Raw genomic sequence first — 220,322 nt, forward strand, 5'->3', positions numbered from 1 at the left:
TAACATTTTATAACTTCCTACTTTGGAAAACTTTAGAACCAGTCTGACTTAAAATTGGGATACAGACAGACTCTAACTTCATACCTTTAAAACATTGTCCGAGCCGAGATGTTACCTTTTTTTTTATAAAACCTTCAGTTATCTCGAGAATGTGACTTGAAAGAAGTTCTAGGGTTTACATATTTATGAACGGAAACTTGCAGCCCATTCTAAAAGATGAAAGACTTAACAGTAATCAGGTTTGTTCAAGATATCATTTTAATTGCATATGTTATGGACCAGGCCCAACCCCTCAAAGCATTTTTAAGTAGGAAGCCCAGACCGTATCTTTGCTATTTGTTTTTGATAACTGTATAGTGAATATTCCCGGTGTGAATGAGCTGGTCAGACTGCCAAGTTTTCAACAAGCAGAATTTATTTACAAAATTACGGAATAAAACACAAAGAACAGAAAATAGAATACCGGATAACCTGACAGACTATCCAACTTAATGATGCTGTTCCAAAGATACTTGCAACAATCCCCTTAAAGAGACCCCTTAGCACAAAGATTAAAAATGACACAAAAGGTTACAGGTTCAAATCAGAGGAGAGAGTTCAACAGCCTTTTTCACACATCTCCTGCTGCAACTAACTCTAATCAAAACAAAGGCTGGCGACACAGCTTACTGGCCACTCCCCTCAGATTAGACAATTTTTTAAGAGATGAAAGGCTTAGGCCAGAAACATTATCTGTTTGGGGTAAACGAAAACGGTCCCAATAAATCTTTCAAACCCAGGCTTGTTGGAGCCTTGGGTCATTTCAAACCTCTCTGAAAAAAACCAAGGACAATCTGACCCTGTCAAAAGAATAGGTTCACCACACATGACACTGTGATCTTTTACCATCAATTCTAAGTCTTATGATCCTGCCCCACTAGTTACCTGATGAAACCTCTGCAATCTAATACTTCCAAATTAACCTGTTGGATTATAACCTGGTGTTGTGTTATTTTTAACTAAAATAAAAGGGAAGGCAAATGGTGAGACTGACATAAACAGTCCACAGAGAGATATGGATAGGTTAAGTGAATGGGCAAAAACGTAGCAGGTGGAATATAATATGGGAAAAATGTGAGGTTATACATGCTGGCAGGAAGAATAGAGGCACTGATTATTGTTTAAATGGGGAAAGGCTACAGAAATCTGCAACACAGAGAGATTTGGGCACCATTGTCCGTGAATCACAGAAATACAGTGTCCAATTTCAGGGAAGGCAAATGGACTGTTGGCCTTAATTTCAAAAGCAGTGGAGTATAAATACAGGGAAGTTTTGCTAAAACTATATAAGGCACTAAACAGACAACAACTGGAATACTGTAAACAGTTTTGGTTCCTTTATCTAGGGAAGGATATACTGTCATTGGACATAATTCAGAGAAGGTTCAGCAGGTTGTTTCAGAGTATAGAGGAATTTTCTTACCAGGAGACATTGAATATTTTGGGCTTACTCATTGGAATTTAGGAGAATGAGAGATGACCCTATTAAAACATATAAGATTCTCAGGGGGCATGACTGAGTTGCTGCTAAAGTTACTTCCCTTTTGGGATACCTGAGGACCAGCAAGCCTAACCTCAGAGTACAAACTCAGTTATTTAAGACAGAAATGAGGAGGATTATTTTTCAGGCAGAAAATAGTGAATCTGTGGAATTTGTTACCATGGAGGGTTGTATAGGTTGGGTCATTGGGTATATTCAAAGCTGAGACAGATTTCTAATTGGTAAGGGAATGAAGGTATCAGGCAGGGAAGTGGAGTTTAGGATTATCAGATTAGCCATGATCTCATTGAATGGTACAGCAGACTTCATTGGCTGATTGGCCTTCTTCTGCTCCTCCATTTTATGGTCTTATGGACAACTTCCTTCTTCAAAATAGTGCCATTGGATCTTTTATATCAATCTGAAAAAGCTCACTGAGCCTCTAAGTTGAAAACCTGAAAATTTAAAAAATCTTTGTGTCTTCCCTATTTCCCATTTCCACTTGGAGTCTGCTCCTACTCGAAGTACTGTACACCATCCCATTGGTATTGTTTATTCCTGCCCTAGTGCTGCTGCTGATGTTCCATGAAAAAGAACATGCCTTTCCCATACCAGCCCTTTAGGCGTCTGTTATCTTATCATCTGTCTGTATACCAATTCATACCTGCTTTGGGCAATAACTCAGTGATTATTAAACTTGAGACCCCGCTTTTAAATTTAGTTCATAGCAAATGATACTCCCTCAGCAGGATCATCTCCATGTAGATGGCATATGTTTGGTCAATATAGACTAGAACAACCAGATTTTCCTCCTCCACATCCAAACCTACTTTAAGATGTCCTTGGTCCTGGCTCTAAGTGGAAAAGAGCTTTCATTAGTGGCTGCACAAGGAGCTATCTATCTGCCCAACTATATAGTGCCCCATCACTATCCCATTACTATACTAGTCCTCCATCGACTTGGACAGCCTTTATCAGAGGCAATCCAGTCATTATACCTGTTGGATGGAATAAATCATTGCTGAGCCTTCTTCTCTGCCTCCCTTATGTCCCTACAACCATGTGCCCAACATTCACACCCCTCGCGAGGCTTATGCTTTCCTCTGGATGTGTGGTTGATAAAATAATCTAGAAATTCCTCCCCTCCCTTTTGTTTTGGAATGTCTCTAATGAACTCCACAGTTCAATAACCAGCAGCCAGAATGACTCAGGGCTGAGACATTTCCTGCAGATGTGGGAACCTGGGAGAGTCTTGCAGTCAACAATTTCCCAAATACCACAATCCTGACACATAGCCTGTCCTGTCATCTCACGCCTTTTTGAAAAAGTTATTTGTTTATTGATGACCTGAATGAAATTAGGCAGACAGCTTTTGTTAAAAGAGCAAATCATTTACTGCTTACTCCCAGCAATTTATCCAGTCTCCGGTGTCACTCTCTATGTGCACACCATGATGCTACGTTTTCAGATTTTCTTTTGCATCAATCTCTGTGCTAGTTTCATTGTCACTTTGACATCATTTTCTCTTTTCTGGCTTTTATACAGCTCCGTTCACTTCATATTATCCCGAATCCATGCTTGCCCAGTCTCTGACAAATAGAGGTGGACATTTGCACTAACATGATCAGAATATTTTTAAAAATCACACAACACCAGGTTATAGTCTAACAGGTTTATTTGGTAGTACAGGCTTTCAGAGCGCTGCTCCTTCATCAGGTAACTAGTAGGGCAGGATCATAGGACATAGAATTTATAGTAAAAGATCAAAATGTCATACAACTGATGTGATGTATTGAACAAACCTTTAATACATTGTCTGAGCCAAGTTGTCACTTTTTTTTAAAACCTTAAATTATCTCAGGAATGTGACTTGAAAGAAGTTTTGGGATTTATATATTAATGAATTGAAATTTGTATCTCCATTCTAAGGATTAAACAGCAATCTAGGTTTGTTCAATACATCGCATCAGTTGTATGACATTTTGATCTTTTACTATAAATTCTGTGTCGTATCATCCTGCCCCACTACCTATCTGACAAAGGAACAGCATTCCAAAAGCTTATACTTCCAAATAGACCTGTTGGACTATAACCTGGTGCCATGTGATTTCTAACTTTGTCCACCCCAGTCCAACACCAGCACCTCCACATCATGGTTAGAATGAACATTAATGCAAAATGTTGGATTAGGAACTTGAGGAACCCCACTTTCTCATCCCATGCAGTTTATGTCACCTTTGTGAGATTTGTAGGGTGCCTAGATTTTGGGCCCAGGTTCCATCACAAGGGAACAATTCTGTGAGAGGTGGTCAGCCAGTGAAGGGTTAAGTATGTTTTCACTTTAGGTGATCAAGGATCACAGCCTTGGAGAACATTGGGCCAAAGGAGATCAGAGAATTAGGGCCAAAAAACCTCGCAGAGTGGGAGTATTGGAAAGAGGAAGGTGAGTGATTTGTTTTGCCACAATCCTTGCAGTTCAATGTTCTCTTGTACACATGGTAGACATGGCTACCCTTGTTACTGCTGGTGGTTCATGCCCTGCACTGGCTTTCCCTCACCTATGAGTGACTGCTGTCTGATTCTAGTATGCTTTGTCACATCTTTTATTGACATTATTGTACATAAAGCTGCTGTTAATGGGTACATCTCTCTTTAGTATAGACTATTCCAGCCTTTGTTAAGGACTGCTAATATCACTATTACAGCATGATATTTATCACCATCTCATTATGCTATCCATTCTCAACACATTTACTCTGGTCAGTGATGGAAGTGGGAGGTCAGGGGTTGGATCCAGGGACCAGCTGAAGGTGAAGGGAATCTTGCAGCTGAGAGTGGTGGCAATTAGGAGAGGAATTTAACATGCTGTTAGGTTGAGATCTAACCTTAATCTATCCTTAACTGGGAGGCAACTATTAGTTCAGTTGGCTCTGGCTGGTTTACTAATGTAGAATGGAGCTAACAGTTTGGATTCAACTCACACACTGACTAAGGTTACTATGTAGGATTCCCCTTCTCAACCTGTACCCCTCTCCTGAGGCAAGATGACCCTCAGGTTAAATCACCTCTAGTCACCTCTCTCTAATGAGACAGCAGTCCCATGGTCCAGTCGGACTATGACGACTTGCTTTTATATTGTTTGTTCCTGACATCAGCAGAATTGGTTCCCAGAGTGAAGCCAGCAATGAATCTTGCTGCCTTAGAGAAATTAACTTTGTAGTGGAGACCTTCACCGGGCAGCTGGATCCCTCACTCGAATATGACAATTACATTTGCTCCAGTCATGGGTAAAACATATCATGTCTATCTTTACTTAATACAGAGGGAGGTAAATGATGGCGGCCTCCCTTATCTCATCATTTGGAGACATGACAGTCAATTTTCACACAGCAAGCTCCTACAAGCAACATGATCATGACCAGATTACTTGTTAAATGAGGGGTAAATGTTAGCCAAGACAGTGGAGATAATTCCCCAGTTCTTCTTTGAAGCCATGTCATGGAATCTTATGTATTCCATTGTGAAGGCAGATTAATGTCTCTTTGAAAGATATCTAAAAGGACAGCCCTCCCTTAATACTGCACTGGAGAGTTTTTATTGGGCTCAAGTCTCTTTTTGACTCAGGTTTGAGAACATACATAGCGAGTGAAAGTTGACACTCCCTCAGTAGCAGACAAATGTGTCAGCATGTGCTGTAATCCTGTACTGGGATATAAAGTCATAAACCTCTGGATTAGAATCTGAGAAGCCAGTGAGCAGGCCAAGCTGACACCCAATCCCAGGCCCAGAAGCTTCTCAGTATATATTTCAGAAAATGAGTTATGCCCTGAAGTGATTTCAAGTCTGTAACCTCATAGTTTATGACATTATCTGAGCTTTTAAATGAAAAACTGCTGTGTAATCAGTCATTGCCTGCATCCAACCTTCTATATAAAGCCTAATCACTCTGAGGAAATCAAGGAGATTTTAAACTAGAACAGATTTTGATGTATAGTTTCATTTATTATGTGCTTAAATAGCACAGTGTTGGAAAAAGCTGACTCTCTGCTTAAATACGTGTGGAGGACACAGTGCTGAAACCTTAATCCCACAGTGGCTAATTCTACATTGATGAACAGTCAAGAAACATAATGGGTTGGATCCCATGGTGGCACTAGAGATTCCACTGCCGAATCAGAAAGGAGAGAATGAATCATCTTCAGTGCTCAGCAGGACCCAGGGAAGTATGGTGACAGTTTCTGTCCCCAGGGGCAGTAGCAAACTGTTCAGAAGGCTAGCAGTCTCAGTGACACCTCCAGAAATATGAGCCAACACTGTAGCCTGCCCCAGGAGGAGGAGGAGGAGGCTACATGGATGGTCCTTACAACCAGGTCAGTGAGACCGGAGGGCACCGTGACCAGTGAAGTAGCCCCTAGGAGGTGGGTGTGGCTGGTGAGTGAGCTATTGTCACGGGAATGGCCATTGTCAGTTGAACCTCCTTCTTTAAACCAAAGAGTGCCCAAAAGGAGTCTTTCCCTCCCCTTCTTGCAGAATCTGCTGGGAGGCTGCCTACCCAATTCAGAAGATGTCTTATTCCCTCACCCCTACTCACCCCACTGCACACCCTCGCTGCTGGTTAAATGCCACTGAAGGTGGTAAGAGGCCCTTAGTTAGCTATTTATCCATAAGAGATTCAGAATGGTGTAAGTTCACAATCATACTTTCATTGTTCCATTTAATAATTTCCAAATAATCAGAATGAAGCCAAAAATATTGGACTTGTCAGGCCACGATTCATTTCATGTACTGTTAAACATGCAATCTGTCAGCTATCCATTCAGTAACTCAGCAATGCAACCAGAAATATTAACAGCACAATCAACTGTTTCATGCGAAAGATTGACTAAGTTCATTCAGTGTGTACGTATTTGTAAACACATCCCTACATGCCCTTGCCCTACCATCCGTAACTTCTTCCAACCCTACCTACCTTTGACAACTCCTCCAACTCTGGCCTTTATCACACACCCCTCTCCTGCTTTCATCCCCCTTTTTTGTCAGCAGTGCCTCTACCACACATGCTTAAAAATGGAAAAGTTGTTTTGCCTCTACACCTCTTGCACCTTCTTTAACACGTATTGAAATCTACCTCTTGGTCACTTGTCTTAATATCTCCTTCTTCAGCATTAACTTGTCTGATTGTGATGTTTATATAGCACCTTTAATGTTGATAAACTTAAAGTTTTGCTGTTTCACAGTTGAGTCTGCTTCAGAAATGTAAAGTGCATTCTGTAAGACCATATAATGTGATTAGGGCCTTATATATAGCCAGCATGGATAATCATAAGGCCTTCACCGAAACATTGATTCTCCTGCTCTTTGGATGCTGTCTGACTGGCTGTGCTTTTCCAGCACCACACTCTTCAACTCTGTTCTCCAGCATCTGCAGTCCACACTTTCTCCTAATGGATAATCACTGACCTGTGTCTTATCCACTGAAACCCAGTCTGTCAACAATCAAAATATCAAAAATATGCACCACATGTGTGCAAAACATTGCTGGTGACATACTATCTTACAAAGCCTTCCAAAAACAAGGAGCAAACAAAGATACCTGCATCGATATAAAGCTTTTCGTCACCACTGGACATCTCTAGTAAATGAAACTCTGTTAAAGAGTAGTCACTGTTGTCATCTTGAACAGATGGAAGCTAAATTATCCACAAACAGACTTCCAAAAGAGTAATGTGATAATGATCAGATATTGTAATGTTCTCCTTCTTTTTCTTCAAAATAGTGCCATGGGATCATCAACTGGAGAAAGTAGATGGCACTTGGTTTACCATCTCACCAAATGGACAACGCCGCCAATAGTGCAGCACTCCCTTAGCCTTGGTTTTCAGACCGAATTCCTGGAGTGGGACCTGAAACCAGAATCCAGGCATTTTGAAGTGAGAGCGCTACCAACTGGGCTGTAGATGACACGTAACCAAACAGGTGTGTAATTTTAACCTCGGCCCCATCGTATAATGACTTTGAAAGGGTTAATGATGGGAGAGAGCATTAAGCACCGCCCGTTCCAATGACATTTTATGAACTTGGGCAAGGGAACAGTCCTGGGTCTCGAAGGAGATGAATGTAACATCAATATCTCCCTCATAGGATGGAATCTGAGTGAGGGGGACTGTGTTGGGATTTGTGACAGAATCTCATGAGATGTAAAGTGAGGCCGATCTCAATGCTGGGAATGTCTTGCTGCAACATTTATGCTGCTCGCAAGCTGTTCATGAGGCAGCAGGGACTTGCCAGTTCAGGAGGATTATTGTTTGTTAATCATCTTGTTGATTTTCCAATGCACCTCATCAATATTCAGTTTTCTATCTCAGCAAACTTGCAAGCAAGATAAATGTCCGGAGAATTTGAAATGGAGATCAGGTCGGGTGGTGAATTCAGCTCATTGCTGACTCCGAGCAACCTCCATGTTGGACACAGGTCACACTCCATGGGCACAGGCCACATCTACCCCACCCCACCTCCACAGACATTGGCATCTGACAGCATCGGCAAAGCTTCATGTCACATCGCCAATGTTTTCTGTGCTTCAGTATTGGTAGGTCTCATTGTTATGATGCGGCAAGAACACTGTACTCAGGCACAAGCAGCCAGCTCATGGACTGGACCAGGCTGCATCTCTACTCACTGTCACAGCACACACTCACTCTGAGCCTACTTGGATACTCACAGCCCCCCCTGCCTTGCCTTGCCTTAGTTATGCTTTGCCCCTTCAGCCAGATACAGAAGGCTTATATTACTTCATGCATGCAGGCCCCAGTCAAGTCAAGGGGGACAACCTTTAGTCAGAGGATTCCAGGAAAGTAAGTCAAGAGGATGCTCCAATAACAGTCCAGAGGCTTGTAAGTGGTCAGCCAGCTGCTCCAGGCAGTCAGGTTCAAGATGCTCTGAACCAAAGAGTTGAGGAGTTGAAAGTCGGGCTGCCTGTCTCGAGTCTCACTGCCACATTGTGGGCTGTTTTTGAAAAGCGGTTATAAGGGGGTAACAGCTGTTCCTTTCAGTAGAGGTGGGAAGATGTCCTGAGTGAGTCCAGAGGGTGTGGTGTCAGGTGATAGATGAGAGTGAGAGGGGAAGTTGCTATGGAAAATAGTCAGAGTGGTAGAGCATATCCTTTGGTGGGAGGTGGGTAGAGTAGTGGAGATACAGTGAGGTATTGGAGAAAAGATGATGGCACTCTCCTGGCAGCATGGTGAAGGTCATTGACCTTCCTTTTGACTGCTGTGTATTCATCCAGATGGCTGAAAATGGAGTAAATCAATTGACAAACTTGGACCAAGCTGGCATGGTCTGGCATCCCAAAAGGAAAACCAGTAAAGCATGTAAATGCAACATACTGATCCAACTTGTCTTGAATCCTTAAGATCAGTGCTCCAGTACATCCAGTGTATTCCTTTCCAAGTATTACAGTTTTTGTTAACTGATTTATCTCTCTGGGTTCTAGTCCTTGGGCAAGAGGAAGTCCTGTCTCAGCACCAACCAGTCCAGTAGGGCATCCAGTTCACTGGCCACCACAGTGGGCCACCAATGCCGCCCCCCCCCCCCCCATTTGCCATGTCCAGTGCAAATATCAGAAACCATGCAACTTGGACTGAGGAGCTTTTCCAGTGCACAATGGGCCCTCAAAGATGGCGTGGGCATAAGGAATACCAGTGAATTCTGGGATATCCATCTATTGGTGAGATGTTCTGGGAATGTTGCAAGATCCAACAAGGCCGGAATCAGAGGTAGTTAGTTAATGAAGACAGGTTGGAAAGATACAGTGAGAACAGCCATTAGGCTTCACAACAGCAATGCTACCAAAAATATTGATGCGAGTCAGATTTGGCCAAAATAAATGTAAGATTCAGCCTGTAATATTTGCAGCAATGTTTATCACAGGCAAGTAACTGGTCATGCAATAAACTACATCCTGTTTCAGACAAGTGACTTTGCTCATTAAATATCCAAGTGATTTATCTCTAATATTTCAGACAAAGTGGGCCCTGTAAAAGGAGGATGGCCAAAATAAACCAGGTTAACAATAGTTCAGATACCTCCTGTAACAGGATGGACAGTGGTGAGAATTTATCATGCTACAAGCCCTGAGTGTTTTCTTGTCAGCTGGCTACAAGCTTGATACCAGTGGATAAGAATTCTGTAGATGAAAGCGATGTACTGAATGGTACTGTTGTATATCTAATTGGACATCATTAACTTTAAATTTCTACGACAGGGAAAGGAAAAAAAGGGCCCCAAATAAATGTCACCATGTGTTGCCAATCTTTCTCAAAAAAAGATTAATGCAGCTAATAAGAAGTAAAATTGCTCTAAAAATGTAAACCTTGACTCCTAGAAAACCACTGATTAAAGTCGTAATGTTTTATGCAAATAATCAGTGTGCCTGTGTGGTGCTTTACTCATAACTGTTGTCCTAAATAAGATACAGATTTACCTTTTTAATGTAATACTTTCATTAATTCATTGTGCAATATGAACCCAAAGTCTAGAGACTTGCTGTTGAGTTTACAGGGCCAAAGTTTTCAATATATTACAGTACTGCCTATCATTTTGCATCAAAAAGATTTGTGGCATTCTTATTGTGTATTATATTGGCAATTGCTAAAAGTGTGTTTTGCATTAGGAAATTCTGGACTTCAAAGGAAATCTGCCAATGAAATCAAGCATAGTTGTAACGCTATGTATTGCTACCAGATAAGAAGCTGCTTCTGAGGGAGTAGCCAGATATTAATAACATGGTTTAATAAAGTTGTGTCTTACAGCCAGCACTAATGTGTCTCAAGGGAACCTGACAAATGGCATTAAAAATGCTTGACATTGGTCTAATAATTTTCTGCACACAGTTTCCAATAATATGTTCAGGTACAACAGAAACATTGGTCTTTTTTACCAAAGTATTGCTGCAAAGACATCAAAAGAACTGAACAGCATGTTCAAAAGAAAACCATCAGGGTAACGGTTACAGGGTTAATTGGAACTTGTCTTCCTGAAGAACCATGTGTATAAAAAGCATCCATTCATCATTATTGAGTAGGGATGCAGGTGGCATTGACCACCTATTACAATTACAATTATCACCTCGAGCGTTTGTCTCTGATTTTTACTTGAATCACAGTGAAGATTAGAAAGTTCAGAGCAATGGTGAGCCAAACACTTCTTGTCATTATCTCGAGAGGGAATGTTTTGGCACAGGTTGATGTCGCTTCAAGCATGAAACACACTAATTGATAGCTCCTCACACCATGCCAATAAGGCCAGGTGGCAAATAAAGACCAAGAAATCAAGGAGGGGTCACATTTACGTAGCTGCAGTCAGCAGCGAGTGAGCAGATCCTTGCTGCCTCAGGTCATGCAAATCTAGCGAGACCCCAAAATACAATCAGAGTCAGACAGCAGGGAAACAGACCCTTCAGTCCAACCAGTCCATGCTGACCATAATCCCAAACTAAACTAGCCCCACCTGTCTGTGCTTGGCCCATATCCCTCCAAATATTTCTTATTCATGTACTTATCAAATGTCTCTTAAACATTGTTAACAATTGTAACTGTACTCACATCCACCACTTCCTCTGGAAGTCCATTCACACATGAACCACTTTCTGTGTAAAAATTGCCCCTCATGTCTTTTAAAATCTTTCTCCACTCACCTTTAAAATATGTCCCCTAGTCTTGACATCTCCCACCCTAAGGGAAAGACACCTCTCATTCACCTTATCTGTACCCCTCATGATTAGATTCCCTACAGTATGGAAACAGGCCCTTCAGCCCAACGAGTCCATACCAACCCTCCAAAGAGTAGCCCACCCAGACCAATTCCCCATATTCACCCCGACTATGGGCAATTCACCTAACCTGCACATCTTTGTGGGAGGAAACCGGAGCACCCAGAGGAAACCCACGCAGACACGGGGAGAATGTGCAAACTCCACACAGTCAGTTACCCAAGGCTGGGATTGAACCTGGGTCCCGGGAGCTGTGAGGCAGCAGTGCTAACCACTGAGTCACCATGCTGCTCCAATGATTTACCTCTGTAAGGTCACCTCTCAATTGCCTATGCTTCGGCGAAAAAGGTCCCAGTCTATTAGAACTCTATAACTCAAACCCTCTTCTCCTGGCAATATCCAGTTAAATCTCTTCTGAAAAGAAAGAATCAACGTTCAGTTGACTTGCCATGACTTTTAAAGTTATTTCTCTCTCTTACCTAACTCTTGTCCTCAAATTGCTTTTTCTATCTCTGCACTGATATTTTTCTTCTACTTCTGTGTCTGTCCTTCTCCTCAATGTTTCTTTCTCTAAATCCACTTGCTTTATTCTCTGTCCACATCTGCTTCTATTGTACCTTAACCCTTCTTGGTTGCAGATGGGAGTGGAATATTAGAATTGTTCTCTCATTCCCAATGACTTTAGATTCCCTACAGTGTGGAAACAGGCCCTTCAGCCCTACAAATTCACACCGATCCTCCAAAGAGTAACCCACCCAGACCCATTCCCTCTGACTAATGCACCTAACACTATGGGCAATTTAGCATGGACAATTCACCTGACTCCACACAGACAGTCACCCAAGGCTGGAATCGAACCTGGGTCCCTGATGCTGTGAGGCAGCAGTGCCAACCACGAAGCCACTGTGCGCTGACTTGTGCAGCTCTCCAACCCTCATCAGCCCAATTAACACACAGCAATTGAAAAAGCTACCTTTTCTGTCAAGAAAACGCATGGGAGATATTTCATTGCTTTAAAAGTCAACAATTTATTTTAAAAATTATATTAAAATTGACATGAAGAAAGATGCTATTTACCATTTCTGTCTCTCCTCTAACATTCTCTCCAATCCACAGTTTTTGTCATTCTGGTCTCTGACCTCAACTTCTTTGGCTAATGGACGTTCTGAAATGTATAGAACACAAAATAAGCACATACAACAGAGGTTTTGTTTAAATGTCTCATTTTCACATACAAATGGAAACGTTAGGATTAAGAATTAGACCTTATTCAGTTTTATTGGTGCAAAGCAGGCACAATGAAGGCAGCCATCAATTAAATGGGTCCCAAATCCGTTGAAAATTGTAATGAGAGGTCGAATACCTCTTTTGCGAACCTTTTGCAGAATTGTGTTGCTCTGAATGGAGCGCTTTAATTATTCAGACTGAAGTTAGCAGGCAGCACCCAACATCAAACAAAAATGTGGAAATCAGAGCAATTACATCAATCTCTGTGAAGCTCTGCAGGTCCTTCTCAGCTTCTCTCTCTTGTTCTCCTTCCGCACTTTATTCATGCCTCACCCAACCCTACATTTACTCCAGGAACATTGCCCGAGACAGATGACCAGGTGCAGGATTGCTCTGTACATGCTGTCTGCCTTATGGGGTGCAATTTCCACCCAGAATTTAAAAATGAGGCCACCTGCAGGGCCTATTTTTGGATGATTCTTTGCCAACCTCTTGCACGACATGACGTAGATCCATTTGTTCCTATCAAATATACTTAAAATAAGTTAATATTACCTTTTTTTTAAAACTTAAACCTATGACATTTATCCTTGTGTTTCTTCAAAGCTATTTGCAGTAAAGCAACTGAACAGAAACAGGAGGAAGAAAAGTCACTGACCTCATGGTTCTGGCACAGTTGAGGAAACTTGAATCATTATACAAGCCGAGAGTACACAAAGCAAATTCAGCTGACAGTGGCAGGCAACCATATCATGTTCAGGCCTAACCTTGTGAGAAAAGCAAAGGCCTTCCAGTAAACATGTCAATGCAGGCATTAAAACAGATTAAAGGGCATTCAGTGGAAAAATTGCTAAAAATATTGAAAAATTGAAAAAAGGAATAAAATCAAAAAATTGAAAATGGAAATAAAAACAGGAACATAAATAATGGAAAGCTGGTTTGGCTTAAGTTATATTACTGTTCAAAATCAAAGTTACCTTCACCACCTTCCCCATCCCCATTTCTTGTTTGTTATAAACTGAGAGTACAGTGGATCATAACCTTATATTTCTTACAGATGGACCAAAATTTAATTATAATAGGTGCTCCCTACAAGAGGATATACCTGCAAAAGATAATGCACAATGTTTTGCATTCAGTAGCTAATAAGCTCAATTTTTCTTTAACTCAAAAAGACTGTCAATTAGATTAGTTTTAAACAATTCTTTTTCTGGAACTACTACTAGACACCTTACTCAAAAATAGATTTTTTTTTAAACTATGTTCCCTCTTTCTCAGGAGTACTGTTTTCTGCATTCATCTTTATCCAAAGACCTCTGCTGAACTGCCTCAGACCAAACTAGAAAATAAAAATTCAAGTAATGGATACTTCCCCTAAGCTTAAAGAAAAGTCCAGAATTTTTTTTAACAGAAGCCCTGATGTAAAAAATTTTATCTTGCGCAGTTGTGAATTCCCCTAAAGTAAACAAAAGGCCCATTAATTCTAAAAGCTACCTCACTATCAAGTTAGTTTAAAATATATCAGCATGGCTATAGGAAGACTTACAAATTAATCTTTAAACCTTTCCAACACAGAAAACCCCTCATTCAAAATTCAAACCTCCAAACTTAAAAAGAAATAACATTAAAATATATAACACACACACACACACACACACACATACACACACACACACAGTATTTCATCTGGAATTGTAACAGATTTGGGACACTTGCCCAGGGACTAGTCATATCAGAACCGTAGAAGCCAAACAGAAGCTGAGGACTTTTGGGAGGAAGTTAGTTTGTTAAAACCTCGCATAATCTTCAAGGTAAAAGACAAATGAGCAATTTGGAGGTTAAATCTGACTTGTACAAAAGAAAGCAGGTTGTTGAGAAAAGTGGATATAATTGATGCTGGATAAATTGCTGAAGGCAATGAACTAATAAAAGCAGACACACAGCTTGTCTTTACTGTACTAACAGTGAACTGTTGGGAAATGACTTAAGGATAAAATGGAGCAAACTTGAAGAAACATTGACATTGTGAATTTGCAAGGAGTCATTTATTCCCTAACCTTGATTATGAGCTTGAATGGAAATTTCAACATTCCGGGAATGTTGCAAAATGATCTGCTGACAGTCCGAGTAAGTAAGTAATGGAGGCACTTTTGAAAATCATTCCTAAAATGGTCAAGTGATCATCAGTTCACGGGTATGTGTCACTAGGAAGCATGTTTGCTAACATGAATAAAGCAACATTGAACACTTCTGGATGATTGGTGACCATATTGTGGAACACCTCCATTCAGTTCGCAACCACTACTCTGGCTATTTGGTTGTCTGTCATTTTAATTGTCTACCTTGTTCCCATGTTCACCTTTCTGTCTATGGCCTGTGGCAGTGTTACAGTGAAGCTCAACATAAATACAAGAAGCAGCATGTTCTCTTTTAACTCAGCACTCGACAGCCTTTGAGACGCAACAATGTATTCAAAAGCTTTAGGTCATAACCTGTGCCTTTACCTTATTACATATGTTCTTGGTGTCCTCCCCTTTTTTACATTGAAACATTCATATGAAGATGCATGAAATAAGAGCAGAAGTAGTTTATTACACCCTCTTCCGTCATTTAATTAAACTATAGCTGGTCAGATTGGACTTAAATTACACATTCCCATCTATCTACAGCAACATTTCTCCCCCTTGCTTACCAAGGATCTACTCAGAGTCGTAGAGATGTACAGCATGGAAACAGACCCTTCAGTCCAACCCGTCCATGCTGATCAGATATCCCAACCCAATCTAGTACCACCTGCCAGACCTGGCACATATCCGTCCAAACCCTTCCTATTCTTATACCCATCCAAATGCCTCTTAAATGTTGCAATTGTACCAGCCTCCACTACTTCCTCTGGCAGCTCATTCCATACCCGTACCACCCTCTGTGTGAAAAAGGTCTCTTTTATATCTTTCCCCTCTTACCCTAAACCTATGACCCCTAGTTCTAGACTCCCTGACCCCAGGGAAAAGACTTTGTCTATTTATCCTATCCATGTCCCTCATAATTTTGTAAACCTCTATAAGGTCACCCCTCAGCCTTCGACCCTCCAGGGAAAACAGCCCCAGTCTGTTCAGCCTCTCCCTGTAGCTCAGATCCTCCAACCCTGGCAACATCCTTGTAAATCTTTTCTGAACCCTTTCAAGTTTCACAACATCTTTCCAATAGGAAGGAGACCAGAATTCCATGCAATATTCCAACAGTGGCCTAACCAATGTCTTGTACAGCCGCAACATGACTTCCCAACTCCTGTACTCAATTGTCTGACGAATAAGGCAAAGTATGCCAAACGCCTTCTTCACAATCCAATCTACCTGCAACTCCACTTTCAAGGAGCTATGAACCTGCACTCCAAGGTCTATTTGTTCAGCAACACTCCCTAGGACCTTACCATTAAGTGTATAAGTCCTGCTAAGATTTGCTTTTCCCAAAATGCAGCACCTCGCATTTATCTGAATTATACTCCATCTGCCACTTCTCAGCCCATTGGCCCATCCGGTCAAGATCCTGTTGTAATCTAAGGTAACTCTCTTCGCTGTCCACTACACCTCCAATTTTGGTGTCATCTGCAAACTTACTAACTGTACCTGTTATGCTCGCATCCAACTCATTTATGTAAATGACAAAAAGTAGTGGACCCAGCACTGATCCTTGTGGCACTCCACTGGTCACAGGCCTCCAATCTGAAAAACAACCCTCCACCACCACCTTCTGTCTTCTACCCTTGAGCCAGTTCTGTATCCAAATGGCTCGTTCTCCCTTTTTTCCATGGGATCTAACCTTGCTAATCAGTCACTCATGGGGAACCTTGTCGAATGCTTTACTGAAGTCCATATAGATCACATCTACTGCTCTGCCCTCATCAATCCTCTTTGTTACTTCCTCGAAAAACTCAATCAAGTTTATGAGACATGATTGCCCATGCACAAAGCCATGATGACTATCCCTAATCAGTCCTTGTCTTTCCAAATACATGTACATCCTGTCCCTCAGGATTCCCTCCAACAACTTGCCCACCACGACCATCAGGCTCACTGGTCTATAGTTCCCTGGCTTGTCTTTACCACCCTTCTTAAATATTGGCACCACATTAGCCAACCTTCAGTCTTCCAGCACCTCACCTGTGACTAGCAATGATACAAATATCTCAGCAAGATGCCCAGCAATCACTTCTCTAGCTTCCCACAGAGCTCTCAGATACACCTGATCAGGTCCTGGGGAGTTATCCACCTTTACCCATTTCAAGACATCCAGCACTTCCTCCTCTGTAATTTGGACATTTTGCAAGGTGTTACCATCTATTTCCCAACAGTCTATATTTTCCATATCCTTTTCCACGGTAAATACTTATACGAAATACTCATTTAGTATCTCCTCCATTTTCTGCGGCTCCTTACAAAGGCTGCCTTGCTGACCACCTCAGCCTTAAAAATAATTAAATATTGCTTCTACTACATTTTGAGAAATATATTTCCAAAGACTCCTGATGCTCTGTGGGGAAAAAACTTCTCGTCTGCCTTAAATGGGTGAAATGTTATCTTTAAATGATGATTGCTCTTTCAAAATTCACATTGCTGTTGATGTTGAATCACACATAGGCCAGATGAGGTAAGGATTGTGAATTTCTTTTCCATATGCACCCTGTAAAGACTTCTCAAGATCTTGTATGTTTCAAAACAAGTTGCCCCTTACTTTTCTAAATTCCAATGGATACAAGTTTAACCTGTCCAACCTTTTCTCATAAAGCAATCCATCCTTTAGAGGTATTCGTTCTCCAAACTGCTTGAAATACATTTACATCCTCTAAAATAAGGAGACAAATCCTATAAACAGTCCTCCAGACGTGGTCTCATCAGTGCCTTGTATAACTGAAGCATAACTTCTCTGCCTTTGTATTCAATTCTCCTCATATTAAACCATAACATTCTGTTAGCTTTTCTAATTAGTTGCTACACTTGCATGCTCACATTAAGCAATTCATGTACTAGGATGCCAAAATCCCTCTGCACCTTAGAGCTCTGCAATCTCTCACTACTTGAAAATATCATTTTCTTTTTTTCCTGAAAACAATAGGCATTTTCATTTTCCCTCATTATACTCAGTTTGCCAGATCCTTGTCCACTCACTTACCCTTTGTATGGTCCTCATAGTCTCTTCATAACTTACCTTTCTATCTATTTTGTATCATCAACAAATTTAGCAATTTGGTCCCTTCATCCAAATAAATCATATAAATTGTAAAGGTTGAGGCTGCAGCCCTTCCCCCTGTGGTACACCACATATTCCATCTTGCCACAGAACTATGGAAAGGCTGTAGCACAGGAAGAGACCATGTTGCTCATCATGTCTGTGCAGGCTGAGAAAGAAAAGAATACTAGCCATTCAATCCAATCCCACCTTCCAGCACTTGGTGCAAAGTCTTGCATGTTGCAATTTCACAAGGTGCAGATCGAGGCATCTTATAAATAAATTGAGGGGTTTTATCTCCACATCTGGCAGTGAATTCTAAACATTCGCTACCTGCTGGTTCAAAAGAATTCTTGTTGTGGCCTCTCTAAACCTTCTAATATTCAACTTCAGTCTGTGCATGGGTTTTTGACCTCTCTTTTTTTATTTTATTCATTCACTGGATAAGGGTGTCATTGGCTTGGCCAACATTTATTGTTCATCCCTAATTGCCCAGAGGGCAGTTCAGAGTCAACCACATTACTGTGGGTCTTAGTCACATGTAGGCCAGATCTGGTAAAGATTGCAGTTTCCTTCCCTCAAGGACATTGGTGAACCAGATGGGTTTTTCTGGCAATCAACAATAAATTCATGGTCATAATTAGAATCTTAATTCTGGATTTTTAATTAAATCTAAACTCCACATCTGCCATGGAAGGATTCAAACCAAGGTCCTCAAATCATTACTGGGTTCTCTGGATTAATAATCTAATGATAATACATCTAGGCCATTGCTTCCACCTTTGCCATGAGAAATATGATTTTCATGTCCACTCTATCTCGGTTTCTCACCATTTTGCACACCTCAGTTTGGTTGTCTCTAGGCCTCCTATTTTCTAACAGCCCTAGCCTTGCCACAGTTCACTCAAATCTGCAATTTTCAAGTCTTGGCAACATTTTTGCCCATCTCTTCAATACTTGCTCCAGAGCAAATACAACCTTCCTCTAAAACAGCAGCTAGGACTATACAGTACATTAAATTCTAGCTGTGGTCTAACCATTCCATATGCTTAATTTGCCACTTTATCCATATGTCCTGCCACTTTCAGGGACCTGTGGACGTGAATTCCAAGGTGTCACTTCCTCTACCCCTCTCAATGTCTTTCCATTTATTGTGTATTCTCTAGCTCTGTTTGCTATCCTCAAACGCAAAACCTCATACATCTCCAGATTGAATCGCATTTGTCACTTTGCTTATGAAGGGTGTTTGCCCAAAATGTCGATTTTTCTTGTTCCTAGGATGCTTCCTGACCTGCTGTGGTTTTCCAGCACCACTCTAATCTCCAGCATCTGCAGTACCCATTTCCGCCTTTGACTCTTTGCTGCCCATTTGACAAAAATATTAATCTTATTCTGGAGTTGACAGCTATCCTCTTCATTATTAATATATTGTTGCGTCATCTTTAAAATTTCCCAATCATGCCTCACACATCTAAGTCCAAATTGTCGATATATACAACAATCTGGAGGCCTGTGGAATGCCTCTGGAGACCTCTTTTCATTCACAAAACCATTCATCAATCATTACTCTTTGTTTCCAATCACAGCGGCAATTTTATACCCAATTGACCATATGTTGGAATGTCCCATGGACTTTTACCCTTCTGACCATGCTTCTATGTGCAACTTTGTCAAATGTCTTCCTAAAATTCATGTGGACAATATCCACTGCACCAACATCATCAATCCTCCTTGTTATTTCCTCAAAAGATTCAATTTAATTAACCTGACATGATCAACTCTTAATGAAAGCATGTTGCCTGGAAGAATATTAGAGTGGAGGGTGCCTTGGGTGCTGGACTCTAGAGAGCAGAGAATTGTCGGTATCATCCCTTTCCTTCGTGAAGACAGAGACAAATGCTAATTATGTGTCCTGCTCATATTTTCCATATCCACGCTTAAGTTAGCTTGGGCATCTCAAATGAGCCCAACCCTTTCCTTTGTTGTCCACTTGATCTTGATATACTGGTAAAACAAATTTGAGTTTCCTGTATTTTATTCGACAATATTTCCTCAAATCCTCTCTTTGCTTTCCTATTTTTATTTATTACTTCACGAAACTTTCTAAAGAATAATGCTCTTTGTGACTATCATAAGCTTTCTTCTTCTGACTTGGCTTACCTATGTATTTCTGGACATTAGATTTGGCAGTACCACCCTTTTTCTTTGTGGAACATGTCTACACAAGACCCATGCTTTTGAATGCCTCCCACTGATTTTCATTGCAAGTACTTGCTTTCTGTTTATGTTCACTAGATGATCTCTCAGCTGCATAATTTTTTTTTCTTACCTGCTATTTTAGAATTTTTACTTCTGTTCTATCTCTGTGCTTTTCCATAATAATGCTCAGTATCTCCAAAATGGCCACCACTGCTTCTTCATCCCTTACCCAAATTCATTTCCAAAGACTAAATCTAGAATTGCTCTAGTGCTTATTTGGCTTGTTATGTGCTGGTTACAAAAAAAAAGAGCCTTCTTGAGTTGCATTCAAGAATTTTGACATCTCTGTGCCTTTCATACTGTTTGTATTCAAGATGATTTGAGATTAGTTGAAGTGTCCAACTACTATTGCCCTATTCCTTTCTTCCTCAGAACTTGCTGTCATATTGGCTGTTCTATCTCCCTCAGACTAGCTTGGAGTCTACAGCACACTCTCAGCAGCATGGCTGCTCCTTTTGTTTTATTTCTAATTTAATCCTTAAGGCCTCTTTTGATAATTTGTTTAGTATGTTATCCCCCTATAAAGCTGTAAGTGATTCCTTAACCAATTATGCTAAACCTCTCTAATCTACATGAAAACTCTATATCCAGGGAAGCTGAGCTCCCTTTTTAACCCTCTTTAAGTCAAGTTTACATTATAGCAATTATATCATGCTGCCATGTGTCTAACTGTGCCCTCAGTCCTTCAGTTTTATTTGTTATATCTTTTAAATTTATACATGCATATCTCTAAAACCACCAGTTTCTATATCTCATTCCCTGGTCTGAATGTGTCTTATTTGAATCTACCCTATTTGAATCAGGTTCCCATCCTCCTGCAAGTTAGTTTAAACCCTCCTCGACATCACAAGCAAATCGGTCTGATCAGGATATTCATCCTGACTCGGTCGAAACGTCGTCTGTCCAACTTGTACAAGTCAGAACTTCCACAGAGCTCATCCCAATGCCTCAGAAAACTGACACCAGTTTTCCAGCTACATTGTCAATCAATCAGTCCTCCTATTTCTGTATGTTGTATTATTGCAAAGGTTCCAAACCAGTCATGCATAATATCTTTAAGGCAGTTAGATACCATCACAATATGTGTTGTTCCAATATAAAGAATCTCACCTCACCTTCACTATCACTGCAGTGTGCAGTCAGTCTTGTCTAACGTTACAATCATATAACGTAGCCATAGCAGCAGTGAGTATAGAACTTAGATGATGTGTAAGTCTGAGATCAGATGACAGGATAAATAATTAGAGTTTTAATAAACATCAAAATATCCATCTCAACAGGAATCCACTTTTTGTGATTTATGTCTCAAGGACTAACAGTCCAGCAAGCCCATAGGCAATGTCATGCTGACAGTGGTATGTAACTCAAGAAACCACATCATAGAGGTAGAGGTTGGCAGCAAATGGATATTAAAGCAGGTGGCAGCAACTAGCGGCAGCTCGTAGTAACTAGATGATAAATAAAAGATGCTAAAAACTGGAGCGGTTTTGAACACTTTGCCCAGTGAGCTTTCCTACCGTTCTCTTGTGGCAGCAATCCCAAACTTCAGCACAAGGTTCTGGACCTTGGACTGTGCCAGTCTGCAGTTGCACTTAAAGAGCAGTAAGTTTCAGATGGATCAAAGAGCGTCTTTCACTGAGTTCATGGTCCACAGCTCATTCCTGATCTTCTTTTCAATGTTCATTCAACAAAGAAATGGCATGCACCTAAGGGAAGGGTGGCGGGGGGGAGGGGGGAGTTCAAAGGAGATGTAAGGGGCGAGTTTTTTTTAGACAGAGAGTGGCAGGAGTCTGGAATGCACTGCTGGGATGGTGATGGTGGCAGACACATTAGGGGCATTTAAGAGACTATTAAATAAGGACATGAATACACAAGGAAAGGAAGGATAAGGACAATGGGCAGGCAGAAGGGATGAGTTTAGTTTAGTGTCATATTCAGCACAACATTATGGGCTGAAGGGTCCATTCCTGTGCTATACTGCTCAATGTTCTACCCTGTCACAGCCACCTCAGGTACACAGTGCTCAAAGGATTCGACTCGGTCAAAAATGCCCATCTTCGGGTCTTTTGCTCATCTGCACCTCTAGGTTCTGCTGGCTGCCTTTCATCACACCTCCTTTCTTCTGCTCCTTTAGGTGTTACTGTCTACATATTTCAGGATGTTCGTTGAGGTCCTGCCAACTGCCTTTCCCAGGGTCAATCTCTTTCCTGCTCCTCAATTTGCAGCTTACTTCCTGTGTCAGCCTCTTCCTCTTCCTGCAGACTAACTGCCAATCCCACCGAGTACAAAAAGAGCTATTTATTCCTATACAAGTTTTGTTTTTTTCTTGGGTTGATCTGCACTGATTTCTTCCTTTATCCCTTCAAGTTGCATTCATTTTTTTTTATGTAGTCATCACACTGTATTTGGAAACCACCTATATTTCTTCACCATGTCCATTGCCACTCTTTTTAACTGCTATATCATGGGATCTTGAAATGTAATTTCTCTTGCCCTTCACCATATCCCAGACATTCCATTATGATCTTCCTTCCTCTTCCCCACTTCCACTGACTTAGGAATTCTTACATTTTTATCTCTTTATGATTCTCTTAAAACTTCATCAACCTGAAACATTAATTCAGTTTCTCTGCACAAATACTGTCTGACCTGCTGAGTTTTTCCAACATTTTATGTTCATATCTCAGGGCATTCCTTGTACCTGTTGGATAAAGGGCATTATTTTTTTTCACAGGCAAAACTGCTTAAGGTACAAAAGAATTATTAAATGATCAATATCACAATGTCAAACAGCTTCATCAAGTAATCAAATGAAGGAAGTGACAATAAAAAAGATTAAATCACATAATTAATATACATTGAATAAAACTAATGCATAATACAGTAGAAAAATATGGGGTGACATTAACCATGAGGAAGAGAGAAAAATACTTGAATCAAAGCAGGGCTTGAAGTGGCTCTGGAACAACAATGTCCAAGTCCTCACTGATCTTGACTGACATTGTTGTTGACATTGTGGAGCTGCCAATTCCTTTACACGATAGATTAAAATTGCACAGAGAGGAGTTTTAGGCAAACATTTAGGATCTACCATCCTGAAAAATAGTTTCAAGGCCACAGGAAAAAGAAATGGATATTTGGGACAGTCTGCAAAGATCATAGAATCCCTACAGTGTGGGAAAAGGCCCTTCAGCCCAACAATTCCACACCAACCTCCAAGGAGTACCCCACCTAAACCCATTTCCCTACCCTATTACTCAACTTTTACCCTTGACTAATCCACCACACTTACATATCCCTGAAGAACATAGAACATAGAACATAGAAGAATACAGCGCAGTACAGGCCCTTCAGCCCTCGATGTTGCGCCGATCAAAGCCCACCTATATACCTATCCTCCATATACCTATCCAATGCCCGCTTAAATACCCATAAAGAGGGAGAGTCCACTACTGCTACTGGCAGGGCATTCCATGAACTTACGACTCGCTGAGTGAAGAACCTACCCCTAACATCAGTCCTATATCTACCCCCCCCTTAATTTAAAGCTATGCCCCCTTGTAATAGCTGACTCCATACGTGGAAAAAGGTTCTCACTGTCAACCCTATCTAACCCCCTAATCATCTTGTACACCTCTATCAAATCACCCCTAAACCTTCTTTTCTCCAATGAAAACAACCCCAAGTGCCTCAGCCTTTCCTCATAGGATTTTCCTACCATACCAGGCAACATCCTGGTAAACTTCCTCTGCACCCGTTCCAGTGCCTCCACATCCTTCCTATAGTATGGTGACCAAAACTGCACACAATATTCCAGATGCGGCCGCACCAGAGTCTTATACAACTGCAGCATGACCTCAGGACTCCGGAACTCAATTCCTCTACCAATAAAAGCCAGTACGCCATATGCCTTCTTCACTGCACTATTTACCTGGGTGGCAACTTTCAGAGATCTGTGTACATGGACACCAAGATCCCTCTGCTCTTCCACACTACCAAGTAGTCTACCATTAGCCCAGTAATCCATCTTTTTATTACTCTTACCAAAGTGAATCACTTCACACTTAGCTACATTGAACTCCATTTGCCACCTTTCTGCCCAGCTCTGCAGCTTCTCTATATCCCGCTGTAACCTGCCATATCCTTCCTCACTGTCTACAACTCCTCCGACTTTCGTATCATCCGCAAACTTGCTCACCCAACCTTCTAACCCTTCCTCCAGGTCATTTATAAAAATGACAAACAGCAATGGTCCCAAAACAGATCCTTGCGGAACACCGCTAGTGACGGCACTCCAAGATGAACCTTTGCCATCAACTACTACCCTCTGTCTTCTTCCAGAGAGCCAATTCCTAATCCAAACCTCCAACTCACCCTCAATGCCATATCTCTGTATTTTCTGCAGTAGCCTACCATGGGGGACCTTATCAAATGCCTTACTAAAATCCATATATACCACATCTACTGCTTTCCCCTCATCTACCTCCTTAGTCACCTTCTCAAAGAATTCAATAAGGTTTGTGAGGCACGACCTGCCCTTCACAAAACCATGCTGACTATCCTTGATCACATCATTCTTATCCAGATGTGCATAAATCCTATCCCTTACAATTCTCTCTAAGACTTTGCCCACAACAGAAGTGAGACTCACTGGCCTATAGTTACTAGGATTATCCCTACTCCCCTTCTTGAACAAGGGAACCACGTTTGCTAGCCTCCAGTCCTCTGGCACTACTCCTGTCGACAAAGAGGACACAAAAATCAAGGCCAATGGCTCTGCAATCTCCTCCCTTGCTTCCCAGAGAATCCTAGGATAAATGCCATCAGGCCCAGGGGACTTATCTATTTTCACCCTTGCCAGAATTTCCAACACCTCTTCTCTACATATCTCAAAGCCATCCATTCTACTTATTCGTGCCTCAGTATTCATATCGACAACAATGTCCTGTTCCTGAGTGAATACTGACGAAAAGTATTCATTCAGCGCCTCCCCAATCTCTTCAGCCTGCACACGCAACTTCCCATTACTATCCTTGATTGGACCTATTCCTTCCCTAGTCATTCTTTTATTCCTAACATACCTATAGAAAGCCTTAGGGTTTTCCCTAATCCTACCAACTAAGGACTTTTCATGTCCCCTCCTTGCTGCTCTTAGCTCTCTCTTCAGGTCCTTCCGGGCTACCTTATAACTCTCAATTGCCCCTATTGAACCTTCACGCCTCATCTTTACAAAGGCCGCCCTCTTCCATTTAACAAGGGATTCCAACTCCTTATTAAACCACGGCTCCCTCACACGAGCCCTTTCCTCCCTGCCTGATAGGTACGTACTTATCAAGGACACTCAATAGTTGCTCCTTGAACAAGTTCCACATATCAATTACGCTCTTGCCTTGGAATCTACTTTTCCAATCCACACATCCTAAGTCATGCCTCAACGCATCATAATTTCCCTGCCCCCAGCTATAACTCTTGCCCTGTAGTACACACTTACCCCTCTCCATCACTAGAGTAAAAATCACCGAATTGTGGTCACTGTCCCCAAAGTGCTCACCTACCTCTAGTTCTAATACCTGGCCTGGTTCGTTACCCAGAACCAAATCCAGTATGGCCTCACCTCTTGTTGGCTTATCTACATATTGTGTCAGGAAACTCTCCTGCACACATTGCACAAACACTGACCCATCTAACGAACTTGAGCTATAGCTTTCCCAATCAATATCAGGAAAGTTAAAGTCTCCCATAACAATCACCCTATTACTGTCACTCTTCTCCTGAATCATCTTCGCAATCCTTTCTTCAACGATTCTAGGACTATTAGGAGGCCTGTAAAAGACTCCTAACAGGGTGACCTCACCTCTCCTATTCCTAACCTCAACCCAAACTACCTCAGATGGCAAATCTTCGTCCATCTTCCTTTCCATCGCTGTAATACTATCTTTGACAAGCAAAGCCACACCCCCCCCTCTTTTGCCCCCACCTCTGACCCTACTAAAACATTTAAACCCTGGAACCTGCAACAGCCAATCCTGTCCCTGATCTAGCCATGTCTCCGTAATAGCCACAACATCGAAGTCCCAGGTACCAACCCACGCTGCGAGTTCACCTACCTTATTTCGTATACTTCTGGCATTAAAGTATACACACTTCAAGCCACTCTTCTGTTTACAGGCACCCTCCTTTAAGATTGATGCCATATTCCTAACCTCCCTACACTCCAGGTCCTGCACCCTAAAGCTACAGTCTGGGTTCCCATGCAATTCACCTAACCTGCACATCTTTGGATTGAGAGAGGAAACCAGAGCACCTGGAGGAAACCCGTGCAGACAGGGAGAGAATGTGCAAACTCCACACAGACAGTTGCCCAAATGGCTAGTTGTCCCTCTATTCCATGAGATCTAACTTTGCTAATCAGTCACTCATGGGGAACCTTGTCGAACGCCTTACTGAAGTCCATATAGATCACATCTACTGTTCTGCCCTCATCAATCTTCTTTGTTACTTCTTCAAAAAACTCAATCAAGTTTGTGAGACATGATTTCCCACACACAAAGCCATGTTGACTATCCCTAATCAGTCCTTGCCTTTCCAAATACATGTACATCCTGTCCCTCAGGATTCCCTCCAACAACTTGCCCACCACCAAGGTCAGGCTCACCGGTCTATAGTTCCCTGGTTTGTCTTTACCACCTTTCTTAAACAGTGGCACCACGTTTGCCAACCTCCAGTCTTCTGGCACCTCACCTGTGACTATCAATGATACAAATATCTCAGCAAGAGGCCCAGTAATCACTTCCCTAGCTTCCCACAGAGTTCTCAGGTACACCTGATCAGGTCCTGGGGATTTATCCACCTTTACCCATTTCAAGACATCCAGCACTTCCCCCTCTGTAATCTGGACATTTTGCAAGATGTCACCATTTATTTCCCTACAGTCTTTTCCACAGTAAATACTGATGCAAAATATTCATTTAGTATCTCCCCCATTTTCTATGGCTCCACACAAAGGCTCCCTTGCTGATCTTTGAGGAGTCCTATTCTCTCCCTAGTTACCCTTTTGTCCTTAATATATTTGTAAATACCCTTTGGATTCTCCTTAATTCTATTTGTCAAAGCTATCTCTTGTCCCTGTTTTGCCCTCCTGATTTCCCTCTTAAGTATACTCCTACTTCCTTTATACTCTTCTAAGGATTCACTCGATCTATCCTGTTTATACCTGACATATGCTTCTTTTTTTTTCTTAACCAACCCCTCAATTTCTTTAGTCATCCAGCATTCCTTATACCTACCAGCCTTCCCTTTCACCTTGACAGGAATATACTTTCTCTGGATTCTTGTTATCTCATTTCTGAAGGCTTCCCATTTTCCTGCCGTCCCTTTACCTGTGAACATCTGCCTCCAATCAGCTTTCAAAAGTTCTTGCCTAATACTGTCAAAATTGGCCTTTCTCCAATTTAGAACTTCAACTTTTAGATCTGGTCTATCCTTTTCCATCACTATTTTAAAATGAATAGAATTATGGTCATTGGCCCCAAAGTGCTCCCCCACTGACACCTCAGTCACCTGCCCTGCCTTATTTCCCAAGAGTAGGTCAAGTTTTGCACCTTCTCTAGTAGGTACATCCACATACTGAATCAGAAAATTGTCTTGCACAAACTTAAGAAATTCCTCTCCATCTAAACCTTTAACACTATGGCAGTCCCAGTCTATGTTTGGAACGTTAAAATCCCCTACCATAACTACCCTATTATTCTTACAGATAGCTGAGATCTCCTTACAAGTTTGTTTCTCAATTTCCCTCTGACTTTTAGGGGGTCTATAATACAATCCCAATAAGGTGATCATCCCTTTCTTATTTCTCAGTTCCACGCAAATAACTTCCCTGGATGTATTTCCAGGAATATCCTCCCTCAGCACAGCTGTAATACTATCCCTTATCAAAAATGCCACTCCCCCTCCTCTCTTGCCTCCCTTTCTATCCTTCCTGTTGCATTTGCATCCTGGAACATTAAGCTGCCAGTCCTGCACATCCCTGAGCCATGTTTCTGTAATTACTATGATATCCCAGTCACATGTTGTTAACCATGCCCTGAGTTCATCTGCCTTCCCTGTTTGGCCCCTTGCATTGAAATAAATTCAGTTTAATTTATTAGTCCTACCTTGTCCCTGCCTGCCCTGACTATTTGACTCGCTTCTGTTCTCAGCTGTACCCATCTCAGATCGATCTCTTTCCTCACTATCTCCCTGGGTCCCACCCCCACCCCCCCCAACCTTACTAGTTTAAATCCTCCAAAGCAGTTCTAGCAAATCTCCCTGCCAGTATATTAGTCCCCTTCCAATTTAGGTGCAATCCGTCCTTCTTGTACAGGTCACTTCTACCCCAAAAAAGATTCCAATGATCCAAAAATGTGAATCCTTCTCCCATACACCAGCTCCTCAGCCATGCATTCATCTGCTCTATCCTCCTATTCCTGCCCTCACTAGCTCTTAGCATTGGGAGTAATCCAGATATTACTACCCTTGAGGACCTCCTTTTTAAATTTCTGCCTAACTCTCTGTAATCTCCCTTCAGAATCTCAATCTTTTCCCTTCCAATGTCATTGGTTCCAATGTGGACAATGACCTCCTGCTGGCCCCTCTCCCCCGTGAGAACATTCTGCACCCTCTCGGAGACATTCTTGATCCTGGCACCAGGGAAACAACACACCATTCTGCTTTTACTCTGCTGGCCACAGAAACATCTGTCTGTACCTCTGACTACAGAATCCCCTAATACAATTGATCTCTTGGAAGCCGACGTACCCCTCATTGTATTTGAGTCAGTCTCAATACCAGAAACCAGGCTGTTCGTGATACGTTCCCCTGAGAATCCATCACCCCCTACATTTTCCAAAACAGCATACCTGTTTGAAATGGGTATATCCACAAAAGACTCCTGCATCAGCTGCCTACCTCTCTTAATCTTCCTGAAGTTAACTCATCTATATGACTGTATCGGAGACTTCCCCCTTTCCTATAACTGTCACCCATCATATACTGTTGCTGTTGCAAATTCCTGATCGCTTCTATCTGTCTCTTCAACCGATCGATTCGATCTGATAAGATTCGCATCCAACAGCATTTATGGCAGATATAATCCACAGTAACCCTTAAACTCTCTTTAAACTCCCACATCCACTACATATCACTGCAAAGGCCATTTTTGCTCCTTCACAATCTACAGACCCAGAAAATAACACCGTCTTATTCCTCTACAAACACTGCCCCAGGTTAAATTAATAGCTATGGCTTATATTTTAAGTTTAATCAAGAGACTTATCTCCAGAAACATATAATCAAGAAAAAATCCACTATACTCATTACTGCAGCCTTTCTCTTGGACAGACTTAAAACAACAATTAACTTCTGTGCTGTGAACTTCGCCCAACAGTTCCTCCAAGATTAGTTGTGAATTACACTGTTTGATAATTTTCCCAGATGCACTCCGATGTAGGTTCTCTCTCTCTCACTGTTGTTTTGACTTTTTTTTCCAAAGTTCCAAAACACTGCAACAGCATATAAATAGTAATTGCTGCTCCTGGAATTTGAGGAATCACCTTCAACACCTAAAATACCTCAAAAAAAGGAGCAGCTCTTACAGCCAGAATGTTTTCCTGTCCTCCATCTTGGATTACCCAGAATCCAATGAGGAACTTACTCTCCTCCACTTTCCATGCGTTATTTTAATGGACATAAAACCCAAATTTTTGACGTGCACTTCATATCAATAAAGGCTTCAAGGCAAGAGTTTGAGTTTACAAATCACTTAAAGTGAAACTGCATATGCATTTGAAAGTGGATAATAGAAAAAAGCAAGACAATAAGATTAGAGTGGAAAGCATTACTTAATGATTTAGCTTAAGCATTGTTACTGAGGGGTGAATGAATTCTTTCTTTCTATATTTTAACTTGTCTAATTCTGTAATGTTTGTCAGCAATCCAGATGCAGATTTCTATCAATGTGCAGAAGACCTTACTTATGTGTAACCGTGTCCAGGCAGAATGACTGGAAACTACATAACAACTATTAGAACCTTAATCTTATAATAATGTACCATTTGGAAATAATGGACTGAAAATGCTGCCCTGTGCCTGGGTGCTATCATCATTTAGTACCACGAACAGACACTGTGATGTGGTTTCTGATGAAACAGCACTATTACTATGACATGGTCCAAGTATTACCTATAAGTATCCCTTCTGAAATATGCCACAAAGACTGAGTTCTTGTTGAGACAAATGTAGTTACATTCAGGGTAGGTAATGGCTTTGAGGTATTATCACTAGCCTATTCATCCAGAAACCCAGCTAATGTTCTAGGGACCTGGTTTCAAATCCTGCCATGGCAGATGGTGACATTTGAATTTAATAATAATCTAGAAATAAGAGTTTAACCATGACCATTAAACCGTTGCTGATTGTTGGAAAAAACCCATCTGGCTCATTAAAGTCCTTTAGGGAAGGAAATCTGCCATCCTTACTTGATTTGGCCCAAGTATGACTCCAAACTGTCAGCAATGGGCTTAACTCTTAACTGCCCTCTGGTCTGCAATTCAGGAATGGCAATGAATGCTGGGCCAGTCAGTGATGCCCACATCCCATGAATGATTTCTTTAAAATTGGAGACGATGGCCTAGTGGTATTATCACTAGCCTCTTAGTTAGGAGCCCCAGGCCATAGTCTTGGCACCCATGTTCAAATCACCCATAGCAGGTTGTTGGAACCTGAATTCAATTTTTAAAATTCTGGAATTAATAGTCCAACAATGCCATTGCTGATTGTCAGTGAAACCCACCTGGTTGACTAATGTCCTTGAGAGAAGGTAATTCCCATCCTTACCTGGTCTGCCTTGTAGAGACCTACAGCAATGCAATTGATTCTTATGGAATTAGGGATGGGTAATAAGTACTGACCTAGCTAGCAACGTTCAAATCACATGAATGAATAAAATAAAATGTTATATTATACAGCCTGTGTTCTGTGTTTACTGCAGTCACTGCAACTACATTAACAACTGAATGTGAGGCAAGTTCCTTTATACTGAAACATCACATGTCATGATGTTATTTAACTATCTTAGTGATAAAGTGTCTATCCAGTGTGGATTCAACTCAATAACACAACAACCCATTCAATTTAGTAATATTCTTATAATCATCCTTCCCTAAAACCATTGAGTTACAATTTTTTTGTTGAGATATGGGAATGATCCAAATACACAAAATACATCGGGAAAAACATTTTTTCCAGCAACTTTTGTTTCCAGTTTTAAAGTACAGAATTAGTTTAAAGTTTAGAACGAAATGTGATGGTACTAGCCATGACATTATGTTAAAATTATACTGTGCCAGTTACAAGGCCCAACTTAAATGCAATACATTCTCTTCATGCCCAAATTTAAGGAGAATCTTTGTTGTGTTGGCAAGACCATGGAGTATAATGTCAGGTGTAACACTCAATGATGTTATGTTTATTGGCTTTCTAGAATTTCCTGAGACTAACTCGAACTACTTACTCATGGAAATTTTCAAGTTTAAAATTGGTCTGGTTTTACTTAACAGTAAGAGAAAAACCAAAGGCAAATCCTGCCTTTCTGACGTTTGCAAGTATTAGCAATGTAGTTTTCAGCTCTGTCAATGATGAGATGTGGTAAACTTAATGGCAGGCAAATGTCTGGAAATAAGGCAATTTGAATGTGGATGTGAAATACAGCACCTGAACCCTTATTTAATTACCATTATTGGAGAATGGTGTTTTTTGAAAGGTAAAGTTTCCTAGTATTTACTGTGAAGTGTGAGATTTCATTCAACCGCTTATACAGTAGTAGTTAATTTTCCAAAATTCTAGCATATGACAACCAAGGAGAGAATTTTAAAAACCACAGGGACTAGCAATAAAACAATTTTATTATTGTTTTCGAAAATAAGCTTAGAAAGAATAATAAACACACCTTCAGAGAGAGGTGGATCAGGGGACAACAATCATCTGACATCAAGAGTGGCTGACACATGGACATTGATCAAAAAAGTTCGGATAATTGATTGACACGGAGAAAGTTACCTGCTCCTAGAAATATAATATAACTATATATACCAGGCTCAGGGAGAGGAGTATTCAGGGCAGGAGGCACTGGGGAAAGCACACAGAGGCAAGACCATTTCTGCACTGGAATAACCGCACTGGAGCCATGGAAATTAGAGAAGCCATGTTGCATGGGTTGAGGAGAATTAAGGAGCCATGTTCTGCGCTGGAATAACCCCACTGGGGCTCGGTCAAGTCCTTGCTGGAGGGTCCACACAGGTACCCAGAATAGAGTTGACTCTCAGGACAGAGGGGAGTTTCTCCCAGAGAGCAGTTTACATCAAGCAGACCTGGTAGACAGCAATCTTCATTGAGCAGTCCTCAGAACACAAGTGGATGATGAACCAGAAGAAGAGGAGGAAGACTAAGGGAAGAGTTCCCGAACACCTCAGAACAGGATGCTATCCCCACAAATTTAATTAAACCAAACTATTCCACTTCACGAGCCTGTTTGTCCTCTGTTAGCAGTGAACCATCCACAGTTGTCAAGGTTGTATATTTTCTTTGTCTAATAAACATATGCCATACCTAAGGAACTGCTTCTTAACAAATTCAGTAAACTATCTGCAAATTGCAATAAATTATCAAATGCCCATATTAAGTAACTGCAATCACAAACCCCCCCCAAATAAAATGATGCCAAGGATTGGATCACAGGAGTCAGGGTTGAATTGGCTTTAAGTCTGAGAAGCTGTGTGAAGCAGCAGTCTTTTGGTTGAAATTACCACATCACTGCAATATTCTAAAATGCGACTGATAAATGGTTTCATTGAAAAGTTAGGATCGTCAGTAACGGGAGCTGTACTAGAAATTGTAGAAATATGCGATGGTAAATAAGTGTGTCCTTGATAGACTTCCTAAAATGATTATAAAAGGAACAACTGAGCTGGAACCATGATGTGGAGGTGCTGGTGTTGGATTGGGGTGGACAAAGTCAGATATCACACCACACCAGGTTATAATCCAACAGGTTTATTTGATATCACAAGCTTTCAGAACACTGCTCCTTCGTCAGGTGAAGTGACTTCACCTGATGAAGGGGCAATGTTCCACGAGCTTGTGATAGCAAATAACCTGGTGTTATGTGACTTCTAAGTGAGAAACAGTTCAGAACAAGTTAGCCTATGGTGCCCATTGTGTGCTTGACAGTTGGGTAGGGAAAATAAAAAGCTGTGGGAATTGGTAAAAGAGCTGCACGTTAAAAATGATCACCAACAGGAAACCATCATACCTATTATGTGCAATTCATGGAAAAGGCTGCAGGAAGACCCAGCATGGTGACTAGACAAACTGGATATTGATGTTAAAATTGACGATTAAATGGACTTCCCCATTGATATAGCAAAAATCAAAGACACTAGACAGCAATCTGTGAATAGACAGCATCTGGGACTGTTATCTTGCAAGATAAGGCAGGTAACTTTGACATTGTAGTTGACTGTGTTTCTCTCACTGTTCCATCCCTATGTTACAAGGAAAAGCTGCTTTGTAATGTCACCCAGGAGCCAGGAGGGGTGGACAGAGGGGTTGGACATTTGGGCACAGTTAGGGAAGTCCCTTTGCCCCAGTGAAGTTAAAGAAGTCTCTGTGAGAACCGGATAATATCCCCCTGACAGTTACAATGATAGTATCCCTTACATTCATCAGAAATCAGTCCTTAAACAGGGAGTAGACTCAAAGCATCATAGATTCCTGACGAAGGGCTTTTTCCCGAAACATCGATTTTCCTGCTCCTCGGATGCTGCCTGACCTGCTGAGCTTTTCCAGCACCACTCTAATCTAGACATCATAGATTCAAGACTGTCCAATTTTATTTCCTCAAACAGTTTTAAAAGTGACTTTTTAAAAAATGCTGTAGAAAGGACAATCGCACTTATTTACCATCGCATATTTCTACAATTTCTAGTACAGCTCCCATTACTGATGAGAGAAAATGATTGCACCTGTTCTCAAAAAAGAGCTAACTTTTTTGAAATACTGTATATCCAACTTGAACTCAGAAATTGGAATAAAAATTATTGAAGTTTGTCTCACAAAAAAATCACAAAGATTGTTTTTTAAGACAATATAAATTTTAAAAATCTGTTTGAAATTATCAGAAGATTTCATCTGTTTTCTTAAACTGTGTATTAGAGCATATATGGGTGGCATGGTGGCACAGAGGTTAGCACTGCTGCTTCACAGTGCCAGAGACCTGGGTTCAATTCCCACCTCAGGCAACTGTCTGTGTGGTGTTTGCATATTCTCCCCGTGTCTGTGTAGGTTTCCTCCCCCAGTCCAAAAATGTGCAGGTTATGTGAATTGGCTATGCTAAGTTGCCCACAGTGTTAGCTGTAGGGGAATGGGCCTGGGTTGCTCTTCAGAGGGTCAGTTGGGATGAAGGGCCTGTTTCCACACTTGTAAGTAATCTAAACATGATGCCACCTGGTGACTTGGACCTTGCCCCTACTCAGACTAGTTAACTTATTCTGTTGACAGACTTTTAAATCTTACCACACTCCTTCTGTGGGCTGAGATGTCAAGATTTTGGATAGGACTAAATTCTGGATTTCCAACCTTAAAGATTTGGACATCATTTACTCACTGGGCTTCTTCCAGAACCCCAGCGGAATTTGTTTGGTTTGTTTTTGAGCAGGTTTTAAAAGGGAGGTGGAAATTTTGCAGGCAAACACTGAACTGCCTCTGATCAGTTGAATTCTCAATATAAAAGCACTGTTTATAACCATCAAGGCTGGACATAAATGTTTCAGTAATTGACATTGATAAAATTACTTGATACAAGTTGCTAGTTCAAGCAAGCAATAGAAAATTCAATTGAAGTTTAACGGGCAAATAATTTTTTATCGTTAAATTTTAACTTAAAAGAAGAGCTAATGGAAATAGCCGAGGTGGTTTGACTTTTATGTCAAATAAAATGGGGTAGATTGTTGAGAAAAAATTAATTGACTACTGAAGAAACTTGAGTCAAGATTAGAGTGGTGCTGGAAAAGCACAGCAGGTCAGGCAGCATCTGAGGAGCAGGAAAATCGATGTTTCGGGCAAAAGCCCTCTTTGCTGATGAAGGGCTTTTGCCCGAAACATCGATTTTCCTGCTCCTTGGATGCTGCCTGACCTGCTGTGCTTTTCCAGCATCACTCTAATCTTGACTCAGATCTCCAGCATCTGCAGTCCTCACTTTCACCTGCTGAAGAAACTTGTCAGCCATACAATACTATTGAGGCTATGAACAAAAGAATTGTTATCAAATATGAATTTGAGAATTTTAAAGAAAAAAGGAATTGAGTATAATTTAGCAAGTTACTTTTGAAAAAATTGCGTGTACATTTTTTGTAAGAAAGAACAAACAAGCCAAATTTGGGAATGATTTAATCCACACAATCATATTTGATTTCTCTTTTAAAGATATTATGAAAAACATGCTTCTTTTAAAACAAAACTGGACAGTAAATGGGCTGCTTGATGGCACAATAACTAGCACTGCTGCTTTACAGTGTCAGGGAATCAGGTTCGATTCCAGCCTCAGCAACTGTCTGTGTGGAGTTTGCACATTCTCCCCATGTCCACAGGGGTTTCCACCAGGTGCTGTGGTCTCCTCCGACAGTCCAAAGATGCGCAGGTTAGGTGGATTGGCTGTGCTAAATTCCAGGAATGTTCAGGCTGGATGGATTAGCCATGGGAAATGCAGGGTTTGGGGATGGGTGGGTGGGATTCTCTTTGGACGGTCACTCTAAGGACTCACTTGGCCAAGTGGCCCTCTTCCACAGTGTAGGGATGTCATGATTCCAAGGTTTCTCCAGAGCTCCTGAATCCGATAGAATAGTAATTAATGGGCTACAACTTAGAATAAAAGAAGTTACAGGGGAAAAAGTAGCACGACATCAAATGGCAGTTGCTCATTTAGATGTAGTTAAATGGAATATAGCAAGTACAATTAAAGTGAAGATGAATTTAAATAAATAACAGTTTTGGACATATGTGTGCCCTTGTCTATGAGCATTTTGTAAAAGAACTGAGTTTTGAATATTATCTTTCAGAAAGATCATCAGAAAGTCAAGAATTGTAGAATGATTGTTACATCAGAAGCAACAAATGTGAGGGAATGCTTTGTGGTAACGCATTGAAGAACAAGTCTTAGACATGTAAATCTACTTGACAGAAAGGTTAGAGTGGTCTAAAAGAGCACTAAAACATAGTAACCGTGCCAGGGCTAGGTCAGATCCAGACTGGAGGATCCGCACAGGGACCAAGAATAGAGTCATAGGGTCATAGAGATGTACAGCATGGAAACAGAACCTTCGGTCCAACTGGTCCATGCCGACCAGATATCCCAACCCAATCTAGTCTCACCTGCCAGCACCTGGCCCATATCCCTCCAAACCCTTCCTATTCATATACCCATCCAAATGCCTCTTAAATGTTGCAACTGTACCAGCCTCCACCACTTCCTCTGGCAGCTCATTCCATACATGTACCACTCTCTGCGTGAGAAAGTTGCCCCTTAGGTCTCTTTTTTATCTTTCCCCTCTCATCCTAAACCTATGCCCTCTAGTTCTGGACTCCCCAACCCCAGGGAAAAGACTTTGCCTATTTACCCTATTCATGCCCCTCATAATTTTGTAAACCTCTATAAGGTCACCCCTCAACCTCCAACGCTCCAGGGTAAACAGCCCCAGCCTGTTCAGCCTCTCCCTGTAGTCCAAATACTCCAACCCTGACAACATCCTTGCAAATCTTTTTCTGAACCCTTTCAAGTTTTACATCTTTCTGATAGGAAGGAGATCAGAATTGCATGCAATATTCCAACAGTTGCCTAACCAATGTCCTGTACAGCCGCAACATGACCTCTCAATAGAGTAGACTCAGGCTGAGAGGGGTTTTTCCCAGAGAGCAGTTATCGAGTATTCCTTACCTGGCAGATGCAAGATGGACCAGACCGAGAGGATGTAGACTGGGGGACGTGTTCCCTAACAGCACTTCTAGACAGCAAGATACTACACCATCACTTTAATAAGTGACAGCCTGTTTGTCTTCTGGTATTCATGAACTATCCCCAGTTGACACTATTTTAATCCAGTGTACCATTTCTGAATTTCTGCTTCTTAACAAACTCAATAAACTATCAGAAATTTACAATAAATCATTGACTGCACAAACCCCTAAAAACAAGAATTAATCAGTCATGCACCCTTCATCATTAGAAATGGTACGTGGTTAAAAAATGGATAATCTCAACATTCTACAGCTAGCCGACATGAAAATAAATCCATTAGAAAGCAATTTAACTCTATAGCAAATGATTACAGTCTGGTGCATTGATTTGGCAATTAAACTACCCAATAATACATTGGTATCATTTTGGCTCACGACAGACCCGAAATGTGGCCTGGAGTGGCATTGAACATCTGTGTTCATTAAGATGCTGTTTGTTGTGGTCTTGGTTTGTTATGAGGGATTGGGACTTTCCAGGTCCCCATATGGATCAACTCTCTTATATATTTGAACGTGTTTTTGTTTTACATACATGTTTTGCATTTAATTTCTACATTATGCTTCTCGGGGCATAATCTTCAGCTGTGTTGATGGTGTTACAGCTTTAAGAGGTATATTTTGTCCTGGTTTTCTTTAATAAGGAAGATTGAGATCAAAGGTGCCAATCAGTATGCTTCAAAGCCCATCATATAATCAGCTTATGGGGCCTTGGGTACTTTTTCCTCTAAGATTAGAATAATAGAATCAGCCTGAATGGGTGGGGTCAGGCTCGCACACAGCCTGGATTTTTAGATTTAGTTTCTCAGTAGCAGTTGTTGCTGGAGCCTTGAAACTGGATGTGAACGCTGCAGTACATCCCTCCCTGCTACTTTCTATCTCAGACATCTCCATGAGAACCCTCCTTTACTGGGGTTCTCTTCCTGCTGTTAGAATTGCATGTGAGATAATCTATTTTACAGAGTTATACCTGTTGCCAAGGGTGTGTTTATGAGATGTTACCATATATAGGAATAGTTAATTGATAGTAGTTAATATATCTATTATTTTATTAAGCATTTCAATGAGCTCTGTCTATAAGGATGCAAAGGATTGTTCCTGGGAGGAGCTAATCAATCTTCAATGGGTGTTGCAGTACCAGAACTGTAGCTGTTTAGTTCTCTGTAGATTGTGTACCAGAATGTTTCAGCATCAACAATACTTACTCTGAAGTTGAGCCCAATGTCTCACAAGCCAATTCTATTCTTTCATTTTTATTTTGCCTGCATTTTAATAGTTGTGTAAAAATAAAGTGTGTTTTACTTAACATCAAGTTAAGTTTGACCAATTGAATTGTATTTGGAATGCAACACCTTAAACTTACCTTTAAAATAAGAAAACGCTAGGGTCTAGACTATTCTGAATATAGCTTGAGGGGGTTTGGTCTAGTTCATAACAGTTGACAATAAAAAACTTATCAATTTTCTGATAATTTGGCATATTTTAGTCATATATTGCTCCACACAGACTGTACATAGCCTTCAGAATAACCCAACTTTAAATTCACTCGGAATGTGTCCCAACTGGTGATATCCATTCTCTGATCGTTTCAGACCATTAACCAAAATGCTTGGTAAGGATACATACTTATAAAGTAAGTGAAAACACAACTTCTGATAATAAATAAATAAAAGAACTGCCAGTACTGTGGTAAATCTAGATTGGGCCACAAATACACATGGGTTTGATTTTTATCCATGTTATTGGTCAATCAGTGGTACGTTCACATTCCTTTTAAGAAAATCACCATTCCTATGATCAACGGTAACAGAATCAACAGAAATTGCTTCTTTGCCTTATTAGTGTCATCCTGGTTCATTATAACAGTCTTTCTTTCAGACCATAATGCTGATGTTTAAACCCCACTCCTGCTGAGCACAAAATCTGGCTCAGGTACTGAGGAGAGTTGCACTGTCAGAAATATTGAGTGGAAATTTATATGGTGGAGACAGAAGGAGGATGAATGGAATTCATCAAGGCCAGTCCAGGGCCGTGGTTGACTGCAGGAAGCCTTGAAAAAGTGAGGGTCAGATTTTCACACATCAATAAGAGGAAGCCCTGAGATTCAGCAACTCTAGCAGTCCTAGCAGCACCAGATCTGAATAGTGGGTACTGCTGGTGTTGTATCAGGCAACTAATACCAGAAAGGATTAAGTGATATCTTGAGATGAGGTCTGCCTATAAAGATGCAAAGGATTGTTCCTGGGAGGAGCTAATCAATCTTCAATGGATTGAAGAGCTGTAGCTAGTTAGTTCTCTCTAGATTGTGTACCAGAATGTTTCAGTAACAGTAATACTTACTCTGAAATTGAGCTAAATGTCTCACACGAGAAAGGAAATCATGTGTGAGATATAATGTAATTAGTTACTATGTACTTCTGCACTACATAATTAATCTTTACTGTTTTGAGCTCTAACTTTGCCAAAGACTTTCTATGCATCCTTCCCCATATGGTATCAGTACCTAAGACTAATACCACCAAGGACTGATGACAATAAATCTACTCAAAGTTGCTCAGTCACACCATTATAATCTGCTGGGCACCTGTCATTATAGGAAATAGAACTGCAAGTAGGTCCTAGGATGAAAACAGCCATGGTGTTTGGACATGGGTAAGTCTAGAGTTTTGGGCAGGAGGGCTCATGAGTCTAAAGAAGGGCAAGAGGGTAGGGAGTGAGGTTTGGAGGCCAGGTGAGGCCAAAGAATCAATGGAGTAACATCTTGGGTTGGGAGTCATTATTGTAAATAGAACACCCCTCCAAATAATGAGCATATCTTCCTCCATATACATTCAGCAAACTGAAAACTGATCTTCTGACTTCACCAATTATATTACAATGTAGGCAGAAAAATATTCAGATCTATTAGTTTGTTCATTAACTCAATTGCCCGTCAATGATTTTCTTTAAGAATAGCTAGTGCTACCAGTTTCAGAGACCGCAAGCCAACTGTTCATAGGGAATGCTTCATGAATGAGGGAAAACCATCAGTCATATCAAGATGCCTCATTCAGCTAAAACACACTTGGCAGGGTTTGTGATATCTAGCCCATTGTCTTTCAAATGAAATATTAAATGAAGACCTGTTCAGGTGCATGTAAAACATCAAATGGAATTTTTATTGAGGAGAGGCAGAGCCTGAGAAGCTTACATCACCAGTAATTTCCATCATCTTTAGACTTGGCACTTCAGCCTCCATGTGTATGCTACTCAACATTAAAAAGTTTGCCTTGTCTCAGAACTACCCATCAAAAGTGATTGGACACAATCATTCTGATAACCTATTGTGTATGCTCGAAATGTTTGGATTTCCACCAAGCTCAGAGCTCGGAAAATAAGTTAGGTGTCATGTTAATCTCACTCCTTTCTCATTACAGTCCAGTTTGCATGATTTCGCCACCTCTCAGATAAGCACATTCCACCCCCTTCCCTTCCAGAAAACCACAAAGGAAAGAGAGAACATGTTCAATAGGTCTCCAGCTCCTTTCCCAGTTTTCTTTTGCCCAGAAAACAAAACTATTCAAGGCTTAAAAGGACAGGAGAATCAGAATGACACTTGTGTTCACCTCTTGTCTGATTGAGACTCAGGCTACAATATGGGCTTTCTTATCTGTTTGCTTGTGTTCAGATATATTATTGTTAAAATCTTAAAGTTAGAACTGGAGGAACTGAACAAACTAGAAAGAGAAATCCCATGACCACAATTTGACTTAAATTCATTGTTACGTTTAACCAGTATCCTGAAAAATAAAGGCTAATTTTTTTCTTTTTTTCTTTTTTCTTATTTTTTTGTTACATTTCTTTTCTTACCCCCACAGTACTGCCTAACTGCTGTCGTGCTTATATTTTCCCCAGCACCCAGCTGGTGTGTGCACAAATAAAGGCTATATTTTGTCTGAAATCAATTAATGGTTAATATAATTTTGGATGTTATTCTGTAGATCAACACTTGGCATTTTTTCCACTTCAATATTGAGCTCTATTTTATGTCCACCAACAGCCTTTTAACAGCTCAAGTGTTTTACAATCAACCCACATGCCCAATTCTGCCAGATCTTGAAATAGGACCTGATAATTATTCTGTGGATGCATTTTGTTAATTGAAGCCCCTGATGTGTCCAAGAACTTGATTACTTAATCCAAAAGGAAATATGATATCTTCCTTACGCATTATCCCTCAGCAATATATTACAGAGATACAAGCAGATAAAATGTTCACTGGAGGCGACGTCATGAATTGAATGCCTATTATTCTACCCAATTATACCATACCATGTTGCCTGGATATTGCAATATATGTAGGGACACCTATCACAAAACTCAGAGTTACCTAACATTTCCCATGGTCAGACACAGAGTCTGATTATGATTGACAAAATGGGTAAGAGGGGATCTGAGCATGGACCTCCAGTGATGTCAACAAACTACCCAAACAACCAATCACAATAAAGAATTCTTACAGACAACAAAGCAAAAAATGAAAAGCACCAATAGTAAAAACATGTTAAAACATCATACAAAGAGCAAAATAAAGATATGCATACATACTTGGGATGAAGGTAGCAACAGAAATAAACTGTAAAATCTTGACAGATATTTTTTCTAAAATAAACTGGCTTTTTAAAAACATCTAGCAATTAATCAGTGTAGTGATTATAATAAGATCAGCCAGATGGACCTTATAGAATATGAGTTCCCTGATTGGGGCTATTAATCTGGTTCAGTCAGAGAGCTCTGGCTGACAGATTAAAAAGGGGAATGTCAGAAATACTGACACTTTGAGAACTGACTCTGAAGAGGTAGTACTGAAGTCAAGAGCTGTTTATGTGTAAATAAAGGGTGACTTGGTAACAGGATACTGGCCTCTGTGGAGTTATTTCAGTGGTGACAAGAGTAAAAAACAATCCTAAAGATTGGGGAGCCAGAGTAATTGCCCCGCGCAAAGATCGCCACCAGATACTAGCTGAATTCTACCAGACACTTCCAAAACAAGAAGTTTTGTCTGGAGGCCAGGATTGGATGCAGACATTGCGGCATTGGTGTGGAAGTGCCCAGAGTGCCAACAAGGTTGAAAATCACCACTGGCAGCTCCCCACATCTATGGGAATGGCTGGGTAAACCCTGGATTCAGTTGAATGTCAACAATGCAAATCCTTTCATGGGTTCAATGTTCTTAGTCATTGTAGATGTCCACTCAAATTTGTCAAACATGGGGATGGTGAGAGCAAAACTGTAAGCATCTTTTTAATATACAAACTGCTGGAAGTGTTGGTTACAGATAATGGGCCATCATTTACTAGCAGGGAATTTGGGTATTTCCTCAAGTCAAATGGGATTAAACATATAAGGACAGCTCCATACCATCCATCATCCAATGAGGAAACAGCCTATAGCCGCACTAGATACCAAACTATCACAGTTCTTTTTTGATTATAGGACCACCCCATATGCAACTACAGGGATAGCACCAGCAGAGTAGAAGACTCCGCACCAGGAAAGGGGTAGGGGTGTCTGCAGCATCAGGAACACCAATGCCAGACATAAGACTCCATCAAGCAAGAAAGACAGATTGATATAGGGTATAAGGTTTGGTGTAAAAATAATGGGAATGACCCTGGGTGGGTAAGAGGCATGAACTGCTGTGCTCTTCCAGCACCACTAATCCAGTCAATGCAATGTCAGGACCAGTGAGATATAAAGTTCAGATAAATGCAATGGTCTTGAACAAGCATGTGAACCACATGAAAGCCACAAATTCACAAACAGTGTGGAAGCAAAACATGCTCTGCTCCTTGGAACAGTTGAAAGGGTCACCAGAACGCATGGAACCAAAGTATTGATGAGTCCTCAGAGTCAGATTTAGACAAGACAGACGCAGCCATCTTGAGGTGCTTGCCACTGAAACAAGAGAATAAAATTCTACTGAGGTGTTTTGGGACAAGAGGCGAGCTCCCGTGCGTTACACACCAGCCGGATTGGATGCTGAGTCAGAGGAACTTGAGGCCCAGGAGGCTCTCCAAGAAAAAGAAACAGCTTATGTCCTCAGACTCACACGGGGAGGGATTTAACGATTGTAACAATGTCAGCTGGCTGGACTTCATAGAATATTGGTTCCCTAATTGGGGCTGTTAATCGGGTCCAATCAGGGAGCCCTGGTTGACAGATATAAAGGGGAGTGTCAGAGATACTGCCACCCTAACAGCTGAATATGATGTGGCAGTGCTAAAGTCAAGGATGAGTAAATAAAGGGCAACATGGCAAAGGGATACTGGCCTCTGTAGAGTTACTTTAGTCAGAATGAAGATATTTAACAATAAAGCACATCCTTTCCCCCAAAGGTCAGATTGGTTCGTTTAGTGGTATTTATTACTTGGGTCAATGTTAAGAACCACACTAGAGATATGAGAGAGGGAAATTATCATTCAGATCAACTGAATTTGCTGATTATTACTGTACAGCAGTGGTGTATGGGCAATGGGGGTCCCTCTCAGGTGCAGCTGAGAATGACAGACTTCAACTAATGGGAACTTTCACAAACTCCTCAATGTACAATCAGCAGCAAAGGAATAAAGACAGCAAATGGTGATGGTTCACCATCAAAAATCCTGCAAATTCCACTCAATACATATTTACATTGACAGTTTTTCTTTTTCTGTTGTATAGAAATATTTAATATTATTCCAGCGTAGACCAAATGGCCTCTTTCTATGACTGAATTGATTCAATGACTGTTCCTGTCTGGGTTCTAGATGACCAGTAAGAAGCTACATTTATAATGTCTCTATTCTTAGAAGTACCAAAGTAGCCAAGTCAAATTGATTAACATAGGTCTGTCATTTTTCGTGTCGTGCAACTACAGAAACTTTAATAAAATGGTCTGATCCCTGAGGTGAAGTCAGACTTATGAAAACCAGCTGTCTCCATGCATTTCTATATCATCTTAACTTGCACAGAAGTGGAGGCTCCCTCTCTCTGGCCAAATCCGCACATGCTTTCCAAACAACCATCTGTTTGATGTAAGTCTATCGCTTTCTTCACAATCAGAAATGTTACTGAGTATAGAAGGACACTTGTGGGCCAAACCACAAGATAAGATGTTCAGAAACATCTAATAATCACTAGTCAACAAGAGAAAGTGACACTTTTTAGAATGGTACAAAGTTCTTTTTGGGCTTCAAAACATTGACAGCATGTGATTTTTTTTGCTGTTATTTGTAACTTTGATCCCTCTGAATAACAAATAGTGAAGGAAGTAAATGGTATATTAATCTTTATTGCTAGGAGGCTGGAGTTTAAGAAGTCTTGTAACAGGGCAATTGTGTGGATGCAACTGGAGTACAGTGTATAATTTTAGTCCTTGTATTTAAAAAGGATATACTGGCATTTGAGGTTGTTGAAAAGACACTCACTAGGCTCATTCCTGGGATGAAGGGATTGACTTATCGAGAATGCATGAATAGGTTGGACCTTTATTCGTTACAGTTTAGAATTATTGGGAGTGATCTCATTACAACATATTAGATTTTGAAGGGGATTCGCAGATATGGTGAAGATGGTTCCATTGAAATCTGTGGGGGAGTCAGCAACTTGGGGACACTGTTACAAAATAAGAGAGCATTGACTTCAAGCTAAAATGTGAAAGAATTTATTCTAAGAGGTTAATGAATGTCTTTAATTCTTTTCATTTCTCGACAATTTTCTGTCTATGTATTTAAAGAAGAGGTAGATAATGTTTTGAAATATCAAGGAGTTAAGAGCTATGAAGAGCTGATTGGAAAGTGGAGATGTGGCTTGTGGAAGTTCAACGATGTTCTTATAGAATGGGGAGGCTTGAGGGGATGATTGGTCTACTCCTGGTCCCTTGTTAAAAGTTCTTAATATTCCCATGCATACTTCAAAGCAAAGCAAAAAAAAAACCCTTACTCAAGTTAATTTCCAAGGATTGAATCTAATGTGTGTGGAAGAATTGAATATTGTGTGTTCAATCTTTGTCATGTATTGAAAGTGATGTATTTATCATCAGATATAAATTTATTGATTTAAATGCATCAATAAATCTAAGAACAAAGTGTTATAATAGAGTTTCTCGCAATCAACATGTGTCCTAAGGCAAGTGGCAGTCAATAATAGATGTTGAAAATGTAGTTGCTGTTGTAAGGATCTCAGCCACAGTCCCAAGATTTCTGATGAAGGGTTTTTGTCCGAAATGTTGATTTTCCTGCTCCTCGGATGCTGCCTGACCGGCTGTGTTTTGTCAGCACCACTCTATTCCTGACAGTTGCAAGAGTCTAGAGGGGAGCTCATAGTGTTGGCACTGCTAATGTAAAAGATTGGTTTTCAACCTGTCCTATAAATTAATTAAACTTTGGACTCATGGCTTCAAAATTAAGTAATTTTTTAAGGCAAAAGATTGTAATCCATGAAAAACAAAGGTGCCTTTAGAACAGTGCTACAAAGACAGATCAATCGACATTTTAAATTTGTAATTCCAAAAAGGGTGGAAACAGCCGAAAATATATTAAGTGACTGTCATGAGAGAGACAGAGAAAGATTTCACGTAACACTTGAAGTGTCAGGGATTTCATCTCCACTGCAATGAAGAAGTGGGAGTGAACATTATCCTGAGTGACAGCCTGTGTTTCGGAGTTAAGTGCTGTGAAGTTTACAGTCAAAGAACTATCCTTTAGTTACACTGTATTACAGGTAATAGGAGACCCTGTCTCTCTTTAGTGCTGAAAACCAGTATGAAAACCAAATCAAGGCAAAAGAACTTGCATCAACCTACAAAAGTGAGAATCGTGCATATTGTCTGTTCAATTGCCAACATCTACACTAACAAAGTAACATAATAAGGGCTGCAATGTCTCTTACCTGCTCCTCATGAGTAATTCAAACACTGATCCATATAGCCTTTATTAAATAAAAAATGTTTTTGACTTTTTTGACTCATATTTCATTACTAATTACTCCCATGTTTAGTAATTAATAAATTCATTCTTTTTGTTAATTCAGGAAAACCATAATTGGCTTATTTTAATGCACAACTTAACTTAGATCTGGGAGAAAGAGTTTCCCAAGGGTTAGTTTCATTGCAACTAACCAAAGGGGTATATAATCAAAGAGGAGCCTGCTTTTGGCTCACCTCAGTTTGAGGTCTCCTGTTCGGAGCTGTAAGGAATTAGGAATCCTCACTTACTGGTTGTAACATTGGTTATTCTTGGAAGAAGCGAATATTGTCTGCTGTCAGCACAGTTCTGTAAATCCCAGACTGTATACCAGGGATTTCCCAGCATGCAAAGCCAGCGAATAATAGTCCTTATCACCAGCTTTTAAATCAGTGAGCAAAAGCTGTGAGTAAATGCAAGTGAAATATTTAATGCAACAACTGCTTGAGAAGTATGTACCTTTAGGATTCCATCTCTGCTGACACAAACCCCCCCAAAAATAGCTACATTCAGCATAAACAGAATAGGCTTAGTCAATAAGCTTATTGAGATGCTGAACAAATAATCTGGAATGCTGGAGCTGGCTACTCAGTCATCTGTCTGAACCAGACTGTAAGTGGCAATATTGCATACAGCTTTCACCTTCTACAGTACAGATCACAAAATCAATTCATGTTCTTGGTTATAGAGTCATAGAGCATGGAAACAGATCCTTCAGTCCAACTGGTCCATGCCCATCATGTTCCCAAACTAAACTAGTCCCATTAGCCTGCATTTGATCCATATCCCTTCAAACCTTTCCTATTCATGTTCTTATCTAAATGCATAGAATCCCTGTAATGTGGAAACAGGCCATTCGGCACAACAAGTTGACACCAACCCTCCGAAGAGTAACCCACCCAGACACATTTGCCTTATCTATGCCCCTCATGATTTTACAAACCTTTATACTCATCAACCTCTCAGATTGTGCATTGAACTCAACAATTACCTCAGTACCCATCATACCAGAATACAAGAAAGTTATCCTTCTTCCCAATGGGCTGTCTAATAGCAACTGATTATATTAATGCTTCAGATAAGAATGGTGACTGATGATATCTTTGGTCTAAACAATGAGTCTGGTTCTGTGTATTAAATGAAATGTAAAATGTTAATGTTGACTACATGGAGTCAGCGCAGGAAGGAATGACAAGCTGCAGATTTAGATATTTTAGTACATTACACCTGGTAAAAACAATGACTGCAGATGCTGGAAAACAGATTCGAGAAGCAGGAAAATTGACGTTTTGGGCAAAGGCCCTTCATCAGGAATTCCTGATGAAGGGCTTTTGCCTGAAACATCGATTTTCCTGCTCCTCGGATGCTGCCTGAACTGCTGTGCTTTTCCAGCACCACTAATCAAATACATTATACCTGCACAATCATTGTAAACCTAGTTATTTTTGTTTATGCTTTCAGTGCTTCTAATTCTGATCTTATAAATATTTTCAAGTGAGTTCATTTCAATGACAGATTGCACCTAGTATACTGGCAGAGAAATTTGCTACAACTGTGTGGGACGATTTAAACTAGTAAGGTGGGGGGATGGGACCCAGGGAGATAGTGGGGGAAGAGATCGATCTGGGACTGGTACAGTTGAGAACAGAAGTAAGTCAAACAGTCAGGGCAGGCAGGCACCAGGTAGGACGAATAAATTAAATTGTATTTATTTCAATGCAAGGGGCCTAACAGGGAAGGCAGATGAACTCAGGGCACGGTTAACAACATGTGACTGGGTTATCATAGCAATTACAGAAACATGGCTCAGGGATGGACAGGCCTGGCAGCTTAATGTTCCAGGATACAAATACTATAGGAAGGATAGAAGGGGAGGCAAGAGAAGAGGGGGAGTGTCATTTTTGATAAGGGATAACATTACAGCTGGGCTGAGGGAGGATATTCCCGGAAATGCATCCAAGGAAGTTATTTGGGTGGAGCTGAGAAATAAGAAAGGGATGATCACTTTATTGGGATTGTATTATAGACCCCCAATAGTCAGAGGGAAATTGAGAAACAAACTTGTAAGGAGATCTCAGCTATCCGTAAGAATAATAGGGTAGTTATGGTAGGGGATTTTAACGTTCCAAACATAGTCTGGGACTGCCATAGTGTTAAAGGTTTAGATGGAGAGGAATTTCTTAAGATCATACAAGACAATTTTCTGATTCAGGATGTGGATGTACCTACTCGAGAAGGTGCAAAACTTGAACTCCACTTGGGAAATAAGGCAGGGTAGGTGACTGAGGTGTCAGTGAGGGAGCACTGTGGGGCCAGTGACCATAATTCTATTAATTGTAAAATAGTGATGGAAAAGGATAGACCAGATCTAAAAGTTGAAGTTCTAAATTGGAGAAAGGCCATTTTTGACATTACCAGGCAAGAACTTTCGAAAGCTGATTGGAGGCAGATATTTGCAGGTCAAGGGACGGCTGGAAAATGGGAAGCCTTCAGAAATGAGACAACAAGAATCCAGAGAAAGTATATTCCTATCAGGGTGAAAGGGAAGGCTGGTAGGTATAGGGAATGCTGGATGACTAAAGAAATTGAGGGTTTGGTTAAGAAAAAAAAGGACACATATGTCAGGTATAGACAGGATAGATCGAGTGAATCCTTAGAAGAGTATAAAAGCAGTAGGAGTATACTTAAGAGGGAAATCAGGAGGGCAAAACAGGGACATGAGATAGCTTTGGCAAATAGAATTAAGGAGAATCCAAAGGGTTTTTACAAATATATTAAGGATGAAAGGGTAACTAGGGAGAGAATAGGGCCCCGTCAAAGATCAGCAAGGTGACCTTTGTGTAGAGCCGCAGAAAATGGGGGAGATACTAAATGAGTATTTTGCATCAGTATTTACTGTGGAAAAGGATGTGGAAGATATAGACTGTAAGGAAATAGATGGTGACATCTTGCAAAATGTCCAGATTACAGAGGAGGAAGTGCTGGATGTCTTGAAATGGGTAAAGGAGGATAAATCCCCAGGACCTGATCAGGTGTACCCGAGAACTCTGTGTGAAGCTAGAGAAGTGATTGCTGGGCCTCTTGCTGAGATATTTGTATCATCAATAGTCACAGGTGAGGTGCCAGAAGACTGAAGGTTGGCAAATGTGGTGCCACTGCTTAAGAAGGGCAGTAAAGACAAGCCAGGAAACTATAGACCGGTGAGCCTGACCTAACTGGTGGGCAAATTGTTGGAGGGAATCCTGAGGGACAGGATGTACATGTATTTGGAAAGGCAAGGACTGATTCGGGATAGTCAACATGGCTTTGTGCGTGGGAAATCATGTCTCACAAACTTGGTTGAGTTTTTTGAAGAAGTAACAAAGAGGATTGATGAGGGCAGAGCAGTAGATGTGATCTATATGGACTTCAGTAAGGCGTTCAACAAGGTTCCCCATGGGAGACTGATTAGCAAGGTTAGATCTCATGGAATACAGGGAGAACTAGCCATTTAGATACAGAACTGGCTCAAACGTAGAAGACAGAGGGGGCTGGTGGAGGAATGTTTTTCAGACTGGAGGCCTGTGGCCAGTGGAGTGCCACAAGGATCAGTGCTGGGACCTCTACTTTTTGTCATTTACATAAATGATTTGGATGTGAGCATAAGAGGTACAGTTAGTAAGTTTGCAGATGACACCAAAATTGGAGGTGTAGTGGACAGCGAAGAGGGTTACCTCAGATTACAACAGGATCTTGACCAGATGGGCCAATGGGCTGAGAAGTGGCAGATGGAGTTTAATTCAGATAAATGTGAGGTGCTGCATTTTGGGAAAGCAAATCTTAGCAGGACTTATACACTTAATGGTAAGGTCCTAGGGAGTGTTGCTGAACAAAGAGACCTTGGAGTACAGGTTCATAGCTCCTTGAAAGTGGAGTTGCAGATAAATAGGTTAGTGAAGAAGGCATTTGGTATGCTTTCCCTTATTGGTCAGAGTATTGAGTACAGGAGTTGGGAGGTCATGTTGCGGCTGTACAAGACATTGGTTAGGCCACTGTTGGAATATTGCATGCAATTCTGGTCTCCTTCCTATCTGAAAGATGTTGTGAAACTTGAAAGGGTTCAGGTGTTACCAGGGTTGGAGGATTTGAGCTATAGGGAGAGGCTGAACGGGCTGGGGCTGTTTTCCCTGATGCGTCGGAGGCTGAGGGGTGACCTTACTGAGGTCTATAAAATCATGAGGGGCATGGATAGGATAAATAGACAAAGGTTTTTCCCTGGGGTCAGGGAGTCCAGAACTAGAGGGCATAGATTTAGGGTGAGAGGGGAAAGATATAAAAGGGACCTATGGGGCAACATTTTCACGCAGAGGGTAATATGTGTATGGAATAAGCTGCCAGAGGAAGTGATGGAGGCTGGTACAATTGCAACATTTAAGAGGCATTTGGATGGGTATATGAATAGGAAGAGTATGGAGGGCTATGGGCTGGGTGCTGGCAGGTGGGACTAGATTGGGTTTGGATATCTGGTCGGCATGGACGGGTTGGACCGAAGAGTCTGTTTCTATGCTGTACATGTCTATGACTCTATGACTCTAAAGGTAAAATAAAGGATAGGCTTTATTAACAAAATATTCAAATCAAGACAAATTGCTTTTCTACTCTATCCACACATATTACCATCAGGAAATTAAGGAAGTCAGGATACAAGATAGCTTAAAAATTTTATGTTCGGTAAATCCAGAGATATCAAATAAATCTGTTCAATTAGTTACAACTTCCTACGGGTCTAATAACCCTTTCTTCCTAGAGTTTGGCTCAGTAGTCTTTTTCATTCTTGCTGGTGAAGTATACGCTTCTTTCTGACCAGCAATTTGGAGACAGAGATGAAGGGACTGAGAAAGGTTGTAACTTGGTCTGGAGTCCATCCAAACCTCTGGAGAAGAAACAGCAATTGACCTAGAATCCCAGACTTGCATATTTACGCCATTCGACAAGCTCAGGTTTCTTTGATGTGACAAAGACAGATATTTCAGGAACTCAAATACTACGGGTCCATGTTGCTGAGCTAATTGGAAAATTAACCTTATTGTATAACATTACCTCCCTTATAGTTTACGTTGTGAGGAAGTAAAATGGTTTGGAATGATCGGAGATTGGGACTCAGAAGAAACAAATGAGCACGTTATTGAATCTTGTGGGTTGGTGTTGTTCGAGACGACTCAATTCTCTTGTTTAAAAGAGAGCATTGAATCCAATGTTTCCTAATGGGATCTTATGAAGTGTGAGTTTGTAAGGGGGAAGTACCCATTTACAAGCTTTACCCTGTCCTTTCAGGATTTTATTGACACAAGTAAGTGAAATAGTAAGTTTAACTGGAGGCTTCACAGGGTCAGATGTGCTTTTTATAGGCACAGGAGAGCACTATTTTGCTCAGATCCAAACCTTAAACGTATGTGGGTGAAATAAGGTGCCAAACATTTTTCCTGCAAACTTTATCTGATCCCACTCAGGAGGAAACTGTATGTTGTCAGTTTAAACTAATCCTCCAGCTACAGGCAATGACACTCAATTTTCTTTTCCCTTTTATCTTGCCGGTAGATCTGTAAATCCATAACCAGTGATCACCTATTTGAAGTAGCTTTCAAAGCACTGGAGCAATCAATCAACATGCCACTTCAGTTTCCTGGATGACCTATTATTAATCCTCAGTTATTATATTGCAATATAATTAATCTCTTCCAAGGAGATATGGTCTTGGAAATGCTTCCTTTGCCTGTGAAATAATGAACCAGTTTAACTGGTAATCTGTCACAGGCTCCTGTTTAAATTTAAGTGATCCTATCTTTCCATCTTACCCTCCAGATTCAGCTTGAGTTTCAAAGAGAAAGGTCATAAAATGCATTTGATGATTCTCTAATTGTTTACAGGGAATGCAAAGCATCTTAAGTAAATTGCGCTGGACCACACGATTGCATTAGTTGAAGGTTACTAGATGTTTTTTTTCTTCTTGTAGCACAGCAAAGACCTTGCACAACTCTTTTCTAGTTTAAGAAAAGAGAGGATAGTCTAAAGAAAGGCAATACCCATGTCCAAATACTGTTTGGAATTGAATATCAGAGCAACGTGTAGTGATTGGAATGAAGTCAGCCCGGTGGATCTCATAGAATGTGTTCCCTGATTGAGGCTGTTAATCTGGTCCCATCAGGGACCCCGGTCTCACAGATATAAACAGGAGTGCCAAGGGTTCCATTCACTCTAAGAGCTGGCTGAGAGCTAACTGAGTCAATGTCATGTACTGTGCACGTGTAAATATACACAAGCTCTTTCTTGTATGCACACACACACCCTGCACTCATACCCGTACACACACCCTCTCACAGACATACTTAACCAAGCTTACACACACACTCTATCACGTGCACTCACACCACAGGCACAGACTCACATGCACACTCACTCTGTCACTCCTATAGACACACACATATAAGCTTATGTGATGAACTTGTTTTTGCAGAATTACATTCTATTTTGCTGAAAAACTGCATGAATCCATGTAAAACTCTGTAAAACTATGGAGAGGGCTTGCCAGTCTGACACAGCATTGGGACAGACAGACTTCACACCCATTGTTAGAAAAGCCAAGCTATCTTCAGAATGTTAGTTAAAAGAAGTTCTGGGATTTACATGCAAAGAGCAGAAAAAAGCATGTCTCATTCTAAAAGATGAAAGATTTAATCTAAAATTGTTTACTGTATTTTATCTCAATGACACTGGACTCCTTTGGCTAGAAATTCTGTGATCATGATTTTATTCTCCCCAACCACTGAATGAAGGGGCAGCACTCCGAAAGCTAGTGGTTCCAAATAAACCTATTGGACTATAACATGGTGTTGTGTGATTATTTTAACCGTGTAAATAAAGGGTAACTTGATGATGGGATACTGGCCTTTGTGGAGTTAAATCAGAATTGGATAACCAGTGCCCTCTCCAGCATTTATTCCACACACGTACAGTCAGCTTTTCTGTAAACAAAATGATTTGTGGTGGTTCATTTCTCAGAGTAAACAGTGCAGACTTTGCCTACTGCATGAGGCAGGAAGTGATAACAAGAACTTTGCTTTAGTTTTTCCTGGTGACAGTCATTTACTGGCAGATGGGATTTTGGTCTATCTCCAGAAGGAAGTCTCACCTTAGAACTACCAGCTCATATGAGGCCAGAGCTCTGAACCACATCAGGATTAATGGTCAATCCTGGTATTGAAGAAGGCGCAGGACAAGGAGGACAACCCAAAACAGTGGTCAGTTTGGGATCTCACTGGGGTCAGATTGGCAGACACCGAGGAGGACATGAAGGACAGGGATGAAGGCAAGGGTAGATGCAGGAACCTTGAAAAAATGCACCTCTGCTTATCAGTATTTACAATGGAAAATGATATGGAAGATATAGACTGTCGGGAAATAGATGGCGGCACCTTGCAAAATGTCCATATTACAGGGGAGGAAGTGCTGGATGTTTTGAAATGCATAAAGATGGATAAATCCCCAGGACCTGGTCAGGTGTACCAGAGCACTCTGTGGGAAGCTGGAGAAGTGATTGCTGGGCCTCTTGCTGAGATATTTGTATCATCGATAGTTGCAGGTGAGGTGCCGGAAGACTGGAGGTTGGCAAACGTGGTGCCACTGTTAAAGAAGGGCGGTAAGGACAAGCCAGGGAACTATAGACCAGTGAGCCTGACCTCGGTGGTGGGCAAGTTGTTGGAGGGAATCCTAAGGGATGGTTTGTACATGCATTTGGAAGGGCAAGGACTGATTAGGGATAGTCAACATGGCTTTGTGTGTGGGAAATCATGTCTCACAAATTTGGTTGAGTTTTTTGAGGAAGTAATAAAGAAGATTGATGAGGGCAGAGCAGTAGATGTGATCTATATGGACTTCAGTAAGGCATTCGACAAGGTTCCCCATGGAAGACTGGTTAGCAAGGTTAGATCTCATGGAATACAGGGAGAACTAGCCATTTGGATACAGAACTGGCTCAAATGTAGAAGACAGAGGATAGTGGTGGAGGGTTGTTTTTCAGACTGGAGGCCTGTGACCAGTGGAGTGCCACAAGGATCGGTGCTGGGTCCTCTACTTTTTGTCATTTACATAAATGATTTGGATGCGAGCATAAGAGGTACAGTTAGTAAGTTTGCAGATGACACCAAAATTGGAGGTATAGTGAACAGTGAAGAGGGTTACCTCAGATTACAACAGGATCTAGACCAGATGGGCCAATGGGCAGATGGAGTTTAATTCAGATAAATGCGAGGTGCTGCATTTTGGGAAAGCAAATCTTAGCAGGACTTATACACTAAATGGTAAGGTCCTAGGATGTGTTGCTGAACAAAGAGACCTTGGAGTGCAGGTCCATAGCTCCTTGAAAGTGGAGTCGCAGGTAGATAGGATAGTGAAGAAGGCGTTTGGTATGCTTTCTTTTTTGGTCAGAGTACTGAGTACAGGAGTTGGGAGGTCATGTTGTGGCTGTGTACAGGACATTGGTTAGGCCACTGTTGGAATATTGCATGCAATTCTGGTTTCCTTCCTATCGGAAAGATGTTGTGAAACTTGAAAGGGTTCAGAAAAGATTTACAAGGATGTCGCCAGGGTTGGAGGATTTGAGCTATAGGGAGAGGCTAAACAGGCTGGGGCTGTTTTCCCTGGAGCGTCGGATGTTGTGGGGTGACCTTATAGATGTTCACAAAATTATGAGGGGCACGGATCGGTAAATAGGCAAAGTCTTTTCCCTGGGGTGGGGGAGTCCAGAACTAAGGGACATAGGTTTAGTGTGAGAGGGGAAAGATATCAAAGACACATAAGGGGCAACTTTTTCACACAGAGGGTGGTATGTGTATGGAATGAGCTGCCAGAGGAAGTGGTGGACGCTAGTACAATTGCAACATCTGGATGAGTATCTGAATAGGAAGGGTTTGGAGGGATATGGGCTGGGTGTTGGCAGGTGGGACCAGATTGGGTTGGGATATCTGGTCAGCATGGATGTGCTGGACTGAAGGGTCTGTTTCCATGCTGTACATCTCTATGACTCTATGATTCTATACTTCACTTATTCAACATTGCTGAGATCCTATTCTGCGTTCAGGAAATTCCAGCATCGATCTTTCCAACTGCTTCTTCATTGGCTATCCCAGCTGCACCTTCACACAAACTCCTCCTCAACAACAACTCCATTGCCTGGATCTTATCCTGCTGAGTAATCAACTATCCCCGACAAGGTTCTTCATCTCTCAATGCACTGATGCCAAACTCCTCTTCCTTGTATTCACAATTTCTGCACAGCATTTCACCACCTGTGTAAATCGTTCTTCAAATTCCTCGATAAGTCTCTACTCAGACTGCACTTGCAAGCATTTTCAATTTTGTTTCGAGCCTTGCATCAACCTGAGTCCACAATTGTTTCCAGTTCCATTTTATAATTCAAAGTTAAAAATCACAAAACACCAGGTTATAGTCCAACAGGTTTATTTGGAAGCACTAGCTTTCAAATAAACCTGACATCAGGTTGTCACCATCCGATGAAGGAGCAGTGCTCTGAAAGCTAGTGCTTCCAAATAAACCTGTTGGACTATGACCTGGTGTTGCGTGATTTTTAACTTTGTACACCCAGTCCAACACCAGTGTCTCCAAATTATGATTATAATTCACAATCTGTGCTCTGTTAAATAATTGGGTTGAATTGTATCAGTCTCTACCATGCCCCATCTAGAATAACATCCTGAAATAAAAAGAACTGCAGATGCTGGAAATAGGAACAGAAATTGCTGTCAGGCAGCATCTGTGGAGAGAAATCAGAATTAACTTTTTGAGACCAGTAACCTTTCTCCAGAACTAAACTCTGGGTTTGAAGTGTCAGCTCTGCTTTCTCTCCACAGATGCTGCCACAACTGCTGGAAAACTTTCTGTTTCTCTTGTGGGAGAAAATCCTGGTCCCTTCTAACAGTGTCAGAACTGATAATGAAGCAAAGCACAAAATGCAAGCACTGAAATTCAGTAGACATTAGCTGAAGGCCAAATATTCAAACATGTTTAGGGCTGTTGGGTTCAATGTGTTAGTTCAAAAACATTCTCAGGAGGCACATAAATAATGTGTAACAACTTAAATCAGTGTTTGAATGATAATGGAAACCTACAAAAAAACAAAGAAGGAAACAGTCAATCACTGACCTGCTTGGTCACATTAGGAACATGAAAATGTGTTGCTGGAAAAGCGCAGCAGGTCAGGCAGCATCCAAGGAGCAGGAGAATCGACGTTTCGGGCATGAGCCCTTCTTCAGGAATGAGGAAAGTGTGCCAAGCAGGCTAAGATAAAAGGTAGGGAGGAGGGACTTGGGGGAGGGGCGTTGGGAACGCGAGATTTCTAACATCGCATTTCCAACGCCCCTCCCGCAAGTCCCTCCTCCCTACCTTTTATCTTAGCCCACTTGGCACACTTTCCTCATTCCTGAAGAAGGGCTCATGCCCGAAACGTCGATTCTCCTGCTCCTTTGATGCTGCCTGACCTGCTGCGCTTTTCCAGCAACACATTTTCAGCTCTGATCTCCAGCATCTGCAGTCCTCACTTTCTCCCACATTAGGAACATACCATCTCTGGTCAGGAACATACCATCTCTGGTCAGGAGCATACCATCTCTGGTTAGGAACATACCATCTCTGGTTAGCAACATACCATCTCTGGCCATCAGGACTCAGAGCAACAATGGACCATAACTCTGTGTCACGTACAGATATAATGAACAATCACAGCATTGTTTTGAAAAAGGGCACACATTCTCAGTCATTTGTTGGCTGTAAATTGTGAACCAGGTAATTCAGTGACTGTCTGAAAGTCCTGTGTGGACAGATACACAATCAAACTGCATCTACAGAAGAGGCACGGTTCTTAGATAACGTAGGTAGCAAAAAGTACAACTTCATTTAGTCTGGGATAACTACTAGGATCTTGGAAAACGGATGCAGTTAAATTTGCTCCCTCTAAAAGTTAGAGTAGCAGTCCACATTTCCACCCACAGACCATGAAAATAGTGAATTAGAATCCCTATACTGTTCAACCCAACAAGTCCACACTGACCCTCCAAAGAGTAACCCACCCCACTACCCTTTATTTATCCCTTTCTAATAACCTACAGTCTGGGTAATTTAGCATGACCAATTCACCTAACATGCACACTTTTAGATTGTGGGAGGAAACCCCCACAGACACAGGGAGAATGTGCAAACTCCACACAGACAGTCCCCAGAGACTAGAATTGAACCCAAGCCCTTGGTGCTGTGAGGCAGCAGTGCTAACCACTGAGCCACCATACTGCACTTAAGTGACTGGAGCCATTGTAACCCCTCCTGAACCATTATCATACATAACCTCTGTACAACTTTGAGCACCATTAGCCTTGAAGTCTTTGGGTTCAAATCCTGCCAGGACAGATAGTGGAATTTGAATTTGGTACATTAGGCAGGGGTAAATATGGGGGGTATGGGTCTGGAGGGTTGGTGTAGACTTGTTGGGCTGAAAGGCCTGTTTCCACAGTGTAGGGATTCTCGATCCTTCAAAGTCTCAGCGATCCCCTGTGCACAGAGTCATTGAATAGAAGCCATTTTAAAAAGTCAAAAATTGTACAAAAGGACCATTTTCTGCATATTGCCCTGCTATCATTTTCTGATGCTTTCTGACAGCTCAACCACCAGATGTCTATGTTCAGAAATGGCATTTTCAAATAACTTAAAGAAAAATATACTCTTTATAATTTTGATCCTGCAAAATTATTTTCCTTTGACAATATGGTGTTAATGTTGATGAGAGACATACCAATCATTGAAAAAGGATCAAGGAAATAAAATTTCTCAACAAGGCTGCGAAGGATGAGCTGGAAGAGGATGATAATGCATTTCTGAAGATATTGGATGAAAAGAGGCTTTAGTTAAAATCAGATGCTCAGCAAACAAGACAATTGGATAGTCAACATAATCATCCCAAAAGGGTACCCAGTATCTTTCTAAGCAGATGCTTGTAAAGACTCATCTGAACTGTTTCACATTAAATTAGATCAATATTTTCTTTTGTTTAGATGAAACAGAGGCAACAATGAGAACAAATGGAAAGACAGAAACAAAAGGAACTTCAGGAACTGCAAATGGTACTGAATTACATTTGGAGTCATTTCTAATCGTTTAATGTGCTGGTGTAGCAATGGCTTTTCACACTATCAATGTACTAACTCTATCCTGAGTTTTTTACAAAGGTTTATGAGTACACAGAAACCCTAGAGGAAGAACAATCAAGAGTTTCTGCCTTGGATACAGTTAATGAATAAATTATTCTCAAAATCACTGGTTTTTGCAAAGAGAATAATTTGTTCAAATTTCTGCTCAAACCAATTTACCCAAGAATGAAAATAAAATAAAAATCCTTGGAGACTGTAAAATCTACCTATCCCATACTGAAACAAATTCAATGATGGAGCATCCAAAATGGTGTGTTGTTGAGTATTCCAAACATGCATATGCTTTTTAAAGCTTGTCACTTTGAAAAATGACATGGCAAATCATTTTGCAGTTTTCTGACTCTTACCAATCTCGCTGTGATTGAGTGCTCCATCTTTAAAGGCTCAACTTATTCCATAAGTGTACATTTGAAATAAATACTGCCACTCTCAATGATGTAAAAAGAAGAAGCTTGTTAACCTGTCACACTCCACCTGTAGGTCAAGTGGACAACAACCTGATTGTTAAAAGCGCAGGTTATTCCAAACTTGAATTAAAAAGCTGAAAGACATTAATCTTACCTACTTCAAGAATTTTTTACACAAAATATACCCGGGGACCAATAGCAGGCTAAAAGTCAGCTAGTGGGTTTTAAAATGTCCAACTAGGAGTGTAGAACCTTGAATACACACTGCCATTCACTAAAATGTAATGTTTCTGTGATCCCAATGGCTCGCTTTCAAGTGTATTAAAATAAAATGATTGAAGTGCCACATAAATGCCACTGCATCCAACTTCATCCACACAATCAGAGGTGCTGAAATATTAAATATTATATTTGACACTGATGAGATACCTTCAAATGCAAACCACACTGGCTGACGGGTTGGACCAAAGGGTCTGTTTCCATGCTGTACATCTCTGTGACTCTATGACTCAGGGGGAAGAACAGGACGCTCAAGGAAAATATAGAACTGTGTGATAGTTGCAGGGGGAGTGGAACATGACTGGAAATTAAATGACAAAAGAGGTGATGTGGCAGGAGTTAAATCATAGATTCCCTACACTGTGGAAATAGGTTCTTTGGCCCAACAAGTCCACACACCAAAGAGTAACCCGTTCAGACCCATTTCCCTGGCTAAACCTACACATCCCTGATCACTATGGACAATTTAGCACTACCAATTCACCAAACCTGCACATCTTTGGATTGTGAGAAGAAACCCACGCAGACATGAAGAGAATGCACAAACTCCACACAGGCAGTCACCCAAGGCAGGAATTGAACCCAGGTCCCTGGTGCTGTGAGAGAGCATTACTAGCCACTGAGCCACCATGTCACCCCACAGGGTTATAGAGATGGAGGGGTGGGAAAGAGTTAGGTTGGGAGAGGGGGCGGGTGATTGAGGGTGAATGAATCAAACGAAAAAATCTTTTCACCATTCTTTCCTTCAGTCGGGTTGATAAGAATCCCTCACTGAGAAAGCAAAATTGAAATAGGAACGTAGGAATTAGGAGCGGTGTAGGCAATCAGCCCTTCGAGTCCACTCTATCATTTAACATGATAATGGCTGATTTTAACTTTCCTGCCCACTCACGGTACCCTATATTCCATTATTCATCATCAATTTCCTTCTTGAATTTGTTGTTATGGGTCTGCCCCCAGTAAAGTCTGGGGCAATGATTTCCATAGATTCTCAAGCCTCTGAGGGATAGGATAGACCTGAGGTGTTCATGCACAAGTCCCTGTGCAGTTCAAATGCTCAAATGTGTATGCAGTAAACCAAAAACAACAGGCTGTCCAAGTGATCAATAAGTAAAAGGTTGTATGTTGCTGCATGCATGCTCAGCAACACTGGCAGCAATGAGGGTTTGGTCACTGAGAGGCCATGCAGGAGCCTTCACGTCTCCTGGTATCAGAGTCAGAATGACATGGGGTAAGGAGTTTTTGAAACCATTATCTATGCTGCTGATTCAACATTGCAGGTCTGTGTAACAGAATAACCAAAGCCAGAATATGGCTGTGAGCCTATTGTAGATGGATTCCCTTGGAATTGATCAATTCTGTTTAGTCTGAAATATCCCTGTAAATATCTGTCACTGCATCGTGAATGACTTACCCTTTACTCTAATTTACTAATTCATCTTCAGCCATCTCTGCTTTAATGCCTTGGACAAACTACTGTCTCCCTCAAGGTCCAAGATAAAATTCAACCATATTTTGATTGCTGCTATGTAGGGGCACCTACCCTTCCAGTGTCATTAAGTTAAGCCGATTTGATTGCACAATTCCTTTGGTCAGCTCCAGATCATGCTTTTTGAAGAAGCTGTCTAAAACGTTCTATAAATGTTTGCCCATTTGGTTTTTCCAGTTGATATGTAGAAAAGGTGCAATAAGTGTAAAACTGCGAATAATGCACACTGATCTGATTTGTTTGGTATACTTCATAATGGAGATCCAGTATGTTCACTTCCAACTATGATTTTATAAAATTAAGTTGGCTTCTTCTTATCAAACAGATCATGAAGGATAGTTTAGCTGTTTTCATTGTGCCTAAATCACCACCACTGTTTATTTTGCAGTTTTATTTAAGTGTTGCTTCTTATTATAAATTATTATTGATTCCTGATCCTGGTATTCATCAAAATCTTTTCTCTGCTGGGTTGATTTACCAGATGAATACTTACTTCAGGTTGGAGATGAATAGAATCAAAATGAAAAGATCAGTCTGCAGTTCTTGCAATAACAATCAGAAATTATTGGATAACGTAAACCATATTTTTCCAAAGTTACCGAAAATTAGCAAATAATGCACTCAATCCCGATAAGCCTGCTGCAAGTTTGAAGGACATATTTCACCACCTAGCTTAATATCTGACATGAAAATAATGACTAAAGATCTGATTGTCCAAAAGGTCCCAATTTTTAACAGATCCACTGAAAAACACAGTGGCTCAGTGGTTAGCACTGCTGTCTCACAGTGCCAGGGACTCAGCTTCGATTCCAACTGCCTGTGTGGAGTATATATGTTCTCCCTGTGTCTGCGTGGGTTTGCTCCGATTTCCTCCCACATTTCCTCCAAAGATGTGCAGTTTAGGTGAATTGGCCAAGCTAAATTGCCCATAGTGTTCGGGGATGTGGAGGTTACGAGGATGAGTCAGGGGTAAATGTAGAGCAATAGGAGAGGGGAATGGGTCATGGGTGGGTTACTCTTCAGAGGTTCGGTGTGGACTTGTTGGGCCAAATGGCCTGCTTCCACACTGTAGGGATTCTAAAAAAAAACAGGCTGCTTTCTTTTGGACTGTTGTGCATTCAATTCAAACCACTGATAAATTTCTAGTTTGCCAGTAGTCAAAGACGCTAAAGCTAGGCAGTAGCAGCTTTCCAGATGACATACATGAATAGACCTAACTTTTCCCTAAACGTTTTGAGTACATAATTATGCACATTTTAACTGTAAAATAAGAAAACTGGTTAAAGATAATGATAAAGTCCACTTCTTTTGCAGATCATATTTGCATATGATTGTTGTAAATCAAGCACAGTACTTTAAAATGAAAGAAAAATTTTACATTGTGTCACAAGTTCATTACTGTGGGGTTCAAGTGGGTAAATATCTGAAATTCTTTGGCATTTATTATGATAGTGAAAACCATTCTCAGTGGCTTCACTACTGTCAACTCCTGCATATAGAATCCCAAGATTTAGCATCTGATTCGAATAATGTTTCACATAATCCAGAAGAAACAGGAACAATGGAGAAGTGAAAGAGCAAAGAAGATAGCAATGCAAGAACAAGCTCTGCGGGAGAGAGCAGAAAGACTGAAACAATTTCATGTAAGTATCTTTGAAATCGTCCAACTTCAAAAAGAAATATAACTTTACTGATAACAGAAACAAATAGCTGCAAGTAAGGATCCATTGTACTGCACCCTAAATAGAGTTCACATTTACAGACTCCATGTGCTGTGTATACAATGTTGTCAGTTCATATGCTTTAGATTTACAAGTTGTACAGAGTTGGCTCTGCTGTAATATCTGCATCATAAATTGTAATAGTCCTCTTAATTAATCTGGTCAGACATACTACGACATACCTCTGGGGTAGGTGGGAGTTGAACCTGGCCTGCTGGCTTAGAGGTAGGGACACTACAACTACATCACAAAAACCCTTGCAAATATTCTTTTTAAATCAACCTGTTCAATGATGTTACATCTATGGATTAAGTAGGACTCAAACCCAGGCCTCCTGGCTCAGACGTAGAGACCTTTGTGTCACGCGAGATCTTAACAAAAGCCCTCGCATTGTGTTTTGCTCTTAAATAAACTAACCCATGGAGTTAATCATTCCCTGCTGAGTAACTGGTTTATTTCTTAAGCTGTTATTTTTGTCATGACAGGTGGATGACTTGAAGCTGTGGAGGGGCAAGTTCAGCGCTATAACCCATCAGGTTTTAATTTCTATTTGAAAATAAGTCATATATCTGGCAGTGTGCACTGTGGACTGATAGCATCTGTCTTATACTTGATTAAAAGGTCATAATACTCAGATCGCAGAAACAGAACAATAATTTAACGCAGAGAAGGAAACTGTAGATGTTGTAACTACTGCATGTGTTAAATGAAAGTTCTTCAGCTGGTGAAAATATACAAATATTTGTGCAGTGAGAGTGCACAGGATAGAGCCATTGTAGAAAGTGTCTAAGCAAATGGGTCTACATTTCTTTAGGATTGTGTAACAAAAATCACCTCAACTTTAAGCAAGCTTGAGTTAGTGCAAATTCAAACATAGAATAAATGTAAGGGAAACAGCAAATTCTAATATCAAATAACCAACAGATTTCGTTGTTTGTGACACTAATTGTTAATTAGTAGACTCCATGTAAACTTAAACATGGGAACTGACTAGAGTGTTATAAATTCCAATGTTCAAAATGATCATGCAGAATTATAGAAATAATGTCACAGAACGAGATTACTTAGTTTATTATACCAGTGACAGCTCTTCAACAAAATTGCCTTTCTCTAACCCCATTTCTCTTCTTATTCACCATTAAAGCTTCTATTTGCGCTTTCCAAAATATGTATCCAGTTTCTTTTTTTAATAATTTTCCATTTCTGTCTCCATTGGCACATGTGTAAAACATTCCACGTTCTAATTAAAATCTGTGTGTAAAAGATTTCTAATTCTGTCCTGCTTTCTCTGAAGATCATCCTGGGGCTATCCATAGTTATTGATTTCCTTCAACTCTGCACTCCCTTAAAATATTGAAACCTCAAGGACATTCCCTATTGAGAATGACAAGGAAATAATTTTCCATTGTAAGGTCCAACCTTTTAAGTTTTAGTTATGTATCAACATTATCATGACCACTGCAGGTATGAGTATTTCAAAAGGACTTATGTTAGAAGATTTGTGTGTACAATCACACTGGCCACTGCAAGAGATGGAAAATTATGAAAGTATGTACTAGATGGCCCACTTAAACATATAGAGACATCAATGATTTTTTTTTAAAGTCATGCTTAATCTGCATCCAGCATTCATTGGCCATTCTGCTTTGATCTGAATGAGAAAAAGGTTTTGGTGATCAGTTATTATAACTCCTAATATTTCTTGAAATTATCATTAATCCCAACAAGTTTATGCCTCCTTACTGACATTCACACCTGAACGAGGCCATTCATTTTATGAATTCAGGGTGAGAAATGAATGGGAGCAAGTCCCCTGCAAAAGCTCTTGCAGTCACTTCTGCAACACCACTCGCGTGGACTTCAACTTTAACTACCTCCTCGAAATTCCAACATTTCCGCCACCATAAACAGAGAAAGTGTGGAGTAAGTGACCTACAAGTTGTTGTTAATCCCTTTAGTGACACTAGTGGGCAGTTCTTCATGCTGCTGAACATGTGCGTGACTATGACTGTTCAGAGAAAATGTCAACTGGAGAGGGCAGGCCTGACTGGGGCAGCACAGCATCAACTCAACATTGCATGGTGACTGATGTCATGGGTGAAATTCTCCCACAGTTAATTAAGGTTTTCCGTCAAGTGAGATTCATGGTGCCTAGTCTGTCATGGCACTGAGTTACTTTTCTCATGCAATCTTCTGCTCTTCACCTCATTAACTATACAACTGGGCTCTCAGGCGTGATTTTGGGGAAATGTGCAGTGAGCGAGGTGAAAGTGTTCAACACTCCTGGGAAATTCTGATATTCACATGGCTGGTGCTATATTTAATGGCCAACTGCACACCAGTTCAGAGGCTCTGAGTCAGGAAATGCTCCTTACTCCATACTGTATGAACATTATTATTGATGAACAAAAATAGAAGTTGTTGAAGAAGCTCAGCAGGTCTGGCAGCTTCTGTGAAAAGAAACCAGAGTTAACATTTTTGATCTGGTGACACCTCCTTGGAACTGATGGTAGCCAGGAAAATATTGGTTTATATGTGGTAGATAGGTTGGGAAATGGGGGTAAATGATAGGTTGGGATAGAGCGCCATGAGATAGAATAGTTGGACAGACGAAGGAGTGGATAACTATCTAGCTGGCAGGGTGAGTAGCTGTTAACAGTGACTGCTCGTGGCTAACAATACGTAGTGTGTAATGGCAGACCAAGTGATAACAAGGTGTGGTGGGTGGGGTTGTAGGCTACAGCATGGGAAAGTTCAGGCTCTAAAATTATTGAACTTGATATTGAGCCCAGAGGGTTACAGGGACCCCAAGTGGAAAATGAGTGTTATCTTTAACACTGCAGCCTCCCTGAGACAGAGATGTTGGCCAGGAAACAGGGTGGTGTATTGATGTGGCAGGCAACTGGAAGCTCAGGGTCTTTTTTGCAGGCAGAACATAGATGTTCTGTGAAGCCGTCACCCATTCTACACTTTGTCCCCCCAATATAGAGGAGATTTGTTTTCACATAGTCTGCCATTCCACACTACCTATTGTTAACCACTAATAGTCTCCATTAACAACTATTCACTCTCCCAGCCAGATTATTCTTTTGTCTGTCCAACAACCCCCTCCACCCTCCCCTCTGCTACCACCATACCTTCTGCATATAAACCAACATTTTCCCAGCAACCATCAGTTCTGAGAAAGGACCTGAAACCTTTCTCTTCACAGATGCTGCCAGATCAGTTGAGTTTTTCCAGAAACTTCCGTTTTTGTTTTTGATTTACAACATTTGCAATTCTTTTGTTTTTATTACTGAGGATATGGCCCAGAGACAAGGAAAAATTAATTCCCGCTTTGCAGGGAAGGACTGAGCAGTGCTGATGGATCAGGCCATGGAAAGGAGAGCAATCCTTTTCCTAAGGACTGCCATAGGAGGGTCATCCCACTCGACCAAGTTAGTGGGAATCTAAACTGCGGCCCAGGTCATTTCTGCAGGACACCCACCGGTGCATGAAGAAGGTCATGGACCTTCTCTGCTCCTCAAGTGTGAGTGTCACTATCTTTTCCCTGCCACTTCACACCCACAGCATTACTAATCATTCGAACTGCACATTAACACGCATCAAAGCTCATGACTCCAACTCTTACAATTGCATACATCAGGTCCACTCAATACACTCACACACCTCATCCTCCCAAGCTGCTCAGCCATCCTGCCAATTCAGCTTCCTACTCACTCAGTGGGGACATAGCAGTATCTCTACTACCACAGGATGTTCTTGCAACTTAGTGATCTATTAGCCTCTGAACCATTAAAGGGTTACCAATGACGGAAAGTGAAGAGTAGATCTGTCAGGATTCTTTTCAACCTGCTGGCTGTCATGTGAAACTTCACTGCACATCACTTGGATGTGATATCCTGACAGAAGTCTTAAGAATGACTTGATCCTAGCGTTAGGCAATGTTAGTGCCTCATTGCTTTTCCCCCTAATAATCAATACGAAATGTGTAGATATTTGAAAGGTGGATCATTCAAAGACATCAAACACACACAATCAGATGGGTAATGAGACAATTATCTAACAACAGAAAATGTTAAGGCATGCAAAACTAATAAGATCAACATGTCCTTTGTACGAACCAGGGTCTGCTGGCCAGACCACCTACAGAAACATAAACAATTAAATAAAACCGAGCTCATTAATTTTGGTGGTGGGCTTAAATGAGGTAATCTCTGGTCAATATTATACTCAATATTTTATTGCAATATCATGGCTGTCCTTCCATCTCAAAGTTTGGATCCTCCTCCTTATCTTCATCTTCAGAAGATTATTGTGGTGCTGGAAATGCAGAGCCAGTCAGGCAGCATCCGAGGAACAAGAGAATTGTCAGCTCTTCAATCTTTCAGAAGATTGTTGTCAGTTATTACCCTGAGCCCCCACCTTCTCCAATTCCCTCTATATTCTGGACAGATCTTTTCTGTCAGCTTCAGTTATAAAGGGTACACCGAGCCACAATGATATGGGATACACATTTGTAGACTACACTAAGAATCTGTTATGATGTATGAAAAACTTACCTTAAGGAGGTTTATGGTCTGTTCCAGTATGACTCCAATGCAGCATCAAAATATCCTTATTGTGTGTCATTTTGAGGATTCTTTAAGACAGTTTTTATATTGGAATAAAAGCCTAAACCCTGTTTCTATCACCACTGACACTACCAATGTAATTGTCAAGCCTTGATAAGGCATTAGTTCTGAGGTCTATCAATTTATCCAAATGTATGTCACACAGCCAGAGTTTTCATGCTATATTGGAAGTGGAGAATTTTAGCCACCACGATTGCTCACATGTGCACAAACAGAAATACGGAGCCCTCTTCCATATCACAGCCTGCGTATTCTTACAGTTCAGAGTGCAAATGCAGCAACTATGTGGAGTTGTCTGTGAGGTATGTTTGCAAATAGAAAGCTCTGGTGTCACTTTAAGTCCCTTTGTCCGAGTACATTTGCTTAGATGACATTGACAAGGAGGCAATTAGTGCACACTGTGTAATGATCATGATTACTTGAGGTCATCCTTAGACAATGTCTCATCTGCTGATGGAAGTGCAAATTGAAGTCAAATATGTGGAATTGCGAACTCAGTGCAGTGATGATTACTGCAATTGCCCATGACAGAGCCTCAAATTCCAAAAGTTTTAATCTGCACACATGGAAACAAAAGCAATAAATTACTCCACCCAATATGTACATGCTGTCAGCCATTTCTTATGCAGCTGTTGTGCAGTTTACTTTCAATCCAATATGGCAAGGCTCCAACTTACTTTCAGTGTGAGCAACTGATAGGCATTGCCTGGGATGTATTCATTTCCCCTCATCCTGCATGCCCTGCTTTATGTTGCAATCACTGTGGCTCCAATGATCTTTCAGCCTCCCCCCACCATTTCCATTGAGCCCCTTTCTATTGATCCAACAGAGCTCATAACTTTGGAAATTCCCATGATCTTGTCAGTCCATACGTAGAAGCCAGAGTTATTATGACGTGTATGAACCACCCATTTCCAGAGCTCCTAGCCCCCTCCCATTCACAAGATCCCAACTCACTTTTTCCAATTACCCTCTATCACTGTTCCCATTCCCTCAGTAAGCTGCAGGCTCATTGGGTTGGAGATGAGTTTGGGCTAGTGCACAGGGGCAGCACAGTGGCTCAGAGGTTAGCACTGCAGCCTCACAGCACCGGGATCCAGGTTCGATTCCAGCCTCGGGCAACTGTCTGTGTGGAGTTTGATGTTCTCCCCGTGTGTGCATGGGTTTTCTCTGGGTGGTCTGGTTTCCTCCCACAAACCAAAGATGTGCAGGTTAGGTGGATTAGCCATGATAAATTACCTGTAATGTTAGATGCATTAGTCATGGGAAACGTGGAGAAATAAGACAGTGGGTCTGGGTGGGTTATTCTTCAGAGGGTCGGTGTGGACTTGCTGGGCCAAAGGGCCTGTTTCCACACTGTAGGGATTCTAAGTGGTGTGAGACCTGACAACATTGCTGGCGGCTGCATTGGAGAGGTCCAGCAAGGACCCATAGTATCAATGGAGGCCGGAGAGTGGGGATTCGTGTTCCAGCAGCACAACGAGGGGACCCGGGCTGGTCGCTCCAGGCTCATGGCTGAGCACTTAACAAGAAGGATCGTGAAGTTGAACTTTATTTCTTTATTTTTCTGCCCTTATATTTCATGTTTAGGTTAATTTTCTGTGTTTTAAGATCGTGCTGGAGAGTGGCAACACTATCCAACACTTCTCACTGTTACTTGTAACAACTGTATGTGACAATAAATAAGTCAAATGAAATCAATGAAGCTCACTTTCCCACTACTGCATGGACTGCAGCCTCCAACCCCAACAATCTCCTTGGCTGTTAATTAGCAAACACTCAAGATTGACTGTGACCACCAACCACACCCCCACCCCCCACCTCAAAAGATTGACTTGTCAGGACAGTGCCAACTGACCATAACCCATTGCTTGGACTGATGTCTCCACAGCACCCTAAGTGTAATCCCCAGACTGGTTGCACTTGATCTGTAGGACTGACTGTAGCCTAACCCCTGGACTGAGGGGTCAGAGATTCCCAGACTCTGTGAGGACAAATTGTCTGACCGACCATGGCCAACTGCCTTGAGAGGAATTTGGATGTGTTCCTTGACTGACTGTGCTAGACCCCTGACTGACCATAATCTCCCTTCATTCCATTAAGAACTGCTCCTCTTTGACTTCCACCTATAGCTACTTGCTTGAAGAACATGCAGTCCTTCAACATCCTGCTTTGCACATATTGTTGCTCTAACACTAACATATTCTAATGCTAAACAGCAATATACCGTTTGACTGGCACAATCTCTCCACTGTGACACAGTGCCCGCCTCTCCCTCTACACTAAAAAGCAACACTTGAAACCATGGAATCTGGCAGCCTATAACTGAGGGCTGAAGACCCTGTGCACCAAAAAGTAATGTGAGCTGCACTGAGGCTGGAAGCCCAGCAATCAGTACTGAACTCATTGAGAGCGTCTTAAAAGAAGCAATGTGAAGGAGGCCTCCAAGGATCTGCAAAATGAGTGAGCTCTCAGAAAGGATATCGTTTACCTATACATGATATGTGTGTATCCCATGGCAGAATCATGAAGCTCCCTAAACTCCAAAGCAGGATGTTGAAGGACTGAAGTGGTGTTGGAGTTGAACTGGACAGGGTGAGCATTTGGCAAGTAAGACCATAATGTTCCAAAACATCTCAAAATATTCAGTTACTCCTGATCACTGCATTGACAGAAAAGTTTCTTCTTGCAGGTATCTTTTGTCGTCACCTTTCTGAAACATAAGCATCTAGCTATGTTTTTTCTGTAGATTCACAATGCCAGGAAATGACAGGGAACAAGAGTTAATGGTTCAATGTCCAGGCTTGTCAATGGAAAGTTCAGTTCATGAGAATTCAGTGTTGGATTGATTGAATACTGCATTGCCAATGTGCTCCTTTTTCGAATGAAATCAAGGAATTGTTTGCTGTTTTTGTTAAAGATCGCACACAACAATTTGAATAAGAGCAGATGGCATATTTTACTGACTGTATTTATCCTCAATAACCTAACCCTAATACCACAAACACGTATTGCTCTTTGTGAGGTCTTATCCCAAAATTAGATTGCCAATGAAGACATGTCATAGGTAACTAATTGGCTGTGAGCCACATTTGGATGTCCCGAAGCCATTGTATCAAGACAGTTTCTTTCTGCAGTACTGTTACCACGCTGCCAAAAGCTGCCACATCTCTAATTTTGCACAAACTGGCCTGACTCAGGTTTGTAACCACAGGAGAGTTAGGTTTCAGTTAAGTTGTGATTTAACCTGGAATGTGATCACAGCCAAGTTTCCAGGAGATATGAACAAGTATTGGGTTGCAGAATCACAGGGTGCTAACTTTTCCCCTTTTTCACTCCTGGTAATTCCTGTCAACGCAATTTGTGAAACTGTACACCCACAGTCTATGATTTGCTCTGAGAAAATAAACCTGAATACAGAGGAACCTCGATTATCCAAAGGACATAGGCAGGGAGTATCTTGTTCGGTTAATCAAATTCCAGATAATCGAATGCTGAATAACATGGTTAGCCAAGCATTGGGACCTTGCAATCTTGTTCAGATAATCTGAAATTCAGCTAATCGAATGCTGGATAATCGAGGTTCCTCTGTAGATCCTAAAATATACAATAAAACTCACTCTTGGATCCACTGAAAAGTGAATTGGTGAACCCAATGACTGACAAATAATGTCAGAGCTTCTAGTGATGCAATATCATAATCCAATCCCTTTAGTTGATAGGCAAACGTTTTGAAAAACACTGATAGAACTACAGATGCTGGAAATCAGAAATTACTGGAAAATCTCAGCAGGTCTGGCTGCATCTGTAGACAGAGATCAGAATTAACATCTGGGGTCCGGTGACCCTTCCTCAGAACCGTCAAACTGCTTCATTGAAATCAAAGCTCACATGCAAAATCATAATCGCTCACCACGTCAGGGAAGTACATTTTGCAACAAAAAGCTTGAGCAAGGTTTAAAATGTGCTTAAAAACCAAAAGAATCAAGGATACAGTAACTGAGAATCAAAAACAGAAATTGCTGAAAAAGCTCAGCGGGTCTGGCAGCATCTGTGCAGAGAAATCAGAGTTAATGTTTCGGGTCCAATGACCCTTCTCCAGTTCTGAGGAAAGGTCACCAGACCTGAAACGTTAAATCTGATTTCTCTTCACAGATGCTGCCAGACCTGCTGAGCTTTTCCAGCAACTTCAGTTTTTGTTTAAAATGTTCTTGTTCGAAGATGTTAACCAACCCATTGAATGCCAAATGTTATAGTTTTTAACAAGCCTGGGGAAGGCACTGAATAAACTACAGCAACTGGAGTAGAGCTTTTTGAAGGGAAGTGCTCATTTTACTGAGAGCTTTTGTACAGTCATTATCAGGTAACAGGAAATGAAAGTGAAGTCATAATATTCAGCAAAGATGATACACTTGACAAAACTAGCTGTGTCTGCAGTCAAGAGTCAAAGCTTTCATTGGAAAAAACTGCTGTTGTCAGCCTTCTCATCTAACATCCAATACCGGAGAAAAACATTTCCTCCCATGAGGTATTGAGGAGGGTGAAGCTTCTATCTCCATTCTGTGTTCTGAATGCTATCCTTCTCCCTGACAACTGCCTCAGACTAAGTCAGGTTCAGTTACCTCTAGACCTGATTATTTCAATACATTCCTGGCTTGTCTCCTACACTCTACTCTCTGTGTAACTGAGATCACCCAAAACTCTGCTATCCATGCCCTAGCTTGCACAGGCCCTGTACAACCCTGTGCTTGTTGCATACATTAACTCCCAGTGAATCATGTCTTAATTTTAAAATTCCCATAATTTTACACAAAATGCCCTTTGGCTTAACATCTTTCCAGTTCCAGAGCCCTCCAAGGTATTATTGCCCATTGAATTCCAGCCTTTAAACATCCCCAAATTTGCTGTAGCTTTGATGTCTGTGACTTCGCTTCCCTTTATCCTAATTCTACAATTCTTTCCCTAAAGTTTTCTGCCTTTTTATCTTGCTTTCTTTTCGCAAGACACTCCTTAAAACTCACCTCTTTGACCAAGCATTTGCTCACTTGTTCGAATGCCTATGTGAAACCAAAACAGAAGATGCTGGAGAAACTCAACATGCCTGGCAGCATCTGTGGAGAGAAAGTTAGCATTTCGAGTTCAGTGATTTTTTTCGAATATTTTAAATTCCCTTCATGCAGCATTTCTTGCAAATTGTCCTTATGAACTGAAGGGTAAAAAAGCTTTGATAAAGTGTCTCCTTTCAAAGCAATGCCCAAGAAAGAAAGATTCTTCTACCTGGCCATCCTTGTTTTGCTTAGTTGTACTTACAGATAGATTTACTATTTCATTATGTTCTTCTCTAGAGGGTTTCTAGGTTAAATAATTTAAATGAAACATCTAATTGTATTATACAGCTGTTACTAATTTGGCAGTTGTCTTCTGTTACACTAATTTGCTTCATAGCTTTAAACATAAAGCAGGATCTGAAAATTTGTTTCTGGGTTCATTCACCTAAATTGAAAGAGATTCTAAGAAGCAATTTGGAAAATGCAGGAGACATTTACTAAGAGGGTTTTGGGTTTTCTGGTGCTGGGTGTGAGAATGAAAGCGAGTCTGCACTCATTCACAAGAGAGATCTCAGCTGCAAGAGCTGTAGTTATCTAGATTTAAAAGGTGGCAAAGACTTGAAAATGCATTAATGATAAACAGCTGACTATCATACAGCTAGAACAGCTGCAGATATATTGGGACGACTACTTTATTAAAGATCAAAGAAATAGTTATTCCAACATCTTTGTTTAAAGTTCTTCATTCTTTGTGAGTGAATCTTGTTTCGTGAACTTTCCCTAATTAATCAGAGGAAATGAATCGCAATGCACCTTTGACATGAATAAAGAAGTGTTCCAAATCATTTTCACCTCCACGAAATTAAAGTGATTTTCCTCAGGCTGATGTGCAAATTGTATCTTCCAATTTTGTCTGAGCAGCAGATGTTTAATTTTTGCATTTCTCTGAGAATCAAAAAGGTCTGAATTCTGAATTCATTTTGTGAATTCAGATTGAAGCTCACAAATTACAAGCCTGCTGGACAAGCTACTTTCCTGCTTCTGATTTCCCAATGTGGGGCAGGGGTCGGTGGGGGGGAGGGGGGGGGAGGGGGGGGGGGGGAGGGCGGGAGGGTGGGAGGCGCCAATGGCTAAATCTCCCTGCCTGTGACATCCAGTCGTAAACCCATTCTGTAACGGAAGACATTTCAAAATTGCTACGAAAGTTTTAATTTCTTTGAATGCCGCTACAAGTACATATTAATACCAATAATTAGGGCCAAGTTCATATATGTAGACTCACTGATGGTAAAACAAATGCACCTTCAATAATGACAAATCAGACAGTTGCTTTCTAGTTGTTGCTGTACTCTCATCTAACTGATGATTTGGAGATGCCGGTGTTGGACTGGGGTGGACAAAGTTAAAAATCACACAACACCAGGTTAGAGTCCAACAGGTTTATTTGGAAACACTAGCTTTTGGAGCACTGCTCCTTCATCAGATGGCTAGTGGGGCAGCAGTATCATACAACTGATGTGATGCATTGAACAAGCCTAGATTGCTGTTAAGTCTTTAATCACTTAGAATGGGTTGCAGGTTTTAATTCATTAATATGTAAGTTCCAGAATTTCTTTCAAGTCTTATTCCTGAATTAACTTAAGGTTTTATAAAAAAAAAGGTGACATCTTAGCCCAGACAATCCGTTAAAGATGTGAGGTTGGAGTCTGTCCGTATCCCAACTTTGAGTCAGACTGGTTCTATTTCCAAAGTAGGAATTTATAAAATGTCACATGGATTGACAGCCTACAGATTGTCTGCTTTTTGAACAAAATAGAATGAATCTGCAAGTACAAACCTGCAAATGCAAATTCAATATATGTGTGTATGTGTGTGAGGGAGAGAGAGAGTGAGTGTGTGTGTCTGTGTGTCTGTGTGTGTGTGTGTGTGAGAGACGGAGTATATACCTGTGAGAGGGTGTGCGTGTGAGTGTGAATGTGGGTGTGGGTGTGTGCCTTAGAAAGTGTATGTGTATGAGAGAGAGTCTGCATGAGTGTGTGAGTGTGAGTTGAAAAATGTGGTGCTAGAAAAACACAGCAGGCCAGGCAGCATCCGAGGAGCAGGAGAATCGACGTTTCGGGCATAAGACCTTCTTCAGGAATGAGGGGTTGATTGAATGTGTGAGTGCGATTCTGTGTAAGAGTGTGTGTGTATGTGTGTATAGTGTACTGGGGTCACCTGTAATGTGACATGAACCCAAAATTCCATTTGATGCCATCCTCATGGGTACTGAACTTGACTAGGCAAAAGTGAGGACTGCAGATGCTGGAGATCAGAGTCTAGGTTAGAGTGGTGCTGGAAAAGCACAGCAGGTCAGGCAGCATCTGAGGGGCAGGAAAATTGACGTTTCAGGCAAAAGTCTTTCATTAGGATTTCCTGATGAAGGGCTTACGCCCAAAATGTCGATTTTCTTGCTCATTGGATGCTACCTGACCTGCTGTACTTTTCCAGCACCACTCTATATTGAACTTGGCTATCAACCTCTGCTCGGCAACTCTACATTGTTGCAAATCCCAAAGTCTGCCTTGGAGGACAGTCACCAGAAGATCTGAGGCCGACTGTGTTCTCCAATTGGGAGGGGTCATTCCCACCTGGCGATTGTTGCACGGTGTCCATTCATCCGTTGTAGTAGTGTCTGCTGCATCTCGTTAATGTACCATGCCTCGGGGCATCCTTGCCTGCAGCATATGAGGTTGGTTGAGTCATGTGACTACCTGCCATGCACATTGTGGGTGGTGTCCCCACGTGTAATGGTGATATCCATGTCGACCCTTTGACACGTCTTGCAGTGGTTGCCATGAGAGGGTTGTATGATGTTATGGTCGATGTTGTCCTGAAGATTGGCCCGTTTGCTGCAAACAATGGTATGTTTAAGACTTGGTGGTTGTTTAAAGGCAAGAAGTGGATGCATAGGGACAGTTTTGGTGAGGTGCTCATCCTCGATAATGTGTTGCAGGCTGCAAAGAACATGGCATAGTTTCTCCGCTCCTTGGAAGTACTGCACAACAGATTGGTTTTCAGGATACGCAACAATGCAGAGTCGCAGAGCAGACGCTGATAGCCAAGTTCAATACCCATGGGGATGGCCTCAACTGGGATCTTGGGCTCCTGTCACACTACAGGTGACCCCACTACATACACACAAACACACACACTCTTACACAGGATCACACTCACCTACTGAAGCAGACCCTGTCTCATACACACACTCTCCCTCAGACAAACAGACACACACACACACATGCACACCCTCTCACAGGCATATACTCAGTCACACTCATGCACACACATACTCACACAATCTCTCCCACTCTCCCACACACATACATACACGTACGCACACTCACACACACTCTCTCTCTCCCTCACATGCACACACACATAAATGAACGGGTAAAAATGCATTTGCAAATTTGTATTTGCAGATTCATTTTATTTTGGTCAAAAAGTGCACAATTGGTAGGCAGTCAGTCCATGTCACATTTTATAAGTTCCTGCTTTGGAAATAGAGCCGGTCTATCCGGGATGCAGAAAAACTATATCCTCTCATCTTTAATACATTGGCTGAGCTGAGATGTCACCTTTTCTTATAAATCCTTAAGTTATTTTGGGAATGTGACTTAAAAGAAGTTCTATGATTTACATATTAATGAACGAAACCTACATCTCCATTCTAAGTGATTAAAAACGTAATATCAATCTAGGTTTGTTCAATACACCACTTCAGTTGTATGACACTTTGATCTTTTACTATACATTCTGTGTCTTATGATCCTGCCCCATTAGCTACCCGACAAAGGGGCAGTGCTCCAAAAGCTTGTACTTCTAAATAAATCGGTTGGACCATAACCTGGTGTTGCGTGATTTTTAACTTTGCTGATAATTTTTGAGGTAATTTTCAGCAGGGGACATATTGACAAGATAGGTTGGAAGTTTGGGCACGTCTCCGCCACACATGGCTTTGCAACCATGACATTAATGTGCAATACACATTCTCAAACACTGTTGGCAGAGGATGTTTCCTGATGGATAAATTCTTTTTAATGTTCCTTTGACTCTGACAGGAAAGTTTTTTTTCAAGGAGAGGTCATGTGCACAGCAAAGGCCAACAAAGACAAATTTGTATGTTTGCTTTTTTTTACTGCTGACATTCATCCTACTAGGAGGTGAAGTGTTTGTCTGGGTTAGGTGCAGTATATCATCAACCTCATTCCCCTGAAGCCAACTGAAACCTCTGATCAGGTTGCTTCCACGGCTGAGTCATTAGCATCTGTCTCTAGTAGTTAAACCTCAGCTGACTCTGCATAAAATTATATCCATGTCAATAGAAACCCTGTGAGGTTTACACACAGTGGCCAGGTGTTACTTCCTTTGTTTCACCGTATTGTGTGTAATCATTGAGGGATACAGACTATCTAATTAAATCTTCAGTTTACGCATAATTGGTAAATGCAATCAGCAAACTCCCGTGGGAATCAGTCTTTAATAAGGCATTTGTAACAATTTGCTGCATGAACTTCAAGTGCAACTTGGGAACGTTAAGTGGAAATCTGAGAGATGACATTGACCATAAGATCTAGGAGCAGAAATTACACCCTTCAGCCCATCAAATCTGCTCCGCCATTCAATCATGGCTGATAACTTTCTCAACCGTATTCTCCTGGTTTCTCCCCGTAACCCTTGAGCCCCTTCCATTTCTCTAATAGATCACCCCCAGTTCTCACTGTGAGGTTGTGGCAATTTTCAAGCCATAGATGGATCACAGGAGGAAAATGGTTGGGAAGCACTGAGGTTGAAGAAGAAGGGTGCACTACCAAGATAGTGGGAACTCTCTGTTGTATGACATAGATCCCAGACCAAACAAGCACTGTACCTTTAAAGACTGCGGCATGACATCATGATAATAACATTCCTACATGAAGATACCCATCTCAACTTGGTCATTTGCTCTGTGTAATGGAGTGAATATGTACAGTCAATGAGCTATGTGTGTGGAGTGTACTAACATTAGACTATGTAAGTTTGCGACATTGTAACCATGTAATTAGTTAATAACTTTAATAAACTTTAAGAACTTCATCTCAATAAGAACCCAGCTCTCTGTGGCATATGGTATGTACTAACATATGGAACATGACAAAGGGCAACACTCTTATCTTGCACAAGACTCAAGTACCTCACCAATTCTCCACAGCTTTTCTCACTAAGAAGGAGTGAAACTTTTTTAGGTTTAACTATTTCTCTGGAGGGTACCCATTGATCTTTAAAGTTTAGACTGAGCCCAATTAAAATCAGCACTGACCCAGAATTTCCTGCGACCAGCATCATTGCGAGGGAGGCATTTATACTGCACTGCCTTGTTTTATAATATTGATTTTACTTAAAACTGGGGCATAATATAAACAAAGGGATGCCACTTAAGATTGAGGTGAGGAGAAATTTCTTTACTCAGAGGCTGGTAAATCTTTGGCAATCTCTTCCCAGATAGTTGTGGAAGCTCAGTCTTCAGTATATTCACAATAGAGACTGATAAACTTTTGATTATCAATAGTACAAAAGATTATGAGAACATAAGGCTATATAGTGTTCGATCAACCATGATTGTATGAAATGACGGAGCAAAATTGATGGATTGAATGGCCCACTCCTGTCCCTATGATCTTATGTTCCTAACAAGTCTCTTCAGCTGCTGATATATCCCATTATCTACATGCTAGATGCACTGCTCAGGCGAACATGTATACTTTGGTTAATCTAAACAAACACATCTTGGGAAAAAGTCAGGGAAAATTCCTATAATAATAAACCTTCAATTTTGCAGTACTGACACTATTTCAACTTTTACAAGTTCATTTTTATTCATTATAAACCGTAAGAATACATTTTTATAATACCCAGTGAATATTTGTTTTCTGAGAATTAGCAGTTAACAGAGTCAGATGTCTTATTCTTATATATTCTGTTTTAGTGCACAAGATGTATTTATATCATGAGGATTCCTGATTTCCTCATAACTGATGTCCCATGTATTAATGTTTCAGCTTTATTACACTGAAATTAGAGGTCATTCATGTGATTTACTATATTTGTTCATTAATATGTGAAGGAATTACAAATTCTTCACAGGTTCACATAAAATATAGGGCACACAAACAGGCCATTCAGCCCAACCAGTCCTTTCCCCCATTTGTCAATAGATGTGAGGCTGGAAAAGCACTGTAGGTCAGACAGCATCCGAGCAGCAGGAAAACCAATGTCCTAGTGAAGGGTTTCAGCCCGAAACACTGACTTCCCTGCAGCTCGGAGGCTGTCTGACCTGAGGTGCTTTTCCAGCCTTACATCTATTGACTCTGGCTTCTAGCAACTGCAGTCCTTACTGTTTAGCTTCCCCATACATGCACTTATACTAAACAAAAAGAAAGTGAACTGTGGATGCTGGGAATCTGAAACAAAAACAGAAGTTGCAGGTCCAGCAGCATCAATGGACAGAAAGCAAAATCATCATTTCGGGACCAGTGACCCTTCTGAAATGCAGACTGTTTTCTCTCCTAAGATGCTGCCAGAACTGTTAGGTTCTCCAGCATCTTATGTTTCTGTATGCATCTATAATATTTGCTTCAGCCACTTCCGGTGGTAGCATTATTTTCACTACTGTTTGTGTAACAATGTTTCTTTTAAATTCCCAAATGGATTTCTTGGTGAGAGCACTATATCAATTGCCTCTAATTATGTGCTTCTCTATAAGAAGAAAGATTACAGTGCATTCTGTTTTAAATCGACAGTTGCATTCCTCTACAAATTCATGCGATAGAAAATTGTGCTGTGAAACTCCTCTGTAGAAAATCGTGCTATAGACCACCACGCGATGAAATTCCTCTATAAAAAAATCGCACTATAAAACTCCTCTGTAGAAAATTGCACTACAAAACACCTCTACAGAAAATCGTGCTATAGAAAATTGTCTTTTGAAGCTCCTCTGTAGAAAACCATGCTATGAAACCCCTATATAGAAAATCGCACTGTCGAAGATTGCTATAGAAAATTGTTATACCCGTTCAGTAGAATGTTTGCATAATCCAAACAGCGTCCACAATTTGTCAATCATGTTATAGCCAATTTGCATTGACGAAACATGTGATATGCCAAAACAACCTGAATTTCCATAATCACTTTACCAAAACACTTTGTAACTTTAAAGATCATTATTAGGCCACTCTTCAACCTTGTTCTCTCAAGAAAAAAGAGAAAGATTGTCAATCTCTGCCTGATATGAAAACCCATTCAGATTTGGTAACAATCTTCCTGGTCTATATTGACCAGGCAACAAGCCAAAGTTCAGTTGAGGAATTTATAGCCTGTTCTGTGATATTCTTTTCCATTGCTTTGATAACCCGTGACATGTCTTTTAATAATTTTATGTTTATTTTTCTTCTGAAGAATTTAGTTTATTGTAAGTCCGTCATCAATTTGATCTAAAGAATCTGTAACTAGGCACTTTTGTACTTAAGATGACTCCATAATGGAGCAACTGTAAAACTTTTATAGTACTCATTTGAGTATATGTGACAATAAAACTAGCTCAATTCAATTCAATTCAATTCAACATCAAGCAGTAAATAGAAGGCAAGTTGTTTGCATTGAACTGTTATGTGCTTCATACTGGTGCTACCACTGATGCTACCGGTACGGATCTAAAGGACTCCTCACATGGTCCTATTTAAATATTTAAAATGTGGGCGGCACGGTGGCACAGTGGTTAGCACTGCTGCCTCACAGCACCTGAGACCCGCGTTTATTTCCTGCCTCAGGCGACTGACTGTGTGGAGTTTGCACGTTCTCCCAGTGTCTGTGTGGGTTTCCTTCGGGTGCTCCAGTTTCCTCCCACAATCCAAAAATGTGCAGGTTAGGTGAATTGGTCATGCTAAATTGCCCATAGTGTTAGGTAAGGGGTATGGGTGGGTTGCGCTTAGGTGGGTCGCTGTGGACTTGTTGGGCTGAAGGGCCTGTTTCCACACTGTATTGTAATCTAAAAAAAATGGCAGACAAGTAACGATCTATTTCTACATCCAGTCTGTTTCATACTTTTGTGAAACCTTAAGTGCCATAAAATAGACACTCAATATTCCACCAAAAAAAAATCTCCTAAAAGAGGTAAAAATCCAAATAAAAAGGAAAAAGTCAATTGGGTAAGTATCACTGAATCCCTAAGGTGTGGAAACAGGCCCTTCAGCCCAACAAGTCCACACTGATCCTCCAAAGAGTAACCACCCAGACTCATTCCCCTACTATATTAGCCTATATATACCCCGACTAATACACCTAACCTACACATCCCTGAACATAATGGGAAATTTAGCATCGCCAATTCACCTAAGCTGAATCACCTGGAGGAAACCCACACAGGCACAGGAAGAACGTGCAAACTCCACATAGACAGTCACCCAAGGATGGAATTGAACCCAGGCCCCTGCCACTGTGAGGCAGCAGTACTAACCACTACCATACCAGGCAAATGGTTCTGGAAAGTTTTCTCTCTGCCTCTTTAGGTGATCCAGACTAGTCCAGGAGATTGCTCCCATGCTGTTTATTGTTATATGGTATCTATTCTATTTTCCAAAAGATACTGTTCTCAATCCCAGTGAGAAACGCATCCCAATCTTGCTTGAATGAATTCATCCTAACATCGAGAGTGCAATGTCCTCTGTGGAAAAGTCAGGCTATTTCCTTGGCCATCTGAGGCAGGAACCCTATAGAGGAATTTGACTTTATGTTTATGATAATGACTAGCTGAGGATATTTATAGGAAATTGAAAAAAATTGCTCCTCATGTTCTTGAGATGTGCTTTAATCAATACCTAATGCTGAACTGATAAGTAGACATCTTTTTTAAGTTGCTGGACTATAATTGAGAATGACCATATTTGAGGAACTCCTGCCAACAGTTTAATTGGCCAACATCAGACATGACTGAATATGGTAGAATGACAGAACTCTGATCAGGTCCATTGTTCTGAGATCACTTGACTCTGTAACTGCTGAGTTGCAGCTTCATTGGATTGACACTGTTATATTATTAGGTATACCCAGTGCTACTTGTAGCATGTGTTACTCATTGAATCAGGGTGGATGGATTATAAAGTAAAGATATTACTGGGCCATGAGTGGTAGGGAAATGCTTTTCAATTGCTCCTGAAGAACCACAGAGTTTCATGCATTGCCCAAATTTCTCTGAAAGTGGAGTCACAGATCGACAGGGCAGTGAAGAAGGCTTTTGGGAAGTTAGGTTGAAGTTATACAGGACATTGGTGAGGCCACACTTGGAGTATTGCATTCAGTTTTAGTTACCTTGTTATAGCGAGGACGTTATTAAACTGGAAAAAGTAAGAAGAAATTTACAAGGATGTTTCCAGGACTCAATGGTCGTAGTTATAGGGAGAGGTTGGATAAGCTAGGAATTTTATCTTTAGAGCACAGAAGACTGAGGGGGGACCTTATGGAGATGTATAAGATCATGAAAGGCATGGATAGGGTGAATACACTCAGTCTTTTTCCCAGGGTTGGGGAATCAAGGAAGAGACGGCATCAGTTGAAGGTTAGGGGGAAAGAATAAAAGGGAACCTGAGGGCAACATTTTTATACAGAGGGTGGTACACATATGGAATGAGCTGCCTGAAGACTTGGTTGAGGCAGGTAGATTAACAATATTTAAAAGGCATTTGGACAAATACATGGATAGAAAAGGTTTAGAAGGGTATGGGGTTGGCGTGGATGGACATTTTAGTTGGCATGGACCAGTTGTGGCAAAGGGCCTGTCTCCATGCTGTAGGACTCTATGACTCTAAGTTAGTTTGTACAGCAAAATCTGGTCTGCATCTGTCCTATTCAGCAAAGTGGTGGTGCCACATTGATGGAGACAAGACTATATTTCCACAAGATCTGTTTTATGAACATTCCTATCAATACAGTCATGGACAAGTATATTTGTGAAAAGTAGACTAACAAGAGGAGTTCAAATAGGTTTTTTGACCCTCACATAGGTTTGCTCATCAACCTGCCAATATTCAATTCATGAGCTATTGTCCTTCAGGCTTTGTTGAAATCAGTCAGTAATGGCCCTAACAAGACCTCTTGCTGCCAAATATTGAAGACCCCTCAATATATCTTAGTGCTCAAAAAGAAAGAGAGCTGATTCATCACCTGAGGCTGGCAGGTGATTAACTGGAGGTTTGGCCTGATATCTGAAGTATGAAAAGAATGTAGAGGACTACCAGGGCGATTACTTTATAACAGTGCCACCACCTTTGGTTGGTCTGTCCCTGCCAGTGAGACAAGGTATACCTAGTCATTGAGGATGAGGAGTCTAGAACTTGGACTACTGGTATGGCTTGGTGAGCAGCAGCTGCTTAACTAGCTATGTGACCACTCTCCCAATTTTAGATCAATTTCCCAAAAAGTATAGTTATGACAACGTCATTCACCTGGATGGTATAGGTTAAAGAGGTTACTTGAACTGTGGTTATCTTCCATCCCAGAAAAGCTGTTCCTTTTACAATCTGTTTTTTTTTTAAAATAAAAATGAAAAATTGTGAACAAATTGTATGGTAGTAACTTTAATATAATGCCACCAGCAATGCTTAATATCAGTGGATGAAGAACATGACACATAAATAATATGCCGTTAAAGTTGTTGTTTCTAATGATTTGTCTCCTCAATATCCTTTGAAGATTAGTATTGGTAATCAGCTGAGTGGTTTCCTCCGATAATGCAGTGTCTTTATCCTGAGATACTTCAGTTTAACTGTGTAATCTTTCCCATTTTACTTTGTAGGAATTTCAGAAGAAAGTACTCAAAGAAGAATCAATGGCCCCTGTGACTGGCAAAAAGTCTTGAAACTAATGTTTTAAAAGAAATCTTAATAACATTACATTAATAAATGGCTCATTATTCACATATGTAAATTTTTATTGGTGTATTTTGATTTAATCTTTAAATATGCAAGGGGCCTAACAGGGAAGGCAGCTAAACTCAGGGCATGGTTAGGAACATGGGACTGAAATGTCATAGCAATTACAGAAACATGGCTCAGGGATGGGCAAGACTGGCAGCTTAATGTTCCAGGATACAAATGCGACAGGAAGGATAGAAAGGGAGGCAAGAGAGGAGGGGGAGTGGCATTTTTGATAAGGGATAGCATTTTAGCTGTGCTGAGGGAGAATATTCCCGGAAATACATCCAGGGAAGTTATTTGGGTGGAACTGAGAAATAAGAAAGGGATGATCACCTTATTGGGATTGTATTATAGACCCCCTAACAGTCAGAGAGAAATTGAAAAACACACTTGTAAGGAGATCTCAGCTATCAGTAAGAATAATAGGGTGGTTATTGTAGGGGATTTTAACTTTCCAAACATAGACTGGGACTGCCATAGTGTTAAGGGATTAGATGGAGAGGAATTTATTAAGTGTGTACAAGACAAGTTTCTGATGCAGTATGTGGATGTACCTACTAGAGAAGGTGCAAAACTTGACCTACTCTTTGGAAATAAGGCAGGGCAGGTGACTGAGGTGTCAGTGGGGGAGCATTTTGGGGCCAGCTACCATTATTCTATTAATTTTAAATAATGATGGAAAAGGATAGACCAGATCTAAAAATTGAAGTTCTAAATTGGAGAGAGGCCAATTTTGACGGTATTAGGCAAGAACTTTCAAAAGCTGATTGGGGGCAGATGTTCGCAGGTAAAGGGACGGCTGGAAAATGGGAAGCCTTCAGAAATGAGATAACGAGAATCCAGAGAAAGTATATTCCTGTCAGGGTGAAAGGAAAGGCTGGTAGGTATAGGGAATGCTGGATGACTAAAGAAATTGAGGGTGTGGTTAAGAAAAAGAAGGAAGCACATGTAAGGTATAGAGCAGATAGATCGAGTGAATCCTTAGAAGAATATAAAGGAAGCAGAGGTAAATCAGAAGGGCAAAAAAGGGGACATGAGATAGCTTTGGCAAATAGAATTAAGGAGAATCCAAAGAGTTTTCACAAATACATTAAAGACAAAAGGATAACTAGGGAGAAAATAGGGCACCTCAAAGATCAGCAAGGCGGCCTTTGTGTGGAGCCACAGAAAATGGGGGAGATACTAAATAAGTAGTTTGTATCAGTATTTACTGTGGAAAAAAGATATAGAAGATATAGACTGTAGGGAAATAGATGATGACATCTTGCAAAATGTCCATATTACAGAGGAGGTAGTGCTGGATGTCTTGAAATGCATAAAGGTGGATAAATCCCCTGGACCTGATCAGGTGTACCCGCGAGCTCTGTGGGAAGCTAGAGAAGTGATTACTGGGCTTCTTGCTGAGATATTTGTATCATCGATAGTTGCAGGTGAGGTGCCGGAAGACTGGAGGCTGGCTAACGTGGTGTCACTGTTTAAGAAGGGTGGTAAGGACAAGCCAGGGAACTATAGACCAGTGAGCCTGACGTTGGTGGTGGGCAAGTTGTTGGAGGGAATCCTGAGGGACTGGATGTACATGTATTTGGAAAGGCAAGGACTGATTCGGGATAGTCAACATGGCTTTGTGCGTGGGAAATCATATCTCACAAACTTGATTGAATTTTTTGAGGAAGTAACAAAAGGATTGATGAGGGCAGAGTGGTAGATGTGATCTATATGGACTTCAGTAAGGCGTTCGACAAGGTTCCCCATGGGAGACTGATTAGCAAGGTTAGGTCTCACGGAATACAGGGAGAACTAGCCATTTGGATACAGAACTGGTTCAAAGGTAGAAGACAGAGGGTGGTGGTGGAGGGTTGTTTTTCAGATTAGAGGCCTGTGACCAGTGGAGTGCCACAAGGATCGGTGCTGGGTCCTCTACTTTTTGTCATTTACATAAATGATTTGGATGCGAGCATAAGAGGTACAGTTAGTAGATGACACCAAAATTGGAGGTGTAGTGGACAGTGAAGAGGGTTACCTCAGATTACAACAGGATCTTGATCAGATGGGCCAGTTGGCTGAGAAGTGGCAGATGGAGTTTAATTCAGATAAATACAAGTGCTGCATTTTGGAAAAATAAATCTTAGCAGGACTTATACATTTAATGATAAGGTCCTCGGGAGTGTTACTGAACAAAGAGACCTTGGAGTGCAGGTTCATCGCTCCTTGAAAGTGGAGTCGCAGGTAGATAGGATAGTGAAGAAGACATTTGGTATGCTTTCTTTATTGGTCAGAGTATTGAGTACAGGAGTTGGGAGATCATGTTGCGGCTCTGCAGGACATTGGACAGGCCACTGTTGGAATATTGCGTGCAGTTCTGGTCTCCTTCCTATCAGAATGATGTTGTGAAACTTGAAAGGGTTCAGAAAAGATTTACAAGGATATTGCCAGGTTTGGAGGATTTGAGCTATAGGGAGAGACTTAAGAGGGTGGGGCTGTTTTCACTGGAGCGTCGGAGGCTGAGGGGTGACCTTATAGAGGTTTTCAAAATTATGAGGGGCATGGATAGGATAAATAGACAAAGTCTTTTCCCTGGGGTCGGGGAGTTCAGAACTAGAGGGCATAGGTTTAGGGTGAGAGGGGAAAGATATAAAAGAGACCTAATGGCAACGTTTTCACATAGCGGAAGGTACGTATATGGAATGAGCTGTCAGAGGAAGTGGTGAAGGCTGGGTACAATTATAACATTTAAGAGGCATTTGGATGGGTATATGAATAGGAAGGGTTTGGAGGGAAACGGGCTGGGTGCTGGCAGGTGAGACTAAATGGATTGGGATATCTGGTCGGTATGGACGGGTTGGACCAAAGGGTCTGTTTCCATGCTGTACATCTCTATGACTCTATGTTTACTATAAAAACTGAACCATTCACTCAACTCAAAGATTAATCTGGAACTGAACTGAATGCTTTAGCATCTTCATTTCTTAGTTTGTAATTGTTTCCTGACTGATGTCTTGTACATTCACATTTCAAACAACAAAGATGGATTTTGTTTATGTTTTGTCCTAGTGTAATGTTTTGTATTGGTTTGTTGTACTAATTGAACGAACAATTTACATTTAACTGTTGATGTGAAAGTTTGGTTCAAGATAACGCAACTTAGGTTTAGGCTTCAAGCCATTACCAGAAATCTTTTGCCAAACATAACATGGGTGATTAAAACAACCAGAACCATGTAGTGCCTTTAATGGTGTAAAATGAACCAAGGCACTTCATAAGAGCATTGTTAAACAAAAATATGACACTGATCCATAGGAGGAAATATGTCAAATGCTTAAAAACATATTCAGAGAGTGGACTTTCAAGTGAGGTCTTAAAGGAAGAAAGTGAGGAAGAGAGGTAGGGAAGGACATCAAAGAATTTGGAGCTTATTCTATTTGGAGGCATGGCCACCAAAGCTAAGCCATTAAAATTGGAAATACATAATAGGCCTGAAATAACAGATGTCACAGAGAGATACAAGGCCATGGAAATCACAGAGATAGGGAGGAGCAAGGCCATGATGAGGTTTGAAAATTAAGATGGAAATTTATTATTCAAAATGTTGCTTGACCAGGAGCCAGTACTTGTCAACAAGTACAATGGTGAAGGGGGGACCTGGACCTGCTGCAAGTCATGTCATGGGCAGCACAATTTTGGATGGCCTCAAGTTTGCAGCAGATAGAATGTGGAAGACTAACCAGGAATGCACTGAAGTAGTCAAGTATTAAAATAATAAAGGCACAAATTGAATGTGAAAAGCAGGACAAATCCAGAATGGTCAATTACCACCTTATCGATCCATTTCCAATCATCAGCAAAGTGATAGAAGGGTCATTGACTGTGTTACCAAGCAGCAGTGGCTCACCATCAACCTGTTCACTGATGTTCAGTTTAGGTTCTGCCAGGGACAATGAGTTCCTGACATCATTGTGGTAAAAATATGGACAAAAAAAGAGCTGAATTCCAGGGATGAGGTCAGAGTGATGACCCTTGATAACATGACAGCATTTGAACAAGTATTAAATTAACAAGCCTGAGCAACACTGATGTCAATAGCAAAGCTGTTTGCTGAAGTCATAATTAGCTCAAGGACGATGGTAGTTGGAGAGCAATTTTCTGGCTGGTCAGCATCTAATGCCCTTTCTTAATTGGCCAGTTGAGAATCAGTCAATCACATTGTTGTTAGTCTGGACTCACTTGTAGACCGACCGGCAGATATACTTTCCCAAAGAACAGTACTGAACCAGATGGGTTTTTACAACAAAAAAAGTAGTTATATGGTCATCATTAGACTCCCTTTCTAAACAATTGCAAGTTTGTCACAGTGGGATTCAGATCCTTTCCCTTGAAGAGTAGCCTGGATAACTAGCCCAATGGCAATCTCATTACCTCCCTGATTTCAGTCCTGGGACATTAATGGAAGAGTTCTTCAGCTGATCCATCAATGAACTTACCTCAATCGTAAGGTCAGAAGCAGGCATGATTGATAATCATTGCACTATATCAACAACATCTGACTCCTCAGATACTGAATCTATCCACTTCCATATACAGTAACATGCAGATAACAACCAGTGTCTAATAAGTGGCAGGTAACATTTGTGCTACACAACTGAGTATTTCCAGCCAAAGAGAATTAAACCATTTCCCCTTGACATTCATTGGTATTACCACCACTCAATCCACTATTATCAATATCCAGGGGGGAAATAACTCTTCTCAGGCCTGTATCTCACCACCAATCATCTCTTCATTTTAAAAAGGCATAGTCTTTGACTAAAGCACTGAGTCAGGTACTAAACTGTCAGTATAACTGACATTCAACCTTACATGGAGAAAGTGAGGACTGCAGATGCTGGAGATCAGAGCTTAAAAATTTGTTGCTGGAAAAGCGCAACAGGTCAGGCAACATCAAAGGAGCAGGAGAATTGACATTTCGGGCATAAGCCCTTTGAAGGCTATGATACTATACCATGACTTACCATTGACAGATTAGGAACTAACTCACCCATATAAATACTGTGGCTCCAAGAGCATTTCAGGCCCTAGAAATTCTGAAGTGAGAACTCATCTCCTAACTACCTAAAACCTGACTACCATTCACAAGACACATGTCAGTAGCATGACAGAATACTCTCTAATTTCTTAATGAGTGCAGCTCCAACAACACACAAGATGCTTCAAGACAAAGCAGCCCACTTGTTTGGAATCCCATCCATCAACTTGAAGATTCACCCCTTCTACATTAACACACAGTGGCAGCAGTGTGTACCATATACAAGATGTACTTCAGAAAATCACCAAAGCTCCTTTTAAGAGAATCATCAAAACCCATGACCTCTACCATCAGGAAGGTCAAGAACAGCAAATGCACGGGAGCACCAGCAACTGCAAGTTCCCCTTCAACCAATAGCATTCTGACTTGGAACTGTATCACTGTTCCTTTACTTTCCTTGTTGTTGTGAGATGAGTGTTCTGAAACTCCCTTCCTGATAGGACTGAAGATGTATCCATATCACATAAAATGCAGTGATACAAGAAATCAGCTCACCATCACTTTCTCAAGTGCAATTAAAGTTATGCAATAAATGGTGGTGCAGCCAATGACAGAACACATGAGAAAAGGCATGCCTGATCTTTCAATGAAAAATTGTGGGTGGCACGGTGGCTCAGTGGTTAGTATTGCTGCCTCATAGCACCAGGGACTTGGGTTTGATTCCAGCCCAGGGCAACAATCTGTGTGGAGTTTGCACATTCTCCCCGTGTCTGACTGAGATCCCCCCCCCCCCTACACCCACGATCCAAACTTGCACAGGTTAGACGTTTGGCTCTGCTAAATTGCCCATAATGTCCAGTGTTGTGCAGACTAGGTGGATTAGCCAGGGGAAATGCAAGGTACAGGAATAGGGTAGTAGGATGGGTCTGGGTGGGATGTCCTTCAGAGGATCAGTACGGATTCGATGGGCCAATGGCCTACTTCCACATGGTAGGAATTCTGTGTGCTTTCTTCATTTCAGTGTTCAGAGATTGCAGGAAACAATCTCTGCTGGTACTGATGTTACAGACACTTTGATTGCATGGGCTGTGACCCCTGCAGTTATGGTGGCAGCAAATGCAGGCTTTTTAATCAGATGTTTCTAGGTATCTTGCATTTAAACTCAATTTTTACTGTATGTGAATGATGAAATCAGATTTTTGCAATAGGTGCTGAATAAAATATGTTTAGGAATAGATTTTATGCAAAACAATACATAGCCATTTTACCACAGATTTTGGACTTCACATTCTGAAAGCCGACCGTTTGATGAAAGTGATGTGCATCCATGAAATGACTAGTTCCTTTGGAAAAAATTCCTTTGTTGTCTGGGGTGTAAAGAGCACAGTGAGCTTCCCTGGAAACAGATGTTAACTCTGCTGCAAAATAAAAAGACCCAGTGACTATTTAGTTTGTGAGAATTAGATGAAAGCTGAAGGGTTTATGCACAAAGCCACAGATTGACTTCATTTCAAAGATTCAATCAAGCTTTTTATGTTTCTTTTAGGAAGTATTCTCTGATCATATTCCAGGAGGTCATGATCAGAGTTTGCTTTTGTTAAAATTTGCCTCAGAAAATGCCTTACCAGGTAGTGCGGCCCTAAACCGAACCTTAACGTTAGGAGTGTGTCTACAACACGGAAATGTCTATATTGATTCACACTAAAATGGAAGTGCCAACTTATACTTCAACATAGCTTTTAACCATAAACTTGAGAGCATCAAGGCACGCACAAGTATTCCTTTCTGTATCATTTATTTTGCATTTTATGAATGTACAAAATATGTATAGATATACATACATTCAATCACTCAAACACACACAGTATAAAATAGCTTCAACATTCCTGCAACTTGTGAAGTCAAGATTAGTTTCATTTGTTTTTGTCTATTAAATCTCTGTAATATTTTTAATTCACTGAAATTTGTGAGCTTAGTTGGAATCATCAACATTTGTGCGGTGAATAAATGGAATTCAGTGAACGCTGTGGGTCAACTCCATTCAGGTGCTGGAATACAATGGTTTTGGAGGATTTAGTAAGGAGATCTTTCCCATTCAGTGAAATACCAAAATTCCTTGTCAACTTTTCAAGGAAGAACAGAGGACACTTTTAGTATATTTGGCAACATCTGTCTTCAAACAAAATCACAAAAGTATCAAACTGATTATTTTTCTCCTTACTGATTATAAAACCTGCTCACTCTCTGGCAGAATTATCATCAAATAAGACTGACAATATCTGAAAAGTAATTCATCAATTGTTGAACTTGATGATTTTGGTATTATGTTGTAAATGCTCTTCCATCTCCCTAATTCTTTTGCAGTTTTCAGATGTCTCAGTATGAAGCAAAAATGTTGGTTTTACTGCTGTCTAGACATTCTTACCTGTATTAACATTCAAAGTGCTCAACAAAATGACAGTGACTGTGTATTGGTTTCAAACTATATACCTGAACGAGACTGATACAGGTCAGTGTCTCAGCTGTGGGCGGTGTAAGGTCAAATCTAAGGTCAGACCACAGTTAAAGCAGAGGTGAAATTTCCCCAAAGAAACATAATTTGGCCCTATCTGGTATATAACATCTAAGTCTAAAAGAGTGGGGTTTTTTTGTCTATTCAGTATTGTTCCTTGAAAGGTTTTTGGCAAAGTTACTCCCTGATGTCAGAGCTCTGGATTTTGTGTTTTTAATTCTCAAGAAAAAAACCTTTGGCGATATTACAGCATTAATCTTTGCCCAAAAGTTACTCATCCATGAATAATAGCTGTCAGGCTTTGCAGTGGTTCTATGCAAACCAATCTCTGTCACACATTTACCTCCTGTGAGCCAAGACAGAGCTCGTACTGTTAGCAAGTTTGTTCCTCCATTTACTGTTTTTCAGTCAACTACATCGCATATGTATGTTGGTTCTGTATTTGCATGAAGTTTTAATAACATTATTTGTTTTAAAGTTTTGAGAATCATAATGAAATTATGAATAAAGTGGAAGCCTATTAAGCTCAAAAGCGGAAAGATATCAGTACAACAAGGCAGAGCGGTTCAAAACTAAGTGTTTGCAAGGTGGTATGTATGAAGTTGAAACCCACAATCCTACACATGAGCCTACATGTCAAGTTGTCGATGTAAGTCGATTTAGGATACATTTGCCAGTGAGCTATGCTAATTTTGCAAATGCTGAGTTAATTCAGTGTGGATATGAACCTGTTTTATGAATGATCAAGCATAGATAATATTAATTGAGACACATACTTAAGAACCAGCTTCCAAGCTTTTCCAACGTCACCTTGATGCATTTGGAGAGAGATGGACACTGTGGGAGCTGGAATGCATTAGTGCCCCCTTAAAAACCATTTTGATGCATTCCCTCCCTCTTTCCATGTACTTCCTTCACTTTTATTATTGTTGCACTAAAGATGAATATTTAGCTCAAATGGTTACAGTGTGGCACTAATAATGCCAAAGTATTGGGCTTGTTTCTTCCACTGGACAACATCCTACCTTCGGGCACTTGTGGCAGAGTAGTAGTGTCCATGCCTCTGGGCCAGAAGATCCAGGATTAAATCTCATGCGTTATAACATATGGAACAGATTGATTTAAGATTTTAAAAACTGGTTTCCATGTGGGAAGGGATGTGATTTGCAGAAGAGAACAGTGGTCTGTTTTTACGTGACTGACGAGTGTGGATGAGGCCTTTTTTTTAACTGGCGTACTGGCTCATGCTTCTTTCTTTAACACTACATGTGATAACAGAGAGGGCTCTTCAAACCTCCAATCCCACAAACCTCACAGAGACAAAATCAGGAAATAGAAAGTAACTGTAAATTGAAATTTATTCTGAGTGCCCCTTTAGCAGAGTATAGTTTTAAATCCGAGATCGATATATTTTTGTTCAAAGGTATCAAGGGATATGGGCCAAAGGCAGGCCTACAGGGTTAGGTCACAGGTCAGCCATGATCTCATTGAATGGTGGAACAGGCCCGAGGGGCTAAATGGCATCCTCCTGTTCCTATGCCCCGCTGACAGTGGAACATGTGTGAATAATAGAGGGGCGGTACATCCTGGACAAACAGGTATTAGATTAAGGTTTTCTGTTGAGTAAGCAACGAAGCTAATGACTGGGAACTCTTGCTGTGGCTGAAAATTCAGACAGACACATTTTGTCCAGCTCTTTACATTGGGTACTCATTTTGTGCTTGTGAATAGAGTTGCTTTATTGGAAATGCTAATATGGAGAACATTATATATCAATTTTACTGCTAAATTACAAGAAATAAATTACAAATGGGAACAACAGGATCCAAATATAATGTTTATCACAATGCTCTATTCCAGGGAGATGGATTTTTTTTAAAGCCATCCCTTGTTAGATTTTGGGAGATGTGATCACTGTAAATAAAATAGGCAGTCAACCATTTGTAGGCAATTTTTAGACAGTTTATGGGGTTGGTACTAAGCAGCAGTTTGAATATGATGCATTTATGTAATTAGACAAAGAAAGAAAATACATGTCCTGAGACAGGTGAGAATGCTTTAACGATCTCAAAGCTTTTGCATTTACTGAAGAGCAGAGGTGGCAGATCCCAGTAGTTTTGAACTGATGGAGTATTTATCCCTGATACTTCTTTGGTGATTAGTCTCTTTGTTCTTCCCTTGGCGTTATGGGTAAATCCTGGTCTTCACAGAAGGTATTATCACCTTCTTTTCGATCCTCCATTTCTCCTGACTCTGCACTCACTTCCCATCTACTCCTGTTGATATAGATATTTGCTATCAACCTGTCTAGAGATGGCATTACAGACCTGTACCAGGTGGAACTTAAACTTGGTGAAAAGACAGGCACTATACCATTACACCACAAAAGCCATTTTTCCCCATTCATCTTTCTTATTTTGTTGGCTGGCCGTGTCAAACAGCTATTTGCACACTTTTGGCAAATTACCACAGCAAATTATTACTCATGACGTTGCTTTAATAGTGTCCACTTGCCCACCTTCATCTTACTCTTTGTAAGAGTAAAAACTTATTTCCATACACAATCCACTGATAGAACCCACATAAAGCACCAGACAAACCACTGACACTGGTTCAATAAGATATCATGACCTCAGTGATTCTTGTGACCTTTCCCTTTGTTTTCAGATGCTGGAGATTTGGGAAGCTAGTTATTGCTGTAACAGCATTTCAAGGAAATATCTTGCTACGCAATAAATCTTGGAAATGAAGTCCAATTTCCAACATTGAGATCTATCATTAAGACTCATTCATAAAAGCAAAAATGTGGAGTCCCTGTGTATCAGCCTCTGTTGAATCATTCATCAGACATAACATATATTGGAACACGATTAAATCAACTCGCCAGAAGGCTCTCTGAGGGAGAGTACACATATGGACAGTTCATATGTCCATCTGAAATAGCAGAGAAGAGAGTTTCGGATGAGTATTTAAAGCAGTTATACCGGAGCCATTCCTGTGGCGTTCTTTAAGTGGTAAGTACATGAAGCTGCACTGCTCCATGGAGGTGCACCTACATTTCAGAAACCTGGACAAATGCTGCTCACAATTCCAAGGAGAAAGTGAGGACTGCAGATGCTGGAGATCAGAGCTGAGAGTGTGGTGCTGGAAAAGGAAGGGCTTATGCCCGAAATGTCGATTCTATTGCTCCTTGGATGCAGCCTGACCTGCTGTGCTCACAATTCCGACCTGTGTTGGGGAATTTGGAGGCTAGCCATTCCCTACTGTGATCCAGGTGGAGGAGGCTTCAAATTGGAAACACGATTTTCACCTTCCAATATTGATATTTTTTAAAAATTGAGTTCCAAAACAAAAGTTGAAATAAAATTTATTTTTTCCAATATCAAATAGCTCTAGCAGGTATATCTCACAACATCCCTTCTAACAATTACAGTGACGGTATCTAAACGTGAAATACATAATAAACTGCACATTCAATATTAAAATCTTCTCTTTAAAAACATAAACAGCTATTTTTTATCCCCCCCTTAGTTTAACAAAGCACAGTATTTTACAGATGCAGCAAACTTTCACATACATCGTATGGCTGAGTTCAATTGAACCTAATCATTCTGATCACATCAAGCTTCCATTAGGTTCTTTCTAATGTCTCAGTCACATTCAGTAGACAACCCCTGGCCCACATTGTGACCTTCACCTCACTTTTCAGGTGAATTTTAACCCAGAAAATTACCCATGTCAATCTGCAGTTGCGTTTCACTGCAATTTTCTTTCATTCTGTGGTTTTGAAATTCTGCTCATGCTCGGCCGAGCTGATATTTCCTTTGCTTTTGGGTAAGAACATTATTAATTGCAGCTTACTGCAAGCAGTGAGTCTTGGTTTTGTTCCAGCTAGTATCAAGGGCACATGTGGTTAGTCTTCTGATGCTTCCGAAGCTCAGACATCTGTGTGCTGTGAGCTAAATGAAGTGAAGCTACTTCGCTGACTTCTGGCTCTTTGAGTGAAGTTGGATGCTCGGCTTTTCTGAACTTCATTCTTCAGCCTTTGCTTCTGCCTGTCCTGCACTGGAAAGCTCTCAATCAGATTAACCTTCTCCTGCTCTTCCTTCAGGAACACATCTACAAACAGAGTTTTCTCCTTTTTCATTCGCATGCTGATGTCCTTGGGAACTTCCGAAATCAGCCAAACCAGCACCTCACTTAAGACCATCACCAGATTCTGAAATTCAATGAATGGAACACAAAATGATGACAAGATTCATTTGTGATACTTACACAGTCCCTGAATTATAGGGAGAGGCTGGAACTGTTCTCACTGCAACGTAGGAGGTTGAGGAATGACTTTATGGGAGCTATAGATACGATGAATAGTAGGTGTCTTTTCCCTAGGGTGGGGAATTTCAAGACTAGGGGGCATGTTTTGAAGGTGAGAGGAGAAAGATTTAAAAAGGATAAGGGGCAACTTTTTTTTACACACTGAGTGGTGGAATGTGTGTGGAATGAACTTCTAGAGGAAGTGGTGAATGCTTTAAAGATGTTTGGATAAGTGCATGAATAAGAAATGTTTGGAGGGATATGGGCCAAGGTGGGATTAGATAAGTTTGAGGTAATGGTTGGCATGGACTGGTTGGACCAAAAGGTCTGTTTCCTTGCTGTGTGACTCTGAGTTGACTGTAGAAGGCTTCATACAGAGAGAGGAGGGAGGGAAAAGTTTTCACTTGCTCAATGCTATAAATTACTAGAGGCAGAATATAAAGCAATGAGATACTAGAGAAAGGAATTATGCTGTACTCCATCCAACCCTGTCCATTTTCTGTGTCAAGATATGAAAGGAGTCACTTAATGTTCAATAAGTTTCAGTTTGGTTTTCTTTCCCCCGACAGTCAGATTACACAGGACTGTTTCCAGGCAGAGGTTTAGTTTGACCTCCATTCCCTCTATCCAGAACAGCTGGCATACATTACCATTAAAGGAGAGATTTCATAACACACCCATGTTGTAATGACCCATGTTCGTAACAACTTCCGTTTGTTTGTGGTAGCACTTTTCACCAAGACATCTTTGAACCTGACCAGATAGCTCATAACTTTGATTTTGCAGGATTAATAAGTATTGCATAACTAGGACCACACCTACAGCTGATAGGATAAGCTCATCCTTTCATTTTTTTTATTCCTTTCTTTCCTCTAAATCTACCTCAAAGGTATTCAGAAAGATCACACATCCTTGCTTCTTAGCACTTGAATGTTGTCTTACCTTCTACAGCACCTCTACCTGCTGTGCTCATACTTTCACTGTCAGTCTATCTCCTTTTGTTTACTGAACACATCTAAAAGGACTGCTCTTAAGACTTCTTGTTTATTGCCGAATTTAACTACTGGTCACAAATAAGGGTCAGGGTGAGATTGAACCAAGGAGAATAAAAATACAAAAATTGAATGGACGATAGCTCACTTCTTAATTTCCAACATCTAGAAGTTGTTAGTTGGTCAGATATCAACATCAATGTTACCTGCCCAGGATTTATCCAACAGCATATAACAAACAGGCAATTATGGTCAACATGGTGGCTCAGTGGTTAGCACTGCTGCCTCACAGTGCCAGGGACCCAGGTTTGATTCCACCCTTGAGTAACTGCCTGTGACGTGTTTGCACATTCTCCCCATATCTGCAAGGGTTTCCACCGAGTGATCCAATTTCCTCTCACAATCCAAAGGTAGGAAGGTTAGGTGGATTGGCCATGCTAAATTACCCATGGTGTTCAGGGGTGTGCAGGCTATGCAGATTAGTGATGGGAAATGCAGGGATACAGGAATAGGATGGGCGGGGGCGGGGGGGAGTGGGTCTTCAGAGGGGTGATGTGGACTCGTTGGACCAAATGGCCTGCTTCCGCACTGTAGGGATTTTATTTTTTTTTTAAAACCCACATTTTTATTTCCAGTCTCCTGACTTCTTATTTCATTTGTGGACAGTCTTTGTTGCACATATTTGATTGCTTCACTTGTTTATTCCTTTGGTGCTCAATTCATAGTCCTTATTGTACACCATCCAGCAGCATGCATCAAATGTTAAGAAAGGACAGATTAGTAACAGTGGGCCTGTTCAGACTCCCCTCTCATTCACAAATCTGTCCAAGGAAGCATAACGAAATGTTGCATTCACACAAAAAGGCAACTGCTATTTGAAAATTAGAAGCTTTTCATGAAATTTTTTAAAAAATTAAGGAACAGAATTCTGAATGAACTCCAGGTGTTGGTATAAAGATTGTCAGCCTGAGCAGTTTTGCCAAAGCATCTGATATCTCCTACCTTGTGAAATAGACAATAGTCCTTTTTAGATAGAAAACAGATGCTGCCAGACCTGCTGAAAAAGCTCAGCAGGTCTGGCAGCATCAGTAAAGGGAAATCAGAGTTAATGTTTTGGGTCTGATGACCCTTCCTCAGTTTTTTAATGTTGTAGCTCTTGGTGCCTGGGAAGGTGATGGTGAGGACAAAAGAGTATATGAGCAGACTAGGTTAGAATTAGAATTCCTATAGTGTGGAAACAAGCCCTTCAGCCCAGCAAGTCCACACCAAGCCTCTGAAGAGTAACCCACCCAGACCCGTTTCCTTATTACTCTACATTTCACCCTGACTAATGTACCTAACCTACACATTCCTGAACACTATGGGCAATTTATCATGGCCAATTCACCTTACCTACACATCTTTGGACTGTGGGAGGAAACCAAAACACTCAGGGAAACCCACGCAGACATGGGGAAAATGTGCAAACTCCAAACAGACAGATGCCTGAGGCTGGAATTGAAGCTGGGTCCCTGGTACAATGAGGTAACACTGCTAACCACTGAGCCACCTTGCTGCCCCAAAACTGTATGAGAGTATGTAGGAAAATGCAAATTTTAGTGTTTACTTTGGAGGAACAACAAAGAGGCAAATTCTCCCACTTTGTACATCGAGCCAAAGTGCTATTATTATTCATTGAATAATATTGCTTTACAGCCAACCAACTAACATTTATCTTGCTTTGCATTCCGTTATGACAGAATTTTTTTGACTATCCCGAACTGACTTTGAATTGAATAATTTACTGTGTCATTTCACAGGGCAGTTAAGAATATATTATTGTGAACCCGAAGCCATAAGTTTGTCAGACCAAGTCAGAAGTAACACGACATCAGGTTATGGTTCAACAGTTTTATTTGAAATCGGAAACTTTTGGAGCACTGCCTCTTTGTCAGGTGAAGTGTTCATCTGATGAAGGAGCAGTTCTCCGAATGCTTGCGATTTCAAATAAATCTGTTGGACTTATAACCTGGTGTCATGTGACTTCTGACCTTGTCCACCGCAATCCAACATAGGCACCTCCATATCTTGTCACATGCTCACCATTACTGATTTTAGCTTTTAATTCTGAAATTATTCTTCAAACTTCAAATTCCAACAGGCACCATTGTGGGGTTTGAACCTGTGCATATTGTTCTGGACTTTTAGTCCAGTGACAATAAAAGTCCAGGACTGCCACCCCACTGTAATTATCTGACTTCTGACCCATCATGAGAAAAGATGTCAGAGTTAACATTCCTCAGAACCCGGACCCGAAACGTTAAATCTGATTTCTCTCCACAGATGTTGCCAGACCTGCTGAGCTTTACCAGCAACTTCTATTTTTGTTTCTGATTTACAGCATCCTCAGTTCTTTTGTTTTTTTATTTAGGAGAGAAGATATGTTGTGTTATATGTTTCACATTTATTTTTCTAGGAATGAATAGACTCTGTTTACAAGTAACTTTTCAACCTTCAGAAGGCATCAGATGGTTACCCACAATTTTTATAAAATGAACTGTAGCCTGCAATACCCATCCAAAATAATCAGCAATAATGGAAAATGATAATTATATGAAATTGAGGACAGGCAAGCTGACTAAAGGTTGAGACTGCAGGTTTGTTTCATCAGTCAAGTTGTTTGTTCTTAGTTCTGTTGTCATTGAACCATCATTACTTCCATAAAATCACAAAAAGACAGAACTGCTAGCTCAGAAAGGAGCTACTCATTCATTATATCTATGCTATTGTGACATCAACTTTGAAATGCTATCCTCTCATCTAACACCCTGTTCTTTCCCACACTTTTTCCTATTTTACTTCTTCACATCCCTAAGCACTACTTCCAGTCTGGAACTTGTACTGAAAAGGTGCACATGAAGAAAGTATGATCAAGAAACCAAAGGTTACAAACTTCCCACTCTATCTGTGACCTGTGCTCCTTCAAAGCCAATCTCTTTACTTGAAGATAGTTTGCAGCTTACTGATTGATTAATAGATACTTGTAGCAATAATAGTAAGTGTTTTTCAGTCTTAGAATCCATCTCCCTCTGTATGCTTTTTGTACTGATTCTCAGTCTCTGTCTCCTGCAAAGTGACTCACAAACCAGTGAAAATAATCTTTTGTAATTTGATCTTTTTGAATACCTTACATATATTGTAATACCTCTTTTAGATGCCAGTTTAACATTCTTTGATCCAGTGAACGTAGCCATGGGGGCAACTTTAATCTTTGCAGCTTGGATGGAAAATTATTGGTGTAGACCAAGTGTGTTCTGTAACAGGTGGACACTCTTTGAGGACAGCCTAGTGTCCAGTTTTCTCACTCTGGTATTGAAATTGTCTCATCTCTGGCTCCTGTTCTCAGCTTGCTAACTCTAAATGTCTTTGCTATTGTTTCATTAGCACTGTGCAGAATGAGATGATTCTACCTTTAGAAAAAGTAAATATTTTATAAGGCATTTGAAAGCAACAAAGTGTAGGCATCAATGAACTCTAGTGTTTTTTGAGCTAGAAGGTGAGAGAGAGAAACCAGGGAATTATGGAGCAGTTAGCGTAATATCTGTTGTTAGGAATTTACTTACGTTTATAATTCAGCATGAGTTTGCTATGCACCTTGAAATTTTTCAGCAGATCAGTGACAGCAAGCATTGATTTACAAAGGCAAGAGATGACTAAAGGAATGGACATGTTAAGCAAAGGTATTAAAGGATATGGGTCAAAAGCCAGTATATGATGTTAAGTCACATATCAGCCATGTTTTCATTAAATGGTGGAAAAAGCTCAAGGGACTGAATGATCTATTCCTATTCCTATGCTCCTCAGAGTTAAACAAAAATAAAACACAGATATTAAGGGTGACTCGACTGAAGTCTTCCAGATATTGAAGGGAATTGATAGTTTCTCTCCATTGACCCTAATTCTGCAAGTTAGGGAATCTAGAACTTGGATGCAAAGGCTTAAATTAAAGACAGCCCATTTAGGAGTAAAACTATGATAGGAAACAGGGAGAAAGTGAGGACTGCAGATGCTGGAGTACCAGAGTTGAAAAATGTGGTGCTGGAAAAACACAGCAGGCCAGGCAGCATCCGAGGAGCAGGAGAATCGACGTTTCGGGCATAAGCCCTTCTTCAGGAATCTTCAGATTCGTGAAGAAGGGCTTGTGCCCAAAATGTCGATTCTCCTGCTCCTCGGATGCTGCCTGGCCTGCTGTGTTTTTCCAGCACCACATTTTTCAACTATGATAGGAAACACCTCTACATGCAAGGTCTGGTAGAACTTTGTAACTCTCTTCAACAAAAAGAAAAATATGTGAGGTCAGTTGTGAAATGGAGACACATATAACAAAGGTACATGTGAAATTAGATCAATAGGTCAGCCATTACCTAATTGAATGGGCATCTCTTTTACTACGTTTGAAGGAAGAAGGATATGCAATTATTGCACCTGCCACAATACAATTAAGTATTTAAAATGTAGGGGTAGCCTTTTGATTAATGTGTCCTTTAAGCAATTGCCTACAATATTCTCCTGAGAAGACAGCCTCTAGGATGTGAAATGTCCTCTGTTGAAAACTGAACATGACTAAATGACCAACAGGATAAGGAAAATCACTGAATCACCAATAAATCAAGCCAAATGGAGAAAGCTCATGAGCTGTCAATTATTATAACTAACAGCTAACCACAATTAGCTGATATGGAGAAACATTTCTGAAAACTTAGTAAATGGATAGCAAATTGAAATGGTCAAGCTTCTTTCCCCCCTATCATGTCAATTCACAAACAGATTTCAATTACTGCTCTTTCTCATCTGACTGCTGTTAATTGTGGAGACAGCTTGTGGAGTATCTTGGAATAGCCTGCTAGCCAAATGGCCACTTTCTATTCCTAAGTATTTCAATATTTGTTTACAAAAACCTTGAGGAGCTGCATATTATAGGCTGGTTAAAATAATACTCAGGGTAGGCCAACATTTCACCAGAAAGAGATGCTGAGGCAATCCAGCTCTACTGTGCTATTTTCAACATTGCTTTAGTCACTCAAACCAGCTTTTCTTAGACATTGCAACATCATTCATCTTCTGTGCTAGCTATAGCTCAGTTGGTCGAACTCTCACCTCAGAGCCAGAAGGTTTTAGTCCCATTCTAGGACTTGAGCACAACAATTAAATGTGATGTTCCAGTGCAGTACTGAGGGTACATGGCACTTCTAGAATGCAGTGTAACCTGAAGTTCCCTTGGCTGTCCTGAACATATTGAAGAGGGGATTTTGGGGGAGAAGTAGGGAGTTTTCTTCAGTGTCTTGTCTAATATTTATCCATCAATCAAAACCATAAAACATATCACCTGGTCCTTATCATAATGCTGTCTGTGGGAGCTTGCCATGAACAAATGTATTTCAGTGAGCTGAATGACATGCCGCTGGATAAATGGTTACCCTTTAATTGTGATCTTCTACATTATAAACAGAGTGGTCTGCTCAAAACCTCTCTTGTATATGCTGAGAGGTGAAAACCATCACGCTTCTGGATTGTAATAGTCAGCACAAAGATACGATGACACAAAATGTTGCTAATTGTCAGTGAAATAATGCTTGACGTGCACAATACATTGTTTTGAAGACAATAAAAGCTGAGAATCCTATTTGAAAACATTAAAACTCAATCTTTGATGAATATAAAATGGCTGTTTTTGTTTTATGGAAGCAAAAGGCTAATCCTCCTAGGATACAATTTGGCGCCTTTTCAATCAAAAGCGGGTTCCTTTGATAAGTGCCAAAGGTCAAGACAGTGCTTAGCCACTAGGCATGCAACCATGTTATTAATCAATTGTATTGTTTGGATAGATAGACTGAACAGCAGTTCCGTAGTTGTCTGGTGAGTCATATACTTGGTGAAGGGTGGAAGCGAAAGCTGTCAGAATTGCAACTGTCCTAATATCTCTTTAATTATGTCAGGAATCTCTGATAACAATTTCTGTTATCTCCCAGATTTGTAAACAATGTCAGCACAGTATTTGTTGGTGCGAGAGATCTAGCTGTGAGTGACATGCACAAGGAACCTTTTCTCCCATTTCAGATCAAAAAATGTTGCAAGTCTATAATGACATGGTGAGGTGAAGGGATATTAATTTACAACATTACCTGCAATTTACTTACTTGAGGGTTGGAAAAAAATTAACAGAATAACTTAATTGCAAATGATGTGAAATAGAATCAAATAGGTACAAGATAAATAGAGATACAGAGGAAAAGATTATATTAAGATAAAGAAAATAAATGGAAAGAAAAATTAAGAAATAATTAGTTTTTAAAAATATGATTTTTAGAATCTCTAAGGATTGTTTATTATCTACAAGACTAAGAGACCACTGATTCAAATGTTCCATTCTGAGCTGGAGAGATTAAGTATCTTCGTAGAGACAGAAGTCTCCTCACTAAATGGGTCCTTACAGCTAAAATTCAACAACTCATTCTCATTAAAAGGAATAATAAGGGTGAACTCAGATTTTCATTCATTGAGTGTTAGAATGATGCAAATCAGCCAGCAATTTGTAACATGTTCCCCTTGCTCCTCATACATCACGTACATAGTTATACTCCAACAATGGTGTGTGCTGTTATAATTCTTATACACTCTCGGGTGATCCCATTTCAAGATCTTAGAATACTAACCAAACAAACTAGATCAATTTAGTTCACTGACCTCACAAATGACAGGCCAATTGTATAGAACCAATGGCTGTGCTAGACAAACCATTGTAGGTGACACCCATACAGTCCCCATATAAAGGGGCCTTTTAAGGATATTTGGATTGTGAAAAGATGTAATATTGAAATTTATAGTTTGTTACAAGACTGTGTTCTATTTGTTTTGTATACGGTGTAGACCATTTAGGACAGAGATGAGGAGAAATTTCTTCACACAGAGAGTGGTGGCTGTGTGGAATGCTCTGCCCCAGAGGGCAGTGGAGGCCCAGTCTCTGGATTCATTTAAGAAAGAGTTGGATAGAGCTCTCAAGGATAGTGGAATCAAGGGTTATGGAGATAAGGCAGGAACAGGATACTGATTAACGATGATCAGACATGATCATATTGAATGGTGGTGCAGGCTCAAAGGGCAGAATGGCCTACTCCTGCACCTATTGTCTATTGTCTATTATATTTCCTCTCTGTGGTCCCACACATACCTCTTTACTGACACATTTAATCTCTATGTTGTATACTCTATTTCAAGTCAAGAAGTAGGTTTCCACATATACCATTTGGTTGGGTATCAAGATCAAGAAAAGGCCACCTGAATCAGCTGTGGAGAGATGGTCCAGAAGATATCTAGAAATCAACATCATTTTGGTGGTCAGGCCAAGAGTTGACTCAGTAACTTCAGACAACGTGAATGGTCAGAAACAGAGCAAATGCACTCAGGCCTGATATACATTCACCATAGCAGGGAATAGGGACCACAGGGATTCGAGAAGAGGTCAAAGCTAAAGCAATGGTGCTTCAATAATATATTGGATAGACAGCTGCTGAAGACTGCTTCTAGCAGCCTGCAAAATTGTGATTCAAGTCCACAGATCAAAAGACTGTAACTGAGAACTTGAGAAAGAAGCAGGCGTTTATACGAGTGGTTATTTCATGCATTTGAAGATCGGCAAGGTAGATTTGTGCTGAAGTATTGTGCCTTTTATCCCGGAAATAATTGATGATTTTCATACGCTCATTATACTCTAAATTAAACTTTTATATGTGCATATTCAGGGTCATGAGAACCAACATGGCCACTGAAAGAAGTGTGAAAACATTTGTTTGGGACATAATTGCCTTTTTGCTTAAATGAGAATTTTTTGAGAGATAATAAAACATTTCTTCTCCATTGATTGCATTATAATGGATAAGAAATTTGCTGTTATGCATCTACCTACTTCCCAGAAAAGCCAAGAATGACTTGGTGCTGAAATCATGGCCTTGAAAGCCACAAAGCCCATGGATTTCCCCGGTTCAATTCCTACACTGTCCTGTTTTTCTCTCACTCCACTGTACTTTCTATGAGGGAAATGAACGAGAGTTGATGACTCTAGTTAAGAGATTTTTTACCTCAGCATCTGCCATCCAGCAACAGGTCAAAGCGGCAGTTGCTGCATCACCATCACCCTTAACATTTTCATCACTAACAAACTGTCGCAGATTATGGACCACTTATGTAATAGGGTACATTGAGAAAGGTGGAGAAAATAAATAAGGTCTGAAATGATGCATTATTTCTTTTTCTCAGATAAGGTAATGCTGTAATACAGTGGATAAAGACCTGATAGTATGCAAAGAAGGACAAATGAGATTCACGTAAATGATGATGATGTAACTGATGACATAACTGACATCAAATCAGTGAGAAGACACCAGTTTAGAATGTACTTGTGAAGAGAGGAGTCTTAGACACTGCACTAGAGAGCTGTATTTGAGAACCTATGATGATGTATCGATGTGAATGAAGGAGTGTTACAGTATGCAAGAAGTTGAAAGGCCTTACTTAGCAATAAGGAGAAAGCAGCCTCAAGGGCAATGTATGTGCAGACACCAACAGTTGGAGGTATTCCAATTTCTCAATGTGCTGCTATCGGTATTGCTTCAAAGCACAAGATAAAACACTTTTTTTAAAGTTAGTAGTGTTTATTTTAGAGAATATTAAAAAACATATCAAAGTGGTTCATTAGAAGACTACATTATTGAAGCTGTGTGGAGTGAGTGTATGATCATATAGCAGTGCCAGTCCACACTAGGTGAAAGCATTGAGCTAGTCTCAGAAAAGGTGTCATGAAACTTCATTGATTGTTGTAAAAGCCAACACAGTCACTAATGTCCTTTAGGAAGGAAATCTGCTGTCCTTGCCTGGCCTTCATGTAACTCTAGATCTATAGTGATTAGATTGACTCTGACCCTTAATTGCCCTCTGGCTATAGCTTAGTAAGCCACTCAGCTCTACCAAATTACTACAAAAAATCAATAAAGGAATAAAACCTTGCACCGGTTTAGGTATTATAGCATGCACAGCCTGGTCAAATAATAGCCCTATACAGTTGTACTCAGAGTCATACCTTAACGTCAATGTCCTAGTCACTGTTATTATCACTGGGTTCTGTCCCATTGGCAGATCAGACCCAGCAAAGGCACAATGGTTTACCATCAGGAGGGCATTATCCTGGGGGCACCTCAATGTTGATTGGACCCATGACAGCTGACGTAAAGTCAAAAATGGGCAAAGGAAAATGTTTCACTGATTACCAAACACTCCACCCATGCCTGATGAATGAGTACTGCTCCATACTAAACACCACTGGGAGAAATCTCTGAAGGGTGGCAAGTGGACAGAATATGTTCTGGGTAGGGTCACTTCTATGTCAATGACCAATAGTAGCTCAGTCATAAGTATATGGAATGAGTTGGCTGATACAAAAGGAAATAGGCACTAGACTGGGGTTGTACTAGGTGATGATGGACTGAACTAAAAGGAAAACCTGTTTGATCATATCCTGGCCAATCTGTTTATTGCAGATACACCTGACTGTGACAGTGAGGTAGGAATGACCACAGCAGAGTCATTATGAAGTCAAAATCCTATCTTCACTTAGGGCATAGCCCTTATTGTATTGTGTGGTATTGCCACTGCATTAAATGGATGGTTTCAGGACAGGTCTAGCAACTCAAAATTCATGAGGTGTTGTGGACCAGCTACCTGCAGCAGCAGAATTGTATTCAGCCACAATCTGTAACCTGATGGTCAGCAATCCTTCCCTCTACTGTTAAAATTAAGTCACAGGATCAATCTTGGTTTAGTGAAGACTGCAGCAGTGCATGCCAGGAGCAGCATGGGCATTCCTAGAGTGAGACTTGGTGAAGGTAAAACACAGAAATCTCTAGTGTGCCAAAACAGTGGAAGCATCGTGCATAAATCAAGATTCAACAATCCCACAACCAATGGAGCAGATGAAATCTCTACTGTCACACAACAATCTGTTGTGAATGGTAGTTATCAATTAAACAACCAACAGGAGGAGGTGGAGGTTCCATAAGTAACATGTGATCAGCAATGAGCTGCTCGTTGACCTTCATTGTGGGTTCCATTGGGGTCACACAAATCCTGACATCATTATAGACCTGGTCCAAACATTGACAAGAAGAGATGAAATCAGAAGGTTAGAGTGCCTACCCTTGACATTAAGGCAGTGTTTGACAGAGTGTGCCAAAAAGGAACCCTGGCAAAATTGAAGTAGATGGGAATCTGTTGTGGGGAGGGGTGCCACTTGTTGCAGTAATATCTGGCAGAAAGGAAGATAGTTGTTTTTTTTGAAGCCTCACGTTGATCTTACGACATCATTGTACAGGTTCCTCAGGGGAGAGTCCTAGAACCACCATCTTCAGCTGCTTCATTAATGACCTTTTGTCCATCATCAGGTTAGAAAAGGGTATATTCAGCACAATGTTCAGCACTATTCCCTCATCAGATACCGAAACAATTTGTGCGAATTTGCAGAAAGATTGAACTAGATTCGGCTCCATCTGCTAAGTGGCAAGGAGCACATGTGCCTCACAAGTGCCAGGCAATGACCATCTCTGAGAAAAGAGAGAATTCAACTATTGTCCCTTGACATTCAATGGTAATATCATTACTGGAACCTCATTATTAACATCCTAAAGGTTAGTGCAGTTGCAACCAGTGCAGTTGCAAGAACAATCCGAAGTTAGAAATTCTGTGTTTTGCAACTCACTTCATGACTCCCAAAGTGCCATCTGCAAAGCTCAAATCATGAATGTGATGGAATACTTTCCACTTGACTGGATGATTGCAGTTCCAACAACACATAAGACATTGACACCATTCAGTAAAAAACAGCCAGCCTGTTTGACAAGTCATCCAACAAATTAAATATTCCTTCCTTTCCTGCCAGGGCACAGTGTGCACCATCTACAAGTTGATTGGTGCAAACTTACCAAAGTTCTTTCGATAGCATCTCCCAAATCTAGAACTTTCACCACCTGGAGGGTAAAGGGCAGCAGATCGATGTCAGCACCACCACTCGCAAGCTTCCTCTCCAAGCCACATATCACCCTGACTTGTATCACTTTTCCTTCACTATCATTGGATGAAAATCCTGGAACTTCTCTGTGGGAGTCCCAAAACCAGCTGAACTGCACCAGTTTCACAAAACAATTCACCACCATCTTCTCAAGGGCAATTCGAGATGGGCTATAAATGCTAGCCTTGTCAGTGATGTCCACTTCTTTTGAAAGAATTTTAAAAATTAACACTGATGCTCAGGTTATATATTTGGGAAGGAAGGTAAACGTGCCGATACACAGCAAAGCTTAATACTTGGACAATGCTGAAATATGGCATAGGGCTCTGACACATTCAAATCATCTCATCCAATATTGCTTCAGACCTTTGATTTTTGCTTCATTCATATCAGTTTGGCTAAAACCAGTCTGAATATTTCAGGACTAGGCCCTTTCTAAGGTCAAATGTTGACAGCATATTACAGCTGGGGCAGAGAAGTAGCCCCTGAACAGCATTGGTGCTTAAAGATCTCATTATTCTGTAATTAATTTACAGAGGTTTTAAATTTGTAATTGCTGGACCCCTTTATATTGAAGCTCAGTCTCCACAGGAGACCCAAGGATTGCTTGACTGTCCAGCTCCCAGAGAGAATTAAAAAAAAACAGTTGCACCTCCATTATCTGCTCTGAAAACACTGAATCTTGGTGGCAATAGAAAAATGTCGAGTTTGTCTCCTTAATACTGTCGAATACAGAATGCTGCCAGCATTGAAATAATGTACTTTTCTTACAATTACACAAAATTGATGAAACATTGATTGATATTACATTAATCCATTCCATCCCTCTTTCAGTTTTTGACAATGATCAGCTGTTTTACTGCACAACTGCAAAGCTACAATTTCCTAACCTTGTCACTTAAACACCAATTAAGCAGCATTTGTGATGTACAATCCAATTTATCCAAAGACAAATTTTGTTGAAAATTAATTTGAGTTTCAATTCCATTTAATAAAATACAGATGTTGCTCTGCTTACCATTTTGTGCCATGAATTCCCACTGCCCTTCACTTACTTGGAAGATTATAACAAATGTTAAGCGTGCAGCCAGAATAGCCCAATATTGCTTGGAGTAATCATAGGCATGATCAGACCATGGTGGCTCCCTGTAATCCTTGTATCTGTGGTAATGTGTCAGAATGGAGTGTGGGGTTGGTTGGGTAGGGGTTTGGGGGTGGGATCATAGGAAGTAAAGATAAGGCTAATTAGTTCTGCTGAGTTGCAATAATATGTAAAAACTTCCCCAGATCATGAAGGCTCAAGAAAAACTTTTGAAAATAAGACCAATCATGTGGTTATGTAACTGAAAGAGACTCTATCGTGAACAATTGAGTCACAGAAGGAACCACAATAAGATCACGTATAGTACCAGATGCAGTCTTATTTAAAACTGTGCAAGCTTGAGTTTCTCTGAGTCAAGCTTGGTTTAAGTCACGTTATGTTTTATTAAGACAGACAACTTGGATTTTAAATTGCCTCCACATCATTTGGTCAAAGGAACATATCTATAAACTAGTTGCATGTAAAATGCTGCACAGAAGCATTTTTCCTGCCAAATGAAGATCCTATTTTTCTGCTTCAATAAAGAAAAACAGGGACTTAATTACAAGAAATCTGCCAGCTAAACAGCCTCTATTACAAATAAACGACAGTAATCAAGTGGCAGCAATAGCTGAACATAAAATTACAATAGCTGAACATATAATCAGAGTCAAATAGTGTGGCGCTGGAAAAGCAAAGCCTGATGCACATTCCTGATGAAGAGCTTATGCTGAAATCGTTGACTCTCCTGCTCCTCCGATGCTGCCTGACCGGCTGTGCTTTTGCAGCACCACACGTTTTGACTCTGATCTCCAGCATCTGCAGTCCTCACTTTCTCCTATATTATTACCTGCAGACTTTAATATTGTTGAAATGGGATGATTGTGGATGTGTACCCTGTAGAAATTCACTGACATTGAAGTACGATAAGGTATGATTCATAAACCCATGCATACTTCCATCATCACTATACATGTACTGGTAAACAAGGCGTGGGATGAAGTCAGACGTAATGGCGATTACAAATGCCTGGATAACACACAAAGAAGATGGATTAACACTGGTAATTAAGGGTCCTGAAGAAAATTAAACTGTTAATATACATTGGGACAATGTGTCTGCTAAACGGTGAACAGAGGTTGGCAAACAAACATATGAAACATATGTCACAGATTGTACAAATCACCAACAGCATTAGATGCTCAACTATTTAAGTTATTCATAATAAGATAAAGTGAGAAGTCACATGACACCAGGTTATACTCCAACAGGTTTATTTGAAATCACAAGCTTTCAGAGTGACAGGCAGTGCTCAGAAAGCTTGTGATTTCAAATAAACCTGTTGGAGTATAACCTGGTGTCATGTGACTTCTGACATTTCCACCCCAGTCCAACACTGGCACCTCCACTTCATCATAAGACATCTACGGAATGGAAAAATCATTTTCAATTGAATCGTGCACTGCAGACACAGATCTTTTAGTCACAGAGCATTAATTTCAACAATACATATATGATATGTAACAATTTCTGAAAATTTGTTCCTGTGAAGTACAAACTCTTCCTTTCATTGTTAACAGGGTTTCCTGCAAAACTTGCACAATGGTTCAGGCTGATGAGAGGTGAATGTTATGGACCTTGAAAAGTCTGGTGCAGAGCCGGGTTGTCTGAACAACTTGGGATTCATGCCATCCTTCTGCTTCAAACAGACCTCTTCTCCTGTGTTAAAACATCTAATGGGAAAAGGTGCTTCCTACTAACTGACTCCTGTGCTTGACCTCACATTGAAAGAAAAGATCTTCCAAATCAGAAGATGCCTCAGGATATCTCAACCATTTGCAAAATGGACCAAACGTACTTCTCAATAAGTACATTTCCAATGAGGTCTGCCAAATTGCTGATGCTGCATCCTCAAGGGAACAACTCCTTGCAGCATAACTTAAATCAACAGAACACAGAATTATCTCAACACTTTGGAGATGGTTATTCATGATTAGTAAAGCCCGCTTTCCTCTCCTCCAGAATATATTTTTGGGGCTCGGTAACTTCATTTAAAAAACACACTGAGCTAATGAACTCTACGCAGGTTAAAACTTTATTAAATTTACTAGTTCTGAAGTTGAAAGAATATTGTTGTAATTGTGCATATTATTATTTATTGCTGAAATGCAAAGCTGAAATTCCTAAACTTATAAACTAAAATCTGTTGTATAAGTGGTTTTTAGAAGTAAAAATGAAATCATTTTCCAGTCGCATTGTAGAAAAAGTCAGCAATCAATCAAATTTATTTTTTCCCAAATTCTCAAAATGTAAGTGCATCTTTGGGATGAATATAATTTAGCCTATCATAGAGGATACTATGACTGTGGAGTGTGGAGTGCACAGAAGGGTGAAGGAGAATTCATTGCAGGTGACAGGAAGGTTCTGACATAGGAACCAATGCCACTGGTGAGCTTATCAATTAGCGTCATCAATTAATCACTGAAACTAATTATCCCTGAACTCACCAGGGTTTAATGGTGGTGCAGGAAACACAAGCCTCACACCTGTCTGCCATATCTCCTTACGGTCATATGGTAAATTCTCTTGGTTATGGCTAAACCCTGTTGGGTTTGTTTCAAACCCTGGTGGGGATGCTCTCTCATTGACAAATGTGGCATAAGGGTGTAATTTATACATACACTTTAACGTTATTTATTTTAGAAGTTGGAGTTTGAACTAGTGGCATATGGTTTGTGTGTATGAAGGGATTTAATGATTAATTTGTCAGTATTTCTGAAGCCATGTTTCATTTAAAACCAGTATGTGGAAGAGAGATAGAAAGTCACTAGATTGATAATGGGAATTTAGAGTCAAAGATTTATATAGTTGTGCACATGCAAACAGATCCTTCAGTCCAACTTATCCATGCTGATCAGATATCCAAACCTAATCATGTCCCATTTACCAGCACTTGGCCCATACACCTCTAAAACCTTCCTGTTCATAAATTCATCCAGATGCCTTTTAAATGTTGCTATTGTACCAGCCTCCATCACTTCCTCTGGCAGTTCATTCCATACACCCTCTGCATGAAAAAGTTGCTCCTTTGGCCCCTCTTATATCTTTCCCCTCTCACCCTAAACCTATGCCCTCTAGTTCTGGACTCTCCCACCCCAGGGAAAAGACTTTGTCTATTTATTCTATTCCATGCCCCTCATAATTTTGTAAACCTCTATAAGGTCACCCCTCAGCCTCCGATGGTCCAGGGAAAACAGCCCCAGCCAATTCAACCTCTCCCTATAGTTCAGATACTCCAACCTTGGCAACATCCTTGTAAATCTTTTCTGAACCATTTCAAGTTTCAAAACATTCTTCCAATAGGAAGGAGACCAAAATTGCATGCAATATTCCAAAAGTGGCCTAACCAATGTCCTGTACAGCCACAACATGATCTCCCAACTCCTGTACTCACTGCTCTGACCAATAAACAAAAGCATACAAAATGCTTTCTTCACTATTCTATCTACTTGCAACTACTTTCAAAAAACTAAGAACCTGAAATCCAAGGTCTCTTTGTTTAGCAACACTCCCCAAGGCCTTACCATTAAGTATATATGTCTTGCTCTGATTTCCTTTTCCAAAACGCAGTACCTCACATTTATCTAAATTAAACTCCATCTGTCACTCCTCAGCCCATTGGCCCATCTGATCGAGAGCTCATTGTATTCTGAGGTAAGCTTCTTCGCTGTCCACTACACGTCCAATTTTGGTATCATCTTCAAACTTATTAACTATACCTCCTATGTTCTCATTCAAATCATTTATATAAATGACAAAAAGTAATGGACCCAGCACCGACCCTTGTGGCACACCACTGAGAGTGTTTGAGAAAATCATTGGAAGAATATAAAGGCAGTAGCAGTATATTTAAAAGGGAAATCAGGAGAACAAAAAGGGGACATGAGATAGCTTTGGCAAATAGGGTTAAGGAGAATCCAAAGGACAAAAGGGTAACTCGGGAGAGAAGAGGGCCCCTCAAAGATCAGCAAGGTAGCCTATGTGTGGAGTCGCAGTGGATGGGCGAGGTACTAAATGAGTATTTTGCATCAGAGAAGGAGGTGTAGTGAATCTATGTGTCTTTAAATGCATAAAAGTGGATAAATCCCCAGGACCTGATTAGGTGTAATCTAGATCTCTGTGGGAAGCTAGGGAAGTGATTGCTGGACCTTTTGCTGAGATATTCGTATCATTGATAGTCACAGGTGAGGTGCCGGAAGACTAGAGATTGACTAATGTGGTACTAATATTTTAAAAAGATGGTAAGAAAAAGCCAGAAACCAGGGAGTCTGACATCAGTGGTGGGCCAGTTGTTGGAAGGAATCCTGAGGGACAGGATGTACATGCATTTGGAAAAACAAGGATTGATTAAGGACAGTCAACATGGCTTTGTGTGTGGGAAATCATGTTCCACAGACTTGATTGAGTATTTTGAAGTAACCAAGAGGATTGATGAGAGCAGAGCAGTGGATATGATCTATATGGACCTTAATAAGGTGTTCAACAATGTTTCCCATAGGAGACTCATTAGCAAGGTTAGATCTCATGGAATACAGGGAGAACGGTGACGCAGTGGTTAGCACTTCTGCCTCACAGCGCCAGAGACCTGGGTTCAATTCCCGCCTCAGGCGACTGACTGTGTGGAGTTTGCACATTCTCCCCGTGTCTGCGTGGGTTTCCTCCGGGTGCTCCGGTTTCCTCCCACAGTCCAAAGATGTGCAGGTCAGGTGAATTGGCCATGCTAAATTGCCCATAGTGTTAGGTAAGGGGTAGATGTAGATGTAGGGGTATGGGTGGGTTGCGCTTCGGCGGGGCGGTGTGGACTTGTTGGGCCGAAGGGCCTGTTTCCACACTGTAAGTAATCTAATCTAAAAACTAGCCATTTGGATACAGAACTGGCTCAAAGATAGAAGACAGAGGGTGTTGGTGGAGGGTTACTTTGATTGCATTTGAGCTTTTTATGATCAGATAGAATAAACATGAGAAATCATTAGCTCATGTTTGAGTTAGAAGAATCAGATATTGATTTTTTTTATTTTGCTTAGGAGAAGGACCTGTTGATTAAAAAGCTTTTGGCTTCTATTCGAAGAAATCCTGGTTGAAATTCAATGTAAAAGAGTATCCCCTGGAAAAAAAAGAGACAGATCAGAGCAATTAGGATAGAGACTATCTCAATGTAAAAGTTTTAATTTAAAAATTCAGACCAGAAGTGTTGCTCGGAACCATGAAGTGGTTCTTCAAAGCTGAACGAGTCTAAGCTTAATTTGGTGAATAATCTCAGGTACGGGGATTGGAAGAAACAGTTAGGTTAAACTTATAGATCTAATTGAGAAGATAACTTTTCCTGGTCTGTAAGGAGACTGTATTAGGATAGAAGATGTTGCATTTTGTCTTACGGTTTGATTTATTTCAAATAGTATCCTATAAAAATAGTTTGATTCATTCAGTTTTATTTTCCTTTCTTTTGCACAAGAAACTTCTATTTTATTATTAAAATCCATAGCATTTGGGTTTGCATTTCTGTAACAGACCACCTCATTAAATACAAACCAAGCAGAATATGATCTATCAAGCAAGATTTCAGTCTCAGACCTGAGTTGTCTGGTAATGACATCAGTTAGGATCATAACCCAAGCGCTCAATGGATCTAGAGTTAGACAGCAGGCACTGCTAAAAACCATGCCCCTGTTCTTGCATCTGAATCCATTCTCCCTCTCCTTGTTAGAAATCCTTGTCCATACTCACATACCTCGAAGTTTCTAGTAATGATCCCTGGTGAAGGCCTTGATTATTAGTATCTTGCACCACTCCCAGTTGCATTGCTAGCAATAGAGAATTGCCACCTCTGAGTGGCCAAAGGCTCCCAGAGTTCGATTTCCATTCTAGTGGTACATTCATCCTATGGCAGGCCAGTTCTGATTTATTAAATGCATAAGGGCTCCCAGCTCAAAGTGACACCGGGTGATGGGGTATATCCCACTTATACAAAGTAAATTTTGCCTTTTGTGTTACTTTAGCTATGGCTAAACCCTTTACTTAATAAAGATTCTGTGCATTAGAGAAGAGGTAAGAAAGCTGGTTGACTTACGTTGATGATCACAGAAAATTTTCCCATCCCACTGAGAATGTTATACCAAATTCCTAATGGACAAAGAAGACACAGATCAATGAAGTTACAAGACACTTAATGCAAATCAACTTCTTGTGGGTCAGTCTGACTGAAATACTGATGTATATTTTGAGGTGGCTGACATACCTATGTCTTTTGCCCGAACTGCATCTGGTCTTCTGAGTTCAGCGACAAATTTTTTTGCATCCAGCCTTATCTCAATGATGTTGTTCAGAAGAGCAAACAAGGGAGCCAAGGGAAAGGATGCGACAAACAGTGTCACAAAGCCAAACTGCACAACTGGGGAAAGCAGCATTCATTAAAACATGCCGACAAGAACACAGTCACTTTTCTCTATGTAATCCAGCATCTGCAAGTGACTGTACTAAAAGTCATAACTAAATAATGATGAATACAACAGTTTCATAAAAGGCACTGGACCACATTACAAACCACAAAACCAATCTTAAATGTTTTGCTCCTGCCATCAGATTCTGTGATGGAATCTGAAGAGCTGCCTCTACAATTCTACTCTCCCAACAGGAAGCCACACTTGGAAGAATTCCAAGTCAGCGAATTGTACAGTACTTTAAGCCTATCTCCAGCCACATTCCCTTCAAAGGGAGCTTTTCTTCTAGGAGTACAGGATGGGAACATCTGGAAAAGGTTGGTCAGAAAAATAGCCCGTTTATCAAATTTCCTTATCAGTCACGATGCCAAAAGCACCAGGTTTAGACACTTCTTACTTTCAGCCCAGCAGCCCAGTACAATTCATGAGGGATTCAAAAAGCAAGAAAAACAAACTGATTTAATGAAACTTTCAAAAACTTCTGAAAATCTCTCCCCACCACCCTTAGGTGATTAGCCCCAGCCCAAGTCTCATATTGATCAATGCAGTATTAACACTTAAAAGTTCTAAATATATTGCTGTTGATCATTCAGGAATATACATTAGTTTTCGTGATGTGAAACTGCTGGAATGGTTTTGATCAGTATCTGATTCAATTGCTTTTATTATTAGCTACAACTTTTAATGCAGACACTGGCTACACTGAGTCATTTACATAAATAGATAATTGGTTATGATATGATTGTTCCACCCTGCCAGATACAGAATTACAGAAATAAACCTCTATCATGTAAATACTGGTATGTAGCAATATTTCTACAGACTTAAAGTGAATATACACTGAAAGATATACCCCTGCCAGCTGCTACAAAGAATTAATAATGGACCCCAAAGGCTATTGTTTGTTGCTCAAAATGAAGGCAGACACCGTAAACTTAAATTTCCTCACGATTTCTCACCAGTCACCATTTGACCACAGTGGGAAATATGGACTCAATGTGACGTGCACTCAAAGTGATGCTGGGTTCAACCTTTTAAGTGGCTGCTTTGAAGTTCCTTGAGTTTCTGCAAAATGGGCGAGTTGCTGAAATCTGTATTAAACACTTCACGTCGACTAGTTTGTAAAGCTTGAGAGAACCCTGTTGCAGCAGTTTTACAGGTCTTGCCAACTTTAAATGTCTTATTTAGATGGGTGTAATAAGTTAAGTATGATGTAGTTACTGATTGATTGTAGACCTCTGTGTTTAGAAGATAAGTGACCAGTAAATTGATCATCATTGTGTAAGTGTACAAATGAATTAGAATTATTTGTCACGCACATAAAGTATTATGCTGAATTCAACAGTATTTAGAATCAAATAATAATGTGTCATCGTGATCACATATTTTCATTTTTAAATTGATTTAAAGAGCAGAATTTTATTTATGGCATTTGAAAAAAGGCCTTTTTTAGAAAGGTGCCTGACTTCTTGGCTTGCAAGTCCATCTCTTGAAACCTTCAAGTATCTGAAGGTTTGGCTAGCCATATGTTATATCAACTTTAAAGGTACAATTGTACTGAACTGTGAAGGGTTTCCTTGTACTGGTGTGCAGTGAAATCTGATTATAAATGTTTGACTGAGTTCCAAATCCCACTAATACACTTGAGCTCAGTATGGATTCTTTATACAGCTGTGAGGTAAACCTCAAGCTCTGTTTGGTTGTTGCTGTATGCACATTTAATGAGATTAAACTGTTTTGAATTTCAATTTGCTCATTTTGATAGATTTATGACTATTTTTGAAAAAAAAGCATGTTCTTTTTTGAGTTTGAATGTCTATATGCTTCATTAGCAATTTTCTGAACACTTGAGAAGCAATATTTTTCAAGTCAGACTTGAATTGATGAGTGTTTATTTCTCTCAGAAGCATATCAAAGACTATTCAGGTTATGCTAGGATTCATGGGTGTGATCATTGGGACTGATTACACATGATGCGTAGTGGTGATGGAGAGGGAATGGGAAACATAAGTATGGAGGGGGTCATGGATGCATGGGATGTAGAGAAAGGGAGTAGGTCTGGACAGTGTGTATGAAGAGTAGGAAGTGAGGGCTAGGGGTTTGCAGGACTGGAGTTGCAGTAAATAGAATTAGGCCTTCTAACCTGCCAGTCTCTGTTCCTATGTCAGAGTTGCATCAGTGGACAATTATTGCGACCATAATCAACCTATCAACACCCTAGGGGGAAATAATGTGTATTCATGCCTATGTGCACGTACATGTGCGTGCATATGTATGCATGTGTGCATGTATGTATGTATGTGTGTCCATGTATGTATTATGTGTATTTGTGTATATGTATATTTGTGTGTGTTTGTGGGTGTGTGTATGGGTGCATATGTTATGTGTACATATATTTGTGTGTGTGTGTGCATGCGCATGTACATGATGCTTGTATATGTGTGTTCATTCAGAGTCCAGGGATGCAATGGTGTGAAATGGCTTGACTTGTGACTCCTAAGTCTGTCATTAGAATTTGGCCCTAAATTCACAGCTTGCCTTGAAATAATGTGCAGGCAGATAAATTGGAAAACAAATAATTTCCTTATCATTTTAACCCTTTGTTATGGTGATGTTCAAGAAAATGAAACATGATCTATTTGCTATCCCAATGTAATTGTTTTTCAAGTTTACTAATTTATGTCCTGTGGTTTCATTGGCAGTATTTTTGATATTCTGTGTTAGTTCATAATAAATGACATTGAGTCAGCAGTCTATTTTACACTTCCTACAATTTTTATTTCCATTCAAGACAATCAAAATTAAAGTGGGGAGGAACATAAATCTGTCTATCTATTTGCTATGATCATTTTATATTCCTGCAAAGTCAAAATGACTATTTTGTGCCTTAAAAAAGCCTTTCGAAAAGCTGTGTTTTTTTCCCCTTAAATTTATTTAAATGGTTTTGGCCCCTTTTCTTTATCACAAGTCTCGATCTTTTTGTAAGAACATCAAGACAGTTAATACTTGAAATACTCAATTCCTCCAATACCAGTGCCAGGTCACAGCAGTCTATATTATCCACATGATGCACTGTGGCATTCTCACCAACATTTCTTCAATAGCATCTTCGAAGTTGGCATTTCTACCACATAAACAAAACACTACAGATGCTGGAAATCAGAAACAGAAATTTCTGGAAAAATCCAGCAGGTCTGGCAGCATCTGTGGTGAGAAATCAGAGTCACAGGACCTGAAATGTTAACTCTGATTTCTCGCCACAGATGCGGTCAGACCTGCTGAGTTTTTCCAGAAATTTCTCTTTCTCCTTCTAACAGCTAGTTGGGCTAGGGCAGCAGATGCGTGCAGACACTACAAATTCCTTTTCAAGTGACCCAATATTTTGACTTAGAACTACATTACTATTCAACCAACTCAACCACCCCGTGGCTCAACACTTCAACTCCTCCTCCCACCCCACCAAGGACATGCAGGTCCTTGGACTCCTCCATTGCCAGACCATAACAACACGATGGCTGGAGAAAGAGCACCTCATCTTCCGCCTAGGAACCCTTCAACCACAAGGGATGAACTCAGATTTCTCCAGTTTCCTCATTTCCCCTCCCCCCACCTTGTCTCAGTCCCAACCCCCGAACTCAGCACCACCTTCCTAACCTGCAATCTTCTTCCTGACCTCTTCACCCCCACCCTCACTCCGGCCTATCACCCCCCACCTTAACCTCCTTCCACCTATCACATTTCCAACACCCCTCCCCCAAGTTCCTCCTCCCTACCTTTTATCTTAGCCTGCTTGGCACACTTTCCTCATTCCTGAAGAAGGGCTCATGTCTGAAACATCGATTCTCCTGCTCCTTGGATGCTGCCTGACCTGCTGCGCTTTTCCAGCAACACATTTTCAGCTCTGATCTCCAGCATCTGCAGTCCTCACTTTCTCCTATTCCTTCCTTGTCTTTGGATTCAATTGCTGGAACTCTCTGCCAAACATTATGAGTGCCCAGCCCTACACCACACGGTCTGCAGCAGTAGTCACCACCACCTTCTCATGGGAATTCAGAATAGGCAATAATTATTGCCCTTTCCAGTGGCATTTGTATCCCAAGGACAATTTGTTTCAACATGCTACTCTTCTTATAGGATAAGCATTCTTATCACTTCTTAACAGACTTAATAGATCTTATTCAAAGCTATCTATGAAAAATTAAACAAGCAGATGTTTGTATCAACTTACTCATTTCCATGTATTCAGGAGTCAGGCCAGTAAAAGGTTCCAAATTATAGTCTAAATCCCACTGTTGTGGATGTCGAGTAGAACCAGAATTATTTGATTCTTTGGGATCAGCCCTTTCATCCTTCAATTTCCTGAACAATTTTTTCATTCTCCTGTAAAGTTAGCCCAATTTAATAATATCATAAAGAGGACATGATCTAGGAACCTGCTGATTAACAAGGTCATGTTCAAAATAAACAACACCTGACATGCCAGAAGGGTCACCTTAAGGAAGCAGAGACTTTCTTTCGATGAGCAAAATAGTTTTGAATGTAAACGGAGTGGGGGACACTCCATAATGAGAATCTTTTTCAGTTTGTAGTGTAGACCATTACAGAACAAAACAAACAACATCTGCAAATTTCATTTCTGAGGATTGCTGTAATTATGCAAACTATTCCTCATTTGTTAAGGTTAGGTGGTTGCAAAAGTTCTTTAATCTTCTTGTCAACCCTCATTAAATGGCTTCTTATTACAGGGCTGGAATTTGCCCTCAGTGGCAAGGAATGGCATTTGTCATTCACGTTGTGTCCAGAGTTTTTGCAACAGAGATTTCCACTTACCCAGAGTGTCAGTCCGGTACCCTCTACAGGGCAACCTCGATTATCCGAACAACACAGGAGGGAAGTATTTTGTTCAGATAATGGAATGTTCGGATAACTGATCTGATGGCTATGGGGAGAGGGTGTGAGACCAGGTTGCAGTTCCCTAGGTGGACGGTGGTGTCATGCATTCCCCTTGCTACAGGAGCACTGTGGATCTGGCTTCTCTCACTCGGTGAGTTCTCTGATTTAAGCTTCTGTTTAATATGTAGCTATTATGTTACAACAGAGGATGTTGTTTCAAACAGAGTATCATACTTCAAGTGATACAAGATGGAACAGGAGATTTTTACACCCTCAGATCCCAGGCTTTGTCACTGTCACAATTGACCCAAGCATCAGGACCTTAAGATCTTGTTCGGATAATCCAAAGTTCTAATAAGAGTTTCGGATAACCGAGGTTGCTTTGTACATAGGTTCTGTGGGATATGTGAATAAGGCAAGCAACGGCAAGCCTTTTCAACCAATAAGGTTGTGGCTGATTGTCAAGAAAGCCCATCTGGTTGACTAATGCCCTTGAGAGCAGGAAATTGCCATCCTTACCTGGTCTGGCTAAAGGTGACTCCAAGTCTACAGCAATGTGCTTAACTTTTAACTGCCCTCTGGGTACTTAGGGATGGGCAATAAATGTTGGCCTAGCCATAATCCCATGAATGAATGAAAAAATGTTACCTCATGCAGAAGGTACTAAAGATAAAGGAAAGCACTACTCAATTCAATTGGTCACTAGATACTCTCACAAAGATGAATCCTAAACTGCTTTAAGATGCTTGGTTTCTGAATGATGAATGAAGATACTTTCATGGTGCAGTGGTAATATCCTTACTTCTGGGCCAGGAGTTCTAGTCCCACCTGCTCCAGATGTGTGTCCTAACATATCTGAACAGGTTGATTCAAAACATCTGGAAGATGCGTGAGGTAGTGTCTCATTACAGGATGTCAGCGAAACACATTCTGGCAGATTTCTTTAGTTGGAGAGTTATGAACCTGTCACAGAACTTACGGAATTCCAATTTCAAAGAGGTTGTTTTGGATGAGCTGTTTTCCGAGCATGATAATACTCAACTGGATGCAGAGCTCCATCAGGCAACCTCCAGGGGCACACTGGTTGGAAACGAAGAGGAAGTGAAAATTACCTTACAGCTCACAATATTTAAATCATTAAACATGAAAAGCGTTAAGGAGAACAAAATTCCTCTCGACTGTATTAACCTCATGCATTTAATCGTGATTGCTCTCCCTACCTCCTCCATCCGATAGTCATGAAAGATGTAAACGTATCTTCCAGGTCGGCCAACAAACCTGCCAAGAAAATGGGCCATGAATGATAAGATGCAACATAACTCTGGACCTGGTCAATTATTTATTTACTTCAAGATAACATACAAGGTTAGAATGGTAATTGCATTGAGCTCATCAATTGGAGCATGGGCAGATGCAAACATACTCCTCCTTGGTCTATTGATATGTTTCCACTTTGAAATCAGGCCAACTGTGACAATTCGATAACTCAAGTATTCCAAGGATCAACAACAACTTCAGATTGCCACTCCAAGCTTTCTTTAGTTCTGTTAGTACTGAGCACCATATTTCTCGCCAAGAGTTCAAATCCTGGCTCCTTCTGAAATGCCGAGCATAGCTGAAATCAACACAGCTCCCCCATAGTACAGGAAGTCCATTCAGTCTCCCTGCTGTCGCAATCAGTATGCTGTGTTCTGAGATTTAAAGATACTTTAACAGTTTTCCATTCTTGTGACATACTATATCACTAATTATCTGGATTAGTTAGGACTTCATTGAGTCATAGAGATGTATAGCACAGAAACAGACCCTTCCATCCAACCCATCCATACCAACCAGATATCCTAACCTAATCTAGTTCCACTTGCCAGCACTTCGCCCATATCCTTCTAAACCCTTCCTATTCATATATCCATCCAGATGCCTCTTAAATGTTGTAATTGTATTAGTCTCTACCATTTCCTCTGGTAGTGCTTTCCATACCCATACCATCCTCTGTGTGAAAAAGTTGCCTCTTAGGTCTCTTTTAAATTTTTCCCCTCGCATCCTAAACTTATGCCCTCTAGTTCTAAACTTCCCCACCCAGGGAAAAGACCTTGTCTATTTATCCTATCCATGCCCTTCATGATTTTCTAAACCTCTATAAGGTCACCCCTCAGCCTCCTACGCTCCAGGGAAAACAGTATACTTGAGAATTGATGCAAATCTTGGAAACACACTATAGCTGGGGCTTTCATTGAATCCCCACAAAGATTTTTCTGACTGATGAGGAAGCTACAGAATATGGTAATGGTCCTGAAAGTGTTAACGTCAAAACTCCATTAAGTCCCACCCAATGAGATGATGTTACAGTGTTAGGGTGGAGCTACATCAGTCTAAGATGAGGTCCTCATAAATAGAGCCACCTCAGCTCTTGCTTTCGATAGTTGTTGTCATTATGGCTAATTAGCCAATATAACTCGGATTGACTGCAGTCATGCAACAAACTAGGTTTTGCATTTTCAGATAGGTGTCCCGTCTCATTCAGACTCAATAACAGATCATCCTATGCTATTGCTAATGAGAAAGGCCCTTGGACTCAGTTTAGAAAGGAAAATTTGTGGTAGTACTCCCCCTAAAAATAACCCAGCAGCGGTAGATTCCATAACATAGAATATGGTGACAGCATTTATGTATTGTAAAATAATTAAAACTTTGAACATTGCTCAAAGGGGAGGAAAGGAATAAAAGCTCGTTTGATCCAGGAGAAAAATGCTTCAGAAGGAAAAGGTTTTTACCAATGTAAGGTCATTGCCATTTTAAGGAGAAAGTGAGGACTGCAGATGCTGGAGATCAGAGCTGAAAATGTGTTGCTGGAAAAGCGCAGCAGGTCAGGCAGCATCCAACGAGCAGGAGAATCGACGTTTCGGGCATGAGCCTTCCTGAAGAAGGGCTCATGCCCGAAACGTCGATTCTCCTGCTCCTTGGATGCTGCCTGACCTGCTGCGCTTTTCCAGCAACACATTTTCAGCATTGCCATTTTAAGAAGACTCAGTCCGTCAGCATCTAAAATCACATAAACAGACAAGCAATCAACAGCGCTTCTGAAAGCAGCAGCAGGACAAAAACGGTATTACGGCAGAAAATCTTCACCTCAGAGTTGCTAAGAGATACAGGAAAATCAATGTGAGATAGGAGGAGAGTAAAAACTTGGTAAACTCTTCGAGAAGAAAGATCTGTGGGAGCAGTTCAGAGAACCATGACTAAAGTTATAAATATGTTTACTTAAGGTAAAAATAAAATATTATGCAAAGGACCAGGCTGGGAATGATAGGAGGGGAAAAAGGAACACTTATCCTTCAAAATGTGTGTCACTGCCGATGTGAGCAAGTTTCATGAGACATGGCTACAGCAAAGGCCAGAACATTCATTTAAATTGAGGCTGCAGTAATGGAAAGATCACCGAGTACATTCAAGGTGATTAAAGGACTAAAGGATTCCTAAAACATAATCTCATTGAAGAAGATAGATGGAAGAATTTAAAGATCATGATAGTATTGGAACATTCATTACTTAAACAATTATTCTGGCGGGAAGATTTATTTAGACTATCACCATGGAAATCCATTAAAAATCTTTCCTAGGGAACATGCATTGTGTATTAGGCCATGAAAGGCAAGGAAGTGTCTATTTTGTCTGCAAAGCAGTGGGAAAACCTTCAACAGAAGATGGAAGAAAACTAAAAAATCTGAGAAATCAACTTTTGGATTGGGAAAGGGTGGAATCATTTCAGTAAATATTGCAGCAATGCACTAGTGCTATTAAAAAGATGTTGCAGATGTTGAAGTAAGGTAACAAAGTATTATCAAAATACAGAATTGAAGCTTGAGTGAAAGAATTGCTATAATTCAGAGCCTAAAATCTTAGAAAGAGAATAGCGCATAATTGCTATAACAGGATTTTAAAATCTGAAGAGAATTAAAGACTAGAAAATTATAGCATTTCTTTAATCTAAGGTTGGAAGCTTTGAAGTTTGCAGCATTTATATATTGCAAAATAATTAAAACTTTGAAGTAAATAACACAGAATAGTATTGTGCTACTACAAATTTTAACCAGCTTTAAAGGAATAAGCATAAATATTTCAAAATTTAAAAATGGCAAGAAAAATAATAGTGCCATCAAGATTTATTCTCATAGACAGAACAAATAGAATAGAGAATTTGACATCCTGCATCAAAATAAAATTGAACTGTAGAATTGCTTCAAAAATAAATACTAAATCTCAAACTGAGAAGTGAATACTGTATTGTATTCAACAGCTACTAAAGGAAATGACATGATAAATTGCCAAAGAGAGCACAGATACCTTTGGAGAAATTCTAACTGTCGATACTTATTTCAAACTTACAGCAAATAAAATTCTTGAATGACTGAAAACAAAAAATGATGAAGATTACAGTGGGTCAGGCAGCATCCATGAAGAAAAAGCATACTAACATTTCAAGTCTAGATGACTTAAGATTTATCAGAGTTAGCATCCTGTGGAGTTGGTAATACTTTCACTGATAATCTGTACATAAAATGTGATTAAGGAAAAATGTGATTAAGGATCTTTGAAATCAGATTCCATAAGAGACAGATTGTCATTGAAATAATTGATGAATCTGAGTCACATTGTCAGAATTTGTTACATTCCAAAGAAGATTTGACTTTAGAAAAAAAACTACTCAAAATATTCTGCCAGTAGAAATCAAGAAGAGTTGGAAAAACTCTTAAGGAGAAATACGAGCTTACTAAACTTTAGAAACAGAACCTATACACATTCTCAGGTATATAACTCTACAAACATGACAGACCCATATGATAAGCCAGCACAAAGAGCAGTGCACATGCAAAGTGTCAGTGTAATGGAACAGGAAGTCTCACAGACACACGCTGGAATGCTATATCTATAAAATTATAGATCACATACAGAAAATGTGCACACATAGGGCACAGTGTCACAGCAATAAAACCTAAATGTGTACTCTTAGAGAGAAGTTAATATCGTAGAACTGTATCCTTAACAAAGGATATCTGCATTAGACCATATACCTCCAATAGAAAAGATACTTAAGGCACTCCAATGCAAAATTGGTAATCCAACTGATTCACATTTTACAAAACTTTTGAATGTTAAAGATTACCCTGCTCAATTAAAGTTCAACACAGGTGCAAATGTAATGATCTATCAGATTAAATACCATGGCTTAAGAAACAAAAGTTGTGGCCTACAGTGATGCAACTAAATAGTACAGGTGGAATATCTCTTAAGAGTAAAGATATACCAGAAGAAACTTTGGAAAACAAAGAGCATAAGGGAATTGAAAATATTTATGTAATTCACGATCAGCACTTTTTACTTTTGAGTCTACATATATGATTTCAACATGCTTGTGGTGGCTGAAACATTCAACTATTCCAAGAAACAAAATGGTTCAGAAACAAATTGTTGTTGAATAATTGGATAAGGTGCAACTGGTTGATTGAGCTTCCTACACTCAGGGAGAAACTAAACATTATGAAAGAATCTAAAGAGAATACCCGGATATGCAAAGAAAATTGCTTCATATTGTTAGCAGATAAAAGCTGCACACTCTACAGGAGTTGAGGAAATGTTTATGATTTTTGTCATTAATGAAGAATCTTCAGATGTCAGAAATGAGCAATGTTTGCTTAAAAGAACAAATAATGAGAATAAGAATGAACTGTACAACCCACCTGAGCTAAATTCTGAATCATAAATGGAAGTTGTTCAGACTTCAATGGAAGATGATAGGCTGGCACAAATTCAAGAGCAACATTTTAACCCATTGTCATTCAAATAAGAATAATTATCAGTGACAAAAATGTAGTTCTAATAAGCAGCAGACCTCCACTAATACTGCTGAGGATATGAAGATGTTTAGCTCACAAGTAAAATAATCATGGAGGGCAAATGAAGATGTCCAACCGAATCAACAAATTAAAGTCATAGTTCAACACTAATATATCAGTAGATTGAGTGAAGGTTTGCTTGCACAAAATGGAGAGGATCTCTACAACTTGAGGAGAGCTAGATCAATGACCAGAGAATCAGGACACCGTCAAAATGATGATATTGCCTGATCTAAAAACCCAAGGTACTGCAGAAAAGTGATGGCCTGATCTGAAAGACCAGTATTTTGTGAGGATGAAATGTCTCCATGATGTATATTCAGGAGATTAGAGGATCCCAGATGAGATTATGGGGCAATTGCCTCATTTTAAGTTGGATGAGTTCCTCTGCAAGTAAACTTGGGTGATTGAGAATAGTCCAGAAAAGGAACATAGAACATAGAACATAGGAAAATACAGCGCAGTACAGGCCCTCGATGTTGCGCCGACCGAAACCTACCTAACCTACACTAGCCCAATAACCTCTATATACTTATCCAATGCCCGCTTGAATGACCATAAAGAGGGAGAGTCCACCACTGATACAGTGCAGTGGAAGCCGGGACGCTAAATGTCTTCAAGGCCGAGATTGATAGGTTCTTGTTGTCTAGAGGAATTAAGGGCTACGGGGAGAACGCTGGCAAGTGGAGCTGAAATGCGCATCAGCCATGATTGAATGGCGGAGTGGACTCGATGGGCCGAATGGCCTTACTTCCACTCCTATGTCTTATGGTCTTATGGTCTTATGGCATTCCATGAACTCACAACCCGCTGAGTAAAGAATCTACCCCTAACATCTGTCCTATACCAACCTCCCCTTAATTTAAAGCTGTGTCCCCTAGAAACAGCTGACTCCATTCAAGGAAAAAGGTTCTCACTGTCAACCCTATCTAAACCCCTAATCATCTTGTACACCTCTATCAAATCTCCCCTAAACCTTCTTTTCTCCAAAGAGACCAGCCCCAAGTGCCTCAGCCTTTCCTCATACGATCTTCCTACCATGCCAGGCAACATCCTGGTAAACCTCCTCTGCACTCGTTCCAATGCCTCCACATCCTTCCTATAATATGGCGACCAAAACTGTACACAATACTCCAGATAAGGCCGCACCAGAGTCTTATACAACTGCAACATGACCTCAGGACTCCGGAACTCAATTCCTCTACCAATAAAGCCCAGTACGCCATATGCCTTCTTCACAGCACTATTTACCTGGGTGGCAACTTTCAGAGATCTGTGTACATGGACACCAAGATTTCTCTGCTCATCCACACTACCAAGTAGCCTACCATTAGCCCAGTAATCCATCTTCTTGTTACTCCTACCAAAGTGAATGACTTCACACTTAGCTACATTGAACTCCATTTGCCACCTTTCTGCCCAGCTCTGCAACTTATCTATATCCCGCTGTAACCTGCCACATCCTTCTTTGCTGTCCACCACTCCACCGACTTTCGTATCATCCGCAAACTTGCTTACCCAGCCTTCAAGCCCCTCCTCCAGGTCATTTATAAAAATGACAAACAGCAACGGTCCCAAAACAGATCCTTGTGGAACACCACTAGTAACTGCACTCCAAGATGAACCTTTACCATCAACTGCTACCCTCTGTCTCCTTCCAGCCAGCCAATTCCTAATCCAAACCTCTAATGCACCCTCAATGCCATACCTCCGTAATTTTTGCAGAAGCCTACCATGGGGTACCTTATCGAACACCTTGCTAAAATCCATATAGACCACATCTACTCCTTTACCCTCATCCACTTCCTTGGTCACCTTCTCAAAGAACTCAATAAGGTTTGTGAGGCACGACCTGCCTTTCACAAAACCATGCTGACTATCCTTGATCACATTATTCCTATCCAGATGTTCATAAATCCTATCCCTTACAATTCTCTCTAAGACTTTGCCCACAACAGAAGTGAGACTCACTGGCCTATAGTTACTAGGGCTGTCCCTACTCCCCTTCTTGAACAAGGGGACCACATTCGCTATCCTCCAGTCTTCTGGCACTATTCCTGTAGACAACGATGACATAAAAATCAAGGCCAATAGCTCCGCTATCTCCTCCCTAGCTTTCCAGAGGATCCTAGGAAAAATGCCATCAGGCCCAGGGGACTTATCTATTTTCACCCTTTCCAGTATTCCCCGGACCTCTTCCCTACATACCTCAAAGCCATCCATTCTAATCACTTGTGACTCAATATTCACATCAGCAACAATGTCCTGTTCCTGAGTGAATACTGACGAAAAGTATTGATTTAGTGTCTCTCCAATCTCCTCTGCCTCCATGCACAACTTCCCACTACTATCCTTGACTGGACTGATACCTACCCTAGTCATCCTTTTATTCCTGACATACCTATAGAAAGCCTTAAGGTTTTCCCTAATCCTACCAACCAAGGACTTTTCATGTCCCCTTCTCGCTGCTCTTAGCTCTCTCTTTAGATCCTTCCTGGCTACCTTATAACTCTCAATCGTCCCAACTGAACCTTCACGCCTCATCTTTACATAAGCCGCCCTCTTCCCTTTTACAAGGGATTCCAATTCCTTATTAAACCACGGCTCCCTCACAAGACTCTTTCCTCCCTGCCTGACTGGTACATACTTATCAAGGACACCCAATAGCTGCTCCTTGAACAAGCTCCACATATCATTTGTGTCCTTCCCTTGAAGCCTATTTTTCCAATCCACACATCCTAAGTCATGCCTCACCGTATCATAATTTCCCTGCCCCCAGCTATAACTCCTGCCCTGCAGTGCACACTTATCCCTCTCCATCACTAGAGTAAAAGTCACCGAGTTGTGGTCACTGTCCCCGAAGTGCTCACCTAAATAGACTAACTACTGGGTCGAGGAGGAATCCACAGTGAGAAGCACTGCAAGAAAAAGATCCACTACAAGAAAAAGAGAACTGATTTACAAATGATCAGAAACTACACACCTTATGCCAAAGACCTACCAATCTTCCTAATCTGAAGATAGCATTTTCTGGAAAAATTGTGAAACTCTAGACTGCTTTAATTTATGAGATCAGAGATTTAGGGGAATATAGGGTAAGTAGTTATGTACTAGCACTCCACAGTACTTCCGCAATGTGGTAGGAAAAGAATGTTGAAAAGACTAAGATGGGGAGGAGTAAACTGTCACTCAAGTCCCACTTTTCTGTGGAAATGTAAAATGAAAATTTCACACCCAAATGGCTAATTGTATGCTCGTTTTGTGTTAGACTTAGAATGAAATGATCCATAAACCTTTATTTAATACAAAAATATCAACTTATTATCAAACAAATGCCATTTAATATGCAGTTTGGTAAATTCATATTTTGTAATATGAAATGAAGAAGTGCTTAACTATCGAAATAACCAACACAATCGTACTTAAAGTCAGGAGGCTGGTATTGATTTATCTCTGTAAAGATCCACTTTTAAAAAAACCTTTTGGCCAATGGCAGCTATTCTTAAAGGGCAAAAAAAAGAATCTGTACAGCATTCTGGAATCTGCCAATCTGGTATTCTTGCAAAGGTAGTCAAGATACTAGTCATGCATGGTTGTTCTGGGGTTTTGGCAGACGCAGTTGGCTCAGGCGATATGATATTGAAAAGTTATTTCAGTTATCCTTCTAGAGAAACAATCAAAGATCACCCTGATCTCACAGCCAAAGTTTTAGGAACAGGCAATAAGTGCCAAGCAGTTTGTTCTTAAGCAGGCCTCCTCAACCAAAACAGCCACACACAAACTCGAAGCCAGCAAATGGAAACTGCTCAAATATAACAGAAATAGACTCTGTCAGATATTTTCCTTGAAGTGAGTAACAAAGACCAGCAATTATATAGAATCATGCATTTCAAATAAAATGCAGTGTTTAAAGAAAACTTCCAATGTCTTTTCATTGACCATTTTCAGAATAAAACAATCTACGCATCTTTATAATACCTCAAACTCAATTCAGAAACCTTATGAGTTGTGATGGATCTCCATAATAATTGAGGAATATTAACTAGAGGGGAGAAAACTCTTGGGTAGACGTTGTATCAGGTAATGGTTCCAAAACAGTTAATCAAACCAGTCTGATGACTTCATACAGTCTTTGCACAGAGAATTCCTGAAGAAGGGCTCATGCCTGAAACGTCGATTCTCCTGCTCCTTGGATGCTGCGCTTTTCCAGCAACACATTTTCAGCTCTGGTCTCCAGCATCTGCAGTCCTCACTTTCTCCTTTGCACGGAGAAGACTGTATCACATGGTCCAGGTGGAAATGAGCATGTCATCACTGGCTCTGGGAAGTCTTTGAAATTATATCTAACTAGTCAAGTAACTTATGAATATTGCTACCATGGAATGAACCACATCTTGTATAAAACAAGTTAGTTTTCTTGATAAAGCTCAATACTAGACCATCCTCTACCATTTCTATTTAGCCAGGACCTTGAACACAATACAGAAAGGAGGCTTCTTGTGGGAAAGTGGTAGTTTCCTTATCTTTGGGCCAGAAGCTCCAGACTTTAAGGCAAACTTGCCCACAGCTGTGTCATAACTTGCCCAAACCGTGTGACTAAAAATAACACGAGAGGATTGGTAGAAGCACTTTACCACAATCATAAGCTACTAGTAGTTAGTATCACAACAGTATAGAAACTATTCATTCCATTTAGCATCTGGAATAAGCTTTGTTTCAAAGTATTTTCTGGAGTATTGTAACTTGCTCAAACTTACCGTCCTTTAAAAAAGGCCACATAGAAAATAGGGGCATAAGAGTTGACAAATTTTAATAGGAATGCTTTCAGAATTAATCTCTCCTCAAAGATTTTTTCTGTTTTAGGAACTTCTGCAAAAGAAACACAAAAAGAACAATTTAAATATATTTACCAAACAAACCAAAACCATTAATACAAAGAGCAATATTTGCAAAAAGATTCAAATGTTTCTTTTATTAGATTGTCAAGTTTCATGGTATTCCTGTGTTTAAATGAAAGTTGGGTAATAAGCAACACACATTGCTTCTTGGAAATTCTAGGTGATCTGAGCAAATGATCTTATTATTCTATATTGCTAATCAGTGATAATCACTATCCCCCACTTATTCTGCTTTTGTAGCAAAGAAATAATGTAGCAATTTTTGTCACCTTGCTCACAGAAGTACATCGCATTCTTTTTTCACTGTAGCTTACAACATAAACCACACTCCATAAACACACACAAAAAGGGTGAGTTTGCATTTATACAGTATCTCATTAAATCCTCAGGACATCAAACAAAAGGCATTACCTCCAATGCTAAACTGTTTGAACAAATATAAAGGAACACTTTCTGTGTAACTTGTGTTAAGTGGTCATGTTCTTTTTATAAATAAATCTGAAATTGAGCAAAGATTGACTTCTGGTCTCTTGCTTCACCAACTTCCAAGAAAAATGTAATGATGAGACTGTCACTAGATTCAATATCTCACCAGGAAACTATATGCTATTAACATAACATTGGTTCTTTAGCTCTCTGTTGTAAAGTTTCCATTTGTTTCATGTAGTGCATTAAATGACTGCTCAAACTAAACTGAATGCAAATTATAGCAGAAGTCACATAATTGTGGTATGCCACGACTATACCGTGTTCATACAAACACATTCCAATTTGCATTCAAAAACACAAAATAAATTGCATTCCCAATCATTTGAAATTACAAGTTACTCAAAGTTTAAAACAAACATGAACAAAACTGTGGGTTAATCTAGTCAGTCTGATATTTGTCAGTCTTGGCACACGCATTTCATATGAAATATTTAAATTGTGCAGGTCTTCGAATGGTACTGTGTCCATTAGTGCCAGGGAATGCTGTTCCCATACTGTTTGTTGTTGCCATGCTAAATTGCTGTTGCTTATCCGTTCCTGTTGTTGGGGGATGGTGCATTCATGGACAATCTGCACACTATGCAGGTGATGACCACACACCCTCCTCACGAGCTGTCTGCAATGAACGAGCAGTTGTATGCATATATCCACAGTGGTGATAGCTGCTCATTCATGTTCACCACAGAAGAGGAGGCGATAACTGCTCTACACATGTCCCAAGTTGCCAGATGGGCTGACACATGTTGTGAGTGTTTAATGCTTGCACTGCGATTAGTTTCTGGATTAGTGGTGCTGGAAGAGCACAGCAGTTCAGGCAGCATCCAAATAGCTTCGAAATCGACGTTTTGGGCAAAAGCCCTTCATCAGGAATAAATTGCCAATCCTCAGCTTTGACAATGAGTTGGTAGCTTTAACAATGGTGTGGCGACATTATGGTTTTAAGAAGTATATCTTGTCCTGGTGTTTTTTATGAGGAAAGTTTGAGAAAGAGATGCTAAGCAGACTATTCCAAATCAATAAAGTAAACAGCTTGTGATGCCTTGGGGCTTCCTTAAAAAAAAGTTGGAACAATAAAAGCAGCATGAACGAGTAGAGTCAGCCTCCCATAGAACCAAGGTTTTAGTTTAGCCTTCAGCAGTTGTTGGGGTTTTCAAGATGGCCATGGAAGCTGTCTCTCTGTCTCTGTTACAGCTAAAAGTTGGAGTCTCCCTCTTGGTAGATGTATCAAAGTGACATTTTTTTGTCATTTTACTTTGACTAAGTCACTCATTCTATTACTACTACTGGCTGCAGACATTCCTTAATATTTTGGAAGAGTAGCAAAAGTGTTGTGTGACATTGGACTGAACTACACTCCATGCCCTCAGCAGATGTAGTTCTCTGTTCAAGGATTACCTCACATACATCCGTGCTAGATTTGCTTGATTTTTTTATGATTCTTTTGACAGTTTTACTGATACTATAGTCTTTCCATTTGACTGGGAACAGTGTAAACGGATTTATGATGTATAATTTCTCAATCCTTTCCGAAGTCGCTGAATTCACTCCTTGTGAGCTGTCTCTCATTGTTGCTCAAGACAACGTCTCAAATGCTGTAACAACTAAAGTGTGCTTTCAGTAATTCCATTATGACACTAATGGTCACTGATGTGAGCTGGTCTAAGTCCCAGCAGTATTTATACAGTAATAAAAAATGACAGTTGATGCTTCACATTCACTTGATAAGCCCCTTCAACATATTCCAACAGTCTCAAACTATTTATTCCGAACTGATTCTGTGAACCTTTTGGATTGTGTAGTGATTTATCAAAATCATCATTTGAAATCTCTCCAGTAGCCATCTTTAGAGTTGCATTTCTTCAATCTAGCTAAGCAAATGCAAACAAAGTGACTATCACAATTGCAGCACTGCCTTCTCATGGTGAACATGCTTTCTTTTCACTTGTCCATTGTCCTCTACAATACTTACATCTTGTATTCTTGCTTTGATCTCTTCGACTTTCTGCAGATAATTCTTTCTATTGCACCATTAATTTGTTCTTGTAAAGCTTAAACTGTCTCTCAGTCTACAGCAAAACTTCATTGTTCCTGCCGTCGTACTCTCGGGCTAATGATTAACAACTTTAGAGCTTTCTCTTTTGACAATTTCCTGAAGAAAACTTTTCTGCTCTCAAAGCAGACATGCTCTCATAGCAGGAGCTCTTATTCCTGATTTTAAATGGAATAAATTTTATGTTGTTCAAACTCTCAGAATTTATCTAGACATGCAATGCTATCACATACTGATCAAAAGTCTCCCTATCCCAGCAAGCTATGATGTTGAACATGTAGTCTTCATAAGTAACATTATTAGAGGATTCAAAATGTTTCTTTAAGGTCTGCGAAATGTCGCTAGTCTGGCTTTTTCTGCTCTTAAATGAGGTCTAGCTGTAGTTTACCTCATCAAAGAATCCCTATAGTGTGGAAACAGGCCATTGGGCCTAAAAAGTCCACACTGACCCACTGAAGAGTAGCCCACCCAAACCCATTCACCAACCCCAATTACTTTACATTTCCCTGACTAATGTACCCAACCTGTACATCCCTGAACACTATGGGTAATTTAGCATGGACAATCCACCTCACATGCATGTCTTTGGACTGTGAGAGGAAACCGGAGCTACTGGAGGAAACCCCAAGCAGACACATGGAGAATGTACAAACTCCACACAGACAGTCACCTGAGGCTGGAATCAAACCTGGATTCCTGGTACTGTGAGGCAGCAGTGCTAACCACTGAGCAACTCTCCCTTGTGGCACGGTTTCCCCAGCATTGATATCACAGTTGCTACTCTCATTTATTCAGAGTTGGTGCTTAATTCTGTAACTGCTTCAACATTTAGCTATTGAGTCTGGAAGAAATTCAATGCAATGATATATAGCCTTTCATTTCCATCGCAACAGAGACTCAAAACTCACAGCCATTCTGACTCACCCAAGGTATTAAAGTTACACACTGCTGTTTTTCCTTGCTATTTCTTCCAGCAGCTTGCTTTCCTACAGATTTCAAAATTCACACCATGTCAGCTGCAGGCACTTCTGACACAGTATTTCCTGTTGTCTTTTCAATGGCTACTCAAGCTAAGGTGAAAACAACTGACAGTAAAGGTCACAAAGCAGTGGAAAGTGTGATGATATTATGACTTTAAGAGGTATATTTTGTCCTAGTGTTTTTTATGAGGAAAGTTTGAGAAAGAGATGCTAAGCAGACTATTCCAAATCAATAAAGTAAACAGCTTGTGATGCCTTAGGGCTTTCTTTAAGAAAAGTTGGAACAATAAAAGCAGCATGAACGAGTAGAGTCAGCCTCCCATAGAACCTAGGTTTTAGTTTAGCCTTCAGCAGTTATTGGGGTTTTCAAGTTGGCCATGGAAGCTGTCTCTCTCTGTCTTTGTTACAGCTAAAAACTGGAGTTTCTCTCCCAGCCAGAATTTTCTCTTGATACTCTATCCTCTGGGATTGGAGAAACATTGCATGTGAGACAATCTATTTTATGGACTTTGCCTTTGACAAGGGTGTGTTAGTGAGATGTTACATCTTGGAACAGTTGCTGTTTAGTAGCTAGATAATCTATTATTCTGTTAAGCTTTAGAATAGAATTAAAGTTAGACCAATTCCTCTTTCTTTTCTTCATAAGAATAAAGCGGGTTTTGCTTAAAGTAAAGTAGTGTGAGCAATCGAATTACATCTAGAACACATCACCTTACACTTGCCTTTAAATGAGAAAAAGTTAGGAGCTAGTCTATCTCCTTGATATACTTGAAGGGAGTTTGGTCTGGTCCATAACAAGAGCCATAAAAGGACAATGTCCTCGCAAATGCTTTTCTCCAAACGCTACTATCTTATAACACAAGCTTACCCATTTTGGTCAGCCACTCGGCCACAGCACCATAGATCTCATCCAGGATGATGATCACCAGAAGGTTAATGATGACAGCTGTTGCAGTTACTGTGACCCGAATGTTTGACTTTGTGCTCTCATTTGTACTCATCGCCATGGCCGCTGCTATGGAGATTCGATATATGATCACTCCAAAGACGGCAGAAAATGTTAGGCCAATCTGCAGTGAAGGAACCACTTTTGAATTAGCTGCATTCACAAATCTCTATTTGATAATGACTCTTAATAACATGACCTTTTGTGAACCTTTGACGTCTTTTGCTTTTTGAGAATAGAAAAATTCAGTTTATTTGCAAATAATAGCTTCTGAGCACATAACTGACATTGCAAAGAAAATATCATGTGTCAATCTTCTTCTGCAAAACTGATAAGCTTGTGAGAATCATGAAACATTTCAATATTTTGCAAAAACTTGTGCTCAACTGCCATTGTCTGTTTTGAATTTTATGCTTGTCTGGGTACACTTCTGTTCCATTTCTATATTGTGGGGGTCTATTTAACAGAAACAGATGTAGATTTTACCAGTGGTCTTGAGATAAATAGCCCCAGTGCGTACCATCTCCAGATCACTGATCCACAATCAGGTGTATCATTGAAAACTTGGACAGTACTGAAAGTAAGGTTGCCCTCAAACACAATGGTTCCTTAAACCTCAACTGGAATGAGCAAACTTACCATGAACAGTATTGACACGAAGTTCCCCAGGTAGCCAGGAACCCGATCCCTCCAGGTCAGCTTTTCATTTTCTCCCTGCATGGTATGAGGAAAGGGAAGAAATAGAGAAAGTATTTAGCATGGAATGATATACAGGGCAGACTATGAAAGGCTATGCTGCTGGCTCTAGGGCATGTTAGAGGTGATTATAGACACCATGCTGGGGTTACAGTGGAATAACTCCACCTCCCACTCACAATTGGGATAGCCCCCACACTGCCAATACTGCTTCATAATCTCTGCCCTTGAATCAATTAGGAAACCTTAAAACAGTTATGTTTTAAAATAAAATCTGAAGTCACTGTGTGTTTAAAATTACTTGTCAGTCTACAGCTCTGGACCTTTGTGAGTTATAATTGTCTGTAGTTCTACTATTGTCTATTTATCACTAACCATTTGTATATTGGGTAAATGACCCCAGAGAGGAGCTGTACAGCTACCTCAGCCCAGAGAGGGTCCAGCAGTTCGTGCTCACCATGGGGATGTAGACAGCTACCCCAGAGACAGGACAGTCAAATGGACAAGAGTAACCCCATAAACTGGGGGTTAAAGAAGGTTCCTTTGCTATCGTATAACAGGGGGCCCACTCAGTAGTTGGGTTCCGCTGAAGCCTCAGCTAAATACTAAGAGACTGGATGGTTAATAAACAGAACTGTAAATACGATAACTGTAAATTCGATTAACTCAATCTGTTCTCTGTAATGTTAAGACATGCAATGTATATATATGAATGCATGACCAATTGTACACGTACCAAAGATTTATTTCTATGAATAAAGTATATTTTGAAATTTAAAAAATTGTGTATCTATTGCTGTTTTATCACAAACAAGCTTATTAATTAATTATAGTAAAACCATGCTGACAACACAAAACTGGGTAAAGATTACAATCTACAATCACAAGGGTAGCACAATATTAAACATAGTATTGTAACAGTTATTATTTTATTATAAAGAAGATTTTTCCAAAACTAAAGTTTTATTTGTTTTTTCATAGTCTACTTTTTCAATCTCGAATTTGGCTACCTCTCCTAATCTCATGTCACAGCGCACTCATTACTACTTCATCTGTATTTTTATTTGCTCTGTAAAGCACTGGGATATTTTGAAGCACTAAGAGATGCAAAATCAATGAAAGCTGTTGTTGTGGTGACAGCAGAGATAAAGTTCTTTACTGTAATTAGGAGGTTAGAATTGAAGAAGAGGACCACAGACCCAGAGAAGCAATTGAAATGTGATAGAAAATCACATTTTAAATTAAGAAGCTCACTTAAGAGATATGAACAGGGACAAAGTCGAGTGTCAAGCAGAATGAGATGAGAAAGGGACAGATAACAATTGACACTGCAGATATTGGACAATGGGGAAAGTTTTTACCATGATAATGAGACCAACATACAACTTGAAATTAGATGATGGAATTTTTATTTCACAGGAAGTGGATACACTAAGTGCAAATGCCTTCTGAAATTTCAGAAACCCTTAGCAGCCAAATCCCATTGATGTTTAACTTTGATCTCAGAGCCTCATAGTCCAAGGGTTTTCCTGACTGCCTCTTTCCTTTTCAGGGAAGACTATAAGAATTACAGGATACACATGAAGGAAAATATCTGTTTTATTTTCCCAGGCATTGCACAATAATAAAACAAAAACCTTGATTATGCATATAATCACCCAACAGAATTCTGCAATAAGCTGGTACTTAGCTGATTTAATACAATCTACTCAGTGGAAAATCATATATTTGTACAGCTAGAACAAAACTCCATTTTACTTGATATTAGCGAAAAGGTTTTGATTGTCGTTTTGTTTATCTTATTTTAGAGTCACTTGCTTAAAAGAAAGCTGCAAAGTGAGACAAAATTAAAAACCAAATCAACCCAAATAATTTCCTTCAGTTAAATAAATAGCATGAACCACTTTGCCTGTACTTCACTTTCAAGTGCAGCTGTTCCCACATATAACCACAAGCAACGTTTGTCTTGGTATCTCAACCCATTAAAACATTCAGTCGCAGCCACTGTCATCAAGTTAATTGCACTGAGTAAAGTACACGGTCTCAACAGCAAGACAATCCTTTGATTAACCATTATAATGCTGCTGGTGCCTTTAATCAATCAAATGGTTTCCAGTAAAAGGGGAATTAATGTTCAGCTAATTTTGCAGAATCTCACAGAGCAGAGAGAGTGAGATAATTCAGCTCATCATTGCTGTGTTAGCTCTTTGAAAGGGCTCTCTAAATTATCCCCATTGCCCTGTATTTTCCCCATATTCTAACATTTCTTTCCTTTTAAATGGATGTTTCTAACTTTGATGCATAATTGAAGAAGAGAAAAAGTAGGGGTGAATGCCCACTTCTGTGACTGGGGGGAGCATGTGCAGTGGGATACCTTTCAGTAATATAAGAGTTAATTGCACCTTAACTCTGAGAATAGCCTCTGAGCATGTGCATGATGATCTATGTTTAAAAATCACACAACACCAGTTTGCAGTTCAACAGGTTTATTTGAAAGTTCCAGCTTGCACTTTCAAATTTGGACTGTAATCTGTCTTTGATTCTTAACTTTGTCCACCCCAGTCCAACACTGGCCCCTTGACATCATGATGATCTATGACATGGTGACAGCAGATCATATAGAACTGCTGCCTGAGTGTGTAAGGCTGTAATGGCACCTCTGCTCATCCCATCCCTTGTCCATTAGTAAAGACTATTAATGCTCACTGAAGTGTCACTAAACTACTGGTATTGGGACAATTACTGTTCTTCTCACACTGCAAGTAAATGATCTGGAGTTGGCTGTAGCACAATTTTAACATTTATGTATAACGTAAAACATGGCAACATTATACGTATTGGGTAGAACATTTGCACCATTTAAGAGGATGCTAACAGATTGTTGAAATGGGCAGACACATGGCATGTGCATTTAATGCGGAAAAGTAAGTGATGATGCATTTGAGGGGAAACAAGGAGATGGTCTAATCCTATGGTAATATTTTGAGGGGGCAGCGTGGATGGTTAGAAGATTGGGGTAGGGTGCAAACATAGAGCAACCTGGAAATGCATATTCACACAACCTTGATGGTGGCAGGTTAAATTCCTAAGAAAATATATTGGCTTTGTAAATAGGGACTCTGATTCCAAAAGCAAGGAAGTCATGCTAAACCTTCACAAATCCCTGGTTAGACTACAGCTGTATTGTGCACAAGTCTGGCACCACACTTCATGAAGGACATCAAGCGCTTGGAGAAGGTGTACAGTAGGGTTATCAGAATAATTTCAGGGATGAGGAGTTTTAATTATGTGAAGTAACTGGAGAAGCTTACTGCTGAACATCAGTCTGAAAGGGTTAAGCACCACCCATTATGGCATCACGTGAACATGACAACAGAGATGCTTAGGGTCCTGAACGAGTAAGACTGAACATCTAGTCTTCTTCAAGGTCTCCAACATTATCTGTCATGACCAATGTAGCAAGTAACTGGTTGCTAACACGTATTAAACTATATATTGTTAATTACACTTATCTTTTTAGTTGAATCAGAAAGTGGTTTTCCTCTACCAGAGAAGGCCAATTGGATTCTGTAATTCCCTACACTTATAAGAGGTAGGTGGCATACAGCATGGAGAGCTGGCAAGCGGATACAATAGCTGGAATTTCTCTCCTTTAAGCAGGCAAGTTTAAGGACAGGTATTACTGAGGAATGTGAAATCCATGAGGGCTTTTGATAGAGCAAATAAGGAGAACTGGTTTCCCTTCACATGTAGGTCAATAAATAGATTTCAAATTCAGCTCTGCGTTGTATGTACATGTCCTATAGTGGAGTACATACCCATGACTGGAAGATGCTTCAATGCATTTCACACCACATGAATTACCTCAGAGGTGCTTGAAAGGGTAGAGAAAAGATTTACAAACATGTTGCCAGGGCTGGAAGGTTTGTGCTATAGGGAGAGGCTGAATAGGCTGGGGCTGTTTTCCCTGGAGTGTGGAGGCTGAGGGGTGACCTTAAAGAGATTTATAAAACCATGAGGGGCACAGATAGGGTAAATAGACAAGGTATTTTCCCTGGGCTGGGGGAGTCCAGAACTAGAGGGCATAGGTTTAAGGAGAGGGGGAAAGATTTAAAAGGGACCTAACAGACATCTTTTTCATGCGAAGTACAGTGCTTGTATGGAATGAGCTGTCAGAGAAAGTGGTGCAGGCTGGTACAATTACAACATTTCAAAGGTATCTGGATGGGTACATGAATAGAAAGAGTTTCGAGGGGTATGGGCCAAGTGCTGTCAAATGGGATTAAATTAATTTCGGATATCTGGTCAGCATGGATGAATTGAACCAAAGGGTCTGTTTCAGTGCTGTACATCTTTATGACTCTATGACTCTAGTTCTGTTTCCTTGGGAAAACATGACTGTTGACTTGTGCCCAGCACAATGCCATAGAAGAGCAAGCATTTTGCTAGCATTGATGTTTGAGGGAGTGAGTGGCAAAATAGATGTGTGGACCATTGCTCTTCCTTCTTCATGGTGCCATACAGCTGAGTCTTATTTTTTTTGATTTTTAAAAAGGGTGAGTCATATTGAGTTTGTTGGAAGGATTCTCACCAGGAGACCAAGAAAGTTTTCTCATCGTATTTTATGAAACTCACCAAATTAATTCTTGCTCCCGCCCCTATGGCATCTATGATGTCTGATTTCTGCCCCATCTTGCCATGCACCTATCCCAGAAAAGCTTGCTGCTCAGCAAGTATATGCCCAAAGACCAGCATCCCTTGCGTCTGTGCCATCTTTGAAAGCTCGCCATGAACTGGGAGGAGCAATGGCATTTGGAAGCTATTCAGACTCAGTTTTGAAGTCTGTTTCGAGAGTCGGCTGAGAAGGCGAAGTTGTTTGGAGGAACATGGAGCTCAATCCACCAGGTAAGCAATCTAGGTTCCATGTTAGGTTCCATGACAGTTCGTTTGTTTGGCCAATTTAGCAAGTTCAGAACTGGAATACTCATGAGCCAAATTGACTTAACAAACATTTTCACCATCAATTAGCAACTCACTCCTGCCGAGGGAGAATCCAACTGGGCCACCTCAAAGATGAATTTGACATTCAAATGAGCCTCACTCAACTTCATCCAATTCTGCCACACAACATGCCACACCTTACATTGCTCAGAATCATAAGATTCTGTCCAATGGCTTGTTTACATCTCTCTGGTCAAGCAAAAGGCTTAGCTACTCATCCAAAAGGTGGAGCCATTTACAGTGGATTGCCCTGTGAGTAGCTGTGTAAAATCAGGTCAAAACGTTAAGTTGCTAGACCAACAGGAAGATTTCCTGACACACACACACCTCCTACTGGTGGGATCTACATAAAAGAACACTCTCCACCAGCAGAAAGTAGCCAAAAGACTAATTGAGATGTACCATGTGGGAAACCCAAGTCAGCTTGAGCTGTGAAGTCATTAGCTACTGCATTAATACTTCATGAATATCAGCGAGTTGGGTAACATCTTAAACTAGTCAGTATATTCTGATTTGTCAAGTATTACCGAGAAGTATAATGGTGGAATATACAAACTACAAAGCTATGAGGACAGGTCTCACATTACTCAATTCTCAACATCACTCATTTTATGTATATGCAACTGTCTATGTGGCTGTAAACCCATTATTAAGGCTCATTTTGATCTAAGGAGTAAACAGAGTTAGAATCCGAGGGAACCTCACACTGTGGTTTGCTTTAAGTCCTGCACTGACTGCAGATTCAGGCCTGAAGTGAAGAGATCTCCACAGCCAAAGTTGTGTTATTAGGCTTAAGCCTAATTCCTCCTTGTCAGATTATTCATTGGGTCTTCCAACCAATGGGCAAGGGTTGAGGGCGTGATGCAGGGATGGATGTTGTGGGGATCAGGGACAATGAATAGGTGTAACAGAAACCATTTAAACAGAACTGGGTTTTTTTTTGAGAAGAAATATTAAAATGCCATCTAGATATCTTTAGTGATGGAGTAGTTAGCAATGCAGTTGCTTTATTAGGCACTAAGCATAGCTATCCTGTACAGTAACTTCTCTGCAGGAGGAAGTAGCACAAAGGGTTAACATCAGCTCAAAATGTTGACAGGATTTGGGAATAGATGTGAAGGAAATGCTCCCGTGAAGAAATCTGATGAGGCAAAAGCTTCCCAGCACTGCACCAAATCAATTTGAGAGGCTCAATGTGCCCATCACAAAATGTTCACTTCAAACTACTGCACCAGTAGTAGCTTGTGAGACAGAGATACAGCCTTGCTGCTCTTTTCAAGCAACACAGTAATGGCCCAGATTGTAATATCTGATGTTTATCAATAACAACTGCAAAGTAGGATTTTTGTCACCTATGCATTGTAAAATTATATCCACTTCCATGTAGGAACAGTTCCAACAAAACCTTGTTCAATGATACATGCCCAATATTCTCACTCATACGTTGGGATGACTTCTGAACATATTATTCCTTCAAATTTAAGTTTCACAAAATATTGCTCCCCTGTCAGACAACCTGGGATGTAAGCTTGCCCAGGAAGTGAGCTTCCCATCTCCAGTGCCTCCATAGATGGCTTTTACAAGTTTTAGGAATTGACAATACAGATGTATTGCAGGTGGTCTCCCCGGGCTCTGTACTATTAATATCTTCCGTCCTGTCTTATTTCTATCCTACATACTCAATTATAACACCAAGTACATTGCCATGCAAGCCTTCTGCGAAGTGTGTTGCTTGAGATTAACATCATGCTGAATGTTTCTCTTGAATAGGAATAGAGTGGACCATTCAATCCCATTATCTTGTCCTACAATTGCATGAGTTATAATTTCAGTGAGATAGAGTCATAGAGATGTACAGCATGGAAACAGACCCTTCGGTCCAACCAATCCATGCCGACCAGGTATCCCAACCCAATCTAGTCCCACCTGCCAGCACCCGGCCCATATCCTTCCAAACCCTTCCTATTCATCTACCCATCCAAATGCCTCTTAAATGTTACACCACTTCCTCTGGCAGCTCATTCCATACACGTACCACTCTCTGCATGAAAAGGTTGCCCCTTATGTCTGTTTTATATCTTTCCCCTCTCACTCTAAACCTATGCCCTCTAGTTCTGAAATCCCCCACCCCAGGGAAAAGACTTTGCCTATTTATCCTATCCATGCACCTCATAATGTTGTAAGCCTCTATAAGGTCACCCCTCAGCCTCTGATGCTCCGGGAAAACAGCCCCAGCCTGTTCAGCCTCTCCCTGTAGCTCAAATCCTCCAACCCTGGCAACATCCTTGTAAATCTTTTCTAAACCCTTTCAAGTTTCACAACATCTTTCTGATAGGAAGGAGACCAGAATTGCACGCAATATTCCAACAGTGGCCTAACCGATGTCCTGCACAGCCGCAACATGACCTCCCGACTCCTGTACTCAATACTCTGACCAATAAAGGAGAGCATACCAAACGCCTTCTTCACTATCCTATCTACCTGTGACTCCACTTTCAAGAAGCAATGAACCTGCCAAGGTCTCTTTGCTCAGAAACATTCCCCTGGACCTTACCATTCAGTGTATAATCTTTATCTTCATTACTGTAAAGTTGGTATGAGAATATTGCAACAATCATTTTCCACCATAAAACACCTCAATGTACTAAAGGAAAGGGAGACTAAAATTGTATCTCCTTGGTTCTATTAGTTCTCGCACTGTTCTGACAGGGCCATTTGCGATGTAGCCCTCATATGACTCACCCAACTCAAGACACTAACATTCAAGCCACCGACTCATGCCAGAAGACTGAGAAGGAGCCTTACATGATACAACTGTTTGATACAATGTCAGCATATCCAATCTGAACCAAACAGTCCCAGGCAAAAGAAAATGACTTTTCACACAACAAGCACCAAGATAGGTATTGAACCTTGCAGTTCAGGGCCAGTTACCCAAATTTCAGGTAAAATAACTTTTATGTATGACTGCTGTTGCAAACATCTGGAAGGCTTGTTGCAGGTGTTGCGATGAATCGCTGGAGAGCATTGCCACATCTTCGTTGGGTGGGCAGAGCATCAGGTGACCTGTTCAAACAAAGAATTCAGCTCTAGACTGTCTCAGCTCTGCAGGATGACAGAGAAATAGAGATCAGGCTGCGGGGAGGACAAACTCTATGCATGTCCTCTGCCAAATTCAGGCTGGACTCTTCCAAACTACTGAACGATGACAGGAGAAGCTATCTGGCAGGTCATCAGTGTTCATATCCATCTGCACTCACCGTGTGCTGCCATATTGTGATCCTAAGCTAAGTCCTCTCCAGTACAAATTGTCTGATGCTTCACTCTCATGAAGCGTTGGAAAACAAACTATCATTTCACCCTCCCCCTGCTAAAGGCTACTCTTTCATTAATGACTCACTACATGGTGATCCCAACTCCCAGTTATTCTTGAAGGTTTATGCAGCACCAGTCTCTAATCTGGTAGCTCTCTTGCATTATGGTTGGGCAGCTGGCAGTTCATAGATGGTTGCAAGCAGGAAAACGGAAAGGGTTTGTGGATGTGAGAGAAAGAGGTCAGAGTAGGAAACTCATCCCGCCATCTGCCAGGTAGCAGGATGAGGGAGAGCAGACAGTTAAGAAGGGACATAAGGCAGGAATATATTGTCACGTTTTCAGTGATGCTAGATGCTATGGACCCCTATGGCAGCTGAGGCCATGTTGCTGATAACTATCTCACCCCCAGGCTCAGGAGATGCACATGTTCTTATCCTTTTCCAGTTCTGCTACCTGCTCTTCCACTGTGTGCCACCTGTTCCTGCAAGGAAGATGCCATAGTGACTGATCACATAGCAGTTGTGTATTGCTGCATTTGGATGATGCACATGTCACAGCTAAATAGCTAGAGGTTAGTGCAGACAGGGAAGAGAGGAATGACAGGCTGGCATCATTACTGCATTTATGAGCTATTCTTTAATTCATATGGCTGGAGAAGTGTCATATTTTGATGTCAATCGTTGAGGTAGATGCCAGGATGAAAGGCCTGACTCCCCTGAGTGGTAGAGGCTGATAATGGATAAGTGATGGGGCTATGAATCAATTAAATATGTGAGAAGTTGCCGGAGCAGGGGATAGGTGATTTCATAAGAAGGTACATTCCCTGATGTTGACATTCCTTGCTTGAGGCCATTAAATTTCTTGCAGTCCTGCAGCCAGCCCTTGCATCCAAATGTTTGAAGTTGACCTTCCTGATGACCTGTTCCCACTCCCTTCTTTGGCTGGCTCTTTGGGGCCTTCTGGTATCTTTCTTGCTGTCCACCTCTAACATTAATGTTACATCCATCACCCTGTCTTTGTGCTGGTGTTCAATTTATCATCTTTTGAATTCCAGAACAAAAATGCTGACTGCAGCTTCCCTTTAAGAGGGACGGAGTGTGTTTTTTTTTTGGAATAGAGTGCTGACTGATTGGGTAATTTCATTATAATTTTGATCACTGGTAAACATAGGGGAAGAAGGAAATAAAGAAAGATTGCCTCTTCTTACAGTCGGTGATGATGAGATGGGAGCACCAAGACTTTGTGCTACTACTTGTAACTTGTAACAGAACCAATGTGAAAGGGCAAAAACTAGGCCGGATGAATTTTCAGTTCCAGGTGTATGATGCTGATGATGCCTTTATTGGTGGAATGGCAGGGGTAGGGGAAGTGAAAAGCAGCACAATTTTTTTTTAAAACAATTACTTCTCATTTTCTTTCCATTATAAACAGTGATCAAAGTGTCTTGCTATCCTCCTCATGTCTCTCATAATGAATTCATCCTTGGTTGATCCAGCATCTGTAAGGGATCTTCAACTCTTTAGCAGAAAAATACACACAAAGAATGGGTTTTAAATAAAAGCCATTAATGATTACATTGAGTTCAAAGCTGTCAACAGTGTAGAAATATGAGGACAGAGACCTGTAATTAGAAAGAGTCACAACAGTTCAGATTCATTCAAGGGCCTGGAGTTGTGTCTATTAGCACACATGCATCAAAATAATGTTAAGATGTATGTTCATAAATCAGAAGAAAAACAGTATTTGTCTCAAAGATTGAATGACAATCATTTGGATTGTATTAATATTTGCCAAGGCCAATTCAAAAGGCATTTGTAAGGTACTTTTCTCATCAAAATCCATAATGTGAACTTTTCAGAATGAAAGTGGAAGTTTAATAAGAATTGATTGTGCCTCTTGCATGGAAGGTGAATTTGACAGGGGATAAGGGAAAGCTGAAAGGGGCTACAAAGGATCAGGTACAGCAGGACTGCAGCCATTGTACTGGATTGGAGATGGAGGGATAAATATGTGAAGGTTAATGAAAGCTGTTAAGTTGGTTTATATTTAAGCTTCTTAAGTGCTCACTAAGGCAGAACGTAACTCACCTCAGGACTGGCTGGGAATGGAATTCCCCAGTTCTGGCTCTACCCTCATTTATTTTTCCAAATGAAAAGTATTTTCTTCGTATATCCTATCTGCATTTAAACAAGGATTGTCTTTCACAACCTCACAGTTCAAAGTGCTTTGCAGTCAATTTTAAATTATTTTGAAGTGTTACTACACGGCAGCCTAAATTCACACAGCAAAATCCCACAGACAGCAATAACATAATAACATAAACATATTATCTGCTCTGTGATGTTGATTGAGGGATAAACGTAATTCAGAACATTCAGAATTCAGAAAACTCAAATCACAAACAGAAAAGTCTGGAGAGACACAACAGGTCTAACAGCAACTGTGAAGGGAGAAACAGAATTCACTTTCAAGTCCCCTTGGAACTGAAGAGGAATGGAAACATACTCCCAGTGAAACCACTGTCTCATTGGTTACGATGATACCCCCTGCCTCAAGGATTCTCAACCATGTCTGACCCCCATATCCAACACGTCTGCCCTCAACTCTACCCTCCTTCGAAAATACTGATATAGTTCCCCTTATCCTCACTTTCTGCCTCATTAGCCTTCACCTTCCAAGGATTATCCTCCATGGTTTGCATCACATGTAGCAGGATTCCATATCAAACATATCGTCCCGTCCCCATTAGCATTCTGTAGGGACTGTCTGTGCCAACCTAGCCTACTCCTCCATCACTCATTGCAATTTCTAATAAACCTATTACACCTTCTCTTGTACTCATACAAGCATTACACTTGCCCCTTGCCTGCTCCCTCCTCACTGTCCAAAGCCCCAAATATACACTTACAGGTGGAGCAGTAATCTACTTCCACCTCTTTCAATCTTGTTTACTGTGGTCAGTTCTTGTAAAGTAGTCTCCTCTATATTGGCAATACCAAATGTAGACTAGTTGATTACTTCGCGGACCACCTCTCACCTTTCTGAAAGAAAGTCCACAACCTCCTGGTCACTTGAAGTCACTTTGAAGTCACTTGGTGTGCGGGGTGCTCGAGCTAGGTGGATAAAGAACTGCTTAACCACAGGAGACAGAGAGTAGTAGTTGAAGGGAGTTTCTCAAAATGGAGAAAGGTGACCAGTGGTGTTCCACAGGGATCAGTGCTGGGGCCACTGTTGTTTGTAACAAACATAAATGATCTGGAAGAGGGCACTGTTGGTATGGTCAGCAAGTTTGCAGGTGACACGAAGATTGGTGGAGTAGCAAAAAGCATAGGGAACTGTCAAAGAATACAGGAGAATATAGATAGACTGGAGATTTGGGCAGAGAAGTGGCAGATGAAGTTCAATCCAGGCAAATGTGAGATGATGCATTTTGGCAAGTCTAATTCCAGAGCGAATTATACAATAAACAGAAGAGCCTTGGCAAAAGTTGATGAGCAGAGAGATCTGGGAGTTCAGGTCCATTGTACCCTGAAGGTTGCTGCACAGGTGGATAACATGGTCAAGAAGGCATATGGTATGCTTGCCTTCATTGGATGGGGTATTGAGTGTAAGAGCTGGCAGGTCATGTTAAAATTGTACAAGACATTAATTCAGCAGCTTTTAGAATACTGTGTGCAGTTTTGGTTGCCACATTCCCAAAAGGATGTGGATGCTTTGGAGAGGGTGCAGAGAAGGTTAACGAGGATGTTGCCTGGTATGGAAGGTGCTAGCTATGAAGAGAGTTTGAATAGGTTAGGTTTGTTTTCATTAGAAAAATGGGGGTTGAGGGGGGACCTGATTGAGGTCTACAAAATCATGAAAGGTATAGACAGGGTAAGCTTTTCCCCAGAATGAAGGATTCAAAAACGAGAGGTCACGCTTTCAAGGTGAGAGGTGAAAAGTTTAAGGGGGATACACGCGGCAAGTACTATGCACACAGGGTGGTAGGTGCCTGGAACACGTTGCCAGGCATAGGTAGTAGAGGCATCTTCATGAGTAGGTGGGAAGCAGAGGTATACAGATGCTTAGGAATTGGGCTGCAGGTTTAGACAGTGGTTTTGGATTAGCTCAGGCTTGGAGAGGCGAAGGGCCTGTTCCTGGGCTGTAAATTTCCTTTGTTCTACTTGTCACACAATACACTATCTTGCTGTCATGTTATCATTTCCATCCTAGGCCTGCTGCAATATTCCAGATGTGAGCTGGAAGAATACCACCTCATTTTCTACTTAGGCATCTTTCAGCCTTCAGAGCTCAACAATGAGTTCAACAACTTCAGAACATGAACAACAATCTCCATTTTTATTAACCCCTTGCCCATTGTTCTGCACCACCACTTTGTTTGCTATCAGCACAACTGTTCTACTTTCTGCTATTACCACATACTATGAACACCTCTTAACCCACATCGCTTCTCTGCTATCATAAACAGTTTCTTCGCCTTTTGCTCTTGGGTACAATTCCCAGGAGTTCTACTTGCTCCTCTTCACTTCTTCATGGTATAAAACCAAGCACTTTTCCAGCCCACTGTAAATACAAAGAGGAGTCATATTTAATTGGAAAGATTAACTTTTGTATTTCTGTCCATGGCTGCTGCCAAACCTGTTGAAACTTTCCAACACTTCAGATCTCAGCATCCACTCTACTTTGCGTGTCGCATATTGGGGAGACCACAAGACCATAAGACGTAGGAGGAGGCCTGTCAGCTCGCCAAGCCTGCTCCATCATTCAATCAGATCACAGCTGATCTGATGATCCTCAACTTCACTCACCCGCCTTATTCCTAAAACCCTTGATTAGATTAGATTACTTACAGTGTGGAAACAGGCCCTTCAGCCCAACAAGTCCACACCGCCCCGCCGAAGCGCAACCCACCCATACCCCTACATTTACCCCTTACCTAACACTACGGGCAATTTAGCATGGCCAATTCACCTGACCTGCACATCTTTGGACTGTGGGAGGAAACCGGAGCACCCGGAGGAAACCCACGCAGACACGGGGAGAACATGCAAACTCCACACAGTCAGTCGCCTGAGGCGGGAATTGAACCCAGGTCTCTGGCGCTGTGAGGCAGCAGTGCTAACCACTGCTTGATTCCTACACAGATTAAAAATCTGTCATACTCAACTTAGAATATACTTCATGATCCAACATTTATACCCCTCTGTCATAAAGAATTCAGTTCTTCTATGCTTTCTGACAAAACCTAATTTTTTCACAGTATATTCTAATTGTCAAGTTCTTGCCAATTCATTAATCTGAGTATAATGTATCTGTAGACTGTGTCACCCTCACTACCTGCCTTCCACCTGCCAACTTGGCTACACACATCCACTTCCATCATCCTAGTTGTTAATATATGTTATAGATAATTGTGGTAATAGCACTGATCTCCATGGCATTCCACTAGTTACAGGTCGCCATCCTGAAAATGCTCATCTTATCCCAACCCTGTCTTTATAGCTAGCCATTCCTCTATCGATGCTATTATACTATCTTCAATACTATGGCCAGTATCTTACTGCACACCTTTTTGAAACCCAAATATAATACATCTACTCATACCCCTTTAGCCATTCTGCTTGTTACCTCCTCAATAATGTAATAAATTTGTCAGGCATGATTTGTCCTTCATGAAGCCATGCTGATTCTATTTGATTTTTCTTTACTATATTTCTAAGTGCTCTGATCTTGCACTCTTTATAATAGATTCTAACATTTTCCCAATGACAGATGTTAAGATACCTGTTAACTGTTTGCTGTATCCCACTCTGGTTTTAAATAAATGTGTTACACGGGCATCTTTCCCTTGGTTCATTTTCTGAATCATCTCTGTAGATGGTCTCTTTAAGATTCTAAGATGCAACACACCAGGTCGAGGGGATTCATTCGCTGTTAGCCCCATTACTTTCCCAAGTAGTAATATTTTTTCCACTACCAATGTTTTCTCCACCATTAGTTATTTTTATTATTTAGTATTTATTGCTGTTCATGTCCTCTATCATGAAGAATGATACAAAGTGTATTTTCAATTCCGCTGCCGGTTCTTGGTTTCATGTCACACTGCAGTAAGCCCTCACATTCTGAAGAGCCTAGGCAGGTTACTCTCCAATTTCACCAAAGTACATTCTATACTACACACAAGAAAATCAACTTGTTTGCAGAAAAACAGTTGCATTCTGATTCTTGGTACTCAAAAGCAAGGTTCACAGTTAACTTGACAGCTTTTTCATAACTGAATGGTGTTTGATTTAACTACAAATTTTGCAAATTATCCAAAAGGAAATAAATAAAAGCATGAAAGTTATGCTCACCCAACAGTGCTTTTGTAATTTTAATTCTGCCATTTTTTAAGTAATGTCTGTCACTTTTCACATTGCATTTGTTAATTGCAGAAATCAGCAGTGTTTACACTTCAGGATATAGATCAAAGCCAAAATATGTTATCAACAGACTAATGCCATTAGAGAGCCTTTATGCAGGTTCATTGTCTGCGAACAATTTAAACAGGTGGCTTTAAGATTTGCCCTGAATATATATCTGGAGCAACTTCATAAAAGTGTGAATTTCTATTTAATTTAATCAAAAAGGAATACTTTGCTCCCTCGAGAAATGATTATCTGCAACTCAATTGGCAATGAAAATGGAGCGTGGTGGAATCTCGGAGGGTGAATTACCTAAATGATTGTGCAGCTCCAAGAATGATATGCTCAGATTCTTAGTTGTTAGAGATCTCTGCTGGCACTTATGTGGCACAAATTCTTTATGTCTCTTTTCAACCCAAACTTGTATGCCCTGCTGCCTATGGGCATGCTTCAGCATGAGGACTCACTAAACATTGTGGAAACATCCGCAAATTTCCCTAGTTCATAGATTATGACAGAGACAGGTCATTAATGAAGCAGAGAAAGATTATTGGACCCAGGGCCTGAGGAAATCCCACAGGGACTGCTATGATTGACCTGTGACAATCACGACTAGCAACCTAGCTCGCCATTTGCCAGCATTTGGCCCATATCTCTCTAAATCCTTCCTTTTCGTATACCCATCCAGACACCTTTTAAATGTTGTAATTGTACCAGCCCCCACCACTGCCTCTGGCAGCTCATTCCATACACGGACTACCCTCTGCATGAAAAGTTTGCTGCTTAGATTTCTCTTAAATCTTTCCCCTTTCACCTTAAACCTATGCCCTTGGTTTAGGTTTTGCCCTTGCGTAAAGACTCTGTCTATTTATCCTAACCATGCCCCTCATGATTTTATAAACCTGTATAAGGTTATCCCTCAGACTCTGATGCTCCAGGGAAAATAGCCCCAGTCTATTCAGCCTCTCCCTATAGCTCAAACCTTCCAATTCCGGCAACATCCTTGTAGATCTTTTCTGAACCCTTTCAGGTTTCAGAACATCCTTCCTGAAGCAGGTTGACCAGAATTGTGCACAGTATTCCAAAAGTAGCCTAACCAATGTCCTATACAGCTCCAACATGACTGCCCACCTCCTCTATTCAATAAAGGCAAACATACAAAATACCTTCTTCAGTATCCTATCTACCTGCGACTCCACTTTCAAGGAACTATGAGGCTGCACTCCAAGGTCTCTTTTGTTCAGCAACATTCTCCAGGACCCTACCATTAAGTGTACAAATCCGGCCCTGGTTTGCCTTTCCAAATGCAGCACCTCACATTTATCTATATTAAACTCCATCTGCCACTCCTCGGCCCTTTGTAATCTGAGGTAATACTTTTCACTGTCCACTAAACCTCCAATTTTGGTGTCTTCTGCAAATTTACTCACAATGTTCCCATCCAAATCATTTATATAAATGATGAAAAGCAGTGGACCCAGCACTAATCCTTGTGGCACACTGCTGGTCAGAGGCCTCCAGCCTGAAAAGCAACCTCCCACCATTCCCCTCTGTCTTCCACCTTCGAGGCATTTTGGTATTCCAATAGCTCATTCTCCCTCTATTCTGTGTGATCTAACCTTGCTAACCAGTTTACTATGAGGAGCCTTGTTGAATGCCTTACTGAAATCCATACAGATCATGTCCACCACTCTGCCCTCATCAATCCTCTTCACTACTTCTTCAAAAAACTCAATCATGTTAGTAAGACACAGTTTCCTACGCACAAAGCTATGTTGACTATCCCAGTTGTGTGGAGAAAGTGAGGACTGCAGATGCTGGAGATCAGAGCTGAAAATGTGTTGCTGGAAAAGCGCAGCAGGTCAAGCAGCATCCAAGGAGCAGGAGAATCGACATTTCGGGCATGAGCCCTTCTTCCTGAAGAAGGGCTTATGCCCGAAATGTCGATTCTCCTGTTCCTATCCCAGTTGTGTGGCACTATCACTCCACTAAGTGGGACAGACTTTGAACAGATTTAGCAATAAAGACTAGGCCTATCTATGAGGCACTGTGGACCATGGACAGTAGCAAAATTGTAGTCTGACATACCTTGCATCCTCAACCTCATGGTCTGGCATTCCCATACTCAACCATTGCCACTAAGCCAGGGGATCAACCCTGGTTCAGTGGAGAATGCAGCCCCAGGCATACCTGAAAATGATATGTCACCCTGGTGAAACGTCCATACAAAACCAGTTGTGTACCAAACAAAATAAGCAGCAAGTAAAAGGCAGAGCAAAGTGATCTCACTACGAACAAATCATATCTAATCTCTGCAGTCCTGGGAATGGTGATGGCAATTTAAAAACTCACTGGGATATTTGTGGAGGTTGCCCAAAGATCCTATTCTCAATGATGGAAGAGCCCAACATATCAGTGCAAAGGATAAGGCTGAGGCACTTGCAGCAAACTTCATCCAGAAATATTGAGTAAGTGAATGATCCACTTTGGCCTCCTCTGAGCATCACAGATACCAGTTTTCAGCCAGTTAGATTCACTGCAAATGATATCAAGAAACAGTTGGAGGAATTGGATGCAGGAAAGGCTATGGGCCCTGACAACATTCTGACAGTGGTACTAAAGACTTGAGTTCCAGAATTGCTGCTCCTCTAGCCAAGCTTTCCAATACAGCCTCAACAATTGGCATCCACCTGATAGTGTGGAAAATTGCCCAAGTATGTCCTGTACACAAAAAAAGCAGGACAAATCCAACCCAGCCAATTACCACCCCATCAGTCTACTCTCGATTATCACTAAAGTATGGAAGGTGTCATTAACAGTGCTACCAAGCAACAACCTGCGCAGCGATGTCCAGTTTGGGTTCCACCAGGGCCACATAGCTCCTGATCTCATTACAACCTTGGTTCAAATATGGACAACAGAGCTGAATTCCAGAGGTGAGGGGCAAGTGACTCCCCTTGATGTCAAGGCTGCATTTAACTGGATGTGGCAGCAAGGAGCCCTAGCAACATGGGAATCAATGGGTATCAGGGGGCAAACAGTCCAGTCGATGGATTCATACCTGACACATAGGAAGATGGTCGTGGTTGTTGAAGGTCAGTCATCTCAGCTCGACGACATCTCTGCAGGAGTTCCTCAGGGTAGTGTCCTAGGCCCAACCATCTTCAGCTGCTTCATCAATGACCTTCCGTTCATGATAAGGTCAGAAATAGGGATGTTCACCAATGATTGCACAATGCTCTGTACCATTCGCAACTCCTCCAATACTTAAGCAGTCCATATTCAAATACAATCAGATCTGGACAATATCCAGGCTTGGACTGACAAGTGGCAAGTAACATTCGCACCACACAAATGTCAGGCAATGACTATCTCTAATATGAGACAATATAACCACTGCCCTTTGATGTTCAACGCTGTTACCATCACTAAACTCCCACTATGAACATCCTGATGGTTACCATCGACCAGAAACTCACTGGGCTCGCCACATAAACACAGTGGCTAGGGAGCAAGTCAGAGGCCAGGAATACTAGCCTCTGACAGGAAAGAGTAATCACATCCTATCTGCCCAAAGCCTGTCCATCATCTACAAGGCAGAAGTCAGGAGTGTGATGGAATATTTCCCACTTGTCTGGATGGCTGCAGCTCCAATACCACTCAAGGTGTTTGACTCCATCCAGGCCAAAGCAGCCCAGTGGATTGGTACCACATCCGCAAGCATCCACTTCATCCAACATGGATGCTCAGTAGCAGCAGTGTGTACTATCTACAAGATGCACAGCAGAAATTCACCAAATATTCTCAGACAGCACCTTCCTAACCCACAACCACCTCCATCTAGAAGGACAAGGGCAGAAGACAGATAGAAATGCAGGACCTGCAAGTTCCCCTCCAAGCTACGCACCATCCTGACTTGTAAATATATTGCTGTTCCTTCACCATTGATGGGTCAACATACTGGAATTCCCTCACACAGGGCATTATGAGTCTACCCATATCACATGGACTGCAGTGATTCAAGAATGCATCTCACCACCACGTCCTCAATGGCAACTACAACTGGGCAATAAATGCTTCTAGATAGAGATACCTATGACCCACAAGAGCGTTTAAAAAAATACTTTCATGGAAATCTATGAGATCTGTCTATGATAGGTAGGTTGGTAAGCATGAGGTCAACACCACCCATGATAGACCCAGTTTAGTAGTTATGTCCTTTAGGACTTGGCTAGCCTAGTCTGTCATGGTGAAACTGCCATTTTAGGTGATGAACGCTGAGCTCCCCCACCCACAACACACCCTGTGGTGATGCCACCTTCATACCTCTTCCAGCAGGTATTCAACATGGAAGAGTGATTCTACATTAATTCATCAACTAAGGGACGGGGAGAAGGCACTGGTAGGGTCAGTGCAGTCAGGGTAGTAAGTATATGATGTTATGAATGTGAATATGCCTAGCTGCAGCTTGACACATCTGTGGAATCAATCTCCCAATTTTGGCAAAAGCATCCCCCACCTCCAAACGTTAATAAGGAGGTGATTTGAGGTTATCAGACCTGGGAATGCCCATGTCTTTCTTTAGTGCCTAGATCATTGCTAAGTGATATTTCCAGTTTAAATTACTTGCTTAGACTGTAGCAGATTTATATATCTGAATGGCAATTCAGAGAGCATGGAAGAGCCAACCACATTCCTTCGAGGCTGGAGTTATATCTAGGCCGGATATGCCATAAAAAGGACATTAGTGAATCGGATTGCCTTTTGTGACAATTGCTTCATGGTTCTCAAATACGATATCAGGTTAAATGAATTGAATTTAAATTATGCCAGCCACCATAGTGGGATTTAAACACATGGCCAGAGAATTAGCCAAAGCTTCTGATTACTAGCTGAGTGACATTCTCATAGGTCACTACCTACCTATGGTTTTTTTTAGTAAACATAAACAAATGCACTAATTTCAGTACTTTAAACCCCAAGAGATAAAATTTCCAATTATAACTCAGTACATTTTGAAGTAAATTGAGTTTTGATTAGAAATTCATGGTTTAATCGGTGTATAATCATTATGAAGAGGTATACTAACCAGACTTATCCCACCCATGGCTGACAAGACCTTGTCTTTCCATTTGCTTTTGCCTAGTGAATGGCCTTCCTGTTCCTTCTTTTGTTGCTACAAAACAATATTTGTTATTATTAGGACAAACAATAATCACAGTAACAAAATGTACAAGTACCATAACATTGGTTGCAATAAGAGAAGTATTATTATAGTCAGACAAATCTTAATCACAATTAACAGACATTGATCATAATACGACAAACATTGAACTTATGGAAATAATGGGGGAGTAGTTGAGATGCTTTTATAGAGAGCTGGCATGACTTTAACAGGTTGAATGGCCTCCTGTAGTGTAACTATTCCACGATTCATTCCATGATTCTCTAATAACATAAATCTTGATATCAATTATCACAATGCTCAGATGTCAAATTGACAACAACTCTGACATAATTATGGCACAAATATTATAAAATAACTTACATTTCGATCCTTTTCCTCTCTTAAAAGCTTCTTCTGCAAAAGTTTGGATTCATATTCTGGTCTTGGATGCTCCTAAAAGCAGTCCACACACAAACAAGACATAAAGACTGAATTGATGGAAGATTCTTCTTCTGATATAAGCACAAAAACTCTGCCAAGTGCTAGTTTTCTCCTGGTATAAGCAGTGAGTTAAAGGATGCAAGAAAGACAGCCAAAGATAACGGCTTTGGTAATGATTGGTAAGCTTCTAGAATTTCAAGCAAAGCTGATGAAAAAATTACAAAAGCTTTAGTTATAATTTACAAAGTCTTTTTTGGTTCAGGAAGTTAGATTGGAAAATTGGAATTGTAATTCTGTTGTTTAAGAAAGGTGAGCTAGAGAAATCAGGAAATTATAGATCTCTTACCCTAATATCTATTGTGGCAAAGCTACTGGAATCTATAATGAAGAAATAAGCACTTATACAAATTTGAGCTGATTGAAAGGCAATATCAATTCATAAAGGTTGGGTAATGTTTGCATAATATTATTGCATTTCTGAGGAAGTAACTAAAGAGCTGGGGCTTAGTTATAGATGCAGTTTCTATGCACTTCTACTGAACATTGAATATGGTTTGAAAATAAGAATTATATTTAAATGTAATTCAACTTGAAAGCAAATTATTGACCTGATTGGTTCAGTGGTAAAACATTGTTATAATGGGTAAAATACTCAAAGTGACTACCACCATCCCACAGGTTCAAGGAGGCAGATCACCACCACCTTCTCAAAGTCAACTACTGAGGGGCAAAAATGTTGGCCCAGCCCTTGATTCACACAGATCCATGAATGAATAAAGAAGACATAGAACTAGAATGGGGCCTCAACTGTTTGATGTATTTATTAATGACATGGATACATAGTAGAGAACTGTGTGTTCAACTCTGATGGCACAAAGCTGCGTGGTATAACAATCTGCATAGACAGCAATATCAAATTACAAAAATATATTGATAGATTAAATGATGGATCAGTTTAGTGGATTGTAAGTGTGTGAGTCTTTCTATTCTATCTATTTATAGACTATAGTCTAGTCTGTCTAGTTTAGTCCATAAAAAGATGGATAATTTTTAGAAAGTTTCTTTAAAATGAAGAAAAGCTGGGCATACTAGAGAGCCAAATAAAATTGGAGGTCCATAAAAAAAATCTACTGAAATACACCGGGCAAGTTCAAAAATGCTAATCTAGAGTTATATTAGAATTGCTAGAATATAAAGAGGAGATAGTTTTTCTACAGCTACGCAAAGCCTTGCTTAGATGATGATTTGGAGATGCCGGTGTTGGACTGGGGTGGACAAAGTTAAAAATCACACAACACCAGACCTGGTGTTGTGTGATTTTTAACTTTGCTTAGACCATATCTGGAATACTGTGCACAATTCCAGGTATGCAGGATATATTAGCCAGCACAGATATTCCAGAATGTTATTCATAGTAAAATGCTGCCAAATATTATTTATCATCTGATGTAAGCATTAAGTGCAGAAAAAGCCAATCTTGATGTTTGCAGTTAAAGTATGTCAAACCTGCATACGCTCCTTGGTGTATTATTGGCAATAAAAAAGGAAGGAAAATGTATTAAAACAGACATTCAAAAATTTTTAAATGAAACAAAGGACTGCAGAGGTTGGAAATTTAAAACAAAAATACAAATTGCCAGAGAAACTCAGTAAGTCTGTCAGCATCTGTGGTGACAAAGCAAAGTTAACATTTTGAGTTCAGTAATCCTTTTCTCGAACGAAAGTTTCTGTCGAGTTTCTACAGCAATTTCCACTTTAGTTTTAAAAAAAATTAAATCTATTCCCTACTCTGAACATAAGGCAATAGTCTATTTGTAGCAGTTTCAAGAATACAATGGGCTACAACACTGACTAACTTTGATTGAATAAGCCACAGAGTAGAAATTCAGTTTGATCATTTCAAGCAATCATAACAAAGCCCGAGGTGTTACTCTCAGGCAATTTTTAACCTGATTGGATCAATACTTATCCAAGTAATAGACATGTGCCACAAATAATTAAAACAGGATTTCTACTTCTATGTCTTTGGCTGAATGTTCAGATTGCTTATATAATCAGTTTTTGAACTCTCTGTAATATTTAACTGGCACTTGCGGCAATAAGTTATATTCCAGCTGAAGGAACAGCACAGTTAATCAAGATCAGGATACAGATTTGCAGAACAAGATTTTTAAAATTGCAGAAGTTCTTCTAGTTTCCAAAATATTTTTGGAGGTTAATTGTTGATGGATTACTGCCTTCTTTGAAGTGAATGTCAGTGCTGAAAAAGAGAACACACCACTCAGACCAGCAACTGCTTGAGGCACAGGCTACACCTGTGGCATGGCAGGACATATAACAGAGCCACCCCCCCTCCACCCCCCCCCCCACCCCCGCCACCCTCCCCAAACAGTATTGAAGCAAATAGCTCAAAGCTAATCCTGCAGCAGCTTATCCTAATTAATCTATGTTTGTGTTTTCATATTTCTGATACCATCTTTCTTGTAATCTAGTGTCACTTTAATGTCATTTCGTATCGGGCTGTGAGTAGCCGTGTGATGGGAATCTACATCCTTTAGGAATTGGATTCAGACTCATTTTACATAGAAAGCTTTTTATCCAATTGAGACAAAATACATTCATTCCATTAGTCTGGAGCGGATTGAATTTCTTTCATCTGAAGTGATAATATTCTCCTCAGTCATTCAGATTTCTGTAACAGTTTTAAATGTTAGGAACATAAAGTTGGTTCATACCAGCTTGAAAGACATGAGAGAGGTAATTTTGTGTTTCTGATAGGGACACTCACATATCAACTCTCAACAGTAAGCCCTGGCAAGTTATATTACTAACTAAATAAAGATTGTATTGTTTGAGAGTTTTGTTCCTTATTTGAAACTCACATGAATTTATCTTCCTTCTATTTTGGAGCTTTCAATAATGACCCTTGATTATTTTGATTTTGGATCAGCCTTTGCTTGGAATTACTACTCTCCATTTGAGTCAGAAGTTCAGAGGCTAAAGGCCCATTCTGAGTTAGCACCTAATCAGAACTGACATTTTATTGATATTGTGTGACTTGGAAAGTCCTGAGGTTGAATTGTGCAATATACTATAGATTCTAGTTATCTTCATTTTTAGGTTTGCTTATCCTTTGAGAGAATAATTACAAACTTAATGACATCAATGTCATTGCAAAGGACTTGTTATGCATTATTCAATGATCCCTGTCTTATTGAAGCACAGAAACCTGATCCTGCATTCTCCCAATGTTGCTTTATGCAAATAATCAAGCTAAATACAAAATGCAAACAGTCTCCTTTCTGAGCTACCCTATATTTTTAAGCAATTCCATTGAATGGACTTCTATCTCTCTACGAGATTACATTGAAGATTACTTAGCTTTTCTGAGATAGATCCCAGCACCAATTTCTCTTCAAAATGTTTATCTTCAGTGAGAACTTTATCTAGACCAGTCAGCTTTCTTGCCAGACTGGATTTTATGAACTTGTATCAATAATTTTGGTAAAAGCAGGTTCACGATATGTACGCTACTGGTACAAACTACAGACAAAACTGAGTTTGTTATGTTCATAACCTACAAGTCATTGATGCACTCTTTCCAAGGCAACAGCAATTTCTCATCCTTTTTGTGGAGGCTGTGGAAAGAGCACTGGGGTTTGGTGCATTGCTAGATTCTTACAGGTTAGACTACACACACTGCTTGATCTCCATTAGGCACCACCTACGAGGGTCAACAAGGATGGCTTCCATTCACTCAGTATCCAACTTGTTAGTGACCAGCAATTTCTGTAGGCCCATGCTCATATTCCTACACAACTCCACCATATCAGTCATTAAGAGGGCTTCAGTATGAGCCCTGGATTCATTCTCCATTTATTTAATTCTCAACAATGTTGCTACATAAAGGGGAAATACTGTGTTTCTGCTTCAGGAAGAAGACAGAACAGGATGGTTTAAAGAGAGGGGCTGTATTTTGCAGAATGGAGCACAGCACAGCAGCACGCTGAGTTCCTGGAGTTGCAAAGCAGGATCTTAATGAATTAAGGTTTAGAACGTACAACAAACAACATAGAACAATACAGCACAGAACAGGCCCTTCAGCCCACAATGTTGTGCCGACCATTGATCCTCATGTGAGGTAAACCTAATGTACAAACTCCCAAATTTCTGTGACTATATGCATGTCCAGCAGTCTCTTAAATATCCCCAATGACTTCACTTCCACAACTGCTGCTGGCAACGCATTCCATGCTCCCACAACTCTCTGCGTAAAGAACCCACCTCTGACATCCCCTCTATACTTTCCGCCAAACAGCTTAAAACTTTGACCCCTCGTGTTAACAATTTCTGCCCTGGGAAAAAGTCTCTGGCTATCGACTCTATCTATGCCTCTCATTATCTTGTATACCTCAATTAGGTCCCCACTCTTCCTTCTTTTTTCCAATGAAAAAGTCCGAGCTCAGTCAACCTCTCTTCGTAAAATAGGCCCTCCATTCCAGGCAGCATCCTGGTAAACCTCCTCTGAACCCTCTCCAAAGCATCCACATCTTTCCTATAATAGAGAGACCAGACTGGACACAGTGTTCCAAATTGGTCTAACCAAAGTTTTATAGAGCTGCAACAAGACCTCACAGCTCTTAAACTCAATCCCCCGTTAATAAAAGCCAAAATACCATATGCTTTCTTAACAACCCTGTACACTTGGGTGGCCATTTTAAGGGATCTGTGTACCTGCACACCAAGATCCCTCTGTTCCTCCACACTGCCAAGAACCCTGTCTTTAATCCTGTACTCAACTTTTAACTTCGACCTTCCAAAATGCATCACTTCGCATTTATCCAGGTTAAGCTCCATCTGCCACCTCTCAGTCCATCTCTGTATCCTGTCAATGTCATGCTGCAGGGTAAAAACAATAACTGCAGATGCTGGAAACCAAATACTGGATTAGTGGTGCTGGAAGAGCACAGCAGTTCAGGCAGCATCCAACGAGCAGCGAAATCGACATTTCGGGCAAAAGCCCTTCATTCCTGATGAAGGGCTTTTGCCCGAAACATCGATTTCGCTGCCCGTTGGATGCTGCCTGAACTGCTGTGCTCTTCCAGCACCACTAATCCAATGTCATGCTGCAACCTACAACAGTCCTCTATACTGTCAACAACACCTCCAATCTTTGTGTCGTCTGCAAACTTGCTAACCCATCCTTCAATCTCCTCATCGTTTGCGTGGTGAGCTTCCACGTCTTCAAAGCAACAACTACTGCCTCATTCCATTTCATTTAATCCTTGCACCCATTTTAGCACCCAAGAAATTCAAATCTATGAAGGTTCCTGCTAGATTATAAAGATTATTAAAGACCAACAGCTGTACCCAAAAGACACATCTATACTTCCAATAGATACTGTTATTGATCATACAAATATGACGACCACATATCTACAAATACCTTGCAAATACCTTAGTCCCCATCTTGTGCATTATTTCCCTATTCTGGTATTTCTAGGAGATGGCTCTCTGGTTTCTGCAGTATGGGTTAAGGCAGAGATAAGAGCTACTGCTGAGGGTACTTGAGGTGGATGGTAGGTGGCCAATGGCAACCTGGCTGCAGTCTGCTGGAACTCAGTTTCGACCAGGACTGCCCAGCCCAGCTGGCTGTTTGGCATCAACCAGGTTCTATTGCTCTTATGTGGGTGTTGGAGGAGGTTGGGTGCACTATATTACTAGAGAGTAGATGCAGAATCCTAAGGTCTTTTTCAAAGTAATTCTTTATTCATATTCTAATAAATATATACACTTCCACTTAGCACAAGATCTAGAATGTTGCTTCTCTCTTCAGAGTCTCTCTAACATTATGTGATTTATTAAATTAATACTGACAAGCTTCCTCTTTATGTACTTGTGTTAATCTTTAACCTACATTCCACTCAAAATCCTTGTCTTTGTACAATATTTACGTTATTTTTATTGGAGACACTGGCTGAAAGGCTGGAGCGATGGGAAGAGTCCCCGCTGATATCTTGAGAGAGGACAGCAGCAACCTCCTCCATGGAACCAATCACATTCTCAGATACCTTTACAGATACCTGAACCCTCAGCACTGCCACACTGTATGAGAATACAGAGTACGTATGCTGAGTAGCTTGTGATGTCCTGATCCATCCTCTCCTGTACATCACAGGAGGTGCTGGACAGTGGTGCCAAGCCTAAGTTTCCATCAATGCTGTCACTAAGATCTTACCTCAATATTAGACAGAGAAAAACACTTTCTGATTTACAAGCTACATTGTATGCAAATGGAACTCAATCGATTCTTCCAGTAGCAAGCCTTACTTCGTAAGTTCACACCATCAATGTTACTGTGCTCTCGCCCTATTTCTGGCCACATTCTTGTCAAGCCCAGTTTCTACTGGGAAGTGTGGTATTATTGAATGTCTTCAGAGATGCCTTAAATCAGGGATTTTCAAAATGTAAGAGGCACAAACCATCAGTTGGTGTGTGAAACAAGATGGCTGCCACAGAGTTCAGACTGATTTCCCTCAGATCAACTGTTCCCTGAGGACCTGTTGCTATTGCAAATGAAAGCTATGAATTCATAGGTGTTTTCTTCTTGGAAAAACTCAATTTTTCTTTATTGCCCCAACTTTTAACTCCTGTTCCTCAAACCTCATTAAAGAACTAAAGCAAAACACCCAACCCATGTCAAAATTTAAAGCCTACCACCACTTAGCTCCAATCAAGATTTAAAGATTAGACTCAATAGCTAAAGCTCTCCCCACACTCAAAAATTCTCATGTTCCCCATGCCCCAAATTTTCACTCCAGGATCATACAAAGTCTGAGGCATTGAAATGGAGTTTTGTTGAGAAAATGCATGGGAAGCATTGTCTTAAGTTATAAGTAAATATCAAGCAAGTGAAAAATAGGCTCATGTTTGCTTACTTCTTCCTCTTCCAGACCAGTTAAATCCCATTGGTAGCATAATCTCGTCTGCCGGCGTTTCCAGGATTCAAGGAACAAGGTAGCTGTGAAGAAAAATATTTTAACAGAAGATGTAAATGTTAAGTGGCCAAATTGGAAACATATTCCACGAATCAATTTCAAAATGACCATTACTTTGTTCAACCTTCACACCCCAGAGCTAGGACAACTTGTCATTTAATTATTCATGGGATCTTGATGATGGCGTTGATAATGAACGTACAATTTGTAGAGATGAAGTGCATCAATGTACATGCACTTGCAGGAATACAGCATGGCAGCCAGCTGACATCACAGGCCATGTCCGTGCAAGCGCAGAGACCAGTTTAGCATTGTGAGTAATCGCTCCCAGCTGCAAATCAACTGCTGTATTTAACATTACTCTTTGAAATGCTCTGTGGTGTGCTGTTTGTGTGATTTAAACACAGGTGCTTTCAATGCAATGGCAAATTGCTGGAAAGCCGTGGGTTCAAATGCTAATTTACATATTATCCAAACTCTTGCTTACTTCCTCGTGCATTATTCTTCATTAGATTACATCACTGATGCAGAAAAACTTAGAGAAATCTGCTCCAACACATTTCTTTCGTGATCATTGAAAATGGAAAGAAAATCCATTGTATAATCGTAAAAGCAATACTTTTCAATTTGTAATGTCTGAAATAGAAAACTAAACAGCCATGTGCTTCATAGAACTGCAATTTGATAACTTAAACAAAACCAAGAACTGAGGATGCTGGAAATCTGACACAAAAAGAGAAACTGCTCGAGAAACTCAGCAGGTCTGGCAGAACTGTTCTGAAGAAGGAGCACTGGACTCGAAATGTTGATTCTGCTTTCTCTCCACAGACCTGCTGAGTTTCTCCAGCAATTGTTGTTTTAATTGTCATTTAATGAAATTGGCTGAATGTTTGATGAAAGAGGGACATTTCAAGAAGGTTATAAAAGGAGGAATGGGAGCTGCAAAGGAAGACTGGTATGGGAGAAAATTTCCATTTGTTTAGCCTTAAAGACTGGAAGTACAACTAGGGTGAAATGGGTAAAAGATGCACAACAGGTTTGTATTAGAGGAATGCAAAGTTATTGAAATGAGAGATAGAACAGGGCCAAAGTGATTTAAATACAAAGATGAGAATTTTAAATTGGAGGACTGAATTGATAAGCTTATAGAATCTGGTATGGGTTAACATATGGAGAGTGGAGTGTTGGATCAGGTAAAATTCATAGAGAGTGGAACATGAGACGACAGCTAGAGGAATATCAAATAATTGAGCCCAGAAATAATCAAGGAATGGCTAAATATGTTGCAATAGATAGGTGGAGGAAGATGATGTTACAGAGCTGGAAGTGACTGGTCTTTGACATGGAAAGGATATAGAGTTGCAATTTCAACTCACATCCAAAAGAATACCAATTTTGTGAACAACCTAGATCAATTGGAAATCCTGGCCAGCAGAAGAAAGAAAGCTAGTGCAGGATTAGTGGCAGGGACAATGACAATGGCTTAGATCTTGGCAGTATTTAAGTGAAGGAATTCACTGTTCATCCAGGACTGAAGCTCAAATAAGCAATAACATTACATGGTGGTAGTGAAGGGATCAGGAGAGTTGTTGGAGACATGTGAATGCTGAAATGGAAAGGGAAATAATAATCAGAAATGCTGTCATTGGACACATAGAAGAGAAAAGAAGAGACAGCATATTCTCTGAACTGGAAACTGGAAGAGAGGCTTTGGAGGCAATTGAAAATTGATCATATCAAAAGTAAGTAAAATGGCTACAATCACAGACGATATAATTTGCAAGTTTGATTAGAGCAATTGCAGTAGGGGTGGACAATTGATTCCAGAAGTGTGGTGCTGGAAAAGCACAGCAGGTCAGACAGTATCCAAGGAGCAGAGAGTCAAGGTTTAGGGCATCGGGAATGTTATCGAAGGTGTGATCATTTCTTGATCACACCTTCCAAGTCAGAAGACCCATAGGTAGCTACTGGCAAGGAGGAATTTCCTATCATGTGAACTAGGGGTCACAATTGGAGAAGAAGAGCGACGCCATGCAGGACTGAAATTAGGAAGTGTTTCTTCACTCAGAGAGTTGTAAACTTGTGGAATTCTCTACCACAGAAAGCTGTCGGGGGCTAGTTCGTTAGATACATTCGGGGGAACTTGGTGTGGTTCTTGTGGCTAATGGGATCCAGGGGCATGGAGAGAAAATGGGAATGGGATACTGACATTGCATGATCAGCCATGATCACATTGAATGGTGGTTCAGCCTGGAAGGGCCAAATGGCCTACTCCTGCACATACATTCTAGGTTTCTATTAACCCTTCACAAGCAGAATATATGGTCAGTATTGGCAATGTATAACCCAATATGCTTCTCAGAACAACTGGAAAATTAAATTGCTTTGCAAGATAAACTGGTAAAGCTACATGTCTGGCAGAGAGCCCATCACTTGGTTCACTGAGTCCTAAATATAAAGTGGAACATTCCATTCCCATGATACCTGAGTGAGAATGCAAATTACTTGATTATAGACAAAGTATCAGTTAACACAGAATCACATCATTGTTACCGTGCAGGAGGTAATTTTAGCCCATCGTGTTCGCACTGGCTCTTCAAGCATTTTGACTCAGTGCCAATTTCCCACCTCTTCCTCATGGCCCTGCACATGGACTGTATTTAAATAACTATTCAATGCTCTCCTGAATGTCTCAGTTGAAACTTCCTCCACCACATTTCCAGGCAGATTATTCCATATCCTAACTACACACAGTGTGAAAAAAAACTTGCCTTGCATTTACTTCTTTCGCCAAACACTTTAAAACTGCAGTTTTCGATCTACTTACGTATGGGAACAGTTCTTTCTCATCCACTCGGTTCAGACGTCATGATTTTGAAATCTTGTATCAAATCTCTTCTAAACCTTCTCCCCTCTAATGCAAACAGCTCCAACTCCTCTAAACTTTCTTCGTAACTGAAGTATATAAATGCAATGGAATATTTGCTTTGGCCGAGACTTCTTTGAACTTGACTTTTATATGTTGGGATTGATTAGTTTTTCAATTATAAAAATATCTTATATGGAGAGTCTTCTCAAAGAAATCACTCCTTCAGCCACACTAACAGGCTCAACAAAGGAATTTGTGAGATTTTGAAAAATGAACAAGTGTCAATCAGTCAGTGCAAGTATTCTGCATGCAACAAGGTGATAAGCTTCAGCATTATTAAGTGAACAGTAACTTAAACAGAAAACAAAGTGTGCTGAAAGCTGCAATACTCTCTCGGAAAGTTTTTGGTCAGTAGAAACGTAATCATTATTATTAACATTGGCTACAAAATCAGATATTGCTGGAAAAGCTCAGCAGGTTTGGCAGCATCCATGGAGAGAAAGCAGAGTTAACATTTCAGATCCAGTGGCCCTTCCTCAGAACTAGGAATAAGCTGATCTTTGAAACAAATGAAAAATCCATGCCACTTCTGATTCGGAAGTGTCAGACATACAACTCATGATTTCCTAATGTACACTTTCAGCTACAAGAAACAAGCCAACAAGAAACAGCAGCTCTCTTACACTGAAGCAGAAGTTGAACAGGGTCAAATATTTTTCTTACCCCAGAGAGCCATAAAGATGGAGAAGAAGACAGTGGCAGGATTGTCAAACAAATGGCTGGCACGTGCTGTCGCACAAGCAGTACTGAGGTACCAGTAATCACAGGACTTGTCACAAAGTGGGCACATGGTGAAGTTATTCTTCTCATCACACATCTCGAGACTGAAGTAACACAAAAGAGAAAGGGTATTCAAAATGTGTGCCAAGTTATAAATATTAGTTTAATTTAAATAGTCATTCTCTGGTTATAGATTACACATTAAAAGAAAGTACCTTTAAAAATGAAGGAGGTTGAAAAGAAATGTTTTCTGCCCATTATATCATTTTTGACACTTACTATTCCTTGATTGAGAAGTTGGCTCAGACAACAGGCCTGTGTGATTGTTAATTTCATTAACTATTAAAAGGATAAGATTAATGTCCATACCCCAGGAACAAAAGGTCAGTCCAAGTCCCGGTTCAGGACTTGATGGTCACAGACTTGATGCCTTATTTTCAATCATAGAATCCCTACCATGTGGAAACAGGCCATTTGGCCCAACAAATCCACACCAACCCTCCAAAGAGTAATCCACTCAGACTCATTCTCCTGCCCTATTATTTATCCCTGACTAATGTACCTAACCTACACATCCCTGAAAATTATGGGCAATTTAGCATGACCAATTCACCTAACCTGCACATCTTTGGATTGTGGGAGGAAACCGGAGCATCCGGAGAAAAACCAAGCAGACATGGGGAGAATATGCAAACTCCACACAGATAGTCACCCAACGCTGGAATCAAACTTAGGTCCCTGGCACTGTGAAGCAACAGAGTCAAGATTAGAGTGGTGCTAGAAAAGCACAGCAGGTCAGGCAGCACCCAAGGAACAGGAAAATCAATGTTTCGGGCAAAAGTCCTTCATCAGGAAACAGTTTCCTGATGAAAGGCTTTTGCCCAAAACATTGATTTCCCTGCTCCTCAGGTGCTGCCTGACCTGCTGTGCTTTTCCAGCACCACTCTAATCTTGACTCTACTCTCCAGCATATGCAGTCCTCACTTTTGCCACTGTGATGCAACAGTACTAACCACTGAGCCACCATGCCACCCCTATCTATAAATAATTTCCATTGATCTGTGGCAGGTAGTCAGAGTGAGAGGGTATGCTGGTTAGCCAGACCCATGGGCAACAAGACTCCATAATCAGGTTCTTGCCATGAGCAAGTATCACCTTCATTCTGAGGACTATCATCCACACAGTAAAAGGGCAATGGGGAAGAGAGGTGAGTGATCCGTGAGGCTTCGACAGATTTTACATGATGAACTGTGCAAAATAATCAAGTCAGAGCCTAAGTTTTTGAGAGATAAGACTCTCAATTAAAACTTTAATTGCAATGTTGAAGAATAACAAAAGACAATTCAATGCAATTGCGTAATTGTGAAATGTGTAATTATTTATTTTATATGTATTAAGTTAGTAGGGAAAATTAAATGGCAGAAAGATGAAAGCATTTTTAACAACTTGTGAGAACTTGAGCCCATATTTCATAATAGCAAGGTGAAAAAACAGTCCCCTAAGTAAATAGCAGCTATTGTATCCATCGTAAACAGATTTTTTAAATAATAGATAAATTACACAGGACAGAAGATTAGAAAGCAACAACGCCTACAAAACTTTTCTTCCTGCTGTCAACTTTGCTATGATAAATTTTAATGCCCATATCTATACACTAAAAGCTTCCTCCCTTAAAAGTGCACACTATAATTACAATCTTGTGCCAGTGGCAATACTGTAATGTTTCAAACGAATGATTTACAGTTGCTGATCCTGCAAATCCTGCATTGCAATGCCCTATCCAACTTTGTTTCATTGAATGGATAATCTTTGATTTGTTATATCTTTGTTCTGGTATATACTTCTGTACTTAAGAATGTGATTTCTAATTTCGTTATTTTCTTTGAACGGCAACAAGGGTGCTGTGAACAACTAATATCAGCACATGGCAGAGATACTAAAGGTGTCAGCACACTTCCAGCTGGGTAAGTGCATGTGTTTACTGTCTGTCACACTGTAGTCTCCATCCCCTGAGGAGGACGTGAACACTAAACGCTGAGCAGACCACTTTCCAGGCCATTAGGTACAACTAGCACGAGCTGTGACTTGTATTTGCTGATCACAAAGAATTTGGCAGTAACGTCTTTACCCAGAGAGTCATGTCAATGTGAAAACTAATACCAAACAGTCTTCATTCGAGAAAAAGCAAAGATGTATATAGAAGAGGCTCAATAAGTCCATGAGGGAGAAGAGAGAAGCAAAGTTATGTGTTTGCTGACGCCAGCGCATTTGTGCTATGCACTGCTTAAATTCATGCATGTGCATTTAAACAGGTTTGGAAGGTGCAACTCTGGATGAGGAAGGGTGTCCTGACCCAGGACTTACGAGAGGGAGTGATGAGGAGGACCAGAGGAAGAGGGGGACCTTCTGGTCCCACGTCCTCATTCCTCTCCACCCTCTATCTTCACATTCCCACTATCTCCACACCTCCCCCCTGCGTCTTTATTCACCTCCCATCCAGTCCTCACTCTCCTCTGTCCCATGTTTCACATTGCCATTAGCCAGTCTTTACTCTGTCCCATCCTCACTCTCCTCCCCGTACTTGCTCTCCACCTCTCCCTCAGTCTCCACCTGTCCTCACATTATCATCACCCCCTGTCTTCGCTGCCTGCCACTGAATCCTGTTTAAAACGTTGTGCTTCTTCTCTGTGCAAGAGGTCAGATGTCAATCTCACATGACGATGTTTTGGGTCTGGAATCGTGTGAGTGCACGTTTCCAATAAGGGTGCCAGTTGCAGGTGTCTGCACACACTGCCTCTGTTGACAGAGTGGGACTAAGTCTACTGGGAGGAGGCTTGTATGGAGCATAAACACCAGTTAGCCCAAATGGTCTCTATCAGTGTCATAAATACTCAGTAAATTTTACCTCGGAATACTATCAGTAAATAGTATTGAATAATGAATATTATGATTCTGTACATTAGAGTATTATTTTGGAACTTTAAGACCACACAATAGATTCTAATTACGTTGATTTAGTAAAATTAGCATTTCCTATTTTTCATCATTAAACTACTAGATTATGAACAATATCTTTTTGTAATTTTAAAAAAGACTTTACCTTGGAATATCACTGTCTATTGTAACACAACCATAAAAAAACACTATGATCCCAACCAGTGATGCTGGCATCAGCAGTTGCGTGTACAGTCCCAACCACGCAAAGTACAATCCAATCTTCTCACCGAAATACTTCCTATGAAAGATGGGAATGTTAACAAAGCACTTGAAGTTAAAAGTGAAATAGAAATAGATTGATTTAAGAGGCAAAATAAAACAATCTGGATTAATTCACTAACTAATATTCCAAGTATGGACTGTGCACAATGAAGGATCCCTTTGACCAAAGTAAATCTATTTCTGCCTCATTGCCTGTTTAAATGGTCCTTTGACAGGAACACTGATCAGAGCATTCAATTGACAAAGATGATCTGATTTTACTTGACTAATCCAAGAGCAACAGCATTAATCAAACAAGTTTTCATGTTACCTATCATCTAATGCGCAATTTTGCAATTCATAAAAAAAACTGTGCATTACAAAACATGCAATAATTATAAACCACGTGTTTAAGTGAACAATATAAATAAAAACACAATGATGTATAATCCTACTGTTGACCTTCATATAATGGGAGTGCATACTCAGAAGTTCTGAATTACTGGACACACTATTTATGGGTTATTATTTCTAATTAACTGCAAGTATTGTTGCCCAAGAATCTGTAAAATCAAGTTCCATAAATAATTTCTGGATAAGTGTTGCCAAGAAACTGTGCAGTGGTCACAAGTAATTATAACATGTACACTAAAACATTTTCCATTGTTTTACCTTCCAAAAATCCATTACGCTCTAATTGTGATATCATGAAAGTAACATCGTCATTACATTTAAGAAGGTTTTTGTCAAAACTTTCTAAAGGAGGAATGCTTAAAAAATACCTTATTAGATCAATTGGCTGGTATTTATAAAACACTCCATATCGTGCCCATTCTTGATACAGCATCTGTAAAATAGATCAAATACGTTAATATTTTATGAGCATAAATTTAAAGTATCTTCACAAACAGATGGCTTTGGTAGTTTCAAAAGCTTCACGGTTCAATTTGCAAAATGTGAATAACTTCTGGTTGTTAATTAGTTTGAATTTTGTTCCGAAAATGGATGCACCCATTCTTGTGTCTTTTTGAAAGGTGATGATATTTTTATTTGGTGCTGGGATATGGATGTCGCTGACTGGCCAACATTTATTGCCTGTAGCTAGTTGCCTTTGAGAGGGTGGTGATGAGCTGTCTTCTTGAACTGCTGCAATCCACATGCTGTAGGTTGACTCACCATTCCCTTACTGAGGGAATTCCAAGAGTTTGACCCAGTTTTGGTCATGACGTCAAGTACTTTGGTATCCTGTGCTAAGATACTGTAGTTAAATAGTGAGAGACATTGTTTATGATATAGAGATATTTTAGATAAGAAGGTAAAGTGAGTCTGTATCCATTGGATTATAGGAGATTGCTGATCTTGATGAAGGATATAAGATTCTGAGAGAACTTAATAGCTGGAAGCTGAAAGGATGCTCTCCTTGCTGGAAAGTCTGGAACAGCTAAGATCTCCCAGTTAAGATGAAAATGAGGAAGATTTTTTTTCTCTCAGAGAATCTTGAGTATTTGGATCTCTCTTTCCAGAGAGCAGGAGTGGCAGGATAATTCAATATTTTTAAAGTGGTATGAGGGATCTTCCTCAATGACAAGAGAAACAAAGATTTTTTCAGGACAGATTGTATTGTGGAGTTGAGGCTCCAATTCGATCAGCCATGATCTTATTCAAAGACAGAGTAGACTCCAAGGTCTAAACAGGCTTCCCCTGTCCTTAATAAACTATACTGATAAATTATAATCCTGCTAAATTAAACTGTTACAAAAACAAAATACTGCAGATCTTGCAAATCTGAAATACAATTTAAAAATGTTGGAATTGCTGAATATTTCCAACGTTCTGTTCTGAGTGTACATAACTAGTGTCCAAAAAAAGTTCCAACTGTTAACAAAATATCTCGTACAACAGGCTTTTGATAAATCGGTTACAATCTGCATGGTGAACAGTGATGATGATGATGCTTGCCCAGTAGTAGCTCAGCTATTATTGAAACCAACTGGAAAAATATTACACAGATTGACAGTATGCGAGCATTTTGTAAATATGCTGCCGTTTAAAGTTCAGCCCATTTCTGATTCATTCTCACTGCTTGTCTCTTTCTGTAAATTTAACCTGGATTGTCTTTCTTCTTTTTGCATAGGATTACATAGTTTCTACAACACTGCAGCCTCCACCCATTTTCCTCGTTTAACTCTATCACAAAATTATAAATGTCTTCTCCCTCATATTTCTCCAACTACCCCATAAATGCATCTGGACTTTGTGCTTCAACTATTCCCTGTGGTAGCGAGTTCCACATTCCTGATCACTTTTTAGGTAAATTGATTTCTTCTGAATTCCCTACTGGATATGCCTCTCATATTCTTTCTATGTTTCCTTTTCTATATGTATGGTTGTTTATGTTTGCTGTCATCTACTTAAGGCTCACTTACCTCATTCCAGGTACCTTGTTTTACATAAGAACATCAGAACTTGGACCAGGAGTAGGCCATCTGGCCTTTGGATCCTGCTCCACCATTCAATAAGATCATGGCTGATCTTTTCATAGACTCAGATCCACTTACCTACCCTCTCAGCATAACCCTTCATTGTTCAAAAGACTATATATCTTAGTTATAAAACATTTACGGAAGTAGTGTTAACTAATTCACTGGGCAGGAATTCCATAGATTTACAACCCTCTGGGTGAAGAAGTTCCTTCTCAATTCAGTCCTAACTCTGCTCCCCCTAATTTTGATGTATTCCCTCTTGAACTAGTTTCACCTGCAAGTGGAAATATCCTCTATTTCTATCTTGTCTACTCCCTTCATAACTTTATATGTTTCCATAAGATCCGCTCCCCCCCCCCATTCTTCTAAATTCCAATGAATATAATCCCAGTTTGCTCAGTCTCTCCTCATAAGCCATCCTCCTCAACTCCAGACTCAACCGAGTGAACCTCCTCTGCACCCCCTCCAGTGCCAGGACATCCTTTCTCAAGTAAGGATGTACTTGAGTACACAGTACTCCAGGTGTGGTCTCACTACCCTTCACAGGTGCAGCATAGCCTCTCTGCTTTGAAACTCAATGTCTTTAGCAATGAAGGACAAAATTCCATTTGCCTTCCTAATTACTTTTTGTACCTGTGAGACCAACCTCCTCTGATTCATACACAAGGACGCCCAAGTCCCTCTGCATAGCAACATGCTGCGAATTTTTATCATTCAAGTAATAATCCTTTTTACTGTTACTCCTACCAAAATGGATGATTTCACATTTATTCCATCTGCCAGACCTATGCCCAGTCACTTGAACTATTTATGTTCCTCTGCAAAGTTTCACAGTCCTCTGCACACTTTGCTTTGCCCCTCATCTTAGTGTCATCTGCAAACTTTGACAGACTACAAGTGATCCCAACTCCAAATCATCTATATAAATTGTGAATAATTGCAGTCCCAACACTGATCCCTGAGGCACACCACTAGTTACTGATTGTCAGCCAAAATAGTACTTATTTATCTTTGCTTCCTGTTAGCCAGCCAATCCTCTGTCAATGCTAATACTTTCCATGTAACACCATGCATCTTTATCTTATGCAGCAGCCTCTTGTGCAGTATCGTGTCAAAGGCCTTTTGGAAATGTACTGTGTCCCCATTGTCCACCGTGCTCATAATGTCTTCATAGAATTCCAAGAAGTAGTTAAGCATGATTTGCCCTTCATGAACCCATGCTACATCTGCACAATGGGACAATTTATATCTGGATACCTTGCTTTTTCTTCCATGATAACAGACTCAAGCATCTTCCCCACGACAGAAGTTAAGCCAACCAGTCTATAATTCTCCATCTTTTTTCTACTGCCCTTTTTTAACAGTGGCGTCACATTTGCTGTTTTCCAATCCGCTGGAACTGTCCCAGAAATCAGGGAATTTTGGAAAATTATCACAACTATACTTACTATTTCTCCCACAATCTTTTTTAGTACCCTGGAATGCATTTCATCAGGGCCAAGAGACTTGTCTATTTTTAGTTCCAAGTTTGTGAGGAGATTTGTAGCTCGGGTGCTCGTTGTTGTGGTTCTGTTCGCTGAGCTGGGAATTTGTGTTGCAGACGTTTCGTCCCCTGTCTAGGTGACATCCTCAGTGCTTGGGAGCCTCCTGTGAAGCGCTTCTGTGATATTTCCTCCGGCATTTGTAGTGATTTGTACCTGCCGCTTCCAGTTGTCAGTTCCAGCTGTCCGTTGCAGTGGCCGGTATATTGGGTCCAGGTCGATGTGCTTATTGATTGAATCTGTGGATGAATGCCAGGCACCAACTAGCCACGAAACGACATGACCAGCTATCCTCAGTAGCCACACACTCAGATGACAAGCAACATGAGTTCGACTGGGACAACACTACTATTATAGGACAAGCCAAACAGAGAACACCCGGGGAATTCCTAGAGGCATGGCACTCATCCACAGATTCAATCAATAAGCACATCGACCTGGACCCAATATACCGACCACTGCAGTGGACAGCTGGAACTGACAACCGGAAGCAGCAGATTCAAACCACTATAAATGCCGGAGGAAACAACACAGAAGCGCTTCACAGGAGGCCCCCTAGCACTGAGGATGTCACCTAGACAGGGGACAAAACGTCTGCAACACAAATTCCCTGCTCGGCGAACAGAACCACAACATTCTTAGTTCCATTATCTTGTCCAATGCTACCTCTTCCATAATAATGATTGTTTCCAGGTCCTCATCTATCTTCATCGCTTTGTCAATTACTGGCATGTTATTAGTGTCGTCCATTGTGAAGACCAACACAAAATACCTAAGCAATGCCTCGGTCATTTCATCAAATCCCATGACTAAATGCCCCTTCTTCTCCTCTAAAGGACCAACGTTTACTTTAGCCACTCTGTCCCATTTTATATATTTATAGAATCTCTTGCTACCTGTCTTTATATTCTGTGCTAGTTTTTTTTTCTCTTTTACTTTACAGCTCTTTTAGCTGTTAGATGTCTTATTTTCAGATAGCATTGTCGTCTGCATGTGGCTTTCTGGTTTGGGAAGTTAGCTATCACCAATCCTCTCTCTATGCTCAGTCCAGGGCCTGTCCAATTATCAATAGTAGAGGATAGACCACTGATGAGTTGAAGTAGAAAGCACTTGGCTTCAGTAATAAGTTTGTTTATTGTATGACAATACAGGTTCAACTTACATTAATGAGATAGGTATAATTATGAAGGGCTCTTGGGAGCTGTACAGCATACATTTGCTTCCTTCAGGTATTCATGAGAAGCTTAACTATCTCTCCCCAAGGTCTGTGTGAAATCTCCAGGCTAGGTGAAACTTAATGCAACACGAACAATAATTTCTTCAGAACAGTTAGCTTTATAACATTAGATAGTGTGATGAAGCAAAGATCCACAATGAAGACTGTATTTGGTGTGAACTTGCAGATAGATCATAGAATCACAGAGCTGTACAACATGGAAACAATCCCTTTGGTCCAACACGCCCTTGCTGACCAAATATCCAAAATAAATCTAGTCCCATTTGCCAACATTTGGCCTCTATCCCTCTAAACCCTTCCTATTCATATATCCATCCAGGTTCCTTTTAAAATATTTTATTTTTATCAATCTCCACCACTTCCTCTGGCAGCTCATTCCATACATGAGCCACCCTTTGCATGAAAAAGTTTGCCCCTTAGATCCCTTTTAAATCTTACCTCTTTTACCTTAGAGCCAAGTCCTTTAGTTCTGCACTCCACTACCCTGAGGAAAAAAAACCTTTGCTACTCACCCTATCTATGTCCCTCATGATTTTATAAACTTCTATAAGATCATCCTTCAGCTTCTGACGCTCCAGGGAAAATAGCCCCAGCCTCTCCCTATAGCTCAAACCCTCTGTTACGACATAGAGTAAATCCCTCTGCTAATTTAAATCTGACACACAGAGAAACTCAGCAAAAGCCCTTCTTTTGCCTGAAACATCGATTTTCTTGTTCCTTGGATGCTGCCTGACCCACTGTGCTTTTCCAGTACCACAGTCTCAACACAGAGAAGCTCACCTTACACTGTAATCTGATAGATTTTGAGAAGCAAAGAACTATCTAAGTGGTCACTATTTCAAGTAAAATTAACAATTTTATTCTTCAAGTTCAAAAGAGAACATTAAACAACTATTTACAACTCCTTTCTCTTAAACCTAGCTTTCACCTCCCACTCTACAGGACTGGTCCAATAAAAAATCCTGATTAAGAGTTATAAATAAAAATCACATTTCAAAATCAGTCAGCTTTGTCGATTCTCCTTTGTAGATTTTCCTCAAGGTCAGCTTTGGTCTTCTGCTGCATAATTTTCTTAGATACAGGTACCTTTCAGAGAGCTATTCGGCTAGCAGTCTATACTCATTGGTTTTCTTGGCAGTTCTCCCCTTTACTGTTCAAAATATCCTCTTTTATACCCCAAAACATTGGATCATTTCATTGGTTTGATGTCATCAAAATATTAAATTCAAATTCGATTGGATTTTGGACTCTGGGCATAATTTAAACTGATTGACGAATTTGAATTTGTTTTTGTTCCATGGCAGCTCAACTCCAGCTATTTGTTTCAACCAAGTGTTACATTTTTAAATTGTTCAGCACACTGTCTGCTTTCAGTCAGTTCTTGCTAGCTTCCTCTCTCTCTTAAAGGTACACTACACACCTACACCTTCATAAACCCTTCATAAATCCTTCTGGATCCTTTCTGAACCCTTTCAAGTTTCGCAACATTCTTCCTATAGCAGGAAGACTAGAATCGAATGCAGTATTCCAAAAGTGGCCTAACCAATGTCCTATACAGCCATACCATGACCTCCCAACTCCTACTCAATGTATTGACAAATAAAAGCAAGCAAAAGAAATACCTTCTTCAATATCCTATCTACCTGCAATTCTACTTTCAACGAGTGAGCATTGAACTCATAAGAAAAACGGCATGCAATTTACATGACAGCTCTTAAATAAAAACATTACATATTCAGTGTTCAGGGCAGAAATAATGCAGAAATGATTGTAATTTAAATTTCTTGAACTGCTTTCCATTCCAATGTTCTTCATCTGAAATAAAAGCAGAAATTATTGGAGAAACTCAACAGGTCTGACGGTATATTATAGAAAGAGAAAGAGAGTTAATATCTTGAGTCCAATATGATACTTGTTATGTAATTATCATTCACCATAACAAGTGGATCTGGTCAATTTTCCACATGGAAAGAAAGTTTATTTAAACTAATTTTCAGAGCTCCAGAAAATCAGAAATGCTAAACATTAGTACAAGTCGGGCATCTCTGACTTCTCTTTTTGGTTGGTGTCTTTCTCCAATGTTTGTCATACTAGCTCAGAACCATAAAGTGAAGAGCTGCCTAAAATCACTAAAAGTTTGTTGATACATTTGCACCTGCAGCTTTGAAAAGGAAGGTGAGAGATGTTACGATAGCTAAAACAGATTTGATGACAACCCTACCTTGCGTTCATTGTCTTCGGGATCAGTGTCTTCATAATCACCCTTCAAAAATCAAATTTTATATGAAATCAAATGGAATGTCCAGTAAGCAGAATATTCAGCCCAACTGCTCCACACAAGCCACACCCACTATTCTTGATCTAAATCCATCAACATGAAGGAAGGCATGCTATTGTGGAAATTCCATTGCACTAATAATATAACGGGCACATGGGTTCAAATCCCACCAAGATAAATAGCGAAGTTTGAATTCAGCAAAATAGATTGGGAATAACAAGGTAGCCTACTGGTGACCATGTAAACACTGTCAATTGTTATAAAAACCCATCTGGTTCACTAATGCCCTCTAGGGAAGGAATTCTGCTAGCCTACATGTGACTCCAGACCTTAAAGGAATGTGGTTGATGCTTAAATGGCTGATGGGCAATAAACACAATTCTAGCCAGAAATGCCAAAATCTCAAGCAATTTTTTTTCCAACATAACCCTCTATTCATTTCTACCTCATGTGTTTTTCTCGCTTTCCTCTAATTAAATCAGTGTCTTTCACCTCAACTATTCCTCATAATAGCACATTTCAGATTCTATCGTGAGATAAACATTCAAACACTGGATGAATTTAAAGGAACCAATTGGGATGGAAAAACATGGCGCAGAGCCACTTAGTCACAGAGAGGCCCAACTTCTATGTTCTATCACCTCCCCTGATTTCGTCAGAGAGAAGAAGTGGCTGATACATGTTTTCTGGCCAATGTAGGTGGGATGTTAATTAGGTTCATTAATGATCAAATTACTACCTATTATCTCTGGGTCCACTCCAATTTAGTAGTGGCTAAGAGATTAAGCAGGGGTCACATGACTTTGTCTCACTGTGGAAGACCATTCTTCGAACCTCTTCTAATTCATTAACAGGGACCTAGTGGTGGGAGGGGTTACTGATATTCAGGGTAAAATCATAGAATCCTTACAGTGCGGGTAGAAGCCATTTGGCCCATTGAGTCGTAACTGACCCTCTGAAGTGCATTCCATCCAGAATCACCCTACCCCTGTCACCCTGCATTTACCATGGTTAATCCACCTAGCCTGCACATCCCTAGACACAAAGGATAACTTAACATTGCCAATTCACCTAACCTGCACATTTATGGATTGTGGGAGAAAACTCATGCAGACACATGGGCAACATGCAAACTCCATGACAGTCACCCGAGGCTGGAATCAAACCCAGGTCCCTGTTGCTGTGAGGCACTATGCTACCTGCATTCTGTGCCCAATCAAGGGTAATATCATCACGAAGGAGGGGGGTGCTGAACCCTTCACATCCTAACCCTGCCCCATCTCCCATGTTCCCCATCCTGTGATCTCCACCTTGTTTCCGCTCACCCTTGGTCTGAGATCCCATGATGATCCTAGACCTTTAGTGGATGCACTGCCACTGAGGAGCTGCTGACTCCTGATTGGTCAGAGGTTTTAAGTGGGTGGTACCTCTGAATCAGGAACTTCAACTGGTAAAAGTTCAACTGTGACCATTTTTCCATCAAGAATTTTCTACGCACGTTATGGGGGTTCCCCATTTGTCTTCCAACCAGTGGGCAAGACTCTCCTTTGTCCTGGCAGAGCTTAAGCCATTAAATATGTTACATAACATGAATTAATTTGACTAATAGCTATTCTGGCTCTGGCAAACAATTTTTGCTTGTTAATTTTTCCGCCCCATATCAAAGCAATTTGATTTGCTTAGTTTTTCAGGTCTCCAAAAACCATACAATACTTCATCACCAGGTTTCTCTGTATGACCTTAATATGGACTCTCTGAGGGTTATTCTGACTTTAGTTGAAAGTATGATGCGGGCAGTATCAGATCAGCTGCCCAATTTTTTACTTCAAATGCTTGACTTCAATTCCTGATTGGAATAAAAATGAAGAATGACTATTACTCCATATCACCAGTTTTGCTTTCTCCCCAAATGTCAGAACTATTTGCCTCTCCTTAACTCACTTCCTGTCTTGTTTTCACTTACCACTTGTCCAGAATGATGTTGTATCACTCATTGGAGAAACTGACACCAACTACATATCGTTTTCTCCATAGCCATCTTTAGAAATTAGCATGGCAGGAGTGTGTCATAGTTCACTGGAGGAGACCAGAGGAGACCTAGACAGGGGACGAAACATCTGCAACACAAATTCCCAGCTCGGCGAACAGAACCACAACAACAGAGACCAGAGTTGCTGTGGAAACAGAAATGTTGTAGCCTGGCGATACGGTACAGGTTCCAACTTACTCTTCATTACATGGTCAACTTGGAATCTCTACCATTGTGACAACCTGATAATGGTGTGTGGTGGAAGGATTTGCAAGTCTACACTCAATCCTTTTAGCCACATTTTGAATGTACTTTCCTGATTCATTAGGTCCTGGGGTGAGCCTCAAATTCAGAATGTCTTGCTCCAAGGCAAGAATGCTATCCTCTGCACTACAAGAAATCTTAGAAAATATAATGCATACTTACATCATGAAGAGGGAAAGCAGAATCATAAACTCCATTTGCTATTAACGTAGTTATGCCTGAAAATAAATTTACAGTGAAAAATCAATAAATTTGCAACTATGTTCAAGCCTATAGCAATTAAAAATTGAGCAATCTCTCAACTTCTAAACATAACTTCCAGTCAAACATTTCACAGGTCCCAGCTTACAACAATTGTGTTGAATCAAGACTTCATTGGCATCTCCACCTCCACCGTAAATGAGTCAGGACTCACTAATAACTCAGCCTAAAACCATAGGTCGAAGTGAAAGACTGCGCTGCTTGTAGTGAATGTGGTTGAAGCTACTTTTAAAAGACGGAGAAAGGGAGGACTGCAGATGCTGGAGATCAGAGTCGAGAGTGTGGTGCTGGAAAAGCACAGCAGGTCAGGCAGCATCCAAGGAGCAGGAGAATCAACATTTCGGGCAAAAGCCCTCTATCAGGAGCCAGCCTCATTCCTGATGAAGGGCTATTGCCTGAAATGTTAATTCTCCTGCTCCTCGGATGCTGCCTGACCTGCTGTGCTTTTCCAGCACCACACTCTCGACTACTTTTGAAAGATACCTACAGGACCTCATTGAAACTTTATAAAGTTTTAAAACATTTTTCAATGGTGGGCAGAAATGAACACTAGTATTCTTCCCATCAATGGCATCTGCAAATGGGACCAGGGAGCTGATCAATATATACAGGCCCAAAAATACAGACATGATTTGTGGCTAACATGATTATAACTGGACTAATGTACAGTCAGCTGTATGTCTCCAGTTTCCTGGCTGTGTCTGACATTCCATAGCTGCAGTATAAGGGCAAACTTGGTCACAGGGGATTTGATAATACACACTGCAAATAAACTGAAGGTGTTGAATTCTATTGCAAATAACCATTGCCCCTGTGTAAATAATTAACCAAAATGTGTCATGAGAGTTTCCTAGCTGGTCATATAGCAATATCTACACATTGTAATTTCAAGAACAGACCTTTTTCATTTATAACAGCCATGAACTGCTCTCTGCTAACCCTTCATTCTCTGCTTTACAGATGGTGGTGACAGGAAAGACAAATATTTCAGTTGGACCTTCAGAGTACATGAAATTGTAAGGTGTCACAATAGTGTGAGTACCAAGAACCAGAGATATCATATATTGTTAAGGACCAAGCTTTAACTTGCATTGAGTCAGCTTTCTGTGCAAGTCCCTTTTATCCATGACACAAACCAATTGTAAGCAACATTGAAAGAGGAGTGGGCATACAGATCGCAAACATATTCTGCAATTGAATTAGATTATTAATGGTTTATACATTAACACCATCGACTTGTCTGATATCTGAAACCCTGAAGGCCATGTAGCAAACAACCAACACATCACAACTGCAACTCTCTGGAGGAGAGAGTTCCAGACTTTCATTACTCGTTATGTGAAGGACTGCTTCCTGACCACATCCCTGAATGGGTTGACTCTAATTTGGTGCCCCCTTGTTTCTTAACTCTCTTATCATAAGAAATAGTTTCCATCCTGTTCCTCTGGGTCCCACAGGAAAATTGAAACACAAAGATATCTTCTGGGTCTCATCCAGGCCATTTATTAAAAATGAAATAGGAGACCCAATGCTTTAATTAAAGTCTGATCAATATATTTAATGATGACTGTGCAGGCAGGTTTAGTTTCCATATATTCTACTATTAGGCAAGTAGTAACTAAAAACAGCAGGAAGAAAGCAGAGTTATAATGGAGAAATCTCCCGGGTGACTTTTACTGCCTGCCAGTTCAGATACAGTCAGGAGACAGGGCCATTGTCACCCATAAATTTTATTGTCTGAACCACTCTAACTCAGACCCTTCATCAGAATCCAAATTCACAACTTCCAGCCCAGCTCTTCTAGGAATGTTATCCCTGAGAACAAGTTTTAAATGAACAGAAGTATTTTTTAAAATAATGTTTTCCAAAAAAAATCCTCCTGTAGCTGCAGGATAATATAAATAACCGATGCCTGGCTTGAGAAATCACTATTCTGAAAAGGTGGCAGTATTTTACATATGTATCTACTTTAAAAATTGAACTGGATTGAATTTATTGTCACGTGTACTGAGGCATAGTGAAAAGCTTTGTCTTGCGAACAATACAGGCAGATTACAGAGTCAAGCAGCATAGATAGAATTGCTTTACAACCAGACCAAAAGATGCTGTAATGGCTAATATAATTGTCTTACCCATATTATATCTGGCTGTTGCACAAGATGTCCGCTTTAAAATTTCATAAACCTGAAAAGAATGAAAAGTCCAAGTTCACAACTAGAACTGCACCAACATGAGACAGCAAGTGTGACCCAAACTGCAACCCGTAGACCTCAAGCAATTTTTGGACCCCAAGCAATTGAGTTATTATATTCAAACATCTTTTATTCTTACTAAGGCCACAGAACGCTAAGAAGCATATCTAAATAAATAGTAACTGCAACAGTTCCTAGCTTATGTTCCACATTTTGCTTTGAAAGTGCATTTGATTTTGACAAGGAACCTCAAAATTTACGGATAACAAGAATAGACATTATAATATTTTTGAAATGTTTCAGTACAGCAGGGAGCTTATGTGATTCAATAATTCATAATTAATATGTTGTTTTGCATAGAGGTTTACTTACCAATTATAATAAATTTGTTCTTAAAAATCCCCCCAAAAAAGCAATCCATTTCTGATGGCTACGTTTACAGAATCAGCCAAGGTACACTTCAGCAGAACAGGAACCGAAGAAAAGGAAGGAGAATATTTCTAATGTTAACTCTCATTGGAGCTCAAGAAACCATCCTCCCAAGGCTTTTAAATTCAACTAATAGGTTGCTGTTGTCTATCCTCCCAGCAATTGCTTTAAACCACATTCAGCAAACATTATTTGGACAAGGTAAAAACTGACATATGCACCACTTTCTCAGGGACAGTTAATCAGCTGCATGGTATATCAGTTTCGGGAGGTGGTGTCTTTCACTAACATGTTGTTCCTGTTTTTTAGGGATACCAGGTGGCTGTCTCAGACAAACATCATAATAGAAATGTCACGATCAATGTAATTTAAAGTCACTATATTCCTTTCGGCTTGGTAGTCTGACTTACTATTCGACTCCGGGTTGCATTGTCGAAAAATGTTTCCTTATTTGTTACATTGTACCTGTAAAAGAGCAGAAAAATGGCTAATGGTTTGTGTATTCCCCCACCCTCCTCTACATTGTTTTACCCTCCCCTTGGAAGCTGAACCTTCAGATTTTTGAAACTTTCGGGAACCTCTGATTTAATACTTACACCGCTCTGACAAAAGCACTCTTCACCAGCCCTACACCGCTCTGACAAAAGCACTCTTCACCAGCCCTACACCGCTCTGACAAAAGCACTCTTCACCAGCCTACACCGCTCTGACAAAAGCACTCTTCACCAGCCCTCACATCATGCTCCACTCTCCACCTCTTCGTTGTTTTGATTTTTAGTTTATCTCATCCGTATCAATTGCCTCGCAATGTTTCCTGCAATACTATACTTTTAATCAAATAACTATTTGAAAAAAAATTGAAAGGGCATGTTGAGGGGGAATAATGCAAGAAAAAGAGCCCTATAAAGGGAATGTGCTGCAAAGTTTTATATCATTATTTATTCAGGGGATGTGGATATCGCTGGCTGGGCCAGCGTTTATTGTCCACCTCCAGTTTCCTCTGAGAAGACTGTGGTGAGTTGCCTTCTTAAACAACCCCGGTCTATGAAATGTAAGTAAATCCACAATGTCACTAGGGAGTGAGTTCCAAGATTTTGAACCAGCGGCATTGAAGGAAAGTGAAATATTTCCAAGTCAGGGTGAGAATTTATTACATTCCATTCTATCGTCCTCGTATCAAAGCCATTTGACCTATAAACCAAAGTGTTTTGTACAAATACAACTTTAATAGCCAGGACAATTAACGACAAAGTGTAGAATGAAGCAAAAATTATTTTTTTTAAAAAAACAGTTAAAACATTAGGGTTTGGTGTAAAGGTTCACATTCATTTGGTCACTGCAAGGATCATTCCTTGCATTTCTCGAATGTTCATTCTATCAGAACCATTAAAAGTGAATAATAATAAATTTTATCAAACTTATCACTTTTCCCAATGAATGATGTTTTTTGTGTGCGAGTGAGCTGCTTACAAATGCATCTTGTCTCTGGTGAAGGGATGTGACAGGTGCTTGCTTTTCTGAGCCGACTGTTCAACTTTGGGTTGCAAAGGCTTTGTGAATTTTTGCCAGATTGAGTTCATTTTTGCTGTGATTCCATCCTCCTGTTGGATTTCAAAAACCTGAGAAAGAATAGATGTTCAAATGCTTAAATTCATTTCAGCCACACAGGACTACCTACAATTGTCAGCACTATCCCCAGAGCAAGAAGTGTATGTTTTTTTCTGTCTGCATTTTCTCCTATTCGCAGCCCTGCTCTGTAAATGTGCACATGTCGCAGACACCATTTTCGAATCTTTACCTGCTTTGAGATTTAAATCCCTTTTTCGTATAAAATGTGTATTTTAATAGCACCCATTGCACCTAAACTACAGCTGCTAGAGGCAAATTTTACAGCCAAAGTTCCAGAAAACCTCTCAATGACCTCAAAAGGCCACTGTAAAATCCAACTTTTCAACCTCACAAATAATTGGAGCTCAATACTGTCTGAGCTTTAAGCCCTGCTCCCAAACATTCATCTGGTAGTCCATTGCCATGTTAGTTATAATCACTCAGCTGTGAACCTCGACCAGCCTACTGATGGGATTGTCAACCCCAAAGGGTCAATTTGCATTGTTGCCCACATGCTGGGGTGGCACAGTGGCTCACTGGTTGACAGCGCTGCCTCACAGCACCATGGACCCCAGGTATGATTCCAGCCTCAGGAGAGTATCCATGTGGCATGTTCTCCCTCTGTTTGTGTGGGTTTCCTCCTGGTGCTCTGGCTTCTTCCCACAGTCCAAAGATGCACAGGTTAGGTGGATTGGCCATGCTAAATTGCCCATAGTGTCCAGGCATTTGCAGGCTAGGTGGATTAGTCATGGAAAAATACAGGGTCCCTGCCTTGACTTGCCTTGCCTTACCTTGCCTTCCCTTTCATTGCCTTTAGCACTTTGCCCCATCAGCTACACTTTAATGTGCTTAAGTTCTGCCTTGTTGTTTAGTCCAGACACAAAGCCAGGCAGCTCATCATGCTTGTATGCAGTCATTAATCAAGGGTGTGGACATTTTGATATACAGCACATTTCGATGTCAATCTCACACCTACAGCATGTGCCACCAGGCAACACAGTAAACACACTGCACCAACCAAACGACCGTGTCTCAAAGTCTAAGGGGAGTAATCTTCAGGACAAGGGCAACATCTTCAGGCAGGGGTCCATGTGGAGTTTGATACTAGTCCTGGGGTGTGGCACAGTCATTCAGCTGCTCAGCAGTCATGGCCAGGAGTCCATACCATCGCAGCCCTGAGCACGAATCATAGTCAGCTCTATGATTCCAAGGCAACCAGCCCAGAAATTCACAGGAAGGCAATTGGAAGATGTACCGATGTCTGCCAAAGACCTGGTCACTCATTGTTCGGGGTTATTAATCAATGCTATGCAACTGGGTGGGCCACAAGCAGGTCTGGGTGTCCACCCACTAAAAGTGGGTCATGAGGGATCAGTGCTTGAGAGGGCAGCAGGGGGACTAAAATGTGTGAATTGGAGATGTATGGTGAGATACACAGAGGCCTACAAATGTGAAAGAAGCAGCTTAGTGTGACAACTGCTTTACCCAAGACCACAAGAAATTACAGAGAATTGTGAGTGTAACCCAGTCCATCACGAAAACCAACCTTCCTTCTATTGACTCTGTCTACACTTCTTGCTGCCTCAGGAAAGCAACCAACATAATCAAATACCCCTCCCATCCAGGTTCTCCTCTCTACCATCCGGCAGATGATACAAAAGATTGAGAACACGTACCAACAGATTCAAGAACAGCTTCATCCCCATTGTCAGACTTACGAACAGACCTCACATATATTAGAGCGGATCTTTCTCTGCACCTTCTCTGTAGCTGTAACACTGTATTCTGAATTCTGTTCTACTATCCTGATGTATTATGTAAGCTATGATTTGTCTGGATAGCACACAAAACAATACTTTTCACTGTATCTCAGTACATGTGACAATGATAAATCAAATACAAGGATGGAGACAATAGAAGACTAGAAAGAAAGAAACAGTGTGGGTGTGGGAATTGTGGAAGTCATTGACTTCCATGGAAGGTGTCAAGTGCACTACAACACCTGATATTTTACTTGAGATGTCAGGGTCTGGGGTTTGGTGGGGAGATGAAGATTTAAACAGATGAGCTGTGTGAAAACTTGGGCAAGTTCTACAACTATGGATTTGGCAAGGAGGGCCACCAAGTAGGGAATATTTACATTTGGTGATTCACCGATTGTAAGAAGCTGAGCCTAAGTCTCACTGTTTGAGAAGCAACTGCTGATTCCTTCTATTGTGTCAGAAATAATAAGTGAATGATGGAGCTGAAAATGGCTGCCACCAATATTCTTCAAAGTTCCTCCGGTAGCATTTTGCAGAAACAATCACCTCTTACATGACCATTGAAATAGAGAAATGACAGAGTCCTAAACATTAGAGTTCCCATACTCCCATCATCATTTGGAATCTAACATTGGATGCTGCCAATACAATTCGCCAGCATATTAACAGACCCAGCAGTCAATGTTGGCTCCAACTGGTGGTACAGACAGGAAGTATAGTCCAAAGCCCTCAAAAATGACCCAGGAATATACTTTTGTGGACTTTAAAAGCAGCCCCAGCCCTTATTTCTAATGTAATTATCTTCTTAAGTTCTATGATAGACATCACAGTGTAACCATTAATTGAATTTTGTCGTGGAATGAGCAGAAAGAGTGTATGATGTAATTCAGGGCTTTATAGTCTTGCTACCACGACAGCCAATCCAGAGAAATCATTCATTCTGCAGGTACCTATCCTGCCAGTAAATTTTGGAGATGTTCTCATTCTAACTCTGCTACTGCACACACAATTCTTCAAGGCCAATGGACTACAGCCCACAGCACTGCATGTATCGTGTCTACTCAAGGGCTTTCTTCCCTGTCATCATCTCAAACTACTAATGCTTCCTGCTCTCAACACTTCTGACTCACTCAAGTTGAAACTCTCCTCCTCCTGTCATAAACTAACTGCCACTTTACCTACATCCATCATAATTGATCCCTCTCTTTGTCACATCGCAGGAAAGACTGATCCAACACAGACTGATGACTCAATAGTGTTCTGTCTGACCTACTTGTAATCACTGACTACATACACTTGACATGCAGGACTGACTGTGGCCAATTCATGAGGTGTAATTGGATGATCCCATTGATGGATTGTGTTGGAATAAGGTGCTACCTATTTGGAGAAGAGCAATTTCTTCACTTAGAGAATTTAGATCTTTCAAATTCTCTACCAGAGGAGGCTATGAAATTGGAGTCATGGAATACTTCAAGGCTAAGATCGACAGATTCCTGAACAATGGGGAAGTAAAGGGTTTTAAGGAACAGGAAGTGAAGTTAAAGCCAAGATCAGACTACTTATGATCTTAGTGAATGGCAGAGCAGAATGAAGGGCCATATGGTCTACTACTGCTCCTATTTCTAATATAATTATCTTAAATAAGACCAAACAAAAATAGAAACAGGAGTAGGCAGTCCAGCCTCAAGCTTACTCTCCTATTCAAAGGGATCATGGCTGATCTGACATTCTTCACATCCAGTTCCCCACTCATTCACTCACTCATAACTCTTGATTCCTGAACTGATCAAGAATCTGTCTACCTCAACATTAAATACACACAAGGACTCTGCCCCCATTGCTCTCTGTTCCAAAGACTCAAACCTTTGTATAAAGAAATTCTTCCTCATCGCAGCTTTACATTGGAGACCTTTTATTCTGAGACAGTGCCTAGACTCTTCCATGAGGGAAAACATCCTTCAGCATTTATCCGATCAAGCCCCTTAAGAAGTCTTTATATTTCAATCAGACCACTTTTCATTCTTCTAAACTTCAGTGAGTAGCGTCCCAATCTGTTTAATCTTCCTTCATGAGACAAACCCTTTTTACTAGGAATCATCCTGGTGAACTACCTCTGAACTAATTCCAATGTAATTCTGTCTTTCCTTAAATAAGGGGAACCAAAGCTGCTCACAGTACTCCAGATGTGGTCTTAGCAACACCTTGTACAGTTACAGTAAGACTTCCCTGCTCTTGTAGGCCAACCAATGTGAAGAAGGCCCAACATTCCATTCACCTTCCTGATTGCCTGCTGCATCAATCTGCTAGGTTTTGTGCACAAGTTCCCCCACGTCCTTTTATGTTGTAGTTATCTGCAATTTTTCTCCATTTGAGTAATATTCTGATCATTTGTTCTCCTTTCCAAAATAAACAGCTTTCCATTTTCCCACAATATACTCCATTTGCCAACTTCTTGCCCATTCACTTAATCTATTAACATCTGTTTGAATTTCTTCCACAACCTGTCTTCCCATCTATTTTAGTGTTATCTACAAATTTGGCTTTAATACATTCATTTCTTTCCTCTAAGTCATTAATATATATCTTAACAGTGCCCCGCACTGATTTATCTGATAATCCACTGGGCAAGGGTTACCTACCTGAAAAGTAACACCTTAACCTCACTTACTGTTTCCTGACCATGAGCTAATTCTCTATCCATGAAGAAATACCACCTCCAATACCATGGGTTCTTATGACTTAACCTTTTGTGAGGTACCTTGTTGAATGCCTTCTGCAAGTTTAAATACAACACATCTATTGATTTCCCTCTGTCAACATTGGGTAAGTCTTGCTCAAAAACCTCTTCCCTTTCATGAAGCCTCTGCTTGATTAGATGACAATTTTCCAAATGTTCTGCTATTACTTCCTTAATAACTGACTCCAGTACTTTTTCAACAAGCAAATGTTAGTTTAATTGCTTTACAGTTACCTGCTTTTTGAATAGAAGATGGAATTTTTGAAAGTTGATAACCAATATATCCACTATCTCTGTAGCTATTTATTTTAGGATTCTAGAAAGCAAGCCATCAGGCTCAGGGGTCTTAACAGCCTTTAGTCCTGTTATTTTGTCTCTTACTTCCTTCATGATGGAGGATGGCACTTAATTTGCCTCCCACATTCTTTAGTATTAATGGAATGGAATCTTAAGTCCTTCAATAGCTATCACTGTAGATGATGAAGCTTACTGTGGCTGTTCGCTACAGTGCTCTACAATGGCTATCACTGTCACTTAAAGAATCAAATTGAAATGTAACAATTATTTTAGGTGGCAAAACTTTCAAAGGTATTTTGAGGGGGTTTAAAATTTTGAGGTTTATTTAAGATTAATCCTTTCACAAATGGGGTGCTGAAACCTGCAAGTGATATGCAACACAGCAGGTAATTTTCCAGTGGATTCTGGGAACAGATTTCTGGTTCAGCCTAGAGATAATCACCCATGAGAGTTGACCTACATCTCTATTTCACAAATTGCCTCAAGCTGCTTAAGGGTCTACCGACATGATCCAATAATAAATAAATCGCCAGCTCAGGATTCGAACTGCAACTCCAACTGAGACATTTCACCTGAACTGAAAGGCTCTTGTTTGTTGCTGCTTTTATGCCTTTGCATATTGAAAGTTTATGTTCAGTCATAGGGATCAGAATAAGTACACTTCTTTAATGCTAACCAAGAAGTGCTTTTTGTTTAAACAGGGTTTTCCTGAACCCAAGTGTCCCACAAATATTCCTCAAGGGATTCTTTGCAGTTTTCTGGTGGTTTGAAATTTTCATCAAATACAGAGAATTTTAAATTACAGCCTTAGCTTTACATTTAACAACAAGTGTTAACTGTGACAACATCAACACACCCTCTGGGTGATACAAGAACTGCATCTACCATTTGGCATTAAGATATACCAGGCTACGTACCAGCAGAAATTAGATGACTCATTTGAGGATGCAAAAGGGCACTTGGTATGGCTAATGAGATCCAGATCTATGATGTAGATGGAAAAGATAATGACTACCATCTATATAAAGCCATGGAGGGAACCAGAAAAGCTCAGATAAAGCTAATGGAGACAAATGCATTGTGGAGGTATCAAAATTTCAGTTATTCAGAGTGATGTATATACCTAATGGAGTCAAGCTGAATCCTGAAAAAGTCATAACCCTGTCTGAGATGGAAATTCAGAGACAAAAAAGTGCTGAGGAGTCCGCTTGGATTGATCCAGGAGGTGAGTTCTTTCATAACGACATATACCAGACAACACAGCTAAACTATGAAGGTTGATAAAAGGGAGATGACAGTCTATGGTATCATCACTGGATTGTTAATCCAGCAACCCAGACAATACTAAGGGGACCCAGGTTCAAATACTGCCAAGGCAGATGATGGAATTTGAATTCAATAAAAATCCAGAATTAAGAGTCTAATGGTGACTCTGAATCAATTGTAAGGAAAAGTAAGTCTTTCCTTTGTGTGTCCCTTTGATTTGGGTTGTAACCGAATGTTAAATCTCAGTTCCCTGTTTCCTACCAGTACAACATTGCTTGGCTTCAGAGGACCGTTCTTTGAGTACCATTGTTTTTCTAATTTTCAGGTTAAGAACTTCTCACATAATCTGAACAGTGCGATGTTTGTCTCTGCTTCAATATCAAGGTTCCGCTTTAGGGTTATGGTTGAAGGCGTCACTCTCTTCTTGACTGGAATGTTGAAGAACTTATCTCTTGGAACTGCCACATCCAGACATTTCACGTAGCTGGATAGTTCCTGTGTTTATTGTTTTCAAACTCATTAGCTTCCAGGCTGCGAATGATTTGCTTCTTTTATTCTCCATAATGCTGTTGCTCAGACTTCGATAACTCATTTATCATCTTCTGTCTTCATCCTACATGTAAGCAGGACATTTATGTGGTTACCCACAGCTCTTGCACATCTTTCTTTCTGTCCAGTGAGCATTTCTTTATCAGCCTTTCACCACATAAAATCTCTTTCTTTTCTCTTGATTTCACTGAAAGCTAGTCATTTGGCTAATCAGCATATAAATCTGTCTACTTACTTTTTTTTGGCTTGATTTGATTTATTACTGTTACGTGTACCTAGGTACAGTGAAAAATTTTGTCTTGTGTGCAATACAAGCAGATCATACCTTACAAAATGCATTAGGGCAACAGAACAGAGCGAGGAACAGAATGTTACAGCTGCAGAGAGGATTCATAAACAGCAAGATCAACATTAAAGATTTGAGAGGTCCATTCAGAAGTCTAAAACTGCAGGGAAGAAGCTATTCTTTAACCTATTGGTACATGTGTTTAAGTTTTTGTATCTTCTGCCCCAACTGAAGAGGTTGGGAGATATTATAACCAGGATGGGACTTCGATGATGTTGGCTGCCTTCCCGGGGCAGCGAGAAGTATGGATGCAGTCAACAGATGGAAGGTTGGTTTGGATAATGGTCTAGGCTGTGTTCAGAACTCTCTGTAGTTTCTTATGGTCTTGAGCAGAGCAGTTGTCGTACCAAGCCATCTTGCATCCAGATAGAATGCATTCTATGGTGGATCTATAAAACTTGATATGGACCATGCCAAATTTCCTTTGCCTCCTGAGGAAGTAGAAATGTTGTTGTGCTTTCTTGACCATTGTTGCATCAACATGGGTGGACCAGGATGGATTGCTGGTGATCATCATTCCTAAGCACATCGTGCTCTCGACCATCTCTATCTCAGCACCACTGACGTAGACAGGGGTGTGCTCTTCACCTTACTTCCTGAAGTCAATGACCAGCTCTTTTGTTTTGCTGACATTGAGTGAGAGAATGTTATCTTGACACCATGCCACCAGGCATCTTATCTCTTTCCTGGATGCTGTCTAGTCATTGTTTGAGTCCCAGCCTACAATGGTGGTTGTCAGCGAGCTCGTTGATGGAGTTAGGCCACACAGTCATGGGTAATTCGGGAGTACAGTAAGGGGCTGAGTACGCAGCCTTGTGGGGCACAGTTATTGAGGATTTGTTGTTGCCGATTCTCACTGATCACAATCTGTGGGTCAGGAAGTCGTGGATTCAGTTGGAGAGGGTGGAGCAGAGGCCTAGGTCTCAAAGTTTGGAGTGAAGTTTGGTTGGAATTATAGTGTTAACAGTGGAGCTGTAGTCAATGAGTAGAGGCCTTACATAGGAATCCTCATTATCCAGATGATCCCCATGGATCAGTGTAGGACCAGGGAGATGGACCTATTGCAAGGATATGAGCCATGACTAACCTCCCATAGCACTTCATAATTATAGGGATCAGAGCCAGCGGGCAGTAGTCATTAAGGTGTGCTGCATGCGTTTTCTTTCATACAAGGATGATGGTGAAGCAGGTGAGGACTTCAGATTGAAATAATGAGAGGTTAAAGAAGTCAGTGAATATTCCCACCAGCTAGTCTGCACAGGATCTGAGTGCATGATGGGTACTCCACCTGGCTCAGTTGCTTTCTGTTTCATGTGCTTTGGGATTGACTACAGCCTATGATCTTGTGAGCTTCTCCTTGCCAGTGAATTATCTTTGTACTTCAGGGTGTACAGAGCTAAGCTTATGTGTCTTTACATTTACAGTTTCTGGTTGTAGTTTTCAATCTTGTCATGAAGTTGTCAATAGGCTCAGCTGACTTCTACCTCAAGCCTTGAAATTCATATCAGTAGATCCAATGAGGAATCTTTAGCTGGAGTTGTGTTCAATCTTTTTTTAAAATGTGTCTTGGTTTTGGCCGTCAAGTTCAGCTAGCTCCCAAATATTAAATAATCTTAGCCTTTTTCTCTGGCCACGAAAGGATGCAACTGACTCTTTTTTTTTTTATTAATGCCTTTTAGAAAGCTATGGATTGTCAGTCTACACTTTTGTTTAAACTTAGAGTTTCCTCCACATCACCAGCTTCCCAGTTGGTGATGTGTTTTACTGATATTTTTTATTCATTTTGTGGGATGTGAGCATCACTGGCTGGGCCAGCATTTATTGCCCATCTCTAGTTGCCCTTGAGAAGGTGGTGGTGAGCTGCCTTTGTGAATTGCTACAGTTCACCTGCTGTGGGTTGATCTTAGGGAGGGGATTCCAGGATTTTGACCCAGCAACAGTAAAGGAACAGTGATATATTTCCAAGTCAGGATGATGAGTGGCTTGCAGGGAAACTTGAAGATGGTGCTGTTCCCATGTTACTATGTCCATTTTAATATTACACAATTCTCTCCGTCTGTCACTAACTTTCAATCTAATTCAACATTAAGTTTTATCTCATGTGGCTTCTTTACCCACATACATCTACTGCCATCATGTTATGGCTCTGGTTTCCACTCATTAGAAATAATCACACTCAAAATTGCTAGACCCACATCCAGTGCATTTCTTGCTATTCCTTATGCTACTGCAATGTTTAACTTTTAACTTCATTCTCTCTTTCTACCTTGTTCTTAAGATTCTGTACCTAGGTACTTATAATTAAGATGGTGCCTTGTTTGGTAACATTATACACTTTTCACTGTTGTCCTGTACCCTTGTACTTGAGTACACATGACAAAAAAAATCAATCAAATGTGGCTAGTGAACTGATACACCAATACATTATTACTCAACACCTGGTTCATTTACTCACAAACAATAGATTTTAAATATTCATGAATAACCTGATAATATAACAGGTTATTATTTTTTATTAGTTATTACTTTACACATTTTTATTTTATATCTCTAATAGTTTTGCATTCTCCTTAAAATCACAAAGGATATTAATTTAAGGAAGCTCTCTAAGAATACACCCCAAAAATCTAATGAACATCTCATAGATTGAGATGATTCTTTATGCCAACATTCCAGCAAAATGAGAAATCTGCATCCATAATGTTTTTGGTCATCTCTGCTGGCTATCATAAAAGAATCCAATGCAATAATTGAGTGTAGATCCACAATTTCAGCTATCTTCAGCATGCATATTCCCTTTGATTCAAGTGTCTAGGCTCTAATTCCCAAATTACAATGAGCAACTACATTGTATGTTAATAATATGCTCATAGACAGTCAATTTCATGCCATGCCATATCCACTAATTAATACCATGTCAGGATTACAGAAAAACCCAAAATTATAGTATTACAAAATCTCAATATTACATGTGCTAACATGACAAACTTTCATTTCACAATTCCCAAATAGTCTGACAAAATACCCCCAATACAATACCGCATTACCGATTAACGCAATGCCCAAATTAAAATGTTGCAATTAGTTTCCCACTATTCATAAAGTCATAGAGATGTACAGCATGGAAACAGACCCTTCAGTCCAACCCATCCATGCTGACCAGATATCCCAACCCAAACTAGTCCTACCTGCCAGCACCCGTCCCATATTCCTCCAAACTCTTCCTATTCATATACCCATCCAAATGCCTCTCAAATGTTGCAATTGTACCAGCCTCCACCACACCCTCTGGCAGCTCATTCCATACATGTACCACCCTCTGTGTGAAAAAGTTGCCCCTTAGGTCTCTTTTATATCTTTCCCCTTTCACCTTAAACTTAGTTCTGGACTCCCCCACCCCAGGGAAAAGACTTTGCCTATTTATCCTATCCATGCCCCACATAATTTTGTAAACCTCTATAAGGTCACCCCTCAGCCTCCAACGCTCCAGGGAAAACAGCCCCAGCCTGTTCAGCGTCTCCCTAGAGCTCAAATCCTCTAACCCTGGCACCATCCTCGTAAATCTTTTCTGAACCCTTTCAACTTTCACAACATCTTTCTGATAGGAAGGAGACCAGCATTGCATGCAATATTCCAACAGTGGTCTAACCAATGTCCTGCAGAGCCGCAACATGACCTCCCAACTCCTGTACTCAATACTCTGACCAATAAAGGAAAGCATACCAAATGCCTTCTTCACTAACCTATCTACCTGAGACTCCACTTTCAAGGAGCTATGAACTAGCACTCCAAGGTCTCTATGTTCACCATCACTCTCTAGGACCTTACCATTAAGTGTATAAGTCCTGCTAAGATTTGCTTTCCCAAAATGCAGAACCTCGCATTAATCTGAATTAAACCCCAACTGCCACTTCTCGGCCCATTGGCCCACCTGATCAAGATCCTGTTGTAATCTAAGGTAACTTTCTTCGCTGTCCACTACACCTCCAATTTTGGTGTCATCTGCAAACTTACTACCTATACCACTTACGCTCGCATCCAAATCATTTATATAAATGACAAAAAGTAGAGGGCCCAGCACCAATCCTTGTGGCACTCCGCTTGGAGGCCTCCAGTCTGAAAAACAACTCTCCCTAATAGCATAATTTCTTAACAATATGATCCCAGATGTGGGAATGTCACAATAACACCTGCTCAATGTCCAGTGTTGCAATATTATAAGACAACAATGTCACAATATGCCAATATCACAGCACTTTAATAAATGCATAACAAATATAGCTCGTTACATAACTATATTAATATTTCAAACCATTGTATGAACAATGAACATAATTTAGCTCTCTCAGACAATTAGGGTTCTGAGCTATCCTACTGTGAAGCTAAACAGAGAAAACTAAGTATAAATCATTTTTTATTTGGCATGTTGTACCAGCAAAAACATGCACCATCCATCACTTTCAATGTGGAATGAGATCACTATAGATCTTTTTCTAGATCTGTCTTCCCTTTGAAAGAGACAATAGAAGAGTGGAAAGACAGCTGAGGGTCAGTTGACTCTCAGTGTCAGAGGTATTTCAGTTTTATAGGACGTTCCTCATTGAATAACAATAGGGAAATTCTTCTCTTGAAACAACATACCAAGACAAAAACATGTGTGGAATTTACACCTCCTATTGTTTTGTAGATATAATCAAAACTCAAAATCTATGGATCCTTAAACTCACAGTCTGAGCTAGAAACCTAACCAACAGAGGTGCAGAAAGATCAGTTAAATCCTGTTGAATGACTACATTCACCAATCATTGTGTAGCAATGGCTTTAAAATTCAAATAATTCTGGGTGGTCAAATATCAAATCTTGTTACCACAAGAACCAGAGAGAAGCTAGTCTGTCTGTAAACACATAGACAAAGAATAGGAGCGAAGCCAATAACATTTATGCTTTCAAACTGCAACATTGCAAAGTCATCAAGCTTGTTCCACCAGGATACAAAGTCGACTTGCTAGTAAGGCTAATACGTGACTGCGGTCTGTTTATTTGTCTTCAACTTGTATAAACTGTGCTATCTTTTTTAATTGTACTTTTTCCTCAAGAAAGAGAAAGTAAGTTAGTGTGTACGTGTGCATATGAAAGTGCATGTGTGTAGGTGATTGCGTGTGAGTGAGGTAGTATTAAATTATTGGAGTAGAGTTATGAAGAAATGATATTTTTTATTTAAATCCACAAAATCTTTCTGCTGGTTACTCAAATTGACCATATATTCAGGGCTTACAAAACAAAGTTTATTTTCAGAAAACATCTTGCTATGGACAGTAACAGAAGGGAACAGGAAATTTATTTATCTCTCATTCCTGTTCATACCCTGGCAGCTAACGTTAGAACCTTCAACAGATTAAAACATACCTTTTTGGTCTGAACTTTTATTTTCAGGAATTCCGCCTCCCGACTGAGAACATGCCAAGGAGCGTGTATCCTCACGTAACCAATGCCTTGGGTTTTCATCTGTGAAAGCAATGATAGATTTTATGAACTAATTAAAGGAAATATAATTGTTTACCCTTAACCAGTTAATGTGCTTCTAAATACTACAAACATAAGAAGTCAAGGCTGTCAGATCATCATTAAGCTAAGAGTCACAGCTCTCACAAACCGCCCCATCTCCTTACCTCATTAAGTTGCTCCTGAAAATCCATCCTTACAGAATCTTGACTTTCCCATCACAATTTAACACTCCTATATCATAACATGGAATCTCCTCACTTTATTACTCAGCCAACTCAGAAATCGCTTTCCACTAATCAAACTGTAGATGCTTAGTGCATTTTATGAATACAAGTTCCATTTTGGAATCTGTTTACAAGTTGGAGCACAATGTAGGACAGTAGAAATCAGCCATTCATCTCAGGTCTTTCAAATTACAACCATGTATGGGATGGCATTCATAAACACAAGCATTCATAAGTCAGTATTCGTAAATCAGGAACCCCTGTAAATATTTCCCTCTGTGTATGACACTTTCTGTACCACATGTCCCCTTATTGTTGGAATATACCATTGATGAGCTGATAAATCTGTATCAATATCACAGAATTGACATATTCCAGCAATACTCAAATTAAAATTGTGACTTTTGTTTCAACAAGTTGAGTTGGGGGGTCATGCTGTGGCTGTACAGGACATTGATTAGGCCATTTTTGGAATATTGCATTCAATTCTGGTCTCCCTGCTACAGGAAAGATGTTGTTAAACTTGAAAGGGTTCAGAAAATGTTTCCAAAGATGTTGCTAGGGTTGGAGAGTTTGAGCTATAGGGAGAGGCTGAATAAGCTGGAGCTATTTTCCCTGAACTGTCGGAGGCTGAGGGACAGCCTTATAGAGGTTTATAAAATCATGAGGAGCACAGACAGGGTGAACAGACAATGTATTTTCCCTGTTGTGGGAGTCCAGAACTAGAGTGCATATGTTTAAGGTGAGAGAGGAACACTTTAAAAGGGACCTAAGTGGCAACTTTTTCACACAGAGGGTGGTGCGTGTAATAAACTGCCACAGGAAGTGGTGGAGGCTTGTACATTTACAACATTTAAAAGGCATCTAGTAGGAAATATGTTTTAGAAGGATATGGGCCAAATGCAGGCAAATGGGACTAGAATAATTTAGGACATCTGGTCAGCATGGATGAGTTGGACCCAAGGATCTGTTTTTGTGCTGTACATCTCTGTGACCCGAAATCGAATAAACCCTATGATGTACTATGATGGGGAGGAGCCGGTGATGGACTGGGTGGACAAAGTTAAAAATCAGGGTCAAGGTGAGAGTGGTGCCAGAAATGCACAGCAGGTCAGGCAGCATCCAATGGGCAGGAAAATCGACATTTCAGGCAGGAGCCCTTCATCTCCTGAATGACTCTGGAAGCCTCCGGGGTGGAGAGATAAATGGGAGGGGGTGGGGCTGGGGAGAAGGTAGCTGGGAATGTAATAGGTGGATGGAGGAAGGGGTAAAGGTGATAGGTCGGAGATGAAGGTGGAGCAGATAGGTGGGAAGGAAGATTGCCAGGTGGGACAGGTCATGAGACAACACCAGGTTATAGTCCAAAAGGCTTTTTTGGAAGGACTAGCTTTCGAAGCTCTGCTCCTTCATGAGGAAACTAGCAGCACTCTGAAAGCTAGTAATTCCAAATAAACCTGTTGGAATAAACCTGGCATTGTGTGATTTTTAACTATGACGTACTAAAAATTGACTTGGCTCACCAACCTTAGACTTATGTCCCTAGTCAAAAGATTTATATTTTCAAATTTCCTAAGATATATTGTGACTTGAACATTATCACAAAAAAACCTACAGTACATGTTCTATCCAAAACAAAATTAACATCTTGCAAAATTTCTTCATTAACATGGTGTTACTGCTCATACTAATTAGGGTTATTGACTCCAATATCTATAATTGACACCTTTCCAGTGAAATAATCACAAGTATTGAACAAATTCCCAGCACAAATTACCTCCTATTCATATACACATCCAAATACCCCTTAAGTGTTACAATTATACCAGCCTCCACTACTTCCTCTGACAGCTCATTCCATACACGTACCACCCTCTGTGTGAAAAAGTTGCCCCTTTAGTCTCTTTCATATCTTTCCCCTCTCACCCTAAATCTAAGCCCTCTAGTTCTCGACTCCCCGATTTACCCTATCCATGCCCCTCATAATTTTGAAAACCTCAGCCTCCGACGCTACAGGGAAAACAGCCCCAACCTGTTCAGCCTCTCCCTATAGCTCAAATCCTCCAACCCTGGCAACATCCTTGTAAATCTTTTCTGAACCCTTTCAAGTTTCACAACATCTTTCCGATAGGAAGGAGACCAAAATTGCATGCAATGTTTCGGCAGTGGCCTAACCAATGTCCTGTACAGCTGCAACATGACCTCCCAACTCCTGTACTCAATACACTGACCAATAAAGGAAAGCATACCAAGGAGCTATGAACCTGCACTCCAAGGTCTCTTTGTTCAGCAACACTCCCAAGGACCTTACCATGAAGTGTATAAGTCCTGCTAAGATTTGCATTCCCAAAATGCAGCACCTCGCATTTATCTGAATTAAACTCCATCTGCCACTTCTCAGCCCATTGGTCCATCTGGTCCAGATCCTGTTGTAATCTGAGATAACCCTCTTTGCTGTTCACTACACCTCCAATTTTGGTGTCATCTGCAAACTTACTAACTGTACCTCTTATGCTCGCATCCAAATCATTTATGTAAATGACAAAAAGTAGAGGATCCAGCACCGATCCTTGTGGCACTCCATTGGTCACAGGCCTCCAGTCTGAAAAACAACCCTCCACCACCACCACTTTTGAGCCAGTTCTGTATCCAAATGGCTAGTTCTCCCTGTATTCTGTGAGATCTAACCTTGCTAATCAGTCTTCCATGGGGAACCTTGTCGAACACCTTACTGAAGTCCATATAGATTACACCTACTGCTCTGCCCTCATCAATCCTCTTTGTTACTTCTTCAAAAAACTCAATCAAGTTTGTGAGACATGATTTCCCACACACAAAGCCATGTTGACCATCACTAATCAGTCCTTGCCTTTCCAAATACGTATACACCATGTCCCTCAGGATTCCCTCCAACAACTTGCCCACCACCGACATCAGGCTCACTGGTCTATAGTTCCCTGACTCATCCTTACCACCCTTCTTAAACAGTGGCACCATGTTTGCCAACCTCCAGTCTCCCGGCACTTCACCTGTGACTATCGATGATACAAATAACTCAGCAAGAGGCCCAGCAATCACTTCTCTGGCTTCCCACCGATTTCTAGGGTACACCTGATCAGGTCCTGGGGATTTATCCACCTTTATGCATTTCAAGACATCCAGCACTTCCTCCTCTGTAATATGGACATTTTGCAAGGTATTACCATCTATTTCCCTACAGTCTATATCTTCCATATCCTTTTCCACAGTAAATACTGATGCAAAATACTCATTTAGTATCTGCCCCCTCTCCTGCAGCTCCACACAAAGGCCGCCTTGTTGATCTTTGAAGGGCCCTATTCTCTCCCTAGTTATCCTTTATCCTTAATGTATTTGTAAAAACCCTTTGGATTCTCCTTAATTCTAATTGCCAAAGCTATCTCAAGTCCCCTTTTTGCCCTCCTGATTTTCCTCTTAAGCATACTCCTACTACCTTTATACTCTAAAGATTCACCTGATCTATCCTGTCTATACCTTACATATGCTTCCTTCTTTTTCTTAACCACACCCTCAATTTCTTTAGTCATCCAGCATTCCTATACCTGCCAGCCTTTCCTTTCACCCTGACAGGAATATACTTTCTCTGGATTCTCGTTATCTCATTTCTGAAGGCTTCCCATTTTCCAGCCATACCTTTAATTGCGAACATCTGCCCCCAATCAGCTTTTGAAAGTTCTTGCTAATACCATCAAAATTGGCCTTTCTCCAATTTATAATTTGAACTTTTAGATCTGGTCTATCCTTTTCCATCATTATTTTAAATCTAATAGAATGATGGTCGCTGGCCCCAAAGTGCTCCCCACTGACACTTCAGTCACCTGCCCTGCCTTATTTCCCAAGATGAGGTACGTTTTGCACCTTCTCTAGTAGGTACATCCACATACTGAATCAGAAAATTTTCTTGTACACACTTAACAAATTCCTCTCCATTTAAACCCTTAACTCTATGGCAGTCCCAGTCTATGTTTGGAAAGTTAAAATCCCCTTCTATAACCACTCTATTATTCTTACGGATAGCTGAGATCTCCTTACAAGTTTGTTTCTCAATTTCCCTCTGACTATTGAGGGGTTTATAATACAATCCTAATAAGGTGATCATCCCTTTCTCATTTCTCAGTTCCACCCAAATAACTTCCCTGGATGTATTTCCGAGAATATCCTCCCTCAGCATAGCTGTAATGCTATCCCTTATCAAAAATGCCACTCCCCCTCCTCTGTTGCCTTCCTTTCAATCCTTCCTGTAGAATTTGTATCCTGGAACATTAAGCTACCAGTCCTGTCCATCCCTGAGCCATGTTTCTGTAATTGCTATGATGTCCCAGTCTCATGTTCCTTACTGTGCCCTGAATTCATCTGCCTTCCCTGTTAGGCCCCTTGCATTGAAATAAATGCAGTTTAATTTATTAGTCCTACCTTGTCCCTGCCTGCCCTGACTGTTTGACTCGCTTACGTTCTCAACTGTACCAGTCTCAGATCGATCTCTTTCCTCACTATCTCCCTGCGTCCCACCCACCCCCTCCCCCCACCTTACTAGTTTAAATCCTCCCGAGCAGCTCTAGCAAATTTTCCTGCCCGTATATTAGTCCCCTTCCAATTTAGGTGCAATTTGTACAGGTCGCTTCTATCCCAAAAGAGATTCCAATGATCCAAAAATGTGAGTCCTTCTCTCATACACCAGCTCGTCAGCCACACATTCATCTGCTCTATCCTCCTATTCCTGCCCTCACCAGCTCATACCACCGGGAGTAATCCAGATATTACTACTCTCGAGGACCTCCTTTTTAAATTCCTGCCTAACTCTCTGTAATCTCCCTTCAGAATCTCAACCTTTTCCCTTCCTATCTCATTGGTTCCAATGTGGACAATGACCTCCTGCTGATCCCTGTCCCTCGTGAGAACATTCTGCACCCTCTCTGAGACATCTTTAATCCTGGCACCAGGGAAGCAACACACCATTCTGCTTTTTCGCTGCTGGCCACAGAAACGTCTTTCTGTGCCTCAGACTAAAGAATCCCCTGACACAATTGATGTCTTAGAACCCAATGTACCCCTCGTTGCATTTGAGTCAGTCTCAATACCAGAAACTTGGCTGTTCATGCTACGTTCCCCTGAGAATCCATCACCCCCTACATTTTCCAAAACAGCATACCTGTTTGAAAAAGGTATAGCCACAAAAGACTCCTGCACTAGCTGCCTACCTCTCTTACCTTTCCTGGAGTTAACCCATCTATGTGACTGTATCTGAGACTTTCCCCCCTTCCTATAACTGTCATCCATCACATACTGTTGCTGTTGCAAATTCCTCATTACTTCTAACCGTCTTTCCAACCGATCCATTCGATCTGATAAGATTCACAACCAATAGCATTTATGGCAGATATAATCCACAGTAACCCTTAAATTCTCTTTAAACCCCCACATCTGACAAGAAGCACATATCACTCTACTAAAAGCATTTGTGCTGGCATGTGGAACTAGATTGGGTTGCGATATCTGGCCGGCATGGACGGGTTGGACCAAAGGGTCTGTTTCCTTGCTGTACATCTCTATGACTCTAATACTCTATAAATAATCTTTGATATGTATCTTACATTCTTCCGCTGCCTCATAGCGAGTTTCTTCTGAGACGTTATATTGGACTTGAAACATTAACTCTGTTTCTGTCTCCAGGGATGCTGCCAGTACTGCTGAGTTACTGCAGCACTTCCTTGTATATTACATGCTAATTCTTTCATTCAGTGGATGTTACGCCATCCACTTAATCATTATTCCGTTTAGCTACACTGCTACAATTCAACAACCAAGTGGGAGAGTCATTTGGACTTTAACTTATGGGGTAAAACAGGCAATACCAGTTTAGCCACAACAACGTTATCACTTCGACCACAGCAGTTCAAGACATTGGCCCACCAACATCTTTTCAAGGATAACTAAGTAAATGCAATAAATTTCAACCTGATCAATGATGTCCACATCCTGGAAAGTGAAATGGAACATAAAACTGGTACAACTCATCTCCTCGATGTGTTCTACCTCACTGCATTTAAACAATTCACATATTTACAAGGATTAATGAGTGTGTTACAATAGAACAGAGCAGAGCATAGCGTTACAGGATGTAACTGGATGATGTGGATGTGAAAGGAGATACCAGTGCAGCAGCTTACAAAGTTACTTTGGTCTGTATAATGTGAAGCTTGATATTAAATTGTTGATATTTCCACATGGTGAACATACCACACCAAATAATTATGGGCTGTTTACTTTTTTTCATCCTCAGTGAAGTTAAATAAGTTGGGCTTTAAGAATTCCTTTAAAAATGAATTTAAGTGCATTAAATGAGCCCTTTTGTGGAATACAATCATCTGTCTATAAATAATAGGACATAGGAATCAATCTAGAAGTTTTAATTTATATTGCTAAAGAGAAGTTATAGGAAAGATATTATCAAGATGGAGAGGGTTCAGAAGAGACTTAACAGGATGTTGCTGGGTATGGAAGGTTTCAGTTATAAAGAAAGGCTGGATAGGCTGAGACTTTTTCACTGGGACGTGGGAGGTTGAGAGGTGACCTGACAGAAGTTTATAAAATAATGAATGGTATAGATGGAGTAGATGGTAGTTGTCTTTTCCTTAGGATGGGGGATTTCAAAACTGGGGACAGATTTTTAAGGTGAGAGGAGCGAGTTTTAAAAAAAGACATAAATGACAAATTTTTAACACAGAGGGTGGTTCAAGTATGGAATGAACTTCCTGAAGAAGTGGTAGTTGCAGGTACAATTACAATGTTTAAAAAACATTTGGATGGATACAAGAATACAAAAGGTTTGGAGTGATATGGGCCAGGTGTAGGCAGGTGGGACTAGTTTAGTTTGGGATTATGTTCAGCATGGACTGTTTAGATGGAAGGGTCTGTTTCTGTGCTGTGTGACTATGTTTCGAAGTGAAAGAGCAGAGTGGCTTTGGGTGCATAAATCATTTAAAATGGCATGTTGAGAAAGTGTTAAATAAGGTATATGGAATCTGGGATTTATTAATAAAGACAGATAGTACAAAAGCAAGGAAGTTACAGTGATCATATATTTAAAAAATCACTAGTTCTGGGCACCACACTTTAAGATGGATATGAAGATGTTAGACAGATTACAGAAAAGAGTTGCAGGAGTGAATTCAGCAATAAGGAGAGGCAGTGGCATAATGGTGATGTCACTGCATTTGTAATCCAGTAGACCCTGGCTAATGTTCTGAGGGCATGAGTTCAATCCCACTGAAGCAGATTATGAAATTTGAATTCAATAAAAAAAAGTATGGAATTAGCAGATTTGTGATCATGTAATCTTGGTAATTCCTTGTCATCATTGTTATTTGCCATAAAAATCTGCTGGTTCACTCATACACTTCAGGGAAGAAAACTTACCATCCTTACTTGATTTGGTTCACATGTGACTCATACCTATATCAATGTGGTTGCCTCTTAACTGTCCTCTGAAAAGGCTTAGCAAGTCATTCAGTTCAAGGGCAATTAGACTAAACGCAAATACTGGCCTTGCCAGTGACATCTATATCCCATACAAAAATATAAAACAAATTCCAAATGAAAAGAGTAAAACTGGTGAAAGTGATAATCCTGATAAACGGCTCATGCCAAAAACGTTGATTCTCCTGCTCCTCAGATGCTGCCTGACCTGCTGTGCTTTTCCAGCACCACATTCCCGACTCTGATCTCCAGTAGCAGCAGTCCTCACTTTCTCCTGGTGAAAGTGACATCCTGGTTTGACTCACTTTGTTTACTTCAAAATAGTGTTTCAGTACGTTCATTTCCAAGTGTAATTGATTGTTTCTCTGCGATGTGTATGTCCCCTCGAACCACCATCATTTACTGTGCTTAAGTTTACAGAAATCATAAGAGTGGAGAAGTAATCCTTTTATGCTTGGGAATTTGGAGGGAATGAGATATCCCTAATTGGAGGAGGCAAGATACATGGATGTGATTGACTAGATGCTAAATTAGTGCAGGATCCCCATGCCAGCAATTGAATTGTGAAACAATATCTACAATAATGGCCCCAATGTTCACGTAGGAGCAGTGGGTGCAGGACATTAGTACATTCAGGGATCTGTCATTAGGATTTTTCACTCTGGATTCCTTTACATTCTGCCACCTTTCATTGGTGTTATAGGAATGTTATTAATCTCACACATACAGAGTAAGCTAATGCTGAAACAGGACAAAGACTCACCAAAATAAACATAAACAAAATGATGTAGTGAAGAAAATAATTGTGACAAATACCGTGGGCCAGGTCTTAAAGTGAAGGGAGACTTAATAGGGTAATTGAAAATTATTAGGGATGTTGATAAAAAAAGACAAAGAAAATGGTTTCCATTGGTAAAAAGGTTGATAACTATAGGATTCAGATCTAATTACCAAATGAACCAGTGGGAAGATGAATTTTTTTTACGTAAGTTGTTATGGTGTGACTACATTGCCTGAAAGATATTGACTTAACATTAACTTTTGGAAGAGAGGCGGACAAAACTAGAAATGAATATTTGCAGGAATTAGGGAAGGCCCTCAGTATTGGGAAAAAAGGGTTACTTTATGAAAAATACTGTTAAGTTGGATGGATTGGTTACATTCCGATGTCATATTTTATTTGTTTTAAATATAGGTGTGTCTTACAGAGTAGTGTGAGGTGACCATGCTTCCTGTTAATACTAATGGATGGAAAGCTTAAATCCATTATAAAAAGTAACATTTAACTGAGGTCAAATGGATAAATGCTGTCACAAGAAGAAATGGGGAATTTCATGACGATATGGTCAGCTTCTTATTGGACTACAGTAACTTGTAGGCTTTTAGAGTCATAACGATATATAGCATGGAAACAAACCCTTCAGTTCAACTCATTCATGCCAACCAGCCATCCCAAATAAATTCAGTCCCACTTGCCACATATCCCTCTGAATTATTCCTATTCATATACCCATTCAGGTGCCTTTTAAATGTCATAATTGTACCAGCCTCCTGAAGAAGGATTATACCCGAAACATTGACTTCTCCAGCTCCCGATACTGTCTGGCTTGCTGTGTTCTCCCACTCTCCTACTTGTCTACCTTGGACTCCAGCATCTGCAGTTTTTTTTGTCTCTACCACTTCCTTTGGCAGCTCATTCTGTACATGCACCACCCTCTGCGTGAAAATGTTGCCCCTTAGGTCCCTTTTAAATCTTTCCTCTCTCACCTTAAACCTATGCCTTCCAGTTTTGGACTCCCCCACCCTGGGGAAAAGACCTTGTCTATTTATCCGATCCATGCTCCTCATGATTTTATAAACCTCTAAAAGGTCACCCCTCAACCTCTGATGATCCAGGTAAAATAGCCCCAGTCTATTCAGCCTCTCCCAATAGCTCAAATCCTCCAACTCTGGCAACACCTTTGTAAATCTTTTCTGAACCTATTCAAGTTTCACAATATCCTTCCTAGAGCAGAGAGACCAGAATTGCATGCAGTGTTCCAATACTAGCCTTACCAATGTCCTGTGCAGACACAACCTCCCTACTCCTGTACTCAATCCACTGACCAATAAAGGCAAGAATACCAAACGCCTTCTTCACTATCCTATCTACCTGGTGACTCCATTTCTCAAGGAACTACGAACCTGCACTCAAAGGTCCCTTTGTTGAGCAACACTCCCCAGGACCTTACCATTAAGTGCATAAGTCCTGCCCTGATTTGCTTTTAGGAAGAGCTTTTCCTAAATGCAGGACCTCGCATTTATCTAAATTAAATTCCATCTGCCACTCCTCAGCACATTGGCCCATCTGATCAAGATTCTGAGGTAACCTTCATAGTTGTCCACTATACCCCTGATTTTGGCATCATCAACCACAACTGTGTTCACATCCAAATCATTTATATAAATGACAAAATGGACCCAGCACCAATCCTTGTGACAGGTCACAGGCCTCCCGTCTGAAAAGCAACCCTTCACCATCACCCTCTGTTTACTACCTTTGAGCCAGTTCTTGGATTCATATAGCTAGCTCTTTCTCTATTCCATGTGACCTAACCTCATTATCTAGTCTACCATGAGGAATCTTGTTGAACACCTAACTAAAGTCCTGATAAATCACGTCCATCAATCTACCCTCATCAATCTTCTTTGACACTTCAAAAAGCTCAATCAAGTTAGTGAGACATGATTTCCCACACACAAAGCCATATAAACGATCCCTAATCGGTTCTTGACTTTCCAAATACATGTAAATCCTGTCCCTCAGGATTCCCTCCAACAACTTACCCACCACCAATGTCAGGCTGACTGGTATAGTTCCCTGGCTTTTCCTCACCATTTTTCTTAAATAGTGGCATTACATTAGCCAACCTCCAGCCTTCTAGCACCTTGCCTGTGGCTATTGGTGATATATATTCAGCAAGAGGCCCAACAATCTCTTCGCCAAATTCTTAAAGAGTTCTAGGGTACACCTGATCAGGTCCCAGGATTTACCCACCTTTTCGTGTTTTAGAATGTCCAGCACCTCCTTCTCTGTAATATGGACATTTTTCAAGATATCACCATTTATTTCCCCATGTTCTCTATCTTCCATACCTTTCTCCACAATAAACTCTGATGCAAAATATTCATTTAGTGTCTCCTTCATCTGCTATGGTTCCACACATAGGTCACCTTGCTGATCTTTAAAGGGTCCTATTTTCTCCCTAGTTACACTCTTGTCCTTAATGTATTTATCAAATACGTTTGGATTCTTTTTAACCCTTTTTGCCAAAGTTCTCTCATATCCCCTTTTTGCCCTCCTGATTTCCAGCTTAAGTGTACTTCTACTGCCTTTATACTCTTCTAGACAATCATTCAGTTTCTGCTGTCTGTACCTGATGTGGGCTTCCTTCTTATTCTTGACCTCAATTTTTCTAGTCATCCAGCATTCCCTACATGCACCAGCCTTGCCCTTCACCCTAACAGCAACATACCATCCCTGGATTCTTGTTATCTCATTTCTGAAGACTTCCAATTTTCCAGACATCCCTTTACCTTCAAACATCCACCCCCAACCAACGTTTGAAAGTTTTTGTCTAATACAATCAAAATTGGCCTTCCTCCAATTTAGAACTCCAACTTTTGGATCCAGTCTATCTTTTTCCATCACTACATTAAAACTAGTAGAATTATGGTCACTGGCCCCAAAGTACTTCCCACTGATACCTCAGTCACCTGCCTTGCCTTATTTCCAAAGAGTAGATCAAGTTTTGCACCTTCGCTAGTAGGTACATCCACATACTGAATCAGAAAATTTTCTTGTACACACTTAACAAATTGCTCTCCATCTAAACCCTTAACAATATGGCAGTCCTAGTCTATGTTTGGAAAGTTAAAATCCCCAACCATACCCATTCTATTATTCCTACAGAAAACCAAAATCTTATTACAAATCTGTTTCTCAATTTCCCATTATTGGGATGGGCTATAGTATAATTCCGATCAGGTGATTATCCTTTTCTTATTTCTTAGTTCCACCCTAATAACTTTCCTGGACATATTCTCAGGAATATCCTCCCTAAATACAGCTGTAATGTTATCCCTATTCAAAAATGCCACATCCCCTCCTCGCTTGCCCCCCTTTTGATCCTTCCTATAGCATCTATACCCTGAAATATTAAGCTGCCAGTCCTGTCCATCCCTGAGCCACATCTCTGTAAATGTTATGATATCCCAGTCTTATGTTTCGAACCATGCCCTGCCCTAATCTGTTAGGCTTCTTTCATTGAAATAAATGCAATTTAATTTATCAGTCCTACCTCATTCTCTGCTTTGTTTCTGCCTGCCCTGACTGTTTGACTTGCTCCTTTTCACAATTGTACCAGTCTCAGCCTGGCCTCTTTCCTCACTATCTCCATGGGTCCCTCCACTTAGTAGTTTAAATTCTCCTGAGCAGCACTAGCAAATCTCCCTGCCATTATACTAGTCCCCTTCCAATTCATGTGCAATGCATTCTTCTTACACAGGTTATTTCTACCCCAAATGACATTCCAATGATCAGAAAATGTGAATCCTTCTCCTTTGAACCAGCTCCTCAGCCACGCACTCATCTGCTCTACTCTCCTATTCCTACCCTCACTAGCTCACAGTATTGGGAGTAATCCAGACATTACTATCCTTGAGGACCTCCTTCTTAAATTTCTGCCTAACTTTATATATTGTCCCTTCAGATTCTCATCCTTTTCCCTTCCTATGTCATTAGTTCCAACTTGTACAATGACATCCTGCTGGTCCTTCTCCCCTTTGAGAACATTCTGCACCCACCCTGAGACATCCTTGATCCTGGCACCAAGGAGGCAACACACTATTCTGATTTATCGTTGCCGGCTGCAGAAATATCTGTCTGTGCCTCTGACTACAGAGTCCCCTATCACAATCGATCACCTGGAAACTGTTGTATCTCTCGTTACACTGGAGCGAGTCTCGGTACCAGAAACCTGACAGTCCATGCTACATTCCCCTGAGATCAGGCCTGAAACATCGACTCTCCTGGTCCTCGGATGCTGCCTGACCTGCTGTGCTTTTCCAGTAACACATTCTCAGCTTTGATCTCCAGCATGTGCAGACCTCATTTTCTACTACATTCCCCTGAGAGTCCATCGTCCCCTACATTTTCCAAAAGAGCATTCTTGTTTGAGATGGGAAAAGCCACAGGAGACTCCTGCACTTTGTGCCTCCCTTTCCTGCCTTTCTTGGAGATCACCCACCTATCTGACTGTATCTTCAGTTTATATCCCTCCCTACAACTGCCATCCATCATGCCCCCTTGCTCCTCTAAGTTCCTCATTGCTTCTAACTGATGCTCCAATCAATCGATACAATCTGGTGGAATTCACAACCAAACATACTTCCTGAAGACGTAATCATCAGTAAAATCCTTAATCTCCCACATCCAACTGGAAGTGCACATCACTCTATTAAAGAGTCCAAGTGTGGTGCTGGAAAAGTGCAACCGATCAGGCAACTTCCAAGGAGCAGGAAAGTCGCATTTCGAGCATAACATCTTCAACATGAATGAGGGAGTGGCCCAAGGGGTTGAGAGATAAATGGGAAGGGGTGGGGCTGGGGGCAAGGTAGCTAGGAATGCAATAGGTAGATGAAGATGGGGGTGAAGGTGATAGGTTGGAGAGGAGGCCATCTTTGCACTTAACAATCTACAGACCCAGAGAATAGCATCGTTTTACTACTCCAGGCTAAGTTAATACCTATGTTTTATATTTTTAAAAGTTTAATCAAGAGACAGGTCTCAATCACAACATGTAAGAAAAAAACCCACTCTCCTCACTATGTAAACTTACAAAAGAAAACCAGTAAGATTACGCTTTAAAAGCCTTACGCTTAGCTGTCTTCCTGCACTGAGCTTCCACATACAAGTTTCTCCAAGCTCAGCTGTGAATTTCACTGTTTGTTTATTTTTCTTAGAACCAATTCCAGAAATATTTGAAAGCAGACAGCAGCTGTGCAGGTTACTGCTGGGTCAGACAGCAATGTAGGTTTCTTTCTCCATTTGAATCACTGCCCATGTGGTCACTGCCTTTTGTGTGTCTTCCTCCCTTTTAAAGTGCCGTTGGCTTGATTTCTTTTTCTCTCAAAGTTCCAAAACAATGCAACAGCATATAAACCAGTAATTCCGAGAATTCAAAGAAGTCAGCTCCAACACTGAAAATATCTCAAAAAAGGAGCAGCTTTCACAGCCACAACATTTTCCATCCTCCAACTTGGATTACCCAGAATCCTCTTCAAACTAGAAATTCATATTTTAACAGCTTGTTGACCATACGTGTTTGTTTCACAATGTATTAAAGCAAGAAATTGTAGAGATAGAATTTTTTAAGCAAATTGGCTGAATTTACATGTGCCAATTGGCATGTGCACCCCATTGTCATATTCTTCAACTCACCTATATACCGGATCACTGAAACAAAAATAAAAAACAATGCTGCCTCTATTATAGTCTCAAACTGAAATTAAATCATAATATTTATTATAGAAACTTAGTTGTACTCAGGAAACTTGCATTAAACAGAAAGACATCACATGACAATCTTTTTTTATTCATTCAAGGGATGTGGATATCATTGGCTAGGCCAGCATTTGTTGCCCGTCCTTTATTGCCCAGAGGGCAGTTAAGAGCCAGCCATGTTGCTGAGAATCTGGAGACACGTGTAGGCCAGACCAAGTGGGGACAGCAGTTTCCTTCCCTAAAGGACATGAGTGAAGCATGTTTTTTCTGACAATTGACAACTGACAACAGTTTCATAGTCATCATGAGACCAGCACATTAACTGGATCTCTGGATCAATAGTCTATGAATAAGACATTCAACAACACTCAACTTCAAAATTCATAATAAATTATTATTTCCGATATGTTGTCTAAGGTGTGTCTGAGATTGCACTCTTTCGAAAGTGGGATGTGATATTACTGGAAGGCAAATGAGACAGTTACTGGAAGTGTGTGACATATGCATAACCTTCTGTATATTATAGATAGATTTAATGTTGTATGGTGATGACAACCACTAACTAAAGTTACGCATGCTCAGGTCAGAGGAAGATGGGTGTGAAAAATGCATGGTTCATAGATGTCACATGTGGCAGTCTCAACCATTTGGCAGGAGAGTTTTCCTCATCATTAATCAGTTGTTTTGTTTATTCTTCAGATGTAAAATGCTTTAGCAGCACTTAAACTCAATGTACTGAGGTCATGGCCACTGTTATTCCAAACATTGTTTTTGTTCTTTAGATTTTCAAAGGAATTGAATTACCGTCCCTGCCAAAAGTGGAATCATGAACTAAACTCACAAAATAATTATGAACTGCACATATTTGTCACTGAGGCATATATATAAAGCCATCTCACTCCATATAGACTGCTAGAGACCTGAATCCTAAGAAGAATGACAAATTTGCTTTTATGAATCATGAAGCAATATCTGGAGCCTACTCTTCAGTCAGGCACTGTTGAGCCTGACTCAGTGGTCTTAAGGATACTAGCAAGGTCATAGCATTCTTTGAAAGTTCAATCCACTCATCTGTGGAATGATAGGTTGTGCATCCTTGTATATGAATTCCCATATGATCTTTTACTTATCTAAATTGTCTAATCACAACAAGGCTTTGAGTGGATGTAAAGAAATTATGTTGGGCAAAGGAAACGAAAAGGAACATGTGTCAAGCTGCCAATATCTTGGTCATCCCAATAACATTCTAGTGGTGATAATCAAGGCCAGAATTTTGTTACTTCTTTCTCAGCCAGCAACAGTGCTTAGTGAGGGAAGATCAAAGAGATTAAATGGAAAATTAGTACAAATACACTTGCAAATGAAACACTCACAAAAGATCTAAAATTGCAGGCAGCTTTCTTTGTATAAGATGACTTATCTTCATTACTATTGCAATATAAGTTAAAATATGTATTAACCACCACCCTGACTTGGAAATATGTTGCCATTCCTTCACTGTCACTGTGTCAAAATCCTAGAATTCCTTCTCTAATGATATTGTCGGTGTACCTGCAAGAATTGGACTGCTGTGGTTCAAGAAGGCAGCTCACCATAACAAAGTTAACAAGGGATCAGCAACAAATCGTGGCCTAGCTAGTGTCACCAGCATCTCATGAATGAATTTTTTTAAAAGCATTAACAATAGCATCAAGTTCCACCTATACAGATTCTTTAAAACAGTGAAGCATCCAAAGACTCTTCGCAAGATCATAGTCAGACAACTGACATTAGCCAAAGCAAGGATATTTGAGCAGGTGACCAATAAGTTGTTCAGTAAAGCGATCAAATAAAAGTGAAATACAACAGATGCTGGAAATCTTAAAGGACCACAAAATGATAGAGAAACTCAGCAGGTCTGACAGCATCTGTAGAGAAAGAAACCAACACTCTGAAGAAGTCATTCGGTCGTAGATATTGGTCTTGAAATATTACCTCTGTTTCTTTCTCTACAATGATGTCAGACCTGCTGGGTGTCTACAATACTTTGTGTGTTTGTTTCAGTGAAGCCTTACCATTATATAATTATTTGAAAGTCTTTAAAATTTATTCCAACATTTTTCTTTGCAAAATTACCACAGAATACTGAGCGGCATGTCACAATTTCCTAAAGTTAAAAGGTGATAAATTATAGGTTTTAAGACAGTCTGTTCTCTCACCTCCTTGTCTTTCTCAATCGCAAGCCCATTCTCCATGAGATTCTTCTCAAACTCCTCTCTGCGAGCTCTCCTTTCCTCTTCCACAGATTCATGAGGATTTCCAACATCCAGCACAACTTCTTGCTGACGCCCTGGTAGCTGTTTGTGAGCTTTACTTCTGTGAGGGTTTGTTGCAGTGCCATTTGGGACAATGGCTCCAGAACTCTGAGTGGTGGACTGAGAAGTAACCTTTCTGTTTTGATAAACTAAAACATAGTCTATCTTCCTTTTGCCATCACTGAAATACAAGCCTTTCTTAGTGTCTCCCTCTTCATTCTCTTCAAAGTAATTGTTAATGACCTAAGGAAAGGCAAAAAAAAAGAAAGGACAAAATGTATTGAGTTGTCTAAAGTAGCATATCCCATTTTTATGATTGTTCCAATGTTATATGTTACAAAATCTAAGCAAACCAACATCATGGCAGACTACAGTCCTATTTCTGTTGCACTTTACTTCACAAGCAATAATTTTCCAAAACTAGGTTTCAGTGACCAGAATACCAGTAACTATTCTATAACCTGGTGAAGTTTTAGATCAGAAACATCTAATCTTATGGTTACAATCCATAAACAGATTTTCTTTGAGACAAGAGGATGAAATTGGGCATTGGCAGGATGAAAAATGGCTTGTAATGTGTTGGCCATTCATTATAACCCAAATAGTTCTGCTGCAAGCAATGTTAGTGAACTAAGTATGGGAAATATAACAAAGCAGACTGGAAAGACAATTGTATCTTTTTTATACTCCATCGAATTAATTACTGCAACCAAATTGGACCACAGGAGTAGTCCAAATGTTTTTATGGTATTCTCCACAAAAAAAGTTGATCGTTCAATTTAATACTGATTAACAGTCAATATCAAATGCTTGAAAGGAACTGAATGAACAATATATAGAACTGTGACTGGCCTGACCTGAAATTACTAAAGCAAATGCTGTGCTGAGATATCCAATGGATGACCAAGAGGAATCACAATATCCATGAGTCAGGTTCAAAAACATTTGTTAAAAAAAAATTAAAGGTTGTTGGCACAGAAAGGTTCACTATTCATCTTTGGTAAAGCAAATACTCTCCAGTTGTTTGCAGCACCAGTGCAAAGTAACTGATGTGCTTTTTGTTAGTTGTGTTTGTCATGCAAAAACAAGCAAAATGGTAAAGCACCCAAAGATACAAGTAACCAACCACTAAAGGCATTCTGGTTTACGTGTTCTGCTCTGCCCCACTAACTATTGAGTCAAAGGGATGCAATCTTCTAGTGAGGGTCACCAAGCACAAAGCCTGGTCGCAAGCCATTGTTTTAGTCAGATTCACACATGCAATCACTTACCAGTGAGCTTTCCAACTCCTCCTTACTGTGTGAGGCTGAGGTCGCACTGTCTGAAGCATCACTGGCCAAGCTGAAATTTGCCCGTGGGGAACAACGTGGAACTGTAAGATATTTCTCAAACTCTTTTGTTCTAGCCCTTGCTGTTGCCTTTCTGGGTTCTGGATATGCATGGTGCGAGAGGATTATTGGTGTACCTGCCAGTAAGAAAGTACAAATACCTCTTTTTAAAAAACCTTGCACTTGCAACATTTTTTTTGGGAGAAACAATCTGTTACATAGACAGAAAATGTAAAAGCTTGTTCTCTATCAACCACGTTTAACCTCACACACTTTATCAGATCAAATATTCTGTATGGACTAAGCTACTCAACTGCAAGATCGGAGAGATTTAAAAAGAAACTATTTTTAAAAGTAGGTCATTTCTTCCATTAAGAATACAAAGTAGGTTACATAAAATCTGAGAATGTTCTAGATCAGGTATATTTCTGAGTTTCATTCTGCATTCTCCACTACAAAGACTAACCACTGTATCTTCACCAATTCAATGTATTTAATAATTATCTTTTCAAACAACTAATTGATGTTTTAAAGATCTTTGGAATTCTGTTTCTTTAATAACTTGTGTCAGAAGAACGTTTCTATAATTATCCCCCATGTAAAGCAACTTCTGTCTTGGCAATATGCTTCTCTATCTGAGCCAGAAGATTAAGCATTTCAGTTTCACTTTAATACAGTACACAGGTAACATTTCAGGGCTGAAGAGCCATCTTTCAGCTAAAGTGCTAACTGAAGATCTTCTCCAGCATCACAGATGGATATTAAAGATCCCATAAAACTACATGAAATAAAGCAAGTACATATACCTGCTATACTATCCAATTGCCAGTACTCTCACCTCTGAGTTACAAGGTTCTAGGTTCAAGTCTCAGTTCAGGACGTAAGCACAAAGTCCATGCTTCACATTCTGAGACACTCTAGAACTAGAGGGCATCATTTCAGAGTAAGGGGTTGCCCATTTAAGACAAAGATGAGAAGGGATTACTTCTCTCAGAGCGTCAGCCTATGGAATTCTTCACTGCAGAGAGCTGTCAACGCTGCGTTGTGAAGTATATTCAAGCTTGAGATAGTCAGATTTTAAACCAGTGAGGGAATCGAGGGTTATAGGGAAAGACAGGAAAGTGGAGTTGAGCGATATCAGATCAGCCATGATCTCATTGAATGACAGAACTAACTTGTTGAGCTGAATGGCCTACTTCTGTCCTTATGTCTTTGTGATTTAATGGCTGTCTGTCCAGAGCTGCACCATCAGAAACACTACTTTTGAATCTCAGACCTCATCTGCCAGATTCCCCGTCACTACTTCATATAGGTCAAAACGGCCAATACTTATTCCACAATCATCGCCACAAAAATTCTCTGATCTATCACCACACTCTTATTTGCAGGGATTTGCTGTGGGAAAATACATTACCACATTTCTATGTGACAATACTGAGTGGTGGTGGTTTGCTTATCATCCTTCCTCTTCAGTTGCTTGTTGATTGTTAACTTTGCAGAACAATCATCAACATGATGGGAGGAAAGAATATTGTCTTCCACATGCGTGCTTTAATGAAAAATAATTCTTATTCCTGAAGGATCATCTACCTGTAAAGCACTTGGCCCTTAAGGTTCTAGCCCTCCCTCATCAACATCAAAGATTCATTAGTTCTGTCACTGGTCATGGCTCATAATCCTGAGAATGCAGAACACTTACCTACACCTGGTGCATCTAATGAAAGGACAAAGATATTTCCAGATATTTCAAATAGCCCTGGTGCTCATAAGAGTGACAGCCCTTCTAAAGCATTTCAATAAATGTAAAGTGATTTGACACTTCTATTGATTACAAAAAGCATGTTGTAAATGTAAATCATTTTCTTTTTCTCCCAAAAAGAAATGTTATTTTGTCAATGCTGTGCCACAAATTTCCTCACTTCAAAACTTGATGCGATATACAGACGCTTCACTATGCTAGCTTCAACTGCCCCAAATGAATATCAATCCAATCATACCAACTGTAATACACAGCATGACAGCCTGCATTATTTAATTAAAATATTTTCCACATAAACAGCAGTTGATTATTTCAAGTATCTCAGTCACCCTTCAAAAAGGACATATACAACCTAAGAAACATTTTCTCATAACTCGTGTTTTTAAATGTCCTCGTTTCCTTGCTATTATCACTGCCTTCATCTTTCCCCCATCCAACGGTGTTAGTTTATTGGTGGGAATATGGTTTCACTGTTGTGGAGTTTCCTCCTGATCACCATTAAATATGGAGGTGGCTAACAGAAAGCAACAATTAGATTACCCAATTGCAAAGGAAATCTTGACAAACCTAGTCATGTTTTACATTCTCAAGCATGCCTCGGATGCCTGCATATAATAGGGGATCACGAGAGAGAATAAAAAAAATCAAAGAACTACAGATGCTAAACAAACAAAAACAGAAATTGCTGGAGACACTCATCACATATCTGTGGAGAGAAAACAGAATTACCATTTATAGTTCAGTAACCCTTCTCCAGAACACTCTGAAGAAGGGTCACTGGACTTGAAAAGCTAACTCTTGTTCCCACCCAGGTGTCAGGTCAGCTGAGTTTCTCCAGCAATTTCTGCTTTTGTTTTCAGCATGAGGGTGAAACCTGCTCAAAGTTCTTTCCCCAAACCCAGAGTGGTGAATGGCTCCTACAAGCACTCCAATGGAAATTAGCTTACTCAGGACAGATTGAGGATCAAGGCAGAGACATTCCTACACCTTGTAGCTCAGCTATAAGCTATATTGGAAAACAGTGGCATTAGAGAGGAGAGACAGGAATTTCCAGCCTTCTGTGATGGTGTTGCTGCTACAGTCTTGGAGCAGGCAATGTAAAAGGATTATAAGGCTATCTGCTTGCTGAGGGATTACAAAGATCTTTTTATAGTCTTGTCCTTTACCACATGCATTTTATGAAAGCACAATCGTGTGTAATGTTCCTCATTATCAAGTCTATATAAGTTTTGCAAGGATCAAAACATTGTAAGCAGTTCAAAACAGTAAAACAAAAGCCAAATAAGAAATCTAAACAACATCAGGATATAAGGTCTTTGTTAATTAGATGAATTACATTGTAATAAATTTGACCAGGCAAGGGAACTAAAAGGATGACATAATCACACCTAACAGTACAAACTAAGTGAATCATAAACAAAGTGAAACATTGAAACATTCTAAATGGAGACAGGGTCAGGATGAAGGCAATAGATGGTACATGGGGTTAGTGCTTGCTTCACCTCTGTGTCCTGGTTCAGGCTCCAGTTCACCTTGAAAAGAATGAAGTCTCCTTTTCTCCGCTACTAAAAGAGTTTAAAGAGTATCTGTCAGTTTGGTAGATTTTTTAAAACAACACAAATGCTTAATACTGATACATTTGCAACAGTAGCTAAATTTGCAAATCATCATGTTCGGTTTACTTAAAGTCCTTATAAAGCTCCTTGCTTCTATTTGAAACGCCAGACTTCACATTTCATTGTTGACATCAGGGAACTGGCTCAAAGGTGCATCTGCAAAACGTCAATTGGTGTTTATATTTCAGCAATGGCAGCAGTGAAGGCTATGTAGCCCAACTGCAGTGCCATGACACTGTGCACCCAGCCCTTATACTGTGGCTTTGCTCACAACTAAGTTCTGAATCCAGCCCATGATACCTTCTGAAGCCTAATATCCCAAAGGTAGGAAAAGTGAGATCCCACAGCCAGTAATTAAGTTAATGAACAGCTCGTCTGCTCTAGTTGTTGCTTGAGGGATGAATACCAGCCAAAGATACAACTGTTCATCTTCACATGGTGCTAAGGGATCAATTATGTGTGCCCAACGTGTTTGGTCTAATGTCTGATGTTGAAAGCAGTATTTCTAATCGTGTCACACTCCTTACACACTATGCTGGAGTACTGGCTGGCTGATCTGCTCACCTCTCGAAAGCACAGTTTAAACCCCCCCTAGGCTCAAAGGTGACAATAGTACTAATCAAACCATTTCTGACATGCAGCATCACTTGTATTACAATTCCATCACCAGTTTGAATAGTCAATTCTGTTACCAACAGGTCAACATCTGATGTGAACACACCTCAGAATGATTCTTGCATTCACTTTCACTGCTTTCAATTTTAACATATTCAGTTAATTCATTTTTCATGTAAATCCAAAAGGGAGGAAATAAGAGTGCCTATTTTCAGACATCTCTCCACATTCCTTGGGGGTTCAGTTTTGACTGGTTTGGCCAGGTGACTAGTGTATTAATGCAATCTATAGCATACAGCAGTTCATTCCTTATATCAACTCTAGCATTTCAAGGAGGTCCTATTCCCCTTATTCATCCTAACCTTATGGAGTGAGTGATTACACTCAAGCTAATTGTCTCTCTCTCTCTCTCTCTCTGTCTGATGGTTAGGCTCCATATCGCCTATACATGGATTGATCACATAGATCTATACGTAAACTGCCTCCAGCCCTCACCTCCCCACATTAGGAAAATCAAGTAACTCATTCACTGAGCTAATAAATCGACTCGAGAATTCAATATGAAATTTGCAAGTCCGTCACTGAAAAGTAGGACGCTTCAACTGTAAACTCAGCACATTGTTCACCTTGCTATAAACTCCTGGCAGTCAACCGATTAATTGCAAGTACTGTATTTTACTGGAGTCAGTTTGGTGTTTAGTGTTATGCTAACGGAAATACCAGAAACGGATTACTGCCATTCAGGCGGTCAGACCGTCAGAAGACCCCGAAATCAGTGAATTACCTACGATATTTATGATATTTAAGTCTATTCATTTTACAATCTGATCTGTATTAAAGACGCAGAATTTCGTTGAGAAATTTAAAAGGTTTCTACTCAATCTATTAGCCTTCCTTAATTAGTTTTGACTCAGCGTTGATTAATCTCTGCAAACAACTATTCAAGTTGTTCGTTTTCCCGAATGTTTATCACAATCTCAACGCCCCACCACCCATAACTAACCATCCTTATTGTTGTTTGGTCTTTGACAATGAATGTAGAAGGGGCACTTACCTGGTGCTGGTCGGCCGTGATCTGCCATGTTAGGACAAGGGGCAGGTTGTGTGGAGTTGATCTGACAAGGGGACTAATCTGTCTCCCTGTGTATGTTATGTGTGTGTGTGCTGTCTGTGCACTGGCTTAATCTGCAACAGGCTTTAGAAGCTAGTGTTGTGCCAGAGACCGAAACATAAATGGCAACCCTTCCATTTCATTCATCGGCGAAAATTAAGGTAACGCTAAAGGGGATAACAGCACCCATTTTCAGAGGGACATGGATCCTTTTACATTGGAGCCAGGCCATTCCTGGGTGAAAGCAAAAAAAAACTCACTCTCACCACCGAAATCTGTCGTCCTCTCCTTGAAAAATCCCATCAATCCTGATACAATGAAGGCTTTCACATTTGGATTGGATAGATTCTTGTTGGAAAATGAAACCACGGAAACCAACCTAATGAAATTAAATGGAATCATAGTAAACATCAATAATCATGTTGAATGGTCTGCTCCTGAGAAATTCAGATAATGTTTATCTGAACCCTAACTTCAATCACCAGGTACCCTAAACTTGTGCTGCCCTTCCTGAATAAAAAAAAGTCTATCAATCTCAGTCCTGACTATTTCAACTTTATGCTCAAAAATTACTCGAGGTGGCTTTTTATTATAGATTTGATAAAGATGGAAGTATAACATAAATCTGTACTTTAAATCCCATATGCAGTTCGAATCATACCTATCTCTTACAAGAAAGACTGAGTTCATTTGATATAATTCTTTAATTTGTGTTGCAGAAAGATCAAGAAGCTTCATACAAAATGAATTAAAAATACATTATTAAGGTTAATGAAGGGTATATCTGAAAAAAGGTACCTGTTTGATTTACACACCACATATAAAGGAGGCTTCATCACCTTGTCAATCGCTAAAACCTGATTCAAATTGATCTAATTCTTTCTGAAAAAGAAACATATTTTGTAGAAGCTATTTGTCTGTCACTCATCAGGACAATTCACACGAACACCAGCACAACAATTACATTGGGGTGCTAATTAAACCCTTAGTGATGTGATCAAAATCCAACTGATGTAATGCAATATGACAATGTCAACTGGCAATTGTAGAATTAAATGTCTCACACATTTGACGAAAATGTTACCAAGTAAAATCAACTG

The 220,322-nt window shown here is 40.4% G+C and overlaps 1 protein-coding gene and 1 long non-coding RNA gene across 5 annotated transcripts; one reads left to right on the forward strand and one right to left on the reverse strand.

Annotated features, from left to right (window-relative positions):
* Positions 1-62,078: 62,078 nt before the first annotated feature.
* LOC140466687 (uncharacterized) lies at positions 62,079-82,904 on the forward strand. The gene is made up of 2 exons (XR_011955259.1): positions 62,079-62,156; positions 82,784-82,904. It is a non-coding gene; the product is annotated as an uncharacterized lncRNA (long non-coding RNA).
* Positions 82,905-93,791: 10,887 nt separating this feature from the next.
* On the reverse strand, positions 93,792-220,093 carry LOC140466688 (anoctamin-1-like). 4 transcript variants are annotated; one of them, XM_072562147.1, is made up of 29 exons: positions 220,021-220,093; positions 219,483-219,601; positions 217,383-217,445; positions 214,065-214,258; positions 212,698-213,036; positions 196,121-196,219; positions 183,616-183,764; positions 182,556-182,610; positions 181,657-181,708; positions 179,426-179,481; positions 176,914-176,955; positions 170,214-170,278; positions 169,334-169,468; positions 166,177-166,337; positions 162,525-162,607; positions 157,093-157,104; positions 155,527-155,598; positions 155,068-155,154; positions 135,202-135,276; positions 134,485-134,686; positions 129,957-130,068; positions 120,526-120,583; positions 120,285-120,385; positions 118,641-118,792; positions 114,211-114,363; positions 114,043-114,095; positions 108,766-108,944; positions 107,890-107,995; positions 93,792-94,655 (listed from the first exon to the last, which is right to left on the reverse strand). In XM_072562147.1, exons 1-29 carry the CDS (start codon positions 220,056-220,058, stop codon positions 94,374-94,376), a joined length of 3,294 nt encoding a protein of 1,097 aa, XP_072418248.1. In that variant the 5' UTR covers positions 220,059-220,093; the 3' UTR covers positions 93,792-94,373. The 4 variants fall into 4 exon arrangements, with proteins under 4 accessions (XP_072418248.1, XP_072418252.1, XP_072418251.1 ...); XM_072562151.1 differs by lacking the exon at positions 176,914-176,955; XM_072562150.1 differs by lacking the exon at positions 157,093-157,104.
* Positions 220,094-220,322: the final 229 nt, after the last annotated feature.

This window comes from Chiloscyllium punctatum, chromosome 44, assembly GCF_047496795.1.
Source record: "Chiloscyllium punctatum isolate Juve2018m chromosome 44, sChiPun1.3, whole genome shotgun sequence".
Taxonomy (NCBI): domain Eukaryota; kingdom Metazoa; phylum Chordata; class Chondrichthyes; order Orectolobiformes; family Hemiscylliidae; genus Chiloscyllium; species Chiloscyllium punctatum.

What these genes read in the sequence shown, in the direction of transcription:
- LOC140466688 (XM_072562147.1), bottom strand. Translation starts at nt 220,058, where the DNA reads ATGAAGCCTCCTTTATATGTGGTGTGTAAATCAAACAG. An exon ending in CATCTTTATGGCTCTCTGGG is followed by an intron (nt 162,608 to 166,176) that starts GTAAGAAAAATA and finishes TTTTCTTCACAG; the next exon opens with CTACCTTGTTCCTTGAATCC. An exon ending in CCATGGGTGGGATAAGTCTG is followed by an intron (nt 135,277 to 155,067) that starts GTTAGTATACCT and finishes CATACCATGCAG; the next exon opens with GGAGAAAATGAAAAGCTGAC.